Source organism: Diadema setosum, chromosome 12, assembly GCF_964275005.1.
Source record: "Diadema setosum chromosome 12, eeDiaSeto1, whole genome shotgun sequence".
Lineage (NCBI taxonomy): Eukaryota > Metazoa > Echinodermata > Echinoidea > Diadematoida > Diadematidae > Diadema > Diadema setosum.
This window is the reverse complement of record NC_092696.1, coordinates 35,078,939-35,367,296: the sequence shown is the minus strand read 5'-3', so window position 1 is coordinate 35,367,296 and position 288,358 is coordinate 35,078,939. Positions and strand designations below refer to the sequence as shown.

At 38.2% G+C, this 288,358-nt stretch overlaps 9 protein-coding genes and 1 long non-coding RNA gene across 14 annotated transcripts; 4 read left to right on the top strand and 6 right to left on the bottom strand.

Moving 5' to 3' along the window:
- Window positions 1-32,111: 32,111 nt before the first annotated feature.
- On the bottom strand, window positions 32,112-63,020 carry LOC140236362 (RNA cytidine acetyltransferase-like). Its single transcript, XM_072316317.1, has 26 exons — window positions 62,913-63,020; window positions 61,833-61,924; window positions 60,420-60,591; window positions 58,901-59,085; window positions 58,055-58,169; window positions 57,036-57,143; window positions 56,374-56,507; window positions 55,469-55,562; window positions 54,289-54,387; window positions 53,720-53,856; window positions 52,499-52,626; window positions 51,470-51,620; window positions 50,613-50,709; window positions 47,623-47,739; window positions 47,280-47,381; window positions 45,884-45,958; window positions 44,634-44,744; window positions 43,668-43,801; window positions 42,587-42,635; window positions 41,810-41,912; window positions 40,923-41,030; window positions 39,945-40,114; window positions 36,840-37,058; window positions 35,620-35,693; window positions 34,489-34,569; window positions 32,112-32,596 (listed from the first exon to the last, which is right to left on the bottom strand). The coding sequence occupies exons 1-26, from the start codon at window positions 63,018-63,020 to the stop codon at window positions 32,467-32,469; spliced, it is 3,093 nt and encodes a 1,030-aa protein (XP_072172418.1). The 3' UTR covers window positions 32,112-32,466.
- Window positions 63,021-68,471: 5,451 nt separating this feature from the next.
- Window positions 68,472-77,582, top strand: LOC140235915 (uncharacterized). The gene is made up of 5 exons (XM_072315908.1): window positions 68,472-69,844; window positions 70,923-71,112; window positions 71,473-71,655; window positions 72,660-72,802; window positions 76,314-77,582. The coding sequence occupies exons 1-5, from the start codon at window positions 68,472-68,474 to the stop codon at window positions 76,393-76,395; spliced, it is 1,971 nt and encodes a 656-aa protein (XP_072172009.1). The 3' UTR covers window positions 76,396-77,582.
- Window positions 77,583-88,202: 10,620 nt separating this feature from the next.
- Window positions 88,203-89,309, top strand: LOC140235914 (uncharacterized). Its single transcript, XM_072315906.1, has one exon. It carries the CDS (start codon window positions 88,203-88,205, stop codon window positions 89,307-89,309), a length of 1,107 nt encoding a protein of 368 aa, XP_072172007.1.
- A 2,166-nt stretch (window positions 89,310-91,475) lies between these two features.
- LOC140235913 (probable G-protein coupled receptor 21) lies at window positions 91,476-92,531 on the bottom strand. Its single transcript, XM_072315905.1, has one exon. It carries the CDS (start codon window positions 92,529-92,531, stop codon window positions 91,476-91,478), a length of 1,056 nt encoding a protein of 351 aa, XP_072172006.1.
- Window positions 92,532-110,814: 18,283 nt separating this feature from the next.
- Window positions 110,815-133,228, bottom strand: LOC140235618 (echinolectin 1-like). 2 transcript variants are annotated; one of them, XM_072315624.1, is made up of 5 exons: window positions 133,176-133,228; window positions 117,863-117,978; window positions 114,537-114,658; window positions 113,386-113,707; window positions 110,815-111,881 (listed from the first exon to the last, which is right to left on the bottom strand). In XM_072315624.1, exons 2-5 carry the CDS (start codon window positions 117,963-117,965, stop codon window positions 111,667-111,669), a joined length of 762 nt encoding a protein of 253 aa, XP_072171725.1. In that variant the 5' UTR covers window positions 117,966-117,978; window positions 133,176-133,228; the 3' UTR covers window positions 110,815-111,666. The 2 variants fall into 2 exon arrangements, with proteins under 2 accessions (XP_072171725.1, XP_072171726.1); XM_072315625.1 differs by lacking the exon at window positions 133,176-133,228 and adding an exon at window positions 120,978-121,040.
- A 12,970-nt stretch (window positions 133,229-146,198) lies between these two features.
- On the bottom strand, window positions 146,199-188,695 carry LOC140235683 (histone-lysine N-methyltransferase SETDB1-like). Its single transcript, XM_072315703.1, has 29 exons — window positions 188,514-188,695; window positions 187,413-187,521; window positions 185,187-185,491; window positions 183,355-184,006; window positions 181,916-182,018; window positions 179,848-179,962; window positions 179,141-179,228; window positions 177,511-177,584; window positions 176,046-176,178; window positions 174,289-174,421; window positions 171,286-171,391; window positions 169,823-170,029; window positions 168,575-168,658; window positions 165,260-165,444; window positions 164,691-164,718; window positions 162,470-162,627; window positions 161,511-161,642; window positions 159,676-159,794; window positions 158,479-158,583; window positions 157,802-157,944; window positions 156,854-156,953; window positions 155,937-156,059; window positions 153,352-153,423; window positions 152,295-152,545; window positions 150,278-150,613; window positions 149,183-149,302; window positions 147,901-148,001; window positions 147,440-147,528; window positions 146,199-146,756 (listed from the first exon to the last, which is right to left on the bottom strand). The coding sequence occupies exons 1-29, from the start codon at window positions 188,608-188,610 to the stop codon at window positions 146,639-146,641; spliced, it is 4,386 nt and encodes a 1,461-aa protein (XP_072171804.1). The 5' UTR covers window positions 188,611-188,695; the 3' UTR covers window positions 146,199-146,638.
- Window positions 188,696-198,866: 10,171 nt separating this feature from the next.
- On the top strand, window positions 198,867-214,965 carry LOC140235912 (carboxy-terminal kinesin 2-like). Its single transcript, XM_072315904.1, has 16 exons — window positions 198,867-199,023; window positions 199,552-199,665; window positions 200,343-200,523; window positions 201,963-202,106; window positions 203,567-203,661; window positions 204,587-204,732; window positions 205,263-205,473; window positions 206,062-206,229; window positions 207,567-207,710; window positions 208,115-208,234; window positions 208,906-209,079; window positions 209,632-209,796; window positions 210,263-210,401; window positions 210,802-211,015; window positions 212,334-212,409; window positions 214,693-214,965. Exons 1-16 carry the CDS (start codon window positions 199,012-199,014, stop codon window positions 214,735-214,737), a joined length of 2,148 nt encoding a protein of 715 aa, XP_072172005.1. The 5' UTR covers window positions 198,867-199,011; the 3' UTR covers window positions 214,738-214,965.
- A 7,321-nt stretch (window positions 214,966-222,286) lies between these two features.
- LOC140235911 (gamma-butyrobetaine dioxygenase-like) lies at window positions 222,287-232,100 on the bottom strand. The gene is made up of 7 exons (XM_072315903.1): window positions 231,952-232,100; window positions 227,995-228,331; window positions 226,458-226,759; window positions 225,222-225,327; window positions 223,616-223,815; window positions 223,169-223,335; window positions 222,287-222,468 (listed from the first exon to the last, which is right to left on the bottom strand). The coding sequence occupies exons 1-7, from the start codon at window positions 232,098-232,100 to the stop codon at window positions 222,287-222,289; spliced, it is 1,443 nt and encodes a 480-aa protein (XP_072172004.1).
- Window positions 232,101-241,100: 9,000 nt separating this feature from the next.
- On the bottom strand, window positions 241,101-273,993 carry LOC140235595 (uncharacterized). 4 transcript variants are annotated; one of them, XM_072315601.1, is made up of 17 exons: window positions 273,922-273,993; window positions 271,701-271,793; window positions 270,987-271,106; window positions 270,283-270,452; window positions 267,871-267,950; window positions 265,413-265,798; window positions 264,159-264,201; window positions 263,279-263,409; window positions 262,610-262,744; window positions 262,046-262,139; window positions 261,230-261,306; window positions 259,917-260,573; window positions 259,170-259,234; window positions 258,455-258,567; window positions 257,345-257,498; window positions 255,311-255,544; window positions 241,101-244,315 (listed from the first exon to the last, which is right to left on the bottom strand). In XM_072315601.1, exons 1-16 carry the CDS (start codon window positions 273,979-273,981, stop codon window positions 255,346-255,348), a joined length of 2,577 nt encoding a protein of 858 aa, XP_072171702.1. In that variant the 5' UTR covers window positions 273,982-273,993; the 3' UTR covers window positions 241,101-244,315; window positions 255,311-255,345. The 4 variants fall into 4 exon arrangements, with proteins under 4 accessions (XP_072171702.1, XP_072171699.1, XP_072171700.1 ...); XM_072315598.1 differs by lacking the exons at window positions 270,283-270,452; window positions 270,987-271,106; window positions 271,701-271,793; window positions 273,922-273,993 and adding an exon at window positions 266,188-266,262 and having other exon boundaries at window positions 267,871-267,944; XM_072315599.1 differs by lacking the exons at window positions 270,283-270,452; window positions 270,987-271,106; window positions 271,701-271,793; window positions 273,922-273,993 and adding an exon at window positions 266,188-266,262 and having other exon boundaries at window positions 259,917-260,567; window positions 267,871-267,944.
- Window positions 273,994-274,346: 353 nt separating this feature from the next.
- On the top strand, window positions 274,347-276,632 carry LOC140236003 (uncharacterized). Its single transcript, XR_011901732.1, has 2 exons — window positions 274,347-274,481; window positions 275,440-276,632. It is a non-coding gene; the product is annotated as an uncharacterized lncRNA (long non-coding RNA).
- The last annotated feature ends 11,726 nt before the right edge of the window (window positions 276,633-288,358 follow it).

Below are 288,358 nucleotides of genomic sequence, written 5' to 3'. Positions count from 1 at the left end.
TAATGGCTCAGAGCATATATCCGATACGATGTTCTTATGAGTGAACACACAAAGCGAATTAGATATCAGTTCGCACTTTTTGTTTTTGTTTTTGTATGTGTGTTTGTTTGTTTGTTTGTGTGTGTATGTGTGTGTGTGTGATCAATAACAACATAAAAAATGCCCGACATATTTGTTATCTACGATTTTTTTTTCCAAACTGTCATTTACATGTTTCATTTTTGTTTTTAATTGAAACCAATTCATTTTCAGGTAGACTCTCCCTTTAACCCACATTCACTCTAAAAACGCAAATGTTGAATCAACATTTAAAAGGGCCAAGGAGTGACAGCTTTTTTTTGAAGTGTTACATCCAACTTTTAAAATAACATTTCAAATGTTGAATGTAGCAGGAAAACCAACACTTTGAAAATGTCGTCACTCCTCGGCCCTTTTAAATACTAATTCAACATTTGTGTTTTAGAGTGTTCTATACTATTAAAAAGGGGTCTTTTGAACATCTCAAACCCTCTTTTGTCAGATGGAGAGTCTGAACACAATAACCCTCCCTTGATATGCCATTTAATGCACACTCATACACGCACCCCTCCCCCCTCCCACACACATCATCATCATACACATTGTGAACAACCAAGCATTCATACTGTTGTCAGTATTAATTGAAACGTGATATGCAGTCCCAAATGTGCAAATTAATGACATGAATTTGCACATTTGGGACTGCATATCACGTTTCAATTAATGTCTTCACGTTATGGTTGTTGTTGTTTTTTATGCCTATAAACAGCGAGATATCGACAATAACGAGAAAAACGCTTCTATCCCAACCTTGTTTTGTCGAGTTTCCTATACTATTGTAGAGAGAAAGTAACAAATTCGAACATCCGTGAAGAAACACATTCTTGATATCTTAGTTCAATGGCGAAAACATCTTCTTACCATAAAGATGAGTAATTCCCTCACACACATTACCAGGTTATCAGTATCAATTGAAGCGTAATATGTAATCCCACATGTGCAAATTAATGTCTTTATCTTATATGCTTTCTTCATGCCTACTGAGATAACGAGATATCGGCTAAAACGAGGAAAACGACTCAGTCCCGATCTTCCCGTTATAGGGAGTTTCACCTGTAATGCCTTGTACAGAAATTTGCCATTTCCAGATGAAACAAAAACCCAGCATTAGTTCTAAAATGTGAGTTTGGGATAGAAACAACCACTGTAAAAATTTGAATCCATGTAATTACGTCGATGTAGGGCAATTTGTCAATCAGTTGCAATGTAATTGATGTTAAGTATTGTTAAGTACACAAAATGTGAACAATGGTTAAAATAAAATGTTTCCAGACTAAACCGTCTACAGTTATGCTTCATTGAGAAAAATGTTCTCCTTATATTTTAGTCTTTATCGCAAAAATTGTATATGGTTGGATGTTTGTGATACAATGATTAACAGACTACACACATGTGATATCTTTTTTTTTTTTTTAATTCCCTGTTCCCAAAGGTAAACAAGACCTTTAAGAAATTATTGCGGTCCTTGAACACACACACACACACACACTCACACACACACACACACAAATACACACACACACACACACACACACACACAAACACACAAACATATTCTTAAAAAGACAAAACATAATACCCTGAACAAGGATGATGACTACGACCTTTTATACACGTAGAAGCACGATTACAAACACAAGTGCAATTACAATTCAATTCATCGTGCGTTCACTCAGCAGGAATTAAGGCTTCGCGAAATTCATTCAATCCCTTACTTGGTTTTTTTCGATCGACCAAAAACTTACGAATCCTTAATTATACAAAAGGTAAAACCTGCTAGACGAGAGTATAGTGGTTGAAGGTTCTATTACTACATTATGTGATAAACTTGGAAGAATCAGACTCATGACATGCTTTACAAAAATCCACATTTTCTGTGACCGCTTAACCAAATTGTTTGGGATTTTCTGCAAAATAGAGCTAAGATGTTATATTTTACGACCCTAAAGTAGCATTTAGACGGTTTAATCATATTGGGTTTAATCAATGCAAAAATCCGATTGTATTTTTTTTTTTGGACACACTGTATGTACGGCAGGTTTACTTTGTAACTCGGTACCAGCTCGACGGACACGTACGTATGATATGGGGGGGGGGGGGGGGAGATACGGTAGGGGGGTAATGGTTGTACTATAACATGAATTACGTGGTCCATGGTTTCAAGCAAATCTCGGCGATGTTTTGGAATTCGGGCTATTCTGTTAGATCAGGGAGGTCACCTCGCTGGTTAGCTGTAAACCAGTTCTAGGCAAGTGAATACCTAGTCTGGCTTCCCAGACCCTCTACTCGTACTAATTTTCCATTCAGGATATTAACGCCCTCATCCGATGAACGTCGAAAACTGGCTTAGTTTAAGGGGGGTTTGCCTGCGGCAAAGGCGGCGACTTCGTCGCTAAGCGGCGACGAGCGGAGTCCAGTTGGCAAAGGGTTTGGAAACCACACTAGTGAATACCATACTGGACCAAACAACAGTGGCAGAGAGTGACGAAAAGTACTGTGGGATGTCACATGTCGGGTCAGAGTTCACAGTGATTCTGTTACGTGTCTGTAACACTGATCTAAAAAATAAAATAGAGATCAGAGGTCTGTAAACCTCGAAAGTGAATACTATTCCAAACAGCAGTGACAGAAAGTGAAGCAAAGTATGTGGGATATCAGCGGTAAAATATTGGATTGTGCTTGAAGCGGCGTAAAATTATGCTAAATTGCCATGCATGAAATTATGTCGTCATGTCAACTAACTGTGCCTACTCAGCTGACACCCCCCCCCCCCGAAAAAGTCTTCAATTTTCTTTTTGCTACGAATTATGGTGCCCAACTGGCTGACGCAAGCACAAAAAAGAACAATAACAAGAAATTGTGGTGCCCAATCGTAATTTATGGTGTCCAATTGCATTCTGGTGTCGATCGTTCTGTTCTTTTAAGTGACTACAAATTGTAGTGCCCAATGAGCTGATAAGGAGGAAAAAAAGAGTCCTCACATTTTTTTCCGCCACAAATTATTGGTACCCATCACCTTGCAAGCAAAACAAAAAATTTTCGAATTCTTTTTTTTTTTAATTCAATTTCTTTTCTGTAGAAATTATGCTAGAATTATGCTTAGCATAATGCTAGATGGTCAAACGTCTAGAATTATGAACGAACAGTTGCAGAAAGAATAACTATGCCGTCTATGACAACGTGTGTTACGGTCTTAAAGTGTATTAAATAGCTTAGGCACCGAGTTACACTTTTAGAACAAATTTTGTTCTAAAAGTGTAACTCGGTGCCTAAGCTTCCGAAAATGTGTCAGTCCCATATCGAGCACCACCTGTGGTTTTGGATAGTAACTTATGGGCCCAATCTTTCTGTCGCCTGCTCCCTCACCATCCGTGGTTTTGAGTACGTTATCAGCAAGTTCTCTCTGTCGTCTGCTCGCTTAAAATACTCACAAATTTAATACAACATATTTTGGTAATAGAATTAATTTACAGATTTATTAATCTCCCTTAAATTCTATACATTGTAATTTCATGTTTTCTAAGAGATTGCTGAAAGAAATTTTATTTCATGTAAAAAATTATGTTGAAGAAAATAAATCAGACAAACAAATTATGAAAAATCGAAATAGCTTGATTCTCTTTATTGTAGTTTTTGCTATTGTTGTTGTTCTTCTTGTTTTCCCTCTTTTTATGTATTGAAGATATCGCTCAGTCTGCATCCCTCTCCCTGTATCTTTAATACATTGATTCTGAAGTCAACAATAATTACGGTATGTTAGCATTGCATCGCCTGCATATTTTTTTTTTTACGCTTCCTTGTTGTTGTTTTTTTTCTCTCTCTTTCTTTCCTTATTTTTTTTTCTTTTCTTTCTAACTGTACCTTCCTGTGTGTTTTTCTTTTATCCCCTTTACTTCTGTTTTTATTTCTTTCCCGTGAGATTACCGCCGCGGTACGTGTGCCAATACAGAGGACTATGTGTGCGCGACCGCATAACCGACGCTCTGATACATTTTCAGTAGCCTAGACATCGAGTTACACTTTAAGACCGAGTTACACTTTACGACCGTAACAAACGTGGGATATCAGGTCAGAGCTCACAGGCTATTCTGCACTTCTATAGGGCTCACACCTGTAAATATATAAAATGGAATGTTCCAGACCCCTTCACAAATTCGTACCAAAGATACAAATTAAATGAAGAAAAATTGATTAAAAATCAATAATGCAACTTGGCCAAATAAAAAATGAATAGCTGTAGATATTGAGTATGAATTCCCCTACAAACTGCATTTGGGTTTTTTCATGGAATTTGAGCGGACTATATTTCATTATTATTATTATCATTATTATTATTACTATCATTATTATTATTATTATTATCATTATCATTATTATTCATTCGGCTTTCAATCACAAATATCATATTACATTTTTCGAATTCAGAACATACACTGGAGTGGTAAGGGTTCACCAGGTTGGGCAGCCCGGGTCTGGAAACAGCCAACTAAATGACTTCGGCCCTCGCCGGGCCATCCTTCCCAACCCACCTGGTGCACCCAAAACAGTCAGTTTACAATATGAAAAATACAATTTCATTAAGAGGCATACACAAAAAAACAAAAAAAAAACAACTGTCTCAATTAAAGATATGTGCAACTACCAATCTTTCTTATTTTATATTATTATTGCCTCTCAGACCTGAACAGAGCAAGACATGTCTGAATCGTCTCTCTCTTGCTAGTCCTCTCCATCTCCATCTACATACGTACACAAAAATGGTGACGAGGATGGGATCCACTGTGTGCTCAACAGCTACTCCCATCTCCATTTCTACATACACAAAACCTTTCAAATATCAGAGGTCAATATCAGAGGTCAACTAGCAGAACAAAAAACTAGGAAAAAAATAATAATGCATTGTGTGTGTCAGCTCTTAATGGCTACTGACATCAAAACCTCACTCACTTACAAATACATACAGTTAATGCACAATGTATAGATTTGAAGTTTCCATGTAAAACCTATTTCCTTACATCATTTTATTTCAACTTCATCATATTTTAACAATTAACAAAATAGACCTGCCAAAGAGAGAGAGAGAGAGAGAGAGAGAAAGAGAGAAAGATATATATATAGAGAAAAAATACAGATTCATAAAAAACTAAAAGTGTCACTCAACGTGACCAACACCCCTACCCAACACCCAACACCCAGGGAGCCAGCTCAACTAGCAATGATTATCTGCATGCTTTCTATTGGGAAAAAACAAAACAAAAAACTACAATGGCAATGTACCGCTCAACATTGAAAAAATCAAGTGCTTATTACCCGAGTAAGGTATTGGAATAAACAATTTCTATGATTTTCGTTAAAGAATGCTGTTGCCATGGTAACACAATGTTTGACATGACGAAAAAAATATATAAAAAAAGAACTTTGCACAATTATATATCATAGCTGTCACATATGCCAAAATCTAAATCGAATTGCTCAAAAGCTGAGGGAGTTAAATAAATTCACAATGATATTATATGATTTTCATTCAAAATATTCTGTTAACATGGCAACACATTTTGTAACAATGACGAAAGATAACAGATAAAAAATACATACTTTAGATATTATACAAATGTTGTAGTTTAATCAAAGGAAGAGACATGCGCTTTCAGTCTTTGCTGCCAGTTTGGAAAGTTCACAAGCACAAAATCTGTGCGCAAGTCCGTGGGCAGCTGATCCCATCAAATGGGGAAAAGGTGCATGGCTGTCTTTGAAAGTCTTTTTGTGAGAGCTTTCAGATGCTGGAAACGCACATCATCTGGGCGTCGAGTAACAACTTTAAGTAGACACGATGTCATCACACGATATGAAACGATACAAGGCTTTGACAAAAAATGAAGCTCAATAGGACAGATATGTGCGGCGAGACTCCAAGGTGGACCAGTTCAAAGTGCGTAAACGCTCAGTTCTCAGGGTAAGGCATTTGTTGTCTATGCTGCTTCAGAATCATTCGGGTTGCACGGCGCTGGACGCCCTCAAGTCGGTCACACAAGTTCCGATTGTAGGGCATCCATGCAGGTAAGCCATACTCCAAGATTGGCAGAACGAGCGATTTGTACAGGGTAAAACTGGCTGATGATGTAAGGCAGGAAGAAATGGAATTAATCAAGCCCAGCAATCTATTAGCGCGTGAAATTATGTAGTTAACATGGCTTTCCCACGACAACCTATGATTGATCACCACACCAAAATATTTAACTTCAGAGGCAACATCGATTGGAACTCCCTGTATGACGACGGTAAGACATCATTCATTTTCCTTGCTCCAGCGATTCGCATAACTTCTGTTTTCTTGACATTGATTTCCATACGGTTGCGGGGTACATCAGCATGACACGTTATTCAAGTTTAAGTTGCAGATCCTCGACATCCCTGGCAGATTGAATTGGTCGATATAACACCGTGTCATCGAGGGCAACTTTTGATGAAGCAATGACAGGAAGATCATTAATGAACATGTTGAAAAACAGGGGCCCAATAACACTAACTTGGGGGATCCCGGAAGGTACAGGAGACCAGTCAGAGTGGACACCTCTATACAAAACTCGCAGCTCACGTCCGCAGAGGAAATCTTTTGCCCAGTGCCACAGCTTTCCGGCGATATTGTATTGAGTGGAGAGCGATGTAAAAGAATATCGTGAGGCATTTTGTCAAAAGTACGGGAAAAATCGAGGAACAGAACATCTACAGGTCATCGAGGCACGTATTATTGTGGGCCCTCCAAAGAGTGAAGCCAGTCGTTCGTCAAGTGCAATAATTGGGTAACACACGAGTTCCCCCCCCCCCTGAATCCGTGTTGGACAGTTGTAATCGGACAGTTCAAAGCGAGATTTATTTTTTTTTTACTACAATGTATACTTACTATATGGTCCTCAATTATTATATCTTTTCATTGCATAATGTTTCGTTTACCTTATTCTCTGTTGTCAAAAGAAGTCTAACATATATGTTTTGTCGAAAAATGAAATAAACTTTAAATTGAATTGAATTGAGATGGTCCTCTAGCTCTGGCCACCAACATGACCAATGATTCAATGATCTTACTAGCTATTGAGGTAAGAGCAACCGGTCGATAGTTGGCCGGGTCAAATTTGTTGACGGCCTTAAACGCTGGTATGATATTTGATCGCTTCCAGGATGTTGGAACAGAACCAGTCGAAAGAGAAATGGAGAAAATTCTCTGCAAAATATGAGCTGATACTGGAGCTTTATCCTTGAGTAGCACTGGCGAGAGCCTATCAGGACTTTGAACTTTTTGACTTTGAGAGTGAGCAGTTTCCGGTAGACATCCGCTACAGATAATTATGCGAAGTGATTCCATTGAACTTATGCACTCATTTGGTGCATGTACAGAAAAAAGGGTGATTTTTTTTTTGAAAAAGAACTCGTAGTCTGACTTTGCGGACCCTTGGACAGAGTTTGAGCCAAGGAGCCCGCCTTGGAAATTCAACGGATGAAAAGGTATATCTCACTTATCCAGGTTAGTGAAGATGAAACACCTCATTTCTCCCGGCTATTTTAATTTTTTTTTTTTTTTGGTTAAATTTTGAATTTTAACACACTTCTCTATGGGGAATTAGTTGTGACCCTGCACCACAAAACCAACAAAAAATCGCCGGACAAGTATTTTCAGTCTAGTGCAGATCCTGAAAGAGCAGACTCTAACCTTTAAAATGATATATAACTCAATTCAAAGGGACTCTCCTTTCCTACCTTTAGATATGGGAAAGAAAGTGCACACTCTGGAAAAGTGTGAACTGAGAAAAGTGGCTATGAAGTACAGAGTCTACTCAAGCGGTTAATCATTACTGAGCTGTGCTAGCTGTGTAAAGAATGGGAGAAAAAACAGGATGTAAACCACCGCAGCAACAACAATGAAGGGATTATCAGATTAAGCTGAAATTAAGCACGCTTTATGAACATCTTTGGTCCATGGTTAATATTACCTTTCAAAGCAGTAGTATCATCCTTTCAAAAGTTTAGAGATTTGAAAGTGAAGAGTGTGCAACGGATTTTCAAGAAATTAAAAGGGGCCTCAAAGACATACCTAATCACTCTACTCTACACAAAAAGGGGGGGGGGTGAAGAAAAACCGCTGAAAACCCACTTTCCCATTCATTTTATTACTAATATCAAACTTAGGAAGACGAAGAAGAAGAACAGTTCTCTCAGAAAATATGGACAACTCGAAATTGACTTGGTTGACATGTTTCACCTTTTTTGAGTCCTCACGTAAAATCAAGGGGTGCAACTTTCTGTTTATTTTGTGAAGCATAACACGGTCACATTTACTCTTTGGTTTTAACCTCGAAAGTGAATACCGGTACCATTCCAAACAACAGTGACAGAAAAGGCAAATGACTGTGGGATGTCAGGTCAGAGTTCACAGCCTATAAAGCTCCATAAATGACGTCAACGTCCAAGGTACCTGTCAGTTCCGCTTTTACAGTGTTTGCGCGCATGTTATCTTGGGATTCCCCGTAGATCGGCAGATATGGGTCGATGTCGATAAGAATGCTCCTAGCTGTGGGTGCACCAGTAGAAAATGACTGCTATACATCGGTGCTGCTGTCACCGAATTGCTGCTGTACATAGTATGGTCTCTAAAAAGGATTCCAAATTTGAGTGAGCCATTTGTGAGACGAATAATTAGGCTTGGGGACCAATATTTCCAATGAAGCTGGAATAGATATGGGCCCAATTTCATGAAAGATGTTTAATAGGATAGCAACTTTTGCTGGAATGTCAACTTCCCATAGCAACAGCCAATCAGGAAGCTTGATTCTTGTTACCATGACAATTGCCATTCCAGCGAGAGTTGCTGGCATCAGAAACCGCCATCTTTCCACTCGTGAGCATCGTAGTTAAGAATGCCCAGCGACTTCGTTAGTCAATTTTGGGAGTCTGACAGCGCTGTAACGTGGCCGACTTTGACGTCCTCAGCAACGTCCAAGCGTCTACTGCTTCTCCGACATCAACTACAACTTTACTTCGCTGTGAGCAAAGCAGAACGCGACGCTAGTGAGTAACCATTCCTTTTAGGCCTAGAGCATTAAATCAAATAGTTTTATAAGCTATGATATTTAGGTTCAGATTTGCAAGACATGTTTTATATTTGTCGGAGAAAGCGTTGCAATAATTATGGTAACCATAATTTTTCCAAAACCTTGATAAGCGAATTCCTTCCACGGTATTTAAGCAATTTATTCCAAATCTGGTATGTACAACTGTAGAATTATCTGTATAGGTAAGGGATCTAGAGACTTTGTGTTTGTACCTGACAAAGAGTTGCCATGGTAGCTGAATATTTTCTTGAAAATCTTGCGGAGTAAATAGGCTGTACTTCCACAATTTTCAAGCAATTGAAATAAAATTTGGTGAACATGATGGCATTGAGGTATAGATGAAGAGGACGTGATTTTCTGTTTGCCATAAAGTGTTGCCACGGTAACCACTTTTACCCAAATCTTGTTACTTTTAGGGATTTCTACATAAACTTGGGCCGTACAAGAAAGAACACGGCAGGCCTGATCAAACTCACAAGGTACTCACAAGGTACTACACACATACGCACGTACACACACACACACACACACGCAAAAACAAAACCTTTTATGAAACCCTTATCCAATTCTTTTTCATTGGAGTCTTAGCTGTTGGAGCGGGGGTATATAATCACCTTCAATGGCTATATAGTTCTATTTTTTTTCTTTGGAATTAGATATCACCAATATATGGACTGTCTATACTCATGCCATGAAAATTTTTCAAGATATGACATTTAATGCATAATTATGCCGAAGGTCTGTTGTACTACAAAACATTCTATCATATAAACATTTTCGCGATAAAGCCTAAAATATAAGGACATATCAGTATTTTTCTCAATAAATAGTAACTGTAGACGGTTTAGTATGGAATCATTTTTGTTTTGATAGTTATTGTTCACATTTTGTATAATTAACAATACTTAGCATTGATTTTACCAAATCAAATTTTTACAGTGGTTGTTTCTATCCCTAACTCACATTTTAGAACTATTTTAAAACACTAATGCTGGGTTTTAGTTTCATCTGCAAATGGCAAATTATGCCGTTAAGGTCTATTCACAATGTTTTGAAAGACGAGGAATCCATTAAAATCCTTATTCAGTGATTTTCGAACACAACGGTACCCATTCAAACACCTGGACTCGCCTAAATCCAATGTGATGCCTTTTTTCAGAACTTTACAGGCAGGTAACCCCAACAGAATGTAGTATGTTTCGAAACATGTCGAAGTCAATAGAATGCGTGCTAATATATTTCGAAATACACAAGAACGTATAAAAACGGCAGAAAATGGCGCAAAAAATGGACGTATATTTCCCAGTTTCAACTATATGGATAACCCTAACAGGGCTACACACTCAAAATGTCTATGGATTATGTTTTGATACTCAAACAAATGGAACCCAGAAAATACATATTAAGAGATTTTGAAACACGCAAGAAAAGCATTCGTATACTAAGAATATGTTACCAGAAGTATTTGATTTTTTTGTGTGCGAAATAGGTCAATTCATAATTATAATACAAGATGTGCAAATGATTTTCGTGTGCAATATGGAAGGTATTCCTTTACAAACTCTAATATCATATATATGCAGAGCACCTGAATTATGGAATATGTTACCTGAGAATATCAAACGATGCTACACAGTGCTGTTACAATTTTTTCAAAAGTTTAGAAAATATTTATTACAAATGTCTATATCAGATAATTAAATACATTTTTTTTAATCAAGCTAACTTATTTATGTGTGTGTGTGTGTGTATGTGTGTGTACAAATGTAACATTGTTCTTGATGTGCATGTCTATGTTTGTTGCGCCCTCTTTACAAAAAAAAATTTATGATTGTTATTGGATCTTCAGGTTATGATTTTTTCATTATTTTCTGGAGATCCATCCATTTGCCATTCGTATTGCCATTTTTTTCAGCCATTTATTGAATTTGTTTATATATTTGTTTGTCAATGTTATGTGTCATGTCTATTGTCCATGTTTTCAAGGAAGTAGATAATAAATTCAATTCAAAAAGTTATATTCTTCTATCTTTTTATCATTTATCTTCACACCGCGTAAAAAAAAAAAAAAAAATCTTTCTCACAAACACACCCACTCTCTTTCTCTCGCTTTCTCTCTTTCTTTTTCTCTTGCTGCATGACAGCGACTTTAGGTGAAGGGATTTGTCCAGGTTGTTTGTTTCGGGTTAGTTAGATTTCCATATCTTCGTTTCTTTTGTATTTCCGCTTTTTATGTATAACACTAACAGTATATAAATCATTAAATTTCAATTTGTTGTATTACGTGTGGGGGAAATGCAACGCTAACAAGCACTGCTTTTCATCATTCTTCCCCATTTCCAGAATTTCCGTATATCTAAAATATTCTATAAACTTATCGTCTGTCATGTATTGTGGTGTTATTTATGTATTCAATTTCTGTAAATATGATGTTTTTGTAGGAAATGGCAAAAATGAATGAATATAAAATGGTACTTACAGACATAAAATCCATGGGAGGATTCTTCAGCGTTAAAATCCCTTGTCTTTCGAAGGCTCCGCCGTTATCATTATACTATTTGATTTTAACGTAACCTTATCTCTTTTTTTAAAATTAAACTGGCCAAGAGAGGAATGATTTGGTAGAACATGGAGCCTTAAAGGAGAAATCCAGTCTAATGGTAAGTTAGTCTGATAAGAAAGAGTAAAATATCATGAGTTTATTGAAATTGGATGAAAAATGAGAAGTTATGATATTTTGAAGTTTCGCTGTTTTTTCGGAAAAAAGTTCTTGAGCAGTCAATATAAACATGCAAATGGCAAAGTGAGCGTGCTATCCCCTCACAACTTACCATATAGTTTGTACATAAAATTTTGAAATTTCTAGTTTTTCATTCAAACTCAATTATTCAAATCATTTGTATATCCATAAATGATATAAACTATACAAGAACTGCAGAAATTGCAGAAATTAGCAAAACTTCAGCATGTCATTACACTTCCTTATTTTACCGTTGGACACACGATATTTTACTCTTTTTTTTATCAAACTAACTTATATTCGGACTGGATATACCCCTAAAGTCAAGAGTGACAGAACATCCGTTGGGTGTGATCTGAAATATGGATCCGTATCTAATAGTGTCTCAACCGCCAATCACTATAATACCGCTGTGCTCGCTGTGATATCAGTGGGAGGAAGAGAGTGAATTAAAGGGGAGGAGAGGCCTGGCAGAACCTCTCGTATAACGGGTGCACGTCACTAGACTGACATCCACGAGTTATACAGCCCACGAGTCATACAGCCCACGACATACAGTCCATGAGTTCTATAGCTCACGAGCCATACAATCCATGATATCGACACTATCAAAGCTATAAACAAGGCCCACGAGACCGACACAATTAAACCCTTGTTGTAGCTGTAGAACTCGCGGGCTGTTTTTCCTAGTGTCGAACACATTGGCTTTATTTGCCTAATGTCGAACTCATGGGCTGAATGACTCGTAAGCTGTATGACTCATGGACCTTTTTTACCGTCGAACTCGTGGTCTGTATGACGCGTGGATGTTGGTTTTGTGGGATGACCCCCTCCTATATAACTCGCCTTAAATTGTACAAAATTGTAAAATTGTATATTTCAACATGCTTGCCATATTGACCAAACTACTCTCGCCTATGGACAGGGAGTCATCAATTGATCAACAGGAACGATGCGGATATCAGTCCGAATGGCGTCGCCCACCAGGAGTCAAATCTTCCTCTATGCACTGGTCATCGCTGCAGCTACGGTCTCGGCTGTCTACTCAAGCACATCGACGGAAGCACCGAACTCGACTCCTCCGGCGTCTACATCAGGTCAACCCTTGCGAGAGACTTGTAGACTCGAAATTCGGAATAATTCTGAGCCTCTTTTTCAGGCTTTCAGTGATCTCCAAACCGTTCCGGGTGAAAGAGTCAAGATGATAGTACTAAATGTGTTTGTGAACGGCTGCAACGCGTCAGATTCCCTTTCCCACAAATTTGATTGTCCAGCACAATGGATCCTTACGAAGGGTACATTTGGTAAATTCCTTCTAGAGACACCCCCAAACAGGGATACATTGTCGTTTGGTACTCTACCCAAAAACCCGACCACTAATTCCAGCGTAATCTTGGAGACCACGAACTTAGACGAGGATGTATTACAAAATGACGCCTCCTTGAACATTTCGTCCTTCTGGGAGCTGAATGAGAACGAGAAGGAGAAGTGTATTGCCAAGTCTCTTTTCGAGGTTACGAAAATTAGACAGACTAAGAATGTTATGCTATGCCAAGCTAAGGAAATAGACCCACGAGGTCGTCTGATTAAATTTATCTCACTCATGTTTGGTTTACACGAACGTTTGACTCTTTACAACTGTCACTTCTCAAATCCTGATAAAAAAGTCGTCGAATATGGATATACATTTCATGTCGTCATTGCCACCATAGTGATCGTTCTGTCGTCACTTTTATTCATTATCTATCTCGTCAGGAAGTTCTACATTTCCAAAAAGTTCAAGCAGGCAGAAGATTGTTTCGATGTTCTTGGTGAAGTTGATCTATTTGCCATAGCATTTGAATTCACAGCGGTCACCCCCGACATAAAATTGCTGATGTTTTTGTGTATTTTGGAATGTGCGTATTACCTATTTTATCTATATTTCGCGGGGACACCTGTCATATGTGATTTTTTATCATGGTATGACCATCCCACAAAATGTTCTAATCATTTTATCTATAATTTGATTTATGTTGTTGGTTGCATTCTGTTGATTGGTCTAGTGGTCATCAAGTGGCGTAAGTTGGAAGTGCTGAAGGGAAAGAAAAAGATTACCTACCTGATCTACTTCGTGATATTTTTTGTCTGCGTGTGGCGAATATGGACTGTAATGGTGATGATACTCGAAGTGTTCGTCTTATATCTTGCAGGGGTAACATATTTCTATGAAGACATCAGAGAATTTTTGCCTGTTGTTGTAATCATATACGTTTACTACCAATATAATTCACCGGGGTTGAGTGAGGAATATTCAAATTTCTTCATCGACATTTTCGATATAGCTAAAGAGGTAGATTCCTTGAATCACGAAAACAAAATACTTCACTGCCTTTCGTCAAGAATGGGCGATCAAACACACACGTTTGTTCCCCTTGAGTTGCTTAAAGCCCTCATCGACAAATATCTTCCCTTTTGGTTGTTTTTTCTTAGGCACATTTGTTTCTGTATCCCATGGATCGTACCCGTAATTTTTATTACAGTGTTTTTCATATTGTTTGAAGAAAATGTCAAATTTGATAAATGGTTCTGGTGTATAGTAGCTCTTGCAACGGCGGTCTTAACAAGTAGTGCCGTGAAAACTCTGTTGGCAAACGCCCCATCTTCATCCGACAGCGGGACCGTAAGACGTAGACGGAATCCGCTCATCGAAAATGATTTGCTCGAATACTCACGGACCAAAACTAAACCGCCGAGTGTAAAATGGACTCCTCTAAATGCTTGCTCAAAGCTTTGCGAGGAAACATTTTTGTGCAAGAAGTTTATAGCTTACGGACCTGACGACAGTGAAATAATACCGATGGTAAAGAGGGAGTAGTTAACTTGCAGAAGTAGGGTATAGTGACTGGTTTGGATTCTAGTCGTTCAGAGGCCGGCCACGTCGATGTGACCAAAGAGACTGAACTGCCATTCAGGGGATCAGTATAATGATTAAGAAAATGTACTTTATCGATCTACGTTTTGTGATGACATACAACGTACTGTTTCAGTCAATGTCTTCCCTTAACTTATCCAAGCGTGTATCACACGACTCAAACACACTAACCAGTAAAAACACATAACGATTTCAGAACGTTTCCTAAACGTTTTTTTTTTGGGAGGGGGGGGGGGGGGTTGTGTGTGTGTGTGTGTGTGTGTGTGTGTGTGTGTGTGTGTGTGTGTGTGTTTCTAGGTTCCGTACGTCTTCGTATAAAATGGACGTTTCCTAAAACATACAGTGTTAAAGTTGGTTCTTAGAATTTACCGCAAAGCACAGTTTTTTTTTCTTTGAAAACGTTTTAAAATCCTTCATGGACCTTACAAAACGTTTTTGTTATGTCTGCTAGGTCTTGTCGTTATTTATGAACGTCCAGAAAACGGTCCTTTTTTGTCTGCTAAGTCAATTTCGCCTTCAATGAACGTTTTAAATAGTTTTTATTTGGTTCGCTACGTCTTCGTCATTGGTTTCTTTATCATGAATATTTATGCATACTTAAGAATATTCAAATAAGAAATTCTAAAATGTGAAAACTATATAGAAGACATTGAAATCTAAAGTATTTATATGCTGGGTTCTAACTTTCTGTGTTAAAAAGTAAGCCTATGTCATTGTTCAGTTATTCACAATTTCAAATTGTGTTATGAAGAGGTATTGACATGACACATGCATTACAACATTTTGCTGGTATATAAAAGAACGTGATACATATTCATCAACTGGGAATAGGGTGTAGTATAGGTGGTAGGACATTAGGAACAGGTTAGGATAGGATTATATAGGATTAGGATTAGGGTTCATAAATCCCAGATTGTGCCTGTATAATCTTATAACTATACTTTTTTAATGCCCCATAATGATAAACATTAGGTGTTCTTAAATGGTTTTTCCGGACATTTTAGACGGATATGAAAGGTTCTTGTCATAAGACTTTTATATACGTTCTTGAAACGTTTTTGAAGGTTCTAGACGGTTCTCAAAGGTTTCTTGACGTCCGCAGAACGTCGAAAGAATGTTTTGAATATTCTTAAAACGTTTTCTGACGTATATAACGGGCAAAAGGTTTTCTGCAGGTGCTTAAAATTCTGAAAGGTTTTTTTTATTCGTTTTTAACGTTCACTAAAGTGTTTTTATATCATCCATCTGAAACGTTTTAAATACGTCGAAAACCTACAAAAAGACGTTCTGAAAAGTTATGACAAAACGTCCGAGTAACGAACTTGGAACGTTTCAAGACCGATCAGAAAACGTCCAAATGATAGCTGGGTATTTGCTCCTGGCTGTGTGTATTTATACTGTGTTTAATATGACCCTGGCAACCACGTAAAATTGTGCGTATATTTATAGCAAACATGTCTGAACTCTGAGCACAAATCTTCCACGTTAAGCATGCGCCATGTATAAACATCTCTCTGGAATTTCGAAGCTCCCTTTTATGTCGGAAATGATATTTCTCCCTGTCCTTTTTTTTTTTTTTTAACTCACACGCCATTACATATAATTCCTTCTCAAGCCACGTCCGTCGTTCGTCGTCCATCGTGTGTTCTCCGTCTTGCGTCGTGCGTAAACTTTTATATACCCATGGTAGATTTTCGTTTTTAAAACGTGACAGGTATGCATAATGGGAGGGGGGGGGGGATGATCTCAACTGTTCAAATGGGCACCGCGCCCTCATTAAGGAATTTTTAAAGACTCTTAGAACCAGAGGTGATTGAGCTTTCATGCTTAGTTTTGGGCCACCAAAATCATCAAATTCCATTTTTAGGTGCCTCAACCGTGAAATATGGTGGCCCGTCAATACAGAGAAAATGACAAACGTTTTAATGAAGCATGAGAATAATGAAATGGTACATGATAATCATGTTAAAGTAGCATGATGACAGCGCGTGAAATACCACGCACTGTTAATAATAAGTAAGAAAAACGAAATAGTTGAATTAAACACCAGAATCTTTCTAAACCATAAAATTATGTGCATATTGGCAGGTATATAATATGATAAAGGGTTTTACCACGCATCATGACTCTATTAAGTCCAATCAATAAATTCCAAGGAATTCAATATTAACTTATTGAGTGATAAACATGATATTCCATGATGCCACACAAGTCACGTTTGAAATGAAAATGGGTAGGCCCTATGCCTATTTCTATCATTGGATAGATAAGATTTGACCTCAAATTCGACATCCCTCCTCCCCCCCCCCTAAAAAAAAAACCAAAAAATGTTATATTTGCATGTTTAACAGACTGAGTTTGACCATGAAGACTATTACCGATCTGGCAACCCTGGTCAGGGCAGCTAGAGCTGAAATGCGGACCACCAAAACATTTCTTAACAAGCGGTGCCCAGGCATCTATTACTGGTAGCATGGGCAACATTCCGTAATTGCCCCCCCCCCCCCCACAACAAAACCTCCACATTATCTTTACACATCTCAACAAAAAGTGATAACCTAAGTTAGTAGATTGGCGACTACATTTCAAGTTTGTTCGAGGAATGGGCGAAGAAAAAGGGAGGATGGGACAAAATGACCCAAATTTTCACATTTATATCCTCTTCTTCAAATTGCACAGTGGTATTTTCATAAAACTTGACAGGACTATCGCTAATTTGAAAGAATATGTATCTTTACTGGCAAAAGGGGACACCATTCCTCACTTGAAACCCCCGAGGGTAGAATACCCAGTGGTGGTGGGTTTTGGCCACATTGAGAAATCTTTTCAAAGTTCCAAATTAACTTTACTTTAGATTATCTTTTCAAGCCTACCTCACAAAAAACGGAAGGGTATGCTAACTAAATGTAATGAGTATTATAAAATTATGGTGAATGTAGTTTCAACTTTTTAATGGCAGATCCGGAAGTGGGCTGGGAGGGGGACCAATTTGAGCCTCATTAAATTTTCATTTCTCTCATTTCATTCTTGAAAACACATAATCAAATCTGCCACCAAACTTTCCAGCCGTTATGACTATAGTTTCATTTCATCACCCCGACCCCAGCAAACACTAGAACAACCATAAAAAAGAATTGAAAAAAAAATAAAGATAAGAGAAACTTTCTACATACTTGGCAGATATTTGTGCCAGTATGATAGAACATACAACTGCACAACATGCCCAATGCAAGGCCTCGAAGCTACCACCTCCATCTAATGTTTTCTAAACATTTCCATTTAGGTATATTGTCTGCGATAGCCAAATTCACAAGCACGAGACCCCCAGTTCTATTGAATATATGCGTTATTATAGGTAATAGTCTGCAAGAATGATGGAAGGCGAACTTGCGATAGTCAGGTTCTCGAGCACCCGACCCAGAGTCTACTGTATATTATTATAAGTATATTAGTCCGCAAAATGATGGAAGGTTAACTTTCTACATAGTCAAGTTCTCTTGTCTGTGGGTTATTCTTGGTAATAGTAACGCGAACCAGGGCCTACTGTATGTTATCATAAGAATATTAGTCTGCAAGAATGATGGAAGACGAACTTGGGATAGTCAGGTTCGCGAGCGCGTGACCCCCGGGTCTATTGTGTGTTATCATAAGTATATTAGTCTGCAAGTATGATGGAAGGTGAACTTTCTATGTAGGCAAGTTCTCTTATCTATGGGTTATTCTTGGTAATAGTCTTCAAGAATGATGGAAGACGAACTTGGGATAGTCAGGTTCGCGAGCGCATGACCTCCGGGTCTATTGTATATACGTCATGTACATTGATATAGGTAATAGTCTGCAAAAAAAAGATGTCGAAGACGAAATTGGGATAGTCAAGTTCACGAGCGCGCGACCCCTAACCAGGGTCTATTTAAACGTTATCATAGGTAATAAATAGTCTGCAAGAATGATGGAAGGCGAACTTGCGATAGTCAGGTTCACCGTTCACGAACACGCGACCCTCGGGTCTACTGTAGGCCCTCATATGTTATCATAGGTAATCGTCTGCCAGAATGATTGGAAGGCGAACTTGAGATTGTCGGGTTCTCTTATCTATGCGTTATTGTTGTTATAGTCTACAAGACTGAATATCATGGAAGGCGAACTTGCGATAATCAAGTTCACGGGCGAGAGACGCTCGCATCTCTTGTAAACATCTTGATATGTGAATATGATGAATTGACTTACAGCGGTTTTTGTCTATAATTTACTATATATTATTATTCCCTTTGTCTAGTCATTCATTTTCTACAGCCGGAAATCATGAGCTCTGTCTGCTTCGTCTTCACGTAACCGCTTGCTAAATAGTCAGACTATATTATGAAGTTTACTGAAACGGCAGCAATTCCAATCTTGTCTCCGTTGCTTCTTCTTCCCTTTTTGTTCGTTTGTTTGTTTGAGTGTTTTCGTTTCTTTTCTTTTTTTTTTTGAGGGGGAGGCACTTACTTGGTCACGGAAGAAAAAACGTTTTACGCTCTAGAGTAGCTCCCTTGTTTTTCTCGCGTCTTTCTTCTGTAAATAACACACTGCCGTTTCCACTGGATATAGTTGGCTGTGTTATTGCACATGAGTTATTGCATTATTGTATAGAAACATAAATGTCGATTGCGAAAATGCGATTTTAAGGATCAAACAAATTTTCAGCTTTTAATCTAATGCCTATCTTATGTCGTACTTGTATGTTCTCTTTCTTTTAAAGTAGTTGAATTAAAGAATATGAAATTAGATTTCTTTTTCCAAAATGTTTTATATTGCCATGTGGTGATCAAGCTACAAACGTTCCTCCACCTGCCTGTAAAGTATGTTTCTTGTATATAATTGATATATTACCTTTAATCATCTTCATACTACTTTGCGTTTTGAATGTTGACTCCTTGCGAGCACATTATTTTCTAATCATTCATTTTCATGTTTGGTCCTTTTATCGTCCATATGCATAATCCAATGTATGTGTGTATGTATCTTACGAAATCTCTAAAAACAGAAGAGTGAAAAACATCACCCTTGAAGGAATGAATAACAGAAAAGGGTGTGTTTCGAGTGAAATTGGAATGAATTTTGAGTGAAAATTTTCATTTTCACCAATTTTAGAGTTACCACAGGGATCACTCGAAGATTTTGGAGTGATCCCTGAGGTCACTCCAAAATCAGTGATAATTCATATTTTTACTTCACACGTAACAAAGAAAACAAGATTACAGCAGGAAGCATTATAGTTGGTGAAGTAACGAAAGTGAACTGTTGTCAATATGATCGTGTGAAAAAAAGGAGGGACCCACTATTGTATACTATTGTAGAATGTGGGACCCTCCCCACAACGAGTAGAATGTCACTGAAAAGAACGTAGTTTTCTGTATTTCATGGTGTTGTATCGTGGGTTACAAGTAACAAAACTTAGGACTGCAAATAAGGAAGGAACAGAAAAGGCGTGGCAGTTAACGTCTCGGGTGTTTATTGCAGAACTGTCTGTCTCCAGACATGCACTCATGTATATAAGAACAGTTTCAATAGGTGGGGTATTGGAATGTATGCTGACACCTGAGGCACATGCATACTAATACACAGAGGTTACATAATGAGGTTACATAATGAATGTCAGGGTGTCTAGACACTTTATGAATATTATGCGTACTGTAAATCTGAATATCTGTAAACACAACATTCTCCCTCTCGTTGAAATTACCTTCATGGCACTCATCCATTACAATATACTCCAAACTAATTTCCAAATTGATCAGTGTTTACACAATCCTTTCAACATCATCACATATAAAATTGCCATATTGATCAGGTTTACAAAACCCTTTCAACTTTATCGCATATAAAACCTCTGCCTTAAACCGTTACTCTGTATCTCGTCATTACTGATACATCATGACAAAGGTGAGTTTTTTGTTTGTTTGTTTGTTTGTTTAGTCTTTTTTTGTGTGTGTATATATGTACAGCCCAATACTATAGGATGAAAACCTTCATCTTCCATATTTTCCTTTCCAGACATAACATGACAATTGAAACTAGTCATTCCTTTACACATGTGATGGAACATTGAGTGTTTTCTCTCTAGTTAACAACATATTTTATATCTACACCACAATCAGTTTCCTGTTTCCTGATTGCCTAAATACAAAATGAATATGACTGATATTTTTTTTTCAATACCTTACATAATCATGTAAGTAGCGGGGCTCCCTCCTACTTCTCAAACTTCTTCGTACGTCATGCTGTACCCTACCTCCTTCCTCTTTTCCGCAGACCTCTCTATCCGTCTCTCGTGTCTTCTCTGCGCCACATGGAGACAAATGAAATGCATTCCAAATTGTATGATCATCTAGTTCATAGGTTGCTTTACCTTTTTGTTTGATGATTTGACGAGGTTCTCCAAATTTCCTTTCACCTTTTTGAACATACCTTTGCTTTTTGACTTTTACTCTGTCTCCGACCTGAAATCTTGGTGTACGAGCTTTTCTTTTCTCGTCTGTGTACACTTCAGACTTCTTTTGTTTTAGTCTCACCCTTTGTTTGACTTTGTTTCCTTCAGATACCTCTGATTTGTGCTGCCCCTTTGTATTTGGCATTCTACCCTGAATGTCTAACTTGGTCCTTAATTTTCTTCCATGAAGTAGCTCTGACGGTGAGCAACCTGTCGTTGGATGGGGCGTACATCTGTAGGCCATCAGGAGCTCTAGTAGAGTCTCCTTCAGAGAACCCTTGTCTTCAATCAAAGCATTCTGTATACACGACTTCAATACACGGTTGAAACGTTCTACTTCACCGTTCGAACGAGGATAGTACAGTGATGCCCTGACATGAGTGATACCGTGTTGACTGAGAAATTGCTCAAATTCGTGTGATACAAATTGAGGTCCGTTGTCGGAAACCAAATGGGTGGGAATTCCCTCTCTGGCAAATAGAGATGTGAGTGTGTTTATCACTGCTCTGGAAGTTACACTTCTACACAATGCGACTTCAGGCCACTTACTGTGGTAGTCAATTACAACAATGGCATATCTTTGATCTTGAGGTGCACTTTCAATCGGCCCTACGATATCGATGCCAATTTTTTCCCATGGCGAATCTGGAAAATCGACTGACTGCATAGGGGCACTACGTGTGCTGTGAGATTTGTCATTTTCTTGACACGTGACACATGACTTGACTTTCTCCTCAACCACCCTGTCGATACCTGGAAACCAGTATGTTTCTCTCAACCTTTGTTTTGTACGTACTATACCCTGGTGTGCTGAGTGAGCAAAGTCTACAAACTTAGCCTGTAGGGATGATGGTACTACAATTCGATCCCCTCTCATTACAATGTCATCTACTACTGACAACTCATCCCTCAGAAGGAGATATGGTTTGATTTCTTGAGGTAAGGCCTTGTGGTTACCTGGCCAGCCTTCCTCGACATACTTTCTGACCTGTACCACAACTCGATCATTACTAGTCGCCACTTTCAACTCTTCTAGGGTTACTGGGGAATCACTGATCTGACTCAGAACATACTCGTCTTCTTCTACTACATCACAACATTCTGGGCTATCCATTGGTAACCGGGATAGTGCATCTGCCACATAATTCTCTTGGCCAGGTTTGTATTCTACAGTGTAGTTGAACTGTAACAGTTGCGCTGACCAACGTGCTATCCTCATGGTTTGTCTATTTGAGCCCCTAGTACTCAACATGGTAACCAAAGCCTTATGATCAGTCCTGAGCACGAAATGTCTACCCCAAAGGTAAGTGTACCACTTGTTACATGCCCAAACACAAGTCAATGCTTCCTTTTCACCTGTGGAGTACTTTCTTTCAGCAGATGTCAACGACCTGGAGGCAAAAGCTATTGGAACTTCCTGCCCCCCCTTTGACCTGGCTAAGTACTGCTCCTAACCCATGATCGGAGGCATCTGTTGTGACTATGGTAGGTAAGTTTGGATTGAATAAGCCAAGAACAACTCTTTGTGCAATTGTACTCTTGATTTGGTCGTAAGCCTCCTGTTGTTCTGGTCCCCATACAAAAGGTATGTCTTTACACAACAATCTTCTCATTGGTTCTACAACCGTGGCATAGTTAGGTACAAACTTTGCATAGTAATTCGTCAAACCTAACACTGATCTGAGTTGACCCACATCTGTCGGGTTGGGAGCTTCAACTATGGCCTTGACATGCCTATCATCAGGTGCTAAACCATGGCTACTCACAGAGTGCCCTAGGTAACTGAGTTCTGACAAGTGAAACTGACACTTACTGGGATTCAAACGCAAACCAGCATCTTGCAGTTTGGTAAGTACCTTGTTCAATCTAGTGTCATGCTCTGTCCTGTCCTTGCCGTACACAATGACGTCATCTAGGTAACACTGAACTCCTGGAAGTCCTGCTAGGATCGTACTCATGAGCTTCTGGAAGGTGGACGGTGCTGATGCCAATCCAAAACAAACTCTTTTGAAGCGGTACAATCCATCATGAGTGATGAACGCTGTGAGGTCACGACTCTCTTCGTCCAGCTCGAGTTGGTGGTATGCGGATGCTAAATCCATCTTAGAGAACACAGTGGATCCTTCTAGCTCAGAGAATAGCTCTCCAATATCCGGTAATGGATAGCTATCGACAACAATTGCCTTATTCACCTCGCGCAAATCTACACACAAACGAATATCACCTGATTTCTTTGCGGCGACAACGATGGGCGAGACCCACTCACTAGAATCAACTTTCTCGATCACATCCTCCTTTTCGAGCCGCTGCAACTCCCGCGAGACCTTCTCCTTTACTGACAAGGGTAATCGTCGTAGTTTCTGCTGAACTGGAATATGATCGCTTTTCACCTTGACGCGATGCTTGAAGTTTCTCGCTTTTCCCAAGCCTGATGAGAACAGCTGGCAGAACTTCGACGAAATAGGCACCTCACCGTTGTCTGCTTCGACGCGGTCAATGTCGGCCTGGACTGTGCTGCCGTGGATCTGCAGACCCAATTTGTCGATGAGGTCCATCCCTAGAAGCATAGATCCTCTGTGAACGACATAGAACGTAGCCACTGCTTGTCGACTGCCCACTTTAGCTGTGGTGTGGAAAGTTCCAAGAACGGGGATGTCGGCTTTCGAGTAGTCAGACAACTTTACTCGCGCTGGCTGTAATGCTTCCTTCACAAAGTGTTTCTCGTAAACGCTGCTCGGAATGATAGAAACACTTGAGCCAGTGTCGACTGTCATTTGTAAATCAACTGTCCCTGCGATCCGCACCATGCACTTAATGGAACTGGCCGGGTTTGTGTTGACGGTAAGGACTTGTTCTGACGTTCCGACAGTTAAGACTTCTGACTCGTCTTGAACTTCACGAATACTCCGTCCTGCACGACAAACTCGAGCCCAGTGTCCTGTTTTGTGACACTTGAGGCATCTGGTACCTTTTGCTCTGCATGTGCGGTCATATGTCGCATGGTCCTTGCTTCCACAGTTTCTGCAACTACCTTGTGTTTTCTGTTCCTTCTCATTCCTGCTCTGTTTAACCTCCGAACCCTGTTTTCCCCATCTTTTCTGCTTGAATAGCTTTTGAACGTTCTGACTTTCCTGATGTCCTTGAGTCATCGCTTTGGAATCTCGCTGTGCATCTTCGATGCATCTACTGCAGTCGAGGACTTTCTGTAGTGTCAGATCGGGTTCAAGTAATAATCTTTCACGTATACGGGGGTTAACACATGCTTCCACAACCTGGTCACGAATCATTTCGTCTTTCAAGTCCCCAAAAGCGCAATGTTTGACCAATTCCTCTAAGGCTGTAACGTACTGCGCAACAGTCTCATCAGCCCTCTGCCTGCGTCGTCTGAATCTGTACCTCTCAGCGACCACATTGATGCGAGGAACAAAGTAAGCTTCAATTGCTGTTAATGCTGTCTGATACGCATTTCCAGTAAGGCGTGGCTCTGACGCAGACGCCGTACCAGTGTTCAAAGAGTAGAAGATTCTCTGTCCCTCTGCTCCTAAGCAATGTAACAGAAGCGCCTTTTTCCTCTCGGGCTGAAATGTATCACTCCCTGATGCCAATAAATAGTTTTCAAACTGCTGCTTCCATAATGGCCAAGGAGTCGGTGGGTTACCAGGGTGTTGTAAGAAAAATGAGGGTGGAGGTATCGAAGACATTTTGGCTAGAACTGAACTGAAGTCAGGAATGAAATTCAACAGTTATAAGTGAAACAGCTTCATCCTCGTCGCCAGAAATTATGTTGTATCGTGGGTTACAAGTAACAAAACTTAGGACTGCAAATAAGGAAGGAACAGAAAAGGCGTGGCAGTTAACGTCTCGGGTGTTTATTGCAGAACTGTCTGTCTCCAGACATGCACTCATGTATATAAGAACAGTTTCAATAGGTGGGGTATTGGAATGTATGCTGACACCTGAGGCACATGCATACTAATACACAGAGGTTACATAATGAGGTTACATAATGAATGTCAGGGTGTCTAGACACTTTATGAATATTATGCGTACTGTAAATCTGAATATCTGTAAACACAACACATGGTAACCTTGCTTTTCTGACATTAATAACATTTATCTGTTTTTACATTCAAAACCATCATCATACGTGTATATTGATATATTGTAATGAACATTTATCGCTTGCAATCGTTATATCGTAATATTCGCTCTCCTGTTCTGCTACACGCTTGATTGAACAAGCATTATTGTGGAAGTATAAGAGTATACAGATTATTGTTTATTACGAATTTGGTGTGCAGTAGACAAAAAAGTAGATCTATATACATTTGAATAGCACATATTATTTCACCTTCAATTGATATGTTTATACCTTTAAAAATGATGAAGAGATGCTACTGATATGACTAGTGGAAATTACGCCCCAGAAATTGAAATCAATGGCGTATTGAGATTTTACGTAGATACTGAAAACATGCATTCCGCAATTACTATCACGATACTCACCGCGCAAGGCAAAAATCTTAAGAAATTTTGTAAATCTAGATACAGCACTTTGCAAAGGCGGTGCACGTCTTTAGTGCAGGATGAGGCAAATAAAATGAATAGCCGCGGATCTCATCTCCTTCAGAGAAACAATTTTATTAAATGAGAAATTACTGATTATTACAGTGGAATCAAAGAGTCCAAATACAACGAATATAAACAAAATATCACTTATGCTCAGTATGCCATTTATAAACAATACATGATGCATTTATTTCAAGGACATTCATACAATAGTTTAAATATATTGATAAGTTTTGTAAATGAAATACTGATAGATAATGTTTCTGTGATTATACAAAACATGATGAGATCATTTAAACAATGGAGAACGTGTACTTTTCTGAGTATGTGCCCATTCAATTGTTTTAAAAAAATCGCTCGCTGTATAGTTTCGGAAATGAATGAATAAAGTACCTCAGTAGAGGAAAGAGAAATCTACTCCTGATGGAAAATGGCATTCGATTTTTGATTTGATTTGATTTATTTCTGCATTTTTCACAAAGTACATACAACGTAACAAACAATTTTCCAATACAAATCGCATTATATTCAATACACAATGGATATAAATAATAATGTATCAATAATGAAATATTGTATAAGATGAATTACGATCGTACAAACACAATGGGAAAATCATTTATTATTCAATCGAATCAATACACACAATACGCAGGAGACCGTCATCTTGAGCTGTAGTTTGAGTTTGATGGCGGCCTCTGGAAAAGCCATATACCATGGCTTGTACTTCTTTACAAATCATTTAATACATTTCTTTCAATCAATCCTGGAAGAATTGCAAAGGACTCGGTTACGCGGTGTCGGGGAGAGGGGGGGGGGGCTCATGGGGACTGGAAATTGCTTTGAAAGAGGACATCCAATCCAAAGCAAGTTTGTCTGATAAAAAAAAGAGTAAAATCTTACGAATTCAACAATAAAAATTTGATTGAAATCGGATGAAAAAACTTCAGTTAGGAAATTTTGCTTATTTCTGCAAAACAGTTTTTGTACGGTGGATATGAAAATGTGAATGAGTGAGCTGACCATGTCATAACCTCACAATTTTCCATTGATCGTGTACAAAAATGACGAACATTCAATGTTTCTCTCATTAAAGTTTAAAACATGTTATTCCTGGCTGAATAACTTCAGAACAGTGATCACTTAGATATATCAGGATTTGGGCCTCTGGCATAATTGCATTTGAATGAAAACTGAAAATTTCACAATTTTATGTACGTTGTACAAACTATATGGCAAGTTGTGAGGGTATGACAGCTTGTCACTTTGCCTTTTGCATAATTCAAGAACTGTTTCCTGAAAACTTAGCGAAACTTGAAAATGTCATGTTAACGTCCTTATTTTTCACCCGATTTCAATCGCAGTTTTACCGTTAAACTAATTGTAATATTTTACTCTTTGTTATCAGACTAACTTATATTTGGCTTGGATTTCCTCTTTAAATATACTCATGCGTGTGTGTTGTTGCTGTTACTGTTTATTTTTTTTTTGTTCTCGCCTGAGAGGGCGCTGTTTGGTCATCTGGTAATTGAGTGGTTTGGAAGTTTCTAATTTTGTAATTTGTATGCAGAGATAATGATGACGAAGAATGTATTAGATCTCCCTTAGTGTGTTTAGTATAATGGCTAATGCCACGAAAAGAAAGGTACACGTGTATTCATTTCCTCCGTTTTTATCAATGTGCAAGTTCCTACCAACGTACCCATACGAATAGACCGTCTTGGTATCCATGCTGTATTGTTATGATGTCATCTAGAGGTTTTACTTGGTGTCTCAAAAAAAAAAAATGTTCTTCCGGAGCATTCTGAAAACTAATAGTTAATTAGCTTTGGATGATCTCGTGAGAAGGAAAACCTGGCGTGTCTTCATGCATGGAGATAGTGAATTGTTCATCTCATTGTCCTGTATTCAATGGTATACGCCAGGAAGGTGCTATTGAAGAGGAGAAGAAACAAGAATCTCCCCTCCGTATCCATGTTCCGTGCCGCCCAGAAGTAGGGTCCAGAACTTATGCTCTGTGTCGCATGCAGGTGTTGAAGAATTGCCTCGAAAAAAGACATTTCAATTTAGGTATGCATTGGATCATTTTTCAGTCACAACAAACCCAGCGAGCAGCAGTTCGCTGGCCCCCTTTTAGTATTTCAGCACCAATAATTGAGTATGTAGAGACCATGACACGCGAGCAAAAAATCAGCAAAAGATGTACTTTTTAAACTGCAAAATGCTACTAACTCGAGGAAACATACAAAAGCTAATTATTAAATGTGACATATTTCACATTTAGGTACTAATTAAACCTGGCATACAAAAATATGCAGAAATGCACGCAAGATAGCTGTATACTAACCTTTTATTAGATAATAATGTTCCATTTGTCAGTCCTGGGGCATTGGTAACAGGAAGATATGAAGAAAATGAAAAGGGTTTGTTCTGTTCTGTAACATATTATAACCAACAAGTTCCATACAGGATTACAGCATTTCCTTCTGAAATATAGCTTAAAGTTATTGAAAGCAAAACAAAACAAAACATTTTATTTGTTCGCATATCAAAACTCTAGGGAAGAGCTTCTTGGAGCATGGAAAATAAAAGCCAGTGGAGTGCTATGAGCACTTAATTGTCATGCTATGGAATTTGTGCTTAAGTATACATTCATTGGATAGAGATTTCACTCCTCAAACACCTCCCTGGTATGGGCTAATAAGCCTATAATAGACCAGTTCTAAAACTCCACTTTACGCAGAAAGTGGGAAAAGATAACTGGCAGCAAAAGGCATTTTGTCTTATCAATCATTAATTATGATAAGACAAAAGTGATGCCAATAAAATGGGTGCAGAGGTTATGTGGGTCATGTTAAAAAGGGTGGAAATCCATTTGTTTGAAATTTATTAGCATCTGTAGGAGGAGAATTTTTGGTCTTCTGCAACTTTGATGTTTCAAATTTGAAGATTAATGTTTCATGGTGGTTTTTGAGGTACAGTGTATTAGAAACGTGGTCCCTCCTTCAGAACAGAGACTTAAGCATACCCAATCAAATAATCTCGAATAATAAATACATTTTGTTTCATGGGAAGTCTATGTTCAATACACATAGTGGAGAAAGGTATTTTGAAGGTAACTGATATGTTTAAGATGAATACGGCCGACCTCTGCGTTGGAAGGATTGTAAGGGTAAAGGTTTACAGTTTACTCAGTATTTCACTCTTCTTGATTGCTTCAAGAAGATGCCAAGTGAATGGAAGCTTTTTTTTTTCTTCGTCAAGATTATCACCCATTCTTAAACCCCTGAGTATTTTTCCTTTAATTTGGATTAAGGGTAGATTGTTGGAATTACATAACGTCACAGCAAAGCATTAATATAATATGTTTCCATTTGAATAACCCTGGGAAATCTGTCATATGTGACAATTATCCATGTGATATCTTTTTAAATAATGATTTTCTGCACCCCCACCTAACAGCAAGCATGGTATTTGGCAGTTCTGTTCATAAATAATACCTTAATGAAATATCATTATGTGTTTATTTTTTGTGTTTTCAGTGTTAAATGTGGTCACAGTGTCAACGCAAACTTGAAAGTGAATTCCAAAAAGTATTAAGTTAAAATAAATTGTTGAATTGTTGAATATTAAGCTCGTACAATATGCTGCTTTTAGAGATGACACAACATTCTGCTCCTACGACATTTGTTCCGGTGTTACTTTCACCATAGACTAAGGGTTAAGGTTAGGGTCGTGATAGGGATTTGGTCATGAACTATTTCAGTAAATCTAGTCAATTGGACTTAGGATTAAAGAGGTCAGACTGTATACTGAAATTAACGTGTGTTGCGGTTGCTTGGAAACCGGCAATCACTTGAAATTACATAAGCAGTCCCTACAAACAAAATTACGTGAACAAAATTAATGCAACGCGTGCCAATATGCTGAAAGTCAGAGTTTGACTCATAAAGAGAAATAGAAGTTTTGCTCTTTCCACTCTATAGCGATTACAGTTATATGTGTATTTTGTATACTCAAACATTCAAACATACCTTTCTATCAAAAGGCAATTTCAACAACAACACTTTAGTGCGTCTCAGTGTAGGTCGCAACCGTAATATAGTTTGACAATTTTAATATAGATCCAGGGCGGAGTCCATCGGGAGGTGTGCCCCGCCCCCTCTTTTTTGTTAAAACAAAAGAAAAAAATGGGCGGCGCTTGTATCCCCCGCCCCTTTAAAGGAAATACTATTGCCCTTGCAGTTCCCGCCTTTGAGAAGTGGATCACATGCATTTATATCTACAGATTTTATATTCCTCCAACGATTCTTTAAAGAAAACTTTTCTGGAAACTTTTTTGGGGCAGGTGACAATTCCTTCTTCTTCTTTTTTTTTTCTTTCTCTTTTTTTTTTTTTGCTATTCTTCATCATTAGTACAATACTGCATTTCCAGAGTTAGTTACCCTGGCTATAGGCCTACACAGACCTAAGACTGCATATTTACAGGGTAATGAGGCCACAAGATAACAGGAAAATCATGCACGAGTTATACATGTTACATGTTTTTCCTGTGTCTTCTAGCTCCTCTCGTGTGTGTGTTTGTGTGTGTGTTGTGTGTATGTTCGTGTGTGTGCGTGTTTGTGTGTGTCTTTTCTAACAGTCTTTTGTTTCAGATGGACACAATTAATACACATGCAGCTACACGATCATAAACAGTCCTCGAGACACTTTCAAACAGTTGATATAATTCAATATACAATGCTGAACTATGCCTATGCATTATATATGCATGTTTATTCAATAGTCAGTGCAGATGCACACATAATGCGCATCTAGGTGTAAGGATGCCTTATCTAAAACCACAACTCTCTTCTTACATACAAAGGGACAAGTACAACAGCATTGCTGTGGCTACAATTGATTGACAAATTGCCTTACATTGACATAAAATTCCTAGTTGCTGTTGTTGCTAAACTAAAATCAGGCCTCTACTGTAGAACTTTGTAAATGTGGCACTACCATTCAAAAATTGGGGGGGGGGGGGGGGGGGAGTAATTACGAACTTTCATTTACCTGGAATGAAAAAAGTTGTTCTACGTATGAGTGCACATTTCATCTCAATTCTGTGACCAACATTGCAGCATCTTGCATGTGAAGGAATGCCCAAGCTCCTAACAAAAGGCCAGAACAATTTGTTCATGAAATAAGGATGCGGCAGGGAAGGTTATCCTCTACACAAAGCAGTAAAGCATTCTCCTCCACTTTAGAAATTTACAGCAGATCTATTCAACTTGTCATCCTTTAGACATTGGTTCCAGTCTTCCTGTAATCTGAACCCGATGGGGGGGGGGGGGCTTACTTTCCTGTCCACCGAGACCTGAAATCAGCATCTCAAGAATGAATGACGACGGTACAAGTGAAAACAGTAACCTATGGTCCTTGTGGTATATCACAGCTGGGAAAAGTTAGAAAATGGGAAAGCACAAGGCTTTCTTCTGTAACTTGCAATTTATCTCTTTACCTGTTTACTTGCTCAAGTACTGGTGCATACTCGAGACTCATCCTCAACGGGTTAAAGTCAGTTTATCATACTATCTCTAATGATGCACTTCATTCTTACGTCATCACTGTTGTAGGTAGGGAACTCCATGTTCATCTCTGATTAACCAAGAGAGAGAGAGTTATTAAAGGACAAGTCCACCTTCATATACATAAGGACTGAAAAAATGCAGCAATATTAGTGGAACACATCAGTGAAAGTTTGAGGAAAATTGGACAATCCGTTCAAAAGTTACGAATATTTTAAGTATCTGCACAGTCACTGCTGGAAGAGAAGACAACTACAGTGTATGATGTCAAATGCGTACAACTATATAAGGAAAATAAAAAGAGAATTTCACAAAACTTTACTTTTTGAATAAAGTGCACATTTCTTCGACTTGCTACTGACGTATGTTAAGGGTAATATTATTCCCCTTGCCTTCTGAGAGAAGTTGAGTGTTCTTTTGTTAGGCGAAAAAAATGGAAATACATGTATGTTGAATTTTCTTTATTCTTTCTTTATGTCGTTGTACTCATGTGACATCACAAGCTATAGTAGTCTTTTCATCCAGCCGTGACTGAGCAGAAACTTCAAAAATTCATAACTTTTTAACGGATTGTCCGATTTTGCTCAAACTCTCACTGATGTGTTCTGCTAATATTGCTGCATTCACTCAACCCACAGGTCTATGAAGGTGAACTTGTCCTTTAAGACTCCTGTTCCAAAAATCTGCTCTCCCAAAATCTAATCGCTGTGAGGTATGTCACATGATCCACTCATGAGCCAGTTAGTGACTCCAGCAAAATATCTTTTTTTCTCTAGTGATGCCCTCCTACGTGTACCATACATGGCGAATTGTTCATTTTCACTCCAGGTATACCAGAGGTGATGTACGTATACGCCATATTAAATGAGAAGATGAAAAGAATCATCAGAGCCGGAGCCGTGTTTCAAGACGCCGTCATTGTCAAGAATCCATCCTTCCGCCATCCATCTACATGTAGTTTCCTTTCAGCAAAAGCCAGTCTTACAAAAGATCACGAGACTGTTCGACGCAACCATATGCAACTAGGATTTCGCCGGTTTTGCTCCATGCTTGAATTTCTTCTTCTTCTTCTTTCCACCACTCTGTCCTTCCTCCATCTCCTTACTCTTGGATTCCCCTTTCCTCTTCTCCGGCATTTTTTTCTGGATGGTCCTGTGTAACGCCAAGAAGTTAATTTGAAAATGCAGCTCAACAACTTGCAAATTTTAATAGTAACAGATACAACACCCATAATGCAAATGGATAAAAGGAATGACAATTTATTAGATATTGGATGAGAGATTCAACTTTCTGTTTTTCATGTTGAATTATTTCTCACAAGTATTAACATGAAGGTAATCAACATCTGTCTCTTCCTATTCCACTATCAAAATCACTCTGATAAGAAATTTCAAAAATACTCTCAGGATCATTATAAAGGATAATTTATCCCATCCCTTCACTACTTTCTTGCCTTTATCATTATTTTCATCTACATATTCAACATCACCTTCAGTTTCGTTTACATCATTGTAACATAATCACATTATTCATACCATCTTCATTCCATACTGCATCCATCTAAATTTACATAAGCATGCAGCTACGAAAATCAAGATGACTATCATTTAAATCCATAATTAACATCTTCATACAACTTCCAACATCAATTTCAAACTTGCCATCATCACTATTATCATCAACATCATTATATTCATCATCAACATTTTATCATTTTCATCATCAGTACAACTGTACATAATCACCATCAAAACCATCAACTGCACCATTATTGCCACCTTCGTCATCATCATGTGATCATCACAATCTTCATCTGATCATCATTCACCACCATAATTTTTCATGTCATCATCATAATCATCATCATCATCATCACAATTTTCATCTGGTCATCATTCACCACCACAAATTTCATGTCATCATCGCAGTTATCATCATCATCACAATCTTCATCTGGTCATCATTCACCACCATAAATTTCACGTCATCATCACAGTTATCATCATCATAATCATCATCATCATCATCATTACCACAATCATCATCATCACCACCATTATCACAATAATCATCATCATCACCATTACCACAATCATTATCATCAGCACCATTATCACAATCATCATCACACCATTATCACAATCATTATCACCACCACTATTATCACAATCATCATCACCACCATTACCACAATCATCATCATCACCAACATTACCACAGTCATAATCATCATCACCACCATTATCACAATCATCACCACCACCATTATCACATTCATTACCACCATTATCACAATCATCATCACCACCATTATCACAATCATCACCATCACCTTCATCATCATCATCATATTCATTATTATAATCATTATCAACACTGTCATCACCGCCATCCCACTATCAACTTCATCACTAATACATGAATCATCAAAATAACCATCAACATGATCAGAATCACCATCTTTGTTATCAATATTTACATCATGGTAATAATCGTTACAACAATCATCATCAAAGTCATCACCATCATCACAATCACCATCCCACCATTATCACTATAATCATTATCATTATCATAACCATTATCAAAATCTGAATCATCATTTTCATCATCCTATCAACACTATCCTGCATTCGTAAATATAGGATGGAAATCAATCAAACAGATATTGGATCATTTCAGTTGCTGGAAGAAACAGATTTAGTATCTATGTATGCTATTATAAGCATTATTGCAATCATCATCATCATCAACACCATCATCATCATCATCATCATAATAACCATCATCATTATCATCATCACCATCATCACTATCAACTTCATCATCAGCATCATTATTACCATAACCATAATCAGAATCATCTTCATCATCTCGTCAACGTTGCCATCAATAACTACATCATGGTAATAATCATTATCCCAATCATCATCAAAATTATCACTATCATCACAATCACCATCGTCATCACCATCATCAACCTCAACAGCCTCATCCTCCTCCTCCTCCTCATCATCATCATCGCATCCTGGGCTGGTTCTCACCCCTTGATGCTGATGCTGCTCTTGCTCTTTCCAGACTTCAGAGCCTCCTGCCAGTCGGACTCCTCGCCCCGGATGGCATACCTAAAGAAATAATCATGATCCAACACCCTCTGAGTTACTCTACGGTCAACATTTCTTCACAAAACCAAAACTAATTACTTGCAAAGGAATACCGTGTCCTCTAGCCTCAGATCCTTTCTTTTAAAGAATCAGTAATTTGCATTCACAAAGAGAGAGGAAAAAAACAAGAGACCTGGGAGTCTTAACACTCACCCAAGTATCACAACCTAAGCTGCCACAAAAAGACAAATCTAAATCACACACAGCACTACCATACTCGCTTATCCTGTATTATTTGAGAAAAGAAGATTTAAAACGCACGATTCACAAAGTAAGCCGGACGAAGAGCACTCGAAATAGCTCACTTGTTCTCTCCAAACTTTTACAATTCATAAAATGTTTATGTGCTCGATTTTCCACCTACATTTTCACTTACCTACATATCTCTGATTTTTCTGTTTTCATACAAAGCAATAGTATATCAGGATGGAATTTCCCTTCAACACAACCATCCTCAGCATCGGTGTGTTTGATATTCTTGCCATCATCATCACCATGGAAATAGTCCCCATTGCTGATCAACATCATTACCTTCCAAATCTTCACACTATATTTCAACACTCATCCTCAGGCTATCATCCACTAGCCTAAGGCTTGGGCACCGTTTCAGGAAAGTTGACAAGTAGTCGGTCTCTGACAATTGGTGACACAACATTTGCTCCTGCGACAATTGTTCCGGTCTTATTTTCTCCAAGGACTAGTTAGGGTTACGGTTGTGATAGGGTTTTTGGATTAGTTTGATGTGACGATTAGAAATAGGGTAAAGGGTTTTACTTGTTGATGGGTAGAATTTATGTTTGACTTATCATGCAGATATTTCATGAGAGCATTGTTGCAGGAGCAAATATCATGGAACCCTGACAATCATCATCAGCAACAGTCAGTGGCCTGAGGTTCTCAGCCAATAAGAACCCAAGGATTTTACAGGAATTGTCAGAGACTGACAACTTGTCAGGGCTGACAACTTTCATTTAGCGGTGCCCTGAGCAAACTTGAAGTAATCTTCCTTACTGGCTGAGATCCATTGTCTTCAATCTCTCCAGCTCTTTCTTCTGTTTGGCCTCAATTTCTGCAGCTGCTTCTTCCTATGATTTATATAAAGAAAAAGATTTTTTTTTTCTCATTTCCTAACTTGGTTGATTAAGGGCATTGTCTACCACTGGGAGCAATGATTTAAACAATGTTGAAGTTATCATGTTTGATGCACATGTGTAGGTCAGTTGTATCATAAAACATCCTACCATATAACTAAGTACTGTTCACATTTTGTGTATTTACTAATACTTAACATTGATTATACTGAATAACGTTTTTACATTGTTTGTTTAAAGCACAAAAGCTGGGTTTTTGTTTCATTTTCAAATGGTAAATAATGCCTCTAAAATAAACAAAGAGACACAATGCGAGACATGAGAAAATTGGTGTTCTTTCTTACTGGGGCCAATTTACATTAATACTTCAAAAGATTCATGTTGAAATGTAGTTGCATGATTGAATGATTAATCATGAATTATCAGTTCACAACTTTCTTGCACGAGAATTCCATAGACAACGTGAATTGCAGTACCAAATTCTACTGTTCAATGCACTATCATCACAAAATCTTATATCATTTTACTTGAACTAGCAACTGTAGAATAAATAAATATGATGATAAATGAGTTAAAAAGAAATGTATTACACATTCTATAAGGAGCTCAGTTTATCCAAACTGTTTATCCAAAATTATTATCTTGTATAGCTTTCTTTCAAAAAGTAATTGCACATCTTCAAACACATTCATTTCTATGTGGTGGGTACAGCATGACAACTAAGCAATACGAATAAGCTTTTAAAGAGACTTCCTTCTGATGATGTATGAATACAAACACTTTAACACACAAACAAACATGCATACACGAAAACAAACAAACAAACAAAATGTCGCTGGGACCTCGTATCTGCAAAATGTCAAATGTTCAGGAGAGCAAAAAAAAAATGGTGGCTAAAGCACAGTGGCGGATGGGATAGCCTTTCCTTTGACAGGCCGTAGTGGCTTCATTTTTGGAATAAGACAGTTGGGATTTGGACAGGACATCACTTAACGCATTATGTGACCATTAATCCAAAAAAGTCATTTTTACCAAAATTGCAGATACAAGGTCTTGCCACCCCAGCGACGAAAAAAACAACAACGAGCAAACAAAGACAGCAGCCACAGACAATGTAAACTCTTCTCTCTCAAGTCTTACCAATTCCTGAGCCATCGTCTGCCTGGTGGGTTCCATGGTAACGGCTTTCTCCTCCGCCATCCCTGCCTCCACCTCTCTCTCCAGCAGACCGTTGATCTCTGAGACCACTCTCCGCACCAGACGGTTGAAGAGGCCCAGGATCTGGGAGGCTGGTAGGTCCAGCTCCTTCTCCAATGTGTCCACAGTCTTGTGCTGAAGACCAAGACCTAACAAGATGGCCTGAGTGAAATGTAGCAGACATGGAATGATTGTTCTCATTCATACATGCATCATATATCATTTTCATTTCATTTCATTTCATTTCATTTCATTCATTCTCATAACCCCATCATTTCGTTTAACTTTATTTGCTAAACATAACCATTTCATAACCAAACGTAACTCATTTTATTTAATTCCATTTTCAAAACCCAATCATTTCATTTGATTGCATTTCATTCTTGTAATCTCATCAATCTATTTCACTTTATTTGCTAAACCTAATCATTTCATTCTCAAAACTCACTAACTTCATTTCATTTCATTCTCAAAATCCAATTACTTCATTTCATGCCACCTCAAAACCCAATCACGTCATTCCATATCATTCTCAAAATCCAAAAATTTCATGTCATTCCAAAACCCATTTCATTTCATTCTAAAAGCCAAACCCAGAATCTGTTTGCAATATTGTTTCTTTGTTCTTGCTTTCTTTGCAAATGCCATTGTTCCACAAACACTATGGAAAATGTGTAATTTGGGCTTATTTTACATCCATTTCAGGGGTACATTTCATGAAGCATTTTGTCAGATATTTCGTCTGACAAACTGTCAAAAGCTATGGAAATCCTTGCATCTGATTGGCTGAGAGCAATTTTGTCCGACAAAGTTGTCAGACAAAATGGTTCATGAAATGCCCCCCTGTTATCATGCTTATCTCTATTACAACCTGTGATGGGATACAGTTGATTATTCCGGAAATTAACTAATAATGAAACAGAGTTCTCATTCGTTGTGGATGCGGGAAAACATTTCATCCTTTGCCTAGTCCTTTAGAGAGACATACATAAAACCATTGGTCAAATGCTTCCTTACAACCATTTCTTGCCTATACAATACTCGAGAACAAATGTTGCCATATCATAATATAAACTCAAATTTACCCGAGACCTGTCTGCCACGAAGTGTGAGTATTGAATTGAAAGAATATTGACTCTTTGGAGAGTACACCTTCAACCTTGGTCTAGACTTGCAAATTTGCATGTGAAAAGGAATACTGTTAGTTTCAGCAATTATAAAATCATATGATCAGATAAGAACAACTCCTTTGCAAGTAACACATGCTACAACAGGATTATATACTGAGTAATTGAAAGATAACAAAACTGATGGACATATTTTTGGTTCACAGTCACCAACAGGGCAACAGGAATTCACCCATTTATCACCTTATGCACTAAATAAATACAAGAAGAGCTCTATGCTGGGTTGCCACACACTGTCATGCAATCCACTATGCACAGCATGAATAGCCATTAGTAGCTGATCGTGGAATTTTGCTTATGTCTATCACAATTTGTGACATCATTGAAATCAATCCGACACAATCAACTTCATTACTCCCTAACTGTTGATATCAAGATTGAGTTAGACATACTGTACACAAATATTTAATGATCAGCTACTGAGGGCCAATTAAAGGCCTACATAGCAGATCCCAAAGCAATCGCACAGCAATGGGAACGCAGCATTAAAGGGACTGTACAGTAGTAGTAGTTGAAGTGAGGATTCAGGTTTCTAACATTGCTTGGTGAGAAAATGAGAAACCTCTTATGAAATATGAAAGAACATGTAATTTCAAGGATTCAATGTTTATTTGATGAAAATTGGCCTTGAAATGGCCGAGATATCCAAAAAAGCCATCCTAGTAAAATTGACAAGCCACGATTTGTATTAGGATCTCTTTGTTTTAATACCTTGTTTTAGATATCTCAGCCATATCAAAACCAATTATCATCAAATAAACTTTTGATTCCCCATAGAATTGTATGCTCTTTAACATCTCATAAAGTGGTTTCTAAATATCTCGCAAAACGTTTCAAGCTGAATCATCACCTCAACCACTACTGTACAGTCCTTTTAAAGAGGATGGCAAGTAACTGATCAGTGGGAATCAGTGGGAATGCTGGGGGATAATTGTTCCAATTCTTCTGGGATTTATTTAAGAGTACATTATAAAGCTATTGTTGTGTGAAAATTATTTGCTTCAGAACGGTCTCATATTCACGTAATGAGCAGTTTAATGCCCCGTCACTGTACAGGCATGCTAACCTTGAAACATTAAACTGCACATTACTTGAATATGAGACCGTTCTGAAGCAAATAATTTTCACACAACAATAGCTATATAATGTACTCTTAAAGGACAAGTTCACCTTCATAAACATAAGGATTGAGAGAATGTAGCAATATTAGTAGAACACATCATTGAAAGTTTGAGGAAAATCGGACAATCTGTTCAAAAGTTATGCATTTTTGAAGTTTTTGTGCAGTAACCGCTGGATGAGAAGACTACTGCAATGTGTGAATAACTTAGATGTCACATGCGTACAACAATATACGGAAAATATAAAGAGAATTTCACAAAATTTCATCTTTTGAAAAAAGTACACATTCCCCCGACTCGTTATCGACAAATGTTATGGGTAATATTATTCCCCCTGCCTTTAGAAAGAGGCAAGTCAAGTGCTCTTTTATTATGCGAAAAAAGTGAAAATATGTTGAATTTTCTTTACATTTTCCTTATACTGTTGTACGCATATGACTCACAAGCTGTAGTAGTCTCCTCATCCAGCGGTTCCAACACAAAAATTTTAAAAATTCATAACTTTTGCATCGATTGTCCAATTTTCCTCAAACTTTCACTGATGTGTTCTACTAATATTGTTGCATTCTCTCAATCCTTTAATGTTTATGAAGGTGAACTTGTCCTTTAAATGAATCCCTCAAGGATTGGAACAATCATCCCTCAGCATTCCCACTGATTCCCACTGATTAGTTACTAGCCATCCCCTTTAAATACAAGAGAATGGATACAGTATCATTTATATTTTTGTCCGATCATACCGACTGGGCCGCAGAGAGGTGAAGGTCAAGCTTCTTAAGAAAGACGAGCTGGGCAATGGCGGGCAGAAGGTCGGTGATGAGATGGTAGTCCGCCATGTTTCTGGAGTAGAGCTCCAGTCGCTGGACATCGTACTTGGTGCAGTAGAGCTCTAACTCAGATGCCGTCATGCCTGACATAACAAGGAAACACAAGAATGAGAGGAGGAAAGGGAAAGACTAAATTCCAAAAATTGACATTCATTCATCAAGTACATGTAAATTTAAGGCAATTCCAAAAATAAACAACCTCTTCAATGTATCCAGGAATTCCAAATGTGTAAACAGCATTGTAAGTTTATGAGGGTTGGAAAGGTATATTTTACGTGGACAGAGTTATTTTTAACTTCACATAAAAAGAAATGAGAAGTACCTGTAACATTGGGACAGGCAGTATTTTCCAAGAAACCTGTGAGATTGCTGGCATAAAACAGAATCAACTTCTGCAACATAAAAGTAACAGTTAGCATCCCTTTGTATCATGAATTTAATACTTATACACTATCTCACACAGCCAAATGTTAAATATTTGTACACCAAAATTAAGACAGTTCAAATTTAAACAGTTTGTAATGCCAATACACAGTCACAGACTCAAGATATGAAAGAACAGACTCAAATTCCCTAAAACGAGACAATTTGGTCAACACTCAGCAGTGAGATCTATGAGACAAGATTTTGGTGGTAATGTATGCACAACTACAGGTTAACCACAACCAGTAATAATATCACAAATTCCACTTGCAACTACTCAAGAAAAGGAAATATGAGTTCTGTAATTCCAAAAAAAAAAAAGAACAAATGAAAATCAGTCACATTGGAGGAAAGGTACTGTAGAAAGCATGTCAGAGAATGTCAAATTGTATCTGATGGTGCAAATATAAACAGTCCCAATCCATGCATGCAAAGTTGTGTTAGCAAGTCAAGTGTTAGAAGGCCTACCTCTAGTATCCACTTTGTACTGTTTGTGGTGCAGCACACTGAGACCCAGGGCCGGCGTGAAAGCCCTAAACTGGTAGGCGCAGAGAGACAAGAACCGCCTCCTGAAATCTAAGAAAAAGGATAAGAAAATCAGAGATGAGGTAGGATGTCAGACAAAAACTTTGTCCTTTGGTTCAAGTGTTTCTGCTTGAACAACAAACTTGTGATGATCTTGCCCTAATTTGACGATTCATTCTCCTATAAAGCCAAGAATTGTCTTGGCTGCATTCATCATTTTCCAAACACAGTCACATCAGTTTTTTGCATATTTCCCTGGGAATCTCAATCAAGTCAAATTTTGCAATAGTCAGTGCATCAAATAAATGGTTGACATAAAAGGAGATCATTTTCATTCATTTCAATTTAATTCCCTGTCCATTTTGAGAAAGAAAATTATTCTCAAATGAAATCAATATATATTGGTATACATTGACATGCACGATATGATTCTCTGAATATTCACTGGTCTGCCTCTAACATGCATCTGAATTTAAAAGATGAAGGCAATTTGGAACATTGGAAGAAACTTTTTTACTTTTTTTCAGGAATTTTTTTCTGACTTTAGAATGAAATATGATGAGCTGTTAGATACCTGCTGATTTTAATTCAACAGTGATAATTGATTAAGTACAATAGCTTCAAATGATAATCTTATTTACACTCTCATTAAAATTTGGAGTGAATTCATTTGAAATAAAGAAACAAAGTTTATTGTAAAGACAAATCAACAGGCGCAGGGCACTATAGTCCAAGTATATGGAGCATATGCCCATTATGCTATCTCCCAAGGAAGTGTTCTCAAGGTAGTTTGATGATATGCATTTAGACACTTCTGATGGGCAAATCACCTTTCCAGAATGCAACAAGCCACGGTTCTTGATCGGCGCCCTCGGTGTCAGGTTCCTGGACAGTCTTCAACATGATACACGAGTGTTCCCCCGTGAGATCATTCTGGACAAGGACAAAGAATGACGAAAATGGATTAAGGCTGTCTCGATAACATCATTTAAACACCATCAACGTTTCCACCCACTGGAAGATGTGTCGCAGTCTAATGATTATAAATTATGATGGTAAGCTGGCTTGGTGGTTAAATGTATCTGCCTTCCAAACAAAAGGACCTAGGTCTAAGCCCCTGCGAGATCTATTGAACCAGCTGTACATGTTATCATGTCTTCCATTCTAGTTAAAGGTGAGAAAGTTCTGTGCTCCATCTCTCCCAAAAAAAACAAAAAAAAACAAAAAAAAACAAAACAAAAATCTGTAAAACCAGAAATGTTCCTGTGCATTTTAACTTCACTCATTTTCGCCAGAGCCAAGATTCTCAAAATTAAAATACACACATTGAAAAGTTTTCTTCTCTACACTACATGCATTGAATGCCAATGACAATTCACAAAACTTTCATGCCACGAAAATGGCTGTTGGCTCAAATTTTTGAAAATTTCATACCACAAATATTTTTTTTCTTTACAGTACTTATCTCTGATGCATCTAAATTGTGAAGAACATGAAATGCCTACATAGCTCTGGCTTGGGTTATAAAGGCAGCCTTTGTCAAATTGATCAAGTCTACTAGCAATAATAGTATCATGTCAAATCACTGTGACTGAAATGATACTTACGGCTGTTTGCCGCAAGTAGACTGGAACAAAGCCGGCCTTCTTCCAGAATCTGGAAATCATTAAAAGAAATAGAGAACAGCAGTTAATACATAGTATAGAAATATAGAACAGCAGTAAATATACAGAATAGAAATATAGAACAGCAGTGAATACATACAAATGTACTATAGAAATATAGAACAGCAGTAAATATATAGTATATAAATATAGAACAGCAGTAAATATATAGAATAGAAATATAGAACAGCAGTGAATACATAGTATAGAAATTTCAACATGACAGAAGAGCTGTATGTAGTGTTCTTTGCCATCGAGAGGTGACAGTTTATCATGGAAGCTGAGTGAATAAGAATGCTCGTCTCTGAATCGAATGAGTGTGGAATGGGTTTGTGGGTTCAACACAGCTGCAAAGGTATGAAACATTGCTATTAGTGTTACAACTATCATTTTCTATAACTGTGAATGTGTTTCTAGGAGGGTTTTATCCTTTACACAAAGAAGCAAAGAAACAGATTAGCTGATGAACCTTCACTGAAGGAAGCATAAAAACTTATACCACATCTTGGTACTCACCCTCAATCAGTGACTCACAGAAAACTAAAGACATAGACAGGAGGAATCCCTGACTTGCTTTTTTTTTTATTTTAACATATTTTAATACATTATTGTAATCATGTTCTCTTGATATAATTGACATAGCAGAATTTAAACATAGAAAAAAGCTCTACAGATGATTTGCAAATCAATAACTTTTCACTTCTCAACAGGTAAAAACAGCAATTAGATTATAAAAAAAAATGTCAGAAATACATCTTGGACCTTATAAGATATAATCCCAATAGCAGCTTGTCCATGAAGCTAAACTGGGATGGGTGTGTGACAACAGGTAACAGCATTACACAATGTAAGTAGAGTGACAGTGGAAAAAAAAATTGTATGTACAGCAAAAAAAGAAAAAGTTGTAAACATGTGGAAACTGTTAGAATGATAAAAAAAAAAATAATAATAGAATGCTTCACTACAATTGTGCTGCATAGCAATGAAAAGATGTACAGTGGGTGACACCCTGACGTGGCCTTACTTGAGGAGGTCGGCTGTCAGACCGTAGGACACTCCAAGGTAGTCCAGACTCTCAGCTGGTCTCTCGCTCAATTTAGCCAATAGAGGGGGTAGGTTCTTCCGAGGGGAGATCACCTCTTCCAACAAGCCAACAGCCTTACATGTTAAAAACAAGAGGACATAATTGTTTTTTTAGAAATCATTAATAATGAATATTCACTGCAGTGATGATTTCATGAAAGAGACTAACTTTTATGATCAAATTCTACGACAGTAACACATATAAATACCTGACAAACACAATTATTATCTATATAGGACATTTCAGCGGCACAAAAAACGTATTTTTGTACGTTGGATTTTTACTTTGCAATACAAGAGCATATTCAATGAATCGCACAGGCGAGTCTATTAATTCCCCATAGGTTACCACTGTAAATGGCTGTGCAATACCATATTTTGTCGAGTCTGTTGTGCAAGCGCTTGCCAGTCTAACGCTAAGTGCGTGAAATCATTACAATTCACAAGCGCGCATATATCATACTGCCCAAGTGTGAGTCACTTCTTTTTCCAGTGCAGAGTTGAATTTAAAGTCTAGAAGAAGTATGCTACTTTTCTAGTTCATGCCTTCCCTAGATGATGATTATAAATAATAATCATATTTCATCCACAGAATACCAGGAAATATTGCACTCGATCTTCAATTCATGCAATATTGGCCAAAACTTCTGCAATTTTCCCCGATATCCCATTCATTGCTATCCAACGTACTATAGATATTGAGCACTTAATATTTCACAAGTAAAATCTTATGCAAATTCGGACATGTAAAATAATTTCAGGAAAGGTTGAACTCATTATCTCATAAAACAGTTGGAAACCTCAAACCCCTTCTCAACCGAACTATAACATCCCTTTAAACCTTACAAATACTGCCACTTTCATTCTTCAGAGCACCATGGACTATTGCCCAAAGCCTTTATATTACCTCTTTCTCCACTGTACTGATAGTCTTGGTTTCAGCTGTTTCCGCCATGCTGGGAAACTCGCCCCGGTAATACTTCTGTAAGAGGTTCAGAGCTCGGCCGCCATAGCCCATCTTGGTAGAAAAGAGAGAAGTACAAAAGGTTTCATTACATTTTTTTGGGTCACAATCATTAATTATCAACAATTTTTAAATGGAAAACTTGTTACAGCTGTGTATCTCAATGTTCTATGTTAAAGAAACTGCAACTTGTAAAGGTAAGATTACCGAAAACACCAGCTTTTTATGTAAACAGGAAAGAACAAAACTTCTAACACTTCTAGAAATTCAAACTCGCTATTAAAAACTTGGGTCTCCTCCTTGGAATGGTGACTGATACATGTCTGAGGGCATCAGGGATAAACGTAAGATAAAACAATGTGCTCATTTCTGATCACTATCTGAATTGAGAGATTAATCTATGAAGAGTTCCATCCAGTGGCATCTTAATGCAAAGAGCAATCTAGAGAGAAGGAAAACAAGTCTTGAACATATTGAAAGAAGGCTGGGCCTGGAAGATTTCTGCTGATTACTTTTTGTCTGTACAGATTTTGTGTCACACATTAGACAGAGACTGTAGACTGCATATATTAAAGCTAAAACAATACTTGACAGGACTCAAAATTCATCTTCCACCACCATTTAAAATTTGATTGCAATACATCACAAAGTTAATTGTCTAGCTGGCATGATTTGCCAGGATATCGAGTTGTTTTGAAGTATTTTGAGGTCAAAAGTGTGAGTAATAAAAAGTCAGTATATTGACTTTTATTCCAAAAGTGCCTTTCCCTGTTCAGTAGCGAGTGTGTAGAATGCTGCTTATACATGATGATTGAATCATATCAAAGCAGTAGTATTGAATTGCATGCAGAACAAGCTACATGCAATTCACTCTCGCATGTGATGGATACCACTATGGTCCAGTATAGTGTATTGTAATTGATGTAATTACATGTAAAACATCAAATAGCAACCACGATCAGGTAGGCTCTGAGACCTTCTGGTTAAGCTTTTTGATTAATATTTCATATTTTTGTCTTTTACCCAACAGTAATCATGTAACCACAGCGTTCTTTCACACATTTCTTACGCAGAAGTGTAGCACATAATATACAGCAAAAATCAACAGTTCTGCAGGCATATGAGAACAGCGTTTTAACCTTCTACTCAGATAAGAGAGACACAGAGACCGATAATTGGTGTCCATAGCTTACCCCCTGATAGTCTGGATGGGTTGCTATCCTCACCACCCGGCCTCCTGATAGACCGGGAAAATCATTGTCCTGAAACTGAAATGGAAGCAAAACATGCTGAATTCACTACTCTGTACTGAAGGTAATTTGTATAGTGTAGGCCTAGGTCACACTGAAATTAATTTTTGCAACTCTCAAACTGTTGACAGAAGTAGAAGAGAAATAATTGTTCATATGTTACACCTACCAGCAAATTTACAAAGGAAATAAAGAATAGTTGGTCTTTAAAGGGATGGTATAGTATAGGTGGAGATGAGGATTGCACTTTAAACTTTTTGCAAGATACCAAGAAACCACTTATGAAATAGTACATAGCATGCCATTCTAACAGGAATTCAAAGTTTATTTGATGAAAATCGGTTTTGGAGTGGCTGAGACATCTGAAAACAAAGTAAAACAGAATTAATCATATGTAATAAAATGTGGGTCCCACCTTTTATTAGGATCACTTTTTTGGATATCTCAGCCATCTCAAAACAAATTTTCATCACATAAACACTGAATTCCTCTTGGAATTGCATGCTCCTTCAAATTCCATAAGAGGTTTCGCATTATTTCCACAAGAAATATTAGAAACTTGAAATTGCGTCTCAACCAAAACCATACAATACCTTTTAAGAGAGCAATAGTATTTCACATCATACTAATCAATAAATATAATGAAGATTGCCTCCTACATGGGATTGGGAAATAAATGCTTTTTATTTCTACATCAAATGATTAACAGGGTTTTTACCAGGGAGCAATCGTACCTGATCCTTCAAACTTGCTACAAACAGCAACAAAAAGGAACAAGGGACAACATTGTATATATGTATGATGGCATCACAGGGTTCTAGAGGGGATATACATCACCATTGGAGAGTATCAAAACTTACTCAAGAATGACCTACGTGAGGATCCTTGTTACCCAAATATTACACTCACTGCCTCTTTTCTTGATACCAGCCATAGAAAGATTAAGAACAAAAACTGCAAATAAGGGAAGAGTACATCTGTAGTTGTAGCATATGAAAAGAGTGAGTTAAGAATAACAAAAGTGGCATCACAAAAATAAAAGAATGAATGAAATGTGCAATAGTAATTACATTCTGATAATTGTAGTGCAAGAACCTTCTTACAATAAGGACCTAAACACTATCATAATGACCTTTATATTCAGGTATCTCACTGTATATCCAGGTCTCAAATAAAGAAATGTAAGGAGTTAGGACCTGCAAAATCACTTTCTTTTCTTTTATCATCCAACCTCTTCTTAAAGAGGTTCCATATCTTCTTCCTTGTGGCTTTGAGTAGTGATGAAGCTAAAAGTAGTTAGGAGGTTATCACTTCCTTCTAAAACATGCTGGTACAATACCTGCTGTGAGATTGTCCATGGAATCAAGTCACCCGAAGCCCTCTTGCCTCGATTCAAGCCGCTCATAATGGTTGATTTGGAGATCTCTCCCTCCAGACACACCTATGGACAGAAAAATAAAATAAATAAATAAAAATAGATAAATAAATGAATGAACAACTAAATAAATAAACAAATAAATAAGTAAATACATACATACATACATACATACATACATGCATACATACATACATACATAAATAAATCATCAATCATCATCATCATCAGTATCATCATCACCATCATCCTCACCATCACTAATTATCATCATCATTATCAACATCCATACAACGAGAGGACTGACCTGTATGACACAGAGAATCTCTGGGAGTGAGTTCTGGGTGGGGTTTACCGGTCCCAAGAGGCAGAAGATGTGATGGGCGGGGGCATCAGAGAGGAGCTGCAGGTCGTTGGGCGTGTTCTGTGCAGGGAATATGAATTTTTCCGACAAGGAGGCCAAACGTGTTATGGAACTGAGTAACACTTAAGTAATAACAATTGTACCCATTATGTCTGCATGGTGGAAGTTCTTCACAAATTCTAAGATCACCCACAATTTGACTAATGCTAAACCTAAAATAAACACAGGAATAACCAGTCTTACAAAAATTATTCCAACATTACCTAGAGGTATTAATTACTGTATAAGCCGTACTAATAGTGAGTCTAATTTTTCCATGAATCAGGAGTTTCTGACAATTTTGCAAGTGATAAATTTGCTATTGTGGAATCCAGTCCTGAAAGGAGAAAAGCGTGCGTACATGTCGCATTCATGTTGGAATCAGAGTTAACCCTAACTAGGCTGGGCTATTTAGGTAGATCATAGAGCGGAGGGGGGGCCTCCAGGGAACCCCTCCAGATCTCGGCCATCGACCGCGCAATCGCGGCGAAAAATTGGCGCACACATTGCCTATGACGTTATCTACGGTACCACGAAGTTAAATTTTAAAAGAATTATCATTTATGCTATTAATGCTAACTTATGCATAATGAAGCATGAAATCAGACAATTTGGTATAAATCACTAAATAAAACTCAAAATGGGCAAATTTTTTTCTGGAGGGGCAAACTTTTTTCTGGAGGCCCCCCTCCAGATCTCGGCCATCGACCGCGCGATCGCGACAAAAATTGGCGCATACATTGCCTATGACGTAATCTACGATACCACGAAGTTAAATTTTAAAAGAATTATCATTTATGCTAAATTATGCTGACTTATGCATAATGAAGCATGAAATCAGACAATTTGGTGTAAATCACTAAATAAAACTCAAAATGGGCAAATTTTTTGTGTAAATATTCTTTTTAGTGTCCTGAGCATAAGAGAAAAAAACTGCGGCATCAGAAAAAATTTCTGAAGTATTTTATTGTTTTTTTAATTTCTTATGTATTTCATTGTTTTTTGAATTTCTTATGTATTTCATTGTTTTATCGACTTTATGTTTTTCATTGTTTTTTCGATGAAACTTGTCCGCGACATTGTTCCGAACAAGAAATTATGCTCTTAATTGATTTTAATCGATAAAACCCCCAAATAATCATGCTCTTATGAAATTTGCCTGTAAGCACAGTTTGCATTGACATTGTACACAAATTCACATTTTTGAGCAATTTTTGGTCTGACATGCCCGTACATATTTATGCGCAACTTTGGAACTGCGCGCCCGGGCATCGCAAATTTGGTGTCAAAAGATGCGGGAGACTCAAAAAAAAAAAAATTAATGAAACGTCGCAGCGATAGCTTTTCGCGTTAGCGATACATCGCCCAGAAAGTCAAGGGGGGCCTCAGAGGCCCCCCCCCCCCGGCCTAGTTAGGGTTAACCCTAACTAGGCCGGGCTATTTAGGTACAGTAGATCATAGAGCCAGGGGGGGGGGGGGGGGGGCCTCCCAGGCCCCCCCCTCCAGATCTCGGCCGTCGACCGCGCGATCGCGACAAAAATTGGCACACACGTTGCCTATGATGTAATCTAAAGTACCATGAAGTTAGATTTTAAAGAAATTATCATTCATGCTAAATTATGCTAATTTATACGTAATGATGCATGTAATCAGACAATTTTGTATAAATCACTAAATAAAGCTCAAAATGGGCACATTTTTTGTGGAAATACTCTTTTCAGTGTCCTGAGCAAATATAAGAGAAAAAAATTACGCCATCAGAAAAAATTTCCTAAGTATTTTATTGTTTTTTGAATTTCTTACGTATTTCCTTGTTTTTTCGACTTTATGTTTTTCATTGTTTTTTCAATGAAACTTGTCCGGGACATTGTTCCGAACAAGAAAATATGTTATCAATTGATATTAATCCATAAAACCTCAAAATAATCATGCTTTTATGAAATTTGCCTGTAAGCACAGTTTGCATTGAAATTGTGCACGAATTCACGTTTTTGAGCAATTTTTGGTCTGACATGCACGTACATATTTATGCGCAACTTTGGAACTGCGCGCCCGGGTATCGCAAATTTGGTGTCAAAAGATGCGGGAGACTCGAAAGAAAAAAGTCACAAAACGTCGCGGCGATAGCTTTTCGCGTTAGCGATACATTGCGCGGAACGTCGAGGGGGGGGCCTCGGAGGCCCCCCCCCCCCCCCGGCCTAGTTAGGGTTAAAGGGGATGGGTAACTGATCAGTGGGAATGTGGAATGCTGGGGGATGATCGTTCCAGTTCTTGTGGGATTCATTTAAGAGTATATTATATATCTATTGTTGTGTAAAAATTATTTGCTTCAGAATGGTCTCATATTCAAGTAAATGTGCAGTTTAATGTTTCCAGGCTAGCATGCCTGCACAGTGACGGGGCATTAAACTGCACATTACTTGAATATGAGACTGTTCTGAAGCAAACAAGTTTCACACAACAATAGATATATATATAATGTACTCTTAAATGAATCCCACAAGGATTGGAACAACCATCCCCCAGCATTCCCACTGATCAGTTACTTGCCACCCCCTTTAATATTTTCATACATGTTTTTTAATTCAGGAATAGAACCCGATTCTCAAAATCAGTGAAAATTAAACCTGGCAAAATATTCAGCGCATATTCAGTATTGTCAATCAACTCAGTCAATTACTTTACAGATAACTAAATAAGAAAATTATTTTTAAAAAAGATTAAGTTGACCTGTTCCAAAGTTTGCTGAGTAACATATTCTGCAAAGCACAGTTTTAATATGTAGATAAGTAAAATGCCAGTTCCTGCTACTACTCCTTGGTATCACTCTAGGCAAAATTGTCTGAAGAAATTAATTCAAAGGGAAGAGTTCATGGTGTTTTTTGGTTCCTAACCTTGTAGTGGGCAGCGACGTATATGGACATCAGCCTCTGAAGAAACACTTCGGAAGCCTTGTGGTAGCTGAACAGAGTGTCTCGATTGATGTAATACGTGCTGTGGGGTTAAGGTAAATGATTCTATGCACAGTATCGGTTCATTTCAGTTCAGTTCAATTTTGTTTTTCTCCATCACAAACATAATCAATAAAATATATGCAAAGTCAATCTGTTGCAATCAAAAACATCTCAATGGAAGAATTTCATGAATTTGAAAATATGCAAAGTGTACGTGAAAGTAAAGAATTTCAGCATACAAAGTATGTAATCAATAAAAGCTGGGGGGTACATTATACTTTAGAAGGGTATCATTAAAACAAGCATTATGATAATAAATCAATCAAAGGATGGAGATAGGGGATCCACTGAAAAGCGAAGGCATTACATAATGACTGCCACAAAATTTTCACTGTAAAATTCAATGTTCAGCAAACAACTTTTTTTCATATCCACAACTATGGGAATATATAATTCATAAGACAGAGTTCTAAGATTGCTTTTGTGTTATTGGCCCAACAAATCCAACAAGCAAAGGGGATTTGTGCACTTTTGCAATTATCTATTCATTCACATAAAATATTTTCAAACTGAAGTCACATCCCTCACCAATGTACACCCTGTCAAATAAGAAGAAAAAATAAAACATGAAGAAACACCATAGAAACAGAGACAAAAGAAATAAAAACATGACCAAGAAAAAATGCCATACAATTAAAGAGCAAGAATCATTACAAAAAGGTAAAAGAGTCAACAAAAGAAGGAGAAGACACATTTGGGTGTCATAGCTGCATGGAAAGAGTGAAGTAAAAGGATATAAATCACAGTCCTCCGGTAGAGGGCAGCCCGACGATATTCTCGCCACTTCGGCCACGTTGAGGCAGAGGAGTTCGTTCAGCCACCGCTCCACGCTGTCGCCGGCACTGTAACGGATCGATTCCTCTAGGGTGACCTCGTGGAGTACACGACCTGGAAGTGATGAGTGGATGACTGTGAGGGTGACACGACATTTGCTTCCTGCGACAATTGCTCTGGTCTTATTTTCTTGACTTAGGGTAGGGTCAGGCAATACTGCACGCTGGCATTGGTCCAACTGTCCAGGACCAGTAAAAATCACTGTTAGACCAGTAACTCTCTCAGGTATGGACCCGTAAAAAATGGAAAGACTGGGTAACTACTGATCCAACAGATAGGTTCAACCATAGAGCAAATGGGTTTTGTAGTGGGCAGCACTGGGTTAGGGTTAGGGTTGTGATAGGGTTTTATGTTTAGCTTGATGTGAGGATTAGGATTAGGGTTGGGGCTACATTTTTGGGTAGAATTTATGCTTGGCTCTAAATAGTGTGCAGGTACAGTGTAATTCATGGGAGCAATCGTCGCATGAGCAAATGTCAAGGGACCAACTGTGCGAGCTTGCTGCAGCACTGGGCAATAAGTTTTATTCGCCTTGCTTTGGGCTATCTCAAGACTCAACACTAACCCTTTCCTCTAGTGGCCCATTCTGGCCACTGATATCTTGTCATTTGCAAGTTTGGTTGCCTGAAAAAGAAATACGTCGGCCCAATACAAAAGGAAACATAACATCCATTTTGAATCTCGGTTGCCCAATCCGGCTAGCAGAAGATACACTTTCTGGAAATTTGGTGGCCAGACACCAATTTTTAGTGGCCCTGGGCCAATGGGCCACCACTAGTTATTTGTATTAGATGTGTTATGCATGTTTCTGTCTTTGTCAAAAAAAAAAAAAACAATACATAGATATATCAATCAGTCACAAAAAAAGACAAAGTTCGGTTGCTAAAAAACTTTGTAAACCAGCCCCACCATACCTGAAGCCGACGATCCGCCCTCTGCCTTGGTTGCCGTGGCAGCCGTCACCTTGGCTTCTGCGGAGCTCCCCGAACCGAACGTGGCGTTCTGTCGTCTGAGCTGCTGCAGCAGCTTCAGGGAGAGTGAGCGTCCAGTTCCCTCGTACCTGGACAGAAGAGAGAAGATGTGAAATGGACATGATGTCTTGGTCAGTATACTTTGACCAATGAGATGGACGGCGCCTTGAGAAAATAAAGCATAATCATGCAGTATATTCAGAAAAGGAATGATATTTATGTCACATTCCTTCCTAACTAAAAATGGTGAGCATCACTACGAGAAAATATTTATATTTTTCATTTAGGCAAGCCGACAATTGTTGATGTAAATACATAAATTGCCATCCTCAGTATTGCAATTTATGCCAGCCCAGCAGCGTAAATGGGGTCGTAGTCACCCAAGGTGTGTACAATACTGACTAGTACCAACACAATACGTGTGTGTGTGTGTGTGTGTGTGTGTGTGTGTGTGTGAGTGAGAGAGAGAGAGAGAGAGAGAGACAGGCAAACAGACAGACAGACTGACGGACAGACAGGCAGGCAGATAGACAGACAGACAGAATATACACAAAACTCCTCTTTGCAATCATAATTTTTCCATTATACTTCATTTTTGTTTCAGCTTTGCATGATAGCTGGCACTACTGCTACTTATCATCATTATTATTGCCAACTATTATAATCATTATCTATTAATTTTTATGATTATTATCAATATCAATAACACTATCATTACTATTACTATCATCATCATCATTAGAACGATTTGAAGAATAAGAAAAAGAAGAATTGTGCAATTCAGAAAAATAAAATTCTGCCAATTTCCTAGTGATCAACATAAAATGTTCCTGAAAATGTCAAAAATATGAACAGTTAGAAGGTGTACATGGCCCTGCAAAGAGGCCCTGCAAGATAACATAATTATACAGTGGACTCCCATTATAATGAAGTTCTCAGGACCGGCAGTTTTCTTTCATTATAACTGAACAGATAAACAATAAAAATACATAGGAGTGGATAATGTTGCGGCCTGAATTTTTACTTCATTTTCACCAGAATTTTGTTACAACCATGTTTGTTATAACAGTAGTGCACTGTTTCATAAATGACAACGAAACTCCAAGGTGCAATACAGACATGCACCATTTAAGGTACAGTCTCAGGGAAGAGAAATCTCACACAGGATCTTTTCTTTCTTACCCGTTGATGGTGGACGACATGAAGACAAGATAAGGTCCGAGCAGACTCTTGACCAGTGGTAGAGGGATGGCCGCTGCCTCGTCTATCACCACCAGCTCCGCCTGGCTTAGTTTGTGGGCATCACCGGGATGGATGTACTGGGGGCCAGGGGGAGGGGAATGGATGGGAAATGGAATAGTGAGTATGCATGCAAGTCTTCATACCCAACTTTGATATAAGTGATATAATAGCTCTTTATAAACATTTTGCATAAAACTGTGAGTTTGGTCCAGATTATACATGTATGTTGTGCCTATTATATCAATTACTTTCCTGAAAATGTTTGTAATATTTTCCTACAAACTTCCAGAAAATATGAATATGAAACTAGAAAATCAGCAATGGTTTGTCTGTCTAGTGTACTTTCCAGTATTAAACTGTCTATTGTATCAGCATTATGACATATTTTTACAACGCTCATCATCTTTCAATATTAGTAATACACACTTCTCATGGAGCATGACACCACATCATTGTGCCAAATTCTATTTTCCTTTATCTTCAGACCCGAGGAGGGAGTAATATCTCACCTGGATGGTTTGTCTGTGTTCCCTGAAGATGTTGACCCTGATGACAGCTTTGTTGAACTCTGGGTTGGTAGACTGGACTAATTCGTAGTCCAGATGTTCCTTGGAGGCAAAAACAGAGGGAGATTACTGTCATTTATATTTTTCTTTTACACCAAATTTTGGCATGCTTGACTCATTTGTCCAGTTGAAGACTAGTCCCGAGTACTGTAAAACACAATATATTCGCGGCATGAAAACTTCGCACATTGGAGCCAATGGCCTTTCTCGCAGCATGAAATTTTTGCGACTTACACGTACCACTGGCATCCAATGCATATTGTGTAGGCAAGAACTTTCACATGCATTTCAATTTCACAAATGTTGCTGCTCGCAAAAAAAAATCGCAAAATTAAAATGCTCGAAAACATTCCTTGTTTTACAGTATACTCGAGCAGGTGTAATGGGAAATGTGTGTAGTAGTAAATTCATGCCCCGTCCTCAATTGGGCAAGGGTGAAACCAGCATCTACTAAATTTTACCAAAACATGTGATAGTGCAATATTGCCTCTATAATCAATAGAATACATGATAAAATATTACACACACAATAACAGATTAATATAAATAATTTAACAATAAACCAAATGATATTTTAAGAGACAATGTGCTCTAGTGCAAGTCTAAGATACATCAGTTTACTGTATTTCTTCCTATACAACCTGTGAAACATTCATAAATTACTGGTGGCTTATAACAGAAGGCTGTTTTTTGCAAAGGTTTGATATTTCTTTTTCTCCTTTATCAAACTCTTTGTTTGCCACAGTGAAAAACCCCTGAATGCCATGTTATTCTGAGATCCCAATGCATGAGGGGTTTTGGAAACATGCAACTTTTTAACCAAGCTTTTAAGCTCAGAAAGCAGTGCAGCAAAGTTGTAGAGAAAATTGCAAACTTTGCAGTGATGTAAATGTCAAGACAAAGCTAACAGCTTTTCATGCAAATGGCTGGTATGTAAAACATCAATCAGTTTGAGTGCTGTGTGCAGTTTGCACAAAATATGTAAAGTTGCCAGGCTAAATCAGGCATGCGAAAATGGTACACATAATAATCATCACGTTAATTTATCACTGATGTACACTCCATCAGACACATGATACAGTTTAACTGTGTATAGAATAAGGGACTGTTTCCTGTAATCTACCTGGTAATCCAGGGCATCAAATCCCTTGAAGACAAACTCAAACAGAGTCCTGATATTCTCTGGGCTCGGTGCAGTCACAAAGATGTTGGAATACCTGTGAGAATGTGAGAGATGAGGAAGGAAAGAAATTACAATGCAAACTTGTGACAAATCATGACAATAGCAAGACCCCTCACAAGGCCGGACACTAAAAGCCCTGATACTGGCAGAGTTCTGTGTCTATATGGAGATAAACACTGAACAGGAACAAATTTCTGAATAGTGACTGTAATCTGACTGATCAAAAACTGATACAAATTGAAAGCAAGTCCTTGACTTTACAATCGGGGTCAAAAATTGAATTAGAGGGATGGTACAGTTTCAACTGTGATGGGGCTTCAGTTTTCCAACATTTTTTATTATGATTTTTTTGAGATAATGAGAAACCTCTAATGACATTAATTATTATGAAAGAGCATAAAATTCTAAAAGGAATTCAAAGTTTATTTGATGAAAATTAGTTTTGAAATGACCGAGATATCCATAACAAAGCAATCCTAATAAAAGGTGGGACCCACCTTTTTTATTGGGACTGTTTTGTTTTACTTTATTCTGGGATATCTTGGCCATTTCAAAAACGATTTTCACCAAATAAAGTTTTAATTCTTTTCAGAATTGTATGCCAGTTAACATTTCATATAGTGGATTTTATCTTGCAAAACGTTAAAAGGTAAATCCTCACCTCAACCAATACTATACTATTCCTTCAAATAGATCTCTACTTATTTACTTACTCTTTTATAACACAAGTTCAATCTTATGGTGCTAACTGCCTATTTCATCTGCTGCCATATTCTAGAAGCGCACTCTATCATATGGTTACACACTAAGGTGGATGGATTATTACCCAACATTACAAAATTTACCCAAATGCCACAGCTGTGGAGATGGCCAGCCCCAGTGCGGCCGACTTGCCCCGCCCTCTGGCCGCTGTCATGGAAACGGTGCTGCGCAGCGTCTTCTCCGAGATGGCCTCCACAAACTTGAGGAGAGCTTTGGCCTGGAGATTGGTGGTCACAGGAGAAAGGGTATGAGGTGTTGATAGACTACTTTGATCATTATATCACACAAAAATATATATATTTTCCTCTCCCCTTTCTGATGGGTATCAAATGAATGAATTAGGCAATAAAGGACATGGCTGGAATATTTTTTTGGGAAGTCAGTTGAAGAATGGTGCCTCAAGTACTGTACATACCGAATATATTTCGCGATTTTATCATTTCCACAAATTTGGCAAGTCGGGTGCTATTCGCACATTTAAAAACGTGAAAATATTAACTCTGATCTTAACATGAATGTGACGTGCACACATACATTTCTCTGTTCAATATTGCACTCCACAATGGCAAATTTAACCACTGGCAAAATTGTTGGCAAGTCCCAATTGGTGACAATTTAGACTCGCTATAAAAATTATGGAATATACATTTACTAATACTAACAATGACTGGAACTTGTGAAAGGTAATCCAAGTAATAATAAAAAAGACAGAGGACCAAACGAATCGTTTGGTTACTGGCGATACCTGGTCCAAAGTCCTGGCACAGTTGACGAGGGCCCCAACGGGCTGGGTGTCCTGAAGAGACGACTTCAGCTCCTTCAATTCAGCCTCAGCTGGAGTCAAAGAATCTTCCTGAGGAGAAGTAAGTGTGAACAAATGCCACAATACATCAGAGAAGAACGCTGACAAAACCTTGATTCTTTTATATAGTTAGGGGATTCCCATTTCACTGAAGTCCTCTGGACTGGCAGTTTTATCTTTTGTTATATAGTACAAAAATTTGTCAAACTGAACTGTAAAAGTATATAAAATAATAACTTTGGAACATGAATTTTCACTTTGTTGTAACAAGAATTTCATTATAACCTTGTTCATCATAATGGGGTCCACTGTACTGCTTTAGTAGATTACTTAAATCAACAAATTCTGAATGACTACCATTTGTAGTACATCTGACTAACAATGTAGTAATTCACCAATAATCATAGCAATTATTGTGGCTACTTGTTTAGCACACAAGAGGGCCTTAAAGGGATTCATGGTGCTTTGATGTAAACAATCAATTAAATATGGCATTCTACACCCATACACAGAAGAAATTTACGACAATCAGAAATACCAAGAAAGGAATAGATGATCAAAGGTAAAAAAGTATATTTTGTTCACATAGTCAAGCTTTGAACTCTACATATTCATTCACTGTGAAGAAGTACTTTTCCAAGTTTTCCCAGTTTTCCTGTGATAATTTGTGTCTAAAATTATTATGATGACAAACGTGATACTACAACTCTGTCAAATGAAAACCAAGACACATGTCACACATCATACATGTAGATTGCGAGCATATATCATCATATTAAGATATATTGAACATAATCCACTTTTCTAATACTATACAGTGTATATTCAACAGCAATTTAGAGTGTTCTTTATACTGTCAAAGATATATGCCATATGAATACATGTTTATTCTAGGTCACTGCTTTCAAACTGTATTTAAGATTAAGCTGCTTTGAACATTAACATTCAACTGCCTTTAATACCTTTGACTTTGGTGGGACGGCCTCGACATTGAGAGTGTGCGATGACAACGGTAGGATCTGGAGCTGGTCGTCGACCACCATGCAGCTGCCACACGATGCCAGAGAGAGCAGAAACCTGAGGATTCATGGGCAGGGAATGACAAATCTCAAACATATCACATCACAGTGGTGACATTTCCGAAAATCTTTTTTTCTTCTTCTACTGTTCAAAATAGTCCCCCATCTGTTGCATATTAGGGAGCTTTTAATAGATTTTTACAACATGGGAGTCATAAATGATGACATCATAATGCTCATGAATTTCATTCAAGTTGTTTGAATACTATGTGTTTTTATGCTGATGGCAGTTAAAGCAATAAATACAGTACAGAATAAGTATTAGCATCATTGTTAATCATCACCATCTCTATCATAATAACCACATACAAAATGTTGTACATCATCATTCTGCTATATGGGACAAGAACCATTGCTAGCTATCAAGCGGAAGCTCAGCAGTCTATTGGATACGACGCCTGTCATTAGATCAGGAGATCTAAGTTTAAATCCATCCCGATAATGTATGCCTATACAGTTAATTTTTCATCATGGCTCTTACTAAAACACTGAACAATTTGTGTTTATTTACATCAGTGAAGGAAAATTTGTCTATCAGTTGTAATAAAAAATTTTTTGAGGCAACAGTCATTGATTTGCATAATTATCCTCATTGTGCCTTCTTCAACGCTGCTATCATTATCACAATCATTTGGCAATAAAAATTTTACCATATCTCAAACATTTGGCAGCAGAAATTTCACCAGAAACTTGTTGTGAAGACTGCAATCTTCATATCACAAGCCTAACCTCTCGTTGAATCGTCCCACCACGTCTTGGTGCGACTCCGTCCGGTAGCGGGCGTGGACGTCCATCGACAAGGTGTAGAGCTGCTGGAGGGACGCCATGCTGCGTAGCAAGATGACCACGATGCCACCCCCCTCTACCGTCTCAATGGTACGGGCCAGAAGGTTAGGGGTCATGGCCTCAAAGTCCTGAGCAGTTGGATAACAGAGAAACCAAAGTTTTCTTCTTTGATAAAGATTCGTATCAGTAGATTCTTGATACCATTTTTATTCAAGTACAAATGTACAACAAATGGACTTTAAATAAAGCCAGTTTTTCAACATCAGTTTTTCAACATCAGATACATGTTAAATCTAGAGATTACATGAATTAATGCAGAGCATTGCTTCCAAGGATGTTTTGTTTCACCATGTATTCAGTAGTGCGATGTATAGCCCTTACTATGCTTTGTTGTCTGGAATCTAATACTCAACAAAAAGAGACTACCTAATCCCCTTAATCCCTATAGTATCACCAAGGAGGTTCGAGAAATGGAGTCACAACAGTGTTATTCGCTTTGATCCCATGCTCGAAGCCGCCACTCAAAAATATTTCAAGCATGTGTCATAACTGGATCTGCCGCTCAGATGCGAAGACAAATGACTCGCGTCTCATTGCATAATCACCAGCCACTTTCCAAGGAAGATATGTCTTTGTGATGGTAATTACTTTTCGCTATCCCTACTTACAAACGATGGGCGGTAGACAATGGTAAAGGCACGGGGGTGCGCGAATAGAAATTGCTCAAATATTGCTGAAATAGATATGAAAATTACTCAAATGTACGTGATTGTACGCTAATCTGACATATTAATTCATAAAGAACTATACTTGAAGATGATACCATATTAGTTTCATTTTGCGGAAATAAGGAGAAAAGTTATAAAACAAGCTTTCCATGAGGGTAAAATTTCAAACACTTTCACAAAATATAGCTCAGATTTACACTTTTGCACGTATTTTCGAACGGAATTGACTTTTGTTTTATATGCTTTATCATTAGGTGAAATTTCATTGCATTTGATATATAACGAGCAGCATATACCCGATATTATGTTAGCGTTAAAAATAATCTTCAGATTGCTCAGAAAGATGGCGGCTTCAAGCATCGAACATCAAAGGCACAAATGCACCTGTGGAATTCTTATGTCCATCCATAGAAAACTGACAGCTGATTGAATGATTATAGTCAGTTGTAACTCCATCTCTCGAACCTCCTTGGTATCACCATGGCCTTCCTGTTGGACTGAGGCCCATTGCTACACCCGAGAGGGCTTTACTAATCTACAACTTGGCAAAGATTTAGTTAAGACTACTGATGCTGATGAAAAACCTTGGAAGGTAGAGCTGATCATGAGTGCCAGGGCACATACTCAGTTGATGAGTCACAACTTACAAGACACATTTCATCTTTACAAAAAGTATTCAACTGCCACACTTTCCCTTGCAGGTCAAATCTCAACCAGACAAATCAATGTCATACCTGGAGGACACACATCCCATAGGTGTTTCCAAGTATCTTGTGCGTCTCTGAGTAGTAGCAGTAGCGGATGTTGGTCGCCGCGATGAAGAGTTCAAACGGGTCGTCCTCCTTCACATCAAGCATCCCACTCTTGATTTTCTTCTGTAGCTGCTTCATCCTCTTCTTGCGATGACTTGAGAAAGAAAGATTTTAAGATTACGATGATAGAAAGATAATTATCGACACTTCTGCTGATTTTTACTTCCGCCAAGGGAGGAGGCTAAATTTTCGTTACCGTTGGTTTGTGTGTTTGTTTGTTTAGTTACGTGTTAGTTAGTTAGTTAGTTTGTCAGTGTGCAAAATAACTCAAAAAGTAGTTAACGGATTTGGATGAAACTTGCAGGAAAGGTTTAGAATGATACAAGTAACAGATGATTAAATTTTGGTAGTGATCCAAATAGAGAATTTGGGGGGAATTCATGAAGGATTTTTGAGATTTTGGCAGGTAGGGTCAATGAATTTGGGAGTTCAGGCTGCATGTATTTGAGGTTTGCATGCGTGCACTAAAGTGCGTGCTCTAGTTTCTGTTAGGGCGAGACGCGCCATGCAGCAGAGGGTTTATGACGTAACAAAGGCTTCTAAATTGGGAAATTGGGCGACTTTCAGCACACAATGCCATAAGTACGTATGGTTAGAAATCACCGATATCTCCATGGGAGAACAAGATTAGTGGTGGAAATGAGTGCATGCCTGGCGGAGGTCTGCGCTCTCAGAGTGCTGCTCTAGTTGTAGATTTCTTGAGTACCCTGAAGGGAGGCACTTGTCCCACTCCTCACTCATTATCCTAAAAGCAAAGGTTCAGTGGCACTTTTATGACGGTTTGGTTTATATTGTGCATGATGAGGGCTGCTTGACTTCATACTTTACACAAAAATCTAATGCAATTTGAAAAATCCTTTAGTAATTGACAACCTGAAGTGTGCTTTATCAAGTAGCAGTATCATCCTAGAGTAGCTTGGTCTGATTTAAAAACTCCAAATTATATCAAACATGCATTGGGAGCATGGTGTGGCTACATCAGTCACTGCTGTGGTTTTGCACCAGATGTGCATCTCAGCACATTGAGGGTTTCATTCCACCATGAGATGATTTTTTTTCCCTCTATGAATACACAACAGGAAGGGTGATTGAGCACAAGGTGAAAAAAAAAAAATTGTGACACAACTTGGTGCTATGGATCTATTCATCATTGATGAAATGGATGGTATAGTTTTAGTAGAGATGGGGATTCAAGTTTTAGCTTGTAATTCCACTTAGAATTTATGCTCTTTAGAAATTTCTTATTAGTGGTTTCTAATTAGTTAAAACACGAAACCCCCATCTCAACCAAAGCTATACCATCCCATTAAGGAGCAAAAAGGCGCAGAGACTAACCTGCTGAATCCAAGTTCCTTTTTGTAGCACCACAGCACAGATGGCCGCGCCTTGATGACAGCCTTGGACAACATGTGGTGCAGAATGACGACCTGGCAGAAGCGACAAATATACAGTGACAAGGCATAGTCACAACATTGCATGCATTCATACAATAGATGTGAAAAATGTATCACCCCATCCGATAAAGTTGGTATTTGTACCCTGAGCTTTTTACAGAAATGATCCTTCAATGAAAATCAAACAAAAATGGAAAGTAAAGGTGGACGACTAAAACATATCATCAAGGTACTGTTGTGGAATCACACTATCCACTAATTGTGACAGTGCATCACAAAATGGACAAAAAGTCACACCCCTTGATTTTACATGAGGACTCAAAAAAGCTGAAATGGGTCAACCGAGTCAACCTTGAGTTTTGCATATTTTCTGAAAGAGCTATCTTTCTTCTGCGTTATTCTTAAGTTTGGGACCATAACATGAATGAGAAAGTGTGTTTTGAGCAATTTTTCTATAACCCTTTTTGGGGGGAGAGTAGAATGATCAGCTATATCTTAGAAGCCCCCTTTCATTTCTTGAAAGCCTTTGCATACTCTTCACTTTCAAGTCTAACAACTTTTAAAAGGATAATGTTACTGCTTTTAAAGTTGGCACTGATTATGGACAGAATGTGTTAATAGAGTATGCCTAATTTCAGCCTAATCTGATAATCCCTTCATTATTGTTGCTCCCGTTGTTTACATCCTGTGTTTTGTCCCTCTCATCACACAGCTAGCACAGCTTGGTGAAGATTAAGCGCTTGAATAGACCCTTTTGATATAATTTTATTTTACACTGCAGTGCACAGAAATTTATCGTATGCTTAATACTACACTAGTAGATCATTCCAAATCTTTTAAGAAAAGAAACTTTTATGTCTAGCTGAACTTGACAATACATGTAGATTTTACTTACAAAAGAGTAAACTAGATCTTGAGCAGTTTGCAGTTTTTGCCTGTAATAATGCCACATTCATAATTACTCTTGAGCAACCAAATCAGAACTTGCTGTTTGACGAGATGTCACTGACAGAAGTCTCACCTGATCTTTTCCTTTGTCGCCGACGATGACGAACAACGAGCGATGACCAAGAGCGACGCCATTTTCTATCAGCACTCGGATGCGATTATCAATCTTCTTGCGCACCATCTCCAACTCCAAGCGAGCGATTCACAGCGGCAAGAACAGGTCCCAATTCCGCCAATACTGTCAATTATCTGTAAGATCTAATAACAATGAGGGAGATTAAACAGCAATAGATAAGGTTTCACATCATTTTCCCTTGGTCTACTTCTGGGGGGGTGTTTCAGAAAGCCGTTCTTAAAGTTAAGAAGGACTTAAGTGCGACTGGTGATCAGTTCTTACGTGCTATACTTATCAGAATCTCAATAATTCAGCACAAGAACTGATCACCAGTCGCACTCAAGTCCTTCTTCACTTTAAGAACGGCTTTGTGAAACACCCCCCTGATGGCCAATGCTAGTTGATATGTCACATCAGGACAAGTCAACAATACAACAATACAATCAGATCATTTATATAGCGCCCTTACACAGTCAATGACTGGTTTCACAGCACTTTACAACATTCAGTTACAGATTGGCATCAAAAAGGAAAGTCTTAAGATTCTTCTTGAAAACATCAAGGGATGGGGAAATGCGGACGCACCGAGGTAGATCATTCCACAATCGCGGTGCAGCCGTCACAAAAGCATTGTCCCCCGCTCTACTGATTGTTTTGGGTACATGGAGTAAGGTGCTATCTGCACTTGAACGTAGTCCAGGGCAAGCAGAACAGTATGGGGTGATCAGAGATCTAAGATAAGTAGGAGCTTTCCCTTGAAGACACTTGTATACAATTATGATGCGTTCATAGAAGAGGAATTGTAAATGAGAAAATTTAGCCGTCTTTCACATTCTGTTTATGGCTACAACTTCTGTTTTCCTCATTCACTGGAATGAATGGCTACATATTGTAGCATATTTACAGCTTTCAGATGGGCTTTGTACCTTTGGCCTTTGTCACTGACACTGCCTGACACTGCGACAGGATAGCGACACTGTCACTGGTCACATCACTGACTTTGTGTATTGTACATTTCTATAGTCCTACTGTTCTAGAGAAGTGTATGGCTACAATGTATGTGTAGTCTACAGCTGTAGATCACAAGACATTAGACTATCTAGTCTAGAATCTAAATAAATCTAGTTCTAATCAAACTTCTATATTGTCTATAATTTACACTAGAAGTAGAACTAGTTCTAGTCGAACATAGTCGGAGCAGAATAGAAATGGTGCATGGTGGTGCGTATTAAGCTCACAGCCCAGTCGCTGTATAAATAGCGACAGGGCTGTACCGTCACGACCCATAACACAAAGAGAGCTCAGCTTTCGCATTGCAATCGCTTTGAGTTTTGATACTTTCGATCATTTTTTGTCACCTCAAACTCATCTAATGTAGTAAATCTTCATTAATGAGACTTCATATGCTAACAATATTGACATGTACACATTTTACAACTTACCGAAAATGATGATTTATGCAGTAAATTTATGTGTGAACGGTACATTTGATAATCGGCAGTTCATGCAATCTGAATGCACTTTTAAAGGTCACGCTGTCGATCGTGCTGCTACCAAAGAGCGCACGCATGCAACAGATTGCTGCACTTCCAGCCACACACGCGAACACATAATTTACTGAGTGGTCAACGTGCCATTTTGAATTCTGCAACAATGAACCCCAACGGTCGGGATTGCGCTAGAAAGTGCCATTTTTGTTTTGTTCAATGGATTATCGTGAGGGCTCTCTATGGACTTATGTACCTTCTGTAATATTATATAAGCATGCACTTTACGTGAGTAACGTACAAATGTCTATAAGTAATGTATAAATTGATATAAGTTTTGTAGTTGTGTTGTGGTTCACCACTTTGATGGCGAGGCTTCGACTGTCTGACGCTGTGCTTCTCACTCACAGCGTCTGGTCGGTACGTGGATCGGGCAGGCTAGGTGGTGCAGAGATGGTGCCTTTATGGCAGTGTATACAACCACACGCGTGTGTCTTTACCATCCAGCCACACGAGTGTGGTTGTAGCCATGGCCCGAGTCGCTGGATACAGCCACACTCGTGTGTAATGACTAATGTACATGTACATAGGGATACACACACGGTACGGAGAAGATGATCGCCGTGCGTGCATGTCACTTCAAACACATAAACGCCACACAATCAGCTTGCTCACAAAGTGATGAAAGTAACCTCATTTTCATACCTTTTAATATTGTTATTTTACAAATATATTTTTCGCTCCATTCTCATCGTGTTTGCTTGATATGATGCGTTTAGAATTAATAGCAAAGTGACAACTACCGCTAAATTGGGGGACTTTCGATTTACATCGCTAAACTGCTGGTGGTGTGCTAGTGATCACTCAGCGCTGCTGCAGCCTAGCCAGCGCAGTTGTGCCGCCCACCCCAGCAGGGACCCGCCGCGGACCCGCGCGCCGGCTGCCTGTGTACGCTGGATCGTGGATGCGTGATTTGCGAGTAACCGAACGAACGAAGGCAAAGTCTCAATAACGACATGATGTATGATCAATCGTTAAAATCATAAGTCCAAAATTAGTTGTAACTTTGAATTCACCTCATCAAATCAAGAAAATAAGAATAAAGTTAAAAATGAAAAAAAAAAAGTAAATTTGTCTAGATGGTGTGATAACATTGAATGGGATTAATCAAGGAGGCAGGTTCATATTCATCGCTTTGCGGTGGTGAATGATCATGTGTTGATGTGGCCGGCCACACACATTGCCGCGTGTGCCCCGCTAGGCGCTACGCTTACGCAATAAAAAGCTTCTTCGTGTGTGTGGATATGTACATTACACACGAGTGTGGCTGTATCCAGCGACTCGGGCCATGGCTACAACCACACTCGTGTGGCTGGATGGTAAAGACACACGCGTGTGACATGTGGTTGTATACACTGCCATGGGTTAGCCTGACCAGACTGCTCTAGACTCTAGTTGGTTTGGTTATGCCATGGCCATGGGTATGAAATTATGAATAGAAGTAGATTCAACTAAAAAAATATCGCCAGGACATGGTAACGCGGTAGTTAATTCTAATGCTATGAGCTAGATAATGTCAATGAACTTGATTGTTAAATTAAACTGTTAAGCTTAAGCGTTACACGCGTTAACTTTACATTTCTGTCATTGTCATTGTATAGCGCAGAGCTGAACTTACCCAAATCGCAATATGTGGGACCGTCACGGGGGTATTAGTGAACTCTATTTCTAGTCCTTTATTTACCACAGACACGGACATTCAAATTGCCACGATATTGACAGCCATTCGTAATGTTACCGAAGAAGAAAGTGAATTTTCAGCACTTACTATGGTGTGCCGTTGATACGGAGCCAATGTGTGGCGCAATGCAGCGGCCAGTTAGCCAGGAAGGTGTTGGACTAGCTATATGGGGTACTTGCTTACCGAAACACGTGTGTTTCTCACACACTGCTACACGCGCACAGCCAGTCGATCAGTGCTTACATAATGGTGTACACCGGTCGGTATCATGTTGGTTCGTCCACTACCGTCGCATCGAGTGTACTACAGTCGTACACGTGTAAGTTGTACTGAGTACTGGCCATCGGGGACAACGGCGAACCCCCCCCCCCCCCCCACTCCTCCTCCTCCGTGCAAAAATAGCCCTAAGATAGAATAGGGCCTACTTGGTGAATGTATTTCGATGCAGGCATGCATCGATCATACATTCACCTTTAAGTATAATTAATTGCATATACATCACGTACATTATCTCCCCCTCTCTCTCTTATATATAATTATATATCAATTGTAAGCCTATAAGCAAATAAATTTGCAGCACGTACTGTGGTTCGAGTAGGTATCTTCTATGTGGAAGTGGAGAATTAATTTTGATGCTAAAACTAAAAGCACTCTGTGATCCTGCACCCCAAAACCAACAAAAAAATAATGTTGCCAGACATGGGTGTTTAGTTTAATAAGGGCAGATTCTGGGAAAGCAGACCTTAAGCGTTATATAATGATGTATATTTTTTCCCGGATCAATGCGCTTAGAAATATCACTATATAGGCTATTAAGCGCTATATAAGTGTTATTCATTATCATTATCATTATCATTATCATTATAACTTTCAAATGGGCTCTCATAACCTATCGAAATAATCTATTTAAAAGAAAGCGCGCACTTTAAAAAAGTGTGAACTGAAAAAGAGGCTCTGTTCAATATAGGGTCTATTCAAGCAATTTATCTCAACTCTGCTCCACGCAGTGGAAAAACAGGATGTAAAACTTTAGCAGCATGCACATTAACAGCAACAAAAAGGATTACTTAAGCTGAAATCACGCATGCTCTATCAACACATTGTGTCAGGCCGCCCATGATTATGAATGACAACTTTCAGAGCAGTAGCATATCTTTTCAAGGTAGGCCTACAATCCTTTTTATTATTTGTACGATGTGTATCATTTTTGTCTTTCAAGTTTCTCTTTATTTTACAGTTTGCCCAACCCAAAGGAAGGTTTGAGAGATATTTTTTCAGCGTTTTGTGCATTCCCTCATCCCCGTATCTTATAAAAACCATTATACGCCTTTGAATGTTTCTACCGATAAATAGACCCCAAGGACCCCTATATAAATGCTGTTCCATCATCATCATCATCATCACCTTTTTTTTTTTCTAAGTATGGCCTACACAGAGGTGGCAAAAATAATTAGATAATAAATCCCACAAATAGAGAGGTGTCGATTTATGTACTACAAATGATGTGAAATTATGAAAATCGCCTGGACACCCCTTTAAGATTTTCAATCCTTATCTTTAACTACAATTCTAATCTATAACCCTATACAATATGTTCATTCAAATCTCAGGGAAAATAAGTCTGACAAGCAATGAAAAAATGGGAGAGCATTAAAACAAAAAACAAGAAATAAACAAGGAAATAATTTCACACAGTCTTTTTTGTTTTCATTTCTACATTAGTTGGTGTTGCGCATGTATTTCTATATATTTTTGTTGGATACCAGTGCCTACAAATTTAAAAACGCCAACAAACTAATGAGACAACTATTATCAAAGAAAAAAAAAGAGAACATGCTAAAATTCCTCGGACTGAAAAAGATTGTAGTCAGGGACCAATCCAAACGTTGGATTAAAATTTTCAATCTAATAGAGTCAGAATTCAATCATATTTGATTGAAACTTTCAATCCAATTTTGAATTGGTCCCTGACTACAATCTATTAGATTTACATGTACTTTCAATCCACGTACGGAATTTATAGAGAGGCACGAATTCATGGTCTGTTTGTTTGTCTATTGTTTGTGTGTTTGTTTGTTTGTTTCGCCCTCCGATTTTCAGTGAAGTAATTAAGCGTGTTTTCTCTGCAGTAATAAATTGCCCACACATTTTAAGAAATACGTTACTGTAATAGCGCATTTCTGTTTCATACCAATTGGCAATTGCATGAAATGCTACCATAGTTCCACTTTTAAAACGTATGACCCCCCCCCCCCCCCCTCCCCCTATCAAAAGGGGGGATTTCCCCCAATGAGGACCAATGTGGGATATTCACCCTCGCCCGCCCGCGCGGACCGCATCAATGATCAACGCTACGTGTACTTTCGTTCGGATACACGAATCGACAATATGGCTTCTTGTGAACTTCTGTTCGTGTTACTGAGCAGTATTTTTGCTCAGCTGATAGGTATATCGGAGGTTCAAGCCGCTTTGCCATCCATATTTATGACCGATATCCCCGAAGACGTGAAAAAAGGTTGTGTTGTCGTGCTGCTGTCGGGATATGACCAGCGAGTAAGAGGGGTGTTGGACGAAATCGACCAGCTCTTCCATACGGTACAGCCACCGGTTTCCTCCCCGGCAGTTTGGGCAGACGATGAGGCAGACGATCCGGTGGATGCAGGAGCGGGACTTACGCCGCTTGTAAAAATAGGTATTCTTGAAGGGCAGTTCGTATGGGAGGATTCTTTACCAGTAAAGCTTGTCAATGCACCAGACGATACTCTGGCCAGTCACCATGGTTACTCCTTTGTCGTATTCCAGCAGCGAAAGAAAGATCGGAAATGTTTGCTCCCTCCCCCAAAAGTACACTTCCCAGAGGCAGAAATTTATTTTGGTCCATTTTCTACGCCAGCTGTTCTCGAATTTATCAATATCAAGTGCAATACGTATGTAAGTGCCAATGGAGGCATAAGTGTAGAAGGTATTCACAGACATTACATATTGGAAAATCTCTTCAAAGTTACTGGCCAATCAATGGGGGGTATCCAGTTCCAGAAAAGCCGCAGTGAAACTCATAACAATGAAATGAATGATGGCATTTCCTCTCATGTTGAGGAAAAGTATGGAGCAGATCAAAAGGAAAGCTGTAATGTTAGTGAAGGCAGTGCAGATGGTTTTTGTGATTCAATCAACACTGGTGATGATGGAGGTAGCTGTGACGATGCGTCATCTGGTCAAACTTTAGACAGCCAGGATATTTTGAGAAACTGTCCCTCAGAAAAAGTGGAAGAGATTGCACAATGCCAGCGAATATCCCACCTCAGCAAAGAGGAGTTCTTCCTTCACTATCTGAGCCAATCCCGTCCCGTCGTCATCGAGAACGGGGCGTCGCAGTGGCCAGCCTTCAGGAAGTGGTCGATGGAATCCCTGAAAAAATGGTACGGGGAGGAGAAAGTCCACATCAAGCTGGCTCCGGACGGAATATTTGAAGGCGTGGAACCGGCAGAAGAATGGGAAGACCACGACAAGTTTGAAATCCCAGCAGCGATTGCCGACAAGCTGCCATATCCAGACCTCGTCGTCGTGCGACCGGCAACTCAGAACGTCAAATTTGCAGAGTTTATAGAGATGATCCAGAATTCCAGTCAGCCTTTGTCTCAAACTCAAGATCCAAAACAGAGGTAGGTTTGCTATGAACAGTGATATTCAATAAGGTGCCCATTATTTTGAATGCTGGAATTTATAGAACACAGAGTACGGAGTAATTGAAATCATGGATTTGCCACGAGTGATGGAGAAATTACATATCAATGCTAAACTATTACAAGCATGATACAACTTATTTTGCCATCATTCTCTGAAATCATCCAGATGAAATTTATTTCTTTGTTCTTTTTTTAACCCGTTCCTTACAGGAAGCTGGCATACCACGTTCCTGTGGGAGCAACTCATATACGAGAACCTGGTATACCAGGTTCCCAAGATGAAGACAAGAGTGCCTGCTTTCGTGGCCTAAATTCATGTTTCTTTGTGTTATAAAGTCCCAAAAAAAGGGTTTGATAAAAAGGTTAGAGTTTATTTCATCAGAACTTGTTCCCTTTCTGTTGGAAGAATTTGTATATCACAGTATTTTTTTACCTTTTTTTCTGATTTAGTTTGCCCTTGCTCTGCTACAAAACTCGTATGAACATGTACATTAGCGATTAAAGCTGATCACAGTAGATATCTGTGTTCGCTGACCCCAGTCATTGCATTCTGGTGCCTGATTGTGTAGAATAAAAGAGTCTGTGAGCCCATCAGCACACGCTTTATTTATACATCGCACCCGATCAATATTTCTATTGTTCAAGGGCACATGTAGTTGACCGTGGGGAGGGGATGCATGCACCGCTTGACTGCTTTCGCACAGGTGGATTACCAACCTGTCAATTCTCTGTCGACAGGCAAAAAGAATCTCGTTTGGGGACATTGAAGGTATTTAGAGAATTGCGGAAGGAACGGGTTAAGATAGTCATGTCAAAGCATTTAATGTAAGGAGCCCACATCATCTTTTACATGCAGAGGTGATGACTGCTCTACACAATGATCAAGTATTTTATCAGTTACTATAACAACAACAATTGTTTATTTTTGTTTCGTCTTGACCATTAGAAAGTTACTATAACAACAACATTTGCATATTTTTGTTTCTTCTTGACCAGTAGATAGTTACTACAACAACATTTACTTGTTTTTTTTTTTTTTCTTCTTGACCAGTAGAAAGCCAAGGGTCTCGGCATACCTTGAATACTCCTCCATCAGGACTTACTTTCCAGAACTCGAAAAAGACCTGGAAGAGCCCGAATTTGTGAGGAATCTCTTAGATCGGAGACACCTGAACATCTGGCTTAGCGACGGTGACACCCTTGGCAAACTCCACTTTGACCCCTTTGATAATCTGCTATGTCAGGTAAAGCAAAGTGCAGATGATTATCAAACCCTTTGGCCTGAATTCACAAAGGTGGTACAATCTGTGTCCATGGTTGGACAAAGACCATAATTTGTATGGGGCGCCAATTTTTTTTTTTTTTTTTTTATTTGGAAACCCCTTATCAATTGAAGAGGGGCTGCTGTACGCATATGTTCAGCAAAAAGTACTTACCTGAACACAATCTCTCATAGAAATGCAAAGATTTTCATTTTCATGTGCATTTTGATAAAGATAACAAGATTGCCATCAAATGTCTTGTACTCTGCCATGCTGGGTTTTTGCTGGTAAAACACCTCTGTTACCATGGTTATTCTTAATCTTGGTTTGGTTCCATTTCAGCTGCGAGGGAGGAAGGAGTTGCTTCTGTTTGAGCCTCACAACAACACCCGTCTCTACGAGGCCCACGTACCGGAGGCACTGTTAGGCTTTGATCCAGTCTCGAGGACATTCCGCCGCAAGAAGCTCATGGACAGTACGTCCATGGTCATGTCACCAGTGGACATCCTGAAGCCAAACTACCAGGTGTGTGGTGTGGTTCTGAGGTCTAGTGGATTGGGCATCCTGGGCTTTGTATGAGACAGTCAGTGGTTCAAGCACTAACATGGTCCTTGCATCCTTGTGCTACCCACTTCATCGACAGTGCTTCTCTGTTTATAAGTGGGTAACAGTAAGAAGCTGAAGGATATAAAGAATGGATTCAGTAATTACATAAAAATATTTTCCTCTTTATTCATATAAGCATGTTTTCCTTGAGACATGGAAACTTGAATCACTCATAAATCAAACCAGAGAGACCAGAAAAAAGGTGAAGCAGTGGGTATTTCTATAAACTTGATTGTGTCACTACCATGAAATGGTGTCAGCTCAGTTGGTTTCTGTAAAAGTGGAAATTTTCGCTGTGTGGAAATTTTTACACATTTCACGCAACCAGAAGCTAGCACGAAAATAAAAGCTCAAGAATATTTTTGTATACCACTCGTTCCAGTAGTTATTTTCCCAATTCCGCGGAATTAAAAACATGTGAAACTCATCTTACCCGTCTGAGAACAAAAAATTACTCACGCAAAAATATTCACTTTTACACTATGCCACTGTGTGGTTCCCTATCCGTAGGCAATGGGTTCAAATCCCACCCTGCTTTCTGCACTATGATTTGTTCTGTCATAATGTAGATCAACCATGGGATTTTATATATAAAGACCTGTAGCACAACGACAAAGGAAGAGAAATATATTTACTTTGGAAGAATTTTCCTCTCAAATGCACAAATTCAATATTTGTTTGTTCTTGTTTTGTTTTGCCTGTTCCATCCTATTATTAACCCGTCGAAGACTAGTCCTGAGTTTAGTCGGGCGGGTGTCTATGATGGGAAATGCAGCAAAATCAGTCTGTCCTGAATGGGTTAAAGCAAATTCATCGTAAAGCAAATCCATCGTTCCTTGTCCCTACTGGCCTTAATTTTAATCCAATCTCACTCACATCTGAGATATGCATTGTTATAGCTATTACGCTTATTGTCATTTCAGATGTTCCCAGCCTTCGCAGACGCACGACCTTTGAACTGCACGATCAACGAGGGCGACATTCTCTTCATGCCTGCATTCTGGTGGCATGAGGTGCAGTCTTACCCGAACAAGATCGAGAGACGAAACCTGGCTGTCAATTTCTGGTAAGAGGAATTGCACATTCTAGCGTGTTTTTCACTGGCTTGGAGTATTCAAGTTTAGGAAAGCTGTAAAGAAGGTCCTATAAAGCAGAACCATTTCATCTATTAGGAGGAATAATGTTCGCTGCAATTAACATATATTTGCTTTATATGGACCATTTACTTGAATAACAAACAAAAAAAGACAAATCTTTCAGTTTAATACAACTTTTATTTTGCAATTTCAGTCTTGGTACTTTATCCGCTTAGCAAACTATTAGCATTTTTTAACTCTTTATGTGCCACGTTCGCACGTCCGGCTCAGTCAACGGCGTGCCAACTTCGCATATTCTGCTCAACAAACAAAGCCGCCAAAACCGATCGATAAATCGCTAATCACTGCTAATCCCGCGGCACAATGAAAGCGTTTTTTCGTGCTTTTGTTCCTCTCACATAAGGCTTGCATTCTATGTGGTGATTGACTATCAACTGGTGTTCCCAAGTAGATTTGCTTGTACATTCTAAGTTTTTGTCACGGTTTTATGTGCAAAAGTAATGCCTTTACAGAAATGCATCATCTGGTCATTCGAAAGAGAAATTGAAAATAGATTCGTCATACAATTTCTATCGAAACAAAGTTTGGCATTCCTCTGTAACTTTGCCCACTATTATGCCCATCTTAACAGAAATTTGTAGAGGTCATACAAATTGGATAAACGGAATTCTTTCTCAAAACATGAATTCCTTCGTGTCTCGGAATAACGTGGCACACAGGGGGTTTCCACCATGGCACATAAAGAGTTAAAAGAGACTGTGATGGGAACAAGTTTTGCTTATTCAGAAATATAGGGTAATCACTACCTCAGACAAATGAGTCATTTGCAAGGCTCAGGTAATAGTTTTGGGAAACCATCTTTGAACTATTGCCTTGTTTCTTCAGTTTTTCTCAGGTTTGCTGTCATAATCCAGATGTAGAGATATTGTTTCAACAAAAGTGAATTTTAAGACCAAATTTAAATGATTGCATAATTTATGCAGTTCACAAACAAATGAAACAAATAATCTTTAATATGATGTGTGGTCCCACAGATGTGAATCTGAAGTAGTATCAAGAATGCAAGGTAAGCTTGCACAGTTTTCGGAACCTACTAAAAATGAAGAAATTTTTGCCGTACATTAATTTTCATGTATTTTGTGCTACTTCTGGCTACCTAGAATTCTAAATCCTGCAAAAATATCTTCACAATTTTCTCTGCACATTTTGAATGGGTTGACAATTACCGTGAATTCAAGAACCCGCGAAAAATGTTTTTGAGCTGCTCAGTGTGAATAATTAATCACATGAAAATTTTAAAGTTGAAGTGAGCACAGTAATCAGTGTTGAAAAGTATGAAAACAAAGCTTTCTATTTTTTTTCATGTTTCTTTTTGACTTTTGTTTTGTTTTGTTTTGTTTTTTATTATGGTTCAAGAAGTCATAATTCTCCTTGAACAAATGAGACTCTTTATTAGTATATAGTTGATCTTTCAAGTAGCAGTAAGCAATCAGTGTAGAAAAGTATGAAAAACAAATCTGTCAGCTGTTTTTTCTCTTTTTTGTGTGCTGTTTTGATTAGACCACAAGTTATGGTTTTCAAACAAAGGATAGTGTTTTATCTGTACATATAGTTGATCAGTGGGTTTATAGTAACCTCGTCTACAGCCACTATGTCTATTTTCCAATTGGTCTACTGGCATATCGTCTATTACCGATTAGTCTAATACCCATTTGGTCTACAACTCGTTTTGTCCAGTACCCATATTGTCTAATAGTCACTTTGCCCACTACCCGTATTGTCTAATACCCAACTCGTCTAAGGAGCATTTCGTCTACAAAACAATTGATCTAATAGCCAAATCGTCTACACTCACAATGTCTATTTGCCATGTCGTCTAATATCTATTTTGTCTACTACTAGTTAGTCTACTCCCACCTCGTCTACAAGTCATTCGGTCTACATTCACTTTGTCTAGTTATCATATCGTCCAACCCTTAGTTTGTCCATACCCAATATGGTCTATACCCATCTGGTCTACTCCCAACTCGTCTACTCCCAACTGGTCTACTACCAACTGGTCTACTCCTAACTCGTCTACTCCCAATTGGTCTACTCCCAATTGGTCTACTCCCAATTGGTCTACTCCCAACTGGTCTACTACCAACTGGTCTACTCCCAACTGGTGTACTCCCAACTCGTCTACTCCCAATTGGTCTACTCCCAATTGGTCTACTCCCAACTGGTCTACTCCCAACTGGTCTACTCCCAATTGGTCTATACTCGTCTATACCCGATTGGTGTACTCCCAACTGATATTCTCTATAGTTTTACTCTCAACAATTTACTCAAACTGATCATTTCCATCTGGTCATGCTAATAATGAATATACCACTTTGTCTAGTGTCCAGTCCGTCTCACTGTCATGAACTATTCATATCAAACCCTGCCCTTGATTAGCACAAAAATCAATATTAGACTATTCTAGTTGTTACGATGTGGGCGTGTAGTTGGATGGATTATTATTCTTATGATTGTGTATCAAAGTTGAATGGATGGAGTGTTGAAGTTTGGACATATAAATGCTGCATGATTGCTTCTGATATAAATTACACATCCAACACAAAAATAACACAGCAAGTTTTTCACACTGTGACATTATCTTTTTTTCCTAAAAAATTGTCATAATTAGAACATAAAAATTTAAACCAAATGGGGCACCAAGAGTGTTCAACCTATTTAACTTGGAAAAAAGAAAATGGATGAAGTAAACTTAAATAACATATATATATATATATATAACTAGTAGTAGACCAGTTGGGAGTAGACTAGTTGGCAGTAGACGAGTTGGCAGTAGACGAGTTGGCAGTAGATATGGGTTGGCAGTAGACGAGTTGGGTGTAGACCAATTGGGAGTAGACGAGTTGGGAGTAGACGAGTTGGCAGTAGACAAGTTGGGTGTAGACGAGTTGGGAGTAGACCAATTGGGAGTAGACGAGTTGGGAGTAGACCAATTGGGTGTAGACCAATTGGGAGTAGACGAGTTGGGAGTAGACCAGTTGGCAGTAGACTAGTTGGCAGTAGACTGACTGGTTATTAGACTAATTGACTAGTAGACAATGAGTTGTAGACCAATTGGGTATTAGACAAAATGAGCTGTAGACTATTCTATTCATAGACCTTATGATTACTAGACGAAATGGTCAATAGACATAATGGGTGTTAGACGAAATGTGACTTAGACAAATTGGACATTAGATAAAATGGCTAGTAGACGAAATGACAATTAGACTAATTGGCATATAGACAAAATGGTTGGTAGACGAGTTGGTAGTAGACGAAGTGGGTTTAGACGAGATGGCATTAGACTAGGTGGACAGTGGACAGGGTGGGTGTAGACGAGGTGCCAATTTACCGATCAGTGGAGTCTGTATTGTCAATCTGTTGATGGTAACATGTGACACTAATCTTTGCTTGAAATGTCTTTGCTACCAACTGCAGGTATGAACCGTTTCTGACCAAAGAATTCCCCTGTCCAAAGTGCCCTCTAGACATCAACCCACACTACAGACACTTGCTCTGATGAACGGCTCCTGAGCACCAGTGACACCAGGGCCTTGTTTCCTACATCAGTTTCCGTGCCAGGAGTTTGGACCACATTCCACATGTGCCTTTATGGTGTTAATGTCAAGTGTTATATATTGATGAAGATTTTATCATTTACCCAGGTAGTACATATGACAATCTGTTCAACTGGACTTACTTGTGAAATTCCCGAAGAGAACTGTTTTGGTGACTTGTCAAAGTCACCTCTTCAGCTCTTGCTGGCTTGGGAGCATTAACCGTGATGGATGAATTAGCGATGCTACTACATGTATTGTTGAGAGAATCAGGAATTTTCCAGTAAGTCAGAGCTGAAGAAGTGACTCGGATAAATCACAAAGATGTTCTCTCTGTGAATTTCACAAGTAAGTCCCATCAAACACATTTTAACAACATAATGTTAAATGCTGCAGTTCACCTTTAAAATGTAGCAACATTTTGTGATCAAGAAATGGATCATTCTCTTTCCTCGCACCCATTGGCATTTTAGTGTTGACAGTTTTCTTTATAGTGATTTTGTCTCTGTTTGTTTTTTCCTTTTGTCCATCATTGCCATTTTGGTGTTGACAGTATCCTTCTTTTGTCTCGTATTTTTGCCCAATCATCTCTGACATGTCAAACTTATGAATCATTTGCAGACACCAAGTGTGCAGTACTGTAAAGTGGAGATTTTAGCATGCTTTTATATTTTTTACGCTAATTTCTGGTTGCGCGAAATGCGCGAAAATTTCAACACTGCAAAAATTTCGAATTTTACAATACGTCACATACATTATTAAGATTGGTGAGGTATGGATGTGATATTGGTTTTTATCACTGTTGTGGTATTTTTCTATTTGTATGCAAGCAAGGTCATTTGAAACTTTACCTCAGAGAGAAAAAAAAAAGAGATGTGTAATATCAGCCAACTATGTAATCAGTTGTTACAGTTTCATAGTGTAGTTACCGGGTAACCACTGAAATATGTTTTGTGGGCAGAGATATGTAACCAGTGTAGCACCACCGTCTTGTAACATACTTTGGACATTTTGAATACGAGTCTCTTGTCAAGAAATGATATGTTTAGATGTGACAAGGTAAATGCTATTGAAGTTGGTCTCAGGGATTGGCCCAGATTTATCTCTTGTCCTTGTTTTCTTTTGGCTAATTCTTTTCCCATTGTGGTCTTCGTGGAAGTACTCTTTATCTTGTTTTGTTGAGGAGTTCACTATGGTTTTGTTCTATTGACTTTTTTTTCAAAGTTGGGAGCAATTCCAGTGCTTGAGTCTTGTTTTTATAATAAATACAGCGGTAGCATCAAATAAATTGGTCACTGTGGTATAGTGGAAAAGGTGTTGGACACTTATATACAAGAAATCCTTGGTTCAAATCCATCCTGATGCATATACATTCTTGGACAAGTGATTTTAACCAATCTCATGTTTTGTTGGCCCACGACCCTGTTGCATAAAGTAGAAATCAAACATAACTCAGAAAATCAAACTTATGTCTCTAAATAGTCCATTCTGATTGGCTGACACCTCATTTAAGTTTGAGTTTTCAGACTGTTGTTTGATTGCATCTTTTTATGCAACAGGGTCCAGATGTATTAGTGGGTAGGCATACCACCTTTCAATGCTCCCAGTCATACTACAACATCAACTGCTATTAGTAATGATTATGATAATAACACTACTGATGATGTTGAAAAAAAAAATGATTCCAATGCTGATAATAATAATGATAATAAATCATACTAATAATAGTGATTGTAGTGACAATAAATAGAAGTAACAACTAAAAGCTGATTATGATAATGATAAGAAAGAATGATGATAATAAAAGTACTAATTTGTTGTTCAGAGAGGCGAGTCCAATTCAGTGTAGCGTAGTGGTTGTGTCTTTGTCAAGAAAGCAGGTGACTGGTTCAGGTCTCTTTAGATTCTGTCTTTCCATTTGTAAAATTCAGGAGAGTGATTTACCAGTATAAGCATGGACAACACACCTCTTTTTTTTTTCTTTTTTTTAAATAAAAAGCCACATTTATTCCATGAATGTCCTTTTGTAATATCAATAAATAAGGACAGTACTTAAATTGTGCGTTTCTTTTTCAATTTCCTACTTCATTCCATTTTATCTCGTTACCAAATCCTCATAATTACCTTCTTTGTGAAATTTCTAGCTTAAAACAAATTTGGAACTGATCACTCAATTTTGCCCATCGCTTCCAACCTGTGGATTAATCTGAGGAATGAAATGTCAAAATTAGCTTTATTGACAGATTTTAATGACTTTTTATTCATCTTGATTTCTGTTGTCATACTATATTCAAATTCATGGTACTATTACTATTGATTATTTCATGGATTTTGTGCAATCTTTTATCTTGTTGATTAGTCTTGGAAAAGTTACACAGTAAATGTATAAAGATATATAGTGCATATAAAAAAAACAGTGATCCAATTTTAGAGGGATATTATTTCATAATTGTCAACTATGGAGAGCACAATGTTAGTTGTGAGCAATGGGGAACTCTTCTCCTTTCCATTGATACCTGTTGTGTTTACAATTGTCATAGTTTACATTTATGAAATGGGAAGCCCTCTAAAGAGTTGGATTACCTTTTTTTTTTTTTTTTTTGTTGATAGGCACTGTATATATTTGGGCTCTCTAATGTATGAAACTTGTGTAATAAGTATGGTGCATTTGACTCATTGTCTTTGATATATTTCCCGCAGTGGCGGATCCAGGCGGGGGCCCACTGGGCGCACCCCCCCCCCCTTTACTTTCTGTTAAAACAAAAGAAATAAAAAGAAAAGATGGGGGCGAATGTGCCCACCCCCTTTAAGTTCGTAAAGGTTCCCCCTTTTATGGAATTCCTGGATCCGCCCCTGTACAGCATACATGTATCTTGTTTCCAACAGAAATAAACATGTCACTTAAAATGGCTTAGTGGCTTACTAAATTTCTGAAATGTCACCTGTTTTCTCTATTGTGAATCAAATTTGGCACTACAATAGTCTAAGACTCTTTTGAAATTACATGTGCAGTGTGCTGTATCCATTTCTTGATAAGATGATGTGCATCATGCATTAATTTGAAACAGATTTCTATCACTAAAATGTATTCCATTTTTTGTTCAATTATATTCGACTTAGCATGTATCCTAAGACTTGTGATATGAATTGTACACATGATTGATATATATATATATATATATGTATATATATATATATATATGAAGAGTTTGTTTGCAAAAACCGATAAGTCCATATTTGTCAAATGGAGATATTTGCGATTAAAGGTCAAGAAAAATAAAGAGAATAATAAGAAAATTTTTGCTTCTTTTGACCATAACTTAGAAAATATACAATTATATGTAGTGACCAATATATCATTTAAAAGGTATTATTTTGAACTTTATGACAGAGATCGCACTTCAAAATCTTCAAAAATGGACTTATCGGTTTTTGCAAACAAACCCTTCATATATATATCTTTATTTATAAGCAGGTTTTGACATATTTCATATTATATTTATATATATATGTGTATATATATATATATATATATATATAATATGAAATATTTATTTAGCGCTTAGTACAACATGTTTCAAAGCGCTTTACAATGCTAAACAACCAAACAAACAGCCAAACAAACAAACATACAAATCATATATATAATCAATACATATAATTTACTACAAATGCATACATAATCATTAATTCTGCTCTAAAAATAAATGGGTCTTAAGTTTCTTTTTGAAGATATATATATATATATATATATATATTATATATATATATATATATATATATATATATAATCATCTCTATATTCCAAAAAAGGAGGAACAGTGAGAGGAAGTACATTTCCAAGCTATATACCATCTTCTCTTACGTCATATCCATATACTAGTAATCATTATAATCATGTATATGAATAGACACACACACACACAATATATATATATATATATATATATATATATATATATATATATATACATATATATATATATATATATATATATATATATTTGTATTTGTATATGTATATGTATATATATTCATATTTATAAGCAGGTCTTGACACAAACATTTTCTTTCTCTGGAGTGGCTAATTTGGGCCACTCAAATCTGTGAAGTTCAAATTTTATTAGCCTGAAATGTAGTTTACCAAAATAAATGGAATTATAAAAATTCATTTTGAAAATAATGTATCTGCCCAATTAGGCCACGAAAAGATAACCTTTCTGTAAATTTGGTGGCCTTACACCAAGATATAGTGGCCCCGGACCACTACTGATGTCGAACACTTAATAAATCGTGCAGAAACTATATTACACAGGGGCGGATCCAGGAATTCTGTAAAGGTGGGGGGGGGGGCAACTAATATTTTTGGCGCCACTTCTGGGTTTCATTTCATTTTTTTCTTTTTATTTCTTTTGTTTTTAATGAAAAATAAGGGGGCGTGCGCCGGTTGCATCGCGCCCCTCTGGATCTGCCACTGAGACAGACTGTAAATTTTGATATTATGTAATTATTTCTGTATATATCTGCAATATATTTACTGCATGTCTCCTTTCTAAGAAGAACATATGAATACATACGTAACTTCCTGTGACATACATCTATATACATGTGATTTCATTTATTTCAAATGCACATGATAAAATCAATTCAATTTTATCTCACATCTTTTGTGAATTATAGACATAATGACACGTTAAAAACGAGACAAATAATTATATGGACAAGCGCACACAAATTTTAGATAAAATTTGTGATATATACAATGTGTATTGCATCGATGCTAATTAAATACTGCATATAAACTTTACACAGACAATGTATAATCTAACAGACCCATCTGTGTCTCTCGGGATGTGGTTTTATTGTTCAACACAATTACACACAAATTGTCTCTCTTTCCCAATACATTCCATAATGTGTATCAAACACAAAATTACATTGGAATGAGAGGTGATAAGTTAACAATAAGAACAATATCACAACTATTAATGATATCGATAATGGTATAATAATACTAATGATAACTAGATATATCGCTACGGCTACTGATATGCCTCCGCCATAATGCATGGTTCTCCTAATAGGTCTATAGTACAATGTCTTGACAATGTGTGATGACAGTTTCACACAATTGGCAAAATATTAAAATGACAGGTTTGACACAAGTGTGCTGAAAGTTCACTTTCCTAAAAATAGGTTCAATTGGATGAATGATTAAAATGTCAGAGTGCAGGTATTTGGGGAACTGATGATTTTTACTTGACTTTTGACCCTTTTATAAGTTTATGCATTGAGTAATTTTCAAGGTATTGAGAAAAAGTATAATTTCAGTATCAAATGGGAAAATAGCATTATCTAAACCTGGCCTTTGACCTTTGACCTCACAGTTCCAAAGAGAATCACTGTTAGGTTGAACATGCATAAATATGTAAGTTTCATGATGATACCTTGAGTTACTTTCGAGATATGGAGGAAAAAGCGCAATTTAGCACTTTCACTTGACCTTTGACCTTTTGACCTTTGACCTTTTGGCAAGAAACTTCCCAAAAAAAAATATATATTGGGTAATACATGCCATACATCAAGTTTAAAAAAAAAAAACCTTCAGGCATATTGCATTTTAAGGAAAGTAGTGATATTTTGAGGAGTTGACCTTGACCTTTGACCCCCCTGACCTTTGACCCATGACCCCCAACTTCCCTAGATAATCACTGCCCATCGGTACAAGCATATATACTAAGTTCCATGAAGATACCTTGAACCATTTGCGAGATATGGAGAAAAACATGAAATTTCAATTTTTTTTTCTTCACAAAATAACCTATGACCTTTGACCTTTGACCCTGTGACCCTAAAATCCACACAAAGTATTATCCCCCAAGGATATACCCTCATACCAAGTTTGATGTAAAACCACCACACGGTTCTTGAGATATCGACAAAAACAAAACGGGACGGACGGACGTACGGACGGACGTACGGACGTACGGACGGACGGACGGACGGACGGACGGACGGACGGACGACCCGAAAACATAATGCCTCCGGCCACTTCGTTGCGGAGGCATAATAAAAATAATAATTATTATTGCTATTGTTATTATTATTATTATCATAACAACAATGATAATCATAATTTTATTAATAAAAATAACAAAAGATAACAATAATGACAAAGTAGATCCTATAGCAACAATATTGGTAATAATAATGAATTACAATGATGATTATCATCATTATCATTATCACTAACATTGTAATTGTAATTATCATCATTTTCATTATATTTAAATCGTTGTCTCAATCTCAACTGTGTATCCCAAAGCGTACAGGGCATAGATTGCCCAGTCGCACTACAGGAACAAACAAATTATTCATAACATAGAATGGTCCACTAAAAGCTACTCAGTACTACAAAACACACATCAAAATAATTCATTTCATTTCATTTCATTTTCATTTCATTTATTTATTGTCCATAAAATGGAAAATTTTGGTGATTCAAGTGGCATACAATGTACATAGATACACATATATAAAACACACATTCCAGAATGAAGTACATAAAATATAACAACACACATTCTTAATTCATATAAAGTAACACAGAGAAACTTAACACACAGTAACGAAATATACATCCATAACATCCAGTATTGCACCTGTCTTTGTGGGTTTTATATATATATATATATATATATATATATATATATATATATATATATATATATATATCTGTCCAGGCATTAATATATCAGCAGTTGTAAAATACAGTGAAATACAGGGGAAAAAAATAAGGCTGATGCAGCACATGCAAACAAATACTGACATATCATCTTTAAAAATTTGAAACACTACTACGAATAAAAGAATTACTACCTTCATAAAACTCCTCTTAAGAGACTCAACAAATGGAGCAACATCCCACAGAGAATGTGGCTGGAACAGCACACACAAGAATGTGCCAGGTGCAGGGCATACAAGAATGTAACAGCTACAGCTACGGCTACAGCACAAACAAGAATATGAGTGGTAAAGTACATGTACACACACCCAAGCATGTGACATGGCATTTGCATTTACACTGTTTCCCAGACAGGGGATGATTTATGCATGATATTATATACCGTACTCATCCTTCCTAATAATTTTCTGTCTACAGATACCATCCCATAAATATCGCACACCAGTAATTTAGCCTACTTATTTCAATATCCTCATGATTTGAGCAAATTTCCCTTTCCTAAGACTGCTACACAAACCCCCACATCTCAACACAAATATACTCTCCATATTACGGAGTAATTAGAAATTGAGAACTGTGCAATCAAATCGCGTATTTAATGGTTGGTTTTATTGTTATTGATATGGAATTTAACCTCTAATATGAATGTTGACAAACATTACAAACAGGAGGATGCAGATGTTACATATTTGTACAGTTTTACATAAATTGTATGATATGTTGTCATAATGATGACCCTGTCACGCATGCCGTTATCATATGACATAAAGAACAACAACGGTATCTCAATATCAGATATACAGGAAATAGATAAATATCACATCTTAATGTTTTTACCCGGGCATATCATTATCGAATACTTCATGGATTTGAGATTTGAGTTCACGAATCCAAACCAGGAAATGAAGGTCTACTGAGCTTTGCTGTTCTTCTCAAGCTTCGAAATTATTACATATACAAATGGTCAGATGTTATAAAATGCATGCATGCCTGTTCGTGTATTCATTATTTGGGTGAAATTCACACGGGAGGAAAATTCTTTTTAGTTTCTTACCAAAGAGATCATGGCGCTCTGGAAATGAAATTTGATTTTCTGTCCTACTAAAATTCAATTCAATTCAGTTCAAATGATTTTATTTCTATAAAAGTAATAGGCCTACAAAGTATCATACATAACGCTTACATGAGTACATAATATTTAAAGGAACTTTGAATCACGTATCGACGTTTCAACAAAACACCAATACAATTTTATAATGGTATAAACTCTGGTTTGGATAAATAAACAAGTAAGCAATGCAATTAAACTTATAACTCTACATGGAAAAGAGGAATTCGCAGAAAAGCATAGCTTGTAAAATTTGTGAATTACTCTAGAAGGTCGGCGGTGATGCATCCTTATTATTGTTTGGTTTGTAGAAATGTTACAGGAATGATAGATTTGGTTAAGATGGCGATTCATGTTTTACTTTTTGCGATACATTACAAACCACTTATATGCACAATGTTAAACAGCATACACTCAAATAAGAGTAATTTAAGATTTATTTGATGAAAATCGGTCTAGAAAAGGTTGAGATACCAATAACAATGTAAAAAGTGGTCATAATTAAAGGTGGGTACCTTTTATTAAGACCACTTTTGTTTTGGGATATCTCAACCATTTTACAACAGATTTTCATCAAATAAACTATTAATTCCTCTAAGAATTGTATGCTCTTTAATATTTCCTGAGTGGTTTCTAATTACCCTGCAAAAAAAGTTATAAACTGCAACCCCATCTCGACCGAAACTATACCATTCCATTGAAGGGAAGGTAAACCCAAAAAGCAATGTGGATTGAGTGAAAGCAGCAACATTAGTAGAACACATCAGTGAAAGTTTGAGGAAAAACAGACAATCGATGCAAAAGTTATGAATTTTTAAAGTTTTAGTGTTGAAACCGCTGGATGAGGAGACTACTAGAGGATATGACGTATGAGTGGACAACAATACAAAGAAATTGTATTACGTAATGTCTTATGCAAACTGTCTCAGAGGGTAGCATATTTCTCGTGGTTAGGCAGCTTTCCACACAAAAGAAATTTCAAAGAAATTCCTTTCCTTGCATATGTGTATAAATAGAGTGAGAGGAAGGTGCGAGACCATCATTTCTTTGTGTGCAGGCAGACTTTCATCATGTCTTCTTCCGACGATAACGACACACGCTTACGAGCCGAAAAGCCGACGACGGGGGTCGAGGAGCAATTAGCCAGCCAGGCCGCGGAGATACGTCGGCTTTCGGATGCCCTCTCACGGCTTTCCGGCGAACACAGCCGCAGTGCTCAGCACGCGATGACCCCGAGCCCTAGGGCCGGAGACGACATTAGTGTTTTCGCAGAAGACACGTCCATCACAGCAGGCCTCCGCGGCGAGGCTGCCCCTTCGCTCCCGGGAGAGCGTTACGACCCATTGGAGTCGCTGCTTTCCGCTTTGCCCCCCAACCCTCGAGGGGACGTAGATTTGGAGATGGACAGCGAAATGTACACAGAGGGAAGAGACCTGGGTCCCCCTCTATTCGAGAAATTAGCCGACAGGCTGACAAAGTCAATAAACATGCCCCCCGAAAAGACGGCTTTGGAACGCATTGGGGAAAGATATAAAACGCCCTCCAACGCCCCCGCGGCAAGCGCCCCGCGAGTGGACCCGGAAATATGGAGTACTCTACCGGGCCGCGTTAGGGCAAAGGACGTGGGAACTCAAAAGCTGCAGCGACAAGTCGTAAAAGGGGCGCTGCCCTACAGCCTTATTCTAGAGGAATTAAACGGCATCTCAAAGGGGGAAAAAGTTCTGGATGTCGAAAGACTGAAAAGTCTGGCTTTGGACGGCCTTACCCTCTCGGGATACGCTGTTTATGAGCTCAGCATGAGGAGGAGAGAGGATCTTAAAGGGGGTATCGCGCCGCGATACCGTGGACTGTGTATAGGAATACACCCCTCGCGGACACCCTTTTCGGGAGCGATTTGTCGGCCACTATGAGAAAGGTATCAGACGCCTACAACGTGGGCCAGAGGGTCCAAACGACCAGGCCTCCCCGCAGCCGTCAGACGACAGCTGGGGACAGACGACGCCCCTTCAGGGAAACGTACCCATATTTCATCCCCCAGCGTCGCTACCAGACCCGTCCAGCACAGCATCAGGCTTGGCCGGGGCGAAGCTTTGCTAGTGCCACAGTGTCCCGCCCTCCCACACATCCGGGGCCTCCACCCACGACTCATTTTCATCCCCGCCTCAAGCCTTCTGGCGAGTCAAAAAACTAGTAAGTCCCCCCCTTCAAGCGGGGCGGTTATCGTTCTTCAGAGAGGCATGGTCTCAAATCACTTCAGATTCTTGGGTTTTAAACGCCATTTCGGGTTACAGAATCGATTTCACTGCAGTCCCAACGTTCAAATTCGTTCCCGGGACGCTTCCCTTCTCCCAAAATGAAAGGGATGTTATAAGTAATGAAGTTTGCACTCTGCTTTTAAAAGGTGCAATACGAGAAATTGATAAGCAGGAGTGCGCATTCGTTTCATCTATTTTCGTCATCCCGAAAAAGTCGGGAGATTTGAGACCTGTAATAAATCTGAAAAACCTTAACCGCTTTGTCAAGTATGAACATTTCAAAATGGAAACTTTCAAGCTTGTTTCAGAAGTAATTACTGAAGGTGATTTTCTGACTTCTATTGATCTAAAAGACGCTTATTTTTCCATTCCAATTCACCAATCTCAGCATAAATATTTAGCATTTAGCTGGAATGACAAATTCTTTTGCTTTCAGTGTCTTCCATTCGGTCTCAGCTCGGCTCCAAGGGTCTTCACCAAAGTCATGAAACCCGTTATAGCAACTATCCGTGCTAAAGGAATTCGAGCCCTTATTTATTTAGACGACCTTCTCATTCTTTCATGTTCCGAAAAGGAAAGTCTTGAGCATACAAACTTTGTAAGGGAGCTATTGGAATCCCTTGGGTTTATCATAAATCAAGAAAAGTCTTGCTTTCAGCCAAGACATACGGCTATTTACTTAGGTTTCGTAATCGATTCATTATCCATGCATTACAGCATTCCCGCTGATAAAGTACAGAAACTTCACGGCTCCGCCGTATCCCTCCTGAACAATAGTAAAGTCACTATTAGAAGCTTGGCGCATTTCATTGGTCTTATTGTTTCTATTTTCGGCGCCTATCCACTCGGTAGGCTACATTACCGCCAGTTGGAATATGCTAAAATCCAGGCACTTCGAGAATCGAACAACAACTTTGCCTCTTCTTGCATACTTAACACACCTGCCAGGGCAGAAATTCAGTGGTGGCTCGCACAGCCTGTGCACTCCTTTGTTTCCCCCATCCATAGACCCAACCCATCTGTCACGATCTCTACAGACGCCAGTACACAAGGTTGGGGTGCATTGCGTCATTCAGATAACTCCTTTTCACAAGATCACTGGGCGGAGGAAGATCGAAAATTACATATCAATGAGCTCGAGTTGCTGGCCGTTGAACGGGCCTTGCCTGATTTATGCACTGACTGCTTCAATGAACATATTCACGTTCGGTGCGACAACAGCACAGCTGTTAGTTACTTAAACAAGATGGGAGGATGTGTTCCTCGGCTAAACATAATAGCCAATAATATTTGGGAATGGTGCATTAAGAGAAACAACTGGTTATCTGCCCATCACATTTCGGGTATTCATAATTCGTTGGCGGATTCATTATCTCGCAGAGATCTTAATAAGGAGTTACACCTTTCGCCATGCATCTTTTCTTCTCTCATTAAACAGCTACCATTTCAACCTTGTATTGATTTGTTTGCGTCACGATTTACCCACCAATTGCCAGTTTATGCATCATGGAAGGCGGATCCGATGGCGTACGTCATAGACGCCTTCTCGATTTCATGGGAAAATTTAACTCCATACCTTTTCCCCCCATTTTGTCTTATTTGCAGAACCCTTCAGAAATTAAGAACCGATCGAACACCGTATGCCATCCTGATAGCGCCAATATGGCGAGCGCAACCATGGTACCCCACGCTACTCAATATGGTCATCGCCCCGCCCTTGCTCCTCCCAGCGGATTGTCTGGTAACCCCCCTTCCCGACCCCAACCTAACTCTACGCCTGGCCGCGTGGATTATCTCATCGGCAGAATGCAGTCAAACGGACTTTCTCAAGTCGCTACCGACCTTATCGCACATTCATGGCGGGAGCGAACGAATAAGCAATACGAGTCGGCATGGCAACAATGGTTACGCTGGTGTTGTAAAGAATCATTTGATCCCTATTCACCGTCTATAAGTGATGTTGTAAATTTCTTAGCTCACCAATGCTCAACTGGGAAATCGTACTCTACCATAAACTCATATCGCTCCGCTCTTTCATCTGCCTTTCCTCCTTTCGATGGTCATAATGTGGGTAAACATCCGCTTGTTTTGAGACTTATGAAAGGCATTTTTAATACAAACCCTCCAAAACCACGATACCAAAAAACGTGGGATGTTGCGTCTGTCCTTAAGTACATTTGTTCCTTACCCGACAACAAGGACTTGACTCTTCCTTTGTTAACCCGAAAGTTGGTGGCACTAATGGCACTAACCTCGGCACAACGCACACAAACGCTTATGTGCTTGTCTGTAACATCTCTCCATCTTGAAGAAAATAAAGCCTCTTTCAAGATTTCAGATTTACTCAAGACTACTTCTAAATCAAACTTTGCCGACCAAACTTTGACGCTCTCATCATTTGGTCAAAATTCTAAATTATGTGTAGTCAAAACGCTAAGAGAGTATTTGGATCGCACTAAGTCTTTGCGTACAGATGAGAGACTTTTTGTATCAACAATAAAACCACATAAAGGAATCACTTCAGCTACTCTAGCTCGATGGATGAAAACAGTCCTTCGGGATTCAGGCATTGATACATCAGTCTTTAAGGCCCATAGTTTCCGCGGCGCCTCGACAACATGGACAAGTTGTGCTCTGGCCCACGGAGTTTCGCTACATGAAATCTTGAAAACGGCAAATTGGTCTCGAGCCGAGACGTTCAGAAAATTTTACCACAAACCTATTAGTGACTCTACGTTCGCAAATGCGGTCCTCAATTCTGTAAACTGAAAACATCAAAAGAGCCCTGATATATGATGGCCTAACAAGGCTTGATAACGTAATAGGGCTATCTTTCACATTTCTGTGTGATCCAATGATAGATCCGACGATTTCGGATGGTTGATTAATTTCCTTTGTAAAGCTTACCTAGCATCTAATAGGGTACAAGTTAAACATCCTACAAGGCGTAGGAAACTTCTAGGTTTCATTTAATTGTACATTAATGGTATAGACCCAGGACAACTTTATAGATGTATAGCAGAAATGATTTGTATTCCTTAATCATCCTTTGATCTGTGTCATGCGTACGACGCTCCAGACGGCGATTTGCACGAAGGACTCAACATTTATCGTTGATGAGAAAAGGGATAAATAGTTTGCTTACAACCGGCACTTCATATGAATGATGGCCTGATATGTATGTTTGGTTCTGGAAGTTTACTTTCCTTGACATTAAAGAAATGGAACAAGTGGACAAATACTCGTGCTTGTTTAATTCATTGTCATCGTATAGCTTGGCAAAAATAGCTTCTGCGGCTCACTTTGAACATGCTACCCTCTGAGACAGTTTGCATAAGACATTACGTAATACAATTCCAAAATTATGCGAGTAAATTATGAAGTATAATTAGAATTGTATTAGTAATGTTGAAATGCAAAGTCGAAGAGGGTCCCTCCCTTGAGAAGCTTCGGCTCCTCTACAAAGTCAATGCCCTCCCCGAACAACAACTTCTGCCACAGAAGCCATTTTTCCTATCCATTTCGCTCAGACACGGGAGCTAAGCCCCTGATCATTACTTGTTATGAACATGTATGTCATTCACACTGTCTTGTGGAGAGCGACGAATGTATAGCTCGTACGTTAATTAACGTGGCCATGGTCGAATGGTGATGAGATTTTGTGATCGATGTGTTGCGAAGTGTTTTTCAACTTGCGTGATCGGTGAGCTGCAGACGTTTGTTGTGTGCATAGTTCACCCTTTGGGGTGACAACACTGATACACAGCTATCACTTCTTTAAATGGATGGTCTCGCACCTTCCTCTCACTCTATTTATACACATATGCAAGGAAAGGAATTTCTTTGAAATTTCTTTTGTGTGGAAAGCTGCCTAACCACGAGAAATATGCTACCCTCTTCGACTTTGCATTTCAACATTACTAATACAATTCTAATTATACTTCATAATTTACTCGCATAATTTTGGAAATATAAAGGAAATTCAACAAAAATTCACTTTTCTAGAATTATGAAAGAGCAATGGACCAACCTCTTTCAGAAAGCAGGGGGAATAATTGCTACCCCTAACATATGTCAATATCAAGTTGATGGAATTTGTAATTTTCATGAAAAATTGATTTTTGTAGAATTTTCTTTATATTTTCTTGGTATTGTTGTCCACTCATACGTCATAACCTCTAGTAGTCTCCTCGTCCAGCGGTTCCAACACCAAAACTTTAAAAATTCATAACTTTTGCATCGATTGTCCGATTTTCTTCAAACTTTCACTGATGTGTTCTACTAATGTTGCTGCTTTCACTCAATCCACATTGCTCTTGGGGTTTATCTTCCCTTTAAGGAAGGATGCGCAGTACAGAAAAATACTATTTCCCCGGAGTTGTCGTTATACCGTCACAAGTTTGAAAATTTATCGTATAGGTTATGATTTGACAGAGGGCAAACATTCTTGAGGCTCGTTTCATGTGAAGAGAATTAGAAAATAGTTGTAGGAAACTTCGATAATTGCACGTATTCTGTACTAGTCACGAAATAATCAATCGAAGTTACTGAAAGATCGAATTTACTGCAAACATTTCTATGAAAGACATGCGTATCAAATTAACAAAGAATATTATCACGAAAGAACAATATACAATTTTGATTTAGAGCAGAAATGGTGAGATAACAAAGATATGTTGTAAAAGAAGCTGCCAAGATTGAATTCACAAGGAGTTAAACACTTCATCGCCTAAAGATCATTCTACTGATAGCAAAATTATTATTTCCCTGAGTGACGAATATATCATCAATAATGTCATAGGCCCTAAATATCTATGAGATTATCGATATTAGATTAGCAAGGTCTGTACATAAAACATTTAGTGTAAAATCATTGGTACACTTTTAGTACTATCTATAATCATGTCAGCATATAGACCTATAGCCCTCCTCTGATTATTCGATTTGTGGTAGTTGTTTTGGGACAAACGTGTCAACTGTGAAAACAGTTTCCTGAATTTGAGAAAACGGGTTTCGTCTCCTCTTGGCAAGGTTGACGACGGCAGTCCTGTAAGCCTTGTTGAAGAAGAAATAGATGATGGCGTTAAGCCAGTGATTACTGAAGGCAATCCAAACTATCGTGAAGTAGGCTGCCTCCGGGATTGTCCTCCCCGTGGCAGCTGCCGCTATTGTTCCAACGGTGTGTGGTGTCCAGACGAGATAGAACGCCCCCACGAGAATGGCGACGGTTATTACACCACGGTACTTCGAACCGGATATCTTTCCCGGCTTTGGCGACGTTGCGGCGTCGTGGCGTGGTCGATGCTGCTGCTTCGACGCGTAATCAGCGATCCAGTTCCGATGCCGATGCGCTATGTGAAGAATTCTGACGTTGAGCGCCGTCGCGATAGAGCCGAAGAATAGCACGATTGCCGAATAGAGCGTGATCGCGGGATTGTTGACGTAGTGAGTGGCGCCGTGGTCGAAGTCGCATGATCCATTGACAGCCATGTGTGTTGTTCTGGTCAGCGCTAATGTAAGTCCCATCAGCATCGCCGTTACGATCAGCGCTTTCATCCGCCGATAGGTCAGAATTGAAACGTAGTGCATCGGACGCGTCACGGCGATATATCGATCGACGCTGATAACGAACAATATCCAAGTTGACTGGCTGACAAATACCGTACATGATGCACCCACAACGTTACAGACAATGGAGTTCGATGTAAGAAACGCTCGCTCGATCTCGAATACGACGCGGCTGCCGAAGCACGCCAAGCCACCAAAGATATCGACGACAGCCAGGCAGTGCAGACAGAGCCTCCCGTTCTCTCCAAAGCGGTTAGGAATCCGCGGTAAAATGATCAGATTCAGCAGGTTCAAGACAGTCGAGAACACCACCCCGACGATGCTAGCGATAAGGGCAGCGACTCGATCGTAACCCTCGAGAGGAAAGTCGTCCATGGAATCATCCGTCGAATTCCAAACTCTTAGTTCGTGCATATGTGCCATCTTGGAAGAACATCGGATGCCGGTGCGTAATCAAATGGCTGTGATGATAGTAGTGAGAATCATAAACTGCAATAAAGAGAAAACATTCAAGTTTGTTGGAAGCATTTGACGTCCTGAAAACTTGCCCATCCTTCTAATTGGTCTATAAACAACAATCAAACAACGTAGGCCTTGTTATTGTCCATATTCACTTGACACTGCGTTTTGATACAGACAGCCTCATCTTACCAGAAGTACACTGAACTATTTTTGTGACCTTAAAGCCATTCACTTAGGCCTATCTCTTTCTATTCTGAGTGCATGGGAAAATTAAATGATAGCTGCTACAGTTCAATACATAAAAACGCCACTTCGTTGTTGGCCTATTTGAGCTATGGTTCCGTTTGTGCAATACAACTGGATTCGATTACGCTATTATAGCTGCCTGCAGTTTTCGGTTTCGATCGGAGAGGCCGGTCGGACAATGCGACAATGTGATGATGATATTAATAAAAATATTGATACGGTCTGATTTACCCAGGGTAGTCTTTTCAGTGTTGCCACTGCTTTACCACAGGGCTCTGCCGTAATTATTACCACTGTAGCGTTGCCAGGTACCTATTTATACGCCTAGGTAGAGAGGGACAAGGTTGGTAAAAATATCTTGTCCATTTTGTAAAAATTAACAAATTGGGTAAAAACATATCTTGTCCAGTGCTTTCGTCCAACGACGTAATCACTGGTCGGGAATCGAACTAGAGTCGTCCAATTGGGCGTCGGCAGTCTTATCCATTATGCCGCAGCCCCCCCCCCCCCCCCCCCCCACGATGTGATGTGATTGGTTTCAATAGCCTCTCATTGTATTTTGCCCATCTTCATGATCTTAATTTCAAAACATTTTAAGTGTTTGTCAGGAGAACCAAGGAAATATCTTTTTCCACACCTTCAGCAAAGTCCGTACGAGGACATTCAATTCAGTATGGCTTCACCTAAATCTGTGGGTAATTCATTTTGTTGATTTTTTCCTTATAATCTTTTAGTTCACTTGAAGAAGCGTTTCATAAAGTACTGACTTCCGTTTTTCTATTGCGCTTACTGATTGCTTCACACGCTTCTTTTTAATGAGTTTTTTTTTTCTTCAGGCAAACACTGAATGTTCATTTAAAACTGAACGTATACTGACGTCTTCAAGTTGTTGCTTCAGGGGGAATTACCGTGATTTTGGATCAGGTTTTTGTTAAAGCTTAGATCTCATTTGCCATCAGAGCTAAATCAGAGTGTAATAGTCCATGATAATGCAGGATAGCACTACTTCTTATGATTTTTTTTTTTTTTTTTTTGCTTTGACTTATCTTTTTTTTTTTTGGTGATATGTGTAATTTCACGTGTCTTCGTTTTTCTAAAGAATTGCTGTTTGAAGTAAATAAATGTTAATCTTTTTGTGTGGTTTGAATGATGATTGGCACAATTATCCCATAACACTGTACACACTGTCCGAAACCGCTAGTATAGAAAGGGGTACCGTTAAAAACAAAATCACGCAGAAGGGTCCATACGCTCCAGCGAAGTGCGTTTTAATTGAGTCACCTCTCAGTATAGTTAGTTTCACACGCTGTTCCTAAACTTTAAGTTTAGGTCGAAAACTCTCGATGATTAGTTTGTACTTAAGCACCGTGTGGACGCACTCGAAAGTTAGCAATCTTATAGTTTAGTCGATGAGTCGAACCACGAGACGTCTCACTAGGGCATACGCTCTCTCCACGAGCCACGGGGGGGGGGGGGTGTCCCCATTCGTCTTCGCTCCGTGTGGACACAGGAATTGTAGCCACTTGAATTTTAAGTGGCGCGTGTAGAATCTGGGTCAAGAGTTTTGTTGTTGATAATACAAGTTGCGTGTGATTAGCTTGTTGCAGCTTCGCTCGACATTTTGATTGATGAAAATAACAACAAAATGAATCTCACTCTTGGAAACAACTGCATTGCTATTTATGGATTATAACATATTCATAGTAATTATTTATATCATTTCTCGCATGATAAGAAATGAGTCTCTTTGATTTTGTGTAATTATGTATTTGCAGACATTTGGAGCGTATGCTGTTTACTTTGTTTGACATGAAATAAATGAAATGAAATGAAAAATGACGAAAAAAAAAACAACACTCGACGTGTTTGGATATTTGAATTTTTCTGATTATGATTTTGTCCAGGAGTCAATCAGAGACGGAACCTCGGAAAGAAGTGGAAATGAAATGAAATGAAATGAAATGAAATGAAATGAATTTTTCTGATTATGATTCTGTCAAGGAGTCAATCAGAGACGGAACCTCGGAAAGAAGTGGAAATGAAATGAAGTAAAATGAAATGAAATGAAATGAAATGAAATGAAATGAAATGAAATGAAATGAAATGAAATGAAATGAAATGAAACGACGAAGAGTTTCACAATGAAGTAATTAAATTCCCGTGTCGGCGATTGCTCAGGTTATGCAACAGGTGAGTTTCTTGTATAGCAGGCGGATTTATCACAACGGACGAACTCAGGGTTGCCATGGTAACAGTATAGATGTCACCGAAATGTGTCCCCAAAAAATACACTTGTGCAAATCAGCACTGAGTTGAAGATGTGCCATGTCGTCGAAACTTAATTGATTGTTTTCGAGCGTGTAAGATTTTGATTTCCTCTCTTTTGCCTTTTTAAAATATCATAGTAGTAATAGTGACAATAATATTGATAAAAATAGACGTGGAATGAGGAAATGTAATCTAGATGTAGGTCGAACTGGAAACCTCTTCATGGTGTGCTCCCTCATCACGACGAGAATTTAAGTCATTTTTTTCTTGAAGGCAAAATTGTGGCACAGAGTTTAACTTAAACAAGATAGTGATCTATACACGTCCTTTATTTTATAAGGGTTTTGTTGTCGCTGATTTATTTTTTGTGTGTGCTATCGCACTGATTTCAGCTTTGTTGCTCCCTTATTTCGGGGAAAAAAATCAGGATCCGTTATAAAATTTGTTCGAATTGTTCCTGAATTAGTAATTGTCATCTCGGAGAAAGAGAGAGAGAGAGAGAGAAAGAAAGAAAATATAAATATAGAAAATGTTAAATATTCGTATTCAATAATTGCATTTCAAGTTATGTATACATACTAATATAACAAAATGATATGCGCACGCCTGGCTGCGTCTTTGGCTATCAGTCAGATGGAATGTCTGCCCTTCGTATAAGATGCCAAGTTAATTTGTTGGCACGCTAAACTGGTTGCCATAGAAACCCATGATGCCAGTTTGCTCTATCTATCCAGTTTACTAATTAAATCCTTGATGTCCCCCCCCCCCCCCTTTTGTAGTACGAAACAATCATGACTGGTCTTCAGAAATTGGAGTAACCTCTTTAGAATAAATTGCATATGAAATTATGTATGTCTGTCTGTATGTATGCATGTATCTAGCTCTTCATCTACATAGTATATAGTTCCTTTATAATCATGATAATTATATATATTGTAAATCTAATTAAAATTTCATTTCATTTTCTACGAGAAGATCGACATTTTGCTTTCTTTGATAACAGCCCGAGAGAATAAAGTTTCATAACCAAAACAAAGTAAACCGAGAAGAGTATACAATAACTGTGGGACCTTAAAGTAATTAGGCCCTATACATCGTCATGAAAACAGAAGTGATGAAAATGAAATAACAATAACAATCTAATATGCTGCATGATGCATGTATATGATATATGTATATATATATATATATATATATATATATATATATATACAAGAGTAAAAACTTTAGAGTGAAATAATAACACAAGAACAACAAAAAAAAAAAGGACTGACGTTAATTTTTTACTCTTGATATTGTTACATACCGACGCAAAAATTTCATATTTTGATTGTTATTATATATATATATATATATATATATATAATATATATACATATATATATATATATGAAGAGTTTGTTCGCAAAAACCGATAAGTCCATTTTTGAAGATTTTGAAGTACGGTCTTTGTCATAAAGTACAAAATAATACCTTTTAAATGATATATTGGTCACCACATATAAAGGTACATTTTTGAAGTTGTGGTCAAAAGAAGCAAAAATCTTATTATTCTCTTTATTTTTGACCTTTAATCGCAAATATCTCCATTTGGCAAATATGGACTTATCGGTTTTTGCGAACAAACTCATATATATATATATATATATATATATATATATACATGTATTCATGTGTGTGTATGTGTATGTGTGTATGAGTAAGCTATAGTGCGTGGGTGAGGGCTTGTGTCTGTTCCTTTGAGATCAGTTATTCCCTTTTTCTGACTTGTGTAATGCAGGCATTATGTGACAAACTGTAATTTAAATTACACGTACATTACACAGTGTGTACGCCTACGCACCATGCAGAGGCCTCCATCCGATGTTTTGAATGACCGGGTTGTGATTTTTTTACCCATCTTCCAGGACAGAAAAATCTTAATAGCTATCATCATATTCCCAAGAATCCAAGCTCGGTTCATGTTGTATCCAAAAAAAAAAAAGGTTGTTCAGATTTAAGCACTTTATTAAAGCACAATCTGACAATGACGCCGCAGTTTCATGACTAATAATTTTCTCACACACTAACAACGAGAGCATGTCGTGTTAAACGACCGGTATACAATTTACGAAATTAGAAAAATAAAACAAAACACAACAAAACAAACAAAATAAGAAAAACACATAAAGAAAAGTGGAAACGCAAGAAATTTTCTTCCATTTCGCTCAAAGTGTTCTCCTATGTCCTGCATCAATTTCCCTGCTTATATCTTTGATACCTCTCCAAGACAGACCCATCTCCAACCCCCACCGGCCCCTCACCGGCAGCCTTGATCAGAGCAGTCTTCAAATCCCTCGCCGTGTCTTTTAGTCATTCATTAAAGGGATGATATAGTTTCAGTTGAGATAGTGTTTCAGGTTTCCAACGCTTTTGGTTGATTTTTTTTTTCTTTTGAGATACCTGTAATAAGAAACATCTTATGAAATATGAAAGAGCATATACGAGGAATTGAATGTTTATTTGGTGAAAATTGGTTTTGAAATGGCTGAGATATCCAAAGCAAAAGCGATCATAATAAAAGCACGGGGTCCACCTTTTATTAGGATCGCCTGGTTTTGCTTTCTTTTTCGGATATCTCAGCCATTTCAAAATCAATTTCCATCACATAAACCTTGAATTTCTCTCAGACTTGAATGCTCTATAACATTTCATAAAGTGGTTTGTAATTATCTCGCAAAAAGTTAAAGCTGAATACTCATCTCAACTAATACTATACCCTCACTTTAACTGTTCTACCATGCAGGCGTATAGCATCTAATCCAGCTTCCAGCTTGTTAGAGACACGGACGTGTCAAATCACTCGAAAATTATAGAAAAATTTTGTCTTGTGTTCATCTTTGCTGCCATTCTCGTACTATTATTGTATACTGGTCGTGCTCTTACAAGGGTGAGGCGAGGTAGGGAGTGTAGAGTGGTGCAAGGTTTGCTCTGAGCAAATGAAGGGAATGATGGCGATTTAACTCTATTCCTCTTAAAATTGAGATATTTGCGATTAAGGCAGGTAAAAAACAAAGAAAATGATAAGAAAATACTTATCTTATGGATAACGCACGATTATTCCTTGCTTTGTTACAAAATGTGTTATCACTGAATTGAAATATTCAATTTTTCTCTATCTGAGGATGAACTTAATTCGAAATGTTTTAAAACTAGCGCTTAACCCGTTTTACGATCGAATCCTTTAAATATTGATATCGTTTATTCCGAACAGATTTTGTTAATACAATGTACATGCATATATTGCAGTCTATAACGCAAGAAATAGCGTTATGGCAATTTACCAAATGCTGTGCTAGTTGACTCTACTTTCAATTACTTATGATCATAAGGTACTATAATCATGATGGTTTTTATTTTGAATTAAAGAAATTTCCATGTTATACACACACACACAAAATAATGCACATCAACAGTCTGCTTTCACACAACACGTTTATGCGTTGCTAGAATAAATTCCTGTTCACTTAGGGCTCAAGAAGTAATGACAACAAGTATTATCACTGATTATAGTTTCATGACTGAAAACGTGAATATTGTCGCATTCGTTTAAACATGGAAACGATCATTTTAGGAAAAGCCAGTAATCAAAAAAAAAAAAAAAATGATGCAGACTGAACAATAAGAATTTAAACCAAGCATAGAGAATGATGTTAGTAATATTCAAGTATTTCATACCTCAGTCTACAACTGAAGATAACAATGTATTGTTAACTGTTGTAATCATAAACGTTTTGATACAATTTTGTACACACAAATAGATGAACATTGTAATTACATGAATTATAAACTGAAAATAGACAATCTTAAATGATTTTTTTTTTTTGTAGCGGCAGCTGACGAGTACATCTATATACAACAACAATTTAAAGCCCTGTGCATGTTGTAAAAGGAGCTTATAATCGGCAAACTGCATGTGCACTACAAGACATCAGTAAAGTCCAATGAAATGACTAGAAAATGAGGAGGGTCTGGGAAGTAGACGGAACCCGAGTTATCAAAATCATCATTTCCAATGAATTATTTCCAGTGAACCATTATATTTCCTTTGTATTTCACACTTAGGATTATCTGACGAAAACCATTACCAAAACAAATAATAATAACAAACGATAATGATAATGAATTATCACATAAAATTGATATAAATGTTATAAGAAACAAACAAACATTTGCAAACTTTCTCTATAGAAAGCAATCCATATGTGTTTAAATAAAGTCCCTTCTAAAGAGCCTTAGGTATCTCATATGATATTAAAAAAAGAGTTGAAGAAATAACACAATATTAATATTCTGTAAAGAATTATATTTTTTCTGTAATCAGTAAACATACTGTATTTGAAAAGGTTGGATATTGTAGCTGTTTTACACCCCTTCCCCCCCCCCCCCCACACACACACACATCTACAAAAAAAGAGTCATAGTTTCAGGAACATAGCACCAGACTATTTTGCTCGCAGTTAAATGTGCCTCTCATGTAGCTATTTTAATTTCAAATGAAATCTTGTAAACGGTTTAATACTGATTTTGATAATGACTTATTTGAAAGTGCATTGCTACAGGAAAATTACATTATTTACATTTTATCCATTACACCATTTATGGTCTGTACGAAGTAAATGCTCTGATGTTTCTTTCAAATGGAAATTTATTCTATTCATCAATTCATTTTATTTTCATACTTCTCATTTATGAACATTACAACAGAAACCAGACAAGTTCTTTTACTTTGTGAACAATGTGCAGAAAACAAACAATATACATGGTGATAACACAGTAATTACATGTAATGATAACTGGTCAAAATCGAAATCGAAATGGGGTTGATCAAAGAGAAGTATGTACATGAAAGCTAGCTTGTTTGGCAGTAAGCCCCGAGTAATTAGTGTTTGTGAAAAAGAAACGGAGAACGAATAGAAGATAAGACCAGAATGATGATACAAGGTTGCCAAATTTTATGTGATAAAAAAGAAGAAGAAAAAGAAGAAGAAAAAAAAACCACTATACTTTAATATGAACCATTACTGTGACCGAGCTATCATTATTATAAAGCCTACTTTGGTATATACCATAAACTATTGTTGCATTAAAACTATCACAGGATATGATCAGTAAGACACAAAAAGTAACAAGTACAGCTATTAAGCCATTTGGTGCCTGCCGTCAAGCTCTGCATAGAAAGTTAGAGAGAGGTAGAGGGAAAGAGGAAGAGAGGGAAACGAAGTAGAATGTGGAATTGCTAATGATGAATTCAGAGAGCCTGATGGCAAGACCCTAAATGGAATCTGCAACGTGTTGACAAAATGTTTGATTGGACAATAACATGCCACAGTATTACATAAGACATTACGACTATTCAGTGTCTGCAAAATATGCACTCAATGAAGAGTCTTTTAATTTACGTTTAAAAGAATATAAAGACGAGCAGCTTGTTATTTCGGGGGAGTGGTCATTCCAGTATCTAGGGCCCGTATACATTATCGTTTTTATAGCGAAAATTGACACGTCCAGCTATACTTTCATATATCATGTCAACTACAGATGAATTATGATTTAATAAAATTAAAAGAAAAAAATCTGCAAATGTAAAAATCAGTGATTTTTCCACAGTAAGACAATTCAGTATGCTTTATTTTTCGAAGGGTTATTACGTAACAAGTATTAAAGAAATGTTATCAACACCTCGGGATTTTTTTTTTCTTTATGACGAGAAAATCGACTGCTGTCAAAGTGAAACAAGCACCTACAGAACTTTGCAACTGTAAATACTTTCAAATAACTAATTAATTGAATAAAAAGCATTGTAACATGAGCATAATTCACAGTAAGCAAGGAGGATACAATTTGTAAAACCTGCCAGTAATTCCGCTCTTCATAAAGTTACATACTCACCCAGCTGCTATGGTCCTATAACTGCAGGTGACAGCCTGGCTTCTAGAAACACGATGCAACGATATCATGCTGAGATTCATGCCATAGATCAAATACTAGTATCGCAAGCTTAAAGCGGCGAGATTTTTAAAAAGGATGCTCATACCTCACTCTAAATTCAATATATCGTTTGAAATACTGCGCCTGTACGCACCCACGGTGTTGGCGCCAAGGAAGGCAGAAGACAATCTACGAAAACAAAGCGGTCGTTACGTCACTGATGTCCATACGAAACTGGAAGATGGTTTGGCTTGTCCGTGCCTGTAATGGAACTCCTTTGCAGTCAAGACTGTCCAAAGAGGAACGAACATCTACTGAAGATTGACGGGACCCAATTCCGCCCTCTTTTTTATCTCACACAGCGATCACCGGCTAACAGAGAAGCTGCACGCACGACATAAATATTCGCATCCATGTTATGCGCAAACTTTCGATGGAGTATTGAAATTGCGCATGTAATCAGCATTTTCTGAACATTCATTGTTCAATCAGAAACATCTCCCTATGTTACCAATGGCTACGCAGCTCCCATGCACTCAAAAAAATATAAAAAAAGGAGAGAACAAAATGAGATAAAACAAGCCAGTGCTCTAATTTCGTACGTTGCAGTTTCTACAAACATCACGGCGCGTGTAGTCATGTTCCCGTGGCGCCAAGTTGTATACCAACTGCGCATCGATTATGAATGCATTTCAATTGCTGTGTTTGCTCTCTTTGTCTACAGAATCACAAAACAGGAGTTGATATCACGGGAACATTCGTCTCGTCAAGGATTCATTCTGCATTATTTATTAGAACTCCAGCTTGTAATATACGTTTGTGGTAGTGTAATCTGTGCATGTACAGGTGTAAATGCTGGATACATTTTAGTGCCCATTAACTATGCTTCTTTCTATTACAGATAGGTAGGATATTCATTTGAAGTGCTGGCTGTTTAATTGGTTTCTCATAATGAATTTATTTCCACATCATTTAAAAGTTATCATAAACATCATAGAGGCCTATATCCCCTTCTCCTGTCTTTTCGTCGTTATTAGACTTTTCCACGCCATTTCATTATCCGCCTTCTCCTTCTTTTAATTCATATTTCAAAAGTTGAGCTACATAGAACCTATTCGACTTCCATCGAACGTAATAATTACTGCTATCTACATTTTCAGGATCTGATGTTTTATTACCTTCTGCAGTAATAGTTATACTTGTAGAAGTGTAACTTCACTAACAGTATAGTATAGTAGTATTTGGTACTTAGTAGAAAAACCTCCAAAAAACACTCCTTGCAGAGGTTTATACTGCAGGTGTGTCAAGAATGGTCGATTGTGTGTGTGTGTGTGTGTTTTTTAAACTAACCAGTCAAGTTTTGAACTCGTCTTCAGATAACGTATCAACCATATAGTTGCAATGTAGGTCAATAGTAATGGTTGAATCCTGTCTTTGATCGTCCTTGGAGAAAAAAAAAGTGTAGAGCGCACGACGGTCGTCTTGTAGTATACTGACACAATCTATCGTAAATTGTTTGTAATACACACGTCGAGGACGGTCTAATTTGGGCACTGTGTAATCCTTGTAATTAATATTCACTTTGCCCTTCATCATTTTGAACAGGCAGGTGGCTCTTGCTTTGCACCTTTCTTCTTGGAGTGGGGCCATCCTTGAGGGTTCTGACGTTTGCATTTTTCCACAGGTGTTTTTTGACGAATCTTTAGGCATTCTGCACTCTCTCAATTAAGGCAATTATTTTCGTTGGTGTAAGGATCCCGTGCACAGATCACATGATTTAGATTTGGCTTTACAATCGTGGCGTTTAATTTTTCATTAATTTAACAGAGGTGGTGTATTAAAGATTATCTGTAGGAATTTGAGTTTTTCATTGTTTTGCTTTTTGCATGATTGACTTGTTTCTTCAATCTCGTGTCGTAGTAGTAAAAGTACTCCGACAGCAGCAGAAGAGGTAGTAATAATAGTATCAATGGTGGTAGTAGTAGTAGTAGCAGTAGTAAAAAAAGAATTAGCAGTAGTAATAGGTGTCACAGAAAACATTTCCTACTTTTGATCCTTAATAGTTCGAAAACTGTATATCAGACAACGCTGTCATTGATATGAGTAATAGTTGAATAGTGTACAATTTAGTTGGAGGTAATTGAATATGAAAGCACGAATCAGTTTCGTGAAATCCACGATTAATTTTAAATTTAAGTTCCAGATTTTGGTCAAATTTGCAGTGATGATGAGTGATGAGAGTTTATATTTTTTGGTATTAGGTAAATGTATGTGGAAATAATTTCTTCTTTTTTTCTAATTTTTGTCCTGAAACAGCTGATTAAAATTTAATGTATCATGTTCGTTTGTAAATGTATGTTTATATTTGCGTCCTTGTCGATCGTGATGTAATAGTTCATTGTATTCTCTTTTCCCTTGTACTTACCTGCCTGTGGGCAGGAAATAGTAACGTGGGATTGTTTATTACATGCTTTGATTTGTGAAGAGATAAAACATGTTATATATATATATATATATATATATATATATATATATATATATCTTGGAACTTTCCACATGTTGGACTTCGAGTGTTGTAATTATAAGAAGAACGAGTCTCAAATACGCCATGGATCCCAGAAGAAAAAAAAAAAAAAACTTCTTGTTGGATCCATGGCGTATTTGAGACTCGTTCTTCTTATAGTTATATATATAATATATATATATATATATATATATATATATATATATATATATATGTATATATATATATATATAAATACTCTGTACAAAATTTAAGTTTACACAGGACCCAATGATGTGTAGATATCATCATGTAAGTGTGTGCTTACAATTACCCTGAACAACAGACATGCATGCTACGAATACCACCTTTTCAGAGCTCTGCTGACTATAGGCTTCTGGTCTCTTGCTCCAAGGCACATGAATGCTTTATTAATGAGTCATGATGGATTGCCCTGTTCACTGCTAATCTGAATTCATGGTTAAGGGTAACATGCATGTACATGAATAAGTAAGTTTTCATATGCTTGCTTACACTACATTTTAGGATGAATAAAGACTAGCTGTGATAATGGCAAATGAATACCAAACCCTGGCTATTGTTCAGGACCATTGTCTGGGTGTTAACCACACATTCCCATGCACACCAATTGACCCCTGTGCAAAGTGAAAGTCTTGTATAGATGGTTGAAAATAGAGCAAAATCTGAGCCATAACTTAAAAACAAATCTTAAATTCAATGAAACTGATTCATATAATAACTTTCATTTGAATTACTTCCGACAAACTTGTATATACACTATTCAGTTATTGCTCATATCAATGTCAGTATTATCTGACATATAGCAGGCCCGTAGCCAGGGGGGGTGCGTCGGGTGCGTACGCACCCCCCAAAATTCTGAAAGGTCCACTTTTTCATAATAACGGATAACAATCCAAATAAATATAAAGACACATTATATGCTACGTAAATGTGGAAGATTACGTTTAACAATGTTAAAAATAATTGTACGAAACCCTTTTGTTGTATGAACCATCGGATCGTCCCCATGCACACAAACACAAATGTTATGTATCATTTTGTGCGAGCTATTATCATATTGGCACTGCATGGCCCTTGGCGCGTGTGACCGGTGGTTTTTTTTTTGTCACTAGCCGCCCGAGTACGTGCGATTCGTGGATGACATTGAGGTTGACACTTGCATTTTTTTCACAGAAACAGAGGTAAGTGGATGAAAATCTAATAGCCTCAAGTTTACATATATGATAAAAATTAAAGAAATTTCCTCGAAATTACTATAATCGAAAACCTGAGACATTTTATATCTACGTCTCACAAAGATATAGTAGGAAAAGCCTGAATATTGCAAGAGCTCCGGAGTAAAAACAGTCCGTGAAAAACCCTATGTATGATAGCATTGTGAGAGCGTTAGACTGCATTGTGACGCATCGTTATTTAATTTACATTCTTTATTGATATATTTTCATAAACATCTCAGGTAATGAGTCGGATTGGATTACAATTCTCACTTACAGCTTTGTAGAAGTCTGAGTCAACAGTATCACACAATACTTCAAGACGTATTATAGTATAAAACGATTTCTTGAGCCTGCACCGTTTCAGGCTCTGTTCTGGATACGGCGGTAGAAACTCATTCTTTTTTGTTGTTTATTTTATCATTATTTACTAATCTCTTTTCTAACTTACAGGTAGCGGATTTCTTTGCAGGCCAAATTCGGAAATGTAGTGTTGATTATTACTTATACATTTTCTCATGTTGTGGCAGTTCTATTGGTTCTCATTTTAAAGTGAGCCAAAACCTAAGAACATTTTCACTTATAATTTCCAAAGAGTATTATGCAGGCACGCAAACTCATTTTAGTTGTATTTCATATAAATGTAATGGGTAAGAGGGTATGAGAGAGAATGGAAAGTGCTGAGCTATGAAGTAAAATGGTAAAGTAAAAAGTTTGTCAGATAGTATTACAAAAGAAACTCATTCTTTTTTGTTTGTTTATTTTATCATTATTTACTTATCTCTCTTCTAACTTAAAGGTAGTGGATCTCTTTGCAGCCCAAATTCGAAAATGCCTAGAGACAGCTAGTAACCAAATATGCTACTATAATTTAATAAATAAGAAATAACCATTCCAGTATGTATCTTAGTGTGCACAGTAAGACAGATCAAATCAAATAGGAAAACATCTGAGCACTAAGCCTGAGGTCTGAATTTGCACTCAACTTCTTCCAATGGCTAACGGATGTTTAATTTTTGAATTTCACTGACCTCCAAATTTCACAAAGAAGACCTTCTTAGCATGATGGTTAATATGACATGACATTTGACTGATATTGGAGATGTTTGCGAATCGGATCTACTACCTTTAATATTATTACATCTAATTATTATTTGAAAGTTCGGAAATGCTGGAAATATCCTACCACAAGGAGGCAAAATATAAATGGTTCACATTTACAATTCATTTTGTTTTAAAAATTTTCTTATTTATTTTCGTTTTTGACAAACTCGCATACCAACGGCTGATATACTGTATAGTAAAGTGAATGTTTCATCTTCCAAACAGCATCCAATGGGATGGAAAACTCCAACTGAAAGGTGGACACCGTGACCATACTCGCTAAAGAAAACGCGTAATAGGGGTCGTTTTTTCTCACGGATTAGATGGAAAGTGTGATGTACGAGCGTACCAAAGGGTATCAAAAAGGCCGAAATTTGGGAAAATGGTATATTGTTCAATCATGATGAAGTACTTCTTTAGGGTGCAGGAAACATTTAAGGAATACTAAGGCCCGAAAAAATCATATGAGCATTACTCGTTTAGGGGCCATTTTGAAAGTCCATGTATGAGCATGGTGTCCACCTTTTAATTGTCGCTACCCCTCCCGGGACAGTATCAAAGGACCGTTTTGTTAATTAACGCAATCCCCCCTTCCTTTAAAAATCCTGGCTTCAGGCCTGCTAACGCGGGTATACAATAGAAAAATAACAGTTAAAACAACACCAGGAAAATCACTATTCTCAATTTTGCGGCGCGCTACGCGCGCAGAGTCTCGAACACAATTAAACTTTGCAACTTCCTGGCAAAATGAGTTTTTACTATTTCCTAGATGAAATACCGTAACGCGATTGCATGCAACAGACAAAAATACAAATTTCCTCGAGACTTTAAAACGTCATTAAAACAGTCAAAATTCACAATTTGCGGCGCGCTTCGCGCGCAAATTCTTATACAACTTTTGTAGTTCGGTCGTCCAAAGAATATATATATATATATATATATATATATATATATATATATATAATTGTGTGTGTGTGTGTGTGTGTGTGTGTGTGTCATCATTGGTATTGGTACCGAAGGTCCGTTTTTTTAGTGACCGCACCCCCCCTTGAAAAATCCTGGCTACGGGCCTGTATAGTTTTTGAACTATTAAGGATCAAAAGTGGGAAATGTTTATTGCAACACTTAATATCAGTAGTATAGGCCCTAGCTAGCACTATATAGATACTGTAACAGTAGTAGTTTAAGTACATCATTTAGTATTTATTTCTATCGTTTCTCTAAATCACAATAGTTGTAACTGTCATCACCATTTTTATTCGTTCTTTATATTTTTTTTTATTATTGCCTCAACATCATGATTACCTGCCCACAGTGTATAAGACTGCTTTATCATCACTTCATATATTTCTACATCATGCCGATCCGAATAAAGAACGAACTATCAGAATATAATAGCGCCTTCTGAAATGTGAAGTGAAGTTGTATTGTAAATATTGTTGATTTCTCGTATTTTTTTTCAATTGTTGAAGCGCAATGAGTCTGTATAAGGCATTATGTAAATATTGGTTATGATCATTATCATCATCATCATCATCATCATTATTCGGCATTTCATTGTGAAATCTTGCAACCTGAAGTTATTGGTGCTGCAGTGCAGCTATAGCTCCTATATAGCAGCTAACCGAGGCTTCTCTGACAATTTCAGCAATTGGAGAAGACGGAAATTTAATTATGATAATCAAGGCTCTACTTAATCATGGAAACAAATCTCGATCCGCTTAAAGCAATGTACTAAGTCCTAATAATTAAGACGTGATCCCTTGCTCAATTGATTGTGGCGTCGATTAAACGTCTAATGTCATAGAGCTACATGTGAAATCGTATTGATTCAGCTATGGTAATATTTACACACGTCACTTGTGATCTTGACACCATTAGCGCGGACGTTCTGCCGCGAATCCGCGATGATGCGTTGCTAACGACAACGGTCAGACGAGAAAAAGCTTGCTACGAGAGAATATAAAGATTGATCTTTGCGAGAATGCTTTTTACTGAATCGACACTGTTGGATTCCATAACACTGAATAATGTGCAATGTTACATATCTAAATGCAGGTTGGGGTAGCTTTGTGTTCAACCATGTCAATACCCTCTTCAGGTCGGCATATGGCATCAGAACAATTATTATAAGAGCACTGTATAAAGGTAAATGTGATTCGGCAAATGGAATATACATGTACTACAACTACTACTACTACTACTACTACTGCTACTACTACTACTACTACTACTGCTACTACTACTACTACTACTACTACTACCACTATTTCTACTACTACTACTACTACTACTACTACTACTACTACTACTACTAATAATAATAATAATAATAATAATAATAATAATAATAATGATAATAAAAAACCCGGGTTCGTTACCCGGGTTTGTTACCATGCACAACACATCGCATTAGTTGCTCCATATTGGAATTATAATTATACCGCTTTCCCTGCCCATTTTTAGCATCCATTTTATGATGATACTATAGTTCATATTTTTAGAGCGCTTTTCCAACGGAAACAAAGCGCTATGAGATGTCATCCCTGGTCGCCATTGCAGGCAGTGACAGTAAAAGTTCAGTGCATACATATGGATTTCAAAACAAGTAGGACTTCAAATTAAATCATTCTTTATAAAATGTCTTTTAAAGGTATTAGCCCACATTTGTAAACCTGCAGCAATTGGTCTCATAGTTAGCATGGAGTTTGGGTATGATTGCAGTAACACCTGTGCAAAATTTCGTTGCAATTAGTCCATTACTTTCATAAAAATAAATGAAAATGCACCGTAATCCGTATATGCAAGCGTATAACGCTCGCTAGCTCCGGTCCACGTACGTGTTACATGTACAATGTACGTAGCTAAAGCCCGCGCTCGTAATTCGATTTTGGGTCGGGTTGACCCGGTTTGAAAATTGATTTTAAAATGATGATTTTCTCTCTTTTATCGAATGGTATAGACTAAGAGCGACAGGTGAGGTATGTTACTGTTATAACTTGTACTTGAAGTCATATTGGACCTGTTTCATGCAGTTTTGATTTTTACCTTTAATATGTTTTGTCTCGAACACTGTTTACATGGAATGTGCGAATGCTGTTTTTATTTTCGTTTTTATCGATCAGTATGGAAACATTTTGTGTATTCAAGTTCGTGCTCTGTCACTCGTGTTCGTCGATTGCACTTCAAAATCGTAAAAGGTAGCAGCTCAGCACGAGCGAGCAAAATCAATTATGTCTGCCGTAATTGGAGGTCATTTTTGTCAGAGTTTCGCCTAAGAATTCGTCTCTTAGGTGCATGATATCGTAATATCAAATATTGATTATTGTGATGATGAAATTTTATAGACTGATGATTAAAAATCACATCCAGCGCTTTAATTATAGAGGAAATTCAGTTCAAATATAAGTTAGTCTGATTGAAAAAAGAGTACAATTTTACGAGTTCAACGGTAAAAAATTGACTGAAATCAGATGAATAATAAGGAAGTTATAACATTTTGAAGTTTTGATGATTATTCCAAAACAGTTCTTGTACGGTGGATATGAATATGCAAATGAGTGAGCTAACATGTCATACCCTCACAATTTCCCATTGATCGTGTACAAAAAAAAAAAAAAAATGAAAATTCAGTGTTTCTGTCATTGAAGTCTGAAACATGACGTTATTCCTGGTCAAAGTACATGTGTGTGCGTGTGTGTGTGTGTGTGTGTGTGTGTGTGTGTGTGTGTGTGTGTGTGTGTGCATTCCGTTCAGCCAAATAAGCAAAACGGAGAGAGAGAGAGAGAGGGGGGGGGGGAGGGAGAGAGAGAGTGATCGAAATAGTGCTCGCATGAGTCTTTGGCTCAGGTGAGCTTATATAACCAAAACAGCAAAACGTTTTCAATGCAACTCCTCCCTTGTACCACAAGTGTTCATGCCATGAAATAAAGCTGTAATTTGTATATTTTGGCATAGAAATAATGTGTCTTTCTGAAAAAAAAAGCCACAACACACACACACACACACAAACATGTGTGGCAAAAACATTATACAAGTAGCCACTATTATTATTATTATTGTTACAAATTGACAGGATTCCTATTCATCTTACCACAAGGCACATCCGCACACCCACTGCCCCCTCCCACACACGCACACACACACACACTCAAAGAAGAAGTACACAGTGGGATTACCAAGTTATGAAAATAGCCTGCTGCTGGTGACATAGTTCTTGTATCTTCTCTCTACGATGCACGTTATAATGTCACCCTCTCAAGGATTTTGCTTCAATGTGAAACAAATCAGCCAAAGAAAGACGCAATGCCTTTCTGACTCTCTCTCTCTCTATATATATATATATATATGTGTGTGTGTGTGTGTGTGATTATATATATATATATATATATATATATATATATATATATATATATATATATATATATATCGCTATACACATAATATATATTATAGATTATACATATGAATATAATATGTGAAGGGTTTGTTTGCAAAAACCGATAAGTCCATTTTTGAAGATTTTGAAATACGATATTTGTCATAAAGTACAAAATAATACCTTTTAAATGATATATTGGTCACTACATATAAAGGTATATTTTTGAAGTTATGGTCAAAAGAAGCAAAAATTTTCTTATTATTCTCTTTACTTTTCTTGACCTTTAATCGCAAATATCTCCATTTGGCAAATATGGACTTATCGGTTTTTGCAAACAAACTCTTCATATATATTTCTATATATATATATATATATATATATATATATATATATATATACATAATATATATTATAGATTATACATATGAATATAATATGTATATAATAGATTATCATTATTACTGTAATTGCTATTATTACTATCAAAAGAGAGACAGACAGACAGACAGAGGAAAATTAAATTTAGATTCGTCTTTAATGATTTTTAGCGTTTAGTTCCAATCGCTTCACACTAATGAGAATAGTCAAATTTATATGGCGCTTAGTACTGAGTATACGGGTGTTTCTAAGCTCACAAAGGTAATTGCGCAATCCAATCCAATTTGTAAAAACAAAGTCATATACATGTTTGTGTAAACATGTTTTACATGTGTTCGGACAAACTTGTAATGCTAAGTGGTAAAACTGTATGATAATTCACTCAGCCTGTTACTGCAAACGAGATCAAACTTAGTGCAAATTTTGATCGTACACTCAAAAAGGACCGGAATAAAATGGAAGCAAAAATACTCGCTGACTTGTTGATAGGAAAAGCAAAAACATAATGTAATTGCAAATAAATGTGCCAGGCACTTTGTATTCGTAATAATCTTCTGTACGTTTTGGCACTTTTCTTGTAATGATGGAATTACGCGTTAATCCTGTATCGCATTCCACGGATTTCTCGCATTAACGGTGTTCTTAGATAGAGCGCCCCCAACCGCGCCCTTCTTAATGAATGCAAACGTGTGCTGGCCTTTGACCTTCAAAAAATGACGTCAAAGATCTACGCTCGGTGAATTGGGGTAAAAAGAATGCCTTACTATTTATTCAAGAATTCACTTGGAAAACTGAAACTGTTCTAATTTTTTCTTCATTGATTAGGCCTGCATTGTTGATTTATCCAACAACAAAAAATCTCCTATTCAATCCCCCAGTGGTCTCACCTTTTAGGATAAAGTGGAATAACACTATAACCTAATTGAATTTGTCAAACAAGGAATGATCATGTTCATGACTGCTTCAAATTTGTATCTACGCGTAGTACTTCTAATATTTTGCATACACAAAATAGTAGGTCCCGTTCCAGGTGTATCTGTTGCGATGCCACTGACCAGCAAGAGTAGAGCTCAGTTGGGCGCCTTCTGCCCGCGGCCCGAAGTAGACGGACTCAAAGAAGAAAGGTTTAGACTCTCCGTTGGCTGAGGGCGTCCCACCTTGTCCGCACTTGCTGGAACCTCCAGGGATACACGTCATGGTCTCGACTAAAACAAGGGATGCATAATATTGTACAATTTTTAAGAAGACCTAAGAGGATTAATTATATTCTAGAAACGTGATAACAACAGCAGTCATATTGCATACTATCTTGCATGACCAAACTTCATTGTATTTTTTTAAAATCTTTATTGATGAAGCATAAAGTATGTCCTACATTGTTTCTTTTATACCGTAATTATGGTACCATAGATGAATATCCGTCAGTATAGAAATCTTAAAATGTCATTGTAATATTTTGTTTTTGATATCAGTTAAGGAACAGGTCGCATCCCCTCGTTTCAGTGAAATCGTCACTCTAAAACGTTTGGTCTTTAAAGAATGAATCTAACAAAAAAAAAAAAAAAAAAAACAATCATAAGAGTGACGTGTGTGGAAGGAAAAAAGTAGGGGATTGTCTGAAACCTGTATAAAACTTAGACTTACGGAGGAGAGCTATGGAATTCGTTTGGTGCGTGCGTGCGTGTGTGTGTGTGTGTGTGTTTTGGTTTGATTTCTTTCATTTTATTTTCATTGTCAACGAAGAATATAAGTGAACAAAACATATCATGCTAAAAAGATCAATATACATAATGATAATATACATAATAGTAATGATAATAATAATAATGATAATAATAATAATAGTAGTAATAATAATAATAATAATAATAATAATAATAATAATAATAATAATAATAATAATAATAATAATAATAATAATAATAATAATAATAATTTATGTATTAGAAATAATAAAAATGTATAGTGCATTCCCCTCAAAACGTTTATTAATAAGGTACAGAAAATGGTATTTGAGGTTTCTATACCTTTTTGAAGTGTGGTTCCCAGTGAACAGTGAAGCTGTGGAACTTAAAGGACAAGTTCACCGCCATTAACATAATGATTGAGAGAATGTAGCAATATTAGTAGAACACATCATTGAAAGTTTGAGGAAAATCGGACAATCCGTTCAAAAGTTATGAATTTTTGAAGTTTTTGTGAGTCACCGCTGGATGAGAAGACTACTGCAGTGTATGATGTCACATGCGTACAACAATATGAGGAAAATATAAAGAGAATTTCACAAAATTTCATCTTTTGAAAAAAGTACACATTCCCTTGACTCGTTACTGACATATGTTACGAGTAATATTATTCCCATTGCCTTTAGAAAGAGGTAAGTCAAGTGCTCCTTTATTATGGAAAAAAATGAAAATATGTTGAATTTTCTTTACATTTTCTTTATACTGTTGTACTCATATGACATCACGAGCCTTAGTAGTCTCCTCATCCAGCGGTTCCAACACAAAAATTTTAAAAATTCATAACTTTTGCATCGATTGTCCAATTTTCCTCAAACTTTCACTGATTTGTTCAACTGATATTGATGCATTCTCTCAATCCTTATGTTTATGAAGGTGAACTTGTCCTTTAAGATTCGGATGATAGACAATGATAAATAGACCTTACTACTTCTGAGCTATGCTGCGTGAGATTAAATCTCGTTACCACTATTTGACTGGAATTGCAGCCGGGTGTGGTCGTTAGCGTATCCGTTGATGTACACCTCCTTCTCTTCCAACCACGGCATCGTCCGCGTTATCAGTCTCGACGGATTCACGCTGTCGTCCCCGACCATCTGGAAATCGACGTCGGTCCGCACGTAGAACTCGGTGAATTTCAGCTCCTGCATCTGTTTGATGCTGGACGCAGAGATGATCTCCAACTCGACCTCCGCCTCGTTCTCCTCGACGTAGTTCCAGACACTTCCCATGTCGGACTTACCGTAACGGACCCAGCCCCCTCCATTCTGGGTCATTTCACAGAACACCTGTCAAAATGCGTTTGGTAACATCATCTGTCATAAGCCTTTCATTACCATAGGGCTCCTACTTGCACACAGGAGTGTCGATTGAATTTTCAAAGTGCAGGGGCGAACCAGGAATTTCGTAAAGAGGGGGTGCCTTACAAAATTAAACGGGTGGGGCGCAAGCACTTCACCCCCAATTTTTCTTCTTATTACTTTCGTTTAAAAAAGAATAAAGCAATGACGGCACATATAGATTTAACGAAACTTAAGATTTCTGGAGAGTTGATCGATTGATTGCTCGATTAATCGATCGATCGATTGTTTGGTCAATTAACTGATTGATTATTGATTTACTGATTGTTTGATTTTCTTCAAAGTTTACAATTATAATATGTACAAAGTGTTCAACCCACATACTTATTTGGAATAAATTCCCCTTTTAGAATAAACCACGAGGATCGAAGTGCGCATTAATATAAGGGTTTGAGAATAAGTGCACTTGTCCTGCTTTGTTCTAGCCTGGCGGTGAGTTGGCTCAGTCGGTAGCGCGTCGGCCTCACTATCCTAAGGACCCCGGCTCGAACCCGAGTCTGGACTGAGCAATGTTGTGTGTAGGGTACCTAATCATACCGTCACCCATAGTAAGAGGCATTCATTCATCACAAAGAGCAGTAGGGTGCTTATATCCCGGAGAAGTGGTTCCACCTCACATCCAACTGGACCCCATGGAAGACCAGCTCAGCAGAGATGAATACGGGCTATCCAGCCATCTTCTCAGATGGAAACGAACAAACAAACAAACAAGCAAGCAAGCAAGCAAGCAAACAAACAAACAAACAAACAAACAAACCTTGGTGTAGACTCCAGCAGCAGCTATGTAGTAATATCCACACGGTCTGCTGCAGACCTCCAGAATATGTTGGCAAGACAAGGCAGGATTATCCGGGTTACCAAGAGAGGTTGAACAGTGACCTATTCCAAAAACATTAAAGACATAATTAACCATTATTTTGCGGATGAAACAAAAAACCAGCATTGGTGCTTCAAAATAGTTCCAAAATGTGATCGAGTTAGAGATAGAAACAACCAATGCAAAATTTTGAACCAGTATACTCGATGTTACGAATATTGTAAAACGTACAAAATGTGAACAATGGTCATAATCAACTGATTAAATGTTTCCAGACTAAACTGTCTACAGTTATGGTTTAATGAGAAAAATAGTGATATCTCGTTATATTTCAGGCTCTATTACAAAACTTTATAGTCTATATACCAGTATTATAGTATATAGGATGTTTTGTGATACAACTGACCTACACAATGTCATATGCATCAAAAGTGATATATTGAAAATTTTTTAAATCACCGCTCCCAAAGGTAAATAGGACCTTAAATGAACATTATTACCAAGTATGCGGGTTCTTCATTTTTTCTTTTATGGATATGTCATGATAATTATGCAATCGTCTATGAATACCTAATACTTGTAAATAGATGTTTCAGCATCTAAGCTATTCCCTCTGACTTCCCAGATTCCCAAATTATGATCAGGGCCGGAGCCCGAGTGTGTGTGTGTGTGTGTGTGTGTGTGTGTGTGTGGTGTGTGGAAGGGGGGGGGAGCTAATATTTCTGGTGGCACTTCCGGGTTCCATCAACTAACAATGATGTAGGCTACCTTTCGAAGTTCATTCTTAACAAAGGATATAGATGCACTTACGAATTCTTCGATCTCATTCAACATTCTCTTGAGGTTATTGTTTATTGTCTAATCTCGTAGACTTGAAGAATAGATGCAACGAATAAGCATTATGTAATTTATGTGAGATTGTGTAGGAATTTTGTTAGAGTTTGAAATCCCCCCCCCCCCTTTCTCCTTCTAATTATTAGATTGGGGGGGGGGGGAAGTCACGCAAAGATCGCTTCGGGAAAGTAGAGAGATCCGGATAACGGGAGGACGGATAGGATATATCGGACTGTATATCTATGATAATCAAAGTTTTAAAGGTACTAGCCCACATTTGCAAACCCACGAAAATCAAAGCTGCATAAAACAGGTCCAATATGACTTCAAGTACAAGTTATAACAGTAACATACCTCACCTGTTGCTCTTTGTCTATACCATTCAATAAAAGAGAGAAAAATCATCGTTTTAAAATCAATTTTCAAACCGGGTCAACCCGACCCAAAATCGAATTACGAGCGCGGGCTAGCTACGCACATTAACTTACACATGTATCGCATGCATGTAGTACGTGCGTGGACCGGAGCTAGCGAGCGTTTTTATACGCATGCATACGGTGCATTTTCATGTATTTTTTATAAAAGTAATGGACTAATTGGAACGAAATTTTGCACAGGTGTTACTACAATCATACCTAAACTCCATGCTAATTATGAGACCAATTGCTGCAGGTTTACAAATGTGGGCTAATACCTTTAAGAGCCAGGGGAAACAGCCATTCGTTATTCAAGCATTATGCTCCACTCTGTCCGAAGCATTCCAAGCTGAGGATATCTCCCCGGTGATTTTATGTTTCTTTCGATTTTACAAAGATTAGTCTTCCGTTTTTGATGGCTGATTTTTTTTTTTTTTTTTTTTTTTTTTTTTTTTTTTTTTTAAGGCACTGCAGTGCGTGTACATAATGTCTGCTTTCGAATTCTTGAGTAAAAGGCTAGATGTAATTATCGGCTGACAATATCACCTGACACAGGTTATTTATTTACTTCCTTATAAATCTTTTCACAGCATATAGGGCTTATTTTGACGTTGATGTGACATGACATTAAATGAGTGATAAAACGTCTCTTATATTATATTCGATCAGAGGAAGGTGTTAAGGGGGTATCTCACTGAGCGGCGAACGTTTGCGAACGTAGCGAATTTGGGATTTCGCCAGGGTTCGTAAAAAGGGTTGCAAAAGGTTCGTTAACAATATTGCAAGAATGTTCGCAAACGATTTTTCTTGTCGCAAACAGTTTTTCTTGTCGCAAACAGTTTTTCTTGTCGCGAAGAAATTTTGAACATGTTCAAAATTTCTTTGCGAACCTTTGCGAATTTGCATTTTCGCTAACAGTTGCAAATATTCGCAAAACACTCGTGAGAATTCGCAAACGGTCGTAATTCGGTGTCGTAACATTTTTATTTGATTCGCCACTGCTAGCGAACAAGTAACCATATTTGGTTCCAATAAAAAAGCTCCTGAAACAGACAAGGTTCTGTAAGGAAATTCTTGAAGCTCTTGCCATCTCCATCATGTAATTGCTGCAAGAGTTTATAATATTGACCAAAGTCTGTCCTCTGCATCAACCACTCTTTGGCCCAAACAGTCTTTCTTTTCTTCTTCCTTTCTTGTTTTTCTTTATCTTCTTTCTCGTATGCTGCACGATAGCTGTAGCAGCAGCCTGGCAAAGCAGCTCTTCAAGGATAGCAGCACGTTGAGCCTCTTCTTGGCAGAAATTTATTTCCACATACTGGAAATCCATTTTGAACGGTTGTCACAAGAGATCTGAATTCAGTGGAAGGTTGTACGTTCGTTTTATGGGTCTCACTATGCACAATCGCCTGGTACTACTAGTATTCTGGGTCCCAGAACGTTCGCAAATTGTCGCAAAGGATTTGCAAACAGTTGCTAATATTCACAAAACTGTCGCTAACATTTGCAAAATTGTCGCTAACATTAAGTTGCTAACAGTCGCTAATAGTCGCCACCTGTGTTTTGCAAACACTTTCGCAAACATTCGCTGAAGTGTTGCTAATTGTCGCTAAACATCGCTAAAAGTCGCTAACTGTCGCTAATGGCAGAAGCGAACCTTGATTTTTCGCAAACATTCGTCAGAAAAGTTGGCGAATCTCAAATTCGCTACGTTCGCAAACGTTCGCCGCTCAGTGAGATACCAGCTTTAGGAGGGTCTGCATACTGCAAACAGGAGGGAATCTGGATGAATTGGGATGTAAATCGAATTGATACCTAATGCCTTTTTCGAAAGTGGGTAGATCTTGAGCGCACCTCTGGTACAAGACAACACGTTCAGTTGTAATCTGCTGCAAGTTACACTTACTCGCATCCACGTACAACCCCCATGACTAGATGTTCTGCTATAATGTGTATGATAATTCACCATGATATTATTCTGATGGTGAATTAAGCCAAAATTGTTTGCTTGTCCCTCACCATGATGATGGTCGTCATCCTCCTCTTGACCATGAATAGGGGGTAGGAGAGTGACCACGATGCCGATGATCACAAGAAGACACATGCTGATAGTCGATGCCATGTTGGACGTCAAGCTGGGACGAGGAGAAATATGTATATTTATTTACAAAGATTTTCATAATCCGTCATACGCTATATCGATTTGTTTCTCTTGCCATGACCTCTAGGGGTCAACCCACGAGGCCGACACCCACGAGTCATGTTGCCCACGAGTTCGACACTATAGACAAATAATGCCCATGAGTTGGACATTATAGGTAACACAGCCCATGAGTTCGACATTGCAACGAGGGGCTTAAATGTGTCAGTCTCGTGGACCTTGTTTGCTTGGTGTCGAACTCATGGCCTGTAATTATGACTCGTGGGCTGGGCTTTATGACTCATGGGTGTCGAACTCGTGACGTATACGAACACGTACATCAAATATTAGATCATAACTATGATCAATCGAGCCTTTAAGGTAAAGCCATTAAAGTTATGTGTGATTAATATTTGAAGAACCAAAAAACAATAGACTTAACTGTTTAACATGTCAATCATGACTGTGTAATTTCGGCCATGTCAATCATGACTGTGTAATTTCGGCAACCATTTACCATTTACAGTTCGTTATTCCAAAAGTTTGTTATTCCGAAGGTTCGTTAAAATCCGAAAATTAAAAATGATTCGTTATTCAGTAGATCGCTAATCCGAAAACGAAATAAGATTCGCAAGTCTGTAGGTTCGTTATAGTACGCAGATTTTTCTTTCGGATTAACGAACCTTGGGAATTGTACCACCACTCTCATCTTAGTAACATGCATATGAAACGACTTGCAATTCCGCTCTGATTAGTAGGCATATTATAGTTCGTCGGTACATCTAGCTGACTGACAATTGAAAGACTACCAACTGTTTTTACAGCCTCCTCTTTCTATTAGTTTTTATGAAACCTTGATCAAACCTGGCTGTTTTGTTTTCACTTGATTCTAATGTTGTCGTCATTTTTGCCTGGAGTGGATTTTTACACTCTTACAGTACAAGAAGACAGCTCAACTTCAATCTTTAGCACACTGAAGAGGACAACAGTACGGCCTCGCCATATAGAAATTAACACATCGCTGAAGATGTTGTTTTTCAAATTTATGCCTGATCACGTAATGTATCATTCCATTCAATCTTGAATAAAATGCAAAAATGCAAGTGACAAATTATACGTGTATTTAGGCTGCTCGATGATGCTGAGCATAATACAGCGGATATTTGCAGGCAAGATAGCAAGAAGAAACATACAGATGTCTACATAATATCATTATCGTTTTGAAAGTGATACGACATAATCTATTTCTTTAAACAGACAATTATTGTATAAAGACCCTGCCAAGACTACAGCCATATGTCACTAAATCTCGATTTTCCCGTTCTGGTGTATTTGATACGTTTCTAATAGACACCCCGAATTCTAAGTTTAAACACAGACACACCCACCAACCCACCCACACACACCCCACTCACACACACACACACACACACACACACACACACACACACACACACACATACACACACACATATGTAGTATGTATATAGGGTCCAGTTCGTTATTCCGAAGATTCGTTGATCCGAAACACACAAATTCCACCTATTTATAGAGGTTCGTTAATCCGATAATGAAAAAGGATTCCTTAAGTGGCGTTATTCCGAAGGTTCGTTAATCCGAAAATGAAATACTGGTAGGGTTCGCTATTCCGAAGGTTCGTTAATCCGAAATGAAATAGGGTTCGTTATTCCGAAGGTTCGTTGATTCGACATGCGATATGGTCTGTTACGAGCCTTCGGAATAACAAGCTTTGTTTCATTTTCGGATCAACGAACCTTCGGAATAACGAACCTTCGGGCTAAAGAACCTTCGGAATAAATAACGAACCTTCGGAATAACGAACTGTAACCTGTATATAGGGTCCTATACAGCGGCGTCGGAAACCGTTTTAACGATATGAAAGGGGTCCTAATAGTGGAGGGGGTATCCCCCTCCCACGCGAAGGAGACTGCATTTTCAGAATTGAAATTCAACAACTTGTTGCACAATGAATGAAATATTTGGACAGTTTTCTATCGAAAAAGCAAGAAAACTTTCCTCATTTCTGGAATTATTGGGGTACAAAATGACATGTTTGCCCCCTCCCCCTCCGGAATTCATGCTCTTGCATACGAGGGAGTTTTTGCATTTTCAGACTTCAAATGAAATGATCTCGTAAACACATTTTGAATGGAATTTGGGAAGCTGTCAATCCCTATAGACTTTTAGTATAGATAGGCCCTACTAAATCTATGGAGGAAAACAGACGGGGGGAAGGGTAAATTGAAAGATATCCCCTCCCACCCGAAGGAACTCGTGCAATTTTTATTCAAGTGAAGTGAGAGATGTGGTGAACACTTTTATAAAACATCATGAGAAATATGTCATCCCAAAAGCGCATAGAAAGTGTATGGGAAAATGGCCAAATGGGGGAGGGTATCCCACGCGAGAGAGTTTGCATTTTCAGAATTGAAATACAGAAATCTGGTGTACTCTTTGGGTGAAATATTTGATTACTTTTCTATCAAAAAGGCAAGAAAAATCTTCTCATCCCGGGAATTATTGGGGGGGGGGGGGGAACAAAATGATGTTTGCCACACCCCCTGATATTTTCATTGAGAGGTACATTCCCCCATGCAACCCCCCCCCCCCGATCGACACCCCTGTATACATACACAAATCATATACAGAACGAAAGACATAATTCATAATGACTTTAACAAAAACCTATAACGTGTATAAGAAAGAGGAAAAAAATGAAGCCATCAGATGTAGTGCATTAGTTGCAAACAAGAATGTTTGAGATTAGGTGCTATAAGAAACATTGCATCAAATTAATAAATCATCCTAATAATAACTCCACTCCAAGAACAAAAATGTACATTTCAAAATAGAAATTGTTTTAGACTTTGAAATACAGATCTGCTTTAGATGCTATACTCCACTTTCGATTTAGCACCTCTCCTAAAAAAGTTGCGACTGTTCACAAAATATAATATGGAAAACTGTACTCACCAAGGGGCCCTCTCACAGCTGAAGAAATCAATTTTCGTTCTAATGGCTGCAAAATCACTGCTTTCACTTTATAAGAACATTACCAGGAGACAGATAAACAAGGCCAACAGTACCGATATGCAAATTAGAAGACAATAAAGCTGCTTCAGCCAATCACAGAAGAGAATATGCAGCGAAACAGTTAAAGGTACGTTCCGACCACTGAACTCTATAGTGGAAGAGACGTTACGCGCAGTGCTTGAAGCCAGCGCTTTGCTTCAGTTGGCGCTGCCATTTTAAGACTCTACCTTCAGACCCCGCCCACTTTACTATACGATGCTGTTGTGCAGAGGGTACGCAGAAGAAGCGTGCGTTTATCAGTGGAAAGTCACTTTGGTGTAAATTATGGGGCGCCAAGTATCGCATGGTCTATTTCATTACGAAATGGCTCTTTAGTCGACAAAATGAACATGTCCTAACAAAACAACTGTTTTTGTGACAAAATGGACATTTCCTCAGCCGAATGACTGATTTAAAAATGCCATTTTAGAGACAAAATTACTCATTTCGTAACGAAATAGCCAAGTGACACTTGGCACCTTATTGGTGCCCCATATCAAAGCCCCGAAATGGCCGCCACCGGCCAGCACTTCAAAATTTGTACCCATACTATAGTGCACGGTGTGTAGTGTGCGCTAAGTGCGCACAGCGCCCCTTCCACTATTACAATTATAGTTCAGTGGTTCCAACAATATACCCACTTATGTACAGACATTACTCGTCTTGCGAGTTGCGACTAATACGAACACACGGATAAGGAAATACGCAAAGCATACAAAAGAGTTGCCGTTGATTATTTAAACATGTGAAAAGTTAAGATTGGTTTTCTTTGTCTATTTCTTTTTCTTTTCTATTTCTCCAAGCAGGACCTATAGAAACAAATTCAAAGCGTGCAAAAACTTGGAAAAGTAAGAGAAACAAATCAATATAGATTGCGAATTCCGCATCTGTCGGCATTGTCCTCTCCACAAAGGTTAGGGATTGAAAGACATTGAACACTATGATCACAATTGATTCCTTAAAAGGGCTCGTGTAGTTTTTGTTGAGACCTAAATTCAGGTTTTTAAAATTTTTGGGTGAGATAATGAGAAACCTCTTATGAGATATTAAAGAGCATGTAATTCCAAGAGGAATTTAAAGTTTATTTGATGAAAATTGGCTATGAAATGGCTGAAATACCCAAAACAGAGAAATATGCCTACTAACAAAATGTGGGACCCACATTACGATCGCTTTGATTTACTTTGTTTTTGGATGTCTTAGTCATTCCAAAACCGATTTTCATCTAATAAAATCTGAATTCCTCTTAGAATGGCGTGTTTTGTACCATTAGTGTTTTCTTGGTATCTTGCAAAAAGTTAAAAGCCAAAAGCCAAAACAAAACTTCGAGATTCAACTACTTCCTTGCATGACCACGATTGTATAATAAAACCTCCTCTATTATCTTTGGTAATTTCATACTTCGTCTACTATATAGTCAACTACAGCATAATGCAGAATTGTACTTTAAAGGACAAGGTCACCTTCATATTGATGTGGAATGAGTGAAAGCAGCAATATTAGTCGAACACATCAGTGAGAAGAGTTTGGGGGAAATCGGACAATCCATTCACAAGTTATGAATGTTATGAGTTATGAATAACAAGTTATGAATAAAAGTGTCTGCACAGTAACTGCTGGATGAGAAGACTACAACAGTGTACGATGTCACATGCGTACAACATTATGAGGAAAATAAAAAGAGAATTTCACATGTGTGATATTCTTATCTTTTGAAAAAAGTGCACATTTCCTAGACTTGTCACTGACTTGTTATAAAGGTAATATTATCCCCCCCCCCCCCTTCTGAAAGAGGCAAGTCAAGCGTTCTTTTATTATACGAGAAAAGTGAAAATATGTTGAATTTTCTTTATGTATTCTTTATAAATTATATCATTGTACACATGTGACATCACAAGCTGTGGTAGTCTTCTCATTCAGCAGTGACTGAGCAGAAACTTCAAAAATTCACAACTTTGGAACGGGTTGTCAAATTTTCCTCAAACTCTCTCTGATGTGTTTTACTTATATTGTTTCATTCACTCAATCCACATGTCTATGAAGGTGAACTTGTCCTTTAAGCACAAGAGTGATGAAGGGCTGAAATAATAAAAAGGTGGCTGAGGTGGCTGAGGTGGCTGAGGAACTGGGCCCCGTTTCATAAAACTTGTTATCAGTGACAAGTTGTGATAGTCATGATAGCTGTTGTTACAGACTACTGAAATCCTTGCACCTGATTGGCTGAGAGAAAATTTGTCCTAGAAATGTGGCAGTTGTCTCTGATAACAAGTTTTGAAACGGGGCCCAGGAGTTTCCTTCCTGTCCTAGTTCAGATATTAAAAACAATTAAGTATCCATCTGCGTTGGTATCAATGCAGTGGCGTGATATTCTAGAAGGTCACTGGTATAAGCACGCAGAGGCTGTCCTTTTCATAGTTCATAGTAAGACCGTGTCACCCCTTTTTGACGTGAACTTAAAGGACAAGTCCACCTTCATATACATGACGTGGATTGAGTGAATGCACGAATATTAGTAGAACACATAAGTGAAAGCTGGGGGAAAATAGGACAATCAGTTCAAAAAACTTTTGAATTTTCAAAGTTTCTGTGCAGTCACTGCTGGATGAAGACTACTATACAGTTTATGATGTCACATGCGTAGAACGATTTTAAGGAAGATATACTTTAAGAGAATTTCACAAAATTTTTATTAAAAAAAAAGCAACTTCACTTGACTTGTCAGAAATATGGATAATGTTATTCCCCCTGTCTTTTGAAAGAGGCAAGTGTTCTTTTACCATTGGAGAAAAGTGAAATACGTTGAATCTTCTTTATATTCTCTTCATATCGTTCTACACATGTGACACCTGTCCGTGCACCAGACTGCAGCTGTAGTAGTCCTCTCATCCAGCGGTGAGTGAGCAGAAACTTCAAGATCCATAACTTACAAATGGATTGCCGATTTTCTTTAAACTCTTCCCTGATGTGTTCTACTATATACTGCCGCCTTCACTCAATCAATGAAGGTGAACTTGTCCTTTAAAATTCAAAAAATGTAAGGTATCCGGATGCCCTAGCTGTTCGTGACAGGAAACCACGTACACAAGATCCAAGACCTCGCAACATCCTGAGGTCACACTGTTAAACAATGTTCACAATTCTCTTTTTAATCGTGGCTCGTTCCTAATGAAACAATGCTTAAAGGAGGTCTCGCTTTTCCGTGCAAGGAGTACGTGTCACAGAAGAGTTTTCGCTACAAAACTGGAAGACCGAGAATATGCTGGAGCAATTAGCTGTGATAGTCCCGTACTCGGACTCCCGTCCCCATGCTTCACAGTTCCGCTTTCCTGTTAGGACGGAGGCGTGGGGACAAGACCGCTGGCTGGCTGGCTCACAACTCCTGCCCAGCATCGGGAACGAACGCTATTTAGGCCGAGTATAGTACTCGTTTTCCCCAGGACGGGGCGTTTCTCGGATTTGATCATGCGCAAAAACAAATTTTGCACACGGTACGCTCAACTACCGGCTGCGTCGTGTAGCGAAAACCCTTTAGTGTGTGACATAAAGCGCATTTAAATAGAAGACTCCATTTTCTTTTACTTGTATTGATAGTATTGGTTGAGATTGAGATTCAGCCTTTAACTTTTTGCAAGATACTTTGAAACGACATTATGAAAATGTTAAAGAGCATGCAATTCTAAGATGAATTCGAGGTTCATTTGTCGAAAATCGGTTCTGAAATGTCTGTGATATCCAAAAACACGGTAAAAAAATGATCCTAATAAAAGGTGGGTCCCACCTTTCACTAGGATCGTTTTGTTTTGAATATCTCTGCCATTTCAAAACCAGTGGTCATCGAATAAACTTTGAATTCCTGCTAGAATTCTTTGCTCTTTCAAATTTTATAAATAGGTTTCTCATTTCAAAAAAGGTTTAGCGATCATTATCAAAAAACAACAACAACAACAACAACAACGTTGGAAACCTGTAGTCCCATCTAAACCGAAACTGTCTCATCCCTTTAATTATTATCATTGACATGTGTTAAAACTTAAAAATAAAGAAATATCAACTTTATAAAAAAAAACAAAAACGTGAGTAACATGGATGTATATACACACACGTGTAACCCACCCCAACCGAAAAAAACAACAAACAAAAAACATAGAAACACACACACACACGCATACCCACATAACCCCCACACACACATATACATTTGTCAGTATTTCTTGTTTCAGATTTAATAATACAATAGATCTAGAATAGATAAAAATGTATCTTCATGTATTGTTTTTTTCATCTAAAATAGTTAATATACGAATACACACATGCACGCAAACACAAACAATTACTTGGGGTTTTTTTTTTTCGGAAAACAGAAAATGATAATATATTCAGGTATTACTATGGTACATATACACAGTGACAATTACTGAATTTGAACCCTAGCACAGTAAAGCAATAACCAAAATATAAAAATCAGCAATCAGCTGTGATAGTCTCCGTACTCCCGTCCCCATATCTGGGCAGTTCCGCTTTCCTGTTAGGGCGGCTCAGGCGTGTGGACAAGACCGCTGATTGGCTGGCTGGCTGGCTGGGTGGGTGGCTCCCTCCTGCCCAGCATCGAGACCGAACGCTATAGTTCTTAGTATTTTGGCCGAGTATCGTACAGGTACTTGTTTTCCCCAGGACGCGACTGGGCGTTTCTCGGCACTGATCATGCGCAGAAACAAATTTTGCACACGTCACGCTAAACTACCGGCTGCGTCGTGTAGCGAAAACTCCTTAGTGTGTGACATACGGCGCATTTAAAGGTACTGTTTACCATTGGGAGCAGTGATTTAATGATGTTCGAGATATCACTTAATGCACACGTGCAGGTCAGTTGTATCCCAAAACATCCCACCACGTAAAAAATTGCATTAAAACCTAAAATATAAGGAGGTATCAATATTTTTCTCAATAAACCATAACTGTAGATGGTTTAGTCTAGAAAGATTTTTATTATAACTATTGTTCACATTGTGTATATTTAGCAATACTGAACATTGATTATACTAATTCAAATTTTTTACACTGGTTGTTTCTATCCCTAACTCACATTTTAGAACTATTTTGAAGCACTAAAGCTGGGTTTTTGTTTCATCTGCAAATGGTAAATTATGCCTTTAACTAGAAGACCCCATTTTTCTTTTACAGGGATGGATAGTATTGGCTGAGATTACAATTCTGCCTTTAAATTCTGCCTATGTTAAAGAGCTTGAAAAAGAGGAATTGAACATTTATTTCTTGAAAATCAGTTTTGAAATATCTGAGGTATCCAAAAATAAAGTAAAAAAAAAAACAGTGATCCTAATAAAAGTTGGGTCCCACTTTACTAGGATCGCTTTTCTTTTTTTTTATATCAAAGCCATTCAGAAACATTTTTCATTGAACAAACTTTGAATTCCTGCTAGAATTCTTTGCTCTCTCAAGTTTTATGAGAGGTTTTCCATTTCATGCAAAGGTTTCTCATCATCTGAAGAAAAAAAAAAAAACTATCACACAAAACGATGGAAACCTGTAGTCCGATCTCAACCGAAACTGACTCATTCCTATAATCTGTTATTGTCATTGAAATGTGATAAAATTAGAAAGAAACATGAAATAACAAAGAAAACTAGAATGTCGCTATGGTGACTGGTATGCCTCCACCATTATTCATGGTTCTCCTAATAGGTCTATAGTACAATGTCTCCGCAATGAGTGATGACAGTTTCACATAATTGGCAAAGTCACAAATTTCCTAAATGTTCTCTTTCCCTGAACTAGGTTTAATTGGATGAATGACTAAGTTGTCTAGGAGTGCAGGTATTCGGGAATTTGAGGACTTTTACTTGACTTTTGACCCTTTTATACGTTTACGCACTAAGTAATTTTTAAGGCATGGAGAAAAAGTGTAGCTTCAGCATTTAAACCTGGCCTTTGACACTTTGCCTTATGTCCCTAAAGTTCCCAAGAGAAACACTGTCCGGCAGAACATGCATAAATATGTACTAAGTTTCATGATGATACCTTGAGTCACTCTCGAGATACGGAGGAAGAACTGAAATTGAGCACTTTCACTTGACCTATGACCTTTGGCAAGAAACTTCCCAGAGAATCTCTATTGGGTAATACATGTATATATCCAGTTTCAAGGAAAATCCTGCAGGGATTGCATAATTATGAGGGAAGTGGTGATATTTTGAGGAGTTGACGGTGACATTTGATCTGGCCTTTGATCCATGATGAACAAATTCCCTAGATAATTACTGCCAGTCATTACCTGCATATAGACTAAGTTCCATGAAGATACCTTGAACCATTTGCAAGATATGGAGAAATAAAACATGAAATTTCAAAATTTTGACTAGACCTTTGACCTTCGAGCTTTTACCTCATGACTCAAAACTCTCTCTGGAGAATATTTGTACGGTAATATATGTATACACTATACGTTTAACCCTGCCAACCAGGTTCTTTGAGGGACTTGAAACCACGGGGGGGGGGGGGGGACCATTTTGCATCCCTTCGGATCTCGGTCGTGGATCGAGAGATCCTCGCGAAAATTTGCCCTAAGGTAGAGGCCAATGTGATTTAAAAGACTGTATAGTTAGATTTTTCAAATTTTAATTTATGTATTTCATATTAATTATTTTATGCTAATTCATGGAAAAATAATTGTTTGCCTATAAATCAAAAAATAAAGCTCTACACACTTCTAAATTTTGGTGAACATATTCTTTTCAATATCCTCAACAATAATATTGAAGCAAAAATACGGCTTCATAATCATTTCCTACGAATCTAATTGTTTATTGAATTTCTTATGTATTTTTTGTTTTTTACTTTTTTTTTTTTCAAATTTGTCGCAGAAACTTTAAAAGCATAATCAGGCTAAAATAGATCATTATCAGCCATTGAAAGTAAAAAAAAAGAAAAAATATTTTTTCAATAATCAATTGCAAAACCACAATTTACATTGGATTTGTACACAAAATCATGTTTTTGAGCAATTTTTGGGTCGACGATTTTTTTTTTTTCAAAGGGGCGTGGCTTCAAAACGGTATGCCCGGGAGCAACAAATTTGGTCTCAAAAGTTTGCGATACTTGAAAGAAAAAACTCATAAAATGTCGCGGCGAGAGCATCACGCGTTGCGGAATAATCACACGAAACGTCAGGGGAGGAAAAGGGTTACAGAAAATACCTTTGGGAATTGCATGGCTATGGGGGAAAATGAAGTGAAATTTTGAGCATTTGACCTTGACATTTTGACCTTTAACCTTGAGCATGTGCAACTAAAAGTTGATAGGCACAACTTTGCGTACTCATACATAACACACCAAGTTTCATTAGGATTTTTTTTAGTTACGCTGTCCACAAATTGATTACGGACAATCCGAAAACATAATGCCTCCGGCACCACTTGGTGGCGGAGGCATAGAAATATAAGTAACATACACACACGTGTAACCCACCCCAATCCCAAAAAAAAAGAAAAAAAAAAAAGAAACACACACACGCATACTCACATAACCCACGAACACACCTTTGTTACATTTTTTCAGATTTTGTATAAAATACAATGTATCTAGAAAAAGGATATTCATGTATTGGTTTTTACATCTAAAATAATTAACATACGAATACACACGTGCATGGACACACACGATTACTTGTTTTTTTTTTTTTCTTAATACAAAAAGAGATAATAAATCCAGGTATCACTACAAACACAGTGTCAATATCACTCGATTTGATCCTTAACACAGTAAAGTAATAACAAAAATGTCAAAATAAAAGAAGAAAAGGAGCTTTATTTCTTCAAACTATATTGTCACAAAATAATCACAATTTTAAAGAAAATGAAAGAAGGACTTGAAAGTAGGCGTGGTTATTTTTAGTTTTTGTGATGACTTCTCGTTCACAGGAACATACATCACGTATTTTGCAGGCACAAAGATTTGTTGGTCGCAATGGCCCGAATTCACGAAGGTGGTACAAACAAAACCATGGTTTAAAGCCCAAACAAAGTTCTGGTATGCCTGCAAAAGTTGTCAAATTTTGCTCCAAAATGTGAACGTATGCCTAGGAAATGTGCGGAATAACGCTGTAATAACAAGATATTCGATGGGTAAGGACGAAAATGGGATATATTAACCAAAAACATTCAGTCTCGGAACTTACCCGAACGGGGTCAGGCTAGACTCGGACTCGGGAATAACTCGGCCTCGCTTTGCTTGACGGCAGGATGAGTTGTACTGCTACTGGTTTTCCCTCTGGATTGTACAGTACCATGCACACGGGAGCGGCCTGTATAAACTACATTGTAGCGTTCTGGCTACTCGCAGTAATGGTCCGAGTTGTTACAACACGCGCATCAAAAACCTCTTTGGCGCGCATGCAAAATTAGTGTGCGCCTCTCAAGCACCTCTAAAAACAATCAAAGACAATTGATGAACAACAACAAAAACTTCAAAGACCGCGCGTCTCAGCAACTGAGGTGATGTGCGTATTATAAAGCGTCTTTGCTAGTAGGCTTGAGGACCGCGCGCTGTCCATTTGTTTTGTACAGGATTAGCACGCACTTTCCTGTCTGCTCAGTAAGGCCTCGTTTGGCCTGTGCCCGTAGTATTATAGAGTAGGCTACTGATGAACATGGCGATCACGAACTGTGTGTAAATTGTCTGAAATAGGGTCGAGTTTTCCCTGAGACCGAGTTAGTCTGGAGCCTTCTGGAATAAAAGTCGGTTTACCGACTTTTATTATTTTTCTCAAAATACTCCAAAACGACTCATCATTCCGGCAAACCGCGTCAGCCAGGTAAGTTTCTTTGTAGACTCTTTCGATATATTGCAAGCAAATATGAAATGGTGCCAGACGGGTTCTCAAGCCCTTACCAGAACTTAGTTTTCACTTTAAACCATGGACAAAAACCATGGAGCGCCAAGTGTCGCACGGATTATTTCGTTACGAAATTGGTCATTTCGTCGATAAAATGACAGGTTTCGTTAACGAAATTATCATTCCGTGGACGAAATGTTCATTTAGTTACAAAATGTTGTCATTTTGTTACAAAATAATAATTTCATAGACGAAATGACTGATCTCGTGACGAAATATTCCATGCGACACTTGGCGCTCCATGGTTTTTGTCCATGGTTTAAACCATGGTTTCATTTGTACCACCTTCGTGAATTCGGGCCAATAAGTCTTCGTTGTTTTGTTTTGTTTTGTTTTGTTGGTTTTTTTTTTTTGGTTTGTTCTCTGCTGCTGGATCGATGACGTAATGAGGACGAATTGCTGCAAGTCATTGAAAGGGTAAAACATGGAAATCGAGACAATGCAGACCACTAGTGGCATTTTAAGTGTTCAGCGTACGTATGCAAGATACCTATACATTGTTGTCATGTGTCAGTACCCGTCCTGGTCCAACGTACAGTAGCTGGATCGATGACGTAATGAGGACGGTTTGCTATAGGTCATTAAGGGTAGAACATGGAAGTCAGGACATTCAGGGAGGTGCTAGAGAAGGAGAGACAACTACTGCTCTCCTTTGAAGTCATGCGCGCCACCGCCGAGAAGTTATGCGTTCAACTACAGGGGGGCGTTTCATGAAGGAACTTGTCGGATAAAATGTCCGACAAGTCAATTATATCCGACAAGTTCAGAGAAATCAGCCAAAGAATTTGTCAAAAACTTGTCGGATATAATTGACTTGTCGGACATTTTATCCGACAAGTTCCTTCATGAAACGCCCCCCTGGGCCCCGTTGCAAGAAAGTTGCAATCAATTGCAAATAATTGCTAATTTTGAAACAACCATTCTGATTGGCTCAGGGTCTGCCCTATTAAGAAGACATGCATGCAACAATGATTTTGATTGGCCAGTGACAATCAGTTGCAAGTTGCGTTTAAACGCAAAGTTTCTAGCAACGGGGCCCAGCTGGACATGCACACTTCTACACACATGTGTACTGTATAAAAATCCCCTGCCGAGCAGTATGTAAGGCGCAATGGCATAGGCTTCGTTTGTTTGCCGTATACAAACTACATAGCTCACAAAGTCTCGGGAAGTTCAGGAACGGCAGTGTTTTCAAAAGTGTGAGGGTCCACTTCCTGGTTTCATGAGCTAACAAAGTGATGACACCTTATGTATTCCTTTGTATGGTGCACAAAAAGTGTGGGGGCCCGAGCCCCCACGGCCCCCACGGCTGCGCCGGCCCTGAAGTTAACTCTTGACAACTGAGATACTGGGACAGTTTGTTCTACTCCACACTCATCGTCATTCTACAGAGACATTAATCTCACATTCAGAGACACATTCTCGTGATCCAGGCAATAATTTCATTATAGGCTCTGTTCCGATATAAATGATTGAATTGACATTTTTTTAATCATGGACAGTCTGTCCTTGAGACAAATCAACGTCATGCACAACGAATGGCATAGTGTTGTGACAAACAAATATTGTTCACTGCCTGTACATTGTAATAACTTATGATGCCACCTTTTTCTTACGACAATGAGATTAGTTTATACATAGAATATAACATATTTACGTTGTTTTAGTTTAATCTCTACAAATATTATTGGGTTGTATATTTAAAAGGTAAATGATGCTTGTATTCCCATCCAGCCTATATAACGGCATAACGCTCCTAAATCTTGGATAATATTAGGTCAACCCAGAGACACTGCCCTCAGCACAACGCAACCAGACCTGAGCTCCGCCAAGTTTACTTGTATACAAAATGTATCAGCTCCCCAGTTACCTCGCCGGGATTTTCAATGGCACCTAACCCTCCCAACTACACACTAGCTCACTTTGTCGGCTCAGTGTGCGTCGCCATTAAAATAACCAATTAACAATGCAGTCTCGAACTACTTAAAGCTCCTGAACATTGCCCGAATGCCTATACCAAAAAATATGATCCTTGAGATCAAACCGTCACGAATTCCAAACAACATTGTTACCTGTATAGGTAATAGACTGTTAAAGATATTTAAACTCCTAGACCATTTAGCTATAAAAAAAAAAAAATACAACTCTTAACCTTATCGGTTATCTATCAATTTTACCATTTAACATTCATTACAAATATTACAGCCATATCCAATAACTCATTGGATACATATTTCGTATGCAAATTGTACATAGCAGAGGTAAGAAACTTGTGTCGTAAATACGACACATTGTGTTGTCGTAGATCGAAATGGTAGAAAATAGATTAACTACTGACTGGATTATTATCTATATACACTAGTGATTGGAATTAACTATTTACATGATACAAATGCTTGCTCTTACATTACTATATACATTGCTGTGCAAGCTTATTACAAACAATGAAGTTTATATAATAATAAACTACGAGGTACTGTGCAGTGACGTGTCCACACTAAGTTATCATTGTGCAAACTGTCAATAATAAAATATGAAAAGACGTGCATCAGGATTTGAAGAAAAAAACTCTTGTTTACAGTACTATGACATGAGTGTAAGTCTGAAATTATAAGACTCAAATCGGGGTCTTGTGACTGATATTCTACATAAAAGAGTTATGTCCCAAAATGTTCCACAAATATATATCAGGACATCAGAATAAATAGATCATGACAGAGTTCATATACAACAAAGAAAATATAAAACAATAAGTCTCATGTTATACTGCACCCAGAATAATTTAGCACAACTAGGACACTTTGTCCCTATATGTATAATTTCTGACAAGACAAATCTCGAGACAATTCATCCCATGAGACAATCTGTCTCATCCAAGAAAATCAAGACACTCAATACTTGTATCTGATAAAAAAAAAGAGGCAGTTCATAAAAGAATTTGTCTATCTAGTGCAGCTAGGACACCTTGTCCTAATACATGTGTAATATCTGACAAAATAATATCTTGGGACAGTTTGTCCAATGAGACAATCTGTCTCGTCCAAGGAAATTGAGACACTCACTATCTGATAAGGATAGCAAGTGGTAAACATAAATGTCACTCAATAATCAAATGACAATGCAAGCATCCCCGCATATTCTATCAACTCTATTCCTTGTCCTATCGGTATTCTGTATTAAGTAAGACATACCTTGAGACTGAAGATAGTTGACTTCTTACAGCTTGACAGGAGCTCCAAGTCAGATCACCCAGATAGTTGAATTATCATTTAATTTCTTCTCTATTTATAGGCTTATTTGCGCCTGTTTTGATACGCCAGGATGCTCATAGAAACGACGCCCTGAATTCAGACTAAGCGCACTATCTATCTCATGAATATGCATAACTAAGGTACTGTCGACTAGTGCGTTTGTTATGTATACGCATAGGAAATGCACATAGATACGGCGCTCTCATACCTGCAGATCGCGCAAACGTACTTATGAATATTCATTAGCACAAAGAATATGCTGTACTCGCTAGTCTGTTGAAAGTTGAAAGTTGAATGTTGAAAGTTGAAAGTTGAAAGTTGAAAGTTTATTTACTCACAACCCAAACTCTGGGTATCGGAGTCCAATGAAAAACATATAGCACATTATAATATCAATAAATAATAATTGCAAATAACTCTGAAAAGTGTACAAAACAACTATAACAAATAAATAAATAAGAATGAAATGCGATTGATGAAAAGAAAAAAAAATGTACAGAAATATACAATATTATATACACGATATAAGGTGAAAAAAACAAAACAAAACAAAGAAAGGGAAATATGACGAGAGAGGAGAGAGAGAGAGAAGGGATATGGAGGTGAAGAGGGAGAGTGAGAAGGACACAAGAATGGTGAATTAACAGAAGATATACGAGTGACTTTTGGTTCAGGAAAAAAGAAAGAAAAATAGAAACAGAAAAAAGAAAACGCAAAGACATACGGAAATGAATTCATACGCTAAGTGAACAAGAATGAAGGAAATATGGAGACGGGAACGAGAAGAAGAAGAAGTAGAGAGATGGAAGAAAAAAGGAGGAGAGAGTGAAAAGACAAATAAGTTATATGTAAAGAAGGCACAGCCTGTAAAAAAGGCATGTAGTATTTGCAAAAAGGATAAAAAATATTAATAATCTAAACATGTGTCATTATATGATTACAAAACTTGGTGAATCACAGTGTGTGACCACATACATAAAATGATAGTCTTCTTTTCCAGACTCTGGCTTATACTGGCTTTGGAGAAATAAGGAAAAAGACCTCTCCGTCACACTACCCTCGAGTGCGCTATACGCCTTCACTAACGCACTCTAATCCTGTGCATCATTTGTATACTAGCGCTCTCACATCTTGCCCCTACTGCAATTCGCTCTCTCCCTTTCAATGTGATGGCAACAATGAATTTGTGTACCTTGAATTGGAGCAGCGAATCAAAATGCAGTGTAAAACTGACAATTTTAACAGCAAATAGTTTAAAAGCACGCTGGAACACGCTTTAGCGGAGTACTTTATTTGAAAGATCAAAATATACCAGATTAAAAGATTAAAAAAAAAATAACATGCGGAAATGTGCGCATTATAGAAAAATATTAGGTTTTTAAGGTGGCCTAATTTTCATTTCATTTCGATTTGCGCATTACGAAGAAACTAGAAATACGTGTTTATAATAATGAATTCTTTCCTAAACTATTCTAAATCAATTCGAGTATTTCATATAAAATTTTGCGGTGAAATAAAGCTTGTAATTCAACGAAAGGTGAAATGCGTTCTTCGTCTCCGAATTTCGTCTTGCAACTAGAGCGGTGCCGAGCATGACTTAAAAGCGTAGTGGAATGCTATAGACATCCAATTGTAACGCTTTGAACCCAAAAATGTGTTTGCATGAATGACGAAGAGTTGACACTCCATCTCTGTAACACCTCCCTGGGACATTGCATAAACAGCAGGAAAGCATGTACAGTTTCTAGGGAATTAAAAAAAAAACAACAACAAATCTTTGTGAGTCGTAAGGGCGTCAGTGTCAAGACTACTAATGTATAAAGTTTTGATTCCGATTGCAATTATTCGGGTTTTCGAAACGAAAGCAATCTTAATGGAATGTGATACGTTATACACATACGTGTACTTGCAGTGAAGCGACACATTAATCATTTATTGCACATATCATGTTGAAACGAGAAACATTACCGTTTATTGTTTCTTGGCATTTACAAATTTCCTGAGAATATATTATATTGATGCCCACTATCAAGACAAAAGCAATAAGTATAGATCAAGTTTCCATTAAAAAAAAAAAAAAAAAAGTATACTCGTTTAACGGAAATGTGTACGCAGCCATTCTGTTCATTAACATGGGTAACATGAATGGGAACAGAATTTTTTAACATTTACGTAAATGTTGATACGAGTGTCTGTTTAAAGGGTGTCCGATTAAAGGATGTCGGATAAGGGCGTACCAGATCTTGCGAGCAAAACAGTATGAGACACGGAACGGGACACACTGTCATATCTTTTATATTATTATTTTGATACCAAAGTGGTGGTTATGTTACTTTAAATAGATGAAAGTCATGGGCCCGTTTCATAAAACTTGTCATCAGTGACAGCGGCCACATTGCTATGACAAATTTGCTCTCAGCCAATCAGATCAAGGAGGTTTTATACATGGAGTTCCAACTGGCTGCATTCAAACAGTTGTCAGATTTCTGTTGATGTACAAAAGAATTCCACAGGTGCACTCGTGCTTTTGATGACCGATGTTCCAAGCCGCCGTCTTGCTGAGCAATCTGAAGATTCATTTTGAACGTTATCATAATGTTGGCCATATTTTGCTTATTTATTTACTAAATAAAATGGAATTTCACTTAATAGTAAAGCATGTAAAACAAAAATCAATTCCGTTCAGAAATTTGCGCAAAAGTGTAAATCAGAGCTGTATTATGTGAAAATGTTTAAAACTGTACCATATCCTGGAAAGCTGCATGGTTTTATCATTTTTTTTAATTATTTCTATTTTATTTACCCAAACGAAACTAACATGTAATAATCTTCAAGTATAATTCTTTATTGATAGATATATCAGATTAGTGCCCGCGTATGTCCCGTCGAGTAATTTTCATCTTCATTTCAGCATTTTCCTCAATTTCTGTTCGCTCATCCTCGTGTCTGTACCACCAGTAGTCCATGGGCCAAGACCCGAAAAATGGGTTATTGGTACCACCTGAGGTGGCACAACCTTTTTGGTGTCATTTTGTTTGTCGGGCATAGATATGCTTATCAAGCTATGATAGCATTTCCAAATGAGTAGCTTATAATAAATTAACTTTTAACCAATTTGGTCTCGTTTTTATATCCCTATACTTCTGAATCGAAACTAACCGCTATACAAAGAAGAGCGCTGTCTTCTGTATGTCCACAGGTGTCCTGTTGTAAATGCGGTGCTCTTGGTCTTTATTCAAGGCAGCGAAGGGAATATCCAAAGGGTTATGATGTCCATAGCTGTCACGCGGTGCGCTTAGTCTTTATCTAGACCAGTGTACCGTTATCATATCTAAAGTTCCCAGTGGCGTACCGTGGGTCAAGACATTGGGGGGGCACCTCATGGCAGCAACATCAGAACTGCATAACGTAACAATTAAATGCGAGCGAGCGGAGCGAGCGGAGCGAGCGAGCTTGAAAATTTTGAGATTTTACAGTCCCCAAACTGCCTTTTGTAGCTATATATATATGTATATATATATATATATATTTGCTTTGGAAATTAAGGGGGTTGCACCGGGCGCAACTGCTGGCAGTTGCTGGCAGTAACATCACGAGAATGGCATAACGATTAAATGCGAGCGAGCGAAGAGAGCGAGCTTGAAAATTTTGACATTTTACAGTCCCCAAACTGCCATTTGTAGCTATATTTTTTCGCTTTGGAAATTCAGGGGGGGGGGGGGGGGTCGCCGCACCGGGTGCAACTGGTGGCAATTACTGGCAGTAATATCAGGAGAATGGCATATAACGGTTAAATGCGGGCGAGCGAAGCGAGCGAGCTTCAAAATTTTGACATTTTATGTTCCCAAAACTGCCGTTTTTAGGTTATTTTTTCGCTTTGGAAATTAAGGGGAGGGGGCGCATCGGGCGCAACTGTTGGCAATTACTGACAGCAACATCAGGAGAACTGCATAGCGATTAAATGCGAGCGAGCGGAGCGAGCGAGCTTGAAAATTTTGACATTTTACAGTCCCAAAACTGCCGTTTGTAGCTATATTTTTTCGCTTTGGAAATTAAGGAGAGGGGGCGCCTCGGGCGCAACTGCTGGCAATTACTGACAGCAACATCAGGAGAATTGCATAACGATTAAATGCGAGCGAGCGAAGCGAGGGAGCTTGAAAATTTTGACATTTTATAGTCCCAAAACTGCCGTTTTTAGCTATATTTTTTCGCTTTGGAAATTAAGGGGAGGGTGCGCACCGGGCGCAACTGCTGGCAATTACTGACAGCAACATCAGGAGAATTGCATAGCGAATAAATGCGAGCGAGCGAAGCGAGCGAGCTTGAAAATTTTGATATTTTATAGTCCCAAAACTGCCGTTTTTAGCTATATTTTTTCGCTTTGGAAATTAAGGAGAGGGCCTGGGCGCACCGGGCACAACTGCTGGCAATTACTGACAGCAACATCAGGAGAATTGCATAACGATTAAATGCGAGCGAGCGAAGCGAGCGAGCTTGAAAATTTTGACATTTTACAGTCCAAAAACTGTCGTTTGTAGCTACATATATCTTTTTTCGCTTTGGAGGGAGGGGGCGCCCGGTGCTTTTGCGCCCCCTGGATCCGCCACTGGTAGTCAAGGGTGTCGGTTTATGTTCATGATTGGGGGAGGTATGACCAGCGAGGGGGCGTCGAAGTGACCAAGCGGGAGAAGGATGTCCAAAATCAGCACTTTATATAGAGCATCCCCTAATTTGTTTGTGTTTGTGAGTGTGTGTGTTTCATATAGATGGAAAAGTTAGGAAATAGCCAAGGTCAAGTCTTATTATTGGCAATGCAAGGCATTTTAATATAGACTAGTATGTAAAGCAACACTGCAAAATCAATGATCAAGCTTTGATAGCAAATGTGTACAGCCTATCAAACATCACATTGCGCAACATTGCAGCGACTCTTTTTGCCATTCCGATGTTCTGAGCACACTGCGCACATCCTGCTTGTATTCAAAATGCCAACCAGGAATCACACTGAATCACAATCTTTTGTAGTCTCCGGGCTTTTTGAACAATGTTTCACTATAATACCTCTTTAATTATATGGTAAAAAGAAATCTTAGAAAAATATCTTTTTTCTTGATCATCCTTTCATGTCGATTTCAAAAGTAGTTTACTAACCCTTGAATTACCATTTTGGTAAGGTTTTTTTTTTCTTTTTTTTTTCTTTTTTTTTTTACCAGCGGATTGGGGGGGGGGGGGCACGTGCCCCCCATGCCCCCCCCGTAGTTACGCCACTGAAAGTTCCTAATAAAAGGGAGTATCTATACTGTTTATATACTACCCTCTCAACAAATACATCAGTTTTAAACAAAAATCACTCTGTTCATTTACAATTTCATCTATCATAATGTATTGAAGTGTACCAGTACATTGTTTTTGCATTATCTCTCATTGTTGGATGGAATACTGCTCTTCTTTGTATGGCGGTTAGTCTCGATTCAGAAGTATAGGGATATAACAACGAGACCAAATTGGTTAAAAATGCATTTATTATGACTAAGCTACTCACTTGGAAATGCTATCATAGTTTGATAAGCATATCTATGCCAGACAAACAAAATGACACCAGAAAGGTTTTGCCACCTCAGGTGGTACCAATATCTGGCCTGGCCCATGGACTACAGGAACGTGCTAGAAAAGGAGAGACAACTCTTTGAAGTCATGCGCGGCACCGCCGAGAAGTTATGCGCTTAGCTATCCACAGGTGGAAGGTGCTTTGACAAAAGAGAGCATCAATAATCGGGACTAGCGCTCTCACATCTAGAAGTACTTGCCCCTACTGCATTTCGCTCTCTCTCTCTTTCAATGTGATGGTAACAATGAATTTGTGTACCTTGAATTGCAGCAGCGAATCAAAATGCAGTGTAAAACTGACAATTTTAACAGCAAAATAGTTTAAAAGCACGATGGTTCACGCTTTAGCGGAGTACTTTATTTGAAAGATCAAAATATCCCAGATTAAAGGATAGAAAACTAACATGCGGAAATGTGCGCATTGTAGAAAAATATTAGGTTTTTAAGATGGCCTAATTTTCATTTCATTTCAATTTGCACATTACGAAGAAACTAAAAATACATGTTTATAATATTGAATTCTTTCCTAAACTCTTCTAAATCAACTCGTTTCTGGTTCAACCAAGGAGGTTTAAGAGATGGCGTTCCAACTGGCTGTAATTATTCAAACAGCTGCCATTTTTCTATTGATGCACAAAAGCATTCCACAGGTGCATTTGTACCTTTGATGATCAGGGTTTCATGCCGCCGACTCGAGAAAATAGCGCGATGAATCCCATTATGCCAAGCGTGTGTGACCCGATCGATCGAGGCAAACTGCACACAAGTCATGAGGAATTTTTGAGAGGACACACACATTACTGATGCTGTTTGCACATACTCAGCTGTCGAATTAGCTATTTTGAAATTTTTAACTATTCGGGCTACCCCCTCTTCGGGATGATGTTAATAAGAAATGAAATAGCGCTCTATTTCGCAATCGCGGAAAATATTTCGAGCTTGGATTTTTATCGGGCTGATGTGAAAACGCCATTTTCTCAAACCTCCTTGGTTCAACTAGAATATGTCCAGAATGTACCCTTTATATTCTTTGTTTTTGTTTGCTTTGTTGTTGTTGTTTTCGATCACGCATAATTTTGAAAAAGGCGTGAGCGTGAAAGACATCTTGACATTACGTTAATCATTGGAGAAGGCGGCTCCTCTCAAGTTCATTGTCTATAAATAGTGGAAACAGTGCACGTAATATGAGATTTTCAACATGGCAAGTCCACGAAAAGTGTACATTATGGAGAGATTTGAAGAGAGAACCTGGCGAGGAAATAATAGTAAATTTGTGGTCGGAACGGTTTATTTTGTTGGGGGACCGGAAAGGGTAAAATAGTACCCTGTTACGTGAATAACCCCGGGTTAGATAAGGCCAGGACTCTACTGGACATGTGAAGTAGGCCAGAGACTTATGATAACGAATCTCCAAGAGAGTCCGGACACAACACGACTGGCAGGAAAAAGTAAGGTAAGTTAGCAATTAATGTTTCATGTCAGTATAAGGCCTACTAGTAAGTATAGACTGTGCAAGATGCATGATTTAAAGGCATAACATTAAAATGGAGCAATGATTGAAAAAAAAAAAGTTCCAATTATTGTATTACATGTGATGCATATAGAAGTGTGGGTCAGTTGCATTACCAAACACTGATTTTTACTTCATTTTGTAGCTCTTCACCAAAGTGAGCAACTTCGATGTAGAGAAGGAGCTCATAAACGAGTTCATCAACCCGCAGGTTGTTACAGTCGCTGAGGCAAGAGAAGCTCCCCTCAAAAGACGTTTAAGTGTGTGTGGAGATATTACGGAAGTGAGTACAGTTTTTTTAATACATTATCAAACCATTATTTTGTGCAGTCTTCTACCGGCAAAATATCGTTCGAAAATTTTTTTGCTCTTTCATATTTCATATGAGGTTTCTCTTTATCTCACCAAAAATGTTAGAACCCTGAAATTAGGTGTCAGCCAAAACTATACGATCCCTTTAAAAGGAGACCTCCGGATGATTTTCAGAGTTTTACATTCGAGCAACTATAAATTAGTTATACTAAGGACAAAGTTTGGAAATTTGTGATAATTGTGATGAAGAATAAGAATATTTTCAACATTTAGAACAAAATGCAATGAACAAGGATGATGACATGGCAGAGTCACCATAAGAATGCATGAGTTGGGGCTCGAGAAAGCAGAACAAAAGAATAAGGCATGCAAAGATTATGCACAGGTGAACTCGCAAGCAAGCGGTATTGTAATTGAATTTCACTGCTAAATTTCTGAAATATTATGTGAACCTCCTATGTCATCAACCTTATATGTTCAGTGTAATTTGTTGTAAGGTTTTTCAAAGTATCGTTTCTCTGCTCGCGAACCACAACAAATTCAACTCATCTAAACATGGAGTTGTCGATTTATGTCTTACATGATTGGAAATGATGAAAATCGTCTAAAATGTCCCTTTAATATGGGTAGGGACCCCAGTACAACTTAATCGCGTCAGAAGAAAAAAAAAAGCCAACACATACACGTATCATAACTCCAATTTACAGCGCCAAAGGGCTATGTGCTCACGTCACTGTGGACAAGTTACGTGTGCTGTATTTAACAATCATGAAACTCGGTCGAGGTAAACTTTGTCATTTCATGTGAGTTCGTAAACATCATATCTAAATATTCAATTGTCGTTAAATCTGTACCGTTATCAGTCATCCATTACAATAATGCATACATGAGGTGGGAAACGAATGCACAGTGTATCTTGCTCGGTGAACGGGAGTTCACGTCCGATTAACGAATTGCAGTCAACAATTGTTTTACATGAAATGACCCATGGTAGTAATTAGAGAAATTTGACAGTTCATAGATAAATTTCTGTCTACTTTTTTTGCTGTAATAGTTTTGCTGAGCTTGAAACAACGGTGTCTACTTTTGAGATCGTAAACATGTAGGTTGACCATGTATGAATACATGACGTTTAGATAGTTGCCACCGTCTCGCTATAAGATATATATATATATATATATATATATATATATATATATATATATATATATATTTAATGTTTCTTGGGACATTTGCTTCACTTTTACATCTGCCAATGAATGAGGTTAGATGCTTTACATCCAAATGCCGTTAATTTGGTTTTTGTTTTGTATGTTTGTAGGAAAAAAACACCAAGAGTTGTCAACTTATTTAATTACAACTTTTGAACTGAGAGTACTTATCGTTTGGTTAGAGTAATGATATTATAATCTTCGGTTTTGACATTTCGTTTCCCCTGCTTTCTTTACAGGCAGGGGACTTCGTACAGTATAAAAGAAAATCGATGAAAATAGAAAGTGATGGATCAAAATTGGATGTAATACTCTAGCTGCCGTCATCAAAGAGGACGGACGGGTTTCCACTACTCGTTCAAGCAAGATAAAGGTAAATTTTCATTTTACAAAAAATGCAATGTTACTTGCTATTAGCAGGCATTTCAAAGTCACGATTCACACACACACACACACACACACACACACACACACATACACACACACACACACACACACACACACAATTCTATTCGGATCTCATTTGGCATTATACATGTAAATTTATAGGTTCTGTTTATGTTAAAATATTTCAATGCTCCGGTGTATGCCAGATCGCCCGGGATCTGATCTAGGGTGATCCGGGAAGAGATCTGTGTTGATGCTTTGGTTATTCTTGGACATACGGGAGGCCAACACGGAAACTTTTGGAGGTCAAAAACGTCTGGCATCAGATCAGGGGACTGTCGTGTTACACGAGCAACCGGGGATGATCCGTGTGGCTGCTGTGTAGCTGCCATGTTTATCCGTGTAGATGCTGTGTTGATCAGTGTTGATCCATGTAGATGCCGTGCGTGTTTAGTATAGTCGCTGCACTCTTCAAAAGTGAAAACATAAGTTTTGGTAAGGGTTTGAGAACCCGTCTTGCACTATTGCATATTTGCTTGCAATATATCGAAAGAGGCTATCAAGAAATTTACCGGGCTGACGCGATTTGCCGAGAGATGAGTTGTTTTGGAGTATTTTGAGATCTAATGTTAAAATCGGTATACCGACTTTTATTCCAGAGAGATCCAGGTGAACTCGGTCTCAGTAACAACTCAGATAGGGATAATTGATTGAGTTTTTTTTTTTTTTTTTTTTTTTTCAGCTGCATTTTCAAGGTTATCACCAATAAAAGAAAAGCTTTTTGATGTACATTTTGTATACTCTTTTGCTACTATTACAGCTAGTAACTGATCAGTGGGAGTCAGTGGGAATGCTGGGGATGAGTGTTCTGATTCTTGTGAGAATCATTCAGGGAGGTGATTCATTTAAGAGTACATTATAAATCTATTGTTGTGTGAAAATTATTTGCTTCAGAACGGTCTCATATTCAAGTTATGTGCAGTTTAACAACAAGCCACTGTCAGGCATGGTACTAGTAACCTGCAAACATTGAACTGCATACTACTTTAACATGAGACCATTCTGAAGCAAATAATTTTCACCCAACAAAAGATATGAAGAGTTAGTTCGCAAAAACCGATAAGTCCATTTTTGAAGATTTTGAAGTACGGTCTCTGTCATAAAGTACAAAATAATACCTTTTAAATGATATATTGGTCACTACATATAAAGGTACATTTTTGAAGTTATGGTCAAAAGAAGCCAAAATTGTTTTATTATTCTATTTATTTTTCTTGACCTTTAATCACAAATATTTCCATTTGGCAAATGTGGACTTATCGGTTTTTGCGAACAAACTCTTCATAAGTACTCTTAAATGAATTCCACAAGGATTGGAACAATCATCCTCCAGCATTCCCACTGATTCACACTGATCAGTTACTAGCCATCCCCAATTTGTGTCTTGGCACTCAATAAGATTTACACACCTGTATCACAATTTCAAACGTGCTGAAATCTGCACTGGTCTTTTTACAATGATTTTGGGGCATTTATTACTATTTTTGAATGCACAAAGCAGCTATCAAACATTTTGGTAACCAATGAAAACATAGGTAAAATTAATGTTTATCAATACACAAAAAATGGTGTCCCTCTTCAATGGGACAAGTGGTGATTTGTGACGATGAACTTGCCATTTTGTGAAATAACAAAAATACAATTTCATCACAATGGTCATTTTGCACTATTCTTATTTGCAGACCTTCCCATGCATGTCTTTCTAAATGTGTTTCATAAGAAGGGACAGCAAAAATTAATTACTAGTAAAATTCCAAAGACACATTTGTAAGACAGTGACAAATTATGTATTTATTGTTCATTGTGTCTGTATATCTCGCTGTCATTTTTCCACAGTGTTCAAAGCCAAAACGTCAAGACAAACAAGGAGTTGTCGCCATTGGGGAAACGAGTCAGTAAGTGTGAATTCTTATATATGGTAACATTAAATGGATGACTTATGAAATAGTACAGAGCATACCATTTTAAGAGGAATTCAAAGTTTATTTGATGAAAATCCGGTTTGGAATGACTGGAACATCCAAAAACAAAAAGTAAAACATAGCGATATAATAAAGTGAGGGTCCCACACTTACTAGAGTCGCTCTGTTTTGGATATCTCGGCCATTTCAAAACCAATTTTTATCAAATAAACTTTGAATTCTTTATGGAATTACACGCTCTCATATTTCATAACAGATTTCTCATTATCTCACCACAAAATGTTAGAAACTGGAAATTAGATCTCAACCAAAACTACATGTATACGATCCCTTTAACTTATGAGGGTGGTTGTCGGTGACGGATCCAGGGGAGTGGACCTACTTTAGTTTTTGCCAAAATAAAAGCATACAAAAACATACACACACACACACACACACACACACACATCCACATACACAAATCCCTGAATTCATCAGATATAAATTAACACAAATAAAGTTACCTTCACGATCCTTTTAGACAGTCAGTATTTGCATATTCATTTATTTTACACACTTCAGCTCATTTTTCCCACACCCGCCACAATATGACAGTCCATCCTGTAGGCTTCATATCAGTTTTCTCAATATATCAGGGTTCAGGGTAAAAAATAAAACAAAAAAACAAAACAAAACAAAACAAAAACAAATACAACGAGCATGGATCTAGAAAACCACCTTGTTACAAGATTTGTCACGTCCAACCTCTCTTTAAACAGCAGAACCTTGTTAAATTGAGGATTTAAAAACAATGACACATGAGTTGTTAAATAATTTTCTCACTATATCAGCGCACAAAAACAATGTAGTATTAAAGGGGAAATCCAATCCAAATTGAGTTAGTCTGATAAGAAAGAGTAAAATATTACAGGTTCAACAGTATAATTTTGATCGAAATCGGATGAAAAATAAGAAGTTATGACATTTTGAAGTTACGCTTTTTGGGGGGTAAACAGTTCTTGAGCAGTCAATATGAATATGCAAATGGCAAAGTGAGCATGTTGTTCCCTCACAAATTATCATTTTAATAATTAGTACATACAATTTTGAAATTTCCAATTTTTCATTCAAATGCAGTTATGCCCAAGGCTCAAATCCTCGTATATCTAAGTGATCACTATTATAAAGTTTTTCAAACAGGAATAAAATCATGTTTCAGACTTCAATGACAAAAAGATTGATTTTTTTTTTTTTTTTTTTTTACACGATTAATAGAAAATTGTGAGGGTATGACATGGTTAGCTCACTCATTCGCATAATCATATCCACTGTACAAGATTTGTTTTGCAGAAATTAGCAAAACTTCAAAATGTCATAACTTCCTTATTTTGACCTCTTTTTTTTTTGACCTTTCGACTTTTGACCTTTTGGCAAAAAAAAAAAAAAAAAAAATTCCCAGAGAATTCCTGTTGGGTCATACATGCATACACCAAGTTCAAGTTCAAATTTTCACGACCGTTTATGGGCTTTCAGCCAATCACACTACAGTATAAATGTAGCGAAGCCAGGACTGTCGTAAGCCTAGCTGTGTAGTCTGATCGTATAGTGTGCGGTCTCAAGTCATGTGACTGGTCACATGACCCGGCTCGTGTCTCTAGTTGTGCGACCAGTCTGATCGTGTAGTGTAGGTGGGCTTTAGAAGAGGGGGTGCTGTTATCATTTCATCACTACTCCGTTTTTTTTTTTTTTTTTTGTGTGTGTACACAGGATTATCAAAATCTTGGTTTCAGTTGATAATTTACAACTGTCATTTTTGTAAGACCCTGATGTTCCCCCCCCCTCCACCCCGAGAAGATGCTACTATAATCACAATGAATTGGTGTACTGAACATAACTCTCTTTCGATGAAGTTCAAGTATCCCCCCCCCCCCCCCCCCCACTAAAAAAAAAAAACAAGAAACAAAACACTGGAGAAAGTAATTACTGTAGGAGTCTTTGAAAACACCTTGGAGAATAACAAAAAACTTTTTTCTTCAGGGAGTAGTTTCAGAAATCATTTTTGGATGGACGGAGACCTGTAGAATCTGTGCTTTCAAAGACTTCTCTTACTTTTCCTTATAGGGAATGCCCACTGATATGAAATGAGACAAATTCAGAAAAGTCTGTGAATACCACTTGACTTTCAGCCTTCACCAAATCGCATACACACACACACACACACACAAACAGACAGAAAGGAATTTTCAAGCACCATCTTGTTGCGAAATATGTACACCAATTTTTCCAGTCCATGGATTCAGAACAAATCTTCACGTAAAAAAGAAAAGAAAAGAAAAAAATACTGTATAGCGTCAAGAGGTCAAAATGACGTAAGAAAAATGCGATGACAACAGTGCTTTTGAGATGACGCTGTCGTCATAGCAACCGGCCACGGCAGTTCGTGGCGCCACAGAAGCACTTAATCTCTCTCCCGGGAACGCATCCCACCTCGTAGTTGTAGTCCCAGTTCAGCTCCACTCCCGCCCGGATGTAGCTGATAAAGATGAAGATGGAAAATATTTACAAAAATGTTAAGAGTAATACAATTCTACTAGAGAGCACTCCTGTTTATAAAATGAAAACAACTATAACTAGAAAAGCACTTGGAGAGCACAGACCTCCGCTATGCCAGCATCTCATTTCCACCCTTACACGCATGCAGTTTCCCAAAATAGAAGCCTTTTGTTTACATCATTAATATTGCACCCCACCTTGCCAAAGCAGAGCAGGCGCCTTAGTGCGTGTATGTAAACCTCCAATATGCACAGCTTGAACCCCATGTACGTTGACCATATATGTCAAAAGATGAAAAATCCTTCAAGAATCCATAACAATTACTGGATCAAGCAATTTTGGATCTGACATGCACTTTCAAAATATTGCGTAACTTCAGAACCGCGTACCCGGGCGTTGCGAATTTGGTCTCAAAAGTTGGGCAAGACTTCAAAGACAAAAAATCATGAAACGTCACGACGCGAGATTTTTTCGTTACAGATTTATCATGAAAAAATGTCAAGGGGGCCAAAAAAGCCCCCTCCCCCCCCCCCCCCCCCGTCTTTTATACAGTTAAAGCATTGACAATACAGTGAACATAAGGCCATGAATGCATAATTGGAATTGTTTTTTTCCATTAACTTTGGCGAGACAGGGAAGGGAAAAATGGAAAACCAGACTTACTCAGCAGCGAAGAATGCTACCCATGGGAACCGCAGGTCGTGAGAATCCACGAAGACGTTCTGAACGAATAGGTTTGGCCTGCAGCTATGCTGTGGGGAAAGTTTCGCATAAAAGCCTTGTCACATACCACGTGTGAGTCATTCAAAACACAAGTAAAGCACAAACAAGACCAATGATATTCAGTCAATCCCAAGGACATACCAAAGGATATGTACTTCAGAGTAAAATTTGGTTTGGACTTTGCCAAAAACAAACTTTTGGGCTAAAGCCGGGGCAAATCGTCAAATCTCACAGGAATTTTACCTCCCATTAAACCTCTGAAAATGTTACTTTTTTCACATACTTTTTTATGACATTGCTGCTTTTTCTTGAAAGGTAAGATTTGCATGTTCTTTAGAACCACAAATATTCTATATTCTACAAGCTCGAAGAAGTCAAACTTTCCACAGCACTTGACTCACGTTCAGGTATCGTCCCAGGTTTCCCATGTTCTTGGCGTCCATAACGTAGCAGTGCTTCTCTCCAAACAGGCTGCGAGTGTTCGCCGGTAGATCCACTTTCACTGAAAATTTGAACAACACAAATACAGAGTAAATCCCTTCTATAATGAACACCGTATATAACAACATTTTGTAACAACAAAGTAAGAAGTCGGGTCCCATAATGCTGTAAATAACGGTGCATTAACAGCATCAATGCGTTTTGTTTTGTTTTGTTTTTTCCGGTCGAGAGGTGCGGATACTGCCATGCAATGGTTGGAGATAATGCTGACGTGGTGCTTGAAATGAGTAAAATGTCTGGGGGACACAAAACAGTAGGAAATATACAGCAGAATGCCTAATAAAAAGGGATAAACCTAAAACTTGATTTGGGGAAAACACAATCAGAGCCAGAAAAGCCAATCGAGATTTGGGCAAATTTCTTTTCTCCTCTATTGCAGAAACAGATTACATTCACAGGCATAATCGTAATGTCACTTTTTTTCTTCCTTTCTCAGTAATACCTAATCACAATCCGCACCTCCTTCATAATCACTGTGAATAAGATGATAATATGACATTTATTTCAAATTATGTTCCTATAAATGCATCATTTTAAATATCATTAAGTTTCCTCCAGTGTTATTTTCATCATATCACAACAAAACAAGATGCTGCCTGCTTGCTCAAGGCAAGTAAAACTCTATGGTGGGCAAGTAAAATAATGGATGCATGCCGGTTACATTTATCTGACACTTGTCTAGATATGTGACCCTGCACCACAAAACCACTGAAGGGGTATAATCGTTACTGTAAAAGTGGACTCTTTTTGCGCAAGTAATTTTTATGCACTTGGCCTGGGTAAAAGGAAGTTTGCATAATTGTAATTCCACTGAATCAAGACATTTATTAGTGGAACATATAACATGCCAAAAAATTTGCGTGTTTTTATTTTTGCACTGGTTTCTGGTTGCACAAAATATGCAAAATATTTCCACATCGCAAAACTCTCCACTTTTACGGTATAATATCTGTAGTTTTCTTCACATTTACTAGTCCTGTAGCATGGATGAATTTGTTGTCATTATATAGACCAGTTCCTTTCCATTGCAGTGTGTGCTGCCAAAGATATTATCTTCTGTGGCTGTCTGTGAAATAAAAACCACACAAATATCATCTTACCCAGAAGAGCACGAACAATTATTGGTAGGAAAAATCATGCTTTTATAGTAACTGTAATTGTGAAATTGATGAACATCATTACCTTCTTTCTTCTCCTCCTCCTCATCCACTGGTTGTGATGCGGCACCAGGGCTGCCATGGTAACGCAGTCTCTTCCTTCGGGAGCAGGTGGATTTCCTGGCACGCGGTCCCGTGATGACTCCTGAAAAAAAAAAAGGGAAAAAAAATTACCCCCATGGTAATATCTTACGGCAATTTAAAGGAATCATAAAGTTTGGGTGAGATAATGAGAAACCTTTTATGAAATCTGAAAGAACATGTAATTCAAAGAGGAAATCAACATTTATGTGATGAAAATTGGTTTTGAAATGGCTGAGATACCCAAAACAGAGCAATCCTTGTAAATGGTGGGAACCACCTTTTATTACAGTCACTTTGTTTTACTTTGTTTTTTCGATGTCTCAGCCATTCCAAAACAGATTTTCATCGAATAAAGTTTGAATACCTCATAGAATGGTATGCTCTGTATCATTTCATAAGTGTTTTTTTTTTTTTGTATCTCACAAAAATTTAAAAGCCCAATCCTCATCTCCATCAATATTATACCATCCCCTTAAGATTCAACTTTTTTTCTAAACTGGTAAATACATTGGGGCGGACAATGTCATCTAAAAGACAGAGATGTAAAGGATTTGTCCAAAAGTTATGTCCTGCAAAATTTTGCTGAGCCGAGGGCATGCACATCAATTTTGCCTTCCAGCCCCCCACCCTCGATGTCAACTGTCAATTGTGCAATCTTAACAAAAATCTGCATACACTTTGCTTGCTACGTCATGCTTCTTTAGATGAAGATAGCAAGACAAGAAATACCAAGGACCTCCCGCATTCCCTCTCTCCTAAAATCCAGACGAGAAACCAAATGTACTTTCTCATTTTTACTTGGACCAAAACAAAGTCTTTGACTAGCACAGTACCAGCACGTTACCTGTTCCCAAAGTTGTTGTTATTTTTTTTTTTTTGCATTTCACAGTGTTTTGAACTCTGATACAACAAACTGTTGATGATTACAACAAAATGATTTCACTGGTCCAAAGAATGTTGTGACAAAAAAAAGAAAGAAGAATAACTGTACTCCTGAGCAATGATAACATCATTGATTCTAAGCAGGGATGCTCACTTGGCTTCACTAGTTTCTTATCATCAGTCTCTTCCGTCTTGGGCTCGTCTTTTGTTTCCACCTTCACTCCATCTTGGCTCTCTTCCTTCACGGCGGCTCCTTTGTCCGAGATCGCCAGCTCCGACGTCCTCTTGCTGATGGCGTCGTCTTGCGAGGCCGACGGTTCTTGTTTGATGTCCTTAGCAACGGGCTTTGTGTCGTCGGCGGTTTTCTCGATTTTCACTTGCCCCGGATTTGCAGCGTTTTTTGGCGGATCAACTGAAATGATCTGGATGTCATCGTCGTCATCGTCATCGTCATCGTCATCGCCGTCGTTTCCTCCTCCTCCTTTCTCCTCTATCCAAGAGAGAACATCAAGACAAACAATAACATTGTGTCCATTATTTGAGTAGTAGCCATGATAAAATCATGGGCATACATGCTTAGGAGGAACTCAAACCCAAGGCCCCTTGAATTCTAGACAAGAGTCATAACAGACACTATTTGTCAATAAAGGGCAATTTGTCAATCATAGATTGTGATAAAACAGCTAGACACAAGAATCATAGATCAAAAAAAAAAAATATTTAGCTGAAGTGACCATAATGGACATTGCTTGATCGTTGCTATCGTTTACTACTGTTTAACTTACTTCACCATCAAGCATACTTGTAGCTGCATTCACAGAGTCAACTTAGTGGGGATAAGGACTGTGATCTAAATCTTGAGCTTTTCCTTAAGCGTTCACAAAGACAGAAATAATCCCGCTAATTGCCAATCGCGATAATTGCCATCGAATCTGCACATGGATTGTTCTTGCACGTCACGGTGGTGTGGTGTGCGCGCTGTTGTTGGGCTGCACACACTGATGTGCACTTTGAATGATGGGATATAAAATCTTGAGATTTTTCGCTCCAGTGTTCACACAGTCACCACAGGGAAAACTACATGTAGAAATGTCCATTGCTGCGCAATGTGATTGCATCCCCCGGCACTAGAGAGGGCACAAAAGCCATCCACCAACAATATGACCTTTGACCCTATAAAAGACGGAAAAATGGGGGCAGTATATATCCAAAATCTATAGGCTTGTAGATTATATCATGGTAGACCTTCATACCAAATTTGAAGAAAATCCGTCAAGAAATGTAGCCTATTAAGCGCACACAAACCATCCACAAACAATATGACCTTTCACCCTACAAAAGACGGAACACTGGGGGCAGCAGATCCAAATCTATAGGCTCGTCGACTATATCATGGTAGGCCTTCATAACAAATTTGAACAAAATCCGTCAAGAAATGTAGCCTATACAACGCACACAAACCATCCACCAACATGACCTTTGACCCTATAATAGACGGAACACTGGTGGTAACACATCCAAAATCTATAGACTTGTAGATTACATCATGATAAACCTCCATAATCAAATTTGAACAAAATCCGTTGTTAAATGTGACCTCTAGTGTGCACACAATCTATGCACAAAAATATGGCATTTTACCCTATAAAAAGACGGAACATTGGGGGCAGCATCACCCAAAGTTATAGGTGTGGAGATATTACCAAATATGAACCTCAATACAAAATTTCAAAGAAATCTGTCAAGGTCTGTGGCCACTAGAGTGCACACAAGAATGTGAAGCAGTGGCGGCAGAGGCCGCAGCAGCGGCGTAACGCTGCTGAATTCAAAGTATCCTGCGGCATACATGCTGGGGAATACAGTTATCACAATAATTCAGAAAAAAGCACATTGCAGATTTTTTAGTATTTGCGTCGCAATGGTGATCATGATAATTAGTGGGATTTTTGTGTCCACACGGGCAAAAATCTTGAGATTTTGACTGCGATACAAATCTTAAGATTTATATCCCGTTAATTTGCCTATATATGTGTGAGCCCTACTTATGTCACTTCCACTCGTCCGTAGTTTAGCAAATAAATTTGTCACTAGGGGAAAACACAATAAAAATTAACAGCAATAACAACAACAAATAGCAACAACAAAATACAAACAAAAAAAGTTCCACTAACTTTCTTTCTCCGCCATCCTGAGTCTGGCCTCTTGCTGGGCCTGCTTGCGCTGCCGGATAGCTGCCACCTTCTTTGGATCCAAGTAGTCCTTGGTGGGGCTGGGGTTGTACCCGTACTTGAGGATGGCGACCTCGGACTTCTCGGCGCTCCCGCGCGCGTCTCCACCTGCCGCCGTCGCCAGCGGCTTCTTGCTGGCACTGAGGGGCAGTTCGGGAGCCTTCTTGGTGTCGCTGCTGGCAGATGAAACTGACCTGTTCAGATCAGAGCGTACGAGTTCCAGCTTTAGACCACACAGTGGTGACAAATACTTGACAAATGGCATTGAATTCAAAAACAAAAAACAACAACAACAAAACTTGGCTAAGCATAGAAAACTGTAGTCTAGTGTTCACAAACACACACTCACAAAAATGTAGAACTTGTCGTTACAACACAAATTCAAGTCTACAAAGGGTATTTCTACAGGAAATACTTTCACTAAAAAGAGGGACTCCATCTGTATAATTGAAATATCAATCATTCTGGATTGTGACTATCGGATGATGAAAATAATGACTGAAAAACATTTGAATGAAAGAAATAACAGTATCATAAGCATGCCAAGGGAATGATGTGAACAGGTTAGTATGTGCTGTTAAAATCACAGCAAAAATAGGCTTTGAGAGTGGTTCTCAATTAAAAGCATTTGTATTAGACCTGGAACTCTTAGAGACTTTCTGCAGGCTTGGAATGAAAATACCAGTGGTAAACTTTAATATCAAGATCCCTTGAAAAGAGAATGAGGATTTAGACATTTCACAAACATTACTGGCAGCAAATAGATTGTGTCTATAGATTTATAATGCTAGAATTTTTCTACAAACATCGGATTATTTCTCCTTGCTGCAACATAAGAGCAGGTTTTTATTCTTTTGTCCTCAATTTGCCAAAAGCAATTCACTTTTCTCGGTCAAGTGAAATCATGGGAAGAAATTTGGGAGGGCTTTTCTAACAACAGGTGCTACTTTGCGTGGAATGAGGGATTGACCGGACGGGTAAAAATCAATCATTCACTGACCACTGGTTCTGCTCAGTGTTCTCGGACTGTCTGCGCAAGACGAGACGCGTCCCACCACCGGCTGATGATTCCCTTTAAAGATAGAGACAAGACCATCACTTCATTAAAGAAAAGATTACCCCAGTGAAAAGAGAGCTCTGCAATTGACTAGAAAAAAAAAAATTAAGAAGAAGAAAAAAATCCAAAAGTTATATTTGTTGCTGTCATGAGGTACCTCTCCCTTGACCTCATTTCCATTGCCAAACCACTCTAAGATTGTCTCAATCTAAACCATGTTCAACCCTAAAAAGACTGGGGGGGGGGGGGTTGGGGCCTCCCCCTCAACATTTTCTCCGATAAATCTGTAACGTAAAAATCTGGCACTGCAACATTTAATGACTTTTTTCTTTTAAGTCTTGCGCAACTTTTGAGACCAAATTTGCGACGCCTGGGTATGCGGTTCTGAAGTTACGCAATATTTTGTAAGTGCATAGGATGTCAGATCCGAAATTGCTCAAAAACGTGATTTCATGTACAAATCCAGTGCAAATTCTGTTTCTATCCAAAATTCATGAATATATCATTATTTTTAGTTTTACAGATCAAAATCAATTAATTTCATGTTGTTTATGATCGGAATAGTGTCACCGATGAATTCCATCGAAAAAAACAACAACAATTCAAAACAAAAAGTCAAAAACAATGAAATACATAAGAAATTTTAAAAACAATAAAATACATACGAAAAATTTTGATACTGCCTTTTTTCTAATGTACATTCAATAAGAGTCGTACAAAGAGTACCTAGACCAAAAATGAGCAGTTTTGGACCTTTAGTTACAGATTTACAGCCAATTTTTTTTTTAATTTCATGCATATATTAGCATAATTAATTTATTGAAAATAAATTTGAATAATTCTGAAATAATTATCTATTCAGATTAGTAGATTACCTTGTGGGTGACGCGCATGCCAACTTTCCTTGCGATCATGCGGTCAACGGATGTTTCCATCCCTGACTCATATTTTAGAACTATTTTGAAGCACTAATGCTCGGTTTTTATTTCATCTGCAAATGGTAAGTTAAGCCTTTAAAGGTGCATAGTCCCGATAGTGCAGAGGGCCCTGTTGATGATACTGCCGATCACCGTTAGCATTGATACGAAGATTGCCGAAGTTGAGCTGTCATCAAGAGTAAAGCGCGTAGGCGTTGCTAAGTAACGTTGTCTTCGTTGTCTTCTCTGCGCATCACGCAGTCTGTAGTAATGCCAGGGTGTGTGCATATGTGCTTCTTATTATGACATCACAGAAGTTTGCTAAAGCTGTCATCCCCCTCAGCCGAATCATGAGCCGAACTGACTACAGTGGATCGGACTTCTTCGGACTCAGGGAAGTGGGCCACAGCGAAAGCGCTAAAGAGGAGTCGATAGCGTAGGTCTCTATAGGAAACTTGCGCCGTGCGCCCGCGTACGCATTTGACTAAAACACCGGGACCATGCACCTTTACCTCTGACCCCAACCTGAATGCAACGTGTTCACACACACACTTCTCCATCCATTGCTCTACTTCACTATCATGAATTTAACCACTCACAAAAATTGTCAAGAAGTCCTGATTCTGCAAAACTTAGACTTGCTATAAAATATATGCCATTTACAATGTCTGACTTTTGGTCTAAACGCTATTAATTCATACCAACTGGATTAAAGAAAGGTTTACTTGATACAATCCCTGCATGCCCTTAGCCAAACGTGGCCAGGGAAATTCGTCAGCATTCAAGCAATTCCCTCAGAACGCTTCACTGTGATGAGACTAGAACAGCTCACTCAGGTGGAACACTGCTACAGTCCCTCACGAAATCCATTTTATTCAAAAGGGATTAGTGAGATTATCTCTACCCTAATCCTATGTAACCCTATATTTTAGACTAATCCTATCTGCATTGGAATCTGAAATCGCCCTGCAACTAAACCAGCAATAATAAATGAAAAAAAAAAATAATAACAGAAGAATATCAAAGGAAAAGACCCAATAAGGCAGCATAAACATTGCCATAAAGTACGGTATTTGCTGTAGTAGCAGTAACATCCCATCTTCACAGAACAAGAAGACACTATAATTAAGAACAGCCATTGGCTGAAGTGAGTGACCCGTGGTGAAATAAAATCAACTCAAACTCAAACTCAATCTGCACCACTATTGAAATCGTGGACTGAATCATAAAGCAATCACGGTGATCACATCAGATCTCATCACATCTTGAGGTCGGTCATGTAGTCGTGCTGCTCGTAGACAATTTTGGAACCGTCCAAAACTTTTTTACGATCAATGCCATTGCCATGGCTGACTTAAAAAAAAATGATAACATCCGATAAGATCTCATCCGATCATCATGATTATTCCATGATTCAGACTGTAACTTAAATTGTGGTGCAAATGTTGATACAAATAAACACAACTCACACAATCAGCCACTAATGGCCCAATCTTGGCTGATTGCCGGATTGCACAACAGTGAAAACAAGCCATAATCACAACAAAAAAAAGGACAAGAAATGCAAAGCATCACCGAAGATTTGTGAGGGCAAGAGAGAGGCTGACTCACCCTTGGTTTGAGGAGCTCCTGGAGTCGCTACACGACCAAATCGGTCCCACGTAGTCGGCCGACCCGTCGCTGGACATCCCCGACTGGGTGGTCTGGAAGTCCCCGTCTGACGAACTCTGAGTTCTGTCAGATGAGTAACAGAGGTCAAAGGTTAAAATCATCCACAATGATACTCTTTCTTTAGTTCTTTTCATTCACCTGCTGAGCAACACATTAATCATTCCCTTACCCCCCCCCCCAAAAAAAAAAGAATGTTCACAGAAACATGTTTTTAATTTCAGCATCAACTGGTGTCATTTTATTGAACAAGTTAATAGGGATGATTCATGATGAATATAAGTAAAGAGTTCTCTACTAAAGCGCATCCAGTTGATGTATTTACCAGTGACAGTTTCAACGACGCGCTGTGCAATTTTAGCATACTAACCTGACCTTTGACCGTTGATCTCATGACCCCAATATTACCAAGAGAATCACTGTCAGGCAATACATGTATATCGTGTCATGATGATATCTTGAGCCATGATAAGATATGGAGAAAAGGTGACATTTTAGAATTTTCACTCGGCCTTTGACCCTCGACCCTATGACCTAAAACTTTCCCTAGATAAAATAATTTTAATTTTATCTAGTAACACACGATAATAAGAATCATGAAAAGACCTATGACCTTTGACCTTGAGTGCATGCACCCACAAGTTGATAGGTATATCCTCTTCCACTCGCACATACACATGCTAAGTTTTGTTTGAATTCCTAAAATGGTTCCTCAGTCCTCAGTTTTCTGTCCACAAAATCAATAACAGACGGAAAGACAACCCCAAAACATAACGCATCTAGCGACACTTCATCGCTAAAGCATAACAAAGGCACAATCAGGGCTAAGAAAATTTGTAACTTGAACGATCTCGACTTACTGATCATTTTGGGAATCATCGTCGGAGTTCTTGTCAGAAAAGTCCTCTTCGATGGGGTCAACATCGCTTTCGTATCCCTCTTTCAACTTTTCCACCACCTCTGCAGATAAGAGAACATCGAAACAAATGTCATTTCAATAAAAGCCCAATGTATGATTGTGTGAAATCTCTGTCTCTCAGAATCACATGTGAGGAAAAAAAAAAATGTCACATATTCATATTAGTAAAACAGGCTAAGACACAACTAACTTTACTTTTGTTTTATTTTAATTTTATAACCAATTTTGCAAGAGCCAAGATTAAAAAAATAAAATGTACGCAAAAGTTCATGTCTACACTATACGCATTGACTGTCAGTGGCAATTCACGAAAATTTCATGCTATGAAAAAGGCCATCAGCTCCAATTCGCAAAAATTTCATGCCACAAATATTTCTTGCTTTAAAAAAAAACAGTATCTAGCCATAATGAGCATTCTTGTTTCAGAAACAGAATGAGCAATCCATGGAAAAAAAAAATATATACATAAGAAATTCAAAAAACAATAAAATACTTAAGAATTTTTTTTTCTATTGGCACAATTTTTTTCTCTTACATTTGCTATGGACACTAAAAAAAAATATTTACACAAAAAATGTGCCTGTTTTGAGCTTTATTTAGTGATTTAAACCAAATTGTCCAATTTCATGCATCATTATGCATAAATTAGTGTAATTTAGAATACATGATAATTAAAAAAAAAAATGAACTTCATGGTACTTTAGATTACATCACAGGCAATGTCTGTGCCAATTTTCGTAGTGTGGCAATTTTCGGCCAATGGCCGAAATCTGGAGGCCCCCCCCCCCCCCCGCATCTATCATCTACCTTAATATCCCAGCCTAATTAGGGTTAACCCTAGGGGCTTTATGCCATCTCAGGAGCAACGGGGTTAGTTAGGGGTCCTCACCGATGTAGTCCAGCTCTGCGAAGTACTCGTCCCCGTGTTCCTTGCCCTTCTTGTTGGCCTCCTCCTCGTCCCAAATCTGCCCGGCGTAGGTGCAGACGAACATCCCCTTGGGGATGTCGTCGAGGCAACGGATGCCCCACCCCCTGCAAAGGGAAGACGGTATCCAAAACAAGTTAGCCGCTATTTCAATACGCTACCATATCATCTTGGAGTGTTTTGAGAGTTAACTCCATGCAACACACAAACAAAATCTGCAGAGAAAGGCCCTACATCAGTGCACTTAAATAAAGTAGTATAAAGCGACTTCTAAATGCAACTGTTATTTATTATCATCAGTGAGACACAAGTTACGTACACCTTGAACAAACTTGTAGACTGCAAGGATGATGAGATCCGAGTTTAAAGCCGAGTTACTATTTAATTGAGTGACTTCAAATATGTAATAGCGTTAGATGGGGAAAGTCTGGCAGTCCTTTTGATTTGGTAACTGCAAAACACAGTGGGTCACTTTGAGGCAAACGTTATAAAGAAAATCACCAATGAAAAACTAGTATTGACTCTGATCCAAACTGTAACTGAAAGTGAGTGAGCAGGTTGATGATCCCGAAACAGGAAACCATGGTGATGCCACGCCCACAGTGAAGGGCATGGCTGCACATCATCCCCTATGCACCCACCTATTGATAGTCTTGAAGACTTGCAGCCGGAGGGACAGGCCGTTCTGCACCACCCGATTCAGGCAATTCTTGGAGCACTTACAACGGTCATTGCACTCGTAGATTCTGAGGGGGTCAAGGTGATAGAAATACAGACAGCTAATTACTTCGGATGAAAAATAAAGGTGTGGTACAAACAGCTCATTACCTAGTTGACTTTGAGAGAGCTTACTAGTATGCTGGCTTACGGTGATGCCAACGAAAAAGCACTAGAACACTTGACAATACATCATTTCTTTGCAATGGACAGTCTGATTTTCCTCAAACTATTCTTGAGTGGTTCTGCATATATGCTGAATCCATGTGTATGTTAGGGAAAACTTTCCCTTAAAGTCAGACTTCAGGGCACCGTTTCATCAAAGTTGTCAGCCCTGACAAGTTGTCAGTCTCTGACAATCACCATAGTAACAGTCAGTGACCAGAGCATCTCAGCCAATCAAAACCAAGGATTTTACTGAAATTGACAGTGACAGACAACTTATCAGCGCTGACTTAATTGATGTAACACCCCCCAGGCAGCTTTATTCCCACTTACAGATTACTAAGAAAAGGGAAGTAGAGAAATGATGCTGCACCAAGATGCTCTTGGGATATTACCAGCTATACATCACAACTAATGACTCCTCCATTCTGATTGGTTCAAATTAGGGGAACAAATTAGACTATGCCTTCAGCCTTCAGCCCCATAGTACTAAAATAGCCCCATAGTAGTAAACCGCCCTCTTTGGTAGATACATACCCTGTATTGTAAACACTTGGCTTCCATGGCACAAGAGCTGACCCTTGTCAATGTCCAATGCGATCACAATGTACACATTTATAGCAGTGCGAATCGGTGAACTGGCTAGCACTATCGACCATGCAAAGCGGCTTCATTCAATTTTATTCTGTATACAAAACAGATATGGATTGCTTTTGTTCTGCGCTTTCATGATGTCATTGCCACATAAAGCTTCATTGAGATTTTTTTTTCTGTATATAAAACAGATATGGACTGCTTTTGTTCTGGACTTTGGTGATATCAATGCCATGTAAAGCTCATTCAAGTTTTATTCTGTACATAAAAAAGATATGGACTGCTTTTGTTCTGGGCTTTTGTGACATCATAACCTAATAAAGCTGTTCATATCAGTATACTACTAGTATTATGTCTCTAACCCAGTCTGCAGCTGCTCGTAGAGGAGTCGGTTCTTGTAGCCAGCGTCCGGTCGTGTCGTCCCCTCCGGGTTGGCCGCGGTCGCCTCGATGGTCAGCTTCCGACAGGCACAATCGTTGGTCTGCGAAGACAAAAGTGTTTACGTAACAAACTAGTGCAGGTCATTTGCATTGCATAACATGAGATGCTTTACAACAAATCTATAGTCTCGCTACGAGTGTGCCATGCTCTCGTAGAAGACGAAGAATGGTCATGTAACATAATGGAAGATTGACTGCTTCTTTGCATGTATGTGCGTGTGTGAGAGAGAAACTGTTCATAATCATCAGGATGCTTTTCTTGGAGCTCCCATCATACAGTGGGAATTCTCTCCTATAATACCTCCTACTGTACTTGGCAATACCTCCAATTCTTAAAGAGGAAATCCGATCCAAATACAAGTTAGTCTGATACAAAAAGAGTAAAAGCGTTCAACCGTAGATATTTGACGTAAATTGAATTCAAGATAAGGAAGTTATAAAACTTTGAAGATTTGGTAATTTCTGCAAAACAGTTCTTGTACAGTTTGTGGATATGAATACGCAAATGAGTGAGCTAACAATGTCATAACCTCACAATTTTTGATTGATTGTGTACAAAATAATAACGAAAATTCAATGTTTCTGTCATTGAAGTCTGAAAGATGATGTTTTTCCTGGGTGAATAACTTCAGAATAGTGAGCAGTTAGATTTGCATACCAGAATTTGAACCTCAGACATAATTGCGTCAGAATTGAAAACTGGAAATTTCATAATTTTATGTACAAACAATATGGTAAGCTGTAAGGGGATGACAGACTGACTTCATCATTAGCATATTCATATTGTCTGTTCAAGACCCGTTTCCTGAAAAATTAGGGAAACTTCAAAATGTCATAACTTCCCTATTTTCCACCCGCTTTCAATCAAAATTTTACTGTTGAACTTGAAATATTTCACTCTTTTTTAATCAGACTAACTTATATGTGGACTGGATTTCCCCTTTGTCAAGATCTTACACAGCCAAGTACATTTGTATGTGTGTATGTAGTACATCAGACAAGCTGTTTTACAGCCTTTCAGATAAAACGGATCTACCCACTGGGAATAACAAGTGCATTACTGAAGTGGTAATCCCATTCCATTGTCATTCCCCATAGCCCAAATTCACAAAGTAGTTTAGATCGAATCCACAGTTTAAATCTAGTCAATGGACTAAAACAACACAAAGCCGGTGAGGTGTAAACTTCACATACATGTGTGTATCAGTATATTGTATGTTTATTAGTGTATAGTCTGTTGGTGTATGGTATCTGTAATGCAAATCTATGCAGACAAACTTTGCATAATCCATAGACTAAATCTAAAGTACTTTAACTTTGTGAATTTGGGCCAATGGGTAACAATGTACCACATTTGGAAGCACGGTTGGGAATATGATACTGTACAGCAAGATATTTTCATGGCATGAAATGCTCACGAACTGGAGCTGCCGGCCTTTTTCGTGGCATGATATATTCACGAATTGGAGCTGACTGCCTTATTCACGGCATAAAGTTTCGCAAATTGCCACTGGTATTTGATGCATATAGTGTAGACAAGAACTTTTGCGTGCATTCCAAATTTCAAATCTTAGCTCTCGTGAAAATTGCAAAACTGAAATACAGGTCAAAATTTCTGGATTTGCGGCAATCTACACCATAAGCCCTTTTTAACGGTAATAATGAAAACATCAAGACCTACATGTAACACTGGAATGATTAAGTCAATGTATTATTTTTCTTTTTCTTTCCAGCCATGCAGACAGAGAGATACTCACAGCGCAGTCGTCGACGCAGTCACAGCCAACTAAGAAGTTGATGTCGGTGTTGATCTTCGACCCCCGCACAGCCTGCCTCTCCGTCATGTATTTCAGAGGGGGCGGTACGCTTGTGTCACATTCGTTCACACACTGAGAAGTAAGTAGGAAGACATACATGTATATGGTAACTAGTTGAAGCGGTTACAGTTATTTTAAAGGTCCTGTTTACCTTTGGGAACAGTGATTTTAATATATATCAAGATACAACATTTAATACTTATGTATAAGTCTGTTGTACCACAAAACATCCTATCAAACAGAATTTTCATGATAAGGCCTAAAATATAAGGAGATATCAATATTTTTCTCTATAAACGATAACTGTAGACGGTTTAATCTGGAAACATTTTTATGTATTGTTCACATTTTGTATATTTAACAATACTTATTAAACATCGATTTTACCGATGCAAATTTTTACAGTGGTTGTTTCTTTCCCTTACTCACAATTTAGAACTATTTTAAAGCACTAATGCTGGCTTTTTGTCCCATCTGGAAGTGGTAAAGTATGCCTTTAACAATCAAGATCATCATCAGCATAATTACTATCAATATAATCAACATTAAACAAACTTCACTCTAGTTGATTCTGGCACACACAATTGTCAGCAAATGTTGAAGTAAGACAAAGTCTTAAATATTTATGATTCGTTACCTTTGGGTCCCTCAACACAACGCTTGGAACTTGTGGATTAACCAATTACAATCATGGGTATGACGATGTCCCAATACTGTATATCCAGCAATATTCAGTAAATGTAGTGCAGAGTAAGAACTTTCATGTGAATTTTAATTTTGCGAATCTTGGCTCTCACGAAATCAAAATGTATGCAAAAATTTCTGGTTTTACAGTGTATTTCATACATAACACATCGGACTCCTGCGTAGGCGAACAGGTTTATTCGATTTCTATCTACCGAAATGGGAACAGGCTCCACTCCGTTGGACAAATCTTCCATCTGCATGTAGTAGAAGCGGTAGTTGAGCCGCGAGCGACGTATGTTGGTGCTGATGTGCACGAACTGGTCAAATGAGAATCGATCCACCGACAGGACGTCTGTCTTCGTCTCGCGCACTGCAAAGTGAAAAGATCAATCGGAATAATTATCGCAATACGGCAGTTTGGAGTTACATTCTCCTCATAAGCAGATATAGGCCGTCGAAAAAATGATATGACACACAGTTGTAATGAGCAATGTCAAGGGACAGTGCCTGAGTGGTTTCGTTACGTTGCAGTGAAAGAACATTAAACATTCAAGAGAGCTTGTTAGTAAAAAGACAGTTAGACTACTTAACCCTAACTTACCTGGGGGGGCATAATTATGTCCCCCCCCCCCCCCCTCGACGAATTCTGTGACCATTCCGCCGTGCAAAATTTTTTGACCGCGCCGCTCGCTGACTTTTTACTTTCAAGTCTCACACAACTTTTGAGACCAACTTTGTCGCTCCCGGGCATACTGTTCAGAAGCCACGCCCCTTCAAAAAATTTTCGTCAAACCAAAAATTGCTCAAAAACGTGAGTTTGTGTACAAAGTAAATACAAATTGTGTTTTTTCATTTAAATAATATAAAGAATCATATTTTAAATTTTAATGGCTGAAATAAATTTATTTTAGTATAATCATGCTTCTAAAGATGTGTATGACAAATTCTGCTGAAAAAACAACAAAAACAAAAGTTCGAAAAAGCAAAGAAATACATAAAAAATAATAAAACAATAAAAAACATAAGAAATTGATTTTGATACTGAACTTTTTTTTACGCACAAATGTTCGGAATGTCACTAGGAACATTTACACCAAAAATCAGCATTCCATAAGCTTTTATAAGCCAATTACAGACGAAAATGAGGTTTTCGCATATATTTGCATAATTGATTACTTTAAAAACAGAAAATGCAAATTTTTTGAAAATTTAACTCAACAGTCTTACAAGTAGATTACATCTGGCTTTATGTTCATGCAAAACTTTGCGGCGATTGCGCGATCAACTGCTGAGATCTGAAGGGGGGGGGGGGGCCATAATGCCCCCCCCCCCCCCCCCCCCTCCCCCGCAGGAATTCAAGCTTGCTAAATAGCCCAGGTAAGTTAGGGTTAAGTGTGTGTGTGTGTGGGGGGGGATATCTGGCTGTACAACTATTTTCTTTCCAAGGTTTGATACTTGGGGACCAACCACTAATTGCAAACTAATCTAGCATTGAGGTTTTAATCTTTTATTGCCATTCATGATTAATGACATATATACAATGTACAACGTGTACCTCTAAATGCTTCGCGTATATATCAAATTTGGCACACAAGACAAATTCCTTTTTGTGAATAGACAAATACAACCTTGCACATTAAAATACACGATAGAAAAATATCATAAATCAATCAAAATTAATATAAAAAACATTCGAGGCATGCTTGGAAGAACAAAATAAATCATACGGGCCATCACTCATTTTCATCAGGCACGACAGTATACTGTAAAACTACATCAAAGGGTCCAATCATATCCATTTCTTTGAACTTTAATTTGATGAGCAATAGAACATGACACAAACCAACTACTGTAAAACACAATATACTTGCAGCATGAAATTTTCGCAAAGTGGAGCCAACAGTCTTTTATGTGACATTAAATTTTCGAGAGTTGCCTCTAAACATGCAATGCATATAGTGTAGACAAGAACTTTCGCATGCAGTTTTGGTTGAGACCTAATTTCAAGTTTCTAACATTTTTTGGTGAGATAATGAGAAACCTTTCATGAAATATGACAGAGCATGTAATTGTATGAGGAATTCAATGTTTATTTGATGAAAATTGGTTTTGAAATGACTGAGATATCCAAAAAAGAGTGATTCTAATAAAGAGTGGGACCCACACTTTATTACGATTGCTTTGTTTTACTTTGTTTTTGGATGTTTCAGTCATTCCAAACTTGATTTTCATCAAATAAACTTTGAATTCCTCTTAAAAATGGTATGCTCTGTACTATATCACAAGTGTTTGCTTGGTATCTCGCAAAAAGTTAAAAGCCCAATTCTCATCTCCTCCGATACTGTACCATCCCTTTAATTTCGCGAATCTTGCCTCTAGCAAAATCAAAACGCATGCGAACATTCCTCCTCTTACAGTATGCGTTATACTCACAGTATTGCAAGATATCTTCGTAGGAGCACTGAAAAACAGAACACATGAGAGAGAAAAACAATCTGTCAAATGGTCACGCACTTTGTAACAATGATCTTCTATTAAAACAATAGTAAGAATCATGGTTTCTTTGTGTATATACAAAAAAAATAATGACAATAACAATAATGATACAATACTAATACTACTACTATTACTACTACTAATAATAATAAATATTATAATAATACTGTAAAACATGATATTTTTGCCTTATGAAATTTTCATGAATTTCCTCTAACATTCAATGCAAATGCATACGTAGTGTAGACAAGAACATTTGCATGTATTTTAATTTCGCGAATCTTGCCTCTCGTGAAAGTAAAATGCATGCGATGATTCCTTGTTTTACAGTAATTAAAATTATAATGATTTTAAACAATTATAATAATATAATCAGAATAATGATTATAATTATTAGTAGACCTATCATTATTATAATAATAAAATTGAAGTATTCATCCATCTTTCAGAGAACTGCCTAGGGGTCACCAAACAAGATTTATCAGTCGAGGACTATGCAAACTTACCAGGCTCTTTCCGCAGGGACCTCGATAGACGACGTAACGTCGGTTGATGTGCCCCCGCTGCTTGTAGTTCTCCCGCACAAATCCAAAGGTCATGGGCCAGTGCAGCGGGTTCACGTTTTTCGTGGCTTCCTTGATGTTGCTAGGCAACGTCCGGCTGGTGCATGTTGGGTTGCATACGTGTGGCACTAGACGAGGGTTTGAAACATGACAGCATTAGGCATGCAGTACTCTCATGGGAAAGAGGAGAGTATGGGGTTGAGGCACAGAACAGTTGACCGACCCTGTATGAGATCAAGCTGTTAGCAGTAGCTTGTCGGTTTATTGCCACAAGACATTTTTATGTATCTGAATGCTCTTTTATACAACGTCCAAGCAGATCCTTGTAATTTGATTGGAGGATTGTTGGTGAAGTGATATTCAATGAGAACTCCATTCAACGCGCCGTGCAATTTTGGTTCTATTTTTGCGTGCGTGCAACTTGGTTCGATTTTTTCGTTCTATTCCACGGTTCGAGAAAATGTACGGTACTGCATGTACTGTGTGTGTTGCATATCGAGGATCGCATGCAGCTAGCGCAGTGTACGTGTGCGGTACATGCATGCGTGTATGTAGGCCTACGTACTAGTACGTAGTGCTAGTGTACGTGTATGAGCGCTAGCTGTGACCTGTATCTACACTGATTGCACAAGCCAGAAAGAGAATCGCAGTGGATCCACATGTAAGTATGGCTATATTTTTCATACATATATAGACTTCTAGGCCTACTTAGACCTACCCAACAATCCTCCAACCAAATAAAGATCTACTTGGACGTTGTATAAAACAAATAGTGTATGGTCTTTACTCGTGCAATGGATCAAGATTTCGCACTTGGTGAAAGATGATGCGCACTATTCAACTCGGTTTCGCCTCGTTGAATAGAGCGCCTCTATCTTTCACCTCGTGCGAAATCTCGTACCACTGCACTCGTGACCATTCACTATTTGTATAATATTGAAACGTATCAATATACGTCGTATATCAAAACGATGATTTGAGCATCGTTTCAAATCATTAATATCCTATATCCATACGACGTATATTTGTGTTTGAACGCTCTCATATCCATACATCTTATTAGTAGGTGGGGCTTATTCGCAGAGCGCGCCAAGCTCATGTATACGCGGTTTGCGGTGCTGACAGATTGATTGTGACGTAATAATGATCTGGCGCGAACTAGCGAACTACCGGATGAATCTAAGGCAGAGTATAAACACTATGCGCAAAGCCTGCGTAAATTACGTACTGCGCATGGAAGAGAATCACGTCTACTCAAGAAATATATCGCTTGTGAGCTAGGTCTGAATGCTCTGATATGATTATCATATAACAGGGTGACACTGTGTCTGAACACTTTCATATCAAAATGTCGTATATCTATACGTCATATGAATATACGATGACTCTGTGTGTTTGAAAGCGCCCTTGGTCTAATGCCCACCTTGGCTACTTATCGTTTTGTGTAATGACCAGGGGGGCATTTCATGAAGCATTTTGTCCGACAAAGTTGTCGGACTAATTTGCTCTCAGCCAATCAGATGTAAGGATTTCAGTAGCTTCTAGTTAGTCAAAAAGATATCCGACCAAAACGCTTCATGAAATGCTCACCAGATGGTCTAATTGCAGTTTTGTCTCCTTGGATTTTTTCCCACTTTGTCTAAAAAAACTGTGAGTTCAAGACGAAGCGGGCATAGCCCACCTGGAAGTAGACCAACTGGTAATGACTCTAAGTGGCAATTGGACTAAATGGTCATAAGACAAACTGGTTGAAGACAAAGCAGGATTAGACCATGTTGGTTGAGACTGAATGGCTATTAGACAAAGTGGGAGTAGACCTAGAGATGGATCACCAACTTGCCATGATACTCTATCAGTATTTTGACTCAATTGTTTAAAAGTTGACTGCATAGTACAGTGCACTCCTGTCACAACGAACACGGTAACGAGTAAAACTTCTGGTCCCAGAATTATCGCCATTAAAGTCTATGTTACAAAATTTGCTTATAACGAACACCGTGACGGTTATAGCGAAATTTTCGTTATAACGAAGTCTTTTCCGAGCGCCACTGACAAAGAAAAACAAAAGAAATGTGCTCCGTTATAACGAACTGAGGATCGCTTTTGAAAATACGTAGCGGAACAAGCATTTATAGCGTCTCTGCATCGGCGAACGCGTCACATCACTGTGTGTTCGCTTGGTGTGTCACGCAGTTTCCGAGGGGAACTTGCGTTTTTGTAATACAATAATCTGGAATTGAATAACCATTAATTTGTTTTATCATTCACATAGCTTTCCAGTGTATGACGAGTATTCAACAAACAGAATATCATATATGCTTGGCTTCCTTGTTTTCGTTATATAGTGTGTTTGTTGGTTATAACGAAATTTCGTTATAACGAAAGAAAACTGCCGGTCCCGAGCATTTCGTTATAACGGGAGTGCACTGCAGTCATCTTCACATAATGGGGTACTAGTTTAACATGTTGAGGATGGACTGATTCTGCTACAACAGGCATTTCCCATAGACACTTGCCCCAGTATACTCGGGTCTCATCCTCAACTGGTTAATGTGGTTTGCTTCTATATTTTGTTGTAGTTACACATGTTCATGCTATGAAAGCCAACAAATTTTACAGGTCTGGTATGGGGTAGTCTGGCTAACTGCATACAACCTGCTCTCACTGACTGTGCGCAATAAAGCAGCGAGTACTGTGAAGATTGGAGTAAATCAAAGGTCGAGATATTTACTAGCATTGAATATACTGGTTTGCATTCTCGGTGCCCTTTCAATCTGTGCACACACTTTCTCCCCCACCCCTTCAATCTTTACTGATTGTGCAGATGTACAGTCAACCTTATCTACATCCAATCCAAACAAACCAGAGAAAATTCTTTGAAACACAAGTACAAATCAAGTCCAGGTCGTATTTCTGTTCAGCTTGCTTAATAGCCAAATGTTTGACTTGAGCAAGGGCAACATAAGCGAGGTTGACTGCATATAAACAAATAAACCACACACACACACAAAGAAATGAAACATGCAAACATGCAAACATGATTATTTGCATTCTGCTTCCGCACATGAGTATATAGAACAAGAAAGGAATCTGTTTAGGTATACGCCATCACCCAAAGATAACTTTAGTGGATTCGAATAAAGAATGTCCATGCCATAAGACATGGAAATCATGTTTTAACTTTAAAGGAGACAAAATAGATAGCGGAAGAAAAGTCAACAAGAGAGATATCCACTGTAACAATAGGGACAGACTTACTGTACTTCACTCGCTCCACTTTTTTGCCCCACTCTAGGGCGGAGTCCATTCGAGGTTCAAAAGTTTTGTCTTCTTCGTAACGGTCTGTGTCCAGTAGCATGAGAAAAAACAAAAGCACGACTTTTGTTACATCACATACAGCTTGTACATGTATGCGTCAAAGTCATCAGCACAAGTCAACACATTGAAATACTGTGTCTGAAAAATATCCACTCCTTTCACACAGGAACAACAGAGCTTTTTGGTTTTAAATCAGCACAAATTTAACTTGTGTAGTTTCATTCATGGATAATTAATGAATGCATTAAGTCCAAAAACCTTTATCTATTGGAATATCACAAAGTAATGAGACAGCTCTAGTTTTGTCAACCATTGGACATGGAATTAATGTGTGAAACAAAAAATTTTGATAAATTTTAAAAGAGCTGGCACATTCTATGATAGAATGATAAATAATAGCATTATTTTATTGCATATGAGATCATCTCTACACTAATTATACTTGAAGTACCTGGTAGTACAAATATTTGAATGCTTCAGAAAACATGAACCCTCTTTAATAGATATGGGCAAAGTTTTATTAGAGATTTCATTGGGAAATTATATGTGTGAAATGCATGGCTGGAATAAATTGATCCGTTTATTTCGTCTCTCTGTACTTTGGCTTAGCTGTACCCATCCTTACCTACAAAGGTTGCAGAATTTACTCCTTCGATGTTCAATCTCCTGTGATACACTATACAAACATCTAAGCAAAACATGTTGTGGTGTTCTTACATGAAGTAAAGCAAATTTTGCCAATTTACTGACATGAGCCAAATTTAATGGGACTGAACAGCACTACAGTATTGGTTTAGGTGAGAATTCAGGTTTATAACATTTTTTGGTGATATAATGAGAAACCTCTTATGAAATATGAAAGAGCGTGTAATTTCAAGAAGGATTCAACATTTATTTAAGAAAAATTGGCCTTGAAATGGCTGAGATATCCAAAACAAGTGATCCTGATAAAATTGACAGAGCACAACTTTTATTGGGATCTTTTTGTTCTCCATTGTTTTTAGATATCTCAGTCACTCCAAAACCGATTTTCATCACATAGACTTTTGATTCCCCTTAGAATTGTATGCTCTTTAACATTTCACAAAATGGTTTCTAACGATCTCGCAAAACGTTACAAGCTGAATCCTCACCTCAACCAGCACTGTACAGTCTCTTTAAAAATTCACCTCAAATGAATCCACCCACCTTTCCGGCGTTCTCTGTGTCGATTCTTCTTCTTTTTCTTCCTCTTCTTCAGCTCGCCATCGCTGTCGTCGCTGAGGTCGTCGCGCCGGCTGCGCTCAGCCGTGGACTTCTTGGCACACTGCTTGAGGAGGTTGGAGTAGAGGTAGCTGGAGGAACCTGCATTCAGCTGCCCCAGCATAGCCGGCCTGGGCTGGGGGATCTGTTGCTCTGGATCAGAGAGGGATGAGGGTCGGGGAACAAAGTGACGACTACAGTATGTCCCAAAAAAAAAACTACAATCAGATTTTCGCACTGCTAACACCCAATATGATTGAAGGGGAAGGCTAGTAACTGATCAGTGGGAATCAGTGGAAATGCTGGGAGATGATTGTTCCAATCCTTATGGGATTCATTGAAGAGTTCATTGTATATCTATTGTTGTGTGAAAATGATTTGCTTCAGAATGGTCTCATATTCAAGTAATGTGCAGTTCTGTTTAATGCCTCCAGGTTAGCGTCCCTGGTCAGTGACGGAGCATTAATCTGCACATTACTTGAATATGAGACCGTTCTGAAGCAAATCATTTTCACACAACAATAGATATACAATGAACTCTTGAATGAATCCCATAAGGATTGGAACAGTCATCTCCCAGCATTTCCACTGATTCCCACTGATCAGTTACTAGCCTTCCCCTTCAAGCTGTCTAAACGCTACTTCAGGGTCTTAAAATATAACATCTTCGCTCTAATTTGCAGAAAACACCATTCAATTTGGTTAAGCGGTAACAGAGAAATGTGGATTGTTGTAGAGCATGTCATGAGTCTGATTCTTCCTAGTTTAGCACTTGGATGCTCTTGGAACTGCATATTAATGTGTGAACACAATAGACAGAACTTGGAGGGAAGAGATTCCTGACATGCTCTTCAAAATTCCTCATTTCTCTTTGACTATTGAAGCAAACTGAATGGGGTTTTCTGTAAGATGTGGGCAATGAGTTATAGTTTCATACCCTGAAATTGGATTAATTCACTATTTTTAAAGTTATCGTTGCAGAGGTTACCGTTGTAATTTTTTGGGGGACAAACAGTACTATGCATCAAACTACCAAAATTTAGAAATTATTGACTGCTGTACAACCTCATCGAAGAAATCATGACACTAGATTGGTTGACAACAGAGAATTTTTTACTATTAACACTCTTTACTATGTCAGCTAACACTTTATCATGTTATGTTTTTTTTTTTTTTTGGTGTTTGTTTTTTAGGCAGATACAGTCTTTTCATTAGGTCTTGTTTTAAATATAGAAAAATTGCACAGTGTCATACTCCAAATGCTGCTAAAGATTTCAGCATAGACATTAAACTTGCTAGATAAACTTGTTAGATAACATGCAGGAAGACAGATAGAGAGAGAGATATGTAGAGATTGTGAAAACAGCAACAACAAGAGAGGAAGTAACACAAATTTGTAAGCATCATACCTGGCAAGATGTGATCTGAATGGACCTTAGTGATCTCCACGTAAGGCTTGTTCTGACGTAGCTGCTCCGTCGTCGGCCCCGAGCCAACCGACAGAGCTAGGCTCTTCTATTGAGTAGGCAGGAATCAAGAGAGCAGGAAAAAAATAATGAGAACATCTTAACCAGTTCTGCACATGAAACTGGTGGCCTGCGTCTTAAGTCTATGGGCATTTCAGAATTCAGTATGGAACGAGTTAACTATGATACTGATTCAGTTGGTGGCTGCGTCCACGTTCACATGCCAACCCTGTATCTCTACAGCAAAGCCCTTCATTTACTGTAAAGCGAGATATTTTTACGGCGTGAAATTTTCACAAATGGAGCCGATGGCCTCTTTTGCGGAATGAAACTTTTGTGAACTGAATGACTGGCAGGATATGTTTGCATATATACTGTATGTGACCCGCTACAACAAAAAGGTCCTAAAGTCGCGCACGGTCGAAGCCGTGAAAATCGAGTTTGAAGTCAGAGCATTAAAATTGGTCAAAACTTACGATTTTCTGATTTTGATATATTATTGGAGTCTAATATGTCTTCTATCATCTGTCGAAATTTTGAAGCAAAATGATCAAAGGAAAGATTAAAAAATAGCATTTTTCTGAGCCATGTTTTTTGGCGTTTCAACGAAGCAGAAACTGGTTCGAAAATTTGGATTGAGCGCCACAGATAGGTTCCGCCCCTAACAACGACCAGAGTGATCTCATTGGTCAGCTTGCTGCTTGCCGAAGCGTGAAGCTCGCACACTGCCCAGTCGACTGGTGCGTGCGGGCGGGGTGCGCTATGCTCAGCCGCTTCTCACATCCTGGTCACTGATTGGTTGGTGAGGAGACCGCCGACGCTGATGTGCTTGAATGAACTCTTCGGGGGTTGCTAGGGCTTACCTTCTATTGTCCTGAGGTGAAAACTGACTTACGTGTCCCTTGATCGCGATTGCATCGTAAGGAAGACTTTTAGGGCGCTTTTCTCGAAACAGTGATTTTCCAGACGTCTCGACATGCTCTCTCTTAAACATCGATATCTCCGCAGGCGATTATTTTTTATAAAATGTGTTATGTATCAATTTAAAGCAGAAAGATTAGAGAATTATATCATGCAATTTTCAAATAATCGACCTCGCCCGACTTTAGGATCATTTTGTTGTAGCGGGTCACATATTGTGACATGCTCTATTCATGAAATGAAATATCATGTAACAATATCAACACCAACCATACAAATACATGTAATTACACTTAAAATAACTACATCAAAGAAAAGGAAGTAATGGTGATTATACTACAATAGGAGCTCAAGCAATAATAAAAAACTAGAAATGTCGCTTTGGCGACTGGTATGCCTCCGCCATAATGCATGATTTTCCCAATAGGTCTAGATAGTACATGTGGACACTGTGTGATTACATTTTCACAAAATTGGTAAAATATTGGAATGACAAGTTTGTCACAAATGTGTTGAATGTTCACCTTCCTTGACGTAGGTTTAATTGGATGAATAGGAGAGCATGTATCTAGGGATTTAAGGACTTTAACTTGACTTTGACCCATTCCTACATTTAGGCATTGAGTAATTTTCAAGGTACAGGTGTGGAGAAAAAGTGCAATTTCTGAATTGAATAGTAAATTGTTACCATTTTCATCTGGCCCTTGACCCTAAAATTCATAAGATAATTACTTTCAGGTAGAACATGCATAATATGTACTAAGTTTCAAGGTAACTTGAGCCACTTCCGAGATATGGAGGAAAAAGTTAGTTCAGCACTTTCACTTGATCTTTGACCTTTTGACCTTTGGACCTTTGAGGCAAAAAGAGAAAAAAAAAAACTTTCCAGAGAATTTCTATTAGGTTACACACGCATACACCAAGTGTAAAAAAATAACCCTGCTGGCATTGCATAAATATGAGGGTAATAGTAACATTTTGAAGTCTTGCACTTGACCTTTGACCCCTGACCTTTGACCCCATGACCCCTACATTCTCTAGATAATCACTTCCAGTCAGTACATGTATATACTATGTTCCATGAAGATACTTTGAACAATTTTCCAAGGTACGGAGAAAAAAGAAGAAGTTTTAATACTTTTACTTGACCTTTTGACCTTTGACCTTTGACCTCATGACCCAAACTGTCACCAGAGAATCTTAATTGGGTAATACATGTATACACTAAGTTTCAAGAAAATCTCTTCAGGCATTCAATAGATATGGTGGAAAGAGTGAAATTTTATGTATTTGACCCTGACCTTTTGACCTTTGACCTTTGACCTCATGACCCAAACTTTCACCAGAGAATCTTAATTAGGTAAAACATGTATACACTAAGTTTCAAAAAAATATCTTCAGGCATTCAATAGATATGGTGGAAATAGTAAAATTTTATGTATTTGACCTTGACCTTTTGACCTTTGACCTTGAGCATGTGCACCCAAAAGTTGATAGGCACAACTTCACCCCCTAATACACATACATGCCAAGTTTCATTAGGATACCTCAACAGGTTTCAATAGTTACCTTGTCCACAAAATTCATTACGGACGGACGGAAGGACGGACGGACGGAAGAACGGACGGACGGACGGACGGACGGACGGACAACCCGAAAACATAATGCCTCCGGCACCACTTCGTGGCGGAGGCATAATAATGCCTCCGGCACCACTTCGTGGCGGAGGCATAAAAATGAAGTGAGTGATTATGAATATGATACCACAAACAACAATACATTTATAACATGCATAAATCTGTACAGAGATACCAAAGAAAATATAATCCCACATTAATTGATCAACATTGGTGAGTTTTCAACGTTAATTCAAAACTTGGCAACTCCTGTTCAATAGATTTTCTCTCTTCTTTCCTGCGATAATCTTTGTATTTGGTCTCCTTCAAAAAGTTTTTCTGCACTGGAGACCAATTCCTCATGCCTATATGGGGCGCAATCTGAGGACCAGAGGGGGAGCTCGCCTACCTGTAATTCGTGGAGCGGTTTCAGCCTGGTCGACCCGCGGTATATCCACTCTGTCTCTGCCGTGCGAGACTCTGCGGCCTCAAACAGCATGTTCGCCAGGCTCCCTTGAACTTCAAGGACTCGTGCATTCCACCTTTAGCAAATCGTTTCAATGCATAAATATAATACTTTTATGTAATTTCACAAATTCTGCCAAAATCTGGAGATTCCACATAATAATGTTAATCTATCATTGAAATCTTCAAAATTCCCTTAATCCAATCAAATGCCATACACAAAACTTAACAACCAATCACTTTCACTCATCATAGAATCTTGGAACTTCCACGCCAAATCACAGGACAAATCTAACAAGAGTTGCAAAGAAAGCTGCAAATCATGGTAGCAGCAAGCACACAAATATACTGGACCCATGTTACATAGCTTTTGCAATCTCAGATGTCACAAACCAAAACAGGAGCAGTTAGATTGGTGTAGGTTAAGTGAGAAATTTGTTGAAGTTCACTGATCTTGACCAGACTGTCCAAAGACTGAAATATTACCTCAGTACGAAGGAAATATCTTAAATCCTTTAAAGGTGCATGGTCCCGGTAATTTAGTCAAATGCGTACGCAGGCGCACGGCGCAAGTTTCCTATAGAGACCTAATGCTATCGACTCCTCTTGGCGCTTACGCTGTGGCTCACTTACCGGAGTCCGAAGAAGTCCGATCCACTGTAGTCCAGTGGACCGATCACAGTTCGGCTCATGATTTGGCTGAGGGGGATGACAGCTTTATCAAACTTCTTTTGTGATGTCATAATAAGAAACACACATGCACGCACCCTGGCATTACTACAGACTGCGCGATGCGCAGAGAAGACAACGAAGGCAACGTTACTTAGCAACACCTACGCGCTTTACTCTTGATGACAGCTCAACTTCGGCAATCTTCGTATCAATGCTAACGGTGATCGGCAGTATCATCAACAGCGCCCTCTACACTACCGGGACTGTACACCTTTAAACCCAATAACAATATCATTGGACTTTATACAAGATGCAACATGAGACCACTGGTAGCCCCTTGACATTCCTAGCTAGGGTTGGTGGTGGAATATTATTCTACCCCCCCCCCCCCCACCTGCAGTGAAATACGACCCTGACCTTTCACTATTAATATAAACATTACCCTGACCTATGACCTTGATCTTTCTCCACTAATATTGACTTCTTCAGTTTAAATTACCTCCACCAAAGGAGGAGGTTATTTTTCATGTTAATACTGTTTGTTTGTTTGTCCGTGTGCAAAATAACTCAAAAAGTAGTGAATGGATTTGGATGAAACTTGCAGCGAAAGGTTGAGAACGACACAAGAAACACATGATTAAGTTTTGGTAGTGATACAGGAATCTTTGTGGATTTTATGAAGGATTTTCAATATTTTGGCAGTTAGGGTCAATGAACTTGGGACTTCAGGCTGCACAGTTTTAAGATTTTCGTACGCGCACTAAAGTGCATGCTCTAGTTTCTGCTAGGGCTAGGCACGCCGCACAGCCGGGAGTCGAAGTAACAAAAGGTTTCTATATTGGGAAATCAGGCAATATTCAGCATGCATGTATGAGAAGAAATCACTGATCTCTGTGGAATGGCAAGATCATTGGTGGAAATAGCTGCTTGACAGAGGTTTGTGCTCTCAGAATGCTTTTCTAGTCTTTTTAAAGCAGCAATGACCCCCCTTCCTACAACTCCCCTTCCCCATTGACAATGGCCACTCACCATTTTCCATTCCACTCCGTGGTGACGATCTGACCGGTCTTCAGGTTGACCATTGGTCTTTCTGGATACCGGTCAAGATACTCTCGAATGAAGTCCCTTGAGAACTGGTCCACGTCGGCCCATACACACGCACCTGGTGTACAAATATGAATAAACAAATTGAAAAACAAATACATACATTAGAATAACAGACAATCAAAATGGATCCTCTGACTAAATTTGAAAACTAAAAATAAATACAATGTCATGTAGTACAACGGGTTATTCTTTTTTTAGTGTATCAAAATTTCACATAGAATCACTGACATATGAAAATAAAGTGAAACGAGCCAAGTGTTCTCGACAACAATGTTTTCCCCCAAAGGCTTGCCCATCATAGCAGCAAAGCAGTGTATGTAATTTGCACTATGCCTTTGGACATGACTTTCAACCTTGTAAGAGCTTCGTCTGATTATCAGCATTTTCTACCAGGTATTTGATTTAGGCAAATGGAAGGGTCTGATAACAGCCATCACAGGAGCTGAATGCACTTCAAGTTCTCATGAAATGCAAATTATATACAACTTGTACCTCGTCACCTACATGAAGCAAATTCAGCACATGCTTGTCACTCTTTATTTATACGGTTGGTAACATTCACCAATCAAAATCATGGAAGCACCATGAAAGCCATTCAGGAAGACACGTGCGTGATACATGGCATATTTCAATGGGTAGACATAATTCCTCAAATAGGGAGGTTTTTATAAATTCTCTTGTTGGGATACAAAGAGATTCCAATTTCTTCATATGGAGTAGAGTTGTATGAAGAGATGTTATTTTAATACTTTCAAGAAACTTCAACAGAATCAGGAAAATTTGGCGGCTCTTCTAAAAATAACCAAATTAGCCATTACCCCCCACCCTTTAATCGTAATATGAAATTTGCTAACCTTCTGTTTTTGTTTTGTTGTGATTTTTTTTTTTTTCAACAAGATAGAAGACTCATTCAAATAGTTCAGGGAGACTCCTGGAGAATCAGAAAGGCGTAACATCTCAGCTACGATCACATCCCCCCTCCCCTTGATGCTATGAAACTTGCTAGTGACTTCTGTTTTCTTAAACAAGGTGATCAGCTTACAAAGAAATTGCATCAGTTTGATTCTTTTCACATCAACAAAACTTGCATCACAGTCGATTGGCATTATTACCAATCAATCATATGTACAACAAACACGGTTGTAACAAAATTCTTGCTACAACTATTAAGATTAGATTCAGATCCCAAAATTGGTATCTATATAATATTACATTTATACACTAAACTGTTCGGCCATAATGAAATTTCCATACAGCAGTAGAAAACCACCAGTCCCAAGGACTTTGTGATAATGGGAGTGCACAGTACCTGGTGTTTGTGAAGTCATATGGAGGAATGAAAACAAGAAAATATTGTGGGGATATCAGAGAAGAATCAGATACTTACTGGAATGATAAACGATATGTATTTGGTCACACGACAAGTACTGCGCATAGCCATCATCAAAGAAGACAAGGTACCTGCATAAAAAATCACAGAACAGCATTAGAGTCAGACAGTATAGTTTAATTCCTAACGATGTACTGTACATGCCATAGATTTTGATAAGGAGTCTAATATTTCAAGAATCAGCACTGCTCGCGAGAGGTTGAATTCACGATAATGGAGTGCGGCAATGGATGGAGAATTTTACAAGTGCATGTCACACCAGTCGGGATCACAGTCAAATATCTTTTCGTGCTGTTGTGTTTATAAAAGCAAACAACACCTGACTGGAAATATCAATAAAAATAAAAACCCAAAAAATATATTATGGCGAATACTGTAATCATATACCTGGGTATCCATCTAGACACAATCACCCTTTATCAATTTTGTACTGATAGATGTATCTATCAATTTATTTATCTATCGATACCGGTATATCAATCTTTTAATCCACTGATCCACCAATCTGTCTATTTCTCTAGAAACTCATCTTCCCATTCATCAGTTTATCAATCTATCACTAAAAGTCACTCTATCATTCATTATTTAAGGTGTACATTCCTGCTTTCAACAAAAGACCTGAGATAAAATATTTTCTTAAAAGCTCCATAAAAAACATTTTCATTCCAGTGCTGCAGCGCTGCTTTATACACCCAAAACAGAGAATAATTACGACATGGAGCTTATTTTGAGAGTAAAAATTCTTTTAAAGACATAACAGTATCACATTTAGTGACTCTCCTTCACACCACAGACACCACAGAACCCAGCACTGTCCTACATATATGTATACATGACTTTTTGGTTCTTCCAGACTTTGCCAAAACTCAACAATGAGAAAACATTAAGCTTCCAACACAATGATACCATGAACGATAAGCATTCTCTCTGCAAGTAACCTACCCGTAGATGGTTGACACAAAAAGAAACAAAATATAAACTAGAAATGTCGCTATCGGGACTAGTATGCCTCCGCCACATCGCACGCTTCTCCAAAAAGTCTGGAGTACATTGTCCTGACAATTCGAGAAGACTGTTTCACATAATTGGCAAAAAATTAAAATGACATGTTTGTCACAAATGCGTTGAGCGTTTACTTTCCTTGAACTTGGTTTCACTTGGATTGACAGATAAATTGTTTGAAAGCAAGTATTTGGAAATTTAAGCATTTTCACTTGTCTACTGACCATTGCCTTTTGACACTATAGACAAACAGACAATAACACAGACACAAAAGCATGACTAGGCGTTTTCACATCAGCCCGATGTTTCGAAATAGCACGCTATTTTCTGACTTTTTCTGAAATAGCACCCTATTTGATAATGTGAATACAAATTAGCACGCTAATTGATCGAGAAAATTTCTTGAGTCCAACTCGGGAAATTTCCGAAATAGCAGGATAATTAATGCGAACTAGCGCGCTATATAACGTTCGGGCTAATGTGAATAGGAAATGAAATAGCGTGCTAATTTGCGATCGCGAAAAATATCTCGAGCTTGGATTTTTATCGGGCTGATGTGAAAACGCCTATCGAAGAGAAAACAGAGAGAGGAAATAAGAGACCAGACTTAAGAACACAGGCATACCTTCCCCTGTTTGTCTTCATGGGGACCTCAGCAATGATTCCTGCATACATCCCCTTAGTCTTGGATCCATCTTCAACCACGTATGAAGCTGCAGCGATAACAGTGTCAAGATTTCGTCAGTCCATTGACGTTTTGAGAGTACAGATTCTTTAACCATTACCCTCGTCCCACCTTAAAGCAATCTTCTTTACGTCAGACACCACCACAGCACCCACTATATTCCTAACTCCATGATTTATGACTTCTTGACTCCTTCTAAAATTGCCCATATTATTTGCTAATGACAAAAACAACAAAAATGAAAATAAATCATGAATGTATCTGACTAAAAAAATATACATATCACATGATCTATGTTTTTCCTTTGTTTTTTCCCCCATCATAGCAAAAATTCTGAGCACAATAAAATAAAGATGGATATTGGACAAAAGAGGTGAAACAAGAACTCTAGAATGAAGATAATTCACATACAATGCTGGCCAAAAAAACAAAAACCACACACATATAAAAGGTCAGGTAAATGCAGTCATAATTTTCAAATCATTATGCAATAACGTACAAGCAAAGCAGCCAAGGCATAATGGAGCATGCAAACTTGTCCATCAAACTTTCAAGAAATACAAGAGCCAAGAGTTAGGACGAGGAAGAGGAGGAGAAAGAGGAGGAGTAGAAAGAGGAGGAGTACATGTAGGAGGATTCGTCCTTACCGACCACTCGGATTCCAACAGCCAAGTCTCCCGGCTTGGAAGGCGAGATGCAGGCTAGAAACTTGCTGGACAGTAGCCGCTTGCGGCCCTGCACAAACATGACCTTGTACTTTTTCTGCAAAGAACCCAGAAATAGGGATATAAGCCAGTTTTAATTTGCATTCCACACAGAGCAAGCAAGAGTCAACTGAGAGTTAAACAACTTAGTCTGTTCCTTTTCCAAAATGTAGACAAGTGCCTGCATTCGTGGCCTAAAATCATATTTATTTGTTTTATTTAGCAAAGTAAAATGGTTTTGATATAAAGATCAGTGTTCCTTCTATCAATATCAGTTTTCTTCCTGTACGAAAACTGTGGTGCGTATTGCAGTTACCTCATTTTGCACTTTTTCCAATGTACAACGTAGTGAGTACTTATTTTGATGTAAAATTCGTATGAAGACGTAGCAATCACGGCTGAGCTCAGTAGAAATTTGCTTTCGCTGACCCCATTCAGGTGCCTACTTTGTGTAGAACAAAAGAGTTTTTGAGCTCATCAGTGCATGCTCTATTCATACCTCGCACCTGATCGATATTACCATTGTTCACTGGCACATGTACCATAGTTGACTGTGGAAAGGGGATATAATGTACCACTTGACTGCTTTCGTACAGGCTGATTACCAACCTGTCCGTTCTGCATGGGCCTGCAAAAAGAATCTCGTTTTACGCCATTGATGGCTCTCAGATAATTGCGGGAGGAACAGGTTAAAGGGACTGTACAGTTCTGGTCCAGGTGAGAATTTAGCTTTTAACGTTCTGCGCGATATTCAGAAACCACTCTATGAGATGTCAAAGAGCATGCAATTCTAATGGGCATCAAAAGTTTATTTGATGAAAATCGGTTTTTAAATGGCTGCAATATCCAAAAACAAGGTGAAGCAAAGAGATCCTAATAAAAGGCGTGGCCTGTTGCCTTTTATTATTATCACTTTTTTGGATATCTCAGCCATTTGAAAACCAATTTTCATGAAACAAATGTTGAATCCTTTTTAAAATTACACGCTCTTTCATATTCCATAAAAGATTTCTCATTATCTCACTTGAATCCCCACCTCAACAAATACTGTACAGTCCCTTTAATATAGACCCCGTAGTGTGAGGAAGCATGAATGGTTTGATTGAATCGGTCTTCATTAGCTGCCCACAGGGGTACATTTGAAAACCACAAATAGCACTCATTAACCACGAGTCAGCGAATGTGTACATCGACGGTTGACTCTGATTGAGATTCTTTGGCTGCGCGTGTGTACTTTACATGATTGAGATCAGTGATGAAGTTGTACATATATTTGTTGCTAGAATTTTCGAATGTATAAATTCATATTTATTAAAGACATGTATATTATATACATTTAATAAGACGCCTATCCAATGCTCAGGAGGTGGTAGGTTTGAATCCTGCCTGAGTATGTACACCCATAATTTCTTTTTTCATGGCTACCACTAAAACACTGATTAATTTGGTGCTTATTTATGTCAATGTAGTGCACTGTGTCAACTAGAGAAGCACTCTGAGAGCGCAGACCTCCGTCAAGTAGCTCATTTTCACCACTGATCTTGTTCTTCAATAGAGATCAGTGATTTCTACCCATACGTACGCATGCTGAAAATTGCCTGATTACCTAGAAGCCTTTTGTTACATCGTCAGCCCTCAGCTGCCCGGTGCACCTCACCTGAGCAAAAACTAGAGCACGCACTTCAGTTCGTGTATGAAAACCTCAAAAACATACAGCTTGAATTCCCAAGTTCATTGACCCTACCTGCCAAAATATCGAAAATCCTTCATAAAATCCATAAAAAATTCCGGATCACTACCAAAATTTAATCATCTGTTCCTTGTGTCATTCTCAACCTTTCCTGCAAGGTTCATCCAAATCCCTTCCCAACTTTTTGAGTGTTTTTGCACACAGACAAACCAACGGTAATGAAAACATAGCCTCATCCCTTGGCGGAGGTAATAAGTTGTAAGAGATCAAATCAGTTGATATCTTGGGAATGCCGAATCCAACCTCACAAATCTCCCTCACCATTCCCTTGTGATGTATTGTGGGTCCGATGAGTGTACCAGGAAACCAGAAGTTCTCCTCCCCCTTGGCTAGAAGCTTGGTGCCGGTGACAAGCTCTGGCAGGCTGCAGAGGTAAGGAACAACAGTGAGACAAAGTAAAGGGTGAAGAGGAAATCCTGAAGAAACATTCTGACTTCAAGTAAAAATTAACTAACTAACTAACTTACTTACTAACAAACAAACTAGGCACATTAATGAATAAAATACCTAAAATCATGAATGAATCAATACATGCATGAATGAGTAAATAAATAAATAAAAGCAAAGAAACAAATTAATGAATACATAAATACATGAATGAATGAATAAATACATAAATAAATTACTTAGTAAAATTAAGAAATGAATGCATGAATGAATGAATAAATTAACAAAAAAAAAATTATGAAAATAAATAAACAAATAGACACCTACATATAAAACAGGTATGCATAATGATGCCCACTGGTAGGGATGGACAGATTTTTAATGTTTGAATGATTGAATAGATGGAACCGTTTCCTTGGACTTTTCTTCTTTCTTACAAAGAGTAGAAGTAACCTTGCTGTTAGAATTCTGTGCAGGTTTAAATCTTGAAAGTCATGTAATATCATCATCCTTTTTTTGTATAAACTCATCAAGGTTTAGTCCATTTGATTGGTTGTTTTTGGTCACGTGGGCCTCTAGCTTCGAAGTTAGCATCTGGCCTCCTCTTTTGTTTCTAGCTTTATTTTCTTTTCTGTTCTTGACGAACACTGAGAGTAGAATTTAATTTGATTCAATCTCATTTAACTTAATTTAGCATGAAGATCTTTGACTGCAACAACTATCTTTCACTCTTGTCACATCACATTGATAATTGTGTCTTCATTTCTATTCTTCCTCCCAGACTGCGATAAAAAAGAAACGCCCTTCTTGAGTTTATGGGTAGAAGATAATATATCTAGCCATAGTCTAGTGAGCTTTGACTACCTAATCATTTCACTGAAATGATTCTCAAGGTATTGATATCCCTTTTTCTTTTTTTTTTAAACCATGCAAATGGACATTCCGACTTGAAGGCATGTGTAATGGGTTGTAAAAGAGTTAATTTTCTTCTAGATTTTAAATACAATTGTATGTCAGTGACCTGCAACCTTTAGAAATTTAGCCCAGATTTTAATTGGCATGTGTTCACTTCATGAAGCATACCAGGGCAATGAATCGAGAGGATCTGCCAATTAGTCTTGTCTTAAATCAAATTCTTTAAATGACATGTTTGGGTATGAATAGAGCAGTAGATGGACCATCCAAAAACTATGGCACCTTTCTGAGTTGGAGAGATGTCAATGGCCCTACCAAACATGCAGTGTGCAGTATGTGTGAATTTGTCAAATGAGTTCAAAAAATGAGACATAGAAGAGATGATGGCAAAGTCTTACGTTGCATCGTCATCGGCAAAGAGGTCCTCCCCCTCCATGGCGGATGGGTGAATCTCTGGAGGAGTGACGCGGACAATTCTCTCGTTTCCAGCGGACTTGGAAGACAGCTGTGGCTTTGCGGTGCTCTTCTTGGCCACCGACGTTGCGGGTGTGCTGCCGAGCATCACGATGTCATCGTCGTCGTCGATGATTTCCACCACTTCTGATGACGCACCCTTTTTAGGGGGCGGCTTCGGTGCCAAGAGAGGTTGTCTGGGCTGCGACGCCTGCTGCGAAGCCGCGCCCATGTTCACGGGTACCCCGGAGTGAAGTAGGGGCACCAAGTGCGGATTCCGTTGCCCCGCTTGCTGCTGCTGTAACATGACTGGGGCTGAAACCCTAGCTCCCTGCGGCGTTACCGTCTGGGTGATGATCCTAACACCTTGCTGCTGGGATATTGGACGGGTAGGTGCAGCCGTTCCTGGGGCCATGGGAACTGATAGCACAGTTGTCACTGTGTTTGGTTGGGAGGGATGACGCACCATGTTTATCAGTGTAGCTTGTACCGTCTTCGGCTCCTGTGCTCTTTGTGTCGCCGGTGCAGGCACTCTCGGTTGATTTATAATTATTGGCACAGTCACCTTCTGTGAATTCCCTTGCTTTGGCGGAACACCTGAAGACAAACCAGAGCATTTAAAAATCTGCATATAATGAAGTTTATCGACTCTGATTCTGATATGAATGTGACGCTCACGTATACATTTCTCCACTCAGTACAGTGCTCCACGATTGGGAATTTAACCACTCGCGAAATCGCTGGAAAGTCTCAATTCGTGAAAATTTAGACTCGCAAAATATATGGCGTATACAGACTGTAAGGGCTGTACCCCGGGTTATAAAAAGGTGGGTATAAATAATCTTTGGTGCTTTATGAAGAAATATTTTGTTCAACAAGGAGCCAGCTCAGAAGAACAGCAACTTCACAATATCAGCAATCATGACACACACTATTCCATGGTCTGCTCCTTTTAGTCCCACTATATTCACTGCTATCATATGCCCATATGCGCTGGATTTTAAATGGTTTTTATATTTTCATGAATTTCATGACTAGACTCTCAATCAGCCTTGGTATCAATTCTCGAAATAACATCTCATGGAAATGTCTACTATCCGGTTTATATTGAAAAAAATATACTGTAAAAGTGGATATTTTCGCGCGACTAGTTTCGCGTGTTTATAATTTCGCGGAATCAAGACATCACGCACAGGAACATATGGCAAGCAAAAATATTAACATGCTTTTATTTTCGCACTAGTTTCTGGTTGCACGAAATGTGCAAAAATTTTAACACCGCGAAAATGTCCACTTTTACAGTATCTGTACGTGAACAACAGCTTAAACACTACTTGCCTTTGGGCCCCTTATACTCATCCTAGGAATACTAGTTCTGTTTTGTCTGATAGAAGGTAGGACTTAGCTTCTATCAGGACCTCTCTGTTTTTGGATATCTCAGCCATTTCAAAATCAATTTTCATAGAATAAAGTTTGAATTCCTCTTAGAATTGCATGCTCCTTTTTACAGGTTGCTCATTATCTCACACAACAAGTTGTAAACCAGGGCACCATTTCACGAAGACAAGCTATCAGTCTCTGACAATCACCATAGTAACAGTCAGTTACCAGGCCTTCTCAGTCAATCAAAGCCAAGGATTTTACTAAAACTGTCAGAGAAGAACAGCTTGTCAGGGCTATAAACGACTTTCCTGAAATGGTGCCCTGAAGTCTCATCTCAACCAAAACTATACCGCCCTTCTAATGCACAATGAAATGTTTCAGATGTCAACCATACCTGCTTGCTGCTGACTAGCGGCACTGGGCGGGGTCAGCCTCGCCTGCACCGCGGTCCGCTTTCGGCTAGAAGGGTCTGTTGTCTTGCCCAGGAAGATGATTTCATCCTCCTCCTCCTCCTCCTCCTCCTCGTCCTCATCCCCATCTCCCTCGTTGCCGCTGTCTTCCGAGCTCAGCTCCAGCTCACCCATCTCCTCATACAGGGTGTGGATGGACTTCCAGTTATCCGGTGTGATCTCCGATTTGAAGAGGTTCTCCTCGTCTCGTGCCTCCTGCTCTGCAGCCTCCTGCTCTTTCCTCTTTCTACTGAGAAAGTTTAAAGGACAAGTTCACCTTAAAGCCACTATTATATTCAACATTGGGAGCCGTTCATAGAACAAGTTTTCCCTTTACAATGAGGATTTTAAGCCTCGGTTACACTGGAGCCGAATCAGCTGCAAATCCACCCGAATACACATATTCCGATGGATTCGGGAGCATTTCGTTCTCCTTCCCCTAATGGGCGAAAATTTGGGAAGGATTCTGGAACATTCATGGAGGGATTCGGCTCGTTTTGAAATGTTCAAAACCAGCCGAATACCCTCAAAACTACTCCCGAATGTGCCCTGACAAATTTCATTCCGGCCATATTCGGGATGTATTCGGATGGAATTTGGTTGGATTTGGGGAGGCATTCGGGGCATTCTGAGCAGATTCGGGCCTATTCGTATTATTATGGGAGTAACGGCCCGAATCATCTAGCCAAATAAACCCGAATATCACGAATAGAGCCGAATCTGCCCAGAATGCCCCGAATATCTGCCCGCATTTCATCCGAATAGTTACCCGAATACAGACCAGAATACAGGCAAGTGAGCCAAATAGGCCAGAATACGGCCGAATAGCAGCCGAAGAGGTCGAATGAGTGGCCAGAATGATCCGAATAGCCTCGCGAATATAGCCAGATTGGCGATTCTGCTCTGATTCGGGACATATTCGGAACCTATTCGTCTCTGACTCGAGGAGCTCCCCAAATCAGAGACGAATAGGTTCCGAATCCATCGAATCCATCCGATTCAGGTCATATTCGGGCAGAATCGGTCCAAATTTATTCGGGAGAATTTGGCTTTGGTGTAACCCTGGCTTTACAGAGGCTCAAAGCAGCTCAATACAACAGATTTTCCCTGCAAGTGGATTTCTATATGGTCCTAAACAGCTCACTATGGGTGATTCTCTTGAATATTTATAACGAGGATTTTTCACTGGTCCCAAGCTGCGTGTTATGATGAGGTTGCTTTCTCTGCACCAACAGTTTACAGTTGTTCCAAACAGCTCAACATAGGGTGGTTTCATTTCATAACTAGGCTTTTTCAGTGGTCCCAAGCACATGAATAAAACAAGGTTTCCTTGTACAAGGACTTTGTTCAACAGTCCTAACACCTCATTGTAGGGATTCTCAGTGGACCCAAGCAGATTGCTTGCTTTTAAAAACATGACATTGGTCTCAATATGATGCAATATTTGGTACCCTGGGGTACCAAATGAAAATTTGCCATTTTGTTGATTTTTTTTTTTTTTTTCAGCACTGTACCAATTTAATGCATGCAAATAATACCCTTTTTTTCTCATTCAGATGCTCTGTTGTACTCTTCGCTGCCTAAAAATTGACATGAAAGGAAAATCTGCCTTGTGATTGTTACTGCCACGCCGATTTATGCCGGCGCTGATGAGAAAATAGTCACCACGACAACACTGTACAACTGTATGATAATGGACATGAGATGGCACTACACAACACCATACCCCCGGGTTACGACGGTACCTAGGGGTATGGCGTGACAAGTCATTTATCCCCTATTGCTTACAGGTCTTTATCAGCTCTAAGGAGATCCTGGATGCCAGCCTCGAGGGACTTCAAGAGTAAATCAACACCCCCCCAACCTCGGCATTTTCCACGACCATTATACCCCGCGAATTTATAATTTCACACATATTCATTAATGTAAAATATAAAAAATTTACTTCTGCAGTTTGTGACAGATAATGTATGGGGGGTGGGGGTTGAATCAGCCCTCCCCCCAGCTGCAAAACAGCCAAAAAAGCCTGGCCTGGTTAGGGTTAGCCCGTTGGGGACGGGCTGATTTTGCTACAACACGCATTTCCCATAGACACCTGCTTGGTTATACTCGGGACTAGTCTTTCAACGGGTTAACATGACTCGGGTCTCAATAAATTCCCTACTGCTTACTGGTCTTCATCAGCTCTGAGGAGATCCTGGATGCCAGCCTCAAGTGACTTCATCTCCTGAAGGTAGTTTCTACAGTCCTGGAGAAGCTGCTCACTCTTTGGGGCAACATCTGAAAGAGGAGGTAGATACAGAGAGGGATAAAATATAAGATATTTACGATCTATATATATGAAGAAAGATGGATAAATGGAAAGCTATGGGATTGCAAACAAAAAAACAAACAAACAAACAAACAAACCAAAAAAAACCTGGCTTAACACTGCTCAAAATGCCCACTTGTCTTGTTAAAAGAACTGCAGGATGGTACTGATCAATTACACTACTTGTATTACATCATTTCTCTAATGTAGATCATGCTCTTTAAAGGTACATCACAGAAGAAGATGCAAAATCATACTTGGGAATCCATAGATATGAGCACACACATGTCTTTATCTATAAGCTCACACATATACTACTAAAGACCCCGTTTACAGTGAGTGAAAAGGCCGGGCTCGGCCATGGCCGAGCCCGGCCTTTATTTCACTGTGAACACGCAAAAGGCCAAATGGGGTACCAAAATCGGCTGCGCATTTGGCCAAGCTCTGGAGGTAGTCTTGGCCGCAGCTTGGCCGCGGCTGAGCCTGGCCTTTTCTCACTGTAAACGCAAACTGGGCCAAATGCGGTACCAAATTTAGTCTGGCTTCCAGCCCCTCTGCCCGTACTATTTCGCTATTCAGGATATTAACGCACTCAACGTTGAAAACTAGTAAAGTTTAAGGTGGTTTTGTCCTGCAGAGGTGTGTCGCCGGGCGGGGACTTCTGCACTGTAAACGGGGTCTAAGTAATCAGCACTTTGTCATTGCTAGAGATACATGTATGCACACAAGACTACACGTTTGGTCAGCTAAAAGAGAGAGATAGAAAATGAATACACCGTAAGGTCAATAAAGATTACAGTATGTGCAAAGGCTTTAGATCATCAATGTTGCAGCCTCATTCTGCGAGTACACTCCAAAGAGGTTCTGCACAGCACTGGAAGAAGAAAAACCTGAATGAAAAATCTTAATACTATCAAATCATAACCTCAACAGTAGCAGTCTTACTCCATTGCTAGCTTACCTGTGGTAATCTTGTCAATTTTGTCGCTAAGCGACTTCAGATCATCATCCAGATCAGCCGTTACCTCAGCCATAAATTGCTCTGCAAACGCAGCCATCGTTGGGGGGGGGGGGGGGGGTAGGTCGGGAGAGTTCACAAGATCAGAGTTTGAGGTGGAGTCTTTCTTACAATCTTCTCATCACGTACAGCCTCCAGAAGATATCAATGTAAATACTGGGCACCTGCGTCAAAATCAAAAAGAATTTTAACAGTCCGCTGCAACAGTCACTTTACTACATTATACACAATAGACAGGACCTTTAATATTCCTTTTTTCCTTTTCTGTACTTGTAAATTACAATACAAGTGCCCGGGAGTTTGGGATGTATTTCCTTGAATTAAGAATTAATTGAGACCTACCTGTAACTAAACAACCAATGGACAATTAAAACTACACAGAGTAAAAGATATTGAAGGGGCTACGACTTCATCTATTATACAGGTGTGTAGCATGCACAGTTTAGCAGATCATTTATGGATTACACTGTACATCTGTACTACATACTCAGCAGTAAAGCACACCACAAATGCATCAATGCATTTTAATAACAACACGAGGAGTCTCAGCACATAATGTCAGTAACAGTTGAGCTACATTGTACACTGTTCCTCAGTTGTACAGTTGACTCATCAAATTTACAATGCCTCTCGATGTCTTTCAGCCCTTGAGTATGGCTCCCAATAAATAGTGACTAGAATGTACAATGTACTAGTAGAACCGAAGACGCATGTGTAGTGAAAAGACAGGAAAGTGCAAGCTAATCCTGTACATTACGCACATCACCTGAGACCACTCAAAGACGCTTGATAAACGACAACTCCAAAGACAGCGTGTCGTGTCTCAGGTGATCAATGTGCGTCTTTGACCGAGACACGCTGTCTTTGAAGTTGTTTATCAAGCGTCTAAACTCTTTGATTGTCTTTAGCTCATGTTGTTGCCAAAGTTTTACCTCCATGAAATTGAAATAATCCTTATTACTGTACAAGCTGAAATTTTCGCGGTGGTTTTATTTTCGCGAATTTCGCGAATCGCCATTGAACCACGAAAATAACAACACGCGAAAATAACAACGCGCAAATAACTAAGTTCAGTTCGACCCTCGAAACCGCGAAATTAACAACACGCGAAAATGTCCTCAAAGTAGCAATTCGCGAAAATATCTGTACGCGAAAATTTCAGCTCGTACAGTACTTTAAAATCTCACTCTTCAAAATAATCCCCTTAATCGAAGAAAAGCTACCGGTATGACTGTAATTTTTAAATCTTTTTAATAAGATAATAAAAATACCATTACCTTTGGAAATGAATGTTTCACTTTCAGGTGTACCGAGTTTGTACTTACTAGCTCTCTTTTGTATTGTCATGTAGAGAAGCCATTTTGTTTTTCCATTATCATGCGCCTTCCTATATTTTCCTCTACTCTCTACTATATCTTTGAGTAGAACTCTTTTGTAGAAGAATGCCCAGATGCCTGCGACCAGCCACGCCACTTCGTTCAAATTATCAATCATTGCTGTTATATGTAGAATATTATTAATTCTATTGACATTTGCTAAAGTTATTTATCTTGTATTATCCATAGGGCAAAATCGTGAAATAGGCCCCACCGCAGTGCGTGTGCACCCGTGCGTTAGCAAGCAAGGGTAGGTCCTAGGGTTAGGGTTAGGGTTTAGGGTTAGGTAGGGTTAGTATTTATGGTTAAATTGGCCGTTAAATTAGTCGAGGGACATTAGGGAGTCCTTCCGAGAAGAAAGGGAGGACGAAAGATGCTATGCTGTGGAAATCGGCCCCACCGCTATATCATTTTCGCGTAAACGCCGTTTGGTGGGGCCGCATTCACGAGTATTATACTGTGGAAGGAAGCCCCACTACCGCCGTGCTTACCTACCACTAACTATACACAGCCCAGTCGCCGCTGTACATACGTAGCGCGACAGGGCTGTACCAACGAAGCTCCAAACACGAAGAGGGTCCAACAATCGCATGCGATCGGATTGAATTTTGATACTTTAGATCATTTTTTTGTCACTTCAAACTCATCTGACGAACAAAATGATAATGAGACTTCATATCTATGACTCTAATGCTACGAATATTGAAATTTAGATTCAATAACTTACCTAAAATGATGGTTATATGCAGCATGTGTGAACGGTACATCGTCTTTCACGCCAGGCCATTTCCAATATCCGGGAGGTCACATGATCTGAATGCCCTTTCAAAAGGTCGCGCTGTCGACCGTGCTGCTACACCAACACTCAAGCAGCGCATCGCACGCACGCAAAAGATTTCCGCAGAGATCAAGGCGCCATTTTGAATTCTGCAACGATGAACCCTGACGGTGTTAGGGAATCCGCCAGAAAGTATCATTTTTTTGGTTCCACGGACTTATCACGAGGGCTCTCAATGGACTTACGAACCTTCTGTAATACAAACATGCACTTAAGGTAACGTTTGGTAACGTGTACATTGTTTATAACGAACGTACGAATTTTCGTAAGTTTTGTAGTTGTGTTGTGGTTCCCCACTTTGTAGGTGCCCGCTCGTTGGTCAGACGCTGTATTCGCGTAGCGTATTAACAGCGTCTGGTCGGGCTAACCTACCACGGGACCGATGAATGCCACACGGTGGGGCTGAATTCACGAGTATAAATAGGCGAGCCGCAATAGTATTAGTACGGACACGCAGTGGTGGGGCTTATTTCACGAGTATGCCATCAATAGTTACCGGTACATGAAAAAGCCTCCAAAATTCTTCATTTTCATGAGAAAGTTGAACGACATAACATTGAACACACACACACAGTATTATTGCAGCGCGCGCCACCAGCATCACGCCATATATCAGATCTAACGTTAAAGTTTAACCATAATTTTTAGTTAGTTTTCAATCTTAGGCCAGACTTTGGTTTCTTCGGGCACATCCCCCCCCCCCCCGATCTTGTCCAAGTTGACATGTCGTTGTTGAGAGAATTCCAGTATAGTAAAGATATGCATAATATCAGCTGAATATTATGGGTATTCTCTAACTTGTTAGCTGTTCGCTTCGGAATTGCGGAAGCAGGAGCGACATCAACAGGATCGCCGTCGGGCTAGCCTCGGCACAGCTCCACACCACGGCGCTGCTTGCGCATGCTAGCGCTCGCGTCGCCGACTTTCTCACTCTCTTCAACCACTCGTTATAAACTTAAAAGTTCAACGACTAAACCAGCTCCGCATCTCACCAAACTGTTTGAAAGTGAAGATACGTAAATTCTTCATTCACCTACCAAACAGGGTGTCGGCATCAGTCACTGTCCTGGCAGCCAACCAAGAAAAAGAAGAATAAATACACTGTACGTAAGCCGTCGGTCCTCGGCCTCGCGCATCGCCTCGGTCAAACAAAAAGAAATCGGCATTGCATCGATCCCATGTGTGAACTAAGAGGGCGTGCTATATCTCAGCTTCGGCCCTCGATGTGTGTAACCAATCACAGACAGATTTCGAAACGTGCATGCGATTTGAAAACAAGCGTAAGCTAGCTAGCATACTGCACTAATTACTAGCTAGCTCGCTGTATAAATGTGTGACGTCTGTGTGTGTGTATGCTGGATGAAGTTGCAGTCCTGTCGACGCCGCAGCTAAATTATTGTAGTTTGGTAAGTTTCCGGTAGGTAAATATAATCTATTGAATTTTATTCCTGGGTGAAGGGTTTTTAGCGATGTTTTTGCTTGGTCTTACTATGTGCGAAATTTTAATGATGATGACAGCGTTGAGATACGAGTTGTGAGTATGCGATGCGATGTTTATGCACTGCCCCTGGTTGACAGAGTGTACGAGTTCGTACCACGCCACGGTATGCGACGAGTGCATACTTCCTGTGAGTGTGACTACCGGTATTCAATACAATGACTGTGGTGCAGGGCTCGTACGGGTCAGGGAATTTCTGGAAAGTCAGGGAATTTAAAAGTGCTTTTTCCAGAAGCAAAAAGTCAGGGAAAGTCAGGGAATCCATCTATTTCTTCTGGAAAGTCAGGGAAAATCATTTTTTCAAGATATTTGTTAAAATGGTATTTGATTTCTCTTATCAACAAAGGAAAAATAGTTTGTCAAGTTTGTGGTTTCTCGTATTAAGACCGTTATCGTAATAAACTCCACGCAGATATTGTGTTGCGTCCTTCATGTGCATGTGCACGTGTACTTGTGTGTATGACTATCGACTCCACCATTGCAGTGGTGTAAGGTGCCGTGGTGCCTTTGTGTACACATACATGTATGTATGTGTCACATGAGCGCTGCTGGTGATGTGATTGGCATTAATTGCGTGCATGATCGAAGCGTCAGCCATCTAATAACACGAATGTATGATTACTTTTGGATCGAGATAGTGCTTTGATTTTGATATAAAATTTGAATTAAAGCATTTTACCACAGAATATTGACAACACAATCATTTCAATGTAAATAATTTTGCATCATATGCCACTCATGTGTTCTTCAGAACCTCTCAAAAAAAAATCGTGTGTGCTTAGCTAAATCGACGGACGATATCGCAACCTCGTGGTTGCTTATTTAGTCCGCATTTAGGCTGCGCATGCGAGCTCTAGCTAGCTAGCGCTACTTTGCTGCAGTGCGACCGGCCTATCTCATGGTTGTTTTCCGCAAGTCTGCCTTTTTGTAGGTACATGTACAGTCAACCTCGCGTATGTCTACATAATCGGGACTGAGCAAAATCGCGAATGTCGACTTACAAATGAAAACTAATTTCCCCTGTACAGAGTAAGATTTGGATCACGAAGCGGATCGCTACCCAAATCTTCCTCCTTTTGCCGCCAAAACATGCCAACTGACATCAGCAACAATAATGTTTTAGCTCTAATATGCATAATGTTGCGCGGGTTAGTAACGACAACGCACATTTCCCAAATCTCTAGAGAGATTTTGAGAGAGCGGGATCGGAAACTTAGGCCCGTTTCTAGACACTTTACGTTTTAAACTTGATTTGAAATATCAAACGCAAATTCCCCAAATTGCATTAAACTTTGCGATTTAAATTCAAGTGCGTCGCTGCGAAGATATGCGTGTGATTTCGTATGATTCTGTCGAGATGATTCTGTATGATTTCGTATGATTCTGTTCAGTGCCGACTGAGTTGAAATATGTGTGATTTTCCTTCCCCAAGTCGCCATATTTGTTTTGCTTAAATTTCTACTGCCATACTCTGAAAATGAATTGTTCGCGCGCTCCGATTTGCAACATTAATTACCGCTCTGTACGGCGCGGGCCCGGCTGAAATAAAAAGAAGAAGAAAAGTTTGTTCATGCGAAAACGACATCTTTCGGACTACTAACCTTCGTAAAACAAACCTCTTTCCATCGTCGGACTAATTTAACTTTGGACTGAGATTTAAACCTGCGGCATAGCGAACTTAATTAATAATTTGTTATCATTTTTCATTGACATTTCGTGAAGCAGCATGCGTTTCGGTAGTTTGAAACGTCAGTGTAAATGTTGCGATATCTTTCCCCTGCAAGTGCAGACTAAGTTCGGTCACGGCGAAAGTTCCGTTACGAAATAAAAAATAATGCGAGTCTTTTCAACAATAACGCACTTCCGTAAATTTTTATACGTTTACGCAGTTTCTAGTTTCGGACAAAAAACGCAAGTCTTTTCTGCAACGCTCTTGCGTTTTAAATATAGCGTTGCTTGTGATTTGATGGACTTGCATTTGATTTTTAGAGTTGCGTTTATACTCAATTGAGTTTAAATTTCCTACATTATTTTCTAGTTTTGTATGAGTTTTTTTCAGCGTTCCGTGTGATTTGAGGGACTTGCATTTGATTTTCAGAGTTGCGTTTAATTCATAATTTTGCTTACGAAATAAAAAATAATGCAAGTCTTTTCAACAATAACACACTTCCGTATGTGTTTAGAGATTCGTTTAAACGCAGTTTCTGGTAGTTTCGTACAAAATCCGCAAGTCTTCTCTGGAATGCTCTTGCGTTTGAATACAGCGTTACGTGTGATTTGATGGACTTGCATTTGATTTTTAGAGTTGCGTTTAAACGCAATTGAGTTTAAAAAAAAAAGTTCCCTACAATTTTCTAGTTTCGTACGATTATCAAATGCAAGTCTTTTCAGCTTTCCGTGTGATTTGATGGACTTGCATTTGAGTTTTAGGGTTGCGTTTAAACGCAATTGAGTTTAAGTTTCCTGCAATTTTCTAGTTTCGTATGATTATCGACCGCAAGTCTTTTCAGCGTTCCGTGTGATTCGATGGACTTGCATTTGGTTTTCAGAGTTGCGTTTAATTTTTGATTTTGCTTACGACATAAAAAAGTAATGCAAGTCTTTTCAACAATAACGCACTTCCGTAGATATATTGAGATGCTTTTAAACGCAGTTTCTAGTTTCGTACGAAAACCGCAAGTCTTCTCTGCAACGCTCTTGCGTTTAAATACATCATTGCGTGTGATTTGATGGACTTGCATTTGATTTTTGAGTTGCGTTTAAACGCAATTGAGTTTCAGGTTCGTACAATTTAGTTTCATATGATTATCAAACGCAAGTCTTTTCAGCAACGCACTTGCGTTTAAATGCAAAAGTTGCGTGTGATTTGATACACCTGCTTTTGTTCGTTCATTTATATTTTACACATTTCACAAATGAATATTTTCATTCGTTCAGAATGGTCTCATAATGAAGATAGGCGCAAAAAGGATCCCGAAATCGGCCTTTCCGTGTACTTTTTAAGAACGCATGCACAAAATGTGAAGAGATAATCGGGAGAAAAAAAAAATCATGAAATCATCGCAGTCCCGCTGACATATTTGAGGTACTAGAAATCGGCCCAAAAAGGATCATGAATTCGGCCACGTCGTACACCTTTCAAGAACGCATGTACGAAATGCGAAGAGATTATAGAGGAGAAAAAAAAAGGACACATTATTGGTGCGTGCATCACAAAAGATTACAGCCGAATAACAATTCATGAAATCAACGAAATCCCGTTGAAATTTGAGGAAACAATAGGCGCAAAAAAGGATCTTGAATTCAGTCCTGCATGTCGTGTTGGTTATCAAAAACGCATGCACAAATGCGACGAGATTATCGGGAGAAAAATAAAGAACACATTTTTACCCTTCTGGTGCGTGCATGACAAAAGATGACAACCGAATTGATTCATGAAATCGCCACAATCCCGCTGATATTTCAGGTAGAAATGGGCGCAAAAAAGGATCGTGAATTCGGCCGTGCCGTGTACCTTTTAAGAACGCATGTACGAAATGCGAAGAGATTATCGGGAGAAAAATAAAGGACACATTTTCAACCCCTTTTGGCGCTTGCATCATAAAGAATACAGCCGAATAGTAATTCATGAAATTATCGCAATCCCGCGTTGAAATTTGATTAAACATAATTGGGCGCAAAAAGAATCTCGAATTCGGCCCTGCATGCATTGTTTAATTTTAAAAACGCGTGCACAAATGCGAAGAGATTATCGGGAGAAAAATAAAGACCACATTTTCAACCCTTCTGGTGCGTGTATCACAAAAGATTACACCCGAAATAATTAATTAAATAATCGCAATCCCTTTGATATTTGATGTAGAAATAGGCGCTAAAAGGATCGTGAATTCGGCCGTGTCGTATAGGCCTACCTTTAAGAACCCATGTACGAAATGCGAAGAGATTATTGGGAGAAAAATACAGGACACATTTTCAACCCCTTTTGGCGCGTGCATCATAAAGATTACAGCCGAATAATAATTCGTAAGATCATTGCAATCCCGTTGAAGATTAAGGAAACATTAGGCGCAAAAAGAATCATGATTTTTGGCCGTGTCGTATATCTTTTAAGAACGCATTTACGAAATGCGAAGAGTTTATCGTGAAAAAATAAAGGACACATTTTCAACCCCTTTTGGCGCGTGCATCATAAAAGATGACAGCCGAAGTAATTCATGAAATCATCGCAATCCCGCTGATATTTGAGGTAGAAATAGGCGCAAAAAGGATCGTGAATTCGGCCGTGTCGTGTACCTTTTAAGAACGCATGTACGGAATGCGAAGAGATTATCGGGAGAAAAATAAAGAACGCATTTTCAACCATTCTAGCTGGTGCCTGCATCACAAAAGATTACATCCGAAGTAATTCATGAAATCGCCACAACCTCACTGATATTTGAGGTAGAAATAGGCGCAAAAAGTATCATGAATTCGGCCGTGTCGTACATCTTTTAAGAACGCATTTACGAAATTCGAAGAGTTTATCGGGAAAAATAAAGGACACATTTTCAACCCCTTTTGGCGCGTGCATCATAAAATATTACAGCCGAAGTAATTCATAAAATCGTCACAATCCCGCTGATATTTGAGGTAGAAATAGGCGCAAAAAGGATTGCGAATTCGGCCCTGCATGTCGTGTACCTTTCAAGAACGCATGCACAAATGCGAAGAGATTATCGGGAGAAAAATAAAGAACCCCTTGTGGCGCATGCATCAGAAAATATCACAGCTAAAATAATTCATGAAATCATCGCAATCCAACTGAGCACCAAGAGTGAATTACGCAGCAAGTTAAGAAACGCATACGTGCGCCGATGTTGACAAAAAGTCACAAACGCATTTGATACGATCTGATTTTACACTGTAATTCACAAACAAACATTCATTCTTTTTCTTATTCTTTTTCAATTTCTTGTGCAATAAACAATGCAAGTTTACAAAATACTAATCTGTAAAATGTACTTTTTTTTTTTTGGGGGGGGGGGAGGTAATAGTAGTCCATTAAAAACAAAATAAGTTCGCAAGTCATTTAATGTTTTTTTAGGTTGTCGTTTTTGACCAGTAAATTTTCTGCTCGGCCAGTAAAAAATTGTAAAACGGGGCATATACTGGTTCGACAGAGACAGGTTGGACCGGCACAAAAAATGGGTTAGTGTACAGCCCTGTATACACACTTATTTTGCTTCCTAGTATTATGATGATGTATTTTTACACACTTTATAGAATAAGATGTGTACATCGTGTAAAATGGTCATGGAAATTTACATTTTCTGCTCTGGAAAGTCATGGAAAGTCAGGGAATTTTGAAAATGTGGAAGTGTATGAACCCTGGTGGTGGTGTCCTGACCACTGACGGCCAGCCTGTCTACTGCTCGGAGTATAAATAAAGCTAAATGGCAACGCCAATTCTCAGATGAGGATAATGATTGTTTAACAGTCACTGTACATCTCACTATCTGACTTTGACTGAAAGATCGGTCTGTATCCATGGTATCTGGTCGTCGGGGAAATGTTCCGCGGAGACTGCGTCTGTTTACGGAGGGGAGCGATAACGTCATAAAGACGTAAAGTATAAATGAAAAGACTCCTCCGCTCCGGACAGACGAATCTTTCTGTCTAACTGTTACGCGTGGTCTATATCTGACTATTCGACTATCTATAGAAGGGTTCTAGGTACACCACCACCTTTTTTTTTCCCCCAGCAGTAGGCCTAGGGGTAGGGCCTATAGGGCCTAGGCACCTACTCTAGCTCTACTAGACACATCGACCACCCTTTTTTAAACCGACCACTAGTTTTGGTCGCACAGAACGCTTAATACTATAGTACACACTGCACGCACGCGCAGAGCACATAAAATTGTATTGGCTTTGACTGTTGATGCTCAGGATGTGTGGTGAAAATAAAAATTCACTGTTTAAATCAAGGACAAATTTTGAATGAATATTTTAACCGAATCGTAACTAATGTAATGTCAATGCATTTTCTAAAAAGCTTTGTACAACATGGTGTTCAATACAACTCGGTTTGTGTGCATTGTCGATACAAAAACAGCGGTCGATCTAAAAAAGGAGCGGTACCGTGGGGGAGCTGAAAAGAGGCCACTCAAGTTCGACGGCGATATTTTTGCACTGAAACTTTGAATTGAAAAGGGAACAACAGCATTTGGTAGTGCTGGATTTTTTCAATCACGTACAAAACTGTAGGTAAAGTTTTTACGTGAATTTCAGTATTAAATATTCTTATCGGGCAAATAAGAATTAGGTGGTCGATGAGTAGTCTAGTAGGACCAACCCTATTTGATCAATCATCTCATGTCACTTAAATGTAAGTTGTAACTCTATTGCAAGTTTCTGATCACGCTGCTGACGATATATAGTAGACGATTGATGATGCAGTGATGTGTTGAGACTTGAGACAACATGCCACAATGTTGTTGTTTTTTTTTAGAGAGAGAGATTTTCTTTTCTTTAATTTTAACAAGTAATGTTTCCCATCTTTGATATCCCTTTTTAAGTTTTTAACAGCTCATCTGTAACACCGTTGGTTGAACACAGCAGCCAGGATCTTGATCGCCGTGTCATTCAAAGCTATCGGCAGTTTGGTGACCATATCGGACGCTCATCACTCATTGACAGTATCAGCTGACTACAATTTGTAAATTTAATCATCTGCAAACTGCATCCAAGATAATGTCTCGTCAGGTGAGATGGGGGAAAATAGACTGACCTAAAACGTTTTGAATGAAGCAACCTTGGGACCTGTATGGGTATTGAGATCACTTTTAAAAGATCTGCAAGACTTTCAATGTTAAATGTCAATTGCTCATTGTCTTTGAACCCTGCAAGACTGTGAAAGTACATTGTGCATCAAATTTCAGCATGCGGGGGGGGGGGGGGGGGAATATGCTTACACTTGAATCAAACAAGATTGAAGTGCAAAATATGGATGTCTAGAATATCTGAAGTGCAAGTCTGAAATACTTCTTCTTCTTTTTTTTGCTCTCAATGTGAAGATTTTTTTGTTTGATGGAATTTGTCATTTCATTTCCCAGAATAAAAAGTAGAAGAATTTCAGGCACAAAATATGCAAATGAGAGTCTCACTGTGTGCCTTTTGTCTGTGGAACCTCACCATTTTCTATGTCTACCTGCTGGTATCCCTACTGATTCTCTTAGTAAAATTGGAACCCCGACTTGCCCTGACTGCTAATATTTTGTTCCCCTTGTTCAGACATCTGCATTATCTTCCAAGGATCCCAATATCATGAAGCCGGTCAGCAAGCTGCGCCAGCCTTCCAAACTTCCCCTCTTTTCTGCCAAGCGCCCCCTGGTGACCGATAACCAGGTAAGTTTAAACCTCCCATGTATGGATGGTGTACACCAAGGGCTTGGATAATTGCATAAAACGTGTAATCTGAGAAAAACTCTGGTAAGAACTGAAAACTTAGGTAAGTATGTTGCTGCCATTCACCTGAAAAAAACTCTCTTAAAAATCAACCTGACTTTTTCTCAGGTAAAAATTTTCGTGCATTAAGACCCTTCAAAATGTTTTTGCAGGTTTACAGTTTACAGTCATTACTTGATGACTATCTTGGTCCTTCTGGCAACCTATTCCTAAAAAGTGATGCTGCAATATGGCAAAAGAAAAATTACATATGTGATGTCCATTTGAACAACCTGGTACTGTAGGCCTAAATAAACACGTATCAGAAGAGTGGAGGTGTCTTGTAGGTGTGCGTGCAGGTGTATATTTAAATAAGGATACGATTTACTGATTACAGCTCGAAGACATAAAAGAATGCACACAATTTATATTTAATTATTTTTTATAGTTTATATTTATTAAATAAACTGTCTCTCACTGAAAAGCAGCTTTAAATGTTTTCAGTCAGAAACAATTTGCTCCTAAGAATTTGACTTTGATCTGAAAACAATACATGGTCCTGAATGCCTGTGTTTGCTGGGATTTTGAGTTTTAGTTTAATGTTTATTTGATTCTTTTTCAAATCTTAACTGATCCAGGAGGAGAATGAAGTGCCCACTGCAAAGAAAACCAAACTTGACGTGTCGAAGACGGTTCCTTCAGGGAAGCCCACCACTGTGCAGCGGAAAACTGGTACAGCGACAGCGAGGACCACCGCAGCGAAATCCACCGGTCCAGTTGGTAGGCCCAAGGCGGGTCCTGGACCAGCATCAAAGCCAGGTATGTATTTGACCCGCAAATGTGTGTCAAATGTGGACCAATTTTACCTATCTCAGTGTGCACAAATTCCCTTCTTTTCAGTAAGTGCAAATACCATGCACCCTGCAAGAATGCATCCTGCAGTTTTAGAGCTTTTCACTTTTCTTTTGCATCATGATTAATACCAATAATGTCTGATTATCATTGTTCATTATGTTTCTTTCTTCATTCCTGTACCTTGATTTGTTGGGGGCTGATTTACTGACGCGCAATCTATCTTGGAACACACACAAAAAAAGAATGTCTGTAAAAATTTACAAGTGCCATATTAGTAATTGATACCTGAAAGTTCTTCATAAGTAGTATTACAATCAATCTCCCATAAATCAACCTCGCAGGAGTCAAGTACGGTAATTGGTTAAAGTTGAAGACAAATTCTACCCAGATAAATGATATAAATGTGTTAAAAGCTATTGTGCTAGTCAAAATTCACACAAGACAAATAAATTTCTCTGATCCCTTTGGATTTGACTTCTGAAAGAGGTTGACTGTGTTATCAAAAATGAAGAGTGAATACCGGTATCTGCATCACACACAGACACTTGCATGAATAGAAACATTTTGTCATTGCATGCTCACAGTTACAGACGTGCACCAAATAATACAAAGCAACCACGAGCTATGCATATTATTGTATAGAAGCATCATTTTTCAGAAAGCAATTTTTCTTCATTTGTGACATCTGTGTGTTCATTTGTTTTAGAGTGGGGTTATAGCAGACAAAGGAAATGGTTTTAGGGTAGCCACAATTTGAAAGTGATGATTTTGATCACCCAACTTGAGAGCCAATACGAGTAAACTCATAGTAATGAAAATATAAAGAAAATTCAATGTGCTTTCACTTTTCTAGCGTAATGAAAGAGCACTTGACTTACCGCTTTCAGAAAGCAGGGGGAATAATTAATACCCTTAACATATGTCAGTATCAAGTTGATGGAATTTGTACTTTTCATGAAAAATTGATTTTTGCCGAATTGTCTTTATGTTTTTGTCCATACATGATGTCATGAATTCTGGTAGTTTCCTTTTCCAGCGGTTCCAACACCTAAACTTTAAAAGTTCAGAGTAACTTTTGCATAGATTGTCCGATTTTCCTCAAACTTTCACTCATGTGTTCTACTAATGTTGCTACTTTCACTCAATCAACATTTCTCTTTGAGTTTTGGTTTCCTTTAATGAAATCAATAATTATGATTATAATAATCATAATCATCAATTCATCATCATCATTTATAACATTAAATATAATGACTGTAATGCCATTAGGAATAAAGCAAATAAGGCCACCCTCTAAATTTTAGTCAATTAAAATTCTCTTATGATTTTATAAAGCAATGCACAACTAACAAAAACCTGCAGCCAGCAAACTTCAGTGCTCATATATCATCCACACCCGCTAGCCCCAGCCTCAAGGACTCGGCCCACAGCCACTGTAAGACCAGCAGCCACCGGTAGGTCAGGTCCCGCCAGCAGACCAGGACCTGCTGCTAGACCAGGACCCAAACCCACGCAGCCCAGCTCCGCACAGCCAGCTAAGAAAGCAGGTAAAACCCCCACATCAACAACAACAAAAATGGCATCCATTTGCATGCAGAAACAATGCAATCTTATTTTCAATATAAATGCTTCTTTTCTTTTTGTTATGTGCCTTATCCTTACTGGTACTGCGTGTTACATTTATCATTTCCACTTCTGTCAAGTGAAGCAAACTACTTACATTGTACACTCTGATGTATATGATAGCTACTTCTTCACTATGTTTCAGAAGTTACTTCCTGCAAGCTGCTCTAGTGCAATTTACATTTGGCACCTCATATATCACCAAAGTAGAACACATGCTTACTGTAAAAGCGGATATTTTTCGCTTGAGTAATTTTTCTCACGTCTGGGTAAGATGAATTTCACATGTTTTTAATTTCACTGAATCAGGACATTAATTACTGGAGTAAATGGCCTGCAAAAATATTGGCCTGCTTCCGTTTGTGCTCTACCTTGTGGTTGCACAAAAAGTGCAAAAATTTCCCATCGTGTACTAAGACTGCGGGTAATCCTATCACATTTTATGTGTCTCATGCATTGTGTTCTATCTTTGTATCTACTGTCATAAATCACATGCTTGTAAACATATTACTGTATCTTGTCATTATCAGGACAATTGCCATATTCTGGCAAAGGTTGCTATCTTGTATCATATCAAATTTTTATAAAATGGGGCTGTGGAGTGCTTTGGCTTATGCCCCTTGAGTTTTTATTTCATAAGCTCAGTGGGAACACATGATGGCTGAGCAAAACATTTAACGTGTAACAAAACTGTTTATGTGTCATGATATATCACCTTTGTGCATGCCCAGGAACTATCAAAAGCATGCACAGGGCACGCTGCATACTACTTCCAAGAGCGCTCAAAAGTTTGATGACTGTTTCAGACAGCTGCTGTTTATACAGGTGTCAGAGTTGTTCAGAAGCACTCCTTGGCACTGTTTCATGAAATTTGTCAGCCCTGAGAAGTTGTCAGTCTCTGACAATAACCATAGTAACAGTTGGTGACCAGAGCATCTCAGCCAGTCAAAACCAAGGATTCTACTGCAATTGTCAGAGACTGACAACTTTCATGAAACAGTGCCCTGAACTTACCCTCCAAAAGAGGCATAACTTTAATATGCTTCCAAGCCACTTTCTCTGCTTATACAGAGTTTAGAGAGCTCTAAATGCCTTGTTTGAATTGGTTACTGTAAAAGTAGACATTTTCGCGTTGTTAAAATTTTCGTGCATTTTGCACAAGCAGAAACAAGTGCTAAAATAAAAGCACGCAAATATTTTTGCTTGCCATATGTTTCAGCAGTTAAAGTCTTGATTCAGCGGAATTAAAAACATGCGAAACTCTTCTTATCCGGCTGATCACGTGAAAATAGTAGCGCCAAAATATCCACTTTTTCAGTTCATTTTGGACATGTTATTCAGCACAGCTGCAAATGATGATGTTTAATTGTTTTCCTCACTGTAGCTGCTTCCAGCAAGGCCAAGAGACCAGCATGGGACTTAAAGGGAAGATTAGCCGACATGGAGGCAGCAATGGAGAGCAGGACAAATACCAATCAGGTAATTAAAGGGAAAGTCCAGGCGATTTTCATAATTTCACCTATTTGTTGAACATGAATCAACGCCTCCATGTTTCAATTTGTGGGATTAATTGCAGTCCATGGAGCAGAGAAACCAATACTCTGAAAACCCAAAACAAATTATACTGAACAAGGTGGTGGTTTCACCATAAAGAATGCATGAGTGAGGCTCACTATGAGAATGCATGAGTGGGAGGCTCACATGTAATATTTCAGAAATGTAGCAAAGCAATTCCATTACAACACACTGCATCTAACTCTTTGCAAGGGACTGAAGTAGGATTTTAATGTGCGTAAATTGTGGATCCCTCACACACGGGACCTCCATGTTATGTTGTATCTGAGGGACAGAGTGTTTTTTGCCTCTTGCTAGAGGGAATGGCATGAATACACACAACATGGCTTTAATAGCTAGACTCAATGTGAGTCGATTGGGAGCTATTTGATTGAAAGGCAGATGTGCTACGGGCCGAGCCACGTCACTTCCCTTGTCAATATTCAATAATTTGTTGATAAGGGCGGCGAGTTGGCTCAGTCGGTAGCATTTCTGCCTCGAAATCCAAAGGACAAGGAGTTTGATTCCCGAGTCTGGACTGAGCAATGTTGCGTGTAATCATACCGTCCCCTCTAGCAAGAGGCCAAGAACCCTGTCCCTCGGATAGGACATGAAATGGAGGTCCCTTGTGTGAGAGAGTCACAACTTATGTATGCACGAAAAAGATTCCACTTCATTCATTCATCGCAAAGAGCAGGGTGTTTATCCTGGTGAAGTGGTCCCACCTCACATCCAACTGGACCCCATGGAAGACCAGCTATTACAGCTGAATATGGGCTATCCAGCCATCTTCTCAGATGGAAGTGAAACAAACAAATATTTTTTCGCTGTCTCGTCTCTCCCTCCAAAGTACCTGGAGAGTCGCATCACAGAAAACAACGACCGCATTGAATACCTGGAGAGTCTGAACCAGCAGCTGAAAGGGACGGTCCAGGTCAAGGAGACGCAGTCCTGCCAGGCGGAGGAAACGATTCGCTGCTTGGAGAGAAAACTCAGGTGAGATGGTACTCAGGGAAGGGCCTTGTAATACCAAGCTCTCAGCATTCTCTTTTAACAATTACAAAGCCTCCCACATACAGCGTACTGCATAACTTTTTTTTTTTCATCACTTGCGCAGTCGGGCAAGCAGATTTTTTAACTGTTGCAGAACACTTGCCCAAACATTAATTTTGCTTGCCCAAAAGAAAGTCAGAAAATGTAAGAAAGTGATAAAGAAATTCCCTTGTACATCAAGGGCTTAAAAATCACAATCCTGTGAACAAACAGTACTCATTCATTTGTACTCTTAAACACATTTAGTGTGGCGTCAAAACTTTTTGCTTGCCCAAAACTTTCATCATATGACCGCCAAATCCATAGTAATTTGTGCATGTCTGCCCCGTTCAGTACCAAGACAATGTATCCAACAACCAAATTTGTAAGTGCAATTGTGCAAACAACAGAATAACTGGGTGCAGCAAGTCTTTGACATAAATACAAGTAGTAATGCCAAGTATAAACAAATTTGTCTTCCCATATTTTGACAGAGACGCAGAGGACGAGCATGCTGCCGTCGAGCGCCGACTGAACCGCGAGAAGGAGGACCTGGAGATGACGAAGAGCAGCCTTCAGCGCAAGATCGAGACTCTAGAGGGCGACCTCACCGCCTCACGCCAGGAGTGCACAGGGCTAAAGAGTTCCATAGCGACAATGACAGCCGCACGGGCTGGCATGAGTGCAGAGCTGGGAGCAACAAAAGTAAGCCAATCCAAGCTAGACAGTTTTGGCCCTAATTTTGAAGTTTTTGCATTCCTTTAACCGTAATCATGCCGGTCCGTCCCACCCCCCCCCCCCTTGACATTTCGCGCAATAATTCTACAACGCGAGAAGGCCTCATTATGAGGCTTCGTAACTTTCTTTATGCAAGTCTTCTGCAACTTTTGAGACCAAATTTACAACGTCTGTGTGTACCGTTAAGAAGCCATGCCCATTTGTGTAACTGCATGTCATGCCCAAATGGGCGCAATTTTGTGATTTTGTGTACATTTCCTATATGGAAAAAAGTGATTTGTCATGAGATTCATAAAAACCTGTTTATTTGTATTATTTATCACTTTGATTGATTGATTTTATGCTGATTATGGTAGGAAAGTGGTCAGTGACAATTTCCAATAAAAAAACAAAGGAAAAAAAATAAATATCATATATAAATGAAATGAAAAAAAAAAAATAAAATGAGGTAACTAATATATGGACAAGATTGCAGTGGTTCTGAGCAACCTGTTACAATGACATCCCCTCTAAAGACTTCACAATTATCTCTTCATTTTTTTTTTTTTTTGCCAGCTGCAACTGGAGCAATCAAACGAGGCTGGCAGACAAAAGGACGGCAAGATCGCCGAACTCGAGGCCCTCGTCGCCGAGTTGAAGTCGACGGTGGCGGAGAAAGAGGCGAAGATCAGAGACGACGAGACGACAAGGAGGAAACTTCACAACACCATCCAGGAGCTGAAGGTGAGAATGATAATGATGATGATGATGATGATGATGATGATGGTGATGATGATGATGATATTGATGGTGGTTGTGGTGGTGGTGGACTGGTAGTGGCGGTGATGATGACGATGATGGTGATGATGATGGTGATTTTGATGATGGTGGTGATGGTGATGATGATAATGGTGATGATGGCGATGGTGATGATGTTGGTGATGAGGATGATGATGGTGATGGTAATGGTGGTAATGATGATGATTTAGGTGATGGTGATGATGATAATGATCAATGATGATTTTGTGATGATGATGACGATGATTATGGTGATGTTGATGATAATGACAATGGTGATGGTGATAATGTTCGTGGTGGTGTGATGATGATGTGGATGATGATGATAGTGATGATGGAGATAGTGATGATAGTGATGTAACGTGATGTTGATGATAGCAATGGTGATGATGGTGATGACAATGATGATGATGAGCTTAAAGGGACTGTACAGTACTGGTTGAGGTGGGGATTCATGTTTTGAACATTCCTAAGTGAGATAATGGAAAGCCTCTTATGGAATATGAAAGAGCATGTAATTTTAAGAAAGATTCAACGTTTATTTGATGAAAATTGGTTTTCAAATGGCTGAGATATCAAAAAAAGTGCTAATAATAAAAGGCGACATGCCACAACTTTATTAGGATTTCTTTGTTTCACCTTGTTTTTGGATATCTCAGCCATTTCAAAACCGATTTTCATCAAATAAACTTTTGATACCCCTTAGAATTGCATGCTCTTTGACATCTCATAGAGTGGTTTCTGAATATCTCGCAAAACGTTAAAAGCTAAATCCTCACCTCAAGCAGAACTGTACACACCCTTTAATATAACAAGAGAAGATGACATTGGAGTATGAAGCTGAAGGTGATTGTGCAGTCAATAACAGTCACACTAACATTTGTTAGTCCAATGGTACCAATATCTAAATTGTGAAGTTGATGTTAATGACACTGACGATCATGAAGTGATGATGATGTCGTTGGTTGTGATACTTAAGGTCATTGTTTGGATGAAAATGAAGTTGACAGGGTGGTCATAATAATGATGACAGCAGTCATAATGACAGATACTGCATGAGAAATTAGTTTTCTGTTCCTTGTATACCCTACCCTCATAAAGCATACACTGGAAACATTTCATTGCAACAATTTTCACAATCCAACACTGAAGTCCAGTGCTGACTATGTCATGAATGCTTTCAATCAAATCTTGCTTTAGTACCTTGCTGTAATTAAATGTAAACAAAAGCTCAGATCCAGAGTTTCATGCCTGAGTAAACTTCTTTGCTTTCTCCTTTTCAGGGCAACATCAGAGTGTTTTGCCGAGTGAGGCCGTTGCTAGGCAACGAGTGTGTGGATGGCAGTGACATCACACATATCCACTTCCCGGATGTCGACGGCAAGACGCTGGTCGTCGACAAGCTCAGTGACGTCAGTCTCAACGAGGTATACAGGAAACTTATGTCATAAATATTAAGTTTTCATGACTGGGAGTTTTGTTTTGTTTTTTGTTACAATATATATCAAAGTTTAAATAGCTTAACATTAAAATTTATAGGCATATAAATATAGTAATTTTTGGACCTGAATACTTACTTTCTTGTAACACGAGTTTCACTCTATTCATGTTGGTTGCAATGGGAGTACACTGTTTACACCAGCATGGTACAGTCACCAAAATTTATCTTTGATGAGTTCATGTGAGGAAGAGAGAAGAAATATCGCAAATCAGAAAAGGGGCTATTTCTCCAAAGATTTTTTTTGCATTTTTTTTTTTTCGCCAAGGCTCAAAGTGAGACATTGCATTGCAAAGCATTTAAAATATATTTTTCTTTTTTTCATCTCAACAGAGTACAATGAGTACACGTAATGGGAGAAACAGCTCGCACTATGAGTTCAACTTCGATCGTGTCTTCGAACCGGATTCCAAGCAAGCAGATGTCTTTGAGGAGATTTCACAATTAGTACAGGTAAGTTACGATTTTAACCCGTTGAGGACGGGCTGATTTTGCTGCAGCATGCATTTCCCTAGACATGCCCCTGAGTATACTCAGGACTAGTCTTCAACGGGTTAATACACACCAGTATCCTTTCTAACATTTGCAAATTAGCATTATAGACCAATTATGTTTCTTGTGGGGGAAAAACAGCGTTTGTTTCCTAAAGATGTCCTCTTCTGTAAATGAAAATGTTATAATCATTGATCAGTCTATACCATTCAATGTTAAAGTGTGACAAACAACAACATTGATTGAAACAGAGCATCTTTTTCAGTTTAAAGGGATGGTATCGTATTGGTGAAGATGAGGATTGGGCTTGTAACTTTCTGCAAGATACCAAGCAACAACTAATGAAATAATACAGAGCATATCATTCTAAGAGGAATTCAAAGTTTATTTGATGAAAATGGGTTTGGAATGACTGAGACATCCAAAAACAAAGAAAAAAAAAATGTTAGAAACCTTAAGTTTTGTCTCAACCAAAACTATACGATCCCTTTAAGGAAATATATTGAGTGAGTACTTATCCTTGTTGACTTTGCCGCGATTCTTCATTGGCCTTTATCAGTATCAGTGACAGTGCGGAAAAAAAAAGGGAAACCTTACTAAATAAAACTGATTGATTTTTTTCTCTTTCTTAGAGTGCCCTCGATGGCTACAACGTGTGCATCTTTGCATACGGACAGACGGGCAGTGGTAAGACATACACCATGGAAGGTCCTGAGGAGTTGTCAGAGGAGAGCGTGGGAATGATCCCACGGGCCGTCCAGCAGATCTTCAAAACTGCTGTTAGTTTGGAGGAGAAAGGCTGGCAGGTATGTAAAATAAATTTTTCGATTCATTGAGTGTATACACTATAATTTACAGGGTTTTCTTCTTTTTTTTTCAATTGTCTGGAGACTGTATATCTCACAACACATGAAAATATCAGTTCTGATCCCAACATGAATGTGCCGTGCACTCTTCTACGGAGTGAACAGCCATGTTGGTAATCAACTAAGGATATTGATTAACCTTTAAAATTTGTCAGATTTACACTAGTGTGTCTAGATGTTCATAGTCTTGATATATAAAATGTGCCCTTGATGATGTTTTATATTTTCCCTAGTTGAATGATGTCTTTTGAGGGTAATGTATCATTGCGTCAAGGGAAAAAAAAAAAATGTATTGTGTGAAGTTTGTGCATACTACACTTTAGATAAAAATTAGAGTAATAAAAAAAAAGAGAGTAAAATTAAAGTAACATAGAATACTTTATCAAAGACAAAGTTTTTCACTTGTGTCCTTCCTATGGTAAATGTGTAGTGCACATAGTTGGTGAATTCATTTCAAACCTTCTTCATTTCACTCTCATAATACATCTGCAGTACACTCACCAAGCCAGCTTTCTGGAGATTTACAACGAGACCATCCGTGACCTCTTGGGGGCACCAAACTCCAAACTGAAGCACGAAATCCGCATGGTGGAAGCCAAGTCCAGTGAGGTGGAGGTCACCAATATCAACGTCATGGACGTCACCTCAGCAGAGCAGGTCAGGAACAAAAACAAAAGAAACTCTTTTTTCCCATTTTAATGCTCAGATTGTCTCAACCTGTAACCATTTAGAGCAGTACTGTAAAAGTGGAACATTTCACGTGAGTAATTTTTCCGCGCTCAGCCAAGTAAGATGAATGTCACATGCTTTTTATTTTGCTGGTGGTCACAACAATTGAGCAAGCATGCCAAACAACTCAACACTACCCCCAAGGAAAAAAAAAAAGAAAACATGCTTTGATAAGGATGAATATCAAGTATGAATATGATTCACCTTTTTGATTTACTTTTTGTTGTTGAATTGCTTTGTTCTGCATCCATTATCCACCATGAAGAGATTTCTATCCAGATTTCTAAATTTTGAAAATTGTTTCCATTTTAATTGGAAAAAGCTGTTGTGATTTTTCAGAGGCAATTTAGAGGGATTTTTCAAAGTTGCACTCTCTCTGCCCCACCACCCTCAGGTGAAGACACTTCTAGACAAGGCGTCCCAGAATCGCGCCGTGGCGGCCACGAACTGCAACGAGCGATCCTCGCGAAGCCACAGCGTGTTCCGACTCAAGCTCACGGGATCCAACAGTCTGACGGGAGAAAATTGCCAAGGTGTGTCTTACGCTCCTAGAGGGTGCAGACTTGACAGATCTATGTCTGGGGCATATGCTAAGCTAAGCTCATCTTGATTAGATTTGAAATCCTGGAATATTAAAAGAATTTTTATGTGATATTGCACCCTTCCTACCTAAGACAAGCTTATGTGAGGTTCTCTGTACTTTGAATGCACACTTACATACTTGCATATGCCAGGGCTTCACACTAGCCCATTTTTTTTTTGCGATGAATGAATGAAGTCGGATCTGTGCATGTGTGTGTCGTGGCTAACACACATGGGACCTCCATTTAATGTCCTATCCGAGGGACAGAGTGTTTTTGCCTCTTCTTATGTTGATGTACCTTTTTCTTTTCTTTAATATAATTTTTGTCTATCTTTCGTGCCTTGTTCCAGGAACCTTGAACCTGGTTGATCTTGCCGGTAGCGAGCGTTTGTCTGCCTCAGGCTCGACGGGAGATCGTCTTCGGGAGACGCAAAACATCAACAAGAGTCTCAGCAACCTGGGCAAGGTGATCTTAGCCCTGGCCAACAAGGACTCCCACATCCCTTACAGGAACAGCAAACTCACCCATCTTCTCCAGAACTCCCTGGGAGGCAACTCCAAGACGTGAGTTTCTTCAGCATTATTACCTCAGCCAAGGAGGTTATGTTTTTGCCTGCTTTGGTTTGTTTTGTTTGTTTGTTTGTATGTATGTCTGTGTGTAAAATAACTCAAAGGCGAAATTGGATGAAACTTGCAGGAAAAGTTGATAACGACACAAGGATCAGATGATTAAATTTTTGTAGTGATTTGGGAATTTGTATCAATTTTTAAGGCAGGGGTCTTTTGTTTTTATATTGGAGATTAGTTTCTTGGTAGAGGTCTGCACTCTCCAAGTGCTTTACTAGTTCACTACTGTAGTGTATGCACTTTACTTTCACAAATTGGGATCTCTGTCAAATTTCCAGGAGAGGTTTAATTTGTGAGTGAGATCCACAGCAATGGAAAAAGAGGCGAAAGTTTTACTGTGTACCTCTTTTTACATTGAAGATGTTACACATTGTATCTCTGTTGCGAGGGACCCTATCTTTTCAAGTTACAAATTCAGTCGACTCCAGAAATTTGCAAAAGTGAAACAATGCCACAAAATGGATGGCATGATAATACTTGAATGAAAGCAATGACAGTTTTTGGGGTTTTTTTTCACTTATAGATAACAGATCCAAATTCTGCTGGTTCCTTTTTTCCAACATGTTTGTTGAATTATAGATCAGCAGTTGTGATCTTACAAATATGTTTGTCTGTGAGGGAGACAGGTGGAAAAAAAAATCTTTCTTTGCATTTTAATACTTGTTTTATCATCTTTTCTTGTAGGTACTTTGCTTAGAGGTCAATAAGTAAATTTGTGAATGCCTCCTTCTACACAAGTGTTGTTATCACACCAAGGGTGACTATAATTATTATGTTCCCACTTTGATTTGCAATGACTTAAAGGGATTGCATAGTTTTGGTTGAGACCTAATTTCAGGTTTCTAACATTTTTTTTTGTGAGATGGTGAGAAACCTCAATATGAAATATGAAAGAGCATGTAATTCCATGAGGAATTCAATGTTTATTTGATGAAAATTGGTTTTGAAATTACTGAGATATCCAAAACAGAGTGTGGGACCCACACTTTATTACGATCGCTTTGTTTTACTTTGTTTTTGGATGCTTCAGTCATTCCAAACCTGATTTTCTTCAAATGAACTTTGAATTCCTCTTAAAATGGTATGCCCTGTACTATTCAATGAGTGTTTTCTTGGTATCTTGCAAAAACTTAAAAGCCCAATTCTCATCTCAACCAATATGATATACCATCCCTTTAAGTGCCAAAGTTGTCTTAGTGCATAAGCATGATATGTTCACTGTTTGTCTCTTCCCAATCATCTCCCCTTTCATTAGGCTGATGTTTGTCAATATTTCGCCCAAGGAAGAGAATTTCTCCGAGACTCTTTGCTCGCTGAGGTTTGCTACAAAGGTGAGTGGGTATACTCTCTGAAAGAATTTCTGGTTGTTTGTGACATTTTGCGAGGTGTAGGAATCGTTAATTGTCAGCTATGCGACATGATCACAGAATTACACAATTTGTGGGCTTAGGGATTTACACCCTGCTCACCCTTATGCTTCATTATTTCGTCATCTTTTGGGAAGAATTATTATTCTGACATTCTGTATGAAATGACAGTCTATTGTATTGTCTGCTGTGTTGTCTACTGAGTTGTAATTTGTCCAGTTTGGGTTTCGTGCTCTCTCACTAGAATGTGAGAAGTTTTAACAAATTAGGTGTTTTTATGCCTCCGCCACGAAGTGGTGCCGGAGGCATTATGTTTTCGGGTTGTCCGTCCGTCCGTCCGTCCGTCCGTCCGTCCGTCCTTCCGTCCGTCCGTAATGAATTTTGTGGACAAGGTAACTATCAAAACCCATTGAGGTATCCTAATGAAACTTGGCATGTATGTGTATTAGGGGGTGAAGTTGTGCCTATCAACTTTTGGGTGCACATGCTCAAGGTCAAAGGTCAAAAGGTCAAGGTCAAATACATAAAATTTCACTATTTCCACCATATCTATTGAATGCCCGAAGATATTTTCTTGAAACTTAGTGTATACATGTATTACCCAATTAAGATTCTCTGGTGAAAGTTTGGGTCATGAGGTCAAAGGTCAAATGTCAAAAGGTCAGGGTCAAATACATAAAATTTCACTATTTCCACCATATCTATTGAATGCCTGAAGATATTTTCTTGAAACTTAGTGTATACATGTATTACCTAATTAAGATTCTCTGGTGAAAGTTTGGGTCATGAGGTCAAAGGTCAAAGGTCAAAAGGTCAAGTAAAAATATTAAAACTTTTTTTTTTCTCCATACCTTGGAAAATTGTTCAAGGTATCTTCATGGAACATAGTATATACATATACTGACTGGAAGTGATTATCTAGAGAATGTAGGGTTCGTGGGGTCAAAGGTCAGGGGTCAAAGGTCAAGTGCAACACTTCAAAATTTTACTATTTCCCTCCTATCATGCAATGCCAGCAGGGTTATTTTTTTTTTAACACTTGGTGTATGCATACATGTGTAACCTAATAGAAATTCTCTGGAAAGTTTTTTTTTTTCTTCTTTTTTTGCCTCAAAGGTCAAAAGGTCAAAGATCAAGTGAAAGTGCTGAACTAACTTTTTCCTCCATATCTCGGAAGTGGCTCAAGTTATCTTGAAACTTAGTACATATTTTGCATGTTCTACCTGAAAGTGATTATCTTATGAATTTTAGGGTCAAGGGCCAGATGAAAATGGTAACAATTTACTATTCAATTCAGAAATTGCACTTTTTCTCCACACCTGTACCTTGAAAATCACTCAATGCCTAAATGTATGAATAGGTCAAAGTCGAGTTAAAGTCCTTAAATCCCTAGATACATGCTCTCCTATTCATCCAATTAAACCTAGGTCAAGGAAGGTGAACATTCAACACATTTGTGACAAACTTGTCATTTCAATATTTTGCCAATTTTGTGAAAATGTAATCACACATTGTCCACATGTACTATCTAGACCTATTGGGAAAATCATGCATTATGGCGGAGGCATACCAGTCCCCAAAGCGACATTTCTAGTTACCACTTTCCATTGTTCCATCCAGTCAAGTTTTTATGCACACTTCCATTGGAAATTCAAAGCAACGACACAGCCTGTTTTGTTTTTTATTTGATACTTTAATGTCATGTTTTCAGTTTAAGCATGTGTTTGTGTGAAAAAAAAAACCCACAAAAACAAAACATGATTCATTCTACATCTGTAAAGTGAATTTTTGCAAAAAACAGTGTCTGATACGACAGACTCACTCTTCATCATAATAAAGCAATATCTTAGCCCCCAAATTTCCAGGGTTTCTGTGCACTCTGTCATGTTTCTAGCATGACAGAGTGCACAAACAAATTCTTAATAATAATGATAACGAACAAGAATAAACAAATAATAATAGTTTGTGTATCTAACACACAAACGTTAGGATACAATGTACACATTTTGTACAACAAAGTGATTTTGTTTTTCCTGTGGGGTTTGTTAGCAAAAGTATACTGTATCATAATGCTTGCAAGTTGTACACACATTTATCTTTTATATTGACAGACATTTTATGATTTTCATTTTCTTTATTTTCTTTCTTCCTTCCCCTTCTCACTCCCTCTTTCTTTCCCTTCTTCCTTCCTTTTCCTGTTCCTTTCTCTCTCTCCATCTTTATATCTTTCTCCTTTTCTGTTCACAGGTCAATCAATGCAACATTGGCACTGCACAGAAGAAAGTGAAATAAAATATCTTCAACAGCTTTTCACCACTGGGCGAACTAAAATTTCTTCTTTTTCTTTTTTATGAGAAGCAAGTATGAATTGAATGTCTGGCTTTTAGTGTCTTTTTAGAAGTTTGAAATGGCTTTAACAGTGTAGTTTGCTTGTAGATTTTGTGTGAGTCCACAGTGAATTTTAATTACCGCACTGAGTGTATGAACACTTATGTGGAAAAGTCAGATGTGGGACTTGGGTTGTGAAATTAATGAATTGAGTAACTCGATTCCGTCATCCTACATAGTACAGTAGGCTAAAATTGCCTTTGACTTTAACTTTGGTTGGGGGTGGGAGGTGTTGCGTCAGGAAATTCTCTTGTTACAAATTTACTTGAAATATTGGGGGGGGGGAGGGGGCTTTGACTTTGGCACTATTTTTCTGGTGCTAGGAAGGATAGGTTACTGTATACACCAAATATTTCGCAAAGTTTTTATTTTCGCACATTTTGCGAGTCAGGGGCTATTCGCAAAATTAAAGACATGCGAAAATATTGACTGATCACGCTGTGAATGTGACGTACGCGTATACATTTCTCCGTTCGGTACATGACTCCATGATCGTGAATTTAACCACTCGCGATATCGTCTGGAAGTTCCGATTCTCGTAAATTTAGACTCGCTAAATATATTTAACCTGTACAATGTACTTCAAGCCTTACATAAGTCAAATCTATTTGGACTGAAGAAATAGGGTTAAGTTACCCATAAAAAGAAAGTTTGACTTATGAAGGATTAAAATCAATAGAATGTAAAGAAAAGAGGACTTGAAAAGACCTTCGACTTAGGCGATTATTCAACTTATGCGAGGTCAACTTAAGCAAGGTTGACCGTATCTTTATCGGGATTCGACTAGGAGAGAATTTTTGTTTTTGCTTTTAAGATTGGAATAGCTAGATTGAGATAGAGACTCTGTATGATTGCACCATGACTCCCTGTTCTTCAAAGAAGATTTTTTGGTTGTTGTTTTTTTTTTTTTGTGGGGAAAAATTCAGGTCTAATGTACATATGTATGTGGAACTGGGTGCCAGTTTTTAAGGTAGAGAGAATGCTGTCCATTTATTTTTTAAATATCATGTAAATATCACTGTGATACACTTGTACAGCTGTAAATATGGTAGTTAATGAATGTAAGTGTCCCTACGCCTTGACCGGCACGTATTTCTTCCGCTCTAAGAATATAATGTAAATACATATTCTTCATATTCTTTTCAATATCTGTTGTCTCTTTATCCTTCTTTCATCCTCTTTCTCTCTCAGAATTTTGAACACTGACATGTTTAATTTGTAACAAAAATGGAACGATAAGTTTCAGATGATGTAGATTTGTTGTAAATATTATCATGACTTGAAATTTATGAAACATCATCAACATTTTTTTTCAATGTAGTGCATCTGTTTTAGTATTAAGTACAGTATTTCAATATTATTAATGTAAGGCATTAGCTTGAGTCACATTGCATGTCTGCTAAAAATAAGAAGAAGAAGAAAAAGAAAAAAGGACACGGACCTTGGATTTAGGAGGGTGCTATTGGATGGTGTGATAGGTGACATGACATTTGCAACAATTGCATTTTCTTCAAGGAATTAGGGTTAGTGTTGTGATAGTGTATAAGGTTTAGTTTGATGTGAGGATTAGAATTATCATTAGGGTTATATTTGTGGGTAGAATTTATGTTGGGCATATCATGCAGATATTTCATGGTAGCAATTGTCACAGGAGTAAATGTCATGGAACCTGTGTGAAGGTCATTGCAATCTTCATTATGAAGATCGATGATGTGAAGCTAGTTAAATGTCAATCAAAGCAAATCAAATCAATCATTTATGTGCAAGTTTCCACGGATATAGCTAGCGAGCACGCTTTGTCTCAGAAAGATCCATGTGTAGTAGGCAAAACCAGTCGGGAACAACGGCTGAAGCAAGAGGCGAAGCGAGGTTGACATTACAGGTCTTTTGACAATTTTTGACATACTAAGTATTCCCTGCAAGCATTGGTTTTATTCTGAAAACTGGAACTTGGCGGATTTGTGAGCATATTTATGCAACAGCGCCCTTTTGAATCTTGGTTCCATGTGCCTTTAACCTCTGCGTAAGCGGACTTGTAGAAATTACACAGTGTACTTCCATCGCAGGAAACATTGCCAGTCTGCCTGCTTAGCCTTGGCAGCTATCGCTCACTGTCATTGGGCAACAGAAATGAACGACACTTGCCCTGTTAAAACTCAGGAAACCTTGTCCAAATGGCCACAAGAGCAAATGGATGAAATGTTTTGTTTCAATACCCAGTTCGGATTGAGGATGAGAGAACTATATCCATGGCTGTTGTCCATTTACTTTTTTCTATCTTTTTTACTCCTAGAAATATATGGATATTCATCTATACATATTCTTTGCAAAGAAGCCATGTTAGCTGTAGGAGCAATGATCACTAGAATACCTTTTTCTGTGTCATCCTCGAATGAAAGACCTTTTTTATTAGAAATTAAAAAAACAGTCGCAATAGAGATCTTGAGAGCATCATACATGTACCATGGAGTTTTGAAAATTGGACAAAATCCACTTACATGTATTCCATTTCATTCTAAGTACAATGCACTCCCATTGTAATGAACACAGGTATATTAAAATCCTTGTTACAACAAAGTGAAAATCACACTCCCTAAATTAAATTCAATCTTCTTTATGTTCTTTGCTATTTGACTCTACAGCCGAAGAAAGCAAACTCAGTCCCCAGGACTTTTTTTTACACTAGTGTATCGGGAGTCACCTGTATCAATATTACTTACCGATGTTGTGCAAGCAGCTTGTATGTTTAGATGCCAAACCATTTGAGCCTTTACCATTCTGCAAGCTGATATAGAAATTCTGTGATACAATGTACAATTGGTTTTGTAGTTCTAGCGATTCGTTAAAGCATTATAAGTAGAGTGTAAGGTGCTCTTAATGGGGGAAAAATGAATTGTCTTATTTAATCATTTACAATGTGGTTCTAACCTTGAAGCTGCTATTACTGTGACCACTACATTGTACCTTGAATAAGGAAAGCTTTGGTTTCATTTTTGTTCCTTTAAAAAAAAAAAAAAAGCACAATGTGTATTTGATGGCTTGTATCAAATGTTGTTTAGTTTGTATTAACCCCTTCTGTGCCATGAGGGAGTTTGAAGAGTATACAGTATTCAAATGATGCACAGGACAGAATGGATCAATGAGAATTAGATGGACAAGTTTACATTTGGAACTGTTTAAACCCACGAGCGCAGAGAGTAGGTTTTAGACTGTTTCCAAAGTGAAACTGTTTTTAAGTTACACGTACAACACTATACAAGGCTTGAGCCATGCGTTCAGTCTTAGTGGATGCATGGCTCAGTGGATCAGAATACAATTAATGCATGGTAATTGACCAATCAGATTGCAGAGATTCTAAAGCCCATTTTATGATACAAAATTATGAAGTCTTTTGTGCCAGTTGGTTCTCAAAGCACACAAAATGTTAATGAACAAAGCGCACATGTTTCAGAAAGTTTCTGTTGATTTGGAAGTCATTCAACCTCACATATATCAACAGATTTAAAAGATATGGTGTTTACAAGTACTTATCTGTATTGACCCTTTTGTAGATTATAGACTGTAAAGAATGCAGTTTTTAAAGTCAAATTTTGGTACGTTATCTGATGCCATCGCCTTATTTTCAAAAACGCCTATGACATGTGCAAGGTTGACAGTATGCATATACATTCGTACTAGTTTGCTACATAATACATTGTATACATGTACTACCTTCACCAACATACATTTTTTCTTTGTTGTACTGCGTTTTGTTTTGTTGATCTCATGAGCGTGTGTCAACATTTTATGTGTATGTGCCAGAAACTGACTTGTAAATACAATGCAGATAGAATATCCTACAGAAGAAGTCTCCTCGGCCTTCTTATGTGCCTTGTTTCCCATTTGTCCTAGGCCATGCACAATGTGTTAAGATGTTGTAGGCCTGCATGCACTTTGGTAAATGTATCTTTTAGTCCATGCGTGACGATACTAGTAACCTAGGTTAGCATCATTATCCTGTTCTTTTGCAGAATTCACTTATTTCACACTTTTCACACTCAACTCCACACTCAACACACCTACACTCAACACACTTTGTACACTCAACACACTTTCTACATTCAACACATTGTTTACACTCTCCACATTCAGCACACTTTCTACACTCAATGCACTTTTCACACTCTCGACACTCAAATATATGTTAGCTCTATACACTCAACACTTTTCACAGTCAGCGTTTTTTCCACTCTGATCACACTCTTTACACCAAACACCATTCACACTCAGAACACTTTTCACCCAACCACACTTTACACCCAACACACATTACATTCAGCACACGTTTCACTTTCCAACACCCTTTACACTTGATCGAACAACACACTCTGTACACCCAACACTACATTCAGTACACTTTTCACTCCCAACTCCCTTTACACTCAACACACTCTTTAGACCCAACACACCTTACATTCAGCACATTTTTCACTCCCAAGGCATTTTACACTCCACACACTCTTAACACCAGGGCTAACACCCAACACACTATTCACACTCACCACACCTTCTATACTCATCCTGCTTCTCACACTAGCTACACTTCCACACTGAACACACATGCACACTAGGCACCCTTCTGCACGTCAACACTCATGCTTTCCAAGCTTAATTCCTTTCCTCACTGGACGAGTACACTAAAATTCCCACACTCAATTTACTTTCCACACTCCTAGAATTTAATGGAACAACAATTTACAGTTACACAGAGACAATACATAAGGCAACAACAATGTATATTGCGCATGCAGTACAATACAAATCAACGACTTTGTACAATGTCAGCTGTATATAGGAAGAAGGCAGCAACGATTACGGTTTTGACTTGCTCAAGCATTTATGTACATTGAACTTTGTTTTATTTATGACTGAAACAAAACAGCTTTTTGATACATGTGTATACAGTACGTATCTACATACATTTTTATAGGCCTGCTTCCAGGGAAAACAATACAAGAAGGGAAAGGGACTTCAATGTAAAGAGCGGATAGTTAATAGAAATACTATGTAAATGAAGCGATTTTATACAACTGCATGACCGATTGTTATCTCATATTTACAAAGTCACGAACACCTACATTTGTATCTCTTCTATCAACTTAACAAGTTTTGCATGTTTTTTCTTTACAGTGCTCTTTACACTTGATAACGAAATCATATGGTTAAGCAGTCTGCTATCGTACAATTTTATGTAGTGTTATAAATTCGTCAGTTTAAAATTCGACAGCATTTTGTTTGAAACTCGCGCGATGAAACACTACACATTTTGTTTGTTGCTGTTGATTCTTATCAATATCATTCCAAAACATTTTGACCATGAATACAGAGTAAACTATAACCAACAAGACTGAAATGTCAGTTTCTAGAAAGTCATCAATTCCCTATATAAAGATTAGACAGACGCAATCGTGAACTTACTTGACACATGGCTAATCGGAATTGCGACATTGTTGAGGTATAAAACTGCGTTCTTACCCATGTACATAATTGAATCAAGAATGCTGCATACACTCTCCCATAATACGGTACTTTCAGAAGATGGTAAGAGTCTAAATTTTCTACGATTGCATAATTATGGCAATTACACTTTACAAAATGGAAACGAAGTTTTCTAGAGCTAGTATAGTTCCCGCTATATGATGTAATTTCGATAACTTCGATTGCGTTTTGAACTCGTGTCGAGCTACTTTCAAAACATTTACTAATATTACCTTTATAGTTCGTTTAATGAACAAGTCTTTCAGATTCGAAGAACCAACATTCGTAATCCTTGAACAACGAAAGCTGAGCTTCCTTCTATCAAGGGCTGATTAAGCAACTATCAATCGTGCTTCACCATTGATAGCAGGATCGAGTCACTGAATGTAAGCGGTAACCCAGCAAACACATAACGTTTTCAGAACGTTTCCCAAACGATTTTTTTTTTTTTTTTAGGTTCCGTACATCTTCTTATAAAATGGACGTTTTTAAAACGTACATACAACGTCAAAGTTGGGGCGTTACAAAACATTTTTGTTTATTGTCTCCTACGTCGACTTAGTCTTTAAGTAACGTTTAAAAACGTTTTTATTTGGTACACTTCGTGTTCGTCAGTGTTTTCTTTATCATGAATATTCATACCTAACCATGAATATTCAAATAAGAAAATAATAAGATTTTGGAAACTCCATAGTGGAAATAGATAAAAGACATTGAAATCTAAAGATCTATGCTGGGTTCAAACTTTCTGTGTTAAAAAAATTGTACCTACGTTATTGTTCAGTTATTCACAATTTCAAATTGTGTTATGAGGAGGTATTTAGGGTGCTTTAATTCTAGCAACCATGTCTTCATGCATTGTCATGCATTACAATATTTTGCTGGTTTAAAGAATGTGATACAAATACATCAATGGGAATTCGATGTATTATGTTTAGGACCGATAGGTGGTAGGACATTAGGAACAGGTTATTAGGATAGGATTAGGATTCAATATATAAATTAGACATTTAAAGGGTTTTCTGGACGTTTTAGACGGATATGAAAGGTTCTCTAAACGTTCTGGAACGGGTCATGAGACTTTTACGACGTTCCGAAAACATTTCCTGAACGTCTTAGACAGTTTATAAAGATCTTCCGGGCGTCCGAAGAACGTCCACAGAACGTTTTGAATATTTTTTAAAAGGTTTTACTGACGTCTACAACTTCCAAAAAGGTTTTCTGCAGGTCCTTGAAAATTCCAAACGGGTTTTTATTGGTTTTTTAATGTTTAAAAACGTTTTGATAACGTCCATTAAATTTTGAAACGTACGTTTTAAATAGTTATGTAAAAAAAACCTTCCACAAAAAGACGTTTTGAAAGGTTTTGACAAAAACGTCCAAATAACAATTTTGGAACGTTTCAAGAACGTTCAGAAAACGTCCAAATGTTAGCTGGGGCGATTTTTGGATAATCGGCATTGTTTGCTATACTTCGCAAAGAATATAATTGCTCAGTTCCCCTTTGTGTTATGTAACAACAAAACACACACACACACACACACACACACACACAAAACCAGATAGTCAAGGACGCTAACTCACTTTATCTCTCGCACGATAACGTTATTAAAAGGTGAACTCTGTGAAAGGTTAAAGGTGATCGCGAATCATAGATTTGGTTCCAGCTTTCAAATGGGTTGGCATATCATGAAGCTTTTCATCGGTTTTCACTGGTTAGAAAAGGCGAGAATAACCTTATCACAATCATTAGGATTTGATTACAGAGTGATATACAGTACTTCTTTTTTTATCTTGCAACGGACGAAGGTCATTCAAATTAAAACAACAGTTCCCTCAGCCAGCCCTTACCTTATAAGGGCTGGCTGTCGTAGTAGGCAGCGTGATGAGACTGAATTCTGCAGCTGGATGGTCGAAATGACATTGTGCTCAGAACTCACAGCCTTGCCGTTCCGCGCAGCTCTTCATCGATGAGGCGCATGCGCGAATAGATCTCATCCCAGTCTAAAAAGACGCCCTCTAGAAGACGGGACTTGGAATCTTCTCCTCCTTCCATTGACACAGTATAACCGCTGCGTCCATGCAATACGCGGTTGTTGTCAAAGGCCATGATTTCTCCTGAATAAACGAAGGGGTTGAAGGTCAAAGGTTAAGAATATAATAGGCCGGTCATCGGGGTAAGGGTGACGTAGTAGACGGAACACACGTTTGTTGTTTCCATTGTTTTTCGTAGAAAGAGCAACTGGACATGTCTCAATGCAGAATCGTGCTACATCCGCACGTTTTGTTGTTCATCGTGGACATGAATTTGCGCTTTACAAGACTGTGGAAAGTAAGTCCCTACAATGAAGACTATGAACATTACAATGTACAGACATGCGTCTTTAAAAACTTCACAATCAAATGAAATAAAATTGTTTATTCGTTAATACGAATCCAAACACAAAGATGAAAGATCAGTTCAAGTAACCTTCATTGAAGCGTCACTGCGTTATTTTTTCTCAAGTTAACTCTATCGCATCTTACTTAGTATAAAGCGGTGATGGAGCATATTGTAATTGACATGTGCATTCGATCCATGGAATATTGGTCATTATAATAGCAATTTCTTGCCACTCAGCTACTAGGGGGAGGTAAATTAAGAAACAAAAAAGAATTTGCTGCAATCGTCTAACGTCTTTCAATGAAAATTGGTATGGCTAGAAAATGACTCAAGGGCGATGGGTTAATAAACCCTAGCAGATGATATGAGTAACCAAAAAAAAAAAAATCAAAGTCGTCGGAAAATACATTGTTAACAAATATGAATATCACAAACCTTTCTGGAGCTTGACGTCAATCATGTTTCTTTCGTCATAAATTGCGTCATGAAGAACTTTCATAGCCTTGTACACCTTGGCCACGTCTTCCACTGGTATGTTCATGTAGGGCGCCCTCACTTGGTCGTTCTTGGCCAGGGATTTGAACTCTCCGTTTTCATCAAGTCTGGCATAAAATAAAACCAGTCACAACACAGAATAAGTCAAAGTGTACAGCTCAAATGAATGAGCATCACAGAGTTTATAAGCTCATTTGTTTTTCAATCTTTTATGACGTTAAATAGGGAAAACGTAGACGTCCATGGCTCCGTATAGGCCTAGAAGCAGGGCTAGACGTCTATGGCAGGCAGACTGATCGATCAAGAACCGCTCCAAGTGCTCCGGCGAAACGTAAGGATAAAGAAAACATATAAGCATGCAATGAAATCATCAAATGTTTAGCTCACTCAATCATGGTTTGCGCTTCCTGCAAGTGGACGTCGATGTAGTCCGTTGCTATGAGCCGGAAGTCGATCTTGACCTTTGTCATGATGTCGAAGAGTTCCGGATGTTCGCGCAGGACCCGTTCCGCGGCGCGTTTCCCGTCGGCGAACTGGTTCTCGCCTCCCTTCGACTCCACCTGCTTGATGCAGTGCAGCATTTGGACCTACGGGATGTCAAACGATCGTGGGAAAAAAAAAGGACAAAGGGTCAGGTGGATAGGACTGGATTCTTAGAACTAGACGTGATCCAGTAAGCCGCCGATCTTCCCATTGTGACGTCATCTCCCGGGAGCGTGAATAATTCGTGCTTTTCACATGAAGTCACACATGCGCGCGCCGGAAAGCAAGTAAAAGAAAGTGATAATCTTATATTTCTTGGCATAAAGGTTAAGCAATCTTCAATGTCAACAACCATTTTACCTGATACATGTAATGTATTTTCAATTTACATCGGTGACTTAAGGTACTATGATCAAGGATAGTATAATTAATAAGTTTTGATCCTATTTTTTTTTTTTGTCGAAAACTATTTAAAAAAATCCAAAGTATTAAAAAATAAACAACTACACAGGACGGTAAGCCATACTTTGTCGTCCTGAAAATATTGGCATTTCATATTTTCGTTTCCAAACCATGCAGGTTCAGAAATCACACTATTAATAATCCCCGGCCTATTCAAACGAACAGTCTTCCTTTTTGAAATTTTGGTTGTGACAGACGAACTACAAGTTATACAAGTTAAAGAAATATAACAATGAATCAAGACTTAGTCTCGGATTTGCGATTCCTCCCGTCAGAATGTTCCAAACCTTTCATCGAAACATTTCATACGTTTCAAACGCTGTCAATCGTTGATGATGACTTTTGCGTGAGATATTCAGTATTGCTCATGTTAATCACTAACCATTTCCGTACCGGGGACTACGGATAGTGTGTGCGAGGTTACGGGGTTTTCTGTGCCAAGTGGCACTCATCATTTTGATCAATGGCAAAGTGAAGTAGATAGTATACTTTATTATAGACCTATCTGATAAAAAACAACAACAAACAAAGAAAAAAAAACTATTTAAAAAACATATAAAAGACTAGTTATGTTCAGACGGTGATTCTTAACTTCGAGGACAAGCTAACATCCCGTATAAGCTAATTCAAGGATAAGGTATATGGGGCGCTAAGTGTCGCACGGTCGATTTCCTAACGAAATCGATCGTGCGATTCTTGGCGTCCCATAGAGCATATCCTCGAAGGTCTAGATTATCCTCGATAACGTGGGGGGGGGGGTGGGGGTAGCTTCCAAAATATAAAAAGATGAGCCAATGGGTTATGCATGTACACCAGGTACACTGCGGTATGCCAGTGCACACACCAATATTCTTCGGCATAACTGAAGCCCCATTAATTGTTATGGCTGAAATAACGAAAAAAGGAACAGTACTCAAACCGAACAAATCTATGGGCCAACTTCATACTTCATACTTCATAATGTTCCTAAGGGATTCAGTTGCTTAGAATACATTTTCTTTTCAATATGACTCGACGACAAAGCAGAAATGATTGAATTGGGACTAACCCCCGGGCGATAGCCATAGAAAGGCAGGTCGACGTGAAGACCCAGGGCTTTCGACGTGTAGGCCAGACTGCTGGCGTTGAACAGGCTCTCCACTCGGAAATCATGGCTGTAGGAAGAAACAGGATTTGTAGCGATATTAGTCACTTAAAATGCATGTTTAGCGGAAAGGATCTGTATAACAGCTCTTGTGTGTGTGTGTTTGTGTGTATGTTTGTTATAGTAAGTTATCTACATTTTTGTAATGATTACTTGGATATGCCTGCAAATGTTTTTCAAACAAAGATTCTGACAGTCGCACCATCTGTCAGTCATTGGTATTTAAAGTACTCACATGATTTAAAAAAAAAAAGACAATGGAATGCACCTTCTCCAAAATCTGGCATAACTTGCATGTTTCCCTGCAATAGAAACGTGCAAGTCTTGCCCGGTCTTGTCGAGTGGAAGATGGATTCCGATGTCTTTTGCCAAGCATGGCAGTTTACTTTGGCAGTGATCGACATAATATGATGTCACAGGCAGAATCGTGATGTGGAAGTTTTTTTGGGTTTTTTTATTCGCGTATCAAAGTAATCTGAAGAAAAATAGTAAAAACTAATAATGTATAATCTATAATATGTTTATATTTTGATATTCTTGTCGCCACATAATGATAAGTGATGATCATGGTATTATGAATCAATTCAAGTCGACGAATACTTGCATTGCACACTATAGTCCCTTTTATACAGTGGGGCCTATGAATGAGACAAGATGTTTGTGATATTCTAATTTGTGTTTATATCTTTTTTTTAGGAAACAATGATATTGATAGCAATTAATTATTATGCAAATAATGAGGTGATTTTGTCATCAACCATACAGCAAGTCTGTCACAAACCTACATACTACATACTTTTTTTCATAAACGGATTAATCAACATGAACTTTCAGAATAACGACATTTTAGAATAACGAACCTCATTTCATTTTCGGGATCAACAAACTTTCGAAATAACGAACATCATCCCTTTTCTATATTATAACGTTTTTCATTTCACCCTCGGATTTTATGTTTTTAAGAATTATCTCTTTGCTTCACTATAATTTGCACCACTGCAATACTTTAATTTCATGAACATAAATAGTATCTCTTATCACAATTATATCACCTGAATTGAAATAAATAAATTTCAATCTGCGATGCAATCAAAGTCATATTATAAGCATACATTGTTAAATGACAGAATCATTACTCACCCGTAACACGTCAATCTCTCGAAGGCAACTTTCCGGCAAAGTTTGTTCAACACACCAAGCTCCAAGGGGGCGCCCGTGATCTTGACGAGACCGTACTCCACCAATCCCTTCAACCATTCTTGCAGGGCATTGCTCTTGGTCATGACGTCATCAAAAGAAAACGTTGGGATCTCGTTGACGAACTCCGACCCCCACGAGATTTTGGACAGTTTCTTAGTCGGATCGTAATCGGTCTTGTCGAATCGCTGTAGCTTCAACCAGTCCGACGGGTACGGACTGATGTGACCGTCCGACCAAACAATCTGGCGATAGAGGGACAATTTGTAAAAACATTGTGACACAGGATCCAGAACAAAGCGCCACTATGAGAAATATGAAACAAGCAAACATTATTATAGCTATTATCATACGAACATGAGACTGGTGCTAGCAGTGATAATCGGACTTTTGCAATCCTGATGATGATGATGATGATGATGATGATAATAATAATAATAATAATAATAATAATAATAATAATAACAATAATAATAATGATAACGATAATCATGATATCATGATAATAATGAATAACAGTAATACTGATAACTTACATTGCAGCAAATCCACTATGTAGAATGCTCAAGGAACATTAAATTAATAAAGAGCAAAAATTAAGACAAAAAAACCCAAAGAAGTGTTTTTTGTTAAGCGGGCCAGTAGCATGTCATAAGCGTTTTAATCGATGTCATCGGGAAGGTTATTCCAGAGTTTGGGGCATGCATAGTAATAATAATATATGCATTTTTATTCATAATATATGCAATGCATTGGTAATAACGTGGCACGGTCTATGATGGAATTCGTTGAATTATAAGGGTGATTGAGGAAAGAATATAGGAAGCCTACTGTTTTTCGCCATTATTTTTTTTTCTAATTCCTTGTAACTTCTGCTTTCCCCTTGCAAGAAAAGGGAGTCTAAATAATTTTTCTTCCAGTCTAAAAATGTAATCATATTGTTGTGTTACAGTCAAACTTCGATCTCTAGAGCGGTTACCCAAGAGAGACGAAAATTTACTGTAACATAGACAGATAGCCACGATAGATTTGTTTTTTTTTATTTTCTTTTTTTTTACATAGCTTTTCTCTCAAGTTTAATTAATTTTCTTGTTTTCTTTTTAGCGGCTGTAAGTTGTCCACTATAGACAGGTGACTGCCAAGGGTGGTTTGACTGTATTTGGACATGTAATATTATTAACCAACCATCAGGTCATGAAAATTTTCCTCTTAATATTTTCAAGTTAGTTTTTGTATATCTAAGCCATTTCAAAACCAATTTTCATCAAATCAAATTTGAAATCTTCTTAGAATTGTATGCTCTATAATATTTCATTAGTGGTTTCCTAGTGTCTCGCAAAGAGTTACAATTTCAACCCTCATTATATTTTGAAACCAATACTGTACGATTCCTTAAAGATGCAAAATCATAAATTGGGTGAGAATGGACTTTAGTACAGAAACATCCATTCCATAACATGGTGTCAAAGGTCTTACAGACCTCCACTAGATGTCCGTCTTCTTTGACCTCCACTGACTTCGGATGGACGTCGAGGTCGAGGTTCGCCATCAGCATCGATCTCGAGTGGCAGCTCGGATAGTAGCACTCGTCACAGCGACAGTTGTCTCTCATCCACACGTACGGGTATCTACCCAGGTAATCTGACCACATCACTTCCACCCATTTGCGCTTGTCGTTGGCGGCGGCAGACACGATCTGCTTCGTGTCGGCTTTTTGCTTTGCCGCCGTCGTAGCATGTCTGCTAAGCTGCTGTGTGAGGGCGCTGTTAGTTATGATAGGCCATGACGCCTTTGTCCCTTTCACAGATTTGAAGTTCCTAGATAGAAGTAATGATATCAAAGTGTATGTCTACTTTGTTATGGGCATATTAAATAGTGTTTTTTTTTCTACACATTTGTAGTATAGTGACGATAATAGACCATTCCTTTATGTTTATATAATATTAACATCTTCTAAATAAAAGACATGTAACTCCGACAAATTCCATCAGTAAGCCTATATAGCACCACAAAACCGAGAAAATAAATTTTCTTACATGGCGTATTGTTAAACAATAACAATCACAGTGCATATAACATGACTTCTTACCTGTCAGAACTTCCCTACTCTTAATACTCGTCTTTTCTAGTCCCGTATTTTTACTGCCGCAATCAGGGCAAATCCAAAAATTTCGTAAAGAGGGGTGCCTTTACAAAATTGAAGGGGCCGGAGGGGGGGGGGGGGGGGGGGAAGAAGAGGGGCACACGCATCCCCCCAATTTTTTATTTTTTGTTTGTTTGATTGTTTGTTTTAGGAAACAATAAATGGGTGCATATGGAAAGGTTTTTGGCCAAAAGTCTACTAAAATCATTCTACAGCTGAGAGCGCACGCTGCCCGCACACACAGAACGCCAAGGTGCACGCTTTGAATTATTCATGAGCCTACACGGTCTGCCACACACGTCGTGCACACAGCAGTGATACGGACTGGTCCATTGTCGAATATGGGTAAAATGCTGCAGAAACAACATAGGGGCAGTCATAAACATAGCATTATATGGGTTAAATCTACATTGACAACATGAATTACATGCTTTTCATGAAATTTTTTACATTATCTGCTTTTTAACTGACCACACACTCACACACACACATATACGCACACACTCACTGAGGTATCAATCTTATCTTGCTGACAGTCGCTTTCTGGTCATGTGCAGCAACTTCAGTAAATTAATAGCAAAACCCAAGTACACTCTAAAAGATGCACAAATAGAAACTGAAAGCTGATGTAGTGTAGATTCACAATCATGTTGGAATGTTGACCACTGCAAGTTCCACCGGCACTGCACTGCACTGTGCTTCATGCTCCACTCGCGGTTACCTGGGCACGTTCACCCCCATTACACAATGGTGAACTCTGCGTATATGTGCTTGCCGAGAAAGATATGATCATCGAACATCATCGAAGAAGAAAATTCCCGTTTTCTATATCTTCTCAGCAACATATAAAGTCATAACTGGTACAGTAGGTGGTCAGTTAATACAAGGGTTCACCGCTGACTTCAGGAAACTTAGAAATGAGAAATACATATCCAATTTACGTTATAACTCACGGTATATGAAATCATAACTCGTCCAAATGCAGCCACGAATAAACAGTGACGTCATGTTTCATATGATAATGAGCTTCTCTGAGTCGCTGATTGTGATTGGATTGAGGACGGGACCTTCTCAGTTTTTTGCCAATTCCGACAAGACCTACAATCCAACCACAATGAGTTTGACATATAAGACAGAGAATTTTTTGGCGCGTAATATGGTAGAAGTCACAGCTTCATGTGCCATTCGGTTGCGGAGATACAGCCTTTCAAATAGGGAGGTATCACTGCATCACACGGCGAATACTTCAGGAAGTGTGTACAATCCTATGGGGCAGTTATTCTGAAGTGAACTCACAAAGCTGTTTTTGAGCAGCCAGTCCGACGTAATTAGAAGTCCATTTATCTTCTAATTTTAGTATTCTACAGAAAAATGTCCTAAGACTAGAAAACCGCTAGCCACAAGTCCACGGACATTACTTACTTTATGATATTTTTCCATTAATGACAGTAAGTCGGGTTTTGCTTGTGCGTCTCCATAGGTTATAACACAGGGTGCGCGCGCGCGTGTTCTGTGTGTATTAAAAGAGACAACCTTTCCATATGCGCGCGCCCGGTGCGCTGCCCCGTGGACCCGCCGCTGGCAATGGTGTTTTAGGATTGACAGCGCGTATGCAAGCAATATATTCATCAAAGGAGCCGCCGCGCGCACAGACGATCAGCAATCTACCATAGGATCATGGAGCTATGGTAGCTCCTAGCTCCATGATAGGATTACAGGCGGTGCAATCGTACTGAAGTAAAGGAAGGAGGTGTGTCTCATTTCAGCGCTTCCTATTGGCTACATTCTTGAACCCATTTTATAATCGGTCATAACGCAAGCCATGAATAGCGCCATCACAAAGTCATGATGCATCCGAGGCTTTCTATCTCCTCGGGAAGCCAAACAGCCATCTCGCATGATTTCTCAAGGTTAGAGAAAGTTTCGCACCGACGAAACTCGCGCATAACATTTGTTTTTCCCCTAGAACATTATCCTATACCTTTGGAGTTTGTTTTTGTGAAACCAACTAAATAGGCCTATGTCCTATCACCTTAATTAAGAGAGTCAATGTTGGAGATCGCATGTTGTTGACGATGTCAAAGTAACATATTCTGTAGACTATTTTTTAAAAATTCTTTCAATTGGTCTGTAATCTTTCTTTCTTTCTTTTTTTTTTTGCAAAATACAGCTGTCCGTATAACTCACACTAAAATGATAATGAGACGAAAAAGTAAGAAGAAAGAAAGGAAAGACGAAACAAAACCTATGCTTGGTACAGTGTACAAAGTATATAACATTGGTTGCCCATAGAAGCACAATCTGTTCAAAATACTCTTACTCATGTTTCATTGTGTCCATGGCACTGCCCTATGAGACTATGTTTGTCTTGTTCAGCAATATATGCCCCAACTAGAAAATTTTATACGTTAATCTGACGCCATTTCGTATAAGTTCAGCCCGAAATGGGAAAATCGATCCTTTTGTTGATACAGATCTATTACTTTGAAATGAATTACCACAGGACGTCCGCGGAAACTCACATAGTTATATTAAAAGTATTGAAGACAATATCTTACCTATTCCGCACATGCCTATAAAAATAACCACATTTTCTACTGTTTTTTCTCTTTATTTTTCATCCTAAAAACACTTCACTGGATATAATGGCGTCATAAAAAAGTCACAATACTACGATATTCGAACAATGCAGTGCCTTCCCGTTATAACGAACATCCACTGTTATAACAAAAATCAGGTTACAACGAAGTAAAAATTCAGACCTCAACATTATCGGCTTTATGTTGTTGTTTTTTTAATTGTTTATAATAAATGTTCGGTTATGAATAGATGGGGATACTGTATGGCGAAGAAAAACTGCCGGTCCCGAGGACTTCGTTATATAACTATACACAACCCAGTCGCTGTCCTGTCGCGTTTTGTTTTGTTTTTGTTTTTCTTGTTTTTTGTTTCGTTTTCTTTTCTTCTTTTTTTTTTTTTCTTTACAGCGACTGGGCTGTGTATCATACGTTATTATTAAGGGAGTCTACTGAACAAAGGTGCTCTCTGATTATCATTGCTTTCTATACAACGATATAGAAACAAAACAGGCACGCGTGTCATTTCTTTTATCACTATATAGCAAATGGTTATGCTTATCAGTAATCCTCTGCATTCATTATTTTGATGAGTCAATGGCTGCGGTAATATCACTGGTAGAAAACTAAAGCTCTACGTTATATAGATAGGGCCCTATTATCAACGTACAGATCAAGAAAAAACAGAAACAACAATGAGGTTAGATTAAATACCCACCTGTTCTGAAGAAAATACGACGCGGTCCCTGTGGAGGAAGAGCGGACCAGCTGACTGGTTGTCAATGGCGACGTGACGCGGGTGCAGACAGAATTTGACAGCGGTGCTTTCAAAGACGACGTACGGAGAATTGCTGTGCGTACCGACATGCTGGAGTGTGGAAGTGTGAAAGGAAGATGACGTCACAAATACACAAACTCAACTACTATAGTACTCTCTCATCAGTCAGGTGTCAGTCTACAATCCTTTATGTGTGTCGCTCAAATGCACATGCACTACCAAAAAAAAAAAAGTGCAAAAGTTGACAGACATGACAGGAAAAAAACAAATTCTATGTTACCTTCCGTGCTACGCTTTGAAAGTGTACCGCTTTTATAATTATAGATGCTTTAGTGCATGCCGTTAGGAAGCAAAAACTCCAGAAAATCAAGTCCATTGAAGCTTTTGTCTTGAAGAGATTATAGGAGCCATCTTAATTAGCGTAAGAGATAAGAAAAGAACAATAAACCATGAATCTTGTCATTTTTTTTTTTTTTTTTTTTTTTGGCCAGTATGCCGTTCATAATTCCGTTTCCGTATACTGCAATTATTTGGTCTGTAAGATACCGTATTCGAAATCGTTTTCTTCGAAGAGATAATTCAACCTTAACGACAACAAAATTACGAATAGGAGGTCACTGGCATACAGGCTACCAATAAACCAGAGTAGATTGCAAAGATAAAGTTTGATATATTAAACAAAAGGGCAATTTAACTAATATTACTTTGTGGATTAATCAGTGACAGTTTGTGGGATCACTAATCACCTCAGTCAACAATCAGGAAAACAAAAGTGGTTGCTAAATCTAGAAAACTATATCATCGCAAATTTACTTGACAATTAGAAGTGTTGGCCCTATTTAGTCTTCTTAATTTGGGTCCGCGATCAAATATTTCCATTAGATATTCATAAAGTTTTCTTATATCAATTTGTTATATACTCTCGAATCAACGGTTAATAAACTATTCGGCATAGGCATATTTCGCCGCGTATACCGTCTATAGAAGTAAATATGGGTTGATATCATCTAAGAACATCTCCTTAGAAATCACTTTCTGCAATAACAGATCATTATCATCAGCAACCTGACACAGCCATGGCGAAATCGCTGCAGTAACAATTGCCCTTGTGATTCAAGCACCTTGTATCTAGCGTAGCGAACCGCGAAATTTGACAATCATGGTTACAATTTGCAACTGTATGGCAAGTTTCGCCAAGACTTTGTTCTATACTTGTCCAATAAACTGTTCCAGGTGACGTTACCAATCTCTTAGAAATCGAACACTGTCGTAATTATCTCGATACCAATCTTACAATCCTACCCTTTAAAAAAATCTTAAATTTCCGGATGAAACAGATTATGGATGGGATCAACAAAGTAAGTTATTGAATAATCAGTGATTGACTTCAAAACACTTCTTGACTTTTCTTGATTGAAGAGAGATTCCCTTAGATAATCAATAAAGGTTAATCCTGTCTGGCGGGACCAACTGTTAGTTTAATGTAACTTCTATTCGAGCAGATGCCTGTCATGATGAAAAAATATAAATGTACCAAAATAATTCTGTAGCGAAACACACAGCACAAACAAGTACTTACTCTTACCTGGGTGTATTTTTGGGCTAAGATAGATTTGATTATAACACAACTGAATGACAGTCTCCACTGGGATGAGCTATAAACAACTTGTGATTCGCCCGCTGACAAAGATTAGGTCTTTTATAGGGCTTTGTATCTAACCAATCGCCGAGGGCGGTTTGAGCAGGTTTCTGAAGTGGCAGTAAGGAGGGGCATAAACCTGCTCTCTATCTCTCTCTCTCTTTACGAGTTGTCAATCATAACCCGTGTGATGCGGTTTGCGTAATAGGAACCTACATGTACATTGCTATTTTTATTTGGGATTAAAGTGCAGCAAAAATTGTCACAATGTCCATTCTGACACACAGTAGAGTAAAATGAAAGAGATCGGAAGAAGTTCCATTCGAAATCGAACATAGCGTATAAGTAGGCCCAACAGTTTTGTGTGTTTTCACAGAACATTGATATTATAGGACCTACTGATAGTATGTAGCACAAGGCGAATGAGATAAAACGCTTTTATCACTTCTCAAATGATCTACAGGCTTGTGTCCCCCCCCCCCCCCAAAAAAAAGGTCAAATAAATTTGTAGTCATATTTTTGACCAATTATCTGGCAATGGATAATTACTTTACATACATGTATCATGTAAAAATATTTGATTTCTAAAAATTTTGAAAACACGCACTTTCAAACACCACATCTTATTCGTTGCCAGTCCGAGTTTTATAAAATGTTATGATAATTTTAGGGCAAATCTAAATGAAGAGTGGGCTGGTATATGAATGTGTACTGAGGTGTTCATGTTATCGCTTTTGCCACGTACAGCATGCCAAATGAAATTACTATTAGGTACATGTATAAGGCATTACATACACATGGTGCCCAAAAAAAAAAAAGAAAAGAAGAAAAAAAAAGAGTCACTATAAGGCCCTGACTTTCAATTTCAATTTCAATTTTATTTCCATTTCCATTGAATAAACGAAAAGAAGAAAAAAATATATATACAATACATTTACAGAACAAATTTATAACAATTTTAAGGAAAACGTACAAGTGGTCACGAGTAACAACAGAATTTCGTTTCTAAGGTATATACCTAATACAAAGATTAGAATGGAAATGGAGGGTCCCACTTAAAAAGCAAAGCTTGTAGGGTTCCAATGGTTCCAATGGTTCCAATGGTTCCGTCCGGTGATTATTCCCGGAAGCGGGGTGTGATCTATACACCCTTTGTATCTGATCTACAAAGCCTTTTTTTTTTCTTCTACACTTTGTCTATTTCTGTCAAAGATGGTCTAGTTTATGTTGAGAAAGGATTGAGCTGTAATAACTTTTTGTGAGATAGGCCTAATTAGAGACCTTATGAAATATTAAAGACCATATACAATCCTACTAGGAATTCAAAGTTAACTTGATTAAAATCAGTTTGGAAATCGCCGAGATATCTATTAAAAAAGAAAAAAAGAAAGGTTAACCAAACGATCCTGGTAAAAGGTGGGTTTCAGCATGAAGTAGGATCACTTTCTTTTGGATATCTCAGTCATGCATTTGATTTGCATCAAAAAATGTTTGAATTTCTCTTAGAATAATTTTGAATTGTTTTTCATATTTCATAAGTGGTTTCTCATTATCTCACAAGAAAGTTGGAAACCTGAAGCCCCACCTCATCGAAAACTAGTAATTTTCTCTGGGGATCGAGCAAGAGAACCAATGTACAGTGCACTCCCGTTATAACGAACACGGTTATAACGAAATGCCGGTTACAACGTAGAAAGAATTCAGGCCGCAACATAATGTCCGCTATTTTTATTATTGTTCGTTTATAACGAAGTTTCGACATAACGAAAGAAGACTGCCGGTCCCGAGGACTTCGTTATAACGGGAGTCAACTAATTTGCAATATGCCTTAATACCGGAAGCTTGTGAAACTTAGGGACTTCCACTCTATAACTTCATGTTTTGCTTCTCAGGCGTGACGGGATCAGGCGTGAGTATTCAACCACTATACAATCGCAAGAATGCAATCACATATTCGTGTATCACATCGAATGTCGCGTTGTTCCCCTTACATCTATAGGCTCCTACACGTGTAATCGATTTCAAATACATAAAGTCATTATAACGTTGATTAATTAAGTTTACTGAATAGCTCCGCATCAGGCAGCTATCAATAAAGTCTTGTAAATACTGTAGGCCTAATATGTTGGAAAAAAAGGGAAGAAAATTCCACTTGACTTTGTCATGTGTGTTAATCATGTGGCCTCCACATAATGTAGGGCCTATATAGGTACGTCTACCTATTGGTAAATGCTCTTGTAACCGGTGTTTTATGTAGGTCCTACATGCCTATCTTATTCTAATTGGGCTTTTTGTGGGTGTGTGTAGTGGTTGCATATTTCTCGATATGTCACAATAATAATAATGTTACATGTATTTGAAAATCCGAGCTCCGATTTCATGTTTTACACACAATATAGGGCTACTTCTCAGGAGTCCTGCGGCGGATGGCCTAAATGCATTACCTGTCACGATTTAAGATATTAAAATTTTGTCAAATAAAATGAATATAATGAAAATGAGGTGAAATGTCGGGGACCCCTTTCCAAGATATAAAAAGTAGACTTAGCCTACATGCACTTTTAATTATACACTTAGGCATGCGCCACTTCCATCAGTTTCTGTCACAGCTAGGTGGCTGAGACTCAAAACATGACTTACAGTGCACTCTCGTTCCTGTTAAACCCACAAATTAAAACTCACCCCGTTACATTATCCTGTATTATTATTATTATTATTATTATTATTATTATTATTATTATTATTATTATTATTATTATTATTATTATTATTATTGTTTAGGCCTTTTGTTCGGTTAAATCGAAGTTTCGGTATAACGAAAGAAAAATGCTGATCCCGAGGACTTCGTTATAACGGGAGTCTACTGTATTGTTGACTTTGGCATGTTGATTGAGTGAATGAAGCAGAATAGGTCTACATCAGTGAAAGTTTGAGGAAAGTCGGGCTATTCGTTGAAAAGTCATGAACTTCTCAAGTTTTGGCGACGAGACTCAGTGCTGGATCAAAAGACTAAGGGATCATGATCATCACATAATTATGCACTACGATATCAAGACAATAGCCCTATATAAAGAAATTCCATATTTTCACTTTTCTAGCATAATTAATGAAAGATAACTGGACTGTTCTTTCAGAAAGCGGGGGGGGGGGGGGGGAGGGAATTACGGTAACCCTTAACATACAGGACCTGTAAGTTACACCAGAAAATGTGTATTTTCATATGAAATAATATTTTGTGGAATTTTCTGTTTTCTTTACAGTGTATCGTTGTGCATATGTAATGTCATCATATCTGTATAGCACTTTTCTGATCCAGCGGTCTCGTCAGAAAATTTCAAAAAAGCATAATTAACTTTTGAACGGATTGTTTGATTTCCTTATCAGCTTTCATTGATGCGTTCTAATAATGTCGCTGCATTCACTAAATCCACATGTATATCGTGATTAGATGATCATTTTGGGAGCTACTTCATCGTCTCAGAAATTTTGGTACACATGTCATGTATAACCGTGTTCGTTAAAACGGGAGAGCACTGTACATGTACTGTGCAACACACGGGTCCCGGACGTTATCTTTGGGCATCATGTCCACCACGAATTGAATCAAGCTAAGATAATTCTTATCAACAGGGAAAAGTCCGTCCCCTCCTGTTTTGAGGAGCTGATGAAAAGGCGGAATACAACCTGAATCAACTTTTTTTTTTCCTTTTTTTTTTTATCCGTCAGTGTTTCTTCCCCTACGCGATTCCCGTAGTAAGCAGGCCTATTACACCCCCCCCCCCCACGAGATCCTGCCAAAATATAAGTTACTCCGATAAGAAAGGGTAAAGTATATGTATTACGAGTTCAACAGTTTAATTTTGATCGAAATCGGATGAATACGTTATGACAGTTTGAAGTATCGCTATTTTTTTTTTTTTTTTTTAGGGGGGGGGGGTGGGAAACAATTCTTGAACAGTCAATATAAATATGCAAATGGAAAAGTGAGCATGCATTTACTCACAATTTATCGTAATATAGTTTGTACACAAAATGTTGAAATTTCCAGTTTTTCATTCATACACAATTATGCCCGAGGATCAAATCCTCGTACATGCATATCTAACTGATCACTATTCTGAAGTTGTTCAACCAGGAATAACGTCATGTTTCTGACTTCAATGACAGAAACATTGGATTTTCGTCATTTTTTTTTTTTACACGATCAATGGAACATTTTGAGGGTATGACATGGTTAGCTCACTCACTTGCATATTCATAACCACTGTACAAGAACTGTATTGTTGTTTAGCACAATTTTAGCACAACTCCAAAATGTCACAACTTCCTTTACTTTTCATCTGATTTCAGTCAAATTTTTACCGTTGAACTTGTAAGATTTTACTCCTTTTTATCAAACTTATATTTGGACTCAATTTCCTCTTTAAATTATATTCTTCATACGAAATTTTATATATATATGACCTATATCTCATGTTTGCCGCACTGCTAAATCCTACATTGTGTACACAGTAAGCTCGTGGGTGTTCTGGTATGTAAACTGTATTTTATTACTGTATATACATGTACCATTCACGTATGCTTAAAAGGACACACGCACACACACACATACACACACACACACACACACACACACACAAAGAAATAGTGTGCACCTCTCTGGGACATTATAGGCCAACACGTAATCCACTTTGCGAACACTTGTATGTTAATATACATAATATATATATATATATATATATATATACATATATATATATGTATATATATTATATTATATATATATATATGAGATTAAAACCTAAAATGGCATTAAAACGCTTTATCCTGGCGAGGAAAGCGCATGTTTTTGAAACAAGACACCAAACAGGTTAGTCATCGCATGACTAACCTGTTTGGTGTCTTGTTTCAAAAAAAAAAAAAAAAAAAACATACATATATATATGTGAAGAGTTTGTTTGCAAAAACCGATAAGTCCATTTTTGAAGATTGTGAAGTACGGTCTCTGTCATAAAGTACAAAATGATATCTTTTAAATGACATATTGGTCACTACCCATTATAAAGGTACATTTTTTTGAAGTTATGGTCAAAAGAAGCAAAAAATTTCTTATTATTCTCTTTATTTTTCTTGACCTTTAATCGCAAATTCTCCATTTGACAAATATGGACTTATCGGTTTTTGCAAACAAACTCTTCATATATACATACACACTCGACAAAAAAAAAAGGAAACACTTTTTCAAGTTCATCTTTCTCATAGACTATCTGGCTAAAAATGGTGTTTTATATACCATGTTAAAGGCAATTTAATAAGCTATCAACCTAGTAGGTCAATGAAAAGGTTAACTTTACGCATGAGTGAACACATTCGTTTTCCTCTTCCAAGGCGCAAAAGTAAAAATTGCAAAATGGACAAGTTGTTATTCAAGCGTATTTGCTCTTCCATATAATAATGAGAACAAAGGACAAATTCAACACAATAGAAATGCAAATTTGCAAAAATCAACATAATTATGATCTCCATAATGTCTCTTTAACCCTCCAAAGATAAAGGAAAAAAAAATAATGGAGGAAAGTGAAGAATCTTCTGTCAAATCCACAGTCAAAAGACATGAGAAAAAAGTTATGGTAACAAAGAAAGGTAAATTTGAAACGTTATTCCAAATTAAGATAATTCGAAATAATTTGGTTCTTGAATTTGTCTCATGCATTCTTAAAATCCTTAATCAAAAGGTAAAATGAAGAAATTCTGTCGATTTTATCACCTTTACGGCTTAATCCCTATGTCATTTAAAGTTTGAAAACGCTTATATCCCACCTTCAGTTTCCAAACTATGTTTTTGTTTTGAATATAAAGGGAAACGAGGGAACGGAAACTTATTTATGCTGTTTCAGTCATGTCTCTTATTGCGTTAAATTGTTAAATTGCATTTTTGTTATTATTGCTCTCTTGGAGGACATTTGCAAAGGAATTTCAATATATTGTATATCCAATTCTGCAATTTTTACTTTTCTGCCTTGGAGGACAAAAACGAATGTATTCACTCGTGTGTAAAATTTCCCTTTGTATAAACATACTAGTTTGATAGCCAATTAAATAATCTTTGATATGGTATATGACACATTGATTCTTATCAAAATCTTCAATGAAAAATATTAAGTGGACAAAGTGTTTACTTTCTTTTTTTGCTGAGTGTGTATATATATATGTATATAGTGTAATGTGTGTGTGTCGATTTATCCATGTACAATGTACAGTATTGGTATTTACACATTAAAGGTCAAGAAAAAAAAAAGAAATACATTCTTGCCAAAGAAGTTACTTTTATTGCTAAATTTTTGGGGGCCTCCCATCTTGAGGGGTTTAATAAAAATCGGCAATAAAAATAACTGAACTGCCAAAATGCATTTCTTGTCATGTAACCATATCTTGACTTTCATGGCAAATACACACACACACATATATATATACATATATATATATATATATATATATACACACACAATTCTATATACATATACGTGTGTGTGTACAGTGTACACCATTTATCATATACAATGTATTATACAGTATGTCCCCCCCCCCAAAAAAAAAAAAAAATTAAAAATAAATAAATAAATAAATAAAAAATAGAAAATAAAAATACAACAAGATTTTCGCATTGATAACACCAATATGATTAAATTGTCTAAATGCTACCTCAGGGTCTTCAAATTTAACATCTTAGCTCTATTTTGCAGAAAACCCCATTTCTCTTTGACCACAGAAGCAAATCGAATGGGGTTTTCTGTAAGATGTGGGCAATGAGTTATAGTTTCATACCCTGAAGTTGTATTTGGATTGATTTAATATTTTTAAAGTTATCATTGCGGAGGGTCCTGTTGTATTTTTTTTTTTGACATACGGTACATGTAATTTTTTTAACGCCACTGCATGCTTCATTTGATTATGATTAATAGAGCAAAAAACACACACAAAAACACAGCGTAATAGACTTACTCAGAAGCCTTTTAACACTTACACACCTATCCTATTGGCTTGTATGATAGATATCACAAAAATCATATTGTTGGATCCATTATTTTGTATCAACTTTCCTCACTTGCAAGTCATTATTGCTCAATAATTAAGACTATAAATAATAAAATGCACAGGATGCGATACATTGTTTAAAGTTTGTTTGTTTGTTTTTTCAAATATGGATTTTGGTGGAAACCTACGAAATGGCCCACGGGAGGGCTATGGGGTGACATCATAATTTACAATCTGATCTCTTTATAACCTCTTCTCTTTTTGACTGATTTCATTCTATTAACCAAAATCAATTTTAAACATGCAGAAGATTTAACTGTAACAGGAGTCCACTCTACATACTCATGCACATGAACACTCCATACAGAAAGGCTGATCAGTTCTTTTTGTACAAACTCAAGGTGAAAACGTGTGATTTGGGGTAAAACACTTAACACTTTATTGAAATAATGGCAATGTGACTAGATTACAGATGAAAAGAAAATGCATACAAATTTGCTGCAATCAGACAAAAACTTTTTAGACACTATTTGTCTTGCTCTAGGATCTGGGGCGATTTCAGTTTTGCATTTAAAAAATCAAAGGCTGGGCAATTTTGGTCTGGGAGAAAGAAAACCTGGCAAGTGAGGTTTCAGTAATCAAGTTAACTGAACACGATCAAAAATTGCTTTTTAATTGATACACTCACTTGAGAAGTGCAGGGGGATAAGATAAGACATACTAGTCTGCATGAGTGTAGACAAATAAAACTGAAGTTGCTGATAATGCAGAATGACAAATGACTTTTTGAATGGCTTTGTGCCAACAACCAACAAAAAGATATCAACTTCTTTTCACTGGATTGCTTATCTTTAATGGCAAGACTAAACAGGTCAAAGATTGCTTCAGATAGACTTCAAGGAGTCTGTAGCCAATCACATGCACTTGTGAAAAAGAGATTCAATATTTTCGAGGAGAGTTTTGGGCATGTCTAAATTGCATACAGCAGGCTGACAAATGTTAAAGTAGAGCATAATATTTGTCTGTTTAGAGCAAGAAGTCAGTAACTGCCTTTTCAGACTTCACTGAAAAAACAAAACAAAAACAAAACATTTAGATGGAGAGAAGATATGCACATGTATTTGGCTTGGTATTCAGTTCCTGTATCTCTGCTGTTCAAGAGAGAGAAAAAAGAAGAGACAAAATAGTTAGCATCAAATACATTCAAACATCTACATATTTGTACTTCTACTATAACTGAAAAATATGACAAATAGATATCTGAATAGGAAGAGATCTACTTCAATTTAAAAAAAAATACTTTTTTTTCTGTCACATTGTGCATGGAATTGTTCCATTATGCTTCCTTTAAATTCAAAGAAAAGTATGGTGTATCTGTAATATGATTCAAAGGAATTTGGTGTCATGTGACAATCGGAAATAAAACAAAACAAAAACTACATTTCCTTCATTTTACCAAGTGTATTACATTTTCCGAGCATTATGTGGTCAGCACATACTTATGATGGTTTATGATTCCTCAGTAACATACAGTTGTAATACATGCATTGCAGAGATTAAGAGAGTGACTTTTTTTAAGAGATAGGTACACATGTATACTAAGGAGAAATATGTACAGCACTGTATTGTAAAAAAGGGGCTTTCCAATCATGTATGACAACATAAAGTGGAATACTTTGACCTATAAAATGGCTAGAAATCCATAAATTCAACATTAATAATATTCACATCTATTGAACATCTCCAGAACAGACATTTTCCCCACTAAAAATGACAGTTTTGTGTTTTCAGTATCAAATAACAACCATCAGTTGGCGTGAGATGTGCCAAAGGCTGCCCAACCTGGCAACAATTTATGCATTCACCAGCCAAATCTTAAGAAACAAAAAGGAAAGGAAAGCAAAATACAGTGTGGCTCCCAATAGCTATACAAATCAGACACTTCCACAAATTTGTATCACCAAACCAGTTAATTACAGGTAATATAATTTGGAGTTGTTACATTTATGGATAGGCTAGAATTTCTCTCCTCACCCTTTTTTTTTCATGCTCCCACTTTAGATGTGATAAATCTGATGAAGCAAGTTTACTCTTAACCACTAACTCACAGGAACTATATTCCTGAAGAGTTAATACATAAGCAATTTCTTCCAGTAAGTTACGCTTATCAGTACACCCCTGTTCATGCTGTGTGTGTGCGTGTGTGTGTGTGTGTTTTCCAGAAGATGGAGTGTAATGAAACATATAGTCACTTCCACATTCTAGAATGTATCATTGCTACTCAACCACATATGACAAATCAAACAAATGCTCATACAAATGTAACTGAAAGATACAAATTGAAAACACTTTCATCAATTCACATAATCCTCACATGAAATTATTTTGAATATTTTAATTTTGAATATTTTAATTTTGTCTAAAAAGTGCTGGAATATGAATGCAGTGGTTACATTTTTCCTAGTATTTCGATAAACTGGTCACATTTCGATCCAAGCAGGAATTCAGGTTTTGACATGATTTAGTCCAGACTTTTGTTATATCTGAACTGAGGGGGAAAGAATAGGTTGAAGTCAAGGTAAACAAAACTTTATCACTTTATATCTACAGTAATTCACAAGCCAGTAATTTGGAAAACTGCCAGAGAAAAGCTCTTAAAAGTGCTGATGGTGGCTTTTCTTTTGTTCTTGAAGAAAACAGCCAACACTGGGCTGAGACTGCCTCCTATAATTGGGTCTAAAGTGCAGTTTATAATAAGATATTTTACACACAGAAAAAAATGGCAACAGATAAAAGTGCAACGAACAAAAACATTGATAGCACAACTTGCCTTGTCAGCAATTAATAAATCCAGTTGGAAGCTGCAACACTCCTGGTTTTCCTGAAAGTGCAGGTGCACCATTTACACTGGCAAAACTCATCATCGATGAAGTGCCTGCAATTGCTGGGCTTAGTACAAATGCTGTCCCAAGTGCTTGAACGCGTTCTGCTCACATGCTGTGTGACGGCGCTGCAGCTCCGCTACTTTTTGTCCCTCGATGCTGGCAAAATCGAATGGCTCTAACATCGATGAATCGGTATCGCTGAATCGTCTGGTGGATGAGGTGATGGCCGTCCATTTGCAGAGAAGAGGAGAGGTTCCCTTCCTTGATATGTCCCTCGATGAGTGATTGATGGGTGAATTTCTTGGCACTATGCGTTGGTTGACGTGGAGGCTGATGCAGTGGTGTTGAAATTCCAATTTGTACAAGTGCGATCCTGGTATGTGCCTCCTCTACAATTGACCACAGCTGGTTGGACACGCTCATTTTTTAAATTCACATCCTTCTTGACATCCCATTTAAACAAACTAAGAGAATACTACACGGTTTATTTACATCATGTTCATCAACAACTGGTGCCACAAACTGACACCAAGTTGCGACAAAGTTTACCCCAAGATTTGACTGTACATGCTCCTTTACACAAAAAAAAAAGGAGACAAAAAAAAGGAGAAACGTTCAAAAACTGTTCGCAAGCTCTCTCTAACAGCCGAACATTTGTACAGCTGATCAACACAGGCTTAGGAAAGCTTCTTTTCATCTCTGTCTGCTAAAACTGATGGCATGAACTTGGGTGACCTATGTACACCTATGATACAAAAACAGAATTGGTAGACAGTGGGAAAAGAGGGAGAGAGTACACGTTAGAGTATACACAATGCCATGTGAACTGTTGTTAGTGGCATTTCCTTTTTGGAAGCAGATTTACATTGCAACAAAGTTTTCATGAGAGAAGAAGTTCAAGTTTTGTACCTAGATACATTCATTTCAATATCATATATGTAGTCACATTTGCCCAAAAGTTATGGTACTTGATGTCAACATGGCACAGCCACAGTCACACAACCCAATTACATGTATTTGGCATGGAATTTGATAATTCCACCAATGAGCAACCAATGCAAGCAAAATCAAATCTTGGTAACACCTGTCTCCTTAGAATTTCACATTTTTAACAAATTGAGCTACAAGATATAGCCTTGGAGTTGCCAAATACCTAAATCACTCTTGAAATCAAGATTATTTAAGTTTTGTTATAATACTCAGAATAACAAAACTGCCACAAAGGAGTACATGTATGACATAAAACAGTGTATGAATATATTCATGATCTATATAAAAGTGGATGGCACTGTATTATTTGTCAGTTTGCTTAATGGATGCATTCACCACAAAAACTGTAGGTCAAAAGCTTCAATATTCCACAAATTTAGCTAAAACAGGTGTTCATAAAACCCTTCTTATTTCAGATCTACATGTATGTATTTGAAGTATACATAACATCTGAACTCTACTCAAACAAATCCTTTCTGGCTATACCTCAGAATGAATACATATACCTTGCCATTCACAGAGCTATGTTTATGCCAGAACAAGTTCATATACTGTACTACATAACGTTGTAATAAAAAGTACTTGAACCAATGATAGCAGATAGTTTTAAAATCTCAGTATGAAAGTTCATCATGTAAAGGTGGTTGTAATAAAGTGACTGAATATTGCAGTTCAAATGCAAACATGAATGTTGTACACTTTTCTAAATTCCTCAAGAATCTAATTAACTTTTCACCTCTATAGATGCATCACTTCACTCTACAACATGATATTTCTGCACCCAGATCTTGTTTAGCCAAAATATTATTATTCATAATAAGAAAAGGGCAAGATATTTTAAAGTTCTTGAGTATTTAATAAAACAGACGAACGAAAGAAAATTACAGATGAAACTTCTAATCTTTCTTACTGGTGTTGAAAATAATACAAGTTTTTAGTAAATATCAGCACTTTGGAACAATCAAAATGTGATACATTATCATAAAATCAATATCTATGTTGCAAATTCAAACAAACATTGGAACAAAAATTAAAACTTAGTGTAAGAAGATATGATTTAACACTGGATGTGACACATTTTAAAAAAAAATCATCATTTTTAATCCTATGATCCCATCAAATCAAATTTGTTTCTCTTTTGCTTTGTTTTGTGTTTTTTTGTTTGTTTGTTTTTTGGGTTGTTTTCAATCATAATGGGATATCCAGTATAATAAACAGAATTTCCAAGTCAAAATGATCTCTCTGCATTAACAACATGTGTGCTTTTGCTAGCAGAATTCGCCTGTGAATTAATACACTAAATAGAACATTTAGCACAAATTTATACACAGCTCACAAAACACAAGTGGTTAGAGTAGGAGCATGATTTGTAACTGCACAAAGACAATGAAGATTACAGAGCAAAGGAATAGAGACACAGAGAAAAATATTTCTGCAACCTGTGGAGAAAAAGAATGCAGAACACTGAAACATAAGTTAATACAGTGGCAAAATTTTCAATACTTCACTATGATAAATTGAACGACTTCAACAGTACCATGCAAGCCACAACTTATGCCCATATTTATCATTTTCACAGAGACTTCATTCTAGAATATTTTGCTGTCGTTGTTGTTTTTTTTTTCTCATAGACAAATACAACAAGCTGCTAGCATTTCATCGGGACTTGGATTCAGAAAATTTGAAACACATCTCGAATGCAACAATACCATGGCAATATCTCCATTGCGTTTTGCCATTTTCCTGTTATAGGATGGTCGCTACTTAAAATGTATGACATTTTCCTTATGAGCATAAAACATGACATTTAACACCAACTTTATCTCACTGAAAGAAGATAATTCAATGCATGTGTATTACAGAAGAATTGGTCCATAAAAAAAAAAAAAGGAACAACTTTTGGTCGTCGCATTAAATACATGTGTGAAGGTAAATTAAAGAAAAATGTTGCATTGCTGGTCAAATGCAGACTCTACATTCTAGCCTGACTCCTACTTCTGCCCACCACGAAACCACATAAATTTCTGCCCACTTTTAGATGGGATAATTCTTTTAAGTATTAAGACAAAGTATTTATTTCAGAATCATCCCTATTAACCAGTAAATAAGTAAGTAAATCCACATCAGGATCTCACTCCACTCCACAGTACAAATAAGGTAGCATTATGTCCTTCAGAAAAAAAGATAATAAAATTAATAAATAAATTCTTAAACATAAAGGGACATTGCTGAACTGCAGCATTACCAGTCTTTCCAGCAAATTTCTTGACTACATGAAAGATTTGCCTTCTCTCACAAAATGTCACAAAATTAAAACATTTCAATTACGTACCGTACTATCAAATTATTGAATGAACTGTTTGGCCAGGAAACCAAAATTTGGATGCAGGAAGCCATACAGAAAGGTCACAAAATGTACAATTGCAATGGTAACAATGCAATTTCTCACATTTAATAAATCGCTTTGGGCACTATCTGAGCTGCCCATCACCTGTGTTCTGAAAATATACCAGTAAGTTTGTGACCTCGACCTGCAACCAATGCACATGCATACATGTTTCAATAAACTGTTCTAAACTCATTTCAGAATGAAATTGCTACTTGAATATCATCTTTGGTTAGAGCGAGTCCTGTAATTCAAAACAACTGGTGGGAATATATCACCAAAATTCAACTGTAAAATAAGCTTCATTTTTCTATCACATTACAAACAACATGTACACAATGAGAAGAAACTGGTTGTTCGCAAATGCGGAAAAACTCTTTTTTGTACAACAGCAAAAAGGAAGCTCATTTGCACAGTAAGAAGAAAAAGACTTGTAATAAAATTAAGATGAATATGTGAAAATCAAACATTCTGTCTGCAATAAAATATACATGTACCAGCATGTACTTGTATCTCTTCAACTACACTTTTTTCCCCCTTCCTTATCTCAGGGAGGTGGCCTCTCTTTAGTATCTAATCTCACTGGTATATCATGTTTCGAGTATCTCATCAAGCCAAAATACACACATTTAAAACTACAATAAACAAGGAATACTGAGTAAACCATGTGTTCCTCATTGCCCTTTTGAAGCATAGCCATTCACCAGGGCTGCACACTGACCCATTATTCCTACTGGTCCAACCTGTCTGTCGGACCAGTAGGTATCCCTTTTTTTCCATTTTTTACGAGTCCATTCCAGAAAAAGTTACTGGTCCAACAATGATTTTTACTGGTCCTGGACCGTCGGACCAGTGCCAGTGTGCAGCATTGCATTAACTTGGTTGAAAAAGGTGGTACAGTATTGGTCAAGGTAAGAATTCAGCTTTTAACTTTTGCGAGATACTAAGCAAACATTTCATCAAATGTTGAAAAGTATACAACTCTAAATAAAATTCAATTTTTATTTGATGAAAATTAGTTTTGAAGTGGCTGATATATCTAAAAGCAAAACAAAACAAAGCGATCCTAATAAGAACTTGGTCCCACCTTGTAGCATTAGGATTGCTTTGTTTTTGATATCTCAGCCATTTCAAAACCAACTGTCATCAAATAAACTTTGAATTCCTACTAGAATTATATATTTCATATTTCATAATGGGTTTCTCATTATATAAAAAAAAATCATCATAAAAAAAAGGAACCCTTAAGCTCCATCGCAACCAAAACTGTACCATCCCTTTAAGAGCAAACATGCTTGATTGACTGGTTATAAATGCAGCACTAATGATACAAACATGCAAACACTAGGCCCCCACTCACATACACACACGCTGCCTTCAGCCAGAACTAACATACCAATCACAACAAGTGATCCTTGCCAGATAAAACCAGATTCAAGTGGTGCGTCATACAACTACCTCTGGCATATCGTTCAGTAACTGTTTACAGATCTAATTTTGTGACGGATCAAGGTCTTCGCAATGAACTTGATAAGGTCTGCCAACAAATCAACACAAAAGTGCGCACTCAGCAAATATCTGACGCCCTTGGCATTATGATAACGTTGAAGTGTGATACTTTGTGTTACATTGGTTTAAAGACATGGGAGATTATGTCAATCATACCTACTACCCTGGACAATTTAAGATACTGTATCTAAAGATTTCTATGGTTGCCAATTTGGTGAAAAGAAATCTTTGATAATAAAGATGCCTCTGTAACTACTACTTGGAACAAACTGATGAAGTAAGTGAAAAAGTAACAGCACAAAAACAAACAAACAAACAAGCAAACCTGGATGTGCTTAAGGAAAAATTGTCACAGATGCACATATTTTTGTTACTTTTGCAAGGCAAAGGTAAAGTGTTTTGGCTTGAGTAGATAGAAAACATAATCTTCATTTCTGACTTCATATCTAATAATGTATGTGTTTAGTTTATGGCACTTGCAAAGTATACATGTAAGTCTACATTTTACCTATAAATGGGTACCAAAGATTTCCATAATGGTACATGTATTTTCTACATGAATCAAAGAAATATGCAAATAGATTAAAAATTGTTATAATTTGTAAAGATCTTCAACTGAGGTGTAAAACAACTTTGCAAATAGCACTAACAGACCAGACCTGAGCTAATCTCAATATAGTGAAAAAAAGTGGTCTGAGTACTTTGACCACACTCAGTACAAGCTTGTGTACTTAGCACATGGTGACATGAATTATTTAAAGAAAGTGCTAACTTTATCAAATCAAATGACAGCCTACAATTTTATAGGATGTTGGGCTGAGGCAGTTAAAAACCAGTACTTTATCCACACACAGATATTCAAAACATTGCATTAAATAATCCTACTACAACATGTATGCACATGAATTGGTATTCTACTCTTCATCTAGGTAAGTTATTCTTATTCTTCCTCCCTGTCAGTTTGTGTTACAATGGAGCTTATCCCTTCATTAAGGTGTACATGGTGTATCATGAAAATGTTTATGATTAAATCCATTGCCTAAGTACTGGTATTTCTAGTGGTACAATGGTCAGACATCACATAAGAATTGGAAATGGTTAAATTCTACATTTCATGAGCACACTTCTTTTCAGCAGAAATAATGTAAATCTCTTATACTAAAATCACTTAAAGTTTGGTTTCTCTGCACTAGTGTGGATACCTTTAATTTACATTGGAACTTAAATAATAAATAAAGTTTGCATTTGACATGCGGTTAGATAGTTTAGCTAAAGGTGAGATTTAAACCACGTTTCATATCGTATTCAAGTGTGCTGCAGTAAAATAATCTAAGCTATCATGCATCAGTTTTTGATTGTTTGTTTTTTTCCCCCAACATAATAGATACAAATTGGAGGGCATATTTACAGTTAAAAACAAGACCCTTATAGCTTTTCCTTCAGTATCACCCTGTGCACTGGCAAAAATATAATAAAAAAAAAAATCATTTCAAATGCAAATCCCTCTCTACAAACACAATTTTGTCCTATACAGTACAAAAACTTAACAATGTACCAAAGATTAAGCAAACATCCACTTGCTCTTGGGAATAGTAACTTTTTGCAACATAATTTATGTTAAATGCATTAAGTCTAGATTGCATAATTGATTTGAGAAAAATAAGTTTTTAATAAAATAGATGAATATACATGTAACATTGCATTACTTTAAAGTTAGCATCTAAACGTAATACTTAGGTTTGCAGTAACATTAAATTCATGGTAACAGCAAAATAGTATTAACTGATAGAAACCACTAATCTACGGCATACATGTCATGTGTACCTATCAAAAGACTACTTCTGTTAACAGTACTGTAACGCAGAAATTTTTTACGGCACATTAATTTTCATGTATTTTGCAATACTTCTGGCTGGCGCAAATTCTAAAACCTGTGAAAATGCCTTCACAATTTTTTTTTTTTGGCACATTTTGAATGGGCTGAAAATTGCGCACCATGAATTCAAGAACTCAGGAATATGTTTTTGAGCCGCTCAGTGTGAAAAATTAATCATGCGAAAATACTGATGCTCAAGGTAATAGGTTGCACTTAATTTGAATAGAAGACTGGAAACTTCTATAAACTTACTGTCAGAGCACAATGCTTCTGTATTCACACAAAAATATTGCTACTGAACATTTGTTGTTGTTCTATTTTACTAGCCACAGGTTATTAGTGCTTGATGATACTTCATACTTATGTTGTAATATAGACCACTCTATTAACAGTTAGGGAATTCCCCTTCATGGTTTGAATATTATTCACCCTTTTACTTCTGAGCATTGTTACCACTGAATTTATATTTCAGCACTACAATGTAGTTGTACAAATATGCTTCATTTGAGGATAGACACAGAGAAATAGAGCCAAGACATTGAAAAAATAAATAAATAAATAAAAATTCTTGGAGAAGGACTCTAGAAGTTTTTAATCTGATCATTATTGGGAATATGAGATACATGAATACTTAAAAAAAAAAAATTGTCAAAGTCAAGTTCAAACTAGATTTTAGCACTACCAATTGTGTACCCAAATCAATGCAAAGAACATACTTTAAAGAGAAAATAAATTCAGGCCATTAGAGGAAAATGTACTGAACATACATTGCCAATTCCACCATTGGAAAGCACTTGTAGTGTTTCAACCTACACAAAATATCAGCACGCTGCATATGTATATCACTGCCTGCCTAAAGAGACCCACATATGATCCCAAGTTATGACAAACATTTCATGTTAAATTCATTCATACACAGATGACTTTCAATTCTTTTTTTTTTTCTTTTTTTCTTCTTTTTTTTTTAATTTGAATGAGGATAAGTTAATTTTCAAGTGTTGGGTCTTCAATACTATCTTATCATGTTGGCATTTGTCATAATTGGGATTCTGTAACAATAGTGTATGTGATACAATAGTATACTGATTGCTTCCATGGCTGCCTCTGACAGTGCATATATGCCGATTTGAAGTTTTGCAATGATATGAGATTACACGAAACTATCCATAGAAAATGAAAAGATTACTACTCTTACATGTTAAGGGTTAACCTCTTAAATGTACTCTACTACACCACAAATGTAATCTGAATGGAAATATTACCTTTATAAAAAAAAAAGCCAAAAAAAAAAAACAAACAAACAGGTGTATGCCATTTAGTTCCCTGTTTTTTGTCACTGACCTGAAACACACTTCCCTCAGAACTTATCATGACTGAATCATATATAAGTTTACGACATTGTTTATACATTTATCACAATTAGGGCATAATGGCAAGTTTATCTCTTGAGTAGAATAAAAATACTTCTGTAGAGTTTTCTTTTTTTTTCTATGTTGGGATTATTTGATTCTATGACAAGTTGAATGCTTGAGTATACCACTACCAAAAAAAAAAAATCAGCACCCTATACATCAGCCACAACACTGATTAATATCTGAAAGCTCAGAGTGAAAAGGCACAATGTCTGCACCATAGTCTTTGGCTCTGTACGGACATCTCACATATTAAAAGTGCTAAAATATGCAAAATTCAAATATTAACTTCCTAGCCGAGATTCTAGTAGTGAATTTAAAGCAGAAGAGACAAAAATTTGGCATTATGGTTCACATGACAATAGACTACTCATTGAACTTTACCAATGAGCTGATACGAGTAAGCAACATCATCACATAAAAAAAGAATCCCTATGCTAAATGTAAATTAATTTGCACATGATACTCATTCCTAAGTGTTATGGATCATCAAGAATATTAAAATAAGAAGCCTACTACTGTCTTCGCCACAATTCTGGGCACATACAAAAAAAAAAAAAAAAAAAAAATCAATGTGGATTCAAACATGAAACAAAGCATACTAGTATAAACAGGAAAACTATTTAACTTTAAATAAAACTGACTAATGCATCATTGACAATAAAAGAAGGGAAAAAGTCAACAAGTGAATAACACATGAACCAAATGTATCATGCAAACAGGACAATTAATACAATAATTAGAAAATAATGAAATAATATTCAATAACATTTAGCTGGAAAATACCAGTGTCATAAGTAAATGGATGTAATAAATCCAAGCTTCACACAAATCTGAGACTAAAACAACAAATTGAAAAAATTGAAAAGAAGTGACTGATATCTTAATTTGATTCAAAGTCTGATACCACATGTATATCATTAACTTATATTGTCTTTAAGTACGATTTGTATATACTGAACTCTATAATGCAATGAGAAATTCATCTCTATACAATTGTCTATGCAATTTAAACAAATTTCAATTGAAATTAATTTTAATCTGCAAGGCTATTAAACAGCTGGCATGCAGATCAAGCACAAATTCATAACAAGAAATTAAGAACTTTGTAATTGTACACAATATTTTTTTTTTCTCAAATTTCGTACCATAAAGTTTTATGAAAATATGCTGCAATTTTAAAACCATGTGTTGGTGAATATAAAATGGATTCTCACGGTCTCACAAAAAAAAAAAAAAGTGCAGCCACTGTTTTATTATGGTATGATAATAAACTGGGTAAAACTTTGTTACAGGGAATCTCAATTCATGTGGTAAGAATATGTTTTCACTTGCATTTAATACCAAACGTTTGTTCCACGAAACTCATTTGCTGCTCCCAACAGTCAGTCATTTACTTAGAATATGATCTCTCTTTCACTGGACATTTAAAGATGACTTTAAATCAACAAAACACTTAAGGGAGCACGACCACTATCCACATCTTAATTTCAAAGAATCAGTAAAGTACAGATAGCTAGGAATAGAAACTGTAGTTGGACAAAGTCAGTCATGCTGTAACATAATTACAGTGGACTTCCGTCATAACGAAGTCTTCGAGACTGGCAATTTTCTTTCGTTATATTGAAATTTTGTTATAACTGAACAAATAAACAATGAAAATACATAGAATGGATAATGTTGCAGCCTGAATTTTTACTTTCTTGCAACCCGAATTTCATTATAACTGGGTTCGTTATAACGGGAGTGCACTGTATTGGAAATTAAATCTTAGGTAGAAATCATGGGTGTTGACTTTCATGGATTAGCATCAAGTATTACAAAACTGAAGTATTTCAAGTTTATTGTACATCCCTGCCACACCAGTCAATGAGCATCAACTCACCACATCGTACTCTCTGAACTACCTTTGGTATGACACTCACTTTCTCTCTCTGCAAGTTTTGATAGAATATTTTTAATAGAGCTGACAAGCAACATTTCTACTAAATATAGAATAGTGGTTTTGTTTGTTTTGTTTTTTCTGAAGATCACACAACACACCATCATGACCTAAACACATGATTTCCTTATCACACAGTCCACAAAGCTTGACAAATAGCTGTTTTAGCTCATTCAAGATCTCTGCACTGAAATGTTGGTATAGTAGGTTATAAAGGTTTCGCTTCGTCAACATTTTCAGCTCATAAAAATAGACAATACACAATATAGACGACATGAATGCATCATTCATTTCATTTCATTATTATCATTTTTGTTACTACAGGAGTGATTTGTATATAACAAATAAGGGTTACTTAAATATACTTTGAGAGTCATTTCAATCAAAGATAGAACACAAATGAATTCATAACCTACAGAAAGCGGAGGACAAGTGTAGGAGTCCAATTTACAATGAGAGTTATTCCGAAGGACAAGAAGAAGCGATTTTACTTAGATGAGAACCTGCACACAGAAATCTCTCTCTCAACAAAAATTCCAGAGTCTGGTGCTATTTGTACATTACAGTTTTCGATTACCACGACACCTTTTCGAAACAATACCCTTACTGCACATGAAGTAATAACGCTTGAAGATAGAGCCCCTACAAGATAGAGGAAGAGACCAGCATTCAGTCAATAGCGTGTGACAATGACAGGGAATGTTTTCTGGAATATTTGAAGTTACAGGAATAGCTCTTCAAGGTTGGATCTGTTAAAACTAAAAATGCACCCATTTCAAAATGATGAAAGAACAAAGTTACCCTGTGAGGGACAGAGAGCACATAGATTTATCATTTGAATGAATGAAACCATCATTTAAAAAATAAATAAATAAATAAATAAATGAATAAAAAATAAATACATTAATAAATAATAAATAAATAAATAAATAAATAAATAAATAAATAAATGAATAAAAATAAATACATTAATAAATAATAAATAAATAAATAAATAAATACATAAATTAATTAATATATGTATATCATTGGTGGTTGTAATGTTTGTGCTAAATTTTGAAATAATAAAGAAACACTCACCTTAATCACTTACCTCCAAAATCTCTCTGTCATTGACATCCTTTATTAGTCAAAGATGTTCCTGTTGCACAAACTCATCTGCAGCTGGTGTAACTAGCTTGATAGATGGAAAACACTTTGGGAGCAGAGAAAAGCATTCTCTAACATATATCACATGCTACTGTTGGGTTACAATCAAATTCGTCCATACTTACCTACTGCCTGCTCAAGTAGACAAAAAGCACAGTAATACATAGAGAAAGACTTAGTGTATTAGTACTGATAGGCATGTGCTTATGTTCAGGTAATTCAACAATTTGTGCATGTCACAATTTTCCAAAGATTGAGACTTTTTTCCCTCCGGGTTTCTTAACACTTTCACACTAAAATTTTAAGATTGCAGCTGGAAATTCTGGAACGTCCACAAATGATCCTCAGAATAGATTTTCTTCATCTGGAAAAGATGGGTGGAAGGCGCAGTAGTGCAAAAACTGGTCAAATTGTTGAAAATCCCAGACACAAGAACACATTTCTTATATCAGCTGCAATGAGTACTCGCTACTTACTATGTAGCAGGTGACGTCGTCGTGTTGGGACTCTTCTAGCGACGGCGGTACTCTCGGTCGCGATCTCGGTCCCGCTCGCGGTGACGCTCGCCGCGGTCCTCCCTCTCTCGGCTCCGCTCGCGGTATTCCCGCTCGCGGCTCCTCGAACGGTCGCGCTTGTGACGTGAGCTGCGAGATTCACGCGATCTGTGCCGTCCTTCAGAATCTCTTTCACGGGATCCACGGTCCTTGCGCCTTAAAAAAAGGAAAAATTTCAAAAACATTACCAAAACTTGATATTCACATAATCTTCTCTATTCTTCAAAACCATGAACTAGAAAACCAGTTATTTCACTTGCACATAGCTACTAACCCCCATACATCAAAATAGTAGCAAGGGAGGTTCTGCCAACAAGCACTCATGAAGATATTTGCTTGTTACATGCATGCTGAAGGTATGGTATAGTTTTGCTGGAGACCTAGCATCAGGTTTCAAACTTTTTGGTGATATACTGGAAACCTCTTCTGAAATATGAAAGAGCATGTAATTTTGAGTGGAATTCAATGTTTATTTGATGGGAATTGGTTTTGAAAAGGCTGAAATATAAACATCCAAAACAAGCAATGCTAATAAAAGGTGGGACCTATTTTTCATCAGGATTGCTTTGTTTTACTTTGTTTCTGGATATCTCGGCCATTTCAAAAACGATTTTCAGAAAATAAACTGAATTCCTCTGAGAATGTTGCACTCTAAAACATTTCATAAGGGGTTTCTCAGTGTAGTAGAGAGTTGAAAGCTCAATCCTCATCCCAACCAATACTGTAACCATCCCTTTAATACGCAAATGGAGTTCCCAAATCAGAGAGTGTCTTATATTTTCTGGTCAGGACAATACAAGATTTATGTTAGTTTTTTATGGCGACCCCCGCAGAATGATGGAGATCTCGAAGTTCTCTTTTCACTCACACATACACCAGCTTGACGCCAAGAAATACACGTTCAGTCAAAGGGTAATTTAAGACTAGAACAATCTCCCCCAAGCAGCAGTTCACGCAACGTCAATAAACAGCTTCAAAACAGAATTAAGACTATCAATGGGTTACTAAGGGCGAATAGCCCCCCTCACCCTAGCCGCACTACATTGGTACACTACCAAGACGGATGCGGCCCTTCAGTAAGTTCAGTATTACAGTAAGTTCAGTAAGCTTTGAACACACTAGCTTGCTAATAAAAGCAAAGTTCTCTCATGGATCAAAGACCCAGTAGCACAGGGATACCATGGAGTGGAAGGCTGGACCGGCTTGGATTTATTACAGCATCCCCAAAACAAATTGTAGAATAGACCATTGATTCAAATTCATGAAATTCTTCCGTCGAGGTGTTTTAATGCAACTGATTGACAAATTGCCCTACATCGACGTAATCGATGTAGGGCAATTTGTCAATCAGTTGCATTGAAACACCTCGACGGAAGAATTTCATGAATTTGAATAATTACGCAGTACCCGCTGCCTGCTATAAGGATTAAAACCAACACTTGCTGTCGGGCGAAAGCTCGGTGGTCTAGTGGAGACGCTGCCTGTCCGGTGATCAGGAGGTCGTAGGTTCGAATCCTGCTCGAGTATGTACGCCTATGATTTTTTATCATGGCTACTACAAAAACACTGATCAATTCAGTGCTTATTTACGTCGATGTAGGGCAATTTGTCAATCAGTTGCATTAGACCATTGATCTTGATGCAAGGTACACACAAAGCCAAATAATAAGCGTCGTTATCATACTCATCGTAACTGTCATCATCATCATAACCATCATCATCATTGCCATCCATTATTACTCTTTTGTAGCCTAGTGTTGAAAACTACAAAACAAATAGAGAGCTATGATGATTTTTTTTATTCCACCTACTCCTTTGGACAAAAATTCTGCAGCTCTATCCATTTGCATAGCTCTTATTCACCACGCTAACACAAATCAGGCTTTGGGAAAAGACAAAAAGCGGAAAAGAGGATCTCAAAATGGGGACACACACCATACTAGAACGGTTTCTCACCTCGATCCTGAGCCATAGGATTTGGTCTCGATGCCATGCAGGCAGTCCTGCAGGGAGCTGATGAGGAGCTTACAACGGTCATCGTTGGCGACCTTTGACCTCTTAATCAAGGAGATGGCCGTGACGAGTGTCTCTATGGCACTGGCGTACGATCCTGGAATCAGCACAGGAAGGAACAAAAACTTATCAAATCTCTGTTTGCACTTTCAAGGGCATCACTCATTGTACCCCTGTCTTATAAGTGATGCTAATGGATGACAGTACTCATGAAACTAAACCCTACAAAGGCCGACATTTTTTCACGACTATTCCGCCACGCGAAATTTTTTGACCACACCGTTCGCCGACTTTTTACTTTCAATTCTCGCACATCTTTTGACACCATTTTCGCAAAAATCTACATACCACTACGCTGCTGCAGGACCTTTTATAAATGCCTATCAGACCAAAAATCGCTAAAAAACATGATTTTCCATATAAAGTCTATGCAAATGGAGTTCTCTCACCTTATTCATAAAGATATGATTATTTTCACTTTCATAGGCTGAAACCAATTAATTTTAGCAAAATTATGCTCGAAATAGGTTCTGTCATAAATTTTGCAATAAAAAATAAAACAAAAGGTCGAAAAACAAAGAAATACATGAGAAATTCATAAAACAATAAAATACATAAGAAATTGATTTTGATACCAGAGTTTTTTTTTCAAGTACATTGTTAGGAATGCTACAAACAATATTATCACCAAAAACTAAGATTCTAGGAGCTTTACTTTATGATTTAGAGCAAAATGTATGATTTTATGCATATATAGCATAATTAATTAATATAATGAAAATTTCAATTCCTTTTTTTATAGTTTGGTAGATTATGCCACAGGTAATGCATGTGACAAAATTCATGCCGATTGTGCGATCGACAGCTGAGATGGGGGGGGGGGGGGTTGAATTAACCCTCCCCCGGCCACAGAACACCCCAAAAAAGCCAGGCCTGGTTAGGGTTAATAGTAAAAATATGCAATTTGTGTTTGATTAGGTCATGTCTGCACATATTGGTATATAATAACAATCAATTCACTCAGGCTTTTTTGGCTTTTCTCAGAAAACTCACCTGATGAGGCATCATTGACTGCTCTGGCAATGGCACTGGATGAAACGTTTCGATTCCTGTTCATTATCTCCTCAAATTCTGCTTCGCTGAGCTGAGGAGCAGGGGATGGTTGTCTACAGAGAAAGTGAAACAATAAAACATCAAATATCTTCATAAAATACATTAAGCAATGCATAAAAGAACATATCATAACACTGACATTTTCCTTACATTATTCTGCTGCACTAAGCAGTCTCCTTTGGAAAAGCTCTATCTATTGAACCTGCTCTAGTGACCATTTTCCTGCTGCACTAGGCAGTCGTCCTTGGAGAAGTGCAATAGAGATATCTAATGAAGAAAAAGATATGAAATGTGTGTACTACCATTCCACCAGTTAAGAGATCAAATGTCATACACAATGAAAACTGAAGTGTGGGAGGAAAAGCCCCCTCTACAAGCTTAACTGATGTAGTCAGGAATATATGCTCTACAGAAAGAAGAAGAAGAAAAAAATGGGTTGAACAATAATGGAAAAGACATAAAATCAAAACGAGAAAGATGGTTAAATCCATGAAATATCAATTGGTCACACACCAGGAAAGAGTAACAAAAGTGTCAAAGAGCAATGGAAAGAGTCGGGAAAAGAGTCAGAGAAGAGTAAAAAAGGACCAGAAGAGTCATCCAGGAGGTGACAGCGTGTACCACAGAAGAGTCAAACAGGTCTGTTTCTACTGACCTCTCTTGCTCCGGGGGCCTGTATGAATCTTGTTGGTTATAGTTCTGCCTGGACTGGTCATAGGGCTGTAAATGAAATGTCACAAGCAATGGTAAGAAATAAATCACAATCAAGACTGCAAATATTGCCCCAGCAACAAAATATTCCCTCAATTTGAGTTTCTAAATGAGATCTGCTCACTTCGTAGATAGTAACATTCACATTTCAATATTAGGGAGATTAAAAAGAGTCAGCAGCGGAAAAGCTTCAGTAGGCAAAAACGATTGATCAATTTACATAATAAAATCAGACAAAACAATTTCAAAAGCAGGGAGGCTACCACATTCTCTTGTCACGATATGAAGTGAAATCAAACATTTCAAGCAGCCTCAAGCACAATCCTTCTTTTAGCAAGCACATTGTTTCTAACACAGCCTCAATAAAACAATGATTTTGTAATTTTCTTCATTTCAATAAAACTTTGACTGGAATAAACAATATGAGGAAACACATGCAAAACAGAAAAGCTGGATTACAAATTAAATGAGGGTACAGTGGATGGACTCCCATTATAATGAAGTCCTCTGGACTAGCACTTTTCGTTTGTTATATCTAAATTTCGTTATAACTGAACAAATAAACGAGAAAAAACATACAGCAGATAATGTTCTAGCCTGAATTTTTACTTTGTTGTAACCGGAATTTTATTATAACCATGTACCTTATAACGGGAGTGCACTGTACTACAAATTAAACAGGGATACTCACAGGTCTATCCTGCTGTGGCGGTGTTTGTGTTGGCGGCACCTGACTCTGGTTGGGGAAGAACGCAGGGTTCACATGAGGCGCCGGCGGCGCAGTGCTGACTTGAGGGAGATTCTGCTGCTGTGGTACACTGGACTGCTGGGGCATGGGCGGTGCCGAGTGGTGCTGACTGGGATGTTGGTTGGGATGTTGGTTGGGGTGCTGGGCGGGAGGCGGAGCATTGTGCTGCTGTGGGGGGAGCCCCGTGTGGTGTGGAGGCGGTCCTTGCATGTTGGGTGGAGGCGGGCCGCTCATGTTCGGCGGAGGGGGGCCGCCCATATTTGGCGGCGGCGCATTCATGTTCGGCGGAGGGGCACCCACGTTGGGCGGGGGACCGCTCATGTTGGGTGGCGGCCCGCTCATATTCGGGGGCGGCGCGTTCATGTTGGAGGGCGGAGCACCCATGTTTGGAGGTGGTGCCCCCATGTTGGGTGGAGGTGCTCCCATGTTAGGCGGGGGACCGCTCATGTTGGGTGGTGGAGGCCTGTTCATATGAGGCGGAGGAGGTCCTCCCATGTTTGGCGGGGGACCAGAAACAGGTGGCATTGGTGCCGACTGTGGAGGGCGGAGCGGAGGCGGGCCAGACTGGGGTGGAGGTGGACCCCTTGGAGGCCCCTGCATCTTCAAATGAGAAAAACAAACTTGCCTGTGAATTACACTGACATAGGACATATATTACATAATTTCAGCCCTTTATTGCCCTAAGAAAGTCATAGCATGCAAAAGTCCAGTGATAGTTGTATCAAGTCAAGACAGGGCAGACAAAGTTGTCCTTTCTCTACTGTAGACGCAGAACTTTCGCCTTACATTAATTTTTGAGTATTTTTTCACTATAATATCTGGCTAGCATGAATTCTAAAACCCGCGAAAATGTCTTTACTGTTTTCTGTGCACACTATGAATGGGTTGACAACTGTGCAACGCAAATTCAGGAACCTGCAAATATTTCTTTCATCCGCTCAGCAGCTAAAATTAATCACTCGTAAATATTGACATTTACAGTACTTGGTTTACTCTGAGACATCTCTTATGCCTTCTGTTTGTAAACAATGTCCATTCTATTTTCCGAAGATCGCCATCACGTTTAATCAAGAGAAACTGACATTTTTCCATCTCAACAAGCATAAACCATGAATTAAAAAATTAAAAAAAAATCCCTTCATCATACTCAACGATTCTCCAAAGAAGCAAGGAAACACATCAAGTAATGAGAATAACTGATGAAGACATAAAACTGCCTCATTAGGCTGCCCAGTCTACATCACCAGATCTCTTACCTGATTTGGGGGCGGGCCCTGCATTGGAGGGGGTGGGCCTCTATTTGGGGGTCCGCCCATTTGGGGAGGCGGTCCACCTGTACATAATAATAAACAACAAAAGGGGCATCAGTGTAAATATACAGAAGTGAAAGGAGGAAGCAAGCTCTGTCAAAGAGGACATCAGAACTACTGCAACTAAACACATTCAGTCAAAATGGAAGAATCACCCTTGTCGCCCTCTTCACTTATTCACTACATTCTGGCTTGAGTAAATGGACCTCCTTTAGATTTTTAGGAGTTCAATGATTTTGACCACTGACCTTTTAATTATCTATAAACACAGAAAACATTTCCCAATCTCTTGAACTATTACTTCACCACAAAACAATATCACTGAACTTTCGGTGTGGAAGATATAGCTCGAAAACATGACAATTCAAGCAAAATTTTGGATTAAAAGAAAAGTAATGTGACCTTTGATCTTGCCCCTTGACCTCTCAAATCTATCATGTTATATAAATAATTGTTTCCTCATTTCTACCCTTCCTATCAAATTGTATTATTGCAAAAGCTGTTGTTTTCGCAAATTTCGCAAACCATTGATGGGCTACAAATTTAACAAATGCAAAAAAAAATATCAAGACTTGAGCTTGATCGCTTAAAGTAGCTGAGTGAACAGACAGGTGGTGTTAAAATTGAAAAAACAACATCTTGCAAAACTGTGTGTGACTTCCCTATTCGTGAAAATATCTGTATGCGAAAATGATAGCTTATACGATACCAGTGTAACATTCATGGCTGGAGCTGCAGTAGACAGTGACAGGCACTACTAACCTGGTCTTGGTCCTGGGGGCGGTCCCTGGCCTGGTGGCCCAGAATTTGGAGGAGGGGGTCCCTGCATGCGAGGCGGCGGCATTCCACCATGTGGCTGGAAAAAAAGAAAAAAAAAATAATCATAAAATATGTTCAGCTTTCTTCTAAACCCATAGATTTCTCTCTTCACTCAGTTCTGAATTGAAGTTGCTAATGTAAAGATCAAGACTAACTGCATCACTGGCAGTATTGGAATAGTCTCGCTAATTGAAAGGCAAGAGAGTTTTGAATTTTTCTTGTTAACTTGTACCTGGAACTTTGGGGTGTGGGTCATACACTGGCAAATACAATTCTCTTTCACAAGGTATGAGTGAAAACTGTACCAACTTTAAGCAAGGGACTAAAACTCAAACACTCATGCGCTGCTCATACCCACTCAGCTCATTCATCAAACTGGCCAAGTGTTCACCATTGCTACTTGCCCCAATCCTTCCATTTTGGTTGCCCATGGCAGACAGTAAGGTGGGTTTACTGCATCCAGATTAAGATTGATGAGAAAAGAAAGCTATTACATGTGTCACTCACCCCCTGGTTGGGCGGGCCTTTGTCCATGTTTGGCGGGGGAGGTCCCCTCATGCCCATGGGTGGGGGTGGACCTCGCATTCCTGATGGGGGCGGGGGCCCACGAGGGGGACCCTGCATTCCTGGTGGTGGGGGCATCTGGTAGATGGAAAAAGCATTGATAACATCATAAACTACACCAGAAAGAAAAAAAAAAAAATCCAATTTCTTAGGACTTAATTTGTAGAGTTGCAAAAAAAAAAAAAAAAAAAAATACAAAGAAGAGACACCTGACACTAGTAGCCAAGGTTCCATGGTCCAGAATTGTAAATGGTGATCTACTATTGTAATCTTCTACCACAATTTCGAACATAAGGATAACATAAACCTCCTCAAAAAGAATGCTTGAACTTTCAAACAGAAAAATTCAATCACTTCACATAATCCTTTAGTGTGTTTCCCCCCCTCCCCGCAACAATTCACTTTACTATATCACTCCCGCCAAAGAGAGCCACGACACTACTTCACTACAGACACTGACAGAAATGAGAACTCAAGTATCAGTAAACCTGTTCTTTCCTCAAAAAATAGCAGTGTTTCAATCAAACAGGAACACGTAGTAGAAGTTGGGTGAGGATTCAAGTGTTGAAATGAAATGGCGGATGTATTTCATCTCTGTTTGGGTTTTCTTACCCCTGGTCTTGGAGGAGGAGGTCCGTGGGGAGGAGGACCCTGCATGGGCGGGCCTCCGGGCCTTGGAGGCGGGGCTCCCTGGGAAGGGGGAGGGCCCTGACCTGGTGGTGGCATGTTCCTTGGCGGCATTCCTGAGAAGATGAAAATTCACATGAAAACGATAAGTGGAAGAAATTATGTCTGTACCTTGAAATATGTGATCTGATTTACTGAAGTTTGTGGGCCTACAACTTTGTATGTCTAATGTAAGTAGCATTTTTGTTTTTTGCTTCGTTTTGTTCCTAGCTTTATCTCTTTTTTTTTTTTTTTTTGCTTTGTTCTGTTTTGTTTTTAGTTGGATCCTGTTAGAGATGAAGATCAGAAGACTGATAAATAATGCTAATAACCAGACAGCAGCAAAGGGCCTAATGTGTTTTGTTCACAATCCAGCATTGCACAGATATCAGTAATAAGCTCGTTGATTAATATTTTCCTTAAGAGACCTTGGGAACAAACTGTTCCATCCCTTATACATACTTGATGCATTCAAATGTTTTAAATTAAGTTTGCATGCATTAGGTGTTGTTAGGTCAGGCAAGTCTTCGTTGTTGGTTGGGAACGAACTTCATTCTACTAGATTAGAGGCATACAAATAACAATTTGAATATGCAGGTATACTGGTCTCTCAGATAACATGTCAACGGGCACTTATCTTCTAATTTTTGAAGATTTGCACGGTGGTGAGATTAACAAAGGGACAGGTTTGAGATGACGGAAATCAAGAAAAGGACTGTGGACAGAAAAGGAGATGGGGCAAATGAAAAGATGGGTCAAATGGACCACTGAAGTTTTGGTTTATGTCTTTTCCATTAATCTCTCTTCCATTCAAAAAAAATCTTACCTGGTGGAGGGGGTCTTGGGGGTGGTGGTCCCTGGGGAGGGCCCTGTTTGGTGCAAAGAAACAGAATGAGAATGGTATAAACAAGACACCCCATGCCACATATGTGTACAAACACTCCACTTTGTCAAGCACTACGTGAAGAACCCTATTGCAAAACAAGCTAACTCCATTTTTGTTGATGTGAGATATTAGCAATTAAAGCTGTTAAAAAACAAAGAAAAGAATACGAAATACAGGATATCTTTCATCATAACTTCAAGAATATTCCTTGTTATGTTATAAGTGAGGTATCACTGAAAAGGTTTTATTCTCCTGTATCTAATGAAGGACTTAGTATGTGTTTGAAATGGCACTTAGCCAATTTTGTGATAAAACACTTAAAATTGTGCTCTGAGAAATACTAGTTGCATTTATCATTTCTGTCATGAGTCCAGAGGAAGGAATTGACACTGTGCAGCTCCCCTGTGCAGAGAAGTGGAGATTGTGTGCTGGAGTAGTCAGTATGAGGAGTTCCGAGACATAAACGATACTCGAATCGACTTTGCATTTATCAGCTCCACTGAATGTGTTTCTTCCTGAAACGCATTAGCAATCACACTTCCTTTTGCTTTCCAAAAAGCTGTTTCTAGCCCCATAATCAAACCAAAACAGCTTTGCGTTGATCAACTGCCCAAATCTCCCTGTAAGTTGTTTGGAAACCTTAATTCTGTGCCAGATGTGAGTTGATATACGCACCCCCTGATGGTCAGGTTGAGCAATCAAGTCAAAGAAACCACATTTTCAAATCACTAATTTCATATCTGATCATGAAGTTGGCAATGGCTTACAAACTTGTCTCATATTGGCAAATATTTTTAGGTTTCTTTTATCCTACGATTTGTGCAGACTACATAAAATCAACCAATTCAAACTCTTCATACAAGAGGCAGGATATACGGTGAAACTCTGAGCTGCCAATCTAATGAGTTAGAGATGATATTTTCTGCAGCAGAATTACTCCACGGCTGGGTCAAGACACTTTACCCCATCAGTTACTAAATTCGCTATTATTTTCGCGTACAGATATTTTCGCAAATGGCGAGGTCACATACATTTTTGTGAGATGTTGTTTTCGCGAATTGACGAGGCTATTGTAAATGTGCTATTACCCCAGCGCATTGCGATATTTCTGCGTGTTGTTAAATTTGTGACCGTTATTTGCAAACTGTGTAAAAATTAAACTCTCAGAAAAATAACAGCTTCTACAGTATTTACCTGAGGGGGTGGACCTTGATTCATTGGAGGCGGTCCTTGATTCATTTGGGGAGGGCCCTGATTCATTGGTGGTGGTCCTTGATTCATTGGGGGAGGGCCTTGATTCATTGGGGGTGGTCCTTGGGGTCCAGGGGGCGGTCCTTGGTTCATGGGAGGGGGTGGTCCTTGATGAATCGGAGGTGGTCCCTGGTTCATCGGCGGAGGTGGCCCTGGGTGCATTGGGGGCGGGCCCTGGTTCTGGAATCTGGGTGGGGGAGGTCCTTGGTTGTTTTGAGGAGGGCCACCATATTGATTCCCTCCTCCACCGCCGCCTCTCCTGTCCTGGTAACGGTCGTCACGGTTACGGTAATCTCGGTTGTCCCGCCCATCTCCCTGGCCACCTTGAGCTGGGAAAAACGGACAAAGACATCGCATATTAGAGCACGGCAGTGCCATCATTTCTCCCCTCTCGATATGAAAAAGGAGTTCTATCACTCGGCCCATCCTTTGTGCAGATAACTCCTTGCATCATTCTTATATCTCACATGATTCACTGCTTACTACAAGCTACAAGGTAAGTGTATCTGCTGGAACAATAACCAGCTTCTATTTACAAGCTACAAGTAAAAGCTAATATTCAGTAACAGTATCATCTTGGCCTATAAACTCTGCAGTCTTCTCGTATGAAGTCTTTGGCGTACACAATGTGGACGGATTTATACTGCAGCACAAAGAAAGGTGAGAGATAGACTCCCTCAAAGAGGTTTGCAAAAATTCTTTGTCGTTGAATACTGACCACCCCCACCTCTCCAGTTCCCGTAGCGTTCCTCCCGGTTGTTATGGTGTTCCCGAGAGTCACGTCCATCATGCACTGATGAAGAGTAAATGGGGGAAAGCGTAAGAGTTACAGGAAAAACAAATATTTTCAAGTTTTAACAATGCTTGCTTGGAGCTTCATCCTCTGACCTCAACTGGAAATGATCTGGCTGGCATTTAGCTCCATCAGTCCTCACTGACAAACCCATTCGACAATCATGGTATTGCACACACAAGAAAGAAAAAAGACATATGAAGATATCTTAGGGATCAACTCTAAACAAACAAATTACTTGACATTACTTGACTGGTCAGATGGACTACACAAACATTTACCTTCGATGAGAATAAAGGACTTGTACTACTCATCAGTCATGTTTTCAAAGTCGCTTAACATCAGCTTTTGCTGATCTACAACTCTTTGGTTGCACTGAATTTGGAGTAACTATTGCAATCACCCAAAAGTGATATCATACGGAATGCTGCCTTGAAAAAAGCGACTACAAGAATATTGCTGCTAGATATCAAATAACTTCACTCATCATCAAACAGCAGCTACATGGTGGATTAAACTTTCCACACAGTTTACATACAATTAGCAATAAGACATTTCTTTCTGATACCAATAGTAATACATTCATTCACCTTAACCCTAACTAGGCCGGGCTATTCAGGTAGATGATAGAGCCGGGGGGGGGGGGGGGGCCTCCCAGGCCCCCCCTCCGGATCTCGGCCGTTGACCGCGCGATCGCGACGAAAATTGGCACACGCATTGCCTATGATGTAATCTAAAGTACCATGAAGTTAATTTTGTCAAAAATTATCATTTACACTAAATTATGCTAATTTATGCATAATGATGCATGAAATCAGACAATTTGGTATAAATCACTAATTAAAGCTCAAAACAGGCACATTTTTTGTGTAAATATTCTTTTTAGTGTCCTTAGCAAATGTAAGAGAAAAAAATTGCGCAATCAGAAAAAATTTCCTAAGTATTTTATTGTTTTTTTAATTTCTTATGTATTTCTTTGTTTTTTCGACTTTATGTTTTTCATTGTTTTTTCGATGAAATTTGTCCGTGACATCGTTCCGAACAAGAAAATGCGTTATTAATTGATTTTAATCAATAAAACCCCAAAATAATCATGCTTTTATGAAATTTGCCTGGAAACACAGTTTGCATTGATATTGTACACAAATTCACGTTTTTCAGCAATTTTTGGTCTGACATGCACGTGCATATTTATGCGCAACTTCGGAACTGCACGCCCGGGCATCGCAAATTTGGTGTCAAAAGATGCGGGAGACTCGAAAGAAAAAAGTCATGAAACGTCGCGGCGATAGCTTCTCGCGATAGCGATACATCGCGCGAAACGTCGAGGGGGGGGCCTCGGAGGCCCCCCCCCCCCCCCCCCCCCCCCCCCCCCCGGCCTAGTTAGGGTTAACAGCCTAGTGCATCAGTACATGCAACATCAATACTTTCAGTAATCATTCAAGCATGGAAATTAAAGGTTCTCTAAAAGCCGAGGCTTGCTTTGCTTTGGTGTCATGGCTGAGAAAGAATTGAGCATCAAGTGACACATTAAAACTGACACAATGACTAGCAGAATCCTCATTAGTTGCTTTGCTTTAGGGCACCAAGCTATGCAGATTTCATTACCTTTCTTGGAAGCTTGGTCAAACTGTCCAAAGTTCTGCTTGCTGTAAGGAGTGACCACAGGCATCTGACCATGTAGCTCTCTGGTTGGACAAAGAAAGTGCGACAGCAGAAGTTTACAGTATGTAAGAGTACCAATTGCTCTGTGAGCTTCAAATAATCCGAAATCTGACTCTGTAGCCTTCTTCCATTCTATATAGAGGGTCTCTCAGCATCAAGCGGCCAGCTGTTCCATAAAAAGAATAATCCAGCAAAAGCCAGCGAGCCAAATAAGTTTGGTGGGGCTGTGAAGCTGAAAAAGGAGTTAACGTGTGGCTCTAAAGTGATCAAATGTTTCTGCTAATCAGAAGTATGTTTATACCTTGTCAATCCTGTTTTTCCTTAGTATTACTACATCGAGACACAATCCAAATAGCTGACTACCTCATGTTCAAAATATGTATGAGTTTGGGTTGTAGTAACAACAAGGAAAAGTAGAAATCACGCGGAGCGTAATATATGTCCCCGCCGGAAGTAGCATTTAGTAGCAAAATGTACAATATAGGTAAAAAGATCAAGGTCAAAGGTCAAAGAAGTCAAAGGTCAAAATTCTATGTAGAAGTTTTGAAACCCTCACCTAGTGCCATCACATAAAGCAAACGGAATCGAAATCGGGTTTAAAATGGCGAAGGAGTAGCATTTTGTAGCCAATGTACAATATAGGTAAAAAAATCAAGGTCAAAGGTCAAAGAAGTCAAAGGTCAAAATTCTGTGTAGAAGTTTTGAAGCCCTCACCTAGTGCCATCACATAAAGGAAACAGAATCGAAATCGGGTTAGAAATGGCGAAGGAGTAGCATTTGGTAGCAAAATGTACAATACAGGTCAAAAATCAAGGTCAAAGGTCAAAGAAGTCAAAGGTCAAAATTCTGCGTAAAAATTTTGAAGCCCTCACCTAGTGCCATCACATAAAGCAAACGGAATCGAAATCGGGTTAGAAATGGCGAAGGAGTAGCATTTTGTAGCAAAATGTACAATATAGGTCAAAAATCAAGGTCAAAGGTCAAAGAAGTCAAAGGTCAAAATTCTGCGTAAAAGTTTTGAAGCCCTCACCTAGTGCCATCACATAAAGCAAACGGAATCGAAATCGGGTTAGAAATGGCGAAGGAGTAGCATTTTGTAGGCAATGTACAATATAGGTCAAAAATCAAGGTCAAAGGTCAAAGAAGTCAAAGGTCAAAATTCTGCGTAGAAGTTTTGAAGCCCTCACCTAGTGCCATCATATAAAGCAAACGGAATCAAAATCGGGTTAGAAATGGCGAAGGAGTAGCATTTTGAAGCAAAATGTACAATATAGGTCAAAGGTCAAGGTCAAAGGTCACAACTGAAATTCTGTATACAAGTTTCAAAGCTCTCATGTAGTGCTATCATATAAAGCAAACAGAATCAAAATCGGGTTAGAAATGGCGAAGGAGTAGCATTTTGAACATTTTGATCACACACGGACGCACGAACGGACACACGGACACACGGATGGACACACGGACACACGGACACACACACGTACGGAGCCCGTTTCATAGTCCCCTGCTCGAACTCGTTCGGCGGGGAAAATAACTGAACTCTTCTCGTACTCTACACCACATTTTCTTCACCTTCCCAGCCTCAGTCCTACACTTTTGTTTTGAGAAGTCATTTGTGGGAAATAATCAATTTTCATTCTTCTTGGGCTCTAACTTTGACATCAGTTTTGCCAACAGCCTCTCATATCAATTTTGCTTTGCATATATACCCTATTTTTATACCATGCCATATAAGAAAATATAAATCAATTACACAACCCTCCTCTCCTGCTCAAAGCAGACATGTTATTTTTGCATCAAGTGCAAAACTCTGCATTTTTCATAATCCCACGAACTAGAGGAAGAATTTTCATTTAAAAAAAAATCTTCTTGTGGGCAGGGGCCAAACACCTGAAAATGTCCTGCAACTACCCTACAAGTGGTCCATAAATTGTCCTACAAGTGTCATGCCAATGCCCTGCAAAAGAGTACTGAAGTAATGATATAACAGTCTTTATAGCTGAAATGAGAACCAGGTGCTCCCATAAACACTTGGATCAGGGCCCCATTTCATTCAAAAAAAAAAAAAAAAAGTTGCTATAATGGCAACTCTTGCTGAAATGGCAATTGTCATGGTAACAACAAGAATCAATGCTCCTGATTGGTTGTTGCTACAGGAAGTTGCTATTCTAGCTAGAGTTGCTATCATATCAACTTTTATGATATGGGCCCAGGACAGGAGAGGGTGTCTAGAACCAGCTTCCATGGCAATGAAAAGCTATGATATTACACTTTTGTACTCTCATGCCCCAAAGATACATTTGCATCAAAAGTCTGTCAAAGTTTATCCAGAGAGGAAGAGGGCACACTACTCACTTTTTGCCAAGGTTGTTCATCAAGAGACGATAGGAGGTATCGGAGCTAACGTGCACTGCGGCAAAGCCCTTAGATTGACCATTGGCCCGGTTCTCAAAGAATTTGATGTCCTGCAGGTCGTTGACCCCAAGTTCATTGATGGCTTGGGTGAGATCTCTGTCAGTGGTCCACTGAAAAAAATCAAGGTGCCAAAATGGAATAAAACATTACTTACATCTTTAACAAAAAAAAAAAGAAAAGAAAAAAAGGAGAGAAATAAAATGAGAGAATGCAGTAGTCACTGAGCTGAGCTACTGTAAAGATATCATAATTAACGCTACTGCCAAAAGAAAAATGTTGGTCATTTTTATTCATGACTACATGGTATTGTACATACCAAGACAAGCTAAACACACAAAATATCACCAAAAATATAACTACTGTTCAACAATATTTAATATTGGTTATCCTGATTATTATTTTTTTTTAATTACAATGGTTGTTTCTATGCCTAACTCACATTTTAGAACTACTTTTGAAGCACTAAGGCTGGATATTTGCTTCATCTGCAAATGGTAAATAATGCCTTTAGGGTGTCAATACACTTTCCCTTTATGCAGACATTTACCATCATACATAAAATTCAGATTTAAACAAATACTGTTCGTAATTTATACAATAAATTGCTATGTGCATCAGCTGTATTGAATGGAGGGTAGCCATACCCAGGTCAGATTGCCCACATAAAGGGAGACTCTCTTGCCAGAGTAGCCGCCCTGATGTCCAGAATGGTGATGGTCCGAGGATGACCGCCTACCCTTGGAGGCGTCGCCCCCACCAGAGATCTGTTGTGTGGTATAAGTAGGGTGAAATATTACATGTACATACTTTTACATATATCATTGTTGGTTATTATTCATTATTATCATCATTATCATTATTTTTCAGTCAAATAAAACATTACAAAGACAGATCAATGCAAATTATACATATAGGTATGGTACAGTTTATAAAAAATGTAATGCATGCACAGATGTACATGCAACACATGAGCTAAAGCTCACAAAAGTAATCTATTGTCGCCCCTTACTCAGTAAATAACACTAACATCAGTGGTATCATACTTACAGGCTTCTGCCAATGCCAATATGCAGACCTTCCAACCTTTCTGACTGAAAAATAGGGATGATTTGGCTCAAAAGTAGGAAATAAAGAGCAGTTCCCTTAGGAGTGTGAAATAAAATCATCAAGAAAAATAGGAAACTGCCATTGAAACAAGACCTGGAAATGGTCAAAAATTCAGATTCTTTCCTCCAATTTCAAGATGGTTGGGAGGTCTGCATATGGTGCCATGCCGCGCATATTATCCCCCCCCCCCCCCCCAAGAAAAAAAAAAAACAGATTAAAAAAGAAATTCGGAGAAATCTCTGCAAACTTACACTCTGAGATGATTTGCCTCCATCTGAGGGAGCAGTGATCACATCATCATACAAATCAACACCACCTGAGCTTGAGTTGTATTGTTCAGCCTCCTACAGTCAATGGTTAAAGGACAAGAAACAATAAAATAAGTATTGTAAAACTGCAACACCAGAAATGTTCGTGTGCATTTTATTTTCGCAAGAGCCAAAAATTAAAACGCGCATAGAACATTCTTGGAAAATTGAGCAAAGAGAATGGCATTCCTTGTCTACACTACTTTATATGCATTGAATGCAATGCCCATGTGGCAATTCAAAAAAAATTCATGATGCAAAAAGGCTGTCTCCTCCAATTTGTTAAAAAATTGCATGCCACAAACGTTTCTTGCTTTACAGCAGATATGTGACCTCAAAGTGCACAATACACTTTCCTTAAAGGGAAAGTAAACCCAAAAAGCAATGTGGATTGAGTGAAAGCAGCAACATTAGTAGAACACATCTGTGAAAGTTTGAGGAAAATCGGACAATCCATGCAAAAGTTATGATTTTTTAAAGTTTTGGTGTTGGAACCGCTGGATGAGGAGACTACTAGAGGATATGACGTATGAGTGGACAACAATACAAAGAAAATATAAAGGAAATTCAACAAAAATTCACTTTTCTAGAATAATGAAAGAGCAATGGACCAACCTCTTTCAGAAAGCAGGGGGAATAATTGCTACCCTTAACATATGTCAATATCAAGTTGATGGAATTTGTAGTTTTCATGAAAAATGGATTTTTGTAGAATTTTCTTTATATTTTCTTGGTATTGTTGTCCACTCATACGTCATAACCTCTAGTAGTCTCCTCGTCCAGCGGTTCCAACACCAAAACTTTAAAAATTCATAACTTTTGCATCGATTGTCCGATTTTCTTCAAACTTTCACTGATGTGTTCTACTAATGTTACTGCTTTCACTCAATCCACATTGCTCTTGGGGTTTATCTTCCCTTTAAAAACAGAATGTATTCCCAAAGCGTTTTATGTGGTGTGGCCTAGACAGAATTACTTAGCTGTACGCAGCACACAGGGTTTCCATGTTGGCACACAAAGAATTATAACTCACACATAATTAGCTGTGTGATGTACAATTTACAGTGTAAAAAAACTTGCACCAAGATTCGACAGCACAAAAAAGTGTAACGTTAGAGGTAGCCAGCGGTCAAACTTTGGATGGCATTATGGTTGAATTATGGGTGTCTTGCTTGCCTTTAAAAATCTACATGTACAGTTTGTATATTAGTAGATCTACCAGTACATGTAAATGCATGTGGTCGTGATGTAAGAATATACGGTCTACAAATAATTAGTACTAAATTACAAATAATTCTGTATTAACCCAAAATATCAATTGGAATAATTTTGAGGTCAAAACTCAGCTCAGGTCTGTTTTCTGTAATATGATTGTTAAAATTAACTAGGATTTTTATCATGTTTATTGGGAAGTTCAGATTCCCAGAATTAGAAAAAAAAAAAAAAATAGAACTCTAGAGTCTATGTTTAGGCCTACTGTTCTATTATCTTACAAATCCAGAACTCAAAAAAAAAAATATTTCTAGTGCCACTTCAGGTTTAACGTTAATAGTCAGCTAACAGGCAAACAACAACAACCAACAACAAAACATGCAACTCGTGCAATGCAAAATCAGCAAAAAGAGGGGGCACGCGCCCAGCCAGCTCCAGTGCCAGAGGCATGGCAGTGCGCCCTCCTCCTCGACCTTCGACTACTGAGCTCTGGCTGGATCCAGGCTGGCATAATACTACTAGTTTCGCCCTAAACATGCAATATGATTATTACAAAAGCACAACACCGTACTGGCACAAGCACACCGCACCGCTCCCACAGAACAGTAGAGAAAGCTTGAGTGTAGAGTCTTACCAAGGAGCTATTAATAGCTCCTTGGTCTTACAGAAATCTTAAGAACAAGGTTTTGTTTGCGATCACACTGGCACTGCACTGCACTGTATGTCTGCAACTCAGACTGCATTTATCACACAGGTTACACAGACAGTTTCCGAGCGAAAGCAAGTGACATTTCGTCGATCGTACCCATGTCACATTCGTCAGTAACTCAGTTAATTCGCGTTATTCAAAATTCTTTACTTCATGTGTCATATACCTAGAGAAACAGTTCAGTTGCAAGTCAAAAGATTCACTGAAATAATTGAGCAAATAAGATGTAAGGGGCTGTCAAACCTGACTAAACTCTTGGTCGACATCGTCTGCATACAGGTCTATGTCCACGCCGTCCGCCATTTTTTCGCTCTGTTCACACTGTATGCACTCGGGTGCACTCAGCTCACTGTGTATATTATGAGCGCGCGAGTAGTGCCATGCATGCGGCAGCAAAGCGCATCCTCTGGCTATTGAAAGCACGCACGTACACGGTACACGGGTACACCACGCTTGTCTTGTTGCTCATGCTGTTGTGTGATGTGAATTGAATAATTTTATTCTTCATTTCAGCAGCAGGTGGCGCTCGCTCATGCGCCATAGAGCTGCGCTGAGTTGGATCCACAGAACTCTTACACATAGAAGAATCATTAGCCACCCGTTCTGTCGCCGTCGCTCGACTGGTTGTCACGTGACGTCCGCCATTTTGCTTAGCAACACTTTTTTGTGTGGAAGGCCGTAGCGCCATTCATTGACCGTGCTTTTCTGACATTTCGAACTGAGCCAGGCACTAAAATGCCTTATTGTGCGGCTATAAACTACACAAATCGTTTGGCAGGAGGATGTTGAAAGACTTTTCACAGGTGAGTTTGACACTGGTAAGCCATGATGAGAATGACAAGTGAATTAATGCCCCAAATTACGTTATACATTCAGGCGGATCGTGATCTGGCTTACTTGAGCTCAATCATTACGTAGTCCCAAACACTCGATTCTGTGTTTGGCGTGTATGCTGTCTGTTTATCTCTGTTAAAAAAATTGAACTAGGGCCTGGTCTACGTTGTGTGGAAGGGAAAACAGTATTGTAAATTACATGTAAACGTACTCGTGTAAATCTGATTTAAGATGTACATGTAGATTTGTTTTATAGACTAAAATATGTTATTAGTTAAGGATATGGGCTAAAATTTTGTTAAACTTTACCTCTGAATTGGCCAGATCCCACCCCAAGGACATAAAGGTTGTGAGTCTCTTCCGAATACAACAAAGTTAGGGGTAATGATATGATTAATATATTGTACGGGGAACCAGGGAGGTGGTCTCTCTGGGTGCGCGTGCATGTTATCAATACTGTGCAGTTTGTATGATTCAACTACACACACCACACTGCATTCCATTAATAGCTGCACCATCCAGAATTCACCTGCTACAGCTGTACATGTGCGATGTAGAAACCTATCTGCTTTTGTGCTCAGTTGAACCTTATCCTTGGCATGTGCAAGGGTGCCGATATGTAAAGTTAAATTCATCTTTAATCCCAAGACTCCTATTCTAGGGGTTAGTACTATTTCATCATGTACCAACTTATTCTTGGCTGTTTAATAGTTTTAGCTACACAGTAGTACACTGTACCTTATGGGTACTGGTACATAATTCTATAGAAAACTTGCATATTTTTAATCTTATCAGGAGCATTCACGTGCAATCATCTTGCGTATCAAGTTTTAATATTGTAGTTGCACATGTTTAAGAGGTCTTGCAATTCTGATATGGTAGTAATTTTCACGTGTACACATGTTCTCTCCGTGTTAAAAATCCTAGATTTCCAAAAAGTGATGTTGCTCTTCACCAAAGATGGACTGAACATGAGAAGAGACCACTGGACTCCAAAGCCCTTCTCCACCTAGTGTTCCCACCACTTCAAAGAAAACACTTCGATTACTCAGGCCAGACAACAAGGCTGCAGCCAGTGTCCATTATTCATGGACTTTGGGTTGTTGCCATGTATTGCATCTTAGTTCATTACCGTATACATGGTACATGCATTTGAATTGGTGATATGTAATAGTTGTCATATTTGTGATATTTTTCTTGCCTACATATTGTTACCACATTATTTTCTCATACCATGAGGTAGCATGTTTTCATAGGCCTTCACAAGGATTTCATTTTGAATCACCCTTGAAGCTAACAAGAGCAAGTGAAAATCTATACGGATGTACTGCCTTTGATATTGTTGCCAAGAATGCCTTTGATGTTCTTGCTGGACAATGTCCATTGTTCATGGATTTTATGTTGATTTTCATGATTATAATAGTTGTCAGAAATTTGCGATACTGGTTGTCTCACCTACATTATGTGTATAAGCCAGTTCAGGGTTAGCTCACTGGCACATTGGTACAAATGACCATTCTTCTTTCTCAGTTGATTAGGCACTTCATGAGTTTTCAAACGAGAGAAGGTATTTCAGCTTACCCGACGTAAAAATTTATGGAATTAATCAGTCGTGTTCAAACAGAGAATGAACTTGCCTAGACCAGGTGACCAGGATGAGCCATCAATTAGCACTTTTGAAATCATCCATTTCATTATTTTGCATCAAATGTATTAACAATCTTTTTCTATTGATACTGTCAACTACTAGTACACTGTACCACTTTTGCTGTCAGGTGGATGTGCTGGCAAGCACCACTCATAATGATCACTTAATCATTACATCACAGATGCTTATCTTAGTGAATAAAAACACCAACATCGAACATGCTCTGCCGGTACAGAGCTATTACCTTTTTCTGCTCATGCTCACAGCGGAACCCCGAACTGGCTTATTATTGGCATGCTTCCAAGGCATGTATTGCCTGTGATTATAGTCATCGTACAGTGTGTTATGTATAATAATGGTACTTCTGGCAAATTAGTAGTACACTTGTATGTCACTGTTCTGTGGTTGATTCTCAGCAATCAACATTGACCTTGATAATTGTAAAATACATTTTTTTTTAAAATCAGTAAAACTAACTGTTTATCTTTGCTTTCTGTTTTATATGGGAAAAAATCTTAAAAGGAGTTCATGGTTGTGTGTGTGTCTGTGTGTGTGTGCATGTGAATATACATTGCATTCGTTATACATGTATATATAGGCCTATATATATGTACATGTGTATATACATATACATTATGTATATATATATATATATATATATATATATATATATATATACCTGTATATATATATTGAGTAGGTAGTCCACATGTTAACATGATGATCAAAAACAAAAACAAAACAGGAAGAAAGTTCATGCTGTATTCATCAGCAGTTTATTTCTCCACAAATTTTCGAACGATTCACTCTTTCTGTAGAAAGTATCAACACTTGAGAAAGAGCGAATCGCTCAAAAAATTTTGTGCAGAGATAAACATGGTGAATAAAGTATGAACTTGTTCCAGTTTTGTTTTTGCTTTATCATAAGTGCAAAAAGTTTGTTTACTATACATATATATATGTACGTGTATATATATATATATATATATATATATATATATATATATATATATATATATATATATATATATATATATATATATATACACATGTAAAATCAGTTGTATAAACACCGCAGGAGCCAAAAAAAAATTGGAATGACATTTTGGTCAAAGACCTTTATCAAAATCTTTGATAAAGGTCTTTGACCGAAAACATCAGTCCAATTTTTTGGCTCCTGTGGTGTTTATACGACTGATTTTACTCTTGATATCTATTTACTACACACCGACGCAGAACTTTCATATTTTGATTTATGAATACACACACAGTATAAGTAGTCCACATGTCGGTGCAATAATATGATATCAATATGACAAAAAAAAAAAAAAACTAGTCCATGCTCATCCCCAACAATTTGTTTTGGCACACAAATTTTGCTCTTTCTCAAGTGTTCTTGCGAATTGCCCGAAAATTTGTGTGCTGAAATAAATTGGTGTTGGTCAGCAAGAACTTGGTTTCTGGTTTATTTCATACAGACACACATGTATGCCTATATTGCTTCCTGTGTGTTGTGCATTCGTGTTGACTACATATACATGTACAGTACTACTAATAATGATAAAAATGATAATACAATGTACATGTAACAAGAATATAGGTAATCAAATAGTGTTGTCATCCAAATATGTAATATGCTGAGTATAATCATTTATGTCAGATTGGGAAGATGTATTGCACGTATCATAATCATTATCCACAAATCATTGATTTTTTTTTGATTTTTTTTGATTTTTTTTTTAACGGGACTGACTGGAAAATTTAATTTGACCCGTTTATGGGAGAAAAATAAATAATAGCATAAACACACACCTTCTTACCATATCATTGGAGGGAAACCACATAGAGCAAGACATGGGATTGGGAGGGGATGGGAAAAAGGGCAGAACAAGCAGCTTGAATTTTATACCAAAGCAGATCACATCTCCGAAGTCAAATAGATCTATCCGAAAGGGGAAAAAAAAACCAACTCTTTCAATACAGACTACTTTCAGGGAAGAGTGTGAAATAAAAAACATAAATGAGTACATGAAGCTGAGGTCAACGCTGGATTGGGAAGTACGAGTTTGACAGTTTACAAGTTCAAGTAAGTATCAAGGGCTAGGGGCTGCCATACTGTCCGATCAGTGAGTTGACCGTACCGTACTCGCGAGGAGCTGCGGAGGTTTTGCTAAGCAACATGGCGGCGTGTGCACTGAAAGCGGTGCGCAGTGGCGACACCGAGCTCAGCGGGTTGTGAATGGGTGTGATTCTTCTATGTGTAAGAGTTCTGTGGTTGGATCCAGGGACGTTTTTATGTCTCGTGTCGGATGGCGTCCGGATGGCCTTCTGCGGCATGAAGAAATATGGGGATTTCTTTCTTTCTTTCTTTCTTTAAAACAAGGTGTCGTGGTTAGAGACAATTATACCTGCACACCAAGCTGAAGAAAATGTGATAATTTATTGTGGTATTTTACTGAGGGGGAAAATGAAATAAATCATGAGTCACCATTTTCTGATTGCCGTGCCGCGCGCTCTCTGTCTAAAGGCCCTCCTTTACTCTCATCTTTTCTGTAATCTTCAGTCCATCTGGGTTTTTTTTTTCTCTCTCTCTCTCTTAATTCTATGACATTATCTTCCTCCCCCATTTCCTCCCTTTTCTGCTGATCACTCATACTTTATTCTCCTACTTACACATATTCTGCATCATCTCTCTTCCTTCCTAAATTCATTCTTCTTCCACTCTTCTATGCAAATTCAAACTCCCTGCTCCCCACACAACTCGTAAATGTTTGTCTTCTCTCTCAATGTTTTTTTTTAATCTTCCAGTTTGTTATTTCCCCTTTTTCTTCTCTTTCCCTGTTCACAGAATTCCTCTCAAATTATGCCTACTTTTCTTTTTCAAGCTCTTCTATCTTTATAGTCTTTCGTGCCATCTTTTTCCTTATGTTTTGAAGAGTTTTATCACTCAACGAGCTAACTCCATTCTTGTTAAATTGAGATATTTGTGATAAAAGCTGCTAAAAACAAGGAAAATAATAAGAAAATAAGGGATACTTTTATCATAACTTCTAAAATATTCCTTGTTATGTTACAAGTGAGGTATTTACTGGAGAGATTTTGTTTTGCTCTATCTGATCATGGACTTACTTGGAAATGTTTAAAAAAGGCACTTCCCTCAATTTTGCAATAAAACTCATTTTCTCACGGAAGCAGAAAGTGTAATATATAGGTTGTGCCATGAATTCATCATGCACATGGCGAAATAAAACAGCACTTGGGCGAACTATAGATTATGCATTTGAAGAATTTGTTTGCAAAAACCGAGAAGTCCATTTTTGAAGATTTTGAATTACAGTCTTTGTCATAAAGTACAAAATAATACCTTTCAAATGATATATTGGTCATTACATATTAAGGTAAATTGTTAAAGTTATGGTCAAAAGAAGCAAAAATTTTCTTATTATTCTCTTTATTTTTCTTGACCTTCAATCGCAAATATCTCCATTTGGCAAATATGGACTTATCGGTTTTTGCAAACAAACTCTTCATTTGGTGCATATCATCTAGCATAGTGCATTAAAGATGATGTACTATACTGTATTACATTATATTATAAAAACAAACCATGACTGTTTTGCTAATAATTGAAGAGTTTGTTCGCAAAAACCGATAAGTCCATTTTTGAACATTTTGAAGTACGGTCTCTGTCATAAAGTACAAAATAATACCTTTTAAATGATATCTTGGTCACTACATATAAATGTACATTTTTGAAGTTATGGTCAAAAGAAGCAAAAATTTTCTTATTATTCTCTTTATTTTCCTTGACCTTTAATCGCAAATATCTACATGTGGCAAATATGGACTTATCGGTTTTTGCGAACAAACTCAATTAATCGGCAGGTAAAGTTGGTACATGTATACTATAGGTCTTATTATTAAACGCTGCAAGATTTCCGAAAACACAAATACAAAATACCAATGGAACTTCTGAACTGGAAAAATTACTGTAAATACATTGTAGTTCTTTCCATAAGTATAACGAATGTTTGACAGTTTATGGAATCATTTGCATTGTCATATAATAAACTATTTCAGCACAGACACACACAAAAAAAGGAAAACACAATTCAATTTAAGGAATGCTTTTCACAAAACAAGCTTTATTACAGCTACATTGTAAGATGACCAGATTTTTTTCCAGAGGATTCTATTACAGAACAAAGACAGAAAAACATCACCTCATGTCACATATCAAGAAGCAATAATTGTATTTGACATATACCAGTACATGCACTTTATTTTATCAATGTTCAAGATTATTTACAGGACCAGGTTAAAAGAAACAATCAGTCATTAAACTTTCCTCCAGAAAAAAAAAAAAAAAAAATTACAGTTACATAATTCCTTAAAAAAACACTAAGCCACTCCATAATATTGATGCTGGTATTAGAAAAACAATACCAGTAATAAACCCAACAACTAAATACAGCAGTACTTAGTGATATCAACATCATAATTATATTACTGCCTATATTTAAAAATGCTAAGCCTTTCGCACACATATGTATTGATATCTTGGAAAGTCTTGAAAAACAGAATATCAATTCTTCCTTCTTCTTCCAAGATATCCCAAACTCTATTCACCGTATGTTTTTGTCTCTGCCTAAATGTAGAGCAGTAATGTCCCCAATCCAAAAGTTTGTCATAATCAAATTCACAAATACTTACTATGTAGTTTATCATTGAATCAAGGCTGGTAACACCAATTAAATCAAGCTTTCAGAGATGCCAAGGTCACAGAGCTACAGGCATGACAATTTGCAGCTGAAAGTGATGCTCAAGGGACCAAAGTAAAGGGGGTGCAAAGGGGGTGTCCCCCCCCCCCCCCCCTTTATGGTGAGGGGCTTAAGCCTCTCTTTAAAGCTATGAATTGTGCGATCTGGTGCATACTAAATACATTATTACTCATTCTGATAAATACAAAGATTGCCCCAAACTTTGACTGCTTTGAAGGTTAGAAATCATTTTTTTTTTTTGGGGGGGGGGAGGGGGGGAGTTGGAGGGGAGGGATTTTTTTTTGTTTGTTTGTAAGGATTGAGAAAAAAAAAATCATCAGGCACATAAGTATCAGAAAGACCCTTGAGGTGTTATGTCTCGCACTTGACATATGAGACCTGGTAGGTCTGGGTTACGAGTCCTTTTGTGGAAAACGTGATCTTTGACTTACAAAGCAGTGTGGCTATTTTAGGCACTGCTGTAAAACCAGAAATGTTTGCGTGCATTTTAATTTCATGAATTTTGCGTGAGCCAAGATTTGCGCAATTAAAATGCTTGCCAAAGTTCTTGTCTACACTATGCATACTGTACATGTATTGAGTGTCAGTGGCAATTCATGAAGATTTCATGCCGCAAAAAAAGGCTGCTGGCTCCAAATCATGAAAAATTTCATGCCACGAAAAATTTCTTGCATTGTATAATATGCCTATATAAGGAGAGTCACAATGCATAATTGTGAAAGGGTGATTACTTTGTGTGAGATTTACTGGAAATCACAAAAGCAAAGGATTGTATGCCTGGCAGAAGGGCCCTAGCATGGTAACAGTTCACATTATGCCAAGGCCCTTCTGCCAGTCATACAGCAAAAGACTTTTTAAGCATTTACCTGACACTTTTGTAAACTACAGCACCTGCTTCTCCATAATAATCTTGCACTTCAGAATTTACAAGTTCAAAATCTGAGAGCATGTCATGACGCAGTTTCACCGATGTGATCGTGAACCCCCCGCCATCATGGATTAGAAATACAAACAAAAAAACAAACAAGCAAATATGTAAGTCTGTATGCCAAGCAGTTTTGATCTCTTCAATGCTCTATTGTTTTAGATTGAAGGATCAGAGAATAGGGAAATTTGTATGATTGGTAATTTCTGTTTAAAAATATATACCATATATATCTGTACCACTGTTGTTACCCACACATGGGCCCTTTTAAATTTGATATTAAAGAGAAAACATACCAAAAGAGAAAACACATTTTGCACATATACTTTCTCTCACACTTTTGCTGTTGTTGTTGTTCAATCAGGTCATTGATAAGAGTCTCCCCGTACCACTTTCAAAATTGACTCTCAACAATAATTATTTCTTCACTAATCAGTAAGAAAACAAAGTTGCATATTTTTACATCTTCGATCAAGAAATATCTGTGGTTCCAAATATGTAGAAATTTAAATCCTGGTGAATCCTGGAATCATAATCTAACATAATCTGACCATCCTCTTACAGGGTGGAGATGGAGAGTGAATGGAGCAAGAAAGTCAACCGTGAAGTGACATCGTTTATATAACATTTCCTGCATTTTACAGCATGATGTACAGTGGATCAGGGGGGATAATATCCGTGGCATTATAAAAGTATAAGGAGTACAAATCAGATATGAAATAATACGGATACATTTCTTGCAGTGAGAAATGTAGACAAATTAGCATATGAAGATACCGGTGACATAATATGTGATGCAAAATATAATATCAACCTACACATTTCTGGAGTATATAATCCACCTGATAGATAAATACCAGTTCAATAGTGAAAACTATTTTGATACGGTCATTCATATTGCTCCATATAAAGGAAACTCCCTGAAGTTGTAACATGGCAGAAACACAAATGCAAAAGCAAAATGCAACAGCTGCTGCAATATTTCAATCAGCATACCATACCAATTGTTGTAGTTGCTCATTAGAACATTATTATGCACATATGCATGAACTCAATCTCTTTTTTTTTTCTCTCTCATATTTCAGACTTCTCCCTAATTCACTAAAACTTTGCAATTAGACATTTTTATGCCTCCGCCAACGAAGTGGCCGGAGGCATTATGTTTTCGGGTCGTCCGTCCGTCCGTACGTCCGTACTTCCGTACGTCCGTACTTCCGTACTTCCGTACGTCCGTCCGTCCCGTTTTGTTTTTGTCGATATCTCAAGAACCGTGTGGTGGTTTTGCATCAAACTTGGTATGAGGGTATATCCTTGGGGGATGATACTTTGTGTGGATTTTAGGGTCACAGGGTCAAAGGTCAAAGGTCACAGGTTATTTTGTGAAAAAAAAAATTGAAATTTCATGTTTTTCTCCATATCTCGCAAATGGTTCAAGGTATCTTCATGGAACTTAGTATATATGCTTGTACTGATGGGCAGTGATTATCTAGGGAAGTTGGGGGTCATGGGTCAAAGGTCAGGGGTCAAAGGTCAAGGTCAACTCCTCAAAATATAACTACTTTCCTTATATTTATGCAGTGCCTGAATGATTTTTTTAAAACTTGATGTATGCATGTATAACCCAATATATATTCTGTGGGAAGTTTCTTGCCAAAAGGTCAAAGGTCAAAAGGTCAAAGGTCAAGTGAAAGTGCTAAATTGCACTTTTTCCTCCATATCTCAAAAATAACTCAAGGTATTGTCATGAAACTTACATATTTATGCATGTTCTACCTAACAGTGATTCTCTTTGGAACTGTGGGGTCAAAGGTCAAAGGCCAGGTTTCGATAATACTATTTTACCATTTGATACTGAAATTATACTTTTTCTCACTACCTTGAAAATTACTCAATGCATAAACTTGTAAAAGGGTCAAAAGTCAAGTGAAAATCATCAGTTCCCCCAAATACCTGCACTCTTGATGTTTTAATCATTCATCCAATTGAACCTAGTTCTAGGAAAGTGAACATTCAGCACATTTGTGGCAAACCTGTCATTTTAATATTTTGCCAATTGTGTGAAACTGTCATCACACATTGTCAAGACATTGTACTATAGACCTATTAGGAGAACCAAGTATTATGGCGGAGGCATACACCAGTCGCCGTAGCGACATTTCTAGTTGTTCAATGATCTTCAACTATTCTCTCCTTGCATTGTGTGAAGTTTAACAAACCAATCAAAGTGCTGGTAACGCTGCACATTAGATACCAAAATTTTTGATCTATCAGGGAATTCAACTCTTCCACAGCAGCAATTTCGATGCACAGCTATCATGTTTTTGTTTTTGTTTTTGCGAATAGAACAAGAATCAATTTTTTAAGCCCGCGGATAAGTAATGTAATGCAACATCTTTCGCTGTATATCCCTGTTTGAAGAAACAAACCGGCAAACAGCAACAAAATAATGTCTGTAGGACTTAGGATCAATCTTAAGCATACTGAATCAAATAAATAGCAGCTAAATGAACCTACATGTATACATTTGAAGCAAGCTAATGGACTCGGAGAAACTGTTACCCAGCATGCACTGCATGCATATAAAGTAACCCCTGAAGCCATAGAAATCCCATTTCTGTGTCTTGGTGCAGTAACTTTCAATAAACAGTAAATGAGGTACTTGGGATGTGCTACATCCTACATACCGCGTTCGGCATGTGGCATGTCTTAAAACAGCTGCAATACATTTGATCTGTGGTCTAAGCATATTTTGAGCTCTACCATGGCATGAATACACAAAGTTGCATGAAAGGCTCAGTCAAAGATTACCTCACAACACAAAATCACACCTGACTAATAAAACTTCAAATTATCTGTGCTGTGCATGTGGAATAATGAGGCAAAGTTTCATGTTAACTATAATGTGCTGACATTTAAAACAATGCCACCCAAACTTCAAGCAGAAACACATTAGACTGAAAAGATTACATCTGACAGTGAATACACACCAGAGGGATGTAAAAATAGATCCAATGTTCCGCTGTTACCACGGCAACCTTACAACCAACTTCAGTCCATTTGCACCGAGTTCTCTTCATGATTAATGCCTGTTTTTTACACTCACTTCTGATGAAAATACAAAAACCTGATATTTCCCTTTAATGACAGCAAGCTAAAAGGAGTTGTGATGATATGCCCATTGCCATTGCAAAAAATATCCTGACATTAAAAATTGTGATGTTTCTGCTTTTGGGTCACACCGTAATGAACATCTCAACTTTTTGCCAAAGCGATAGGCATGCCTATACTTTGCTATTAAAGCTGTCCTCTGCAAAGCAAATGCGTGTACCTAACAATAAATCTGTGTGGTTAGCAGTGTGTCGTGTGTGTGGCTGCACAGAGGAATCCATACTCTGAGAGTGAGTTAATATGCGATGTCATACATCACTCAATTTTTCATTTGTGATGTTTAATAGAGGACTATCACTCCTGCCCACAGCATTTCTGGTGTTGTCTCGATCGGTGTTCGGCACAATTACCTGTAAATACCTTCGAGTGCGCTTCATCTCCACTAACACCCTCTCACATGTGCATGACTTGTATACTAAGTAACACCTCTGGACTATTCCAGGTTCTCTGACCAGGGCCCTGTTTTATCGAAAGATATAATTGATTATAAATTTCCGTACCACACAGGCTGCCATAGACTTACAATCAAAATCAACTATACAATCAATTATAACTCTTCATAAGACAGGGCCCTGGTTTCACTTTCCAGTTATTGATCGGAAGATTGGACAGAAATCTCTGTTCCACTCCATTCCTAAACCAGTAATTCTGCATCAGACAGGTTAACGGGCATATAGAGTGAATAATTGACTTGTGATTGGTTAATTGGCATAATGCAAGATTCACTGCTTTCTTTTCCATTTCATATTTATTGCATGGTCATGCACTATAACGATGAATTCATACACATGAGAAACTAATGTGCAAATATTCACATATTTACTATCACACAGAATACTCTGTGCCATGAACTATTCAAGATACAATGACACTTCACCTAAACCACTTGATCCTGATGAAAGAAAATCTGCATTTTGGGATTCGCATACATCTGTCCTCCATATGTGACCCGCTACAACAAAAGGATCTGAAAGTTGAGGGAGTTTGATTATCTGAAAATGACATTATTCCCTTACTCTTCTGCTTTAATTTCCGACATAGCACGACTCATATAAGTACTCAGTTGCGGAGATATTGATGATTTTATGAGACCATGTTGAGTGGTGTAGGAAATCAGCATTTTGAGAAAGCAGTTTAAAGGCAGTTTTCACCTCTTGACAATACAAGGTATGCTCATAGCACCTCCGCGACGTTCATTCAAGCTCAGTGCCAGCAGTCTATGCACCACCAATCAGTAACCAGGATGCCACGCTTTGGCTAATAAGATCACTTCCTCATTGCTTGGGGCGGAGTCTATCTGCAGCGCTAAATCCAAATCTTCCAACATGTTTCTATTCCGTTGATAGTCGGAAAATCACAGCCCAGAAAAGCACAATTTTTTTGCCTTTTCATGATCATATAGCACCAAAATTTTGCCAGATGATAGACAAAACAGACTGAAACATTATACCAACAATAGAAATTCAATGGTTTTGACAAATTTTGATGATCATGACTTCAAACTCAAGTTTCTCGGCTCAGCAGTCAGCGACTTTCGGATCCTTTTGTTGTGGCGGGTCACATATCATAACCAAGTGGAGTGCCCTATGTTCTAGATCATGCATTATTTATGTCATATCTTCTTTTATGGATATTTCTGTTCTAATACAAAAACACATCGCACGGCTGAGGTATATTATCCACATAAAACGTATATGCATATATCACAGAAAGCACTACAAGAAAATGCTAAATTCAGCTTTCAAGAACTAACGATTGCTACTCTCATAAAGTTCAAGTATGCCTCATCTGCTTGGAGTTCCGTCATAAGAAGAGTGCGTTTACAGTCCTTAATAGCGATGCAACGATTGCGAGAGAGCATCGCTATCAATCCACAAATGCCTTGAAGAAGATATCTACTAACGTGTGCAAGAAAGATACAGAAACGAAAACCTTGATATGTCACAGCTTCAGTGGTAGAAACTATCATGTGTAACTGATGAACAATCTCACTTGTACTAAACTATCCCTCCTACTCATGAATTTGATATCTGTGCAGAAAGTTTGAGCAAAATTTAGTTTGAGATGAATTCCTTGCCCCAAGAGACGAGGTGTACAGTGTAGCTACATAGCCTCCAAGCACTAATCTGGCAGTTACAGGCGTTATCCTTTGCTTAACTCTTTATGTGCCACGTTCGCACGTCCGACTCGGTCGACGGCGTGCCAACTTCGCATATTCTGCTCAACATACAAAGCCGCCAAAAACGATCGATAAATCGCTAATCACTGCTAATCCCGCGGCACAATGGAAGCGTTTCTCATGCTTTTGTTCCTCTCATACACGGCTTGCATTCTATGTGGTGATTACTGCTTATCAAGCGGTGTTCCCAACTAGATTTGCTTGTACATTCTAAGTTTCTGTCACAGTTTTATGTACAAAAGTCATGCCTTTACAGTAATGTAGCAACTGGTCATTCAAAAGAAAAATTGAAAATAGATTCGTCACACAATTTATATCGAAAGAAAGCTTGGCATTCGTCTTTAACTTTGCTTACTATTATGGCCATCTAACAGAAATTTGTAGAAGTTATACAAATTGGAAAAACAGAATTCTTTCTCAAAGCATGACTACCTTCGTGTCTCAGAATAACGTGGCACACAGGGGGATTCCACCATGGCACATAAAGAGTTAACAAATGCATGAATTATTTTTATTTTTATTTTTTATTTTTTATTTTTTTTTAGCATCAAGCAAACAACAGCTCTTAAAAGTATGTTGAGAGAAATTTCTCACATCAGGAATGGAACAATTTGATATTCTACTGCTAGGTCAGATTGTCATACTTTTGCAATCCGTCTATGCACAAAACTTGGCAGTGGTTTGATAACTTTGACAAATGCTTTCCATCACATTTTCAATTTTAGAGACCACAAACTATCAGCCTTTTGTAAAGCTGTAAGCAGACAGCTACTGTAGATCATTTCTATTTCAACTAAGGTGCACAGGTTTGAAATGACCTGTCTAAATTAAAGACATTCATGTTCAGGTGCAAATATATTTGAAACACTGAAAACTTCAATGCTTTTCCCTGTGCTCTTCAGCCAAAATTATGACAGCAAATCAGCAAAAGTTGTCATCATCACCACCTCTACCCTGTTTAAGGTCCATGTGGATTGTTTCTTACTCATCTTCTGCTTGTATCACAGAAAAGATCTTGGAGTCGGCACAAAATATACAACGTAGATGCAGAGCATTTTGAAAAGGGAATAATGGAGTTGAAAAATGAGGTATTTCTCACACATCATTTATCAATTTTACAGATCTAGTGTTGATGAATTCAATAG

Coding starts and splice junctions, on each gene's coding strand:
- LOC140236362 (XM_072316317.1), bottom strand. CDS start 63,020: ATGGTGCGCAAGAAGATTGATAATCGCATCCGAGTGCTGATAGAAAAT. Junction 60,592..61,832: donor AAGGAACTTGGATTCAGCAG/GTTAGTCTCTGC, acceptor TTCTTTCTCAAG/TCATCGCAAGAAGAGGATGA. Junction 57,144..58,054: donor CCGTCCCACCAAAGTCAAAG/GTATTAAAGGCA, acceptor ACTTCTCCTCAG/GAAGATTCTTTGACTCCAGC.
- LOC140235915 (XM_072315908.1), top strand. CDS start 68,472: ATGAGGACCAATGTGGGATATTCACCCTCGCCCGCCCGCGCGGACCGC. Junction 69,845..70,922: donor ACTCAAGATCCAAAACAGAG/GTAGGTTTGCTA, acceptor CTTGACCAGTAG/AAAGCCAAGGGTCTCGGCAT. Junction 71,656..72,659: donor TCCTGAAGCCAAACTACCAG/GTGTGTGGTGTG, acceptor TTGTCATTTCAG/ATGTTCCCAGCCTTCGCAGA.
- LOC140235914 (XM_072315906.1), top strand. CDS start 88,203: ATGGCGAGCGCAACCATGGTACCCCACGCTACTCAATATGGTCATCGC.
- LOC140235913 (XM_072315905.1), bottom strand. CDS start 92,531: ATGGCACATATGCACGAACTAAGAGTTTGGAATTCGACGGATGATTCC.
- LOC140235618 (XM_072315624.1), bottom strand. CDS start 117,965: ATGGCATCGACTATCAGCATGTGTCTTCTTGTGATCATCGGCATCGTG. Junction 114,659..117,862: donor GGATGACGACCATCATCATG/GTGAGGGACAAG, acceptor TTTTTGGAATAG/GTCACTGTTCAACCTCTCTT. Junction 111,882..113,385: donor GCAATTCCAGTCAAATAGTG/GTAACGAGATTT, acceptor CCCTTGTTTTAG/TCGAGACCATGACGTGTATC.
- LOC140235683 (XM_072315703.1), bottom strand. CDS start 188,610: ATGGCTGCGTTTGCAGAGCAATTTATGGCTGAGGTAACGGCTGATCTG. Junction 187,522..188,513: donor AATTGACAAGATTACCACAG/GTAAGCTAGCAA, acceptor CTCCTCTTTCAG/ATGTTGCCCCAAAGAGTGAG. Junction 147,529..147,900: donor ACCTGGGACGATACCTGAAC/GTGAGTCAAGTG, acceptor CTTTCCCCACAG/CATAGCTGCAGGCCAAACCT.
- LOC140235912 (XM_072315904.1), top strand. Junction 210,402..210,801: donor GACGGGAGAAAATTGCCAAG/GTGTGTCTTACG, acceptor GCCTTGTTCCAG/GAACCTTGAACCTGGTTGAT. Junction 211,016..212,333: donor CTGGGAGGCAACTCCAAGAC/GTGAGTTTCTTC, acceptor CCCTTTCATTAG/GCTGATGTTTGTCAATATTT.
- LOC140235911 (XM_072315903.1), bottom strand. CDS start 232,100: ATGTCGGTACGCACAGCAATTCTCCGTACGTCGTCTTTGAAAGCACCG. Junction 223,336..223,615: donor GAAGCGCAAACCATGATTGA/GTGAGCTAAACA, acceptor ATTTTATGCCAG/ACTTGATGAAAACGGAGAGT. Junction 222,469..223,168: donor TGACGTCAAGCTCCAGAAAG/GTTTGTGATATT, acceptor TCGTTTATTCAG/GAGAAATCATGGCCTTTGAC.
- LOC140235595 (XM_072315601.1), bottom strand. CDS start 273,981: ATGGCGGACGGCGTGGACATAGACCTGTATGCAGACGATGTCGACCAA. Junction 262,745..263,278: donor CTCCTCCTCCAAGACCAGGG/GTAAGAAAACCC, acceptor TCCATCTACCAG/ATGCCCCCACCACCAGGAAT. Junction 255,545..257,344: donor TCCTATGGCTCAGGATCGAG/GTGAGAAACCGT, acceptor CCTTTTTTTAAG/GCGCAAGGACCGTGGATCCC.